Source organism: Coloeus monedula (genome assembly GCF_965178545.1).
Source record: "Coloeus monedula genome assembly, chromosome: 5".
NCBI lineage: Eukaryota > Metazoa > Chordata > Aves > Passeriformes > Corvidae > Coloeus > Coloeus monedula.
The window spans coordinates 72812640-73042785 of record NC_138785.1 but is presented as its reverse complement, the minus strand read 5'-3'; the positions used below and the strand labels follow the sequence as shown (position 1 = coordinate 73042785).

General features: G+C 48.6%; 2 protein-coding genes across 8 annotated transcripts; both read left to right on the top strand.

Moving 5' to 3' along the window:
* Positions 1-115232: 115232 nt before the first annotated feature.
* Positions 115233-209873, top strand: SLC4A11 (solute carrier family 4 member 11; the record flags this gene model as incomplete). 7 transcript variants are annotated; one of them, XR_014226410.1, is made up of 22 exons in its annotated part: positions 119398-119753; positions 132622-132672; positions 143550-143693; positions 152637-152683; positions 157776-158007; positions 158641-158703; positions 159247-159328; positions 167877-168000; positions 171249-171455; positions 176136-176220; positions 183350-183475; positions 184222-184335; positions 185391-185523; positions 185818-185891; positions 190592-190826; positions 191546-191652; positions 192761-192929; positions 195952-196125; positions 200598-200793; positions 202299-202468; positions 205493-205664; positions 207841-209873. XR_014226410.1 is itself a non-coding variant. In XM_082281954.1 (21 exons), the coding sequence occupies exons 1-21, from the start codon at positions 115238-115240 to the stop codon at positions 205554-205556; spliced, it is 2649 nt and encodes an 882-aa protein (XP_082138080.1). In that variant the 5' UTR covers positions 115233-115237. The 7 variants fall into 7 exon arrangements, 6 of the variants coding, with proteins under 6 accessions (XP_082138080.1, XP_082138077.1, XP_082138079.1 ...); XM_082281954.1 differs by lacking the exon at positions 119398-119753 and adding an exon at positions 115233-115289 and having other exon boundaries at positions 205493-209873; XM_082281951.1 differs by having other exon boundaries at positions 205493-209873.
* An 11708-nt stretch (positions 209874-221581) lies between these two features.
* On the top strand, positions 221582-229779 carry LOC309572895 (5-hydroxytryptamine receptor 7-like; the record flags this gene model as incomplete). Its single annotated transcript, XM_082281430.1, has 2 exons — positions 221582-222090; positions 229008-229779. The coding sequence occupies 2 exons, from the start codon at positions 221582-221584 to the stop codon at positions 229777-229779; spliced, it is 1281 nt and encodes a 426-aa protein (XP_082137556.1).
* Positions 229780-230146: the final 367 nt, after the last annotated feature.

The window sequence follows — 230146 nt, the reverse complement described above, 5'->3', positions numbered from 1 at the left end:
AACCCTGCCCTCTGACATTGGGAAGCCATTCCCTGTGTCCTGTCCCTCCATCCCTTGTCCCAAGTCCCTCTCCAGCTCTCCTGGAGCCCCTTTAGGCCCTGGAAGGTGTTTGAAGGTGTCCCCAAAGCCTTCCCTTCTCCAGGATCTGGAGGCTTCCCGTCCCCTCCTACCTCTGGTGCTGGGTTGGGATTGCTGCCCTCCCCATGCTCTGGGGTTCTTTGCAGCACTTGCCCATCCCAGGGAAATGAGGAGGAAGTTCTCTGCTCCAGGTCAGGAGGGATGTCAGCAGCACTCAGGGAAGGTCTCAGAGGCAGGGTGGATGCTGAAGCCTGCTGAAAGATGTGTTTCCTGTGCAACAATAGGGAATTTTGTCGTATTTCCCTGTGGAACTTCTTGAGGTAAGTGCTGAAGCTCATCCTGTCCCAGCAGACACAAAGAAGACTCCCTTTGCTGGCACAAAGAAGAGCACAAAGACAGAATTGCAAATTGTGGTGCCTCTTCAATGCCTTGAGCTGTCAGAGCTGACCTGCCCATTCACTGTATTCCATCCTGAATGGACCATTGGGATCGTAGCACAAGGGGGAATGGCTTCCCAGTGCCAGAGGGCAGGGTTAGATGGGATATTGGGAAGGAATTGTGCCCTGGGAGGGTGGGGAGGCCCTGGCACAGGGTGCCCAAGGAATGGTGGCTGCCCCTGGATCCCTGGAAGTGTCCAAGGCCTGGATGGGGCTTAGAGCAACCTGGGCTGGTGGAATGTGTCCCTACTCCAGGGGTGGAATGAGATGATCTTTAATGTCCTTTCCAACCCAACCCATTCCATGATTCCCTGCATTCCCTGCAACTTTCTTTCTTCTGAAGATGGGGTTAAAAATCTTGAATGATGCCATTTTCCCCCTGAACTCTAAAAGGCCCTGCTGTCCCCTGCCCTAGGGCCTGCTCTCTGCCTGTGGGATGTGCTCATGACAGAGCAGGGCTGATAAGAGATTTCTCTTCTCAAAGCCAAGGCCTGGGCTCACTTGGTGCGTGCTGCAGATTAAAATCACTGCTGCAGAGCAAATGAAACACAAATATTTTGGGCTTGGCTGGGTTTGGGAAGGGTGTCCCTTCCGCTGGCTGCTGTTTGTTTGCATAGGTGAGGTGGGTGCAAGTTTTAACAATAAACTCCTGGGAACGTGATGGCTCTTGGAGAGGTCAGAGAAAAAGCACAAACCAGCACCTGGCATGGGATGGGATCCTTTGGGGAATGTGGGAGGAGGGAGTGGGCACAGAAAGAGTTGGGATGTGCTCCTTCCCGTGTGTGTCTGTCTCATCCACCTCACAGGGAGAGATGGACACTGTGTCCTTTCAGCCCCTTCTGCCAAGGTAAGTCATTAAAGGGATTAAATCAGTGTGGAGTGAGAGGAGAAGGGATGCAGGGTGGTTATGGATCTCTCTGGATCCTTGGAAGTGTCCAAGGCCAGGTTGGATGGGGCTTGGAGCAAGCTGGGATAGTGCAAGGTGTCCCTGCCCGTGGCAGGGAGGTGAAACTGCATGAGCTTCAAGGTCCCTTCCAACCCAACCATTCCATGATTCCATGATTGTAATTTAAGGAAGGAAACTTGCAGTTTGAGCCTGGTTGAAACAGGGAGAAAGAAATCCCAATGTCAGGTCAGGCCAGGTTGCTCCAAGCCCTGTCCCACCTGGCCTTGGATACTTCCAGGGATGGGGCAGCCACAGCCTCTCTGGGAAACCTGTCCCAGGGCCTCACCACCTTTAGAGCAAAGAGTTTCTTCCTAACACCAGTTCTAGAAGCCAGCCCCTCTACCTGGTGCTGTGGGACATGAGCAGGGACAGCTCAGCATCATCCAGGATCTGTTAAACTCCGTCCTGCACTCGCCGGTCCCTCTGGGATGCAGGAGAATTCAGTTCCTGGGAAGCTCCTGCTGCCTCTGGCTCCCAGACAGTGCTGAGCTCACCCATCTGCTCTGTCTTGGCAGCAGCAGTGGGGAGGAACAACAGTCATTTTCAATCCAAGCCTAATGTGTGCACAAAGAGCCCCGAGGATTCCTCTGGCACAGCCCGTGGCGGGGGAAGACGGCTGCTGGAGTGGGCCAGGGAGGCATTTTCCACCATGTCCTGGGTCAACCTTTTGTTGCAAGTGAAGGTTTCTGACTGTCTGCAGCCAGCCTGCTGTGGCCGAGCGTCTCTTGCTCTCCACAGAGGTGTTCTCATCCCTTTTGTGCCTTTGGGAGTCCTGCCCATCCGACACTTCCAGCACAGTTTGTGCACTGGTGCAGAGAGCCTTCAAAGGCTCAGCCATGAAGACACTGCTTTGGGAGTCAGGCCTTCTCCCAGCAGTTTTCCCATTGCTGTCCAGGCCAGCAATCCACATTCCCATCCTACTAACAGGACAGCGAGGAGCAAATCAGCATTTTCTTTGTGAGCTAGACATTGGAGAGGTTTTGTGATAATTTAAATCCCAGTTTTTCTGCTCTGGGTGTGCAGTTGTCTATGCAACCTCACCCAGACTTAGGTTTTCCTCCCTGTTCCCCCCAAAGTGTGGGCACAGGTTCCCAGAGAAGCTGTGGCTGCCCCTGGATCCCTGGAAGTGTCTGCAGCGAGGGTGGATGGGGTTTGGAGCACCCTGGGATAGTAGAAGGTGTCCCTGCCCATGGATGGGGTGGAATGAGATGGTCCTTAAGGTCCCTCCCAGCCAACCCCTTCTGGGATTCCATGATTCCAAGGCAAAAGGTGAAAGATGCTTTTAGCTTTTCCTGAGGAATTCATCCCTTAAAGGGTTGGAAACATCCTCAAGGCTGTCAGTCAGCCCTTGATGAGTTCACTGACACCTGCATAAGGCTAAAGTTTAGGGAAAACCTGTCTCAACCAGTCCAGGGCATCACACCCAATAAATTATTGTGACTTAATTGAATTGCCTTTTTTTTCTTTTTTTCCCCCTTTCTTTTGTCTCTAAGTCAGAAACTTTCAGTTATTTACATATCATATGAAGCCAGATTTCCTTTCATTTCCAGGGGAAGAAAAGGGTGTTGGTGAACCCTGTCCAGAAAGAAAAGCTGCAGGGGTTTGGGGGAAATGGTGGTTTCTGGTTTAAAGCCCAGCCCCGGTGCTGAGTTGTTTGTGTCTTTGCCTCACCAGTGCCTTTTTGCTGCTGTATCACCCCTGATTTGCATGGAATGAACCCTCTGGATTCCTCCTTCCAGGGAGACTCATCCTTCTTTCCATGGAGGTGTCACTTGATCCACAGAGGGGGCTTTGAACTTTCCTGTTGTGTTAAAAATCCACTCTCAGCCTCAGTGCTGTTATAGAGCTGCCTCTTGTAGGAGGAAAGTGGGAAAAAAAGCAAAATAATGTGAAAAAGATGCAGAGTGAATCCCCTCTCAGGCTTGGGAGGAAAAGCTCAGCTAAAGAAGGCTCTGAACACCAAAATCCTCCTGTGGATGTAAGGACAGAGACAGCCTTGATTCATCTGGATAAATCCAGGTCAAAGTGCTTAAAAGACCCCAGCCTGAATTTCCTGTGGGGCTGCAGACCCCTGCATGGAGCCCTTGCCCCAAATCAGCAGAGCAAGGAGCAGAAGTTCCTCTGTTCTGCTCCCAAGTGAAGATAAAAAGAGGCTGGGAGAAAGAAAACCAAGAGCAGAGCTGTTTCCCTGCTCCTGTGTTGCCTCTGACAATGGTTATTTTGGGATCTGAGCCATGTTTTGTTCCCTTTTTGAGATACCTGAAATGTTCAGTTCAGAATGTCTCAAGGGAAGGCTTAGGGGAAAAAAAAAAGAATGGATTCAGCACATTTCTAGCAAAGTTACTGAAGTAAAACCTGGATTTAAATATTAATAAATAACAGGACCTGGAAATGGACCCCAAGCCTGGCTGCCCCACCTTGTGATGCCACCTCGACCACAGATGACCAAGTTCTCCAAGGAAAGGGGAATTTCTGAAGACAAAAACCCCTAAAAGAGCTAAAAAAAAAAAAAAAAAAATCCATTCTGTTGTGTTTATAAAGCACAGGTGAACAAAATGTCTGGGTACAGCAGCTGGATGTTCCCTCAGGTTCTCTCTCAGCCCTTGGAAAGTGGAAACCGAACACATCCTTGGAGTCTGAGGCTAGAAACGGTAAAATGAGGGAGTTTGTTGATCACTGGTTCCCTTGTTGCTGCTCGAGATCTGCAGCCTCTTCCCAGGAGCCTCAGGGGTGCTTGATCCTCACTTGGCTCACGGCCATTCCCAGAAACAGGAGTACAACATCCTCTCCTCCAGCTGGATAATCAGGAATGCCATCAACCCATCATTGCATGCGAGGGCTGGGTCAGTTCTTACCCATTCCTTGCAGCAGGAACTGCCCTGAGATAAAAAAACCTGCATCAAGCACCTCGGTATTTCCCAGCAGGGCTGCATTGAGCTACCAGGGTCCCTTGGGGGTCTCTTGGGAGCAACCTGCAATTCATACCAGGAATTCTTGCTGTGTTGCAAAAGAATTGCAGAAGAAATGCTCCTTCAGGAGGCAGCAAGGAAAACGGAAAGGGAAATTTGGTGTGTGCCAGGGTGAGGATGAAGGATGCCGGAAACTGGAAGGGTAAGGAGAGGTGAAGCTCTGGTTGTGAAGAGAAGGATTTGGGGAGGGCTTCCAGTACCTAAAGGGGGCTTACAGGAAGACTGGAGAGGGACTTTGGATAGGGACATGGAATGACAGGACAAAGGGGAATGGCTTTAGCTGAGGGGGGACAGGGCTAGATGGGATATGGGGAAAGAATTCCTGGCTGTGAGGGTGGGCAGGCCCTGGCACAGGGTGCCCAGAGAAGCTGTGGCTGCCCCTGGATCCCTGGAAGTGTCCAAGGCCAGGTTGGACGGGGCTTGGAGCAGCCTGGGCTAGTGGAAGGTGTCCCTGGCTGTGGCAGGGAGTTGGAAGATGGTCTTTAATGTCCCTTCCAACTCAACCAAAACCATTCCATGATTCTTTGTCTTCTTGACTGCTCTGTTTGGGGGGGTGGGACCTGTTTTCCTGTGCTCACGGTTTGGTACAACAGAGCCCTGTTCCATCCCATCAGTGCAGCGCCAAAAGAGGAAGGGGGAACTTTGCTTTCTCTGGGAACAAAACTCACAGGAGCAGAACCCCAGTAACCTTGGTCACCACGTTTCATTTGTGGTGAGCAGAAAGGCTGATAGGAGAAGTCCTTTCCGTACGGATGCACCGAGCACTCCGTGTACCCACGGATGGGGAACAGCACAGCCAGGGCAAGGAGGGCTTTGGCGAGGCAAGAAAAGTGCTGTCAGTGTGGTGTCACAGGGTTCTCATCACTCCAGTGCTCTTGGCAAGTCCCTCCTGAGGAATTCCACTCTTTGATACAACGAGAAGTTGTTCCTTCTCCCCTTTGCTCTTGCCCAACTTAAGTCCCGTGGAGATTTGTTCTTGTTGCTCTTGTTTCTTGATGAGAGAACCTCTGGCTGAAAATGCTAACGAGGTGTCCGTGGTCGGATGGCTTTGTAAAAAGGGGGTTGTGGCTTAAATCCTTAATAATGTTGGATTTGGGAGGTATTTTTGCCCAATGTTCAGCCTACCCAGGACAACGCCTGGGTTCTCTTCTAGAAATGCCCTCTGTGGCTTTCCCCCCATTCTTTGGCTCTGGAAGGTCTCTCCTGCCCCATGCAGAAATGCCTGCTCATCATTTCCTCCCTTTTTCCTCCACAGCCAGAGCTGTGACTTGTGCTGTATCCTCGTGCTCCTCAGGAATTTCCAGATTCCTCCTTCCCTGTGTTATCAATATTGTGTCGCCAGCCTGGAGAGGAGGATGGCACCTCCAGATGTCTGTTTATCTCCAGTCCCTCCTGTGCTCCAGGCCCTCTGGAGACACATCCTGCAGCCAAGCTTTCTCTGCAAAATATTTTTAACCCTTCCTCCCTCCCACTTGTCTTCCCAGGCAGATCCCCTGGGAACTTGCTGAACAAGATCGTTCTCACTTACACAGTGAAAGAAATAAACTTCTTAGATGTATTTTTCTTGTCTATACCCAGTTTTTTTCCTTGCATTTTTGCATGAAATCCCAGTTGTCAGGCCAACAAGGGGAAGTATGAAGCCTACTTGAATTTTAACTTGAAGTAGATGATTTTTTTAAAACATTTCTTTCATCTTTCTCTATTTTGAAGTCCTTTGGGGGATGTTAGGACTGTTTTTCCTGGCGCGTTCTCTGACCTGATTGACCAAAGTTTTTGTGCTGTTCTTGTACTAATTTTGGAACTTTTTTGATGACAGGCAGGCTTTTATTCGGTCTGGTCTTTCAAAGCTGTGGGTCCTACCCCAGCACAAATATTGTTGCTGTTGTATCCTACACTTGATGATTGGCCTTGATGACCTTGGAGGTCTTTCCAGCCTTAAGGATTCTGTAATTCCATGACCCCCAAGCTGTGGGAGCAGCACAGGGGAGTCTCCCATCCAAGATGGACCACAGAATTGGGTGAAACCTCCTCATATTGCTTTGTGTGGCCAGATTTTGGTAGTCAGGGGCTACAGGGCTGGCTTTTGGGAAGCTGCTGGAACAAATTCAATTAATTTCCCCCAGCTGAGTCTGTTTTACCCATGGCAGTAACTGGTGAGTGATGCCTGTTCAGTTTTTGGCCGTGCACAGCTCGGTGCCTGCCTGGAGGCCTTCTCCTGACTTTTTGAACCGAGTTTGCTCAGAACAAGGTGTGTTTTAAAGCTGTAGGTATGTGCTGTAATCTCTCTCTCTCTGATTTAATCCTGCTGGGCAGAGGGGGCAAGAGGAGCTGAGATGTGTGGGTTTCTTCTCATTGTTGTTTCACGAGTGACGCTCAGCCCAGGGCTGTTATTTTTGGAGAGTTTGGTGCTCGTGTTTATTGCAGAGGCTCCTCGAGTTCTGGGGATTTGAGGTGCGTAAATCTAAATAAGGATGACATTTAAAATAGGTTACATGCTCTCCCTGAGTGTGCAGAGAGGAAATATGAGTAGACTGACTTCAGATCCTTCAAGTGAAAAATCCCCCGTGGGAGTGTCGTTGAAGTTCTCAGCACCTCCAGGTAATTATATTCTGACATAAGTTGTTTGGACCACAATTCAAGGTAACTCTAATCTGGCCCTCATGAGGGATAAAGAGGAATTAATCACTGAGCTGGAAGCAGGATTGTTCCCTGGAGGCATGTGATCGCGGCCTGCCTGCTGAAATTTAGGCAAAGATGGGACAGTTTTAGCTAAAATTGTGTGTGTAAACACAGATACAGAGAGTGGCTCAAGAGGGCTGGGCAAAAGTTAACAGGAAAACTGGGAAGGAAAAGACATGGAGAGGGAGATGGAATTGGGAACTGAGAGTCATGGAATTGGGTTGGAAAAGACCTCAAAGCCCATCCAGTTCCACCCCCTGCCATGGGCAGGGACACCTTCCACCATCCCACACTGCTCCAAGCCCTGTTCAGCCTGGCTTTGGACACTTCCTGGGATCCAGGGGCAGCCACAGCTTCTCTGGGCACCCTGTGCCAGTCATTTTTGTTGTCCCAGACAAATTCTTCCACAAAACACAAGAGAAATTACAGTTTTTGGGAGCTGCTGGGTCTGCAGGTACAACTTCCTTTCCAGAGCTGCCTGTGGACAATGAACAGCTGGGAAGCACCGAGGAGCTCTGGATAGTGGAGCAGCAGCAGCATTCCCTTGCTCCTTGGAAACGAAGGCTCATACCCAGGTACTCAGCTGGTGGGGGAGTTTAGAGAACAACAGCCACAAGAGCAGTTTCCCAGCCTCTGAGTTTTAGGGCTGGGCTCTGGATTGTCTGCTCAGCCTTGCAGGGAGCAGAGGATTTTTGGTCTATGTTTATTCCCAGCCCTGGCACAGCTGCCCAGGGCAGTGTTGGAGTCCCCGTGCCTGGAGGGATTTAAAAGCCGTGTGGATGCGGCACTTGGGGATGTGGGTCAGTGGTGGCCTTGGCAGTGCTGGGGGAATGGATGGACTCAGTGATCTGGGAAGGTCTTTTCCAACCTAAATGATTCTGTGAGTCTGATTCTGAAGGACACACAAGGGGCTGGATTCCCACTGAGCTTCTCTTTCCCTACTCCTTCCAAGTGGATGGCCCGATATGGAATATTGAGAACATGGTTGAGAAGAGAAAGATTTGGGGATCTTTTCTTCTTCAATTGTTCTGCAGCACCACAGGCAGGAGTCCAGCTGATCTTGACTAGTACAAGCTCTTCCCCTGCTTGAAAGTGGTCCTTGTACTTCGTTGCTCAGGGGAATCTTCCAAGACACCAGCGTGGCCCCAGCAGGTTTCATGTCCAATGTGGATCCTGGTATTTTACCTCCAGTAATTATTTCCTGGCCCAGAAAAGGTTCAAACCTGCTTGAATTTCTGCTACAACTCAAATTTAAATTGTCAGACCTGAAGAAGGCAAACCATGTTCGTCCACTACCTTTGGTGCAGCATCCAAAAAAACAACCCAATGTTTTTTTCTTCATTATTGCAACGAGAATCCCCCTTTGAAGCATCAGTCCAGGGCAGGTATGGAGCAGTATTTCCTCTGTGCATCTTTTAACCCACTTAAGTAGGAACATGGGGTTCCTACCCCGTGTATTTCAGGAATTTGGCGTTTGTGGTGCTTTGCCAGCCTGTGTCAGAGTTTAAGGGCAGGGCTGCCTGTGCTTTCTGTCCAGTGATGAGGTATTTTCCTTCCTTGCCTGTTCCCTCTCTTTGTTTCAGTCCTTTTTACATCAATCCTCAGTATTTATGCACCATCCTTGATAATGAAAGCCTGGAAGATATTTTAAAGATACAGACGATAAAATACTGCATCTCTTTACTTTCTTTCCCCTTTCCTCTGCCCAAGCAAGGAGGCCTCACTTGCTTTACTATCTATTTACATTTTAAAAATCTTGAAGCTGTTGGCTCCAGTTTGGGCTTTCTTGGGTGGTATTTTTTTAAAATTCGTTTTTTTGTTGTTGTTACCCTCTCGAGAGAAAGAAACTGAGCGGGTTTCCAAGTTCCTTGAATAAATGTCAAATAAAGCATTCCAAACAATTATTCAGGCTGGTAATAAGCAGTGAGACATCCTTCCTGTAGAGAAGCTGAACAATGGTTTCCTCTGACAGAAGCACAATATTAGGAGCCTTCCATATGTTGGTGCTGATTTAAACGGCGGCAGCATCTCCAAGAGGGATCGGAGGCCCCAGTGAGTATCTGGATATCCTGTGGGAAGAAAAGCTCTGTGGGTAACACCCTGACTCCCCCCGACAAAATTCTGGGAGTTTTGTCCATGTCTCCTCAACATCCTCCAGTTTTGAGAGAGTTTGCTTCCTTCCCTGGGATTTTTGATCCTTCCCAGCACATCCAGGCTCGCCCTGAACACTCCAGGGAGGCAGGTGAGCCATCCCTCACCTCCAGCTCCAGGATGGCTTCCAGGGAGGAGCAGTGCCGGCTGCCAGTTTGACCAGTTTGATCTGTGTCTCTGCAGCCCTGGTGAACACCTCCCCTTCCCATTTTTGCTCCAGAAACACCCCCTCTCCTCCATGGGCTGTATTCCTCAGGGAAGGGATCCCAGCTGGGATCGGAGAAGCAGCAGGTAACAGTCACAGATATGGACAAACTCCTTGTTTTCCTTGCTTCTCCCAATTTTTAGATGCCCGAATGTGGGAGCACAACTCTCATGCTGACTTTACTCCTCAGCTGGTGACCAGGATGGGCCTCTCCAGGTGAACCTGGCGCTGATGGCTTTGTCCTTGCTTGAGCTGGTGGCCACCTCAACGCTGGGGACATGTGGAAGGTGATGGTGGGGGCAGAGTAGCTGGGGTTGGAAAGGCCACGGCTCCTGGAGCTGCTCCCACTCCCGCAGTCCAGGCTCGGTCCCCAAGGGAAGAGCCAGGTCTGGTTGACACATCCCAAACAACGAATGAGGAAATTGGCTGCGTTCCTGGATGTGGTGCCTCCCAAATCCTTCGCAAACACAGAGAGCCGGGAGTAACCCTGGAGAGGGCAGAGCAGCATCTAAATCTTTATTAACCGGTTTGGAAATGGCCAGCAAAGGTCAGGATGTGTAGAAAGTCAGGAGCAAAGTTCCTCTTTGGGGCTGCTCTCCTTGATGGCAAAATCTCTCACCTTTTGGTGAAGACCCCAGAAGTTAAAAGGGCTTTTGGGTAATTTTTCTCTGTTGTGTGGTTCCAGGCATTGGATCTGGTAGAAGCACAGCCAGTTGTTGTCCTGGGAGTCAGTGTGGTCAAACAGGCCTTTGGTTGGGGGAGTCACCTCGATGGCCACTTGTTCTTGGACATCGTCCTCATCCCCTGAACATCCTCTCCTTGGTGCCCCAGACTTTGGAGAGCTGGAGGTGAACCCTGATGGGTGAATCCTCCCAGTGTCACTGACACCTCCCCAGGGGCTGCAGAAGGGTGAACAAAGCTCCCTTCACACCCCTTCATCAGCAGTGGGACACGTTCACTTTTGCAGTGAGGAACCCAATCATCTGCATGGGAGACAGACCTGATTCTCCTCCTCTTTTGGCCTCAGTCTGCTGAAGGGCCTCAGCAAGACCCTCCTTCACCTCTTATCATTTTTCTCCCTTTGTTGAAAGAGGAATAATGATATCAGTAGATCATTAGGGTGAAGGGGACAGGCACAAATAATTACCCTTTGGGCCCCGAGCCACCCAGAACTTAGCTAAAGATGTCCCATGGCTTCCTGAGCTGGAGTCATTCCCCTGTGGTGTCAAACAAACACAGAAATTGTGAGGATCAAAATATCCCAGCTTGCTTGTAGGAGATCCCAAATCACTACCATGTTTTAGGAATTAATTTAATTTTCCCATTACTATCATTAGTAGTATTATTAAAATAATTTTTTCTAAATTTCGGCCTCCCCAAATCACAGAAACCCACAAGCTTCTGGCTCAGAGTGTGTGCTGATCAGGGAGGAGGGGAGAGCAGGAGGTCCAAAGGAAAGGTGCTGGTGGTGAAGCAGTTCTGGGGCTCTTTCCCAAAGATTTTGCTGCTTGGGTGGACATAGTCAACCTCCTGCTTGGGATCACCACACACCACTCAGTGGTCACCACCAGCAGCTCAACCTGCTCCTCCAGGCTTTAAAACCAACCTGGACCCACCTTCCCAGCAGAAATGAAGCTCCTCTGGGGAGGTCACTGTGGAGGGGAAGCGTCGTGGTGGCGTTGGTTTCAGTCCAACCCTCCATGTGCATGTCCTGCTCTTCACAAAGCCACTCTGCAGTACAAGGGAGCAGTTTTTGGTGCAGAGAGCCTTCTCAAGGGATTCCCATCTGCTCCTGGGCAGAAAGGATGTCTGGCTGATTTTGCAACGGGGACAGGGAAAGGTTCTGCAAGCCCTGGAGAATTTGGGGCTGTCTGACCTCAGCACCTCATGAGCTCCATCATCCCACGTGAAGCCACAGGTATGGGGCAGCCTGGCTAGAAAACCCTTGTTTAAGGATATTTTCCACCTTTTTTTTTCTCCAGGTATAGCTGAAAACATGGGGAAAATGGCCACAGAGAGCAAGACTTGGAGTCCTTTTGGCTTTGCAGAGCCTGGCACTGGCACACAGATGAGCTGCGTGCCTCAACCCCGCGCCCTCGAGGGCTGTGCAAATGAAGCCTGTCCTGCGTTCCCCAGGCTCCCCGAGTGCCCAGGGATGGATTGTCTCACATCCAGCGTGTGGCTGCTCTGCATCCTCCCATCCTCACCACGATTTTGTTGGAGAGAGGGAAGGAGAGAGCCCCGGCACAGCGGGAGCCCTCAGCCGGTCTCGGCACCCGTGCTCTGCACAATGTCCATTTGTTCTGGGTGCTAACATGGAATGACAAAAGACTCCAGATTCATGCTGAACAAAATTGTCCCCTTGCTAATTATTAGATTATGAAATGTGTTTCATAATGTAATGAATAATGGGGGGGACACTGGCTTCTCTTTTTTTTTTCCCTGTTTGAATCTGGATTTTTTCATTGTTTGCCCGGGAGTTTTTGTTGGTAGGTTGAAACAGAGATGCGAAAAGAATGGGAAAGGCTGGGTTTTATTTGTGCCTTGCCTGTTAAAGCTGTGACTTGGCTCACACAGTAAGTGCAAACAATTCTCTCCTGGCAAGTGTTCAGTGGAGACATTACTGATGACAGACTTTATTAAGTGCAGGTTTGCTTGTTATTAAATTCGCTCTGTGCTTGTTTCCGAAGCTGCTGGCCTGGCTGGCTGCATCCTATTAGGATCTTTAGGAAGAAAGAAAGGAACAGAACATTGTATGCAGCAGAGCCAGCGATGAGGTGATAGGGAAGCCAGTACTGGGGAAGGAGACCCAAGGAGATAATTAATTGCTACGTTTAAAACAAACATTTGTTTGGCTTATTGAGTTAATTCAAGCCATGCCTTGGAGATTCCTGGTTTCCAGGTGAAGCTGGGCATGTGTTCCCATGTCAGCACGCTCAGGGCTGTGGGAGGTCAATGTATGTCAATGTATAATTGTCTGGGGGGAAAAAAACCACCATTAAAGCAGAGGCATGTTTCTAATTTCTCAGAGCCTTGTTTAAACTCTTCCCTTTTCCCATCCCAGCTATTGTATGGACAGCATGCCACCAATGACAGCCTTTCTATACAAAATAAATATCTTATAAAGCCTTAAGTCCATGACTGAATGACTTCATTGCTGCAGTTCCCAACCCTAATGGCCCAGGCCATGTTAAAAATTAAAAGGTTCGAGTGTCCAGGGGGTGGGTGCCAGGTATTTCCTGAAAATCAGGTCCCTTTGCAAGGTGTCCCAGCTCCAGATCCCATCAGAGAGTGATTTGTGGGAGGAATCTTGGCTGATAGTTTGGAAGCACTTGAAGCAAATGGGAGCTGCTCAAATTCAATAGAGCAGGAATTGATCCACAGAAGTCAAAGAGGAAAAATAGGCTGATTTTGCACTGAAGACCTCAAGTGTTTTTGGACTGAGATTTTTCAAGTGTACCCAGTGAGGTGATACCTTGCTCCCATCAGCCTAGATCAATATAACCATAATTTTTGGATCAACAACTGGTTTGGTCTAGACCCCACTCAAGAGTTTGCAATCTTTTGTTTACAGCACTCTTCTGACCTGGGATTTGCAGTGGTTAAGCTGCTCAGGTTAGGTCCAGGAATTATGGTTCTTTCCCTCCACACAGTGAAAAATCCACAAAGAAAAACAGAGAAAACTTGGATTTTTTTTTCCTCCTGGTTCTAATGGAATAATCTCCTTTCACCTCAGTTCTGGGGGGGGGGGGGGAAAGGAAACTGTGCCTGTCACCAGGTGAATTTTGTAGTTGAGGGACAAGAACTCCTCCAGCCAAAGGGGTTTGAAGGAATGATGAGGCTGGGATGTGCCAGGCAGGTTTGCTCCTCTGCATCTCTTGTAGCCAGCAAGGACCCTAAGCCCTGAGCTGCCTCTGGGCTCCATCTCAGTGTCCTTTGACTATCAAAACCACGGGAGGGAGGGGACAGAATAACAAAACACTTATTTTCCCCTCAGGCTTTCGAGCCACCACTAATGACAGTGGGTGAGAGTCTGTGTTTTGCAATTTATCACTTTGGCACCCGGATGAAGGGACTGGCTGAACTCCTGATCTCCTCTTTTCCCTCTGAGATCACAGACATTGTGCTGCCTGTTTTTTTTTGCCTGGGATCCTCCTTGGAAACCTGGACCTGGAAGGAGTTTCTCCAGGTCTGTGGCTTTTGCCACAGAAGTGACCTTGGGTGAGGTAAAGTCCCCTCCCCAGGCTGCTCTGAGGTTCTGCAGTGGAGAAGCACCACGAGAGCTTTACACAAAAGGCAGCATTGACTTCTCAGCTATTCCCAATTTAATTTGATTTGCACAGGCCACTCTCTGCTCAAAAGCTCTGTCACAGCCCATCTTGGCATCCTGGAAATACTGGAGCAGTTTGATTTCTGGGTAAGTAATAATGTCCCTCAGTCAAAAGCTTTCCAGGGTGCTTTGTCTGCTGCCCATTTATTTTCTATAAGGCAGATAACTCCCATCAACCTGAGATTGCTTTATCTCCCACTTTGCTCTCTCGCTGAAATAAATTGCAGGAAAAATCCATATACTCCTAGGACCATCCAGGGGAATGGATGTACAAACGATGCCCAGTTAAAATAAATACTGTGTCAATTCCATCTGAAAAATCACTATAAAACTGCAGTCACAGAAAACCAACTCCATCCCCCTCAGTGCATTTAAAAAAACTGGAGCATGAATGTTTCAGGCCACGTTTTATCTGGGAGTCTCCCAGCCCAGCTTGGGAACACAATGAGGATTGTGTCCCAGGTATGTCAGAGCTATTTTGCTACTGTTGGCGAATTTAGATGGGAAAAGTCAGGCACAAAAGGGCTTAAGTGATTTGGCTCAATTAACTATAATTTATGAACCCTAATTCCCAGTTTACTAATCAGAGTATCACACAATGGCCCTGATTTCAGAAATTGCTTAAATATGTGCCTCCGCTCTGGTCGATGTTAAACATGTGCATAAAAATAGGCAGATGGGCCCTTTTGGAAGGAGAAATGTTTTCCTCAACCCAAACTTATTGCTTATATCAAATGAGATTTTACATCACTAAAATTTGGCCCTCATGTTGCATCTTCCTGTTTTGAGGAGGGGAGAGTTTGGAGAAAGGAGGGAGAGCTGAAGTCGGAAGGACTCTGATGTTTTAAAAACTCTCTGCTCAAAGTCTTCCCGTGACACAAGGGGCTGGAGGAGCTGCCTGTGAGGGCCCTCGGGGACACGGGGTCTCAATGAAGTGTTCAGGGTCAGAAAGGAAGAGAAACTCATCATTCCTGCAAAGTGAGAGGAGAAGACACAGTGGAAGGAGCAGGAAAACCCTCAGCATCCCGAGTGGTCACGATGGGATGAACGGAAAGGGAAGGGAACTTCCTCCACACCATCAGAGCTTCACCAGCGTCAGCAAAGGAGGACTGAGCTAGCTTTTGGCATTTCATTGTCTCCTGTTCTTACTCATCTCTGTTTTTCTTGTAGACATGCCCAGAGACTGCAGTTCCCAGCTCTCTCCAGCAGCCTGTTGGGATGACCTGCAGAGGAGATAATTTTATGGAGTGATTCCCCCGACCAGGCCTGTTACTTGAGGACATACTCCGATACTCCATCTGATCCCAGTTTAAAGCTCTTCCAAGAACTTATGTGTGATTTAATAATCAAAAGGCTTCTTGGATCCAATTTGTGCCTACCCTGACTTTCCAAACATCACCCCTGCTTGGGTGTTTGTCATGTGGATCAGCCTGAAGATCCGTGGTCAGCCTGGAGCAAAGGAGGCTCAGGGGGGACCTTGTGGCTCTGCACAAGTCCCTGACAGGAGGGGGCAGCCGGGGGGGTCGGGCTCTGCTCGCAGGGAACAGGGACAGGAGGAGAGGGAACGGCCTCAGGCTGGGCCAGGGGAGGTTCAGGTCGGACACAGGAGGAATTTCCTCATGGAAAGGGCGGTCAGGCCTTGGAACTGCCCAGGGAGGTGCTGGAGTCCCCATCCCTGGAGGTGTCCAAGGAATGCCTGGACATGGCTCTGGGCTGGGTGGCAAGCTGGGGATCGCTCACGGGTTGGACTCTGTGATCTTGGAGGCCTTTTCCAACCCCAGTGATTCTGGGATTCATCCTGTGCAGTCCTGTTGACCTAAAGTTTTGAGGACGCTGTTGGATCCACGAAAAGCTGTTCTCTCTGCCTCTTGTTCTAGATGATGTTTCATTCCCCTTCTCTTTCCCCGTGCCCAGCTAAAACCAACCCACACTTACTGGTGTTTTAAACTGTTCTCAGCAAGATAATTGCCTATTAGAAATTCCACAATTATTTCATTACGCATTATTACAGAAAAAAAAAATTAAAAATGCAATCCCATAATGCAGTTAATGGAAATTATTAAGTTCTACAAATAACTTCCATGAGAGTCATTATTTGCTGAGCATGGGCTGAGGAATCCCAGGCAATTACATAGGGAGCCACATCAGAGCAAAGCTGCTGTGAAAATGAGGATTTGTCACTTTGTAAGTGACACTCACCACAGATTAAAAACAAGCTGCAGAGGGAAGGTCATCATCTGGAAAGTTCCTGCCCCAGGAATGGCGATGTTTCCATGGAGATGGCCCATGTTTCCATGAGATCCCTGAGTCTCCACCATAGCTGAGGATGAGCAGAATAACTCCATGGATCTTCTGCAAGAAGTTCTTGGGGGTGTCCCTGAAAACAGGGGCTCAAGGTGAGTCCAGGCTTTTAGGAGTGTGTTGGAAGGGTTGGGATGGCCATTCTTGGATATATCCAAAGTCAGGAGGAGCCTTGTTCATCCCTTGTCCATCCCTTGTCCACCCCTTGTCCCTTGTCCATCCCTTGTCCCTGCAGGGGTCTCACCTGGGCATGACCAACCTGCTGCCTGCACCCCCAGTCCCTGCCCCCAGCCAGAGTCCAGGAGGCACTGCTGTCCTTCCATCTCCGTGATGTTCCAGATGTTGCTGCTCTCCTGCTGCTGGCACCACTCGCCTCCATGGGAGCCTGGGCTCCAGCCAAACCCTGGGATCTCCACGCAGCTCCATCAGAGTCAGCAGGGGAGATAAATGCAGACCAAACCCTGCCCTGTTCTTGCTTTCTTGGAGAGCAACCCAACCTTCATGGTGAGTACAGCTCCTTCTTCTTAGAGCCACAACCCCACTTGTGCTGCTGGGCAAGTTCAGCTTTTATCCAGCTCCCTTGTGTCCCCACAGGGACTCCCAACCCTCATCCCTCATATCCCCGGTTCTGATAATCTGTCAAAGCCAGATGTGCTCCTCCATCCAAGAAGAGGAGGAGGAGGAGGGGGGAGGCAGCTGCTTTGCCCAAGGACATGGTGGGTCCATGGAATCACAGAATGGTTTGGGTTGAAGGGACTCTGAAGTTCCTCCAGTGCCACCCTTTGCCGTGGGCAGGGACACCTTCCACTAGCCCAGGTGTCTCCAAGCCCCATCCAACCTGGCCTTGGACACTGCCAGGGATCCAGGGGCAGCCACAGCTGCTCTGGGCAACCTGTGCCAGGGCCTCCCCACCCTCACAGGGAACAATTCCTTCCCAATATCTAACCCCAAACCTGTCCTCTGCCAGCTGAAATGGTTGTGGTAGTGTGGCAAATCCCAGGCCAGATGTGTGTCTCCTCCTCAGATCTTCAAGGGGCACGAGAAGAAAGCCCAGGGTGAGTTTTACCCACACATCTCCTGGCAAAAATGAACATAACCAGAACACGGATGTTTGCAGAACCTGTTCTGGTGTGTGGATCTTCTGAAAGAGACCCGAGAATCCGTCCACATCATATTCTAAGAAAAGGAAAACACCACGCAATTTCAGGCCAACAAAAAGGCCCATTATTCCCAAAACGATCCCATTCCTTCTGCCCAACCCTATTTCTGTGCCTACCCACCCTGGAAGCCATGACAGCTCTTCTATCCATCATAACTCAAGGAGCAAAGAGCTGCCAAGGCCCTGGGGCTGCTGAGTTCCCATGTAAACAGGCACTGCCCCATTCAGGGGAGCACAGGACGCTCGCATTGTCTGCCACACATGGATGTCATAGGGTGAAGGACACGAAGCCACGCATTGTGTTGTCATTCCCATGTCCCCAGATGACTGCTGCCAGCCCTGCTGCATTCCCATTATCAAGGAAACAACCCCCAGTGTGTGGAAGCTGAGGGAACCACGGGGGCTTTCCTGGTGTCTCTGGGGGTCTGAGCTCACCTGAGTGCTGGTGTCATTTCCCGTGGTGGGAAACAATTCCTGCTCCAGGCATTTTCCTGAATTCAGGAGCGGGACATTTCAATTCACATCTGCAGCAGGGATACTGTGGAGTCTGTGCTGCTCTCCCTGCTTGGATTTGATCTTAAAAGTCTTTTCCAACCTTAATGATTCCATGCAAGACACGAGGAGCCTGTATCCAGGAGGTGGCTTGTGATAAAAAGGACTTTTCTGTGTCCACAAAACCATGGGACCAGCCTTAGAACCATATTGCCCACACCACCATCCCCTCTGGGATTTGGGATCAGTGGGATGATGGCCTGGATGGACAACCTGGAACACCCAGATTTCACCTGAAATGGGGAGGATGGGTGAGTCAAAGGGAACTGGGTGAGTGGGTGACGACTCCATGTGTTGGGTTGGCTGGAAAAACACCACCACAAAAACCCCAGAGCTGCATTTTTTCCTCCCACACTTCAAATTTAAAATGCAAAAATACAACTTGTTGTAGAATGGGGTGTTCCCCCATGTTTTATAAAAGCCTGAGGGCTGGAGTTGCAGGCTGGAGGAAATGAAGGTGGTATTTCGCATTCCTTTGGAGCAGCTGGTTGGGATGGGCAGTGTCATTGCTCTGGTGCCCTCTCTGTCACTTCAACGTGTCCTCTGGCCCAGAATACCTTGTCCTAGAGATGGATCTCTCCAGTGGTGCTACTTTGCAGCACTCAAGCAGTGCCAGCACATTTCCAGCCCTTCCCCAATTAGCATCTTCCTGGATTTATGCAGAACAGAACCAGGCCTGTGGCTCAGATGCTTTTTTGAGGCTGTGAACCCCCACTCAAACCCATGCACCAAACTGAGTGGAAAGGGGTTTTTTTTTTGCCCTACTACTAAAATTTCACTTTTAAAATCCCCACCTGACCCCAAAGAAAGCCTTCCTGCCCCTTCCTCCCATTCAAACATTCCCATTTCTGGGCTCTTCCCTCCTTTGTGATAGCATGAACATTTTTAGCAGCAGGCTTTTCTTTCCCTGGGTTAAATTTAGTCCAGCTCATTCCTCCAACGTCCTGCCCCTGCTATTTCATTCCTCAAAGACTTTCCTATCTCAACCATCTGCAAGATAGTTTCACACAGATGGAAATTCCTTTCTTTTTCGCTTGTGGGAAATGTTGGTGTTGTAATGGCTGAACATTTTCCTTGGGATGTGGGTTTTTAAAGGGTAATGCAGCCAGGAGAGCACCTGTGTCTGAATGATGGTGCTCCTGCTGCTCATCCGTGTTTCTGTCACAAGGCTCTTACGAGTCTGCAGCTGTGAGGCAAACAAATAATAATATTTATTCCCAAGGAAAAGAAGTATTACTCAGCCATCCAATATCTACCTGCTTCCCTGTCTGAACATCTCAAATTCATCCCAAGTCTGGGTTGTCCTTTGTTTCAGGCAGAGATGGGAAGAAGTAGGTCCTAGGTAAGAGTTGCACTGTTCCCAAGTAATCCCAGTCCTGACTATCATGGAATCATAGAAGGGACCTTAAAGGTCATCCAGGTCCACTGCCTTGCCATGGGCAGGGACTTCTTCCATTACAAGGTGGACTTTGAAGGTCCTGAAGAAAAGGGTCACAGCATTTTGTGTTGCAGTAGCTGCTGAGCCAGCGTTTGAAGGATGGAGCTGTTTCCTCCACAACCACCCAGGAAATGATCCTGCCAAGACTCTTGCACATGGCCAGGATGGATGGATGGGTGTAAACAGTCTGGGAACAGATCCTAAACGGCCAAGAAACAGGTTCAGCTTTGCACCTGCTCTGCCTGGGGCTTCCCCCTCAAGCACCCTCTCCCTAGGGACTGGCAGCAGGGACAGGGGACAATCCCGTGCCCCACAGCACCACTGGCCAGGCAGCAGAGGTGCAATACCCCACTCGTGGGTGGTCCTCTACTGCTGCTCTTGGCTCCAATAATTCCTGGCTCAGAGGAAGAGACAAAGTACACCAGGTTTCAGTGCAGCTGGAGCTCTGAATAAACAGGGAAACAACTTATTCCCGTGACTCCCCACTGCCTTGGAGGTAATTTTGGTTGTTTATTACCTTCTTATTCCTATCTTCCAACTCCCTCCTCCTCTCTCTTCTCTTTTTAATAGACTGCGTAGACCCTGAAATCCTCAAGCATCCTTCTTCCCGAGGGAGATTGGCCTCGGGCGAGGTACAAATTACAGGTTTCAACAATAAGGGAGAGCACAATTATCCCTTGTGCCTCTCGGCTGCCGCTAATGAGCTGACACCGGAGCTGCGAACGCTGCAATGGTTCAGCTTTGGCTGCTCAGGAGATCGCGCTGACCCTGGGGCAGAGATGACACGGACAGAGCCTGGGTCAGGGAACGGGGAGGAATTACAGGATTCGACTCCCTCCGGGCTCCAGAGCATCCAGAAAGTGGGAGCATCATATAAGGACAGAGAGCGCGGAAGGAGGACATGATCAATGCTTCCTCCTCGAGGAAAAGCAGGATTTGGGCTGCACAAATACGGAGGAGTTGGTGGACACGGCCAGGCTGCATGGTTGTTGCTGGATCCATGGGGTTTTTATGGAGGAAGAACACTGGATAAACACAGCCCGTGGTGCCTTGGGGCATCCTGTGCTCTGAATATCTTCATTTCCTCTCTTTCTTGCACCTTATCTAGAAGGTTTTCCAGAATACCTCCAGCCCACAGCAATCCTGTCTGGGACCCTGAAAAATTCCTGTCCCATGATGAAACCAGCTCTCCATCTGAACTGGGGGGGCTCAGCCTGGAGAAAAGGAAGCTCAGGGGGAATTTCTGGCTCTGCACAACTCCCTGAAAGGAGGGGGCAGCCAGGGGGGGTCGGGCTCTGCTCCCAGGGAACAGGGACAGGAGGAGAGGGAACGTCCTCAGGCTGGGCCAGGTGGGATATTGGGAAAATTTCTTCATGGAACCAGTGGTCACGTGTTGGAGTCCCCATCCTTGGAAGGATTTAAAAGCCGTGTGGATGTGGCGCTTGGGGATGTGGGTCAGTGGTGGCCTTGGCAGTGCTGGGGAATGGTTGGTACTGGATGATCTTAGGGGGTTTTTCCAACTTTAATGATTCAGTGATTGTACGTGCTGATGACACCGTCTCTGTCCCTCCTGAGTGACACCAGGACCTCCCTTCAGGCTCATGTGTAAGATAGGGGTGTCTACACAGCTCAAAAACTTCAATCAGAGAAGAAATCCCTCCTGGTCTTCCTCTGGGAATTTTTAGCCTGTTTCTCTTCCTCCAAGATGCCAAGCCCTTCCTCATCAGGGAGGGCTTGAGAGAAACTTCCCACAGTCACGGGCAACTTCTGCCCAGGGAGATGGTGGAGTCCCCATCCCCGGAGATGTCCAAGGAATTACTGGACATGGCAGTCAATGCTCTGGGCTGGGTGACAAAGTGGGGATTGGTCACAGGTTGGACTTGATAATCTTGGAGGCCTTTTCCAACCTCAGTGATTCTGGGATTCTGTGATTCTATAGAAATCTTTCCCTCAGGAGGAAGCCCACCTCACCCCACTACGTTTTTGTTTTGCTCAGATCCACTTCTGCCACTCAGGCAGAAAAACCCCATCATTTTTGGCATTATTTCTTCACCCTTGAAATGTGGGTGTGTTGGGTGAGAAGCTAGCAGGAGAAAATACGTGAAAAAGTAGAAGGGAAGGTTCAATCCAGGATCAGTGAGGTTTAGGGGTTAAACTGTGGGTAGAGCCAGCCCTTGCACCCCCTCAACCTCCGCACGGCGCTCGCCAGTTTTATCTCGGTTTCGCTTCTATTTGCTGTTGTTGTTTTTAATCATAAAATGACTATTTGTGCAATGCAAATAGCAGAGCCTGCTGTGAGCCACTTAGCAGAGCCCAGAAATGTCACTCCACGCATTCATCCAGCCTCTCCCATGCTGGGTTTTCAACAGCTGCGCTGGGGCGCCGGCCGCGCTCTTCCAGGAAAGCGCGATGCCACTCATCCCTCTCGCCACCACCCTGCCTGTCCCCTCCTTGCTCGGGATTGAGGCTTCCAGAGGCAGGACAGCTTTGCCCAGGAGGGATAAGAGGTTGTGGCCGCTCCAGGCTTGCCCAATTTTTTTTTTTTTCTTATTAAGGCACACACAAACATTTGAACATTGAGAGGGTTCCAACAGCTCCAAAGGGTTAATCCATGCTGGATGCTCAGATTCACTTCCTGACATAGTGGTGTCCGGTCAAAGGTTGGACTTGATGCTCTTGGAGGTCTTTTCCAAGCTTTATGATTCCATGTTTCTACACCCAGAGGGTGCCCCAAGGGCAGGATGTCCCCTGGATCTGTCCTGAGTGCACGGGATGGTTTTTTTCACAGGACAATCACACCAAAGCACAACCCATGGGGGTTTTGCACAACCTCTGTTTATTCCCAGACCTCATCTGAGCCTGAAGGGTCAGATTGTTTGTGCCCAGCTGTTGACACGTTCAAGTTGTCCTTGTCCCTGGGAGCTGAGGTGGCTCCTGGGCTGTTGTCCCATCCCTCCGTCACAGCCTGAGAGGAATTTCACCTCTCACTTTCTCCATCAATAACAAGAGGCCACTTTTGAATCCTTCATGGTCATCACCTGACATAAACCCAGCCATGGCAACCCAAAAACCCAAATCCCAGCAGATGCCAGAGCCCCAACTTTTCTCCACTTGCTTCAGCAGGTCTGGCTTCTGCAAGGTGTTACTCCGTGTTTGAGGAATTGAGGGGTTTTAAGACCAATTTTTTTTCACAGCTGCACTTTCTGAGCACAAGATTCTGTCCTGCTTTCCCAGATGGCATTTGGGATAAATAGTTTGGGACCAGGGTAGAAGATGCTCCCACAGTACTTAGTCCATCTCAGAAATACTGGAAAAGGTGTGTTTTGTCTGCTGAAGTGAAAATGTGAAAATCCTCACTTTTTTGCCCGATTTTATTCTTAAATCTGAGCACTTTTCCTTGGGTTTGAACTAATATTTTAATTCATTTCCACATTGCTTCTACATCTGTGGCTCCAAAAGGAATTTAGGCAAAAGCACCACTTTGATATCAGCCTAAACTCTCTCCCCTGATGCCTCAAACACGATGCTTCACACACAGCCTCTGACTGAGAAATGCCTAAATCCCTGCTTGCCAACAGTCAGAGCAGAGGATAACGGGGAACTGCTGCTTCCTTACTTTTCCCACAAATTTAATCCGTGGCTGGAGAGGACGGGTGCCATGTCAGGGACACTTGTGCTATCAGCAGGCTCTTGACTCACATTCCCAGACAGGCATTCCAGTCTGCTCAGAGCAGATAAATGCAATTTTAAAGCACCCAGGGCAGCATTAATTCTGGCAGCTCTGTGCAGTGGCAGTGTCGGGAGCGCAGGAGCTGCTTTGCCTTTGTGGGCTGTAATTGCAGCAGCTCAGAGGTAAAATGGATCAAGTGGAAAACCTCCACAGGATGAAGAGGAAGAGGCCATCTGACATCCCTGTAGCAGCCCTGCCGTGGCAACCAGCCTGCAAGGAGGTGGAAAGGGGAAAGAGGGAAGGCTTGGGAAGGGCTGAGCTGGCAAAAAAACCCTGTTGGGCTGCAGAGGGGTTTGGAGGTGGTCAGGAGTCAGGGGAAAGACTCCCGTGGCAGGGGATGGGAAGGAGATGATGTTAAAGTTCCCTTCCAACCCAAACCATGCTGTGATTCTGTGATAAAGAAGCCACCAAAGCAGAGCCAGGCTGGATCCCACTCCTCATGGGGATGTGGAGGAGGATTTCCCTGCTGTGGCACAGGGAGTGAAGTGGATGGAGGCAAGGGGATAACTGCAGAGGGGTGACAAACGCCTGGGAAATGATCCCCAGTGGGTCTGTGAGGTGGCAGGGGTCCCGGGGGAGATCCAGGGTGGCAGGCACGGGGCTAAGGCAGAGCTGGCAGAGCCTTTGGGAAAGGGGGATGTTCCTACTCACCCTGCTCCTACTCACCCCACTCCTACTCACCCTGCTCCCCACACAGCCACGGCTCCCTGGCTGTAGCAGAAGGCAGGAGACTCCTGCCAGCCCCTGTCCCTTTTATACAGGTGCCAAACCAAGACTGTCTTCCTTTCTTTGTGTCTCGCTTATGTCAGGAGGGCTAAAAATGCTGTGAAGCATCGAGAAATGTGCCAACAGTGCTGCTGCCAAGCAGAGCCTCCGCAGCCCTGGCACTTCTGCTGAGCACAGGGCTGTATTTGCAGTGGGACTGGGGGGAGGTAAGAGGTTTTCCCTTATCAGTGGCCAGGTTTTGGCAGGGCAGCATGGCTGGCTCACGTCCATGCCCCCTGCCTGGGGAGGGCAGCTGCCTAAGCACTTTGGGTATTTCTGCAGGCTTCCTCCTGCCTTGGTTTCATTTCTGGGCATCTTTCACTGTGTTCCTACAGTGATTCGAGTTTCACCATCCTGGCTTTGCCCTGGTAGGGATTTGGGGAAAGCCATAAGCTGGTGTGATTGTCCTTTCTCCCTCTCATTAGCACTGCTTGGAAAGATCTTGATGTCTTGCGAGATGCTCATGGAACGACTCACCTTTGCAATCATCTCCCTGAACTCATTGCATCCCTGATTTCCCCAGTCTTCCACAGAATTCCCAGTGCCATCTGGGAATTTGCAATCCTTGCATCTGCAGGATTGGAAGGGAAACTCCTTATTCTGGTTTTTGACAGCTCAGTCTGCTTTGAAAGCCCTGCACATCAGGATTAAGAGCATGGTCTCATAGCGGTGACCAAAAATTTGCACCATGGATGTTGGAATATTGTTCTTTATTATTATCCATGTTCCACTAAGTGGCATCATATCCCTTGTTTCTGTTCCCTCGTCTTAACTCTGTCTCCAAATATTGAGAATTTTCTTTATCAACCAGACAGGAAATAATAAGGGAGGAAAACTGTTTGCCAACTGAAGGGAAATGTATTTTTGGAAGATTTTTTTTCCCAGTTTCTGGCTGAAAAAAGGAGAAAAATTTGCTTTGGAAAAAAGAGCAACATTTCATTTAAACTCCTCTCCAAGCTCGCTGCCTTTGCCTGGGGTTTGGAACGCACAGGCTCCTGATCCTTCAGGTTCTCCTCAACCCCTCCCAGTGCAGGGTTGGCTGTGTTCTGGATTTAGCAGCCACTGTGTCATTCAGGTCCCTGCACTGAGACCTTTCTAATTTGCAGAAAATGGTTTCAAAATGAAATTTTCACAGTGAGTGGGTTTTGGCAGCGGGAGGCTGGCCGAGGGAGAGCTCAGGCCTTCGGGGAGAGGGAATGAGATTCCACAGCTCCAAGATGTCTCCAGTTATGTGTGGCCACTGATGGGTTTGGTTTGAAATTGGTGACCCTGTGCTGGTCTCTGCCCAGTCCAGAGATCCATGGAGACACTGCAGGAGGTTCTGTCAGGCATCACCCCCTGGTTGATGGGCTTGGTCTTGGAGCCAAGGGCAAGAGGAAAGGAAAAGAGGAAACAGCTTCAAATTGCACTAGGAGAGGGTTTGGTTGGATATTTGGAGAAATTTCTTCATGGAAAGGGCTGTCCAGCCCTGGCCCAGCTGCCCAGGGCAGTGGTGGAGTCCCCATGCCTGGAGGGATTTAAAAGCCGTGTGGATGTGGCACCTGGGGATGTGGGTCAGTGGTGGCCTGGGCAGTGATGGGGGAGTGGTTGGACTGGATGATTTTAGAGGGTTTTTTCCAGCCTAAACAACTCTGTGATTCCATGATTTGTTTATCCATGCTCACCAAAGAACCAACTGAGGATGAATTTTGGTACACGGGAAGTTGTCTCTGTCCTTGTTGAGCAGCTCTTTTACCAGGTGACTAAAAGAAGAGAGATTTAGATTAGAAATTAGATAGAAATCCTTCCCTGTGAGGGTGGTGAAGCCCTGGCACAGGGTGCCCAGAGAAGCTGTGGCTGCCCCTGGATCCCTGGAAGTGTCCAAGGTCAGGCTGGACAGGGCTTGGAGCAACTTGGGGTAGTGCAAGGTGTCCCTGCCATGGCAGGGGATGGAATGGGATGATCTTTAAGGTGCCCTTCCAACCCAACCCATTCCATGATTCCATGGTGTCTGAAGGGTGAATTAAAGCTTTTGCAATTGAAATTGAAGGAAAAACCCACGAGACTGACCAAGGAATTCACCAAAAAAGTGATGAGCCAACATGAGCTGCTCAGGCTGGGCAGCTCTATTGACCATCCAAGAGAGGCAAAGGGGGTTTGGAATGTGCAAGGAGGGTTTAAAACAGAGGGAGAAGTTGTTGCTGTGGTTGTATTTTGGGGCTTTCCTCAGCATGCAGCCAGACAGGGAAGTAGCACAGAGTTCCTTGCTTGGAGATCCAGCAGCTTGTAGAGGATGAACCAGGAGCTTGGAGATGGAGGTGGGACCTGAGGTGAGACAGGAGGGGGCACAGAGGCTTTAGATGACAAAAGCCAGTCCCTTCTTCCTTCCTCTCATGGTGGGAGCAGTGCAGAGGGTCAGGATACAGAAAGCCTTGACCTGACCACTGCGAGGAGGTGTTTTGGAAGTGCAGTGAAGGCAAATTTGCATCAGAGGAGCTCAGATGAGAGGCTGTGGCAGTGACCCCGTGCAGGGAGGGTAGAGCCTTGAAATTCCAGGGGTGATGATGAAGGCTCCAGGGATGGAAGAAAACCTGCCCACACCAGCAGAGGCTGCTGTGGATTTGATCCTCGTTACCCACAGGAAAGGGAATTTCTACATTCAGGTAGAGCTGTAGGTGGGTGAAGATCAGGCCAGGATAAACAGAGCTGTGCTGAGCCCACCTTGGTTCCAGGGCATGGAATAGGATAAAAATGCCCCGTTGGGTTGGATATCCCCATCCCTGAGCCACAGCTTTGCTCATCCTGCAGAGCAAGGAGGAATTTCAGACAGACAAACTCTGCAGAGCCATGAAAACCTTGGGATTTCAGGTGTCTCCAAGAAGAACCAGCTGTGGGCTCCCAACCAAGGCTCCTGTGGATCGTGGTCCTGCAGCCTCCACACGCACAGTCATTTTCATTGTAATCTTTTCTTTTACTTTTGCAACCTTCCAAACTCAGGGAATCTCTTGGCTTAAAAGCTGGGAGCTGTTTTTTGGGTCTTTTTTTATATAAAGAGCTCAGCAGGAATCCAGAATTTAAGAGACAAGAGAGAATTGCTCACCCTTCAGATATTGGCAGCAAGCCACTTTTCCAGTGTATTTCCTTGGAAAGAGAGCATGAATACATGGAAATAAATCAAAACTGGTGCTTTTAAACCCTTCAGATAAACACCTTCACCTAAAGTAGGTGTGGGATGGCTTTTCAAGCCAGCAGCCTTCCTCACCTGGCAGATCCAAGCCCAGAGCAGGCAGGGAAATCCAGAGCTGGAAAACCAGCACTGGGCTGTGCTTGAATGACTGATTCTATGAAAATGTGCACTTTTTATGAGTCAGGGTCACCTCGTTGTGCTGCTTGTACCACACATGCCAGGCTGGGGTCAGGGTCTGAGGGATGCTGCTCATGTCTGTGTTTCCAGCAATTCCAGCTGGGGAAGGATTTGTGTCCTGGGGCTGTATTTGGAAGCATGAAATGTAAAAAAAACCAACAACAGCAAGAAAAATAGGGACGAGTAAGTGATGCTTCACCATGTATTAATTTGGAGGTCTGGGGAACGCTGTATTTTAAAGGGGTTTTTTTATAGTGTTCATAAAGATAAGAAAGTAGCAGACAAGAAAAAAGAAGTTGAAAACTGGGATTTCTGCTTTCCCACCTGAGGCTGTAAGGTCATACTGGATCACAGACTCATGGAATGGGTTGGGTTGGAAGGGACCTTAAAGAGCTCTAATTCCACCCCCTGCCATGGGCAGGGACACCTTCCCCTAGCCCAGGGTGCTCCAAGCCCCGTCCAACCTGGCCTTGGACACTTCCAGGGATCCAGGGGCAGCCACAGCTGCTCTGGGCACCCTGTGCCAGGGCCTCACCTCCCTCACAGGGACGAATTCCTTCCCAATATCCCATCTAAATCTCTCCTTCTCCAGTGAGAAGCCATTCCCCCTTGCCCTGTCACTCCATCCCTTGTCCCAAGTCCCCCTCCAGCTCTCCTGGAGCCCTTTTAGGCCCTGGAAGGCCACAGTAAAGTCACCCCAGAGACAAATCACAGAGGTTTGGCCACTCTCAACCAAACGTGGGCTCCGGCGGATCCAGCTCGCCCCTCTTCACCAGGAGCTGCTGTGGTGCCAAGAACTTAAAGAACAACAGAGGAAATAACACATCAGACACCTCTGTCACCAGGTTGCCTCATCTTATGCATCACTGTCTTTGATGACCTTTTTGAAGAGCTTTCTCTTAATGAACAGTTATTTTTTGCCAACCGAGGAGGGACACAGTGCTTCTGACACTTCCCTTCAGTCATCGTTTCCTTTGTTTGTCTTTGCTTTGTTTTGCCATTTCTTTCAGGTGAATTCTTGAACCAGAAATGAATCAACTTCTTTTTTTTTTTTTTTTTAATTTTGATCAAAAGCACAGAATGTCCCGCAGAGACCGGGCACATTCTGCTTTCTGAACTCAGTGTTGGCACCACACAATGACGAGGATGTGTTTGACGAGCTCCTAATGACGCTGCAAAGAGCTGTCCCCTGCTCCTGGCTCCAGTGTGACACTGGAGGCTTTGAAGCCTGGACAAGTATTTAATTGACATCACCGAGCTGGCCCGGTGTCACCGTGCTGGAGCTGTTAGAACAAAGTGGAGGAACAATGGAAGTGACCTTTTTGTTTAGAGGATGTTGGAGTAGTGGGAAGAACAGCCAAGAATTGGAGAAAATGGGATTCCTGGGGCTTTTCCATGATTTTCTGCCCTGTGGCATGAAGTATAGAAGGGATTCTAAAGATCACCTTCTGGGCAGGGACACCTTCCACTGACCCAGGCTGCTCCAAGGCCTGTCCAACCTGGCCTTGGACACTTCCAGGGATCCAGGGGCAGCCACAGCTTCTCTGGGCACCCTGTGCCAGGGCCTCCCCACCCTCACAGGGAGGAATTCCTTCCTAATTTCTAATCTAAACATCTAATATCTAATTTAATTTAAAGCCATTAACGTCTTCATACGCTGTATCCCAAAAGAAATGCGATGTGCTGGATATCCAGTAAGGCTCTTAGTGCTGGGAAAATTTCCAAATGCAATTTTTGGGGTGAAGGTAGGAAAAAAGTGTTGGCCAAACCTTCAATTCCTTGAGGTGTGCTTGCCAAAGAGTCCACGGGATCCGTGTGGATCCCACAGCAGTTTCCCAGACATGGAGCTGGGCTGTGACCACCACCAGCAGAAGAGGCCACATGGTGCCACCAGGAGTGTGATGACAAAGGCACCTCCCAGCTTGCACTGGCCATGTCACTGTGTTTTGTCTGCTGGTTTTACACTGGTTCCTGTCTCCTTTTCATCCTCCCTGGCTCAGAGCTGCCAGGACAGGCTGTCAGCACAGAAATGTGCTGCTGTTTCTTTTTACACATCCCTGCTTCGCAAGGATGGAGTGTGTGGGAAGAACAAATGATCTGTCCTTGCAGATTGGAAGGGAGGGAAGAAATAAACAGGATTTCAAGGCAAGATTGGGCTTGAAAACAGCAAGCCTGGATTTTAAACCATGATTGGGCTCAGAGGTGACTTTACAAGGAAAATGGGCAGTTTTGGTCCACAGAACAACCAGGAAAAGAGAAAGCCAGGCAGGTAAAAGCTCTAAGAGAATAGCCAGGCCTTCTGCAAGGGCCGAGAGGAAGGATCCTCTTCCACAGGAGCTTGGCCATCAGCATAGCAGGCACTGGCTGTGCTTGGACTGTAAGCATGGAATCATCACAGAATCATGGAATGGTTTGGGTTGGAAGGGACCTTAAAGCTGCTATGGGCAGGGACACCTTCCACCAGCCCAGGGTGCTCCAAGCCCCGTCCAACCTGGCCTTGAACACTTCCAGGGATCCAGGGGCAGCCACAGCTTCTCTGGGCACCCTGTGCCAGGGCCTCCCCAGCCTCACAGGGAAGAATTCCTTCCCAATATCCCATCTAGCCCTTCCCTCTGGCAGTGGGAAGCCATTCCCCCTTGTCCTGTCACTCCAGGCCCTTGTCCAAAGAAGAATTTCTTTCTAACATCTAATGCTGGGTCATGCAGGATTTGTGGGCACCCATGGATGCTGTTTTCCAAGGGTTTTGCCCCCTTTAGAGGGACTGTGTGAGTACTGGATAATTCAAAGGTCTGATTCCAGCTGGCATCAGCTGTGGATCCAATGTTCTCACCCCAGGACTATTTTACTGGATTGATTATCCTTGCTGGTGTAACCAGCAGCTCTGTAATCACAACCCTTATTCTTCATGGATCTCCACAGACCCATTAAACCCCATTGTAATCTGCAGGATCCCTGGAGGATGAGAAAATTAATAGCAGTGCCTGTGCATCGCAATTACCACCAGGCAAAACTCGGACATTCCCTTCTGCTGGAAAGTTCAATTCTCTGGAAAACAGCGATTCAGAACTACCAAATCTTAAGAAAACAGCAATACTGAAATAAAACACCAGAAAACCTTTCCTCAGCTATTTCAAAAGCTGCACGTTAGGCTGCTCTAAGGGAGACCAGACTCTTTCTCTTTTAGTTTACTCTCTGTGTTGTATTAAAAAACCCCACCACAACCAGCTGCTGCTCTAATTAACATCGAGCGAAACAGCTTCTTTAACCATCTAATTCAAAATGTCAAACAACTCCCAGCAGCGAGACACACCTCAAACAAGCAGATAAGATGTTTCATTAGAGCAGGAGCTGCTTGCAATATTGTGGAAAACTGATGGCAGGCGAAAAGAAGAGCAGAAAATTGAGGAGCTGGAGTGGGAGGCAGGCAGGAGAAATCCCAGGTGAAGCTGGCACCCAGCTGTTGTCCCAGGCAGATCATTAAGTGCATTTTTTCCCCTCTTTTTATTCTGCCTTTTTTTTTTTTTTTTTCCTGGGAAATTGATTGATTTCCAAGAGAAATTTTCAGTCCTGCCAAAACTTCTCTTTCCTGAGAAGCTGCAGACCTGATAAAACCTGCAGCACCCCTGGAACCTCTGCTGTGAGGTTCATGCACACCCCCAGGAGATCAGAAAATCCATTTTCTTCCCATTTTACAGCCAAAGAAACAGCCCAGGTGTGACTGAGTCCCTTATTCAGGCGGTTGGAGCTACAGGCTGGTCTTTAAGGTCCCTTCCAAGCCAAACCATTCCATGATTCTGTGATTAATCCATGTTTAATCACTGGCTTGTAGGAACTGCAGCTCCTCCTGTGCTTTGTAAATATCCAGAGGACGCCCCCTACCTGAAAAAAAATCTCAGCTTAAGTTCATAAAATCATTGTCAGGGATGAAAATGAGAGCAATAAATGTAGGAAAAGGGAAGAAATAGGAAGAAATTCCTGACTGTGAGGGTGGTGAGGCCCTGGTACAGCTTTCCCAGAGCAGCTGTGGCTGCCCCTGGATCCCTGGAAGTGCCCAAGGCCAGGTTGGACAGGGCTTGGAGCAACGTGGGATAGTGGAAGGTGTCCCTGCCCATGGCAGGGGTGGAACTGGATGGGATTTCAGTTCCCTTCCAACCCAAACCATTCTTGGATTCTATAAATGTATAAATGTATGAATGTATAAATGTTGTCTGTGGACAAGCAAATGAGTGGAGACTCCAAGATATTCCTGAATTAGGCACATCACTGATCTCCAAGCCTTGCATGCAGTCCTTGAGGTAAGAACCAGGGTGTCAAACTCGTGGAATATAACTTGTGAAATACAGAATTACAGATTTGTTTAGGTTGGAAAAACCCTTTGAGACCATCCCATCCTACCATCCTCCAGCACTGCCAAGGCCACTGCTGACCCATGTCCCCAAATGCCACATCCACACAGAATTTAAACCCTTCCAGGGATTTTTTTTTTGCTAAGCTGGATCTGAACTTCTGCTCTGCTTCTGACCCTTGGTGTCCAGTGATGGCTCCAGCCACCAGCTGTGGCCGTGGGTTGAGTCGGGAGAGCGAGTGTGGACCTTTGGTAGGGGTCAGAAGCTCTCCCACAGCCTGACCCCCCTTTCTGCTAGTTTCTTTTTTCCTTGAGGCTTTCTGACAGAATTTTTAGAGGGATTCCTGCTCTACTCCAGCCTGGGATCGTTTGTAGCTGCTTGTGCAGGGCGTGTGGGCAGCAAGGGTCAGAGAGGGGTTGGCACCACAGATGGGGTGAAAAGAAAGGTAGGATGAAGCTTCACAGACATGTCTGACTTGGCTGGAAGTTGTGGGAGAAGCTGGGAAGGCTTTTGGAGAGCTCTCCCTGTGGGAGGTGAAGAGTTTTCCTCCCTCCCTCTCTCAGGTGGTGTTTTTACAGCTCCCCCAGGTGTGACACACATTATCCTGAGCTGGACTGGACCCACCAGGATCATCCAGCCCAGCTCCTGGCCCTGCACAGACACCCCAACAATCCCAGCCTGGGCATCCCTGGGAGCAGTGTCCGAATGCTCCTGGAGCTCTGGCAGCCTCGGGGCTGTGCCCATTCCCTGGGGAGCCTGGGCAGTGCCCAGCACCCTCTGGGGGAAGAACCTTTCCCTGAGATCCGACCTAAACCTCCCCTGACCCATCTCCAGCCATTCCCTCGGGTTCTGTCCCTCACAGAGTGCAGGGATTGGAGTTTGCTGTAGGATGCTCATCCCACAGTGCTGTGGGATCGTTGTCACCCTGGGCGGGCTCTGTGTCCCTCTGCTGAGTCAGCAGTGGCCACAAGTCATCCTGAAGCCACTGCAGTCCATCTCCATCCTCATCTCGGCTCCCTGCTGTCCCATGGGACTGTCAGGGACACGGGGACAGCAGGGAGCACACAGCACATAAAGAGAGGGCAGTTGTGCTGCTGCTCCGAGTGAAACCGAGTCTCCTCATATTGTTTGAGTAACAAACAGAGGAAATATCTGTAATCTCTCTTCCCTGCCACTCCTAGGGAGCTATCTCGTGGCCTTTCCTGTGGAGTCCTCTGCTCTGGTTCTGCCTGTGGGAACTGCTTCCCAAACGGATTATTCAAGCTTAGAGCAGTTCTTCTCAGGGTTTTTTTTTTTTCACAGAGTTCCCCTTTTGCACATCTGTCTTTCCTGGCAGGAGGCAAAGTGGAGGGATCTCCAGTTTCTGTCTGAGCTGTGAGGTGGGATGCTCTGGCAGCTGCTCTCCTGCCAAAGCTCAGCCTGTGCAGTGCCACCACTTCTTGATGCTCTGATAATTGCTGACCCTTCCAAGCCAGAAGGTCCCCCCTGAGTCTCCTTTTCTCCAGGCTGAGCCCCTTTCCCAGCTCCTTCCCCAGCTCTGTTCCTAAAGGGACCTCAGGTCGTGCCATGGTCACTGAGCTTTGGAGGGCAGCTGAGGATCCTCACTCCTGTCAATGAAAGCTCCTAATTAAATCCCTGCCAATTAAATCCCTGCCTATATTCTCCTCTTGAGTAGATTCCCTGCTGTGTCTGTGCTCCCTCCTGCTCCCTCACGAACAAGCCTTCACCCCAGTTGGCACAGATCTGCTTCTCTGTATGATTTTTGGGGGAAAAAAGTCCTTTCTGAGTCTTGGATATTTAGGATGACCCATGGCCATCTATGCTGGGAGCCTGGGTGCCTTGCAGCCTTTCCCACACACCTGGATGCCAGGCACAATGGAAGAGAAGCAGGACTTGTTTCAACTCCCCAAATCCCCCAGTTTGGCTGAAAACTTCGATTTTTCCTTTCCTGCTCACCCTTGCACCACTCCAGCATCTCTTTCCTCCAAGAACAACAGTTTGGGTTCAGCCTCTTATCAAAATAAATCTTATCAGAACTACTCAGGATGCTGCAGTTGTGGTCTCACAGTGGCATCAAAGATTCCTGACCAGCCCTGGAGCATCCCACATCCCAGGATGACACTTTTTGCCTCAGTTTCTTAAAGATAAATATCCCCCATCTCTGTATTTTCTCCTCTTCCACCATTTCCAAACTGTAATTTCCCCCTTTTAATCTAAGTTTTTGTTTGATCCCCTCAGCACACGCTCTCATACTTTATTAAATTCAAATTCCACCCTTTTTAGCTCTCAGGTATTTTGTCTTTTATGATAATTTCCAATTCTTTCCTCTGCAGGATCTTTATCTCCCCACCCACAGCAATCATCAGCTTCCTGCTCTTCCTTCAGTCCCAGCTATTAGTGAAAATATATATTTTTGAAGAAAGATGCCCAAAGTTTCACACCTCAACTCCATCAGGAACTTAATTCCCATCCATTTCTTCCCCTCCTGTCAAAACCTGGTGTTGTCCACCCCCTTGGGCCCCCTTGTCTTCACAGATTCCCAAGAAATCCTCTTTTCTTGGGACATTACTGGATAAATAAGGTGCCAGGCATGAGGCCAGCAAATAGATCAGTGAGGCTCTCAGACAGGAGACCTCTCATAATTCACTTTTCTAGGAAAACTCTGGCTTTTGTCAATAAATCAGGGAAGGAGGCAAAGGAGAAAAGGCACTGAGGCAGCTCCTGCTGTCAGGAACGATTGTCTTGAGCTGCAGCTGATTTCCTACCACGACAACTGGGGTTCATCCCACCTGGATTTTGATGTCCCAGGCACAAGATCCACTTTGAATCCCTCGTGCTCAGGAGGAAGAACAGGTGCAGGGCTGTCCCCTCTGTGCCTCTTGCTGATTTTATGGATGTGATGCCACAGGTTTGTCTGTTCCCTGCAGTGTAACCAAAAAAGCTGCTACTGCTGGAAGAACTGCTCCAGGCTGAGCGCTGGACGGCTCCTTGGCATGGGAACACTTTAAACATGGCTTAATAATGGGAAAAAACTCAATCCCCAAACTGTGTGTTGGCAGGAGATGAGATGGGAGATGGGCAGCACAGGGAGTGAGGTGGGGATGAATCCCACAGGAGCCCCTCTGCTCTGGATCAGGCTGAGAGAGCTGGGAATGTTCCCCTGGAGAAGGGAAGGAGCCAGGGAGAGCTGCGAGCCCCTTGCAGGGCCTAAAGGGGCTCCAGGAGAGCTGGAGAGGGACTGGGGCCAAGGCCTGGAGGGACAGGACACAGGGAATGGCTTCAAACTGCCAGAGGGCAGGGATGGATGGGATGTTGGGAAGGAATTCTAAATAGAATGATAGAAACATGGAATGGTTTGGGTTGGAAGGGACTCCTAAGATCATCTCACTCCATCCCATGCAGGGACACCTCCCACTAGCCCAGGTTGCTCCAAGCCCCATCCAACCTGGCCTTGGACACTTGCAGGGATCCAGGGGCAGCCACAGCTTCTCTGGGCACCCTGTGCCATGGCCTCCCCACCCTCACAGGGAGGAATTCCTTCCCAATATCTCATCTAAATCTCTCCTCTTTTATTTGCATCTTGGTGTTACAAAGCCAAATGTTGCTCTTGTCTTTCTAGACCAACTCCAGACTTACACTAAGACCCCTCTAAAAGATAAATTTTCCCACAAGCCACCCCAGAAAGAGAAGAAAATACTAAATGTGCGTGTGTCAGATGCAAGTAAAATGTTCAGTGGGGAACAAACCCATTCATAGGGTCAGAAAGCCCTTGTTAGAGGTGAGGTGAGAGTTAGGAAAGAATTGCTGAATTTTTCAGAGCACTGAATTTTCTTTAATTGCTATTTTCTTCATGCTGACCTGTTTGTGACAGTCCCCAGGACGGAATAACCATCTTTGTTTTTTTTTTTTATTTTAAAATCTTTCAGGCACAAGCTGGGGTTTATTTTGTCACCCCAGGTGGAAACGATGGAGACACGACCATGAATTTATATTTGCTATTTCCTTGGATACTTTCCTTCTGGAACTGGGCATTAATGAAGCCCACTCCCAGGCAGAATTGTCTCACCAGCCTCATTTGTGCGCTGTGAGATAAGGGAGTGAATTTGGCTGGCTGTCAGTTCATTAACAGGCCACTGATGAATTTGTGCCACTCTCTGCAGGGTGTTCTCACCCTCCTGGGCACCTGCTGAACACTGGGGGTGGAGGACAGAGAGTTCTGTGACATCTGTGATGCAGAACAAGGGGCCCCTGGGGTCTGTGACCCCCTCCAAGGCTGAGCACTGGTGCTACTCCCTGATATCCCCTAAATTAAATTATCCTCTAAATTAAAACAAGAAAATCCAGGGCAGGGTGCTCCCATGGCCTCCATGTTGTGCACACCCCCATTCAGGCTGAACACGTGCAAGAAAATCACACTTTTTGTTAATATTTTTCTGTGAACAAATGATAAAAAATTCCAGCAAGTGCAGCTTGAGGTTCTCCCTTTCCTGTGAGGTCCTGCAACCCCGCCTGCCACAGGGGCTGGAATCCTTCAGGATGGAGAAATAAATGGAAAGATTTTCCCCGATCCCCCCCATCCCTTGCATAATCCTTTCACCCTTCTGGGGTGCCAAAGCCAGCTCAGCCCAGGGGTCAGGGTGGGTTTCACTGAAAACGGGCAGCATCTCCCAGGGTTTGGCAGTGCAAGGCTGCTGTCAGCAGGAGATGCAGGGCAGAGGTGGCTTTGGGGAAAATCCCTTCTGCTGCACGTTTTGGGGACTGAAAACCCTTTTCTGGGCAGGGGTGCATCTGCTGAGGGATGAGTGAAGAGAAAACACATGGCAGGGGAAGGAAGTGTGAGCACATTCTCTGGATGTACAGAGAACAATCTGAGCTCAGGTATGAAAATAAGCAAGTAACTGTTTGTGGGTTTTTAACCAACTCTAATTCTTCAAATCCTTCCACTCAACAAACATCTTTTTGTCTTGTTCTCCCTCCTTTACTTCTAGTCTAGAAGGAAAGAAGCAGAAAAAAAAAATAACAATCATGAGACATTTTGGACTTTGGAAATATTTAGTTATTCAGAGAGGCTGGGAAGTCCCCATCCCTGGAAGTGCCCAAGGCCAGGTTGGACGGGGCTTGGAGCAACGTGGGATAGTGGAAGGTGTCCCTGCCCATGGCAGGGGGTGGAACTGGGTGGGCTTTAGGGTCATTCCAACCCACACCATTCCCTGCTTCTGTGACTTCCATGACATCTGCAGAGTGGTCCAACTATTCCTGAGAACTTCCAGTGGCAGCGTGAGAAGGTGCCTGAGAAGATTTATCAAAGGGAATGGGAGAAATTTCTTCAGTTTTGGTGTTCTACAGAGCCTCCCACGATGTCGTGCAGAAGATTGGCCTCAGGCATCTCAGAAAAGCCCCTGAAACACAAACTCATGGCTTAAACGTGTTTATTTCCACACCATCAATCCAGAAAAACATCAGGTGAGCCATGTTTGGACAGTGGGGAATGCTGCCTGGGAAGAAGCGACTGGAAGGATTTGGGGATTGGCCTGTTGAGTCCTGATTCCCAGTTTGATGCTGTGACCAAAAAAGCTGTCAGGGCTCTCTCTGTGTGCAATGTGAGGCAGCTCAGGTCAGGAGGGGGGGGTCAGGTTGGTGACTTCAGGTAACTCAACCTCACTTCAAGAAGTGGAGGTCTGAAAATACCATTTTTGAGTACAGCATCGTTTTTTAAAACAAGGTTCCTCCTGATTCGTCACAGAAATGGCCTTCAAGGCCGTTTTTTCACCCTGTGCAGATGCAGCCCAGATCTCCCTGGAGCTGTGAGTTGTGTTGTATTAACTGGGAGTTACAAATTCCAAGGAAGTGCAGGGTCTATACTTTCATTGTTGATGCAACATTCACATGGTGTTGCTAAACAGGACTTTAAAGGATGTCATACATGAAATCCCTATTTGTGCTTGGTCTTTGCATATTAAGTGCTTTAAATAATTAATTTTGAGTTAATTATTTTTAAATTGAATGTTACAATTAACCCATCAGCCCAGGTACAAAAATCCAGTTCCATTATCAGTGTTCCTATTTGTTTAAAGTTTATTAATAGAGTTGCACCCTTCCCAGTTAAAATTTTCCCAGTTAAAAATCACAAACTTGCCCCTTTTCAAGCTACAAACCACTCGTACACCATAAGAGTTACCTTTCCTGTGTTTACTGTATACTTTTACAAGTGTTCTGAGGTGTGTTGGATGTATTTTAATACTTTTTGTAGGTGTTTCACTTGCATTTTGATTCCAAGGCCAAAACCCCCCCACCCAGTCTTAATAGCCAGCAGCTATTTTTAGCTACAGAGCCATTACTCTGCAGGCAAGTTCCATGGCAACCTGAATACCTGAATTTTAATGAAGGTATTGTATTCCCTTATCTCTAACTGATACCACCCCCCTTGACAACGATGAGCCATTGGTGGACAGAGATGATCCATCAAAGGGAAAGCACCAATCGCCTTGGACCGAAGGGGCGGGCTGGGGGCGGAGCAAAAACTCTAAAAAGGACGAAGCCGAGAGGCGGGCCCTCTTCTCTCTTCTCTCTTCCCCTCTTGCTCTCTCCAGACTAGCTGTGGGAGACGTCGGTGCTGGGCATTAAAAGCCTTACCCCTTTTAAGGGGCTTTTAGTAATTTTTTTAAGTCAACCCAGCACTGCAAGTTTTTTTCTCTACCTGAGGTCTAGTGCTGTCTCAGCCAGAAGATCTCAAATCCCTGCGCTCCTGGGGCATACCATCTACCGAGCCATAGGATCCCAAATTTTTATATTTTTCTGATTTCTGTAATTTTTCAATTTTTTCTGTTTTCAATAAATTAATCTTTTTAAGAGTTGTCTCATTTCTCACAAAGGAGCTCCAAGGGGACTGAGAGAACCAAACCCTTGGGATTTCAGCACAGGGTGAGTGTGTGCCTTATTCTCACGGGAAAGGTGGCTTCTCTTTAATCCCTTTTGCCCTCTAAGGCAGAGAAAAGAAAACATCTCATCTTGTGGTGAAGAGAAACATTTGTGCAGGTCTCCCTCTTCTTAGATTATAATCCTCAGCTATTCATGGTTTGTTGTTTACTTTTCCTTCTTCTTTAATTGAAGCCTCGCTGTAAAGGATTAAAAGCAAACTATTCTGTAAAAGGTCCCGAGTAAATCTGTGCGAGCTTTCCCCACTGCTCCGAGCTCTGGGATTTCCTGGTCTGTGCCCTTCTGTACTCTTTGGCTTTAATTAAAATTTGGTCTTTGCTCGTTTGCCTGCATCTGCATCCCTCCACTTCCCTGTGCTCTCTGCCAGGTTTGGAAATGCACCAGCTCTGATGGAGAACCTGCAGAAGGACAGCAGCATCCCTTGAGGTGCACCATGCTGGTGGCCTTCCATCAGCTGAACATCGCCCTGTCACCAGCCTTTGCCTCTTTGCTCCCATTCCATGGCTGTCAGCACCTCCCAAAGCACAGGGCCAAGAGGAAATCAGGAAATTAAGCAGAAAGACCGGCAGGGAGGGAGAGGTGAGGGGCAGGGAGGATGTTTCCACACTTGGGTGGAAATATCTGGGGTTTAAACATGGAGAATAAGCCAACAAAAGGGGAGTTATAATGATTCAGAGCTGGTCAGCAGCTCCCCGTAGTCCAGGGTTATCCTCAGCTGTGAATCCTGGTTGTGGAATCTCATCTTCCTTGTCACCCTCATTGACAGACTACCGAGTCTTGGGAAGCCCATCTGTCCTGCACAGCCAAGGGCAAGGATAAATAAGGCCGCGGTGCCGGGATTTCAGTCAGGAGGCACCTGAAAATGCTTGTGAGGCCTGTGTTTGTCTCCAAAGCTGCTGCACTGTGGAAGGGCTCGTCCCGCTCCGACACGGGACAGATCCTCCCTGACGGATATCAGGTGCCTCCACTTGGTTCAGATTCACTCTGTATCTAATAAAATCTTGCAGTGAGTTTTAAACTGCTCTGGAGAAGCCAACCCAGGCACCAGAGAGCAGAAAATGGCAATTTCTGCCGATGGCACAGAAGGGAAGAGCAGCCTTTACCAGACGAGGATGTGCAAGGACAGCCGTGGAGCAGAGCAATTTGGCAGTGATTCCCCCCTGGTTCTCATTATTGGGGTATCAATAACAGGGCTAATGGCCCTCTGGTTCCTGATACAATGTGCAAGGCTGTTTACAGCCTCTGCTGAGAGCCTCTTACTTTTACTCTCGTTGGCAAATCATTGTTTACGTCTCGTGTTTCGAAATGCAGCTGGGTTCCAGCCTTTCCTCACCCACCGGCGGAGCCGAGCGGATCCGTGCCCCATGTGCTGCTCTTTAGCAACACAAACAGCACAGCCAGATTCCACTTAGCGGGGTTTGCTCACTGCCCAAACACGCAGGGCTTGGCTCCGAGCGCGCCGGCTCCTTCCCACCGGCTCCCCAGGCGCCGTGGGAGAGGCACGGGAGGGATAAAGGGTGGCTGAGCACCTCTGGGATATCCTGGAACAAGGGTGGCCTTGATTCTCATGTCAAGGTCAGGGGTGTGCTGTGGTTCATCTTCCTGGTGAGGCCAGGTCCCTTTTCATCCCATCTTTTTTTGGGGGCTGGCTTGACAGCTGGGCTTGATGAGCTTGGAGGTCTTTTCCAACTGAAATGATTCTATAGAATCATCGAATGATTGAGGTCGGAAAAGACCTCCAAGGTCATCAAGTCCAACCTTTGACTGACCAACTTGACCGTGTCAACTTTGTCGCCCAGCCCAGAGCACTGAGTGCCACATCCAGTTGTTCCTTGGACACCTCCAGTCATGAGGACTCCACCACCTCCCTGGGCAGCTCCAATGCCTGACCACCCTTTCCGTGAGGAGATTCCTCCTGATATCCAACCTGAGCCTCCCCTGGCACAGCTTGAGGCCATCTCCTCTTGTCCTGTGCAACCACTCTCATCCCTCTTTGTGGGTTTGTTTTCAGCCATGGGAAGAAGGGACACAGCATCCAAAACCACAAAAAATTGTAGCAGAAGCAGTCAAGTGATTGGTAAATGCTGAATTTCAGCCAAGTGGGCAATAAGATATTATTCAGTGAGAAGGTTTGAGAAAGAGTGGCTGAAACCGTGCTTTGAGCAGAAGGAAAGAGAAGGAAAAGAAGAAATTTAGAAGAAGGAAGGGCAGAGCAGTAAGTCAGCCCAAAGCTTGTCAGTTCATCCTGTAGTGGTGGGAAATTTGAGGTCACAGAATCACAGGATGGTTTTGGTTGGAAGAGTCCTTAAAGACCATCTCGTTCCAACCTCTTGCCATGGGCAGGGACACCTTCCACTATCCCAGGTTGTCTGGTGGTCAAATAGACAAAAAAAATTCAGGTGAACCGAACATGCTGGCCACTCTGGCACCACTGTAAGCCCTTAAATCTAAAGAAGAGAAAGATCAGCCCCATGTTTCCAGTAACCCCCTCAATGCTCAGGGGAAACCTCATTCACCAAATTTGCTCAAAGGGATTTCCACTCCTGTTCTAGACCATGTCAGGAGCTGCTTTCAAGAATGCCAGTGCTACTTCACAGGGAAAGTTAAAAATCTCCCTTTTTCAGAGCAGAGAGCACTTTTAAACAGATTTATTCTGCATTTTTTCATGTTTGAGCCAAACAAAACACATCACAGAAGGATTGCTGCCTGTTGGCCACACTGGGATCCCATGGAGCTGTGTTTGGGCTGCTGGGGCTGCCCAGTGCTCTGTTCCTCCTTGCTGGGAAGCGAGCAGGGCTTGGAAAACCTGGGAGAAATCACTAATTTTTGCTTCCCACTCTGGTCCCAGGTGCAGGTCGCTGGTGGAGCAGTGAGCAGTGGCTGACTTGTGTTTGCTACAGAGCTCCTGACCCCCTCTGGTTCCGTGTTACATAAAGGAGACACCCCCGTGCCAGATGTGCTGCATCACATTCCCCTTCAGCAGAATCCGTGGGCTCTCCAAACCATGCCATGTTTATGTAGACTCCCAAGCACCAATTTTGCAATCTTTCCCATTCTCTTCAGCCAACACACATCCGATTAAACTGTCCAGTTACCATGGTTTCCTCCTCACCAACCTGGGGAGTTCAGATGTGAAGCTTGTGGAAAAGAAAAAGTGTTTCCTTGTTAGGAAATGTGCTCATTGGGCTGATGGGCTTAAAATTTTGTGTTCAGTCCACTTTGTGTTTGAGGGTATGATGGTGTATTGTGGGGGGTTCTTTGGGTACCAAAATCCATGGAAAGGGAGGAGCTTGTGAATGGTCTACCATGACAAATGCATTGTTTTCAGAGTCAATTTAAGCTGCCAGAGAGGAGGACTGGAGCTGAGGAATGTTTGCTGGAGTATCTGAACGCACTGTTGGAAATGGTTTGTTGTTGGTAAAAGCTGGGTTTAATTGTAGTCTCTTAAAATCTCTGAATGTCATATAAAGAAAAAAAAACAACTTTACAACAAACATGCCTCTCAGGGCAGAGTTGTAAATGAATGTAGAGCCTAGAAACAGACTGGGGTTGCCTGGTCTGGATTAGTAAACTTTGATTCTTGTAATGCAGTGCATTCACCATCCTGCTTTTCAGGATCCTTCCACAGGAGAGGAAGCTGAACTCAAATCCCGGTCTCCATGCAATACTTCAGGATCCAACAAGGAAAAAAAGATTAAGACTCACTGAATGATCTGCAGGAAGTTGGAATTCATCATAAATAACCACCATCAAGTAAGTGATAATGGTGGCTGACCAGGCCAAGACCTGGCCCTGGAGGAATTTCATCCAGAGTCATCATCTTTGGCTTCCTCTGTTTTCTTCCTCCTCTCCATGGTCGAGGAAGATGAACTGAAACCTAAAGAGGAGGGACAGAGAGGAAGTAATAGGATGATATTAGAGGACATCTATTCTACAAAAAAACCCCAATCCCCACCAAAAAAAAACCCCAAAACCAAGAGTCTTTGCTGGCCAACAGAAATTCAGATTCCACTAAATAGACATAATGCCATAAAAAAATAGGATGGAAAATGGGTTAAAAGTCTTTCAGATGAGGTTTCATCTCCTCAGTACGTTTTGGTCTGGTCTGTGCCACGTTCTGCTCTCCCTAACAAAGTCTGGAAGCCTTGCAGGAGACAGCAAGAGTCAGGGGCTGTCACCTGTAGGGAATATGGAAAAAAATGTCCTATATTTTGCAGTAAGGGGCAGACTGTGGTCACAGGCCATGCTGCTCCACATGTCTCCAGGGCCAGAGGGGAGGCCTTGGCCCTGTTTAATTTGCTACTCAACACTTGGCCCTGCCTAATGTGTTGTTTTTATAGAGCCTGGTTGAACTGAGAGGGCGTGTTTGGTGTGAATAACAGGGAAGGAGGAGAGTTATGGAAGATAACAGACTGTCTGCACCAACACTTGTGGTGTGAACTGGGGAGGAATAAATTCTGGGTGAGGTTTAGAAGGTGGCTGTTTAACACCATAGCTGTGAGGTGGTGAAGAGGCTGCTGATCTGAGGGGTGGGTGGGCAGCTGGAGACAAGAACTGGGTGCTGAGAAGGGACCTGTTCCTTAGTGGAGACATCCTCTGATGGAACACGGTGCTGTGGTGCTCAGGGGACTTATGGGATGTTATGGGAATGCACACGGGGTCGAGGTGATATCTTGCAATGGCACTGCTGGGGAACTGCAGCCATGCCCTGGTTTTATCCCTGTGCAGAGGGGAAGTCGACTTCCATGACTTCCCAGCTTAGAGGAAAATTAAAATCACAGCAGAAGTCTGCACCTTAGCACATAATCCCAGGAATAAGAGGGACGCTCCAGAGGTCAAGGCAAAGAATCATGGACTGGTTTGGGTTTAAAGGGAACTTAAAGACCATCTACTTCCAACCCTCTGCCATGGGCAGGGACACACTCCTCTATCCCAGGTTGCTCCAAGCCCCATCCAGCCTGGCCTTGGACACTTCCAGGGATCCAGGGGCAGCCACAGCTTCTCTGGGCACCCTGTGCCAGGGCCTCCCCACCCTCACAGCACATCAGAGGCTGCCTTCCTCCAGTCAGTGGAAGAGGATTGGAACTATGAGCTCTCCCATTTCCATCAGCTCCCTGGTAAGCGTGGCCCGGGCAGTCTGAGCTCATGAGATCATCTGCTTCCCCGAGGTCAGCATGGAACAACATTTCACCACTGGTGCAGACCTCAAAGCAAAGCCAAGCCGCTGAAGCCATAATTATGTCTTTATTGTGCAGGGCCGGGCTGTGTGCGGGCTGGCAAGGAGCCTTTCATTCTGCAGGGCCCGGGGCATTCATCCTGCATTACACATTGTGGGCTGGGGCTGGGGGTGCTGCTGGAGCCCAGAGAGGGCAGCTCCATTCACAGCACTCCCTTGGCCGTGCTCTCAGGGCCACGGCGATGGAGAGCCCAAAAAGAAGGATTTTGTTGCCTGTCTCCCAAGCAAGTCCCTCCTGGCCACCACCACAGGGAGCAATGTAAAAGGGCTTTGTGTGGCTTGTCAGCAGGAAGGCTCCAGCTGGGACTGGGAATGGCACGGACGAGGTGGGTGCACAGTAGGGATGAGGCAGGAGAGGAGGAGTGGAGCAAAGGTGGGTGGAGAAAGGTGGGAATGGGGTGTTACTTGTGATAAAGAGATTTTTGGAAGTGCAGTGGTCTGCTGAGGAAGGTGGAAAAGTGGGAGGAAGGAGGCTGGATTGGCAGGATTAAGGCCACATGGGGGGATTGACGGCAGTCGCAGAGAGATCATGGAATCCCAGAATCCCAGAATCATTAAAGTTGGAAAATCCCTCCAAGGTCATCGAGTCCAACCTGTGCCAAATCCCCACCTTGTCACCCATCCCAGAGCACTGAGTGCCATGTCCAGGTGTTCCTAGGACACCACCAGGGATGGGACTCCACCACCTCCCTGAGCACAGGAACCTCCCATTCCAATGCCTGACAACCCTTTCCATGAAGAAATTCTTCCTGAATTGGATATGGGGTGCGAGTCAGGGCCTATTGGGCAGATGATTGTGGTGCCTGAGCTTGGCAAAGTGGCCAAGGGTTCAGGAGTGTGGTGGGAGATGTCACTGATGTGCCTGGGGTGACCAGGAGGGACAAATGTGGTGGAGATGGCAGGACAGGGAAAGGGGAGGAACTCTTGAAGACTGGTGAAAAGCAGAGTAGAAGTTTAATTATTAAATGACGAGGACTGAGTGAGGGAGCTGAGTCAAGATCTGGAGGGGGTGAGAGGAGAAGGGTTTGAGAGAGGCTGTTGAGGTGTCAAAGCGACAGATTGCAGGAGTGGGACCACCTTTCAGTCAGGGATCTGTGATTGTCCCTGACCGAAAGGGAAAATCCAGGATTTGATGAAGCTGATGTGATTTGACAACTCCTGCCTGTCTTGTTTCTGGTCAGGAGGCTGCAAGATGATTGTGGTGGTTGGACCACGCGGTTCTGGGCTGGACCAGCAAGGGAGGGATGAGAAATGGGCACAGGGATATTCACAGTTTGAACTGTTGGGCTGTGGACACATCTCCCTATGCCTTGGAAATCCAAGGGAAATGTTGAAGTAGGCTAAGAATAGCCTGTCAGCCCAATCCTCAGACACCAATGGCCATGGGAAGAGGAACACCACACAAACCACAGCAGAAATTCAGAGTGAACGAGGTCTCTGCTAACAATCAGACACTATCATGCCATTGTTGCAAAATGTGTTTCTTTCCCCAGAACAGCCTGTCCTGGCCTCCTTCCTTGGGAGGAGAAACTGAACTGACTCTGGGGCAGCAGCAATCCATGAAATTCCCCAGGCTCCTCAGTCCGCCTTGGCCATGATTTGACTCCGTGTCATGAGCCAGGGTCTTGTCCAGGTGAGTTCCTAAGGGAGATCTGGGTGTGCAGGAATGGGATGAGATGCAGTGCACTGCAGTTCAGCCTCCAGAGGGGTTTATTAGGGGAAGGACTTAGGGTGTACTGCAAAGGACGCTTGGGACATGTCTGTACCATAGACACAGCCACAATGAGCAGGAAAAAAGTCATCATGGGAAGATGCTGGAGATACCAAGACTGCTTAGGATGAAGAAGAAATGGGAGGTTTTTTGGGTCTAAACCACCAGTAAATTACATTTAGGCACTACAAGACCGGTTTACCCACCAGGCTGGGACTCAGAGGCTCTTCCAAACTTGAATAAATTGGTTCACCTCATGTCACCTCAGCAGAACAGGGATGTTGCAGGCTTCTTCTGCAAGGCTGTCAGCATTTCTGTGTGTCCTGCTGTGCACCACAAGTGGTGACAGCAGCCGTGGAAAGCAGCAAATCCCTGGATGCAGCTGGAAGGTGTCACAGCTAAATCAAACGAAAGCATGTTTAGGCATCAGAGTTGTTTCAGGACATACCTGAGCTGAGGAGCACTCATGGAAAAATCATGAGGATAAAAACCCCCACTGTGAAATACTCAAAATGACCCATTTTGAAGCAAAAGCCAGGGAGAGATTCCCTGGAGAAGTGACCCATGCTGCTGCTCTGCAGAAGATAATCCAGATCCTCCTGCCTCTCCTAGAGGGAGGATAATGGATGCTGTGGCCTGATTCCTCCAGGCAATCCCGTGTCATCCAATCAGCTGAAAAACACCTTTCCCCTCCCAGCTCTGCCTGTCCTGGTGTGACAGGGAGGCTTCTCTGGTGTGGGAAATGCTTTGTGCAACACAAATGCATTTTGTCACATCAGGGGCAGAGCATTTCCGAGTGTTTTAGCTCTTCCACATTCAGGAAAAAGAGAAATTAGCAACCTGAGTTGCCATGGTAAATAATAGAGCAGCACCCCTGCTTAATGCCACTCTGCAAATAGTTTAATATTGAATGGCTGTAATTTTGCTTTAGCGTCTGGAAAATAGATTCTGAGACCAACTGAACGGTAGCTGATGAAAGTAATTTTGCAGTGGTCTCTTAACACAGCCAGGCAGGCAGAGGCCAGAAAAATAAGAAACCTTATAGTCTGAGTTTTTTAAAGAATCTTGAAACAGCAATTGGGTGGTAGATGTGCTATCAATGCACGTGGTGGGGTTGTGGGTTTGGTGGTGCTGAATGGCAGGAATGCCTTCAGTGTACATCCCTGTTATTTATTGAGTAGTGACAGTGGCTTTAGAGCAGCACATGGCAGAGGAGAAGTCCCAGTTCTCCAGCACAGGGTTTTAAATAGCTCTTAGGAGCAGTGCAGCTTCAGGGGAAGTGCTGAATGTGGTGGGGAGCTTTGGAAAAACAAACCAATCCAGGACCCTCTTCCCTTCCCTGATGCTTTCTCCCAGATTTCTCCACCATTGCCCTCTCTCAGCAGCTGTGGTGACTGGAGAGCATAAATTATCCTCTCTGTGGCAGGGCAGAACACAACTTCACACTCCCATAACTTGATCCTTGCCTGGTGAGCCGTCAGTCCATGCTTGCCCAGGCGTCTTCCCAGGGGAGATGCTCCATGATTAAATTGCAATGGAGAAGAGGAAGAGCTCAGCAGACTTTGCTGAACAAAGACTCAGCAGGGCTGGACTCTGCCACTGCTCCTGTTTCTCCTTGGTCAGGGGATACCTCTCTGTGTCAGCTGTTTTGGGTGAGGAACTCATCCCAAATCCAGAGATGCTGTTCCTCACTGGGTTTGCCGCCTCCCCCAAATACATGGAGTTGGAACAGGCTGAGGTGACCTTGCAGCAGCCCCTCAGAGGTTCTGCCAAACTTCTCAGAGCAGCAGGTTTTTTTATCATGGAGTCACAGGGCAGCTGGACTGAAGCCTGATCCTGTCACTCTCTATGCTGTGGGTGACTCCAGCATTAGTCAGAACCTTAAGCTCTATCCTGGAGTAAGTGGGGGACCCTAAATGCCCTGAAAGGAATGTCGTTTGCCTTTATCCAAGATACTGATTTTGGTATTTGGTCTTTATCCAAGATATTGATCAGCCAAAGGGCTGCCTGAAGTGGTGGATTGTGGGTTTTACACATTCACTGAGAAAAGAGAAATACAATCACTGAATAAGACCTCACAGTTTTTAATTTGGGGCACTGAAGAGGTACCAGCCCCAAAGCCCTGTGCATCTGGAATTTATTCAGTGTCTTGCTCTATTGCTGACATCAGCAGCTCGCAACAAGAGAAAGGATTAGCAGGTGCTGGATTTTTGTCTCCTGAGGGTCTGAGAAGTGTGGAAGGCTGTGGTGAGCAAGGGGTGGAAGTATATTTGATTTCATTTTTCCTTCCTTAAAAAAAACCCCAAACCAACAAAACAGAAGCAACTGAATGTTGTGTTTAAAAAAGTAACGAAAAGTTGTGCACAAATAGCTCAAAAAAAAAAAAAAAAAAAAAAAAAAGAGAGAGAGAGAGAAAATAGGAAAAAAAAGAAAATATCTCCTCTAGAAACAAGCTGTATCCTCTCCTGCATGCCGGTGCTGAGCAAAGATGACAGGTCCCTTGCCCTGACAAAACACCAGTGGTAGGTCTCAGAACAGCATGTTGAGACACCAGTTCCTCCAGGAGGTTTCTGATTCATTCACAGGCCCGGAATACATGGTGTGCTTCAACCACTGGGCAGGCTTGTGCTGTCAAGTTTTCATTCCTCCCTGTGGTTTTGGTGGCGGAGGAAGCTGGAAATCGGGATTACTCGATATTCCTCTGCCCAGCTCCACATCATCCTGCTCTTTTCCCACACAAGTATCTCCTTTTAACAGAGCACCACTGCCAATTGGAGACAACAGCCTTTCTTCAGGGCTTCAGAGCTGCCTGGAGACAAACCAGAGGTGGGCAAGACAAACCTTGGTGGTGGCTGGAGCACTTGGACCTTGTCTCTAAAATTGGGTGATGGCTTGGACAGCAATAAGAGAACAAACTTTTATTTTTCAGGGCATTTTGCTGAATTTTTCTCAATCACAGCCTGGTCCTATGAAGATTCAGCACTCTTAAAACTGGCCTTGCTTGGCACATCATGGGGTTGGTCTTCCAGTGAGTCAAGCCTCTGTCTCCAGAGGCAGCTGGGATGGATTCTCCATGTTCTAGGATGGTTTTCTGTGATGTGAGTGCCCATCAGAGCTGGGCTGTGGTACCCTTCCCTCTAGGGAGATGCTCCAAGCAGGGCATTGAGATAGAGCTGAGCATTTGGGATAGGAAGGGCAAGGAATAGGGAGCAAAGAAAAAATTTCCGCTCATTCATTGCACTCGATGACCTTAAAGATCTTTTCCAACCTAAGCTGTTCCACGATTCTATGATCCCTTCTCAAGGGCATCTCCCACCTGCATCCTGCTGAGGTGGAGGCTGCTGCAAGCTCAGCACAGGCCCCAGGAGTGCTGTTTTCACCCCTTTCCTCCCAACACCAGGCAGCCATGACTCCATATCCTTGGCAAATCCCGGATTTGCGGAGGAGAGGGATTTCACACAGATTTGGAGATGGAGAGCTGTACTTTCACCCTTCCTTGTGTCTCCTCTCTGTCTGTCATCACTGACAACGTGTTTGATTGGCCTTCAGGATGTTCACATCCTGCAGAGAGGGGCTTCCCTCCCTCCCTTCCTTAAAGGTGATTTATAAAAAAGATGAGGACAGACTTCTCAGTAGTGCCTGCTGTGACAGGACAAGGAGTTGTTGCCCTGAGAAACTGTGGCTGTCCCATCCCTGGAAGTGTCCGAGGCCAGGTTGGAGCACTGCTGGGATAGTGGAATGTGTCCCTGCCCATGGCAGGGGGGTTGGATTCCAGGACTTTCAATATCCCTTTCCAACCCAAACCATTCCATGATTCTTCCTCTCTGAGAGAAGCAGAAACTCCTCTCGGACTTGTGGGCTGCACTCAAAACATCCCCAAGAAGATTTCTCAAGTTGCCAAGACCTTCTCTCATTCCCCTGGAGCCTTTGTATCCCTTATCCTGACTGCTTCAAAACCATCCCCACCAGGCCAGATCTGTCAACAAGATAAGGCTGTCAGGGCTGCTGATAAGAGCCCAGCACCCCCAGTTCCAAGGGACATTTGCAGTGGGGATGGTTTTTAGGGCAGGTTTTCATTATGTGGAAAGCGTGTATCCAAGCCGTCCTGCAGGGTGGCGTGGTGCCTATATTTACAGTGCTGGCAGCTTTCAATAGCAATCTATTTTTAATGAATCCAAGCTGGAATGTGGTGCCTAAACCCTTGATTTAAGGCAGATTTCTAAAGGGAAGATTTACGCAAATTTGCTTGATTGGAAATTAATTACTGCAACAGTCAAGTTCAGCTCAAGTAATCTCGCAGAGACGGCCGCAGGAGTCAGATAATTCATGTTGGAGAGGAGACATCAATTTACGTTCCTTACATTTCCATCTGGAGGGTTTCCTAATTCTAGAGCGAGCAGGAGGCATCACAGACAAAGCAAAGGGTGAAGGGGTCTGGTGGCAAACTGGGTCTGCCTGGGGGGACCTGGTGATCTTGGAGCTCTTTTCCAGCTTAAAAATTCTGCAGTTCTAGGTCATTCCCCAAAACCCTTGGGAGAGCCATTGTGCCACTGAGTTATGGCACAAAACTGGGTTTCGAAAAGGGTGAAATATTCCAGACACTGTTGGTTCTTCAGCTCTGCTGGATGCTCCTGTGAAGGGGATCTTTGAGGGTCCAGGTGTGAGAGGAAAAACATTTGTTGGTCTTGGTGAGGGAAATGCTTTGATTTGCAAGTGGGATTTTTTTACTTATGAATCTTATTTTGCTGTGAGGAGCCCTTATCAGATTTGGGAAGGCTCTGTTGGGCTCTGGTCCTGCTTGCATTTCACAGATCCTCTCCCATGTCCTAAACAGCTAAATTTGGGGAATGGCAGAGGAACTGAGCCAGCTCTGGAGCTCAACAGGTGATGGGGACATGAAATGTTTGAAGTCACCCCGCATTGCAGCAGTGTCCTTGGCCACATAAATTGATTATTTCCTATCTAATTGCACTCCAGTCCTTAAAGCATCATAGGAAAGCAGAAGCTTGGTGTTTTACAAAGATGGGAGTCCCTCACCCTTCCAGTCAGGGCTTGGAAACTTGATATTTCATTTATTTATGGCTGGACTGAGACATGGGGCTCTCTCTTCTCTCCCTGTGCAGCTTAATGAATCATATTATTACAGAATGAATCACAGAATGGTTTGGATTGGTAGGGACCTGAAAGATCATCCTGTTCCAATCCCACTACCACAGGCAGGGACACCTTCCACTATCCCAGGTTGCTCCAAGCCCTGTCCAGCCTGGCCTTGGACACTTCCAGGGATCCAGGGGCAGCCACAGCTTCTCTGGGCACCCTGTGCCAGGGCCTCCCCACCCTCACAGCCAGGAATTCCTTCCCAATATCCCATCCATCCCTCCCCTCTGGCAATGGGAAGCCACTCCCCATTGTCCTGTCCCTCCAGGCCTTGTCCCCAGTCCCTCTCCAGCTCTCTTGGATCCCCTTTAGGCACTGGAAGGGGCTCTAAGATCTCCCTGGAGCCTTCTCTTCTCCAGGCTGGCCACCCCCAGCTCTCCCAGCCTGGCTCCAGAGCAGAGGTGCTCCGGCCTTCAAATCCACTTGGTGACCCTCTGGCATCGCTCCCATCTCCTCACCATGACCAGGGAGCCCCAGCACTTCATGGATTATGCACCCCTAACGCCAGCTCTGGGACAGGTTGGGTTGCCAGTGAGCATCTTCAGAAAGCCTGTGGGACATGTTAGCTCCATTCCTGACCTGGAAAGCCTCTGGCTTGGATTTTCCCGAGGATCCAAAGCTGCCGCTATTCATTCGGGCATCGCTGTGGCTGATCCCAAGGCAGGAGGGAGCTGCCAGGGAGCAAAGAGCGGGGACAAGAGGATCAGGTTGGGAAAGCCGGCGGTGCCCTGGCGGGGTGCCTGCCCTCAGCCCGTCCCTCCCAGTCGGGAATGATTAACGAGGCTCGGTTCTCCTCCTTTCCCCGCCGCTCCCGCGGCGCTGTCCGGGCTGTGCTCGGGGTTTTCTCTTGTTCTCCCGCCTCGAACGCAGCTCCCGTGACGCAGAGGAAGGCTCTGGCTCCATCACTTCAGCTGTTTTCTCAGCCTCTCCGCTGCCTCCCACGCTCCAAGTCCCTTTCCCCCGCCTTTCTCACCGTGTTGTGCTTCAGGAAGCAGAGCCGGGATAGGAAGGATGCTCCGAATCTCGGCAGTGCTGAAGGCTCCGTTTCCCTTTGAAGCTGCCTTGTTTTTCCAGCCTTTTCCAGTTTGCTGTTGATCTGTGTGACATCCCTTCTCCCCTACCAAACGCACTTCAGGAATTTCTCTGATCCTTTCCGTAGCCAGAGGGGAGAGCAGAACATGTCATCCCTTCTCCTCTCAAAACTCAGGCAAGAAAATGCTCCTAACTGAGCTGTTGCACCCTGGGACTCGGAATGGCACCGCACGGGTGGTTATCGAGGTTCCCCTGTTTGCCCACAGCCATCAAGAGCTTCATGGCCATTGTGGCTGCAGACCATGGGCTGGGAGCTGCTGAAACCCCTGCCAGCTCCTTGAGGGATTTCTCTGAGGAAGAGATGCTGGGTTTGATACCAGAAATCCATCTTGCTCAAATGGTTGGCATCCCACTGAGGTCCAGCTCTAGCCCAGTGCAGTGTGATTAATACGTGAAAAAGTAGCTGTTTGCAAATAAGGACATTAAAATAGTCATTTGTCCTGGACTGAAATGTCACCTTGCCCATTCTCTGCCATGGGACAATAGGGAAAATACAGGAATATTGTTGTGATGCTTTCCTAAATACAGGCTGAAAGAGTTGGGGCTGTTCAGCTGGAGAAAAGAAGGCTCCGGGAAGACCTTCCAGCACCTTCCAGTACCTAAAGGGGGCTTACAAGAAGACTGGAGGGGGAGTCTGGACAAGGGATGGAGTGACAGGACAAGGGGGATTGGCCTTAAGCTGAATGAGGGCAGGGATAGATGGGATATTGGGAAGGACTTCTTCCCTGTGAGGGAGGTGAGGCCCTGGCACAGGGTGCCCAGAGAAGCTGTGGCTGCCCCTGGATCCCTGGAAGTGTCCAAGGCCAGGTTGGACGGGGCTTGGAGCAACCTGGGCTAGTGGGAGGTGTCCCTTTCACTGGAATTGGGATGGATTGAGATATTTAAGGTCCCTTCAACCCAAACCATTCCATGTTTCTATGAGGCTCTCCCAGCCTCTAACCATTTGTTTAGGGTCTTCCCAAACCAGAGTTCATGTGTTTGATATCCTCAGTCGCATTCTTCTTCCCCGAATTCTCCCATCACTATTGGAACACATGCAAGGCACGGATACTTATCTGGAGACCCAAATTCTGCCCCTACCTCGCCCCAGGTTACCTCAGTGATGCTTCCAAGTCACCAGGAAAGATTCCTGCCCTCCAGCTTGGGATGCTGAGGTCTAACCCACCATGGTGCTGGGCAGTCGGAAGGATCCAGATTTTTCTGGAAGAGAACGTGGGATTCAGTCAGTGGCAGCTCTCCTCCAGTTTCTTGGAACTGCCAAGAGGCTTTGAAACACCTTGGGGGACAAACAGATGGAGAACACCACAGAGCACAAACTGCATTTTCTAAGGAGACCTGGATAGGAATAAATGATGGGGATATTAGCATTGAGGAGGAGACAAGCATTTTGTTTTCCTACCACAGGATGCCATGGGTACAACGAGTAACACAGAACATTAAATTTGCTTCCAGAAAGTGGCTGACAGCATCGCTTTCTGCTAATTAAAGTAATTCTGGGTAGCTTTTTCTTGCTTGAAATTCGGCAGGGTAATTTAATCATATTTAGGTCACTCTCAGTGCACACACTGCATTTAGCAGTGCAGGCTTTTTTTGACTAATGTGGTTGTCTCTGCCTGCACTCATGAATATCTACAGATTTTTTCTTTGTAGATAAATGTATCCCAGAATGAGAGATGAAAGATGAAATCTTGAGAATTGCTGATGGTTGTTCTCGTCAAGGAACAGAGACTCCCCTTAGAGCTCGAGGAAGGGAAGGGTGGCCTATATTTTGTGTGGGAGATCACGAATAGTTTTGCACAGACACAAAGACGGTGTTTTCTCTTTTGTTGTTCACCGTGCTCTAATTAGTCCAGCATTAATGGGAATTAAGTGTCCTATTTAGCTGGAGTAAGTGCCCATGCTAATGTTATTAGTGCAGGCAGCTGCAGTTGATATTCCTGAGCACGGGGGCTCTGGATCCCTCGGAGGGATTCTCTCCTTGTTGAGGAATCCAGAATTCCACGCGGGCACCACAGGGTTTCACGTGGCTTCACCTTCTCACTCAAGGAGCTCTGCCATCTCTGGGAAGCTGAAGGGGAACAGAAGAGGACAGGGGTTTCAGCAGGTTTGTGACACTTGGATTCCCATCAAAGTTTCACAAAGGAAATGGAAGGAATCATACAGGGCCTGAGGGACAACAAGGACAAAAAGCAAACAGACCCTGACCTGGTGTGAATAAAGCATTTCCTACACCTCAGAAATTCTTGGCTAGCACCAAACAGAGAGCCCAGGGATAAAAGGATGTCAAAACTTTGTTGTCCCATGGTCCACTGAGTACAGTGAGTGCCTTGTCCCCAAGAGGAAAGGAGGGGATGATGAGATAAATAGAGGAAAAAAAGATGATAAGCACAGTGGTCCATCCCTGCGGCAATCAGCAGGTTAGAGCTCCAGGGCCAGACATGACAGCTCAAACATGAAATTTATTGCCAGTGGAAGAGTTATCCTCCAGAAATTTCATCACCACCCCAAAAGCCTGTGGAAAAGGTTCCCTGTGAGGGGGGTGAGGCCCTGGCACAGGTTGCCCAGAGAAGCTGTGGCCACTCCATCGCTGGAAGAGTCCAAGGCCAGGTTGGACGGGGCGTGGAGCAACCTGGGCCTGGCAGGGGGTTGGAACAAGATGGAACAAGGTCCCTTCCAAGCCAGAACCGTTCCAGGATTCCATGATAATCATGTCCTCCTCGATATGCAAGACACTGAGTTCCAGCAGATCCCACTCCATGTGAGAACAGTGCTCACGTGTGTCTGTCTGCTCAGTGCTGCACCTTTTGTATCTGGGAGTTAAATTAAACCAGCACCCTCCCACGTTGCCATGGACTCACATCTTGGCTGAGTGGCTCAGGTGACAACCTGTCATTTAAGGAGGTTTACTGCTGTCCTGTAACACAATCAGGGTGAAAATTAATTGAATTTTGCAAATAGCACTAAAAGTTGTTCCTTTCTGAGCTTTCTGCACCGTTCAGCAGCAAGGGCTTACGGCTTTTCCCATCCCATGCCAGGTCCCCTGAGGGCAGATGATGATTTTCTGCAGCTGTGGTACCTCAGGGAATCTTTTGCCCAGCTAAAAACCTTCCAGTGAGAAGTAAAACACTTTTTCCAGGAAACGGGAAAAAATAAAAGATTTGTCAATGTCTTTAGTCTGGTTTTGTTCTTTGTATTATTGTAGAAACTCAAAAGCACCAGTGGAGGACCCAGGCAGACCTGTGGTAATTTATGGGATGGAAGGACAGTCCCTGTCCCAAATTGCCCTACAATTGATGTGCCAGACAAGAGACTCTCAAATGGTTTTTCAGGAAGGTTCCTGACTGCTTCCACTGATAACCAGACACCTTTGCTGGTGGGTGTCACAGGTTTTTCATCCAATTTATAGGGCTGGAAAACACAAAGACCATGGCAGTGCCTCATATTTACAGCCAAGAGCAGCCTCTCTCTCCTGCTGGCAGATTGATCCCGTGGGTTAAAACCCTCTGGAGCTGCAATCGCCACATGCATGTCCCTGTGTTGCCAAGGCAATCTCAGCATTCACTCCGGGAATCTGGACACACATGGCTTTGTCTTCTGGCTCTGAAACACTTCCTAAAGCTACCTCCAATCTACTTTTTCCAGGCACGAGTGTTTGGAAAAGGCAAATTTCTGCACTCAGATGGGAAGACCTTAATTTATAGAATGATTTAACTCCGCCGGAGTTCTCTGAGCTTTAATTCGTCAGTGACATGGGAAAGGCCAGAGTGTCCCAGAACCAGTGGCCAGCCTTACTCCAGACCCTGCTTTGGACATTAATCATTCCCAGCTGCTTCAAAGAAAGATGGAAGAAACGCTCCACTTGATAAATTATGCAATTTTCCCACAGGAGAAGTTTCATTCTAATGGGCTGTTGGTAGCTTGTTTGTGCTCTGCAGCATGAGAATTGATATCCCTTTTCAGACCAATCTAGCAGAGCTGTAGATTCTCCAAAACAGAGATAAATGCCATTTTCTTTCTCTCTTTTTTTTTTTTTTAATATTTTTTGCAATCTTTCTAACCTCTGAGCTTGCATAATTGCTCTTGGTGATGAGTTCCACAGCTTAATTAGGCATTGTAATCACACAGTTTAAATTGATGAGGTGCTCTGGTTGCCTTTGAACCGAGTTGGATGGGTTTGGGTTTTTTTCTAGACATGATGAAAACAGTGGAGAACGGGATTCCCAGCCTGCTCATCCATCATTTTGTGTCTTCTGCATGTCACCTCTTCTCTCTTTCTGCTCTGTGCAACCCCCAAGGCAGGGAAAAGCCTTTCCCTATGTCCTGATCTAAAATCCTTTCAAAACATGGGAAGAAAAATCCACCTTTCTCCACAGAGGAAGATAAACCCTTTTCTTCCAGCTTTTTCCTTTGAAAGAAGGAGGAGAGAGAGGGAAACTGCATTCAGACTTAATCATCCCATTTTATTTTGACTTCTGGGCTAAATTGAGTCAAAACAAGATGAAGCAAGATGCTGTGAAGATAAAATAATGATTAAAAAAAAAATCCCAACAGTTGATGAGATCAAAAAAGGAGACAGTTTTCAAACATCCACCTTAAAATTAATTTTATTTTTATAGAGATTTTAAATATCCGGAGGAACAAATATCCTGTCACTCAGGAAGCCCAGGCTAAAAACACCAAATATTCCTATCAGGAGATAGGATGAATTATGTGGTGGTTGAGAAAACTTATTGGGGCTCAGGGAACGTGGATTTATTTCCTGTCAGGGTTACAAATACCCTCAGTAGCTCTGAACAAGCCACTGGGAAATAAATCTTAGCAGGGATTTAAACATCCCAGTCCTGAGCGCTTCATTACCCTTTTTTGAGGTGTTTACTGCCTGCATGGGACTGAATTCCCAGAGAGAAGGGAATGTGGGCCAGGGAAAACATCCATATGGGAACAGCAGATTTGAAGTCTAGCAGATTTTCTCATTCAACATTCCTTCTTCAACCCTTTCCTGAAAAATCTCACCCTTCCAGTCTCCTCACGACACAAGGCAGCAAAAAAGGGAGAGATTTGAGAGGCTGGGAGAGATTTTTTAGGGGGGAAGAGGTTGTGATACAAGAAATCTCAGGGGTCTCTTTGCTTTAGATTAATGTGGTTTTTATTTATTGGGTCTTTGTTGAGTTCTGTCTGTGATTCCTGCAGGTAAAATCATGGAATCATTGTGGTCTGGCTTGGAGGGGACCTTAAAGATCATCCAGTTCCACCCCCTGCCATGGGCAGGGACACCTTCCACTATCCCAGCTGGCTCCAAGTCCCATCCAACCTGGCCTTGGGAATTCCAGGGATCCAGGGGCAGCCACAGCTCCTCTCAGGGCTTGGAGGACAACTTCCAGCTGAAAACATGAAAAACCATTCTTTCCTGTCCAGCTGCAGGATTTTCTGTGCACTGAAGCAGCAGGAATATGGATCCCACCTCTCCTCAGATGCTTTGCAGACCAGAGGGGAGGTTGTGCTCAGTTACATGACGAACACAACATCAGCCCTGCAGCTCATGCTGCAGAAATTGCAGGTGGGCTTTAAATACTGCCACAACTGTTTTGTGCTGATGGATTTTTCATACTGGAAGAGCATCCTTGGGCACAAAGATGACCCATAAAGTTGGGCAGCAAAGGAAAATCAAACTGCTCTCCCACTGTGACGCGGCTCTTTCCCGCTCCCATGGAGGTTTGTCATGGCCAGGACCAGGTGCCACATCTGCGAGAGCGTCTCAACCCTTATCCCACCCGCCAAGAGCAAACCAACGTTCAATTTTCAGGCACTGGATCTCAGCTGGAGGTTGGAGGTTGAGACCTGACTTGATGGTCGAGGCAGAACTTTGGAATCAGGGAATATTTCTTCCGAAAGAGCGCTGTGTCCTGGAGTGCTGTGTCCAGCTCTGGGATCCCCAACAGCAGAAGGACGTGGAGCTGCTGGAGCAAATCCAGAGGAGGCCATGGAGATGCTCCAAGGGCTGGAGCCCCTCTGCTCTGGAGCCAGGCTGGGAGAGCTGGGGGTGCTCACCTGGAGAGGAGAAGGCTCCAGGGAGAGCTCAGAGCCCCTTGCAGGGCCTAAAGGGGATCCAGGAGAGCTGGAGAGAGACTGGGGACAAGGGATGGAGGGACAGGAGCCAGGGAATGGCTTCAAACTGCCAGAGGGCAGGGATAGATGGGATATTGGGAAGGAATTCCTGGCTGTGAGGGTGGGGAGGCCCTGGCACAGGTTGCCCAGAGCAGCTGTGGCTTCCCCTGGATCCCTGGAAGTGTCCAAGCCCAGGCTGGATGGGGCTTGGAGTAACCTGGTCTGGTGGAAGGTGTCCCTGCCCATGGCAGGGGGTGGAATGAGATGGGCTTTCAGGTCCCTTCCCCCCCAGGCCACTCTGCCATTCCAGGATTCTCTGCCTCCAGCTGTGTAATGCAAAGCAGAGCTGTGGGACAGGGCCCTGCTGTGGGCTGAGCAATGTCTCCTGCCTGCAGATGAGGGCTGGGGCTGTTCCCTCTCACTCAAGGGTCATTTAATTTGAAACTTGCTGCTCTGTCAGGGCCCAGGGCCACCGACCCCCTGGGGGTGGTGAGACCCCTCTGTTTCCTGAGCTCTGCACGTCCAGGCCATGCCAAGGAACTCGGCTGGGCCGGGCTCAGGAGGCTGTTTTGAATCTTGCCCTTTTTCTTGTGGGATTGCATCGGGGCAGAAGCGAATCCAGAGATGCTCTTTGATGCTGCTCTTGGATCCTGTGCTGCCAATGTGCTGAGGGCATGGGCAGCGGGCACAGTGACACCAAAATAAGTCAAATATTTCTCAGGAATGGGGTGGGGACATCAGCAAAACCTCTGCCTTATGCAATTGCCAGCAGCATTACAGCAGATTTAAAGCAGCTGCTGTTGGCTTTCCCTCTTTCCTTTCATAAACTGGTTGTTTGTCTGTTTGCTTGGGGCTGGAGGGGCGGGAAGAAAGGAGGTGTGGGATGTGGGGAGCACAGAGATGGTCAAGTGAGGGGATGGTGCCCAAATCTTCCAAAAAAGATCAGAAAATAGATGGGCAGTGTGAAGCTTGGCCAAGCTGACACGGACAGGAGTGGTTCTGTCATCCCAGGCAAAGAGGGTGAGCTTAGGATGTCCATGGAAGGCCCTAAACAAGGATTAGTAGGGTTGAGCCAAAAGGGATATTCCTGGAAACATCGGCAGGAGAGGAGCAGGATGTTGCCTTCAAGGTGTCAGCTGCCAACAACTGAGGTGTAGGATGAAAAAAAGGCCTTTGCTTCCTCAAACAAACAGAATGAGGAGTCTGATTGTTTTTTATTTTAAATTTTTTTAAGTAGCAAAGAGTGGAATGATGAGATTTGGACAGAGCCTGTTCGGGGAACTGGATTGGCTCTAGGGCAGTGCTGGGGTGGTGACCACAGGTGGCAGAGGGGACTGACCTTACTGGGTTTGGCTTTGCTGGGCCTGGCCTGGGAGGTGAAAAGCTCAGTGAGAATTGAAGTGGAGAATGGGACAGTGCAAGAACCATGGGAGCCTCACAACAAGACATTGAGAGGCTGGAGAGTGTCCAGAGAAGGGAATGGAGATAGGGAAGGGGCTGGAGCACCAGGAGCAGTTGAGGGAGCTGGGAAAGGGGCTCAGGCTGGAGCAAAGGAGGCTCAGGGGGGACCTTGTGGCTCTGCACAAGTCCCTGACAGGAGGGGGCAGCCGGGGGGGTCGGGCTCTGCTCGCAGGGAACAGGGACAGGAGGAGAGGGAGCGGCCTCAGGCTGGGCCAGGGGAGGTTTAGGTTGGATATTCGGAAAAATTTCTTCATGGAAAGGGCTGTCCAGCCAGGGCAGTATTGGACTCCCCATCCCTGGAGGGATTTAAAAGCTGTGTGGATGTGGCACTTGGGGACGTGGGTCAGTGGTGGCCTGGGCAGTGCTGGGGGAATGGTTGGTACTGGATGATCTCAGTGGGCTTTTCCACCCTAAATAATTCTGCGATTCCACAAGGCTCCTGCAGCAGGGAGGGAAGATGGGATGCCCTTGTGCACGAAGAGGAAAAGGGCAAGAGCTGGGGTGAGGGAAGGAGGGAAGATAACGGAAGGGATGCAGGTGGCACAGGAAAATCTACAAGCCAGCACTTGAGCCTCCTCTCTTCCCTGCAAGCAGGAAAATTCCCCAATTTCAGACACAGCAAGGCTTTCCCTTTACCTCTTTGAGCAGCCTGCTGGAAACTCTGCAGGATGAGAGAAATCCCCATTCCCAAAGAACAGCAGTGCCTACACATGCAGAGCACCTGCCTGGGGGTTTGTCCTGTGGGAAAACTGGGATGCATTTTCCATCTCACCCCAGAAAAAGCATCTCTAACACAAAGCACTGTAGGAACAGCCTGGGCTGTAGCTTCAAAACTCAGCTGTTAAGAGGAATGGTTGGATACCTCTGACCCAGGCCCTTTCCCAATCCAATAGACTCCCTTCAGCCACATACTGCTGCCTTTATTGAGCCCAAATGCTTACCAGCTTCTTTCTATTCAAATAATACCAAAAACATGCTCATCCAAGGGTCAGCATGGCTTAATATATAACCAGGATTTCAGCAAACCCCAGGAGCAATCAAGTCATCACTCAAGTAGAAACAGTCCAGCCAGATATCCACAAAGAAGCCTTTTCCATCATTCCAGGAAACAGTCCCTCAGCTGTCTCCAGCAATCCTATTGTGAATAGATGTCTTTTGCCACTTTCCCAGAACATCCATAAAAGCAGGGGGTTTCAAATCCAGAGAGGACGGCGCTGTTAAACCAAGATTCAGAGTCTCAGTGGAGGCAAAGGAATTCCCTGCCGTCCATCCCTCTCCCTTCAACTGGGGTGGAATGAGCTCCAGCCCTGCCAGTGATCCTCACGGTGTGAGACAATGGAGGTCTTTTGAGTTTCTTGTCATAGAATCATAGAATCCTTCAGGTTAGAAAAGACCTGTAGGATCATGGAGTCCATCCATTCCCCCAGCACTGCCAAGGCCACCACTGACCCACATCCCCAAGTGCCACATCCACACAGCTTTTAAATCCCTCCAGGGATTGTGACTCAATGACTTCCCTCGACAGCCATTTCCAGGGCTGGGCAACCCTTTCCATGAAGAAATTTCCCCTAATATCCAATCTAAACATCCCCTGGCACAACCTGAGGCCATTTCCTCTCCTCCTGTCCCTGTTCCCTGGGAGCAGAGCCTGACTCCCCCCTGGCTGCAGCCTCCTGTCAGGGAGTTGTAGACACATAACTGGCGCAGTTTAAGAGTTGCTTGTCTTGATGGGTTCTCAGAGTCCAATCCATGACAAAGTTTGGATGGTGGCAGTGAAAGACTTCAAAGGTTTTGACCATTTATTTCCTTTCCACTCCTTTCATGCCCAGCTGTCCCTTTGCAGGGAGTGGGTGAGGGATATATCCGTGGAAAACACCTCCCAGCACATCATCTCTCCGTTTCCTGAGGTTGTATTTTATCTGCATTTGTATTTTACCTGGGTTTTTTTTCAGCTCTTGGGGCTGGTAGCCACATGTGTGTGAGGTCTCTGGGTTTGCACATTGTTCCAAGCAACCACCTCATTTCTGTGTTTCCAACCTCACCATTCTCCTTCCTCTTTGGATGCTAAAAAAAGCAACAAACACCTGCAGGGCTGGCATTTTGCCTCACTCTTTGAGCATCTCCAGTGGGAAGGTGAAAAGGAGGAAGAGCTTGCTCTGCACACCGGGTTTCTCACCAGCCTGGGATTTATTTTCACAGGACAAAAGCTTTGTGGACAGAACTTGTGCCCTTCGAGTGCTGCATCTTCACCCACCTGCCTGAGACCTCCTTTTTCTCACAGTCACTGGACTTGGTTTAGTTTTGCCCACTACAGAAGTGCTCAGGTGGCAGCTTGGACTCGACGACCTCAGAGGTCTTTTTCACCCTAAATGATTCTGTGACCCATGTCCTTTCAGGAGAGCCAGGAAAATAAGCACAGGGGGAACCTTCCCGTTCTCCTTCTGAGCCTGCAAGGCATCCTCATGCTGTGCCAGGGAGTGAAAGCAGAGGGAGACTCCCACACAGCCCTCAGCAGATGTGCTGGTGGCACACACTCTGTGAGTCCCCGATGATTCCCTGACCTTGGACAGGAGCTGCTCTGGCTGCTGTTGTGTGCAGGGCTGTGCTTCTCCAAATACCTTACAAGTAGCTTGAAAAGACCCAGAGAGAGGTGAGCTGAGCCCTTCCCTCCCCTTCCATGCTTTCCCTGCTGTTTATTTATCAAAGACCAACATTTTGCATTTCGTATTGTTCTGTGTTTCTGCTGTATTGGTGCTGTGATTGATGTTCTCTGTTGGTTTTGCATCGTGCACCTCTTTGCCCTTTTTCTCTTGCTTAGGATTAGGAACAGGAGCAGGTACATTTCCAATCCCATTATCTGCCTTTCACTTGAACTAAAAGTTTTCCAGTCACTAAGGTGAAATAACCACATGATGCTACCAAAAACCTCTTCTTTCTCCTAAAGGAGTGTCTCCCAAACAAATGAAGAATTAGCTGAAGCATGGTTTTATGAATATTATGAATGGTAATTGTTTCTCATTTGTTTTCAGCACAACTTCACCCCTGCTTTAGTCCTGAAGCTGTCATTGTTGTAAGAATGTATGGCAAAAAAAAAAGGAGGCCGAAAACCCTGAGTTGCATATCAGTAATAGCAAGAGCAACAATGCAACAAAATATAGAAAATCTTATAAAAACCTAAAATAAATTATATACATCCAAGTTAATTAGAAAAGGAATTAAGGGAATTAAAAACCACCTACACTTATTTTTCCCCCCGAGTGTGTAGGGTTGTTTTCTCACCCAGATGAAGTTTTACATCCAGGGATGTAGAGAATATTTTGGCAGAGGTAGGTGACCTCTCCAGAGCTCTCAGTGGGATGCCACGACTTTGGCCATTGTTTTCTTCTCCTTTTATTCAACATTTCTTTCCTTTATATCAGCAAAAGCTTTGGGTGAGCAAAGATGCAAGAGGAGGCTTAAATTCAAGCCAGAGAGGGGAGTAGCAGGCTGAGGGTTGAGCAAGAGGTGAGGCAGCTCTACCTGAGCATTAAAGGGCTCAGAAAAACCCACAAAGATGAAAGAGGATTTGAAACCAGAGCCTGTAGTCCTTTTCTGCCTTGCAACAATACTGTGAGAGTTTGAAGGAGTTCTGATATAAATGAAGAATTGGACTTTTCACATTTTTACTTGAACTATTTCACTATTAAAAATAAAAAGAGATGGACTAAAACAAAGCAGTTATTTATTCTCAGCGGTTATTCTTTAAGGACAGTGTCCACATACAGAAAAGATTTTTTATTTTAAATACTTTCAGTATCTTTGAAGTAAATTTCTGGCTTGGTCAAACGTTACTTGAACACATATCAACTCCTCCTCTGGTCTTTTTGTTTACTTGTAGCACACCTAAGGGTGGAACCGAGTGTGAGTGAGAGCCAATCCAGGGTGCAGAGGTAGAAGACTCAGCTTTTGAGTGACATCCTCTGTCACAGAGCCCAGCACAGCCCCAGGGGACACCTGGTGCCACTTGCACATCTTCATCATGGTTGAAAAATTCCAGATAAACTGAGGAAGCCCCGTGGCCACAGAGGGAAAGGATTTGAGGAGAGATTGGCATCCAGGAGGACTGAGGACAATGGGGAGACACCAAATGACACTGAAAAAAAGAATTTTTTTCACAATGGTATTGAGCCACTGCCAGACCAAAACTGGGGGGGGGGGGGAGGGGGGGGGAAGTGTTGATAATGATGAAGACAGAAAAATTCCCTAAATATTTGTGCCCTGTCACTGGGAACAACCAGATGATGGAATCCCAGCCTGGATGGTGAAGTGGGGGCAGCAACCATTAATTCTTGACTCACACAGGTCTAACTGCACCCAAGAGTTTTTAAAGAGCTGCCTGAGGAGGTCTGTGGAACAGAAATGACGTTTTTTTTCACTTGATTTGGGTGGTTCTGAATGATGAGAGCCGGGCTAAAGTCGTAACTGTGTTTTCCAAAAGGTAAATGGGATATCCTAGGAAAGTGTACGTCCCTTGTCCTGGCATTAATCCCAGGCTAAAAAATCCAGAATCTCACACAGGACGCAATAAATTAAAGGAAAATAATAAATAGAGGAAGGAAATTAAAGGAGGGTAACAAAAGTAAGACAAAGTAGTAATGCTGTCAAGTGAATTTGGGACCTGATAAAAATAAGATTACAAAGTTTTACAGAATTGTAACAGATCTTAAAGATCTTGTCAAAAATTTACAGAAACCGGTGCTTTAAGTTAGTCCTGGGTTTAGTTTGAGTAACAATGGTGAGCAATGCATGCGGAAGACATTAAATAACCCTCAAAGCAGCTAATTAATGGGATTCAAAGTGTAATTGTAAAGGCAGTAATTAAAGTAGCGATCATGTTCCCACTAGGGTAGGGCAGAAGGCATTTCCATGCTCTTTAACATCTGAATTAATGACCTGAAGACAACAGACATTGGCTGCTGATAAAGCCTTCCAGGTGACCCAGAGATCAGGGAAGTCATAAATGACCGAGGAAGGAATTATGCAATGCAGAAAAATGTTTTTTCATTCGCTGACACGCGATGAGGATGAAGCTGGATGTGGCCAAGTATGAGGGAGGACAGCAGCAATCCATGGGCAAGGGCGTTGGGAATTTGGGGGTGTGGTGGGAACCAGCTGGATCTGGGCTCCCACCACTGCTTGGGGACCAAAGGATGGATGTGAACATGGTATGGGAACCTCAAGTAGGGATGGGAGGACCGGGCTCAGTCCTGAAACCAGCACTGGAGGGTGGTTTGGAAGTTCAGGGAGACACAGCTTGTGGGAAGCGCTGGCAGCTGGAAATGGCTGGAAGAGCCCTGGGATGATTTGTGCAAGGGAGAAATGCCTTACAGACAGTTCCCTTTCTTGTGCTCTGAGCTCACAGCTCCAAGCTCAAAGGCAGGACCCCTCTGGGAATTCCCCTGGGAATTTTGGAACTCATAGGTGTAGAGGACAGTGCAATCCTACACTGGAGTGTGGAGCTCTGCCTGGCAGTGCCTGCTGGCCCCAGAACCAAGGACACGGACACAGGGCTGCCACACGTCCTCCAGACACGAGTTCCCAGAGGTGCTGAGGCTCCTGAGTTTGCTGCTCACAGACCCAGACCCAGCACGGCCATGCCAGGGAGCTGAGCCCATTATTGGAGCTCCTGGTGGGAGCTTTGGGATGGAAAACTGGGCTGCTCTGAGTCCAGGCTGGTTTCTTCATGTTGAGTCACAAAATTGCAGAATCACCACACAGACCCTAAACTTTGTGTCTCTTCATCAGTCCTGCCCTGCTGACCTTTGCAGGTCACTCTGTTCCTCTGTGGTGGAGGAAATCATCAAACAATGTAGGAAAAACTGCTTTTCAAACTCTCCCCTCGGAGCCTGAGGGCAGCTTTTGTCATCCTTTCTCCCATCTGATGTTCACCTTGGGAGGAATTGCAGCTCCAACATCTTAGTGGAGCCTTTGGGATTTTGGGAGAGGTCAGGTACCTCTTGACAGAACTTTGGTGCATTACTTTGTTTTCCAGAACCTCATGCCTACAGCCTTAGCCCTGAGTTCTGTGGTCACCATGAAACCCTGTCCAAATCTTTACAAATAAGATCTGAAAGGCAACAAGTATCGTGAGCTTTAATGCAAAAAAAAAAAAAAAAAAAAAAAAAGGAGCCTTCCCTGCTTTTATCCTGTCCCTGATTTTCTTTTCCTTTTTAAAATATTTTGCTTCACTTTAAAGATGCCATTTTTTCCGGAATGAAAATTAACCTTTTGCTTAATTTGTGAGACACTATCAGGAAACACACAAGCTGCCCAAATGTTCTTTGCTACTTGCCTTAAATCAATAAAATGGTAATTGTCAAGGCTGGACAAGAGTATTAAATTAAGAAGACCTGAACTCTTGTATGGAAGAGACCTTTTCATTTCACCCTGTTAGCCCTGTAAGGAGACTCAGAGCTTGTGTTTGTCCAGGTAATCTCTTGCAGAAAGACATTTAGTGTTGTACTCCAGAAGTGAAGCAAGAGAGAACTCCACTGCCCTCAGAGGGTTTCACTTCCACTGTGGAAAAAAAAGGGACTTCATTTTTCATTCCACTTTATCTGGCTTGAATTACTGTGGCGAGAACACCAAAGTGCCCCCTATAATCCAGAAAACCCCCCTTGCTCTGTTTTTCTTGCTCAGCTGAGGATGCCCTGTGCTGATGTCTCTGCTGTGCTGGCTCTTGCCAGCCTCGCTGGAGATGAGCAGAAAAATCAGAATCATGGAATGGCTTGGGCTGGAAGGAACCTTAAAGACATCTCATTCCAGCCCCTGCTGTGGGCAGGGACACCTTCCACTAGCCCAGGTTGCTCCAAGCCCTGTCCAGCCTGGCCTTGGACACTTCCAGGGATCCAGGGGCAGCCACAGCTTCTCTGGGCACGCTGTGCCAGGGCCTCACCACCCTCTGAGGAAAGAATCTCTTCCATATTTCTAACCTAGATTTCCCCTCTTTCAGTTTGAACCCACTCCCCCTTGTCCTGTCACTCAGTTCCTGATGAAGAGTCACTCTTTGGATTCCTGGTCCCTTCAGATCCTGGAATGTGCTGTGAGGTCTTCCCACAACCTTCTCCTCTCCAGGCTGAACAGTCCCAGCTCTCTCAGCCCATCTCCCCAGGAGAGGTGCCCCAGTCCCTTTACCAACTTGATCTCTGGCAGCTCTGGTAGGAAACACCCAGGAGAAAAGAGGGAATTCCCTTCCCTGCCAGTAACCGTGTTTGAGAAAACCAGAGGCAACTAAAGTTGTGAGAAAACTGCTTTACTTTGCTGTTCCCTCTGACTGGGGCTCCCCTGCTGTCTGTAGATGCATCTCCTCCTTCTGGCATTCAAGAAGAGCCCAGAACAAGTTGTTGTTCAACACCAACCCACAAAAACATCCCCTTGTGCCTCCCCACCTCTTCACAAGCTGCTCCATGGCCCTCGGGAGCTTGGCCCTCTTCTGTGCAGGGCCAAGCCCTGCCCTGGAGACAGGACAATAATTTCTGTAGCTGTAGCTGGAGGTCACAGTGTCTGCTGCTGTCCCCTTCCCGCTGCCTCTGCAGCACAGCAGGAATCACGCTGTACCTGGGAAACATCCCCACCCCCCTATCCCGAGGCCACTTCAGACGGAAAAACACAAATGCCATCAGGAATAACCCCGGGGCTGAGGAAACCTCGCAGCGGAGGCAGGCTCCACTGCCTGGTAATTAGTCTGGTCACCAGGGTGAACTGAGTGTTGTTCCCGAAATCCTGCTCCCGATACTCCCAGCTTTGTTTAACTGGGAGCTCCAGAGCTGCTGCTCCAGCTGCAGATCGAGCTTGGGCTTGCTTGCACAGAGGTTTCCTGTGTGAAGACACATGACGTGATGATGCTGTTCTGTGCTGGTGGCATTCCCAAAAACTTCCACACTCAGGGCCGTCCTGAACATGGATACAGGCTGGATGGAGAGCAGGTCACCAGGCCTTGTTGCTCCCGTTCGGATGGGGGGTTTAAAACCCAACCCAAAAGGCAGCACAGCATTTACTGCCACGTTGATTGATTGTGTAAAACAAAGAAAAACTTAGTTCTTGTGGATTTTTTTCCCTAAGAAAATGCTTTCACTCCTCTGCCTCGGTGCCCCTGAGTGACCCTCGTATCACTGAGCAGGGAAATTCCAATCTCTCAAGGGCAGAGCCTCATCCACAGCTCACCAAAGTCTGTGAGGGCCAGGAGATGTTAGACCTGGCTGTGCCAAACTGCTGAGAGGTCACTGGAGCACGTCTTGGAATTGTTCCCTGCTTTCTCCTACCCCTGCCAGATCAACACTTGCTTTATTTGCTTATCAGGTTGGTACATATGAATTCACAAATCGATAGGAAAGATAAGATCACAGAGGGAGCCAATACGAACCAAAAAGCAATGGGGAGAAATGGAATGTGATTATTGTTCACAAGAAGATTAATGCACCATCAAACAGAGACGCTGTGGGTTCCTAAACCTTCTGCAACACTTTTCATGGTCTCTGCTCTCTGCGACATCACAAACGAGCTCTTGCCACCATCAACACCTGAGGGATTTCCAGCTGCCTCCTCCAACTTTTCTCAAGTAGGGACTGCAGTGGCATATTCAAATAGGTTTGACAAATTCCTCTTTATTCTGCTTGTTTTTTTCCTCACCTCTTAGGGATAAGTGGTTTCTTTTAATAACGTTTAATCAACCCATTGCAGGATAACATTCATACAGCACGGAGAGGCATGCAGGCATGCAGAGGTCAGAGCTGCAGAGCTGGGGTTGGAAGTTCCACTCCAGCAGAGGGGCAGGTGTGGTGGGACAAGATGACTTTTAGGAAAATTTTCCCCATTTTTGCCTGCAAATCTACCCTGTGAGCACTCCCTGGGATGAGATCCTTCACCTTTCCAGTGCCTTCTGCATCCCTGGGAAATCTGGAGACAAAGTTGGCACAGGGCTGCTCCCACCAGCACTTACTGACTGTTGCCTCCTTGTCTTCTCTGAAATGAAATCCGTATTATCTGCTGAAATTTGGGCTTAGCCCTTACTGGGAAAAGGGGAAGATCTTAAAATCCACAAGCAATGGTATTCAGTCAAAAAGAAACAGCTGAAATTGCTCAGTTTGGACTCTGCTGGAAGGGCTCAGCAGCTGATGGCTGAAGCAACTTCTCTATTGCAGAAAACAAATAATTCTTAGCTGTGGAGAAAAAGTAAAATTTTTTGTAGAATCATTAAATATTCTGAGTTGGAAGGGACCTGCAAGGATCATAAAGTCCAAATCCTGGCCCTGCAACCTCAAAACTCCCCACCACGAGAGGGTTACACCCTCCTGTGCATGTTGTCAGGAACATTTTTATTGTGACTTCCTCTCTGTAATTCTTTTTTTCCTATTGTAAGCAGCTTTGGAATGATATGCTTAAATCTAATCATGAAATCAGAAAAGGGGTTATCCTCATTAAAAGCAGCTGACAAATCTACACACAGCCCTATACAACATCCTCCGATTCTGCCAGGGAAGGGTGGTATGAGGAGATGTCTCCTCTGACACATTCAGCCAGCAGCCTTCCACGAAAATGTTTATTTGGGTTCCTAGAACACAAACAAGTTGGTTTTGCTCTTGAGAGAAGGTGTGAGTTCCCATAAGGAGCTGAAAGCTGGGTGTCTTCACTCACAGCCCTGACCAGGCTGTGAACTCGGACAAAAGTTGTCACAATCTTGCCAAATGTGCTGAAAGGTGATGAAAGGAAGACTTTGGGAGTCGCAAATGTTTCTCTGTCATTCCTCGAGTCTCCAAACCACACGGAGATTGTTTCCCTACTCCAAAGTCAGGGCTCGTGTCTCCCGTGCTCCTCACCAGTCTCAGCCTCGTCGCTTTTCCTTCCCTCCTGCTGCTTTTTTGCCAAGGATGGATACTCAGTTCCCTAAAAACACCAGCCTTGGCAAATCCACCTGCACAATCCCAGCCTTTCAGCACAGACGTCATCGTGGTCCCTTGACATTGGTAAAGCTGGATCTCAGCGTTGGCCTGGTTGTCCTATCAAGGGACAGACTGATCTGACGTTGTGGGGACACGGTGAGCTGCTCTTCCAGACATTCTGTGCTTCTTCCCCAATATTTCTACTCAGCTCTCACCCAGCTGGGCTCGTACTGGTGGAGCAACCAACCCACTGTGTGTCTGCTGGTTCACCCAGCTGTGAATCCAGGTGGCTCTAACTGGGACCAGCGTGAGGAGAAAGCCCTCAGGCTTGGTTTGGTGTGACTCCACGTCCATCTGTTGTTGCTGCAGGCCACCCCAGCGTGCCTTTCCATGGCAAGCTGCCTTGTGAAATAATTCCCAGCAGAGTGAGGATGCTGGCAAACGTCAGCGCTGTGACCGAGCGGCGTCACTGCAGCTGGAGATCTTCTGGTGTTTTATGGGTTCAGAGAGAATGCACAGCACAAAACGCTGCAGAATTTCTAGGAAAATGCCTCTGTTGACAATTCACAAGAAAGAAATGTTTCCTCTGGTGCGGGGTGCTCAGCATGCCCCAGTTTTCATGGCCCAAAGCAAGCCCAGTTTGAGAGATCCTCTCTCACTTCCAGCCTTGGGCCCATCTTGCCACCACATCTGGCGAGGTGAAACATCACCCTCAGGGTGTCCTGAGGGCTACACTTGGAGACCCAAGTGGGGCTGGCCAGCTGCTGGAATGGTCCAGGATATGCTGCAGCCATACCTCGATATCAGTGTGTCATGATGGCACCACTTCCTCTAAAGCAATGAGAGCAAGGTGGCTGCAAGTGGACCCAGCCTGAAACCCCTCCAGAGTCTGGCTCCTGGCTCAAAAGCCAAATTTCCCCACGATGCCATGCACAGACCCACTGTTCCCATCCAAGTTGTGCTCCTGCTTACTGGATAAAGACAATTCAAGACAAAATACAACCAGCTTTCAGAGAGGCTGCAGCTCACAACTCTGCCTTTAAAAACGTATTTTACAAGCCCACCATCCTTGATTTCCAGGAACTCATGAATAGAGAAGATATATTGTTCTTGGTAACTAAATAGTATCATTAAAACCATTATGAATCTTGTAAAAATCATTCCTGTCTACCTAATTTAATCTTGGAACAATAACTATTATTAACTTGTCTTGTGCTGTTGCCATTTGAGATGATGGCCCTGCATGCACGGGGAGCTATTACAGGATCCAGTTTTTGTAAATGTGCATCGCTCTTAAGTGCTTGAGTGCCTGTCCTTCAGAGAGCTCCCAGGATTTATCCGCTCCAGGGCAACGTGGTGAAACTGAAGAAGAAAATGAGGAGTTCAGGGGATAACAGAAAGCTTAACTCTTGTCCTTATCATACAGGTAAGAGTCTCATGGCTGAGTTCTCATGCTCAGCTACACAGGAAATTCTCTGTATGATTGACAATGACATCGCTCCATGTGGCTTCCCGAGGGTTTATAAAATGCTTGATGCCCTCAGTAATGTGGTCATTCCCAACTGTCTGTAAGAAAAGGTATATTTTTGAAGCCTCCAAGGTTCAGCCAGCGTTGTCTCCATATCCTCAGGCTCTGTCTCACAAGTGCTCAGCTGCAGAGGAGAGAAAAGGAGCTGCTGTCTGTTCCCATCCTCGGATTGCGACCGCGCATCCCCAGACCTCACCTCAAAAATGTGGCACGTTCAGCAGGCAGCACTCCCTGAGAGTGTGGCTGTTTGACCTCCCCCTCCACACAGCTTGATGGAATAGGGCTCATTTCCTTAGGAAACTGGCTTCTAGGGGAAAAAAAATAAAAGTCCTCTACCTGCTTCCCTCATGCCTTGGTAATAAAAAAATCAGTGAATTATTTTCCTGATCACAGAGTTGAGATGAACCAAATGAATTCGTTGGAGTCCCCCAAATAAAAACAATAATAAAGATGAAGTCTGCTGTACTTTGGGATGAAATCACTGCGGATTTCAGCTTCAGCAGAATGTGTTTCATGTGCCTGCAGAGAGCAGGGCGGGACTGGGGCTGTGGTTCCCCTCTGTCCTGCTGAAGGTGCTAAAAGTGCCTTCACCCAATTCTCATTTCTCTGCTGCAAAAATGTTTATTCTCTTCATTACAGGGGCAAATAATAGCAGTTTCCAGGCATCTCCAGCAGGAAGGAATGGTGGTGGTGGTGGAAAAAAGAGAAGACAGGAAACATCGGAGTACTTTTCTAACACAACGGGGTGTGATGTGTGGATGTAGATGTTATTCCTGTCCCACTCCTCCCTGGTGTAACCTTTTACCCCTTTCTCCAGTTCCAGGGTCACAAAACTACTGATTTTCTCAAGTTTCACAAGAACAGACACCTGAGCAGAGGTGAGAGACCTCAGAAATCTCCTATACATCCTGTGGGATGCCCATCGGGACAGCAACACCCGACCCCAAACCTATAGGAAAGCAGACATGCTCGTGCAGCGATTGGCAGAGCTGTTTGATTTTCAACCTGCTTTTATGTGAGAGGTCTCAAGTAGGCCAGAATTCTCCTCTGGATTTAGGTGGTCCCAGAAGAGCTGCTGAGATGTGTGGTGGCATCATCAGAGAGTCTCTAGAAAGAAAGGTGTTCCACCTTTCCCACTGACAACACTCCTGTGAGGTTATCAACATTACCATTGGAAACACCAAGACAGACCCCAAACAGGCACTGAAAGTGAGAGCAGCCAGAGGAAATCCCCCTTGATGGGTGACCTGATCTCTGATTGGAACCCAACCACCCCTCTGCAAATGAGCAGCACAGCCCCAGCTGTCAGGGCCAGCGTGCTCCAGGGCTGAGCTCATTTCCATGCTGGGTGGGAACTATTTTCACGGTAGAATTCTTGCATTTCGGTAATTAGGAGTTGTTCTGCCAAGCCAAGGGGTCGGAGGATGTGCCCTCCCCGTCCCTGGGCACAGATGTGCAGCCAGGGAGGTGCCAGTGCAGGGATCAGCTCCTGCAGGAACATGGAATCACCTGCAGGAAGCAAAATTGGAATGATAAAAACCTTCACACCCAGGATATAAAGAAAAAAACAACTTTCCTTCTAGTGGAAGGCTCTGATTCCTGTAACTGGGCTGATGGAAGTGAAGAGAGGTTAAAACACAGCTGTGGCAAAGCTTTGCAACTCCCAAGGAAGTGTTTTGACTATTTTTTCAGCCCCAGGATAAGGAGCAGGTGACGAACATTTGCATCTGTAACACATCCTTAGGACCCATAACACAAAAGAATGGGATCCTGTGTCATTTAATGCCACCCAAATAGGTGCTTGGGTGTGCATTTCCCCCCTCAAAATATGAGATTAAAGCTTCTGCCTGAGATATGGAGTTTGTAATGATAATGACCAGTTATTTTTAAAATGATTCCTTGAAATTTCCCATTTTATTTAACAGGAGACAATGGATAAAGAATATCAGGGCAAGAATTTATTCTTGGGAAGTATCAGCAGTGTGGGCCTGGACCAGACATCCTCATTACAGCCCACAAGAGCATCCCTTGGGGATAACACTGAAAAAGAAATAGGAAAATAAGGACTAAAAGCAAACCTAAACATATGTTTTAAGCTCTCCCTATTAGGGAGTCCCCAAAACACCTCCCAGACACAACTCCCAGTCCTTTTGGAGGTTGTTCACCTCAGTTACCACTCCCAGTGGTTTTTCTCAGCATCTCCAATCCCTACAGGAGGAATTTCTGGCAGAAAGAGCCCTTTTTCTGCCCAAGTGAACCCATTTTCCCCATCAGGCTGCCCAGCACCACCTGTGCAACCCCTTCCCACCCCCAGTGCCCTGCCCCACCCTGCTCCAGGGGGTGTTTTCAAACCCCAGGAGGATTTCAGGAAGTAGCAGCTGAACTTCACCCCTAGAGCATCAAACTGAACATCTCCAGCTGCTCCTCCTGGACTCTTCTCCCTGTCTGGAGGGGGAATACTGCCTAAATACTAAAGAATTGAATATTAACCTCCCCAGGCTGGTCATTCCTGGGCTGTTGGACCACTGAGCTTCAAGCCAGGCAGCTGAGGAGCTTCCCCCACCCCAAAGTGTAAATGAGTTTATAGGAAATGGCTGAGGGTAAAGGGGAGGGTGGGTGGAGAGCTTGTTTTCCTCCCCACCCTCGTTAGAGGCCCTGACCTCCTTCTTGTGTGCTCTCTTCTCTTCTCCGGGGTGGAGAGGAGATGTTTTTCCAGGGTTTGTGGTGATGAGTAGGGTGACCCTTGTGGGAGCCAGTAGAAAAGGAGGAGAGGGTGAGGGCTGCATCCTTCCCCTGAGCCCTGGGAAGATGAAAGCTGAGTCAAAGGAGGTTCTGCCTAATGGAAAGGGGCTCTGTGACCAGCAAGGTAAGTTCTGATTTTTGTCCTTTTGCTGATTGTTTTTGTCTCTTTGTGGCTGTTTGAAGTCAAGGGAGATGATGCAAGAGAAGCTGGAAACTGTTGAGCAGCTTGGTTAGAGGCTTCTGTTTGGGTTTTATTAATTTATTTTGATGTTTAAGGATTGAGGGTTTTTTAAAATGTCTTCTTGAGGAGTCCTGGTTGCCTTTTCTAAGTAAAAGCAACACTCAGGGGTGCTGACTATGGAGACCTTGCTGTAAAGGGAGGAGGGTGAACAAGCAAAGCTGTGGGATGGTGTGAAACAATGAAAGGGACAGAGGTGAGACACAAATTTATCCCCCTGGAACCCAGAGGCTGAGGTAGGGGGTGTGGATTTCTTGAAAGCTCTTCCAGTATCAAGCTGCTGCTAAAAAAACCACCCCACCCTATTGTGTATCCCACAGCCAACTTTTATTAATAAGACACCACTATTTTTAATTGCAACATAGCCTCAGTGTATTTTTAATTAATGAAACACCACTGGCAGAGAGGCTCCAGCACAGCTGGGGCAGGGGGGAAGCCAAGGTGGTGAAAGGTTGCGTCCCTTCCTCCTGGAGCTGTGGCATCTCCAGCTGTGCTCCTTGGGAGAAAAGGAAGCTGCTGCCAGGAGCTTCTGGGAAGAAGTTTTTGTGCCGTTCTTGGGAGGAATGGCCAAGAGAGCTCCTCGTGCCTGCTGTGGGAGCAGAAGTTTGTGGGCAGGGTGATGGATGAGCTAAGGGAGGAAGATTTCCCTCCCCAGGAGAAGCCAAGTGTACGGATTTCACGGAATTCCTAATGGGAGTCTGGGCTGGGAAGGGATGGAATAAACCAGGCGTGAAGGGAGCTGTGAGCCCCTCATCACCAGGGATGAGGCCACAACCTGTGGAAACCTCACTGAGGGACTTGGAGCAGCTTGCAGGAGACAAAGGAAGGATGGGGATGGACCCTGTGTGATGGTTATTCCTCCATCCACTCACTTTGGCCTGTGCCTGTTGCCTCTGGCTGAAGAGCCCCTTTGAATGAGTGCTGGTGGTGAGAAATGGGGAAATTTGTTGGTTTAGGAGTGATTTTTCTTCTCTGTGTGCTGTTTCTCCTGCACAGATCTCGGTGGACCCTGTTTCCTCTGAAGCAAAAGAATGAGGGATGTGGGAAACCACCAGGTGGGAACTTTTAAAGTAGAAGGGGGTTGAATATCTGGTCCTTTTTTCAATCAATGTGTTCAGTCTGGGGTAGAGATTTAGATGAGCTCTACGGAAAAAATTCCCTAGCATGTCTAGGAAAATACCCCCAGTTCCTGAGGCTGCTCATATGTGGGTGCTTTCCCACATAAAAAGAGGTGAGGGGCGCTCTCTGGGAGAGGCTCAGGTGTGTTTTATCAAGCAGAAGGTGTTCAGTTATCCCTGCACCCACCTGTGTGCCTCTCTTGCTCCGGAGCTCAGATTTATTCTGCAAACCACCCATTCAAAACTCAGTTTTGGATGCTTTTTTGCAGTGGTTTTTTTGCTGCTTAGGACTTTATTCTTGAAAAGAGGCACCTGAACTCCTTCCCAGGGATCTTGACTTATCCCTGTGTCCTCTGCTCTGGCTGGGGAAAAGCTACATGGGAGCAAAGTGCCCTTGTCCTCCTCCCAGGAGCTGCAAACCCTCTCTCTGCACGGCCTGGGAGAAAATGGGGCCCTGAAGTTGCCTGCAGTGTGATCTTCAAAGCAGTAATTAATTTGCTGAGCAGCTGTGAGCTGTGGAATTGACCCAGAATACTGAACAGTCTCCCTGCTGAGGGCCTTGTTCCCTCCCCATGAACATCTCCTGTGCCTGTCCCCACATTTTGGGAAGATGGAACCCAGGTGGGGTCCCCAAGGGAGCAGAAAAGACTGTTCTCCCTTCCATAAATCAGTTGTGAGGGAGGAGCTCCCTTCAAGGAAGTTGTGGTTGGGAATCTTCAAATTCAATGTGCCCAGCTGGGCTCCCTTTCCTGCAAAAGCCTGGGATAAAGGGTGGCTTTGAACCCTGAACTTCACAATCCTCTGGTATTGGAGGGTGACCATGGGTAGAACCCCACTCTGCTGCAAAGGTTTTCCTTAAAAACAGATCAAAACTGACCCTTGCCTTAAAATAATCTCTTGGTGATACGAGGCCTGTGCATCCCCTGCTTTTTCTTCAGCTTCCACTCCTGATCGGCCTCTATCACCCATACCCAAACAGCCAAACCCCAAGTCTTCCCCCATTTAACCCTCTGGCCAATCATAGCTGTATTTAATGGGAGTAGGTGGCCCAAAGGCATTTGGGTTCCACCATACCCACTTGATTCACTCCAATTACTTCTGTAAATAACATTTCTGGGAAAGTGGGAATCTTTAATCCCAAGCCCCATCAGCAAAGTGGAGGCAGGGAGGAAAGTGAAGCTGGATTCTCAATGATTTTCTGGATTGTAAAACCAGGGAAGGATTTTTCCCTGGCAAAACCAAGGGTGGGTGTTGGAAACCTCCTTATCTGCGTTACCAAACGAGTGGGAATGGGATGGGATGAGCTCCAGCTTAGCCAAAGGCTTCTCCTGGGTCTGGAAAGGGGACAGAACTGTGTAATACAGAGGACAGGAGGGAATCCCATCACGTGAAAGCTGTGCCTGGGACTATCCTTATTTATTTCCTGGTGCTCGCTTGACACCTCTGGTGTCACACCCTTGGATGGTGTGAGGTACCTTGACTCTGGTTTGGGGGAAACTGGGACAGGATGTTTTGTTTTATGGAATAAGAGTGAGAAACACTTTTTAACCTCTGGCTCTGGGCTGTGTGTGGCCTGTCTGGGTAAAAGTGGAGGGAGGTGTTCTCATGAGACCAGACTGTCGGTCCTTTGTAAAAACAAGCCGCATTCTCCTGTTTATTATTAAAAGTGAGTTCACAAATCTTTTCCATTCTTGTTTTATTTATTAAAGTGGGGAATTCCCAAGGAGGGAGCTGCTTTTCCTGTGAGAGGAAGGCTGCAACCAGCACCAGAGTGGGAATGGAGGGATTGGGAATGATGGCTCAGCAGCTCCAGTGCTGTGGGGATTTTTTTTTTTTTTCAGTGAGGGTCTGGGAGTCTCCAACCACACACCTGGTGTGTAGACAAGATGGGAATTGGATCTGCTGTGGGAATTCTATGGTAGAACAGCTTGGAGATCCCTCCAGGCATCTCCCCCTAAGCCCTGGCAAGGAGCCGAGTCTGTCTCGTGCCTGGGGTTTTCTCATCTCTTCCTGTGGCTCTTCCTAAAAAGTTCTGTGCAGTTGGAACTCATGGATGGATGTTCCCAGAAGAAAAAAGAAAATGACATCAGTTGTTCCCATCAACAGAATTAAGTCCAAAGCCTCCAGATGTCAGGCATTGGTGGTTTTTTGGTTTTGGTTTTGTTTTTTTTTTTAAATCTTTGTGTGACTATAGGAGCTCTTCCTTCATTTGCAGCTAATGAATAGAACAAAACACAGAAATCTGCACTGGGTTAGAGAGAAATGGATGCGTTTGGAACAACGTGACGCCTGCTGGTGTGGGGGTGTGAGGGCTTGGGGCTGCATCCATCGAGGCAAGGGGTGGATTAATAACATGTGTGAGCCTGCAGACCAATGGGAATAACACCAAGGAGGGACTTAGGGAAGGAGACAGTGGGGTGTTGAGTACAACAGAACTTTCTAGAGCTTATACATATTAATTTCTGGGAAATGAATATTAACAAACTTATACATAAAACCGGGAGGGGAAAACATGAACCAATCATATAAAGGTATGCAGATAACTGAATGGGGGGGATTATGGGCTCTCACCCTAACTACGAGTGAGGCATTAAACCTTGGGGTCTGACCACCAGAGGGGTGGGTGTGTTGGATCCTCAGGGATCAGAGTGGTTACAACCACTTGCACTGCCACAGCAAAGAGTATCTGAAATATTTCTTCCAATGTCATGTTTCTTGGGAAATGCTTTTTATTGGTTCTAGGGATTTCCTTGCTGCACTAGAAGTGGGTTGCACTGCTGGATGCCAGTAAAGAACATGTCATTTGTCAACTTCATAAACAAAAAAAGTTTAAAAATTGAAAAAAAAAAAAAAAAACCATTACCTAGACAGGCTTTCTGTGTTTGTAGTTGGTAATGAAAAGATCCCCAGAGGTCGTAGCTCAAGGATACCACCAACATTTTAAGGATCTCTTTGAGGCGAGGTGTTGACTGGAATCAGAACCAGGTGGGAAATGCCTGTGGAGGATCCAATTTCTGCTGGTTGAACAAGGTGCTGCTCTAGCACCAAACTGGCTCCCGCTGCCTTCCTGGTTTTCCTGGAAAACTGAGTCTTCATCTTCCCTCTGAAGTCTTTGAAACCCTGCAGTAAGTGGATGGCTCTGCCACAGCAAGGGCTGCAACAGCAGCTCCTCTTTCCCCTCCACCTGCTCTTTTTGTAACATTTCCATGGCCATTTTCTCCGTATTAAAGTGATTTTTCCCCACCCATTATTTAAAGAACAGTGGGAGATAACTGAGACCTTAATAGCTGAGGATTAAGAAGCCCTGGCTGGGATGGCTCCATTTGTTTCACTATTTTCAGAAGTGCTGCAGCGCTAAAGCCTGGAGTGTTTGAGATCTAGAACAATGCATGGACTCATCTTTGTTTTTACTGGGTTGTTGGGAGCTCCTGTTTCTCCTCCTGTCCGTGTAAATGTTCTATGAAGTGAGTTTAAAGTCAATAAACGCTTCCTGTTTAACGTCTGCCTCGCTGCCTTATGAAAGATGCTTTATAAAAACATCAGAGCTCTCAGCCGGCACGGGGCTTATCTCTGGTTCCCTGCTAAGCATGATACCAAAACTCATCTAGGAGGGAGAAAAAAAATCCTGCTTTAAAAAGAAAATAAGCTCGTGTCTTCCTCCTAATGATGCTGCACTGATTATGCAGTAACACAGCATATTGAAATTGCTCGGAAATTGGATTTTGGAGCCAGCTGAGCTTCAAATCCTGATGGGAAGGCTCATGGGGAAAGCTGGCCTGTACCGAGCACCCAGCTTGGTGTTTTCTTGCTGCCTTTTTTTTTTTTTTTTCAGTGTGACAAATGAAATTTGAATAATTGCTGTGTAAACTGAGAGCAGTTGTTGAATCTGAGAGGGCTGAGAAATGTGCACTCTTCGGCTTTGCTCTGCTGCCGCTGTTGACTCACGTTGATCGTGGCTGGAATCCTAACCCTGTGGCTGGCACAGGCATTTCTATGATATAATAAAAGGCAGGCAGGTCCCTGGGTTTGCATGGGTTTGCATGACTTTGCAAAGTTGCAGCTGGCATGGTCAAATTGGGCACGGGCTCGTGGTTGGCAAGGCTGAGGTGGGCAAAACTTGGTGCTGCCAGCATCTGCTTGGGCTTGGCCAAGGCAGTCCTAGGCCAAAGGTGGGTGCAGATAAAAGCTAAAAGGGACTGATGTGATGCAGCTCTAACCTTGTCTTTGCTCCTCCTACGCTGGCAGGTACTGCATTGTTTTGCTCTTATTTGTACATATATTTTTGTTTCCTCTCGTTCCTACATCTCTGTGTTGCTTTCCTTCAGTGAGGGGAACAGCCCCTGTGGGAGATGTTATTGAAACTCCTGCTCGGTTCCATCAGGTGAAACATCACCTGAAGAGTGCAGCTAACAGCCTGTGATGTAAGGAAAATGACTTGGTGAGGGCAAACACTGATTTTATTTTCTTTTATGGCTCTGTGTGTGTCTAAATCGTATCTTAACAAGACTGGGATTATTTTCAAACTGCCTGATCCTCTGGAAGAAGTTTCCTGACATGAATAGTGCAGTAGCTGGTTTGTTCCTCCTTAGTCTTCAGCAGGAGGAAAAACACTGAGCTGCAGATGAGCTGCTCATCAGACCCATGTGGGGCTGAAGGAAGCATCAGTTTCCAGAGAAAAAGGAAGAAGTTTCTCTGCTTTTTCTTCTTTTTTTTTTTTTTTTTTCTGAGAAGTGGCTTAGCCCTGATTGCAAATAGCAGGATCTCTGGTGTGGAACAGCTCAAATCTGAATTGTTTTGGTAGAATAAAATGTAATCTGAGAAGTTTTTGTTAGCAAGGGACTGGCTGAGCTTTGGGAGCCCTCGAGTAGGTGACACACAGAGCTGTGCAGACACTGAACACCTGAACTCTGTGCTAAAGGTGTCTGGTGGAAGGAAGGAGTTTGGAAACAGGGAGATTTTCCTGCCTGTACCTGGTGCAGCTGCTCTTGTTCTGGGCAGCCTCAGTTCTGATTTCCAGGGCTGCTGCACCAGGGGCTGTCTCTGCTCTGCAATTGAGTGATTTTAACTTCATTTGCATTTTCACATAAAACAGCTTTACAGCTGCCTGTAGCCCAGATTCCAGTCACGAGTTTAGTAACTTTAAAAATCAGGGTTATTTTTCCCCCAGATTCTTTTCCTTTCTCCATCTCAAGCTTGGAAACTGCCACCAAACCTCCTGTGCTCCTTCACCAGCTTGGACTGCTGAAGGAGTTTTGCTTGAGAAGTTCAGTTAGGGCAAAACCTTATTCTCTGATCTTTATTTTTTTCCTGACTGCTCCTCCAGTAGCCAAGTGCTTTGGACATGACTTTTCCCTTTCAGGAGAGCCCCTGCTGTTCCATGACAATGATTGCTGTGATGAGAACTCACAGGTAATGAGTGACCTTTGTGTTTTGCCCCACGCAGGAGAGACTGAGTGGAGATGAGTTTAACAAGGAGCCCTTGGCACAGGTGCTGTTTTATTGCTTTAAAGCCTTTTTGTGCCCTTATTGTTGGAATTAAAGGACAGACCTCAGATTAAGGACAGGCTCTGGATCAGTTGTGTTTTACAAAAGGGAGCAAGCTGTGAATAGAGAGGCAGCAAAGCTCTTGGAGATGGAGCTGTGGGGATGCTGCTGCTGTGTGCCCACGGCTGTTTGCTGCCTTGTGCACACCTGGACTCGGATCAGGCTGGGATCTCTCATTTCACAGGGTATCTGCTCGATATCCTGCCTCCCAGGTCAGTGGAGATGGTTCCCTGGCTGTGAAGTGCCCATGAAGGGAGGCTGGGGACAGGAGGTGTTGACAGCATCCAGCCCTTGGCACGGTTGAACCACAATCAAGGTGGTTGTGTGGAGCCACGGTGAGGCCGAAAAAATAGGATCTGACACCCCCTTGGACGTGGTGAGGTCGCAGTGACAGCAGAGACACCTCATTTCACAGCTGCCATTGCATCCCTCCCCGTCTGAAGGAGCTGGGATGTGATCACTGGAGCCTGGAGGGGACTGGCTGTGTTTGGGTGGCTCTGGGGCAGATACAATCTGCTGATGCTTTTGGAAACCACTTGTGTGACAGTGGAGAAACGTCTTGGTCCCTTTCCCACCTGGAAGAGGGACTCGAGCTGATGTTCCTCATGGTTTGTCTGGCTGGGGAGCCCTCTCCCCTGATGCCTGCAGGTGATAAGATCTTTTAGGGAGGCTCCAGGAGCCCTGCAGCCAGTCCCAGCTCGCTGTTCCTGCTGGCATCCTGCTTCCCAATTGCAGTGCTCTAAACTTAATGCCCCAGAGAGCAGCTGAGAGTGGCTCCAGGACAGAAAGCAAGCCACAGTCTAGCCTTGGTTAACACTTTTTGTGTTTCATGTCTGTGTTCAGCAATCGGGCTGATGTGTGGGAGCTTTGATGTGAAGCCACGATGCTCCCAGGGGTGACCATGCCCATCCTCAGGGAGCAGCTCTGCTCCTGCCTGGAAGGCTGCTGAAATCTCAGCTGGACGTTTTTGCTTTTGGGGAGGGCTGCTGTTACCTTGTCAGAGCTGCCAAGCTCAGTGGCTGTGAGCTCTGTGAAATGCAGCTCACCGAGACACAGCACAAAGGGAAATGGAACTGGGGTGTTGCTCGGTCTTTGAAAGACCTGTCTGGTTTTCATCAGGCATTTTGGGGGCTCTGGTTGAAATCCTGTTGCTTGTTAAAAGCCCTGAGGTGAGGTGGAGGGCTCTTGGTTGGAAAACCATGGTCATGAGAGCAGCAGGAGAGTGAATGTGATGCCTTAGGTTTTAACTTCGATATTTTTCAAACCCTGCACTGCCCAGTGTGTAGCTCTGAAGTTTCGTGTGGCCCGTCAGCTGCTGTTCTCCCATGCTGGGTAGACATAACAAACCTCTCTAGCTTTGCTCTTCAAGGACACCTTGATTGTCCCAGGCCCCAAAATGTGTAAACTAAAACCTAGAGGAGGGGCGAACTTGGGGTAATGACATCATGAACTGAGGTTATAATTGGAGAATTAACCCTGGTATGCAAATGGACCAAACTTATAAAAGTGTGAAGAACCCGTGACCCAAGGTCCATCTTGGGTGTGGTCTTTTGACTGCCCAGGGTGAGCCTTTGAAGGCCCTTCAAATAAATACCTACTTTTATTCTGTTATTCTTGTCCAGTCTCTGGTTTTAGGTGGCCACCTCAGGTATCAAATGTTCTGCGAAGTGCCTTGGATAACACATGGAATGGGGTGGGGAGAGCTGTTCAAATCCTTGTTGAGCCTTTTCAGGAAGCCCCTCTGGTGCAGTCAGCCTGTCTGCCTTGGTTCAGGCACTTGGGTGGGCAAACACCACTGTTTTGTATCAGTGTTTCCTCCTGAGTGGTGCCCACCTATCCCCAAAATAACCTGGGGTGCTGTGTCCAGCTCTGGGATCCCCAACATCAGAGGACAAGGAGCTGCTGGAGCAAATCCGGAGGAGGCCATGGAGATGCTCCAAGGGCTGGAGCCCCTCTGCTCTGGAGCCAGGCTGGGAGAGCTGGGAATGTTCACTTGGAGAAGGGAAGGATTCAGGGAGAGCTCTGAGGCCCTTGCAGGGCCTAAAAGGGGCTCAAGGAGAGCTGGAGAGGGACTGGGGACAAGGCCTGGAGGGACAGGAGACAGGGAATGGCTTCAAACTGCCAGAGGGCAGGGATGGATGGGATATTGGGAAAGAATTCCTGGCTGTGAGGGAGGTGAGGCCCTGGCACAGGGTGCCCAGAGAAGCTGTGGCTGCCCCTGGATCCCTGGAAGTGTCCAAGGCCAGCTTGGATGGGGCTTGGAGCAGCCTGGGCTAGTGGAAGGTGTCCCTACCCACAGCAGAGGGGTGGAATGAGATGATCTTTAAGGTCCCTTCCAACTGAAATGGTTGATTCTATGCTTTGCCAGACTAACCAGCACTTCTTGGAGTCTCCTGTCTTGCAGTGTCTCCTGTAAACAGAATTTGCATCCTGGAGTGAAAAAAACCAGTCCAAACCAAACAAAAATAATAATAATAATAATAAAAAAAACCCCCAAACCAAACAAAAACCACAACTCAAACCACAAACTCAAATCCCAAGAAACTACTTCATAACTTTGCCACATTCTCTGCAAATGGACTGGATTTTTTTTTTCCCTCAGCTCTCCTGGCAGATTTTGTATTGTCTGCTTCTGATCTCTATCTCCTGGCAGGCAAGGCAGCATTTCCTTTGATTTGACAGTATTTAGAAGCAAAATCTGAAAGGAAAGCTTGTGATCTGCAGCTGTCAGAAATGCCACCTGCTCCGAATACCAGTGCTTGGAGGCAGGGAATCTGCCATGGAAGGTGTGTGTGTGCTGGGACTGTCTGCAGCCCTCCTAAGAGAGAGGTTAAAATGCATAAGTGAGATAAAACAGAGGGGTTTGGCAGCAGATTTTTTATATCTATAAAATTTATCTATTTTTTATTTTATTTATATATATATAAAAATTTCTACTAAAGCCTTGCCAAGCCCCTCTGTTTTATCTTGTGCTACAATGGTGGAAAGGAATATATATTTCTATAGATCTGTTTTCCCTGTGGGACCAGCTGCTGCTAAAAGGCTGGGAGTGGGTTGTTAACAGAAGTTGTGGCAGAAAAAATGGGAAGAAGTCTTTGAGATCTTTGCCTTGGCCATCTTGAAAGACGAAATCACAGCAGCAGCATTGCTTTGGCCTTTTTCTACCCAGAAGTGCCTGCTTTGGGGTCACTCCAGGTGAATTTTCAGGCCTGTTTTTAAGTTTTTTTCTCGGGGCCAGGACCTGTTGTTTGGGCCCGCTTGGAGCCGTGAGTCACTGGTGCTTTCAGCAGCAACAATGGCAGAAATGGGCAGCATTTCTTCCAATGTGATTATTCCTAATTTGTGCAGGATGGAGGAGTCTGGAGTGGAGCTGTGCCTTGTCCATGTGGCTGCTGCACTGAAGGGAAAGTGCCTTTAATTCCTTGGGCAAGGAGATTGAAATCTCCCATTAGTCAACATTTAAATGTGAATCGTGGAATAAATTACAGTGCAAGGGAGGTCTGGAGGTCTCTGGTTCTCCTCCAAGGTGGCTTTTAAAGAGAGGTCAGGTTCCTAAGTGTGAAGGATGGGAGATGCTCCCACCTCACTGGGACCCTGATCCAGTGCTTAGACATGGTCAGAAAGAAAGAAAGAAAACCCCCACATGATGATGGTGTTGGCATTTCCATTTTTGACCTCTAATGCCTCTCAGAGCTGCTTGCTTTAAGGTTAAAAATCTTGTGGCTCTGATGAGGAGAGCACAGTTTCTCTCTTCAGAAGTTCTTCCTGCTCTAGATAAAGCAGAACCCAAAATAGCAGAAGACCAGTCAAAAAAGGGTTTAAATTTCAAAGTTGCTGTGAACCTACAGAGGAATGGTGCTGATGCTACTGGGCCTTGTCTTCAAAGCTCTGGGCTCTTAAAGGATTGAGGACAAAGGGGAATGGCTTCCCACTGCCAGAGGGCAGGGTTAGATGGGATATTGGGAAGGAATTGTTCCCTGGGAGGGTGGGGAGGCACAGAGAAGCTGTGGGTGCCCCTGGATCCCTGGAAAGTATCCAAGGCAGGTTGGATGGGGCTTGGAATAACCTGGGATAGTGGAAGGTGTCCCTGCCCATCCAGGGGGTTGTATTGGGATGATCTTTAAGGTCCTTTCCACCCAAACCATCCTGTGATTGAAAGGATCCATGATGAGCAAACCCACAGCTCTGGCTGCTTCTCTCCCCTCAGTTCAGGAAGGACATTGAGATGCTTGAGCACCTTCAGAGAAGGGCAACGAGGCTGGTGAGGGGCTTGGAACACAAGCCCTGTGAGGAATGACTGAGGGAGCTGGGGTTGTTTAGTCGGGAGAAAAGGAGACTCAGAGGTGACCTTATCACTCTCCACAACTCCCTGAAAGGTGGCTGGAGCCAGGTGGGGGTCGGGCTCTGTCTCCAGGCAGCCACTGACAGAACGAGAGGACACAGCCTTAAGCTGTGCCAAGGGAAATATAGGTTGGATATTAGGAAAAAGTTTTTCACAGAAAGAGTGGTGAAGCACTGGAATTGTCTGCCTGGGCAGGTGGTGGAATCACCATCCCTAGATATGTTTAAAAAAAGATTGGACGTGGCACTCGGTGCCATGGTTTAGTTGAGGTGTTAGGACATGGGTTGGACTTGATGATGTTAGAGGTCTCTTCCAACCTGGTGATTCTGTAACTTGCTGGATCAGAAGGGTCTGATGACCTCCTCGAAGACACCTCAAGAATAACAATACCCAATCCCACTCCTCAGAACATTCTTTCAATAGATTTAAATATTGACATTTCCCCAAATAACACTCTTCCTCCTCTGCTGTAGGAGAGATGACGCACTTGCTTGTGAGGGAGGTGAGCTGATGCTCAGGCTCATTCTTGTCTTGCTTTAAGGTGATAAACAGAAGGTTTAAGTCTATAGCAAACAGCCTGGAGCTTGCTATGAGAGCTCAGATTACTCATAATTGAAAGGCTTAAAACTTTTATGCACCAGCTGCTGCTTTAGCACTAAAACAATGAGCTTCTCCAGGCAATTACCCTGCTGGCTTTGAAGGCTTTCACCTGCACAGACAGTGAGGCCAGAGGAGTCCTCGGGTGATTTCCCGGATTCCTTTGTATGTGGTCAGGCTCGTTAATGTGGCAACTCTGCCCTGGCCCTGCCTTGTTTCCTAATCTGGTGGTGACTCTGGCGTGACAGGCACTGATTTCAAGGAGAAGTGTCTGCATCTGATGTCTCATTAGGGTTTCAACAGTGTTATGCAAAAGTTTTCTTCTAGTCCTAACGAGAAGTTTGAACCCATTTCTGTTAGGGTTTGCCTGCGCTTATTTTTTGTTAGGAAGTCAAGTAAGTAGCCTTGCTCCGGGCCCAGCTCTGCTCTGATGGGAGCAGGCATGGATGTGTTTGCATCCCAAATTGGATCTGTCTGCTTATATTCAAAGGTGATCCAAAGTGAGTCTGTCTAAGGGGGTTTCTTGCATGCTGAAGGACACACCTTGGGTCAGAATAGCTGGATAAGGCTCTGTGTCTGCTCAAACTGTCCTCAAGACTGCTTTGAGTTGTTTTTTTTTTTTTTTTTCTAACCTAGCTATGTGGCTGAATCACCTGGCTAAATCAGCTGAAGGTCAAGAAATGAGTGCTGGGTTGTTCCTTTTAGTGTTGCAGAGTTGCTCCCGGTGTTTGTCCATACTGCTACAGTCCCCAAACCTCCTTTTTGTGCCCATCATGGGCCATGGGCTCAGCTGCAGTTTCCCTCTGCCCCAGAGCACTGCTGCTGGTCCAGTCCCACCACTGCCAACACATCTGAGTCTGCTGGTGTTGCTGGTGAGATGTATTTGCAGTAAGGTTTTGGGTTAGAATCTGGACTAGTCAGAGCCTCCACACGTCAACACAAACGTGCTTGAAATTGATATCTTTTCATGTCTGCTTGTGCAAAATGATGCTCAGACTAACACTGCAGACTGTTGGTTTATTAATCTCTGGATTCCTGGGTTCTTGCTGTTCAAATGAGCCATTCTTCCTTTAAACAGGAGGGCTTGGCTGTTAAGGCCCTTTCAGCCCCCCTGGCAGCCTCTCCCAAGATAAGGGAATTAAGGAATGAGTTTTTAATCCCAAACCAGCTCAGGGATGCCCTGTGCAGCAGAGCTGGGCTGGCTGCTCTGTGTGCACTGCAGGCTTGGGGCTGACAGCTCGCTCAGCCTGGGGATGCCTTTCCCTTGGAACAGAAATGAAAACAAATGTCAAAGTCTTCCCAAGCTGCTGTTGTGACTGAACGAGGTGCTTCATCCTTCATCCCTGGGTTTGTGTGTGCCAGGAGCTGGGAGAATCAAAGCTGATGGAGCCCCCAGCACTGCGTGCACCCAGATCTTGTCACTCTGAGATCTCCCGTGGTCTCTGCACTGGGTGTTTGAAGTAGGATAATCAGGATGTAGGAGGTGTTCCCAGCTGCTTTTCCCCCTGGAGGAAGGCAGGTTTTATGTAATGGTGCCATGTGAGTCCTTCCTGCAGCAACCCAGCGCTGACAGGTGATCCCAAAGCCTTGTACAAGGCTGAAGGAAAGGGGGATTGCTGATCTGCATTCCTGCTAAAGGAGTTTCCTTGCAGTCTGGTGGATGCTGAGGAATCTACCTGGGGCTTGGAATCTAGGGATAAATTTAAGTCATAGAATCAGGGAATGGTTTGGGTTGGGAGGGACCTTAAAGATCATTTTGTTCCAACTTCCTGCCATGGGCAGGGACACCTTCCTCTATCCCAGATTGTTCCAAGCCCTATCCAACGTGTCTCTTCCAGGGATGGGGACTCTACAACCTCTCTTCTCAGGAAAATACTTGTTTATCCAATACCAGTCTCAAATACCAGACTGTCCAACTTGGATTGTGAAACCACTTCTAACGAATCTCCCTTCCCCAGTTCCTTGGAATCAGGGGGGATTGGAAGTCACCCTTTCCATGTTCAGAGTGTTGTGGTGTTGCTAGATAATGTTTGCTGGAGGGAGTGTGGTTTTATTAAATTTCTACTCTGACAAAATCCTTAATTCTGTACAGTTGAGCCTTTATCCTTTGGCTGGAGCATTTCCTGATGAATGATGGCACATGACAGGACGAGGGGCAATGGATTCAAGCTGAGGTTTAGATGAGATAAGAGGAAAAAAAAAATCCTTCCCTGTGAGGGTGGGGAGGCCCTGGCACAGGTTCCCCAGAGAAGCTGTGGCTGCCCCTGGATCCCTGGAAGCGTCCAAGGCCAGGCTGGACGGGGCTTGGAGTAACCTGGGACAGTGGAAGGTGTCCCTGCCCATGGCAGGGGGTGGAATGAGATGGGCTTTCAGGTCCCTTCCAACCCAAACCAGTCTGGGATTCTATGACAGAAGAGCAGAACTGTCCACAGCGTGGCATGGTTGATGTGAGATGGGAATGCAATCCCTAAACTTGTTCACCCTGACCTTGGAGTGTGCAAACCAGTTGTGTATGTGCATTCAAGGATATGGAGTTACAGGGAAAAAGGATGTTTTGGTGGACACGCAGCCCTCTTTCTGTTGCTTCAGGGAAACAGGCTGCATCCAGATTGTGTAAGAGCTGAGAGATGGGCCCCAGACAGAGACAAGTGTAAATCCAGGGACAGGCTGAGCTGTGGGTTGAACCTCCTCCAATATTGGTGTTGTTCCTCAACTTGTTTTTGGTTGGAAAGGCCCAGGGATCACCCTAACTGGATGAGACACATTCCCTGGCTTGTTACTGTCAGCTTCAGAGCGTGTCCTTTTCACCTTTCTGCTGGTCTTGCTGTTACCTTTAAACCTACAAGAACTGTTTTTAAAGGGATTTGCTGTGCCCAGCAGTTGTTGTAGGGATGATGTGGCAGAGCAAGTGGAAGTTGTTTGACATATTTGGGACAGAGCTGAGACCACTAACAAGCACTTGGCTTGACAGTGACTGGGAGAAAGGCTGTTCAACCTGCCTTGTGCTAAAAGTACAGCTGTCTTCAGCACAGCAGGACTGTGGAATTGCTAATGAGGAGTCTACCCAGGCTGGGGATCCAAAAAATCTCATTTATGAAACCAATCCTATTGTAAACAAGTTTGGTGGTGTTTTTTTTTTTTTTTTTGTCTTGGTAAATAGACACCAAGTGCTATGGAATTGCAAATGTGAAACTGAACTGAGAGGCCTAACTTTTAGGGGTAGACTCCTGTTCTGTCTGTTCCTGTTCAGGCTTCATTACCTTTCCCTGCAAGCCATAAATTGAATAAAGCAGTGTAATAGATCCATTTCTGCCTCATTTTTAGATGCTCTCATATGCTTTTATTGTACCCTGAACAAGGTATGAAAAACTTAGCGTGGATGGAAAGCTGGCAGGGGCTAGAAAAACAAGACAAAGGCATATAAAACTGACCTTCTCAAGAGTGTGGGCTGACAAAAGGGGAAGGAAAGGCTGCTGGGGTCAGATCTGAAGTTAACTTTTCCATAATGTATACTTCCAGTTGCTCACCCTTCTAACAAACCTCGAAACACTTGACAAAAGTCTTTTGTGTGCAGCTCAAAAGTGAGAGTGAATAAACTGAAGGAAAAGAGGTGGTAAGTCTTGGTCCTGAGGAGATTTTTGGGCTTTAGAGCTTTGCTCTGCCCGTGATTAGGAGCAGGAACCCTTGGCTTCCACCAGCAAATGGTGAAGGTCTCAAATGCTCCAACCCAGCCCCTGCAGCTGCATTAGCAGAGGCTCATTTGAAGCATGGAATGAGCTGAGTGTTTCTGGATTCTGTTTGAAGCTCCTGTGAAGGAAGAGGGATGAGATCAGAGTTTTGACTTCTCCTACAGCCTCAAGTGCTAAACTGCCTTTAACTTGTGCCTGTGTCATTGATGTAAGCTTAGAGCAGGAGGTGCATCCTCCATCTGCAGGTTCTGGACATCAGATTTAACTGGGTATTTGTATTTGTAACCTTTTCACCCCCTGCTGGTGCACAACTGATTTAAGTTCTGGTACTCGCTAGAGCTGGAAATCGTGGAATTGTGGAATGGTTTGGATGGGAAGGGACCTTGAAGATCATCCCATTCCACCCCCTGCCATGGGCAGGGACACTTTCCATGGACCAGGTTGCTCCAAGCCCCATCCAACCTGGCCTTGGACACTTCCAGGGATGGGAACACTTCCAGGTTGCTTCTCTGGGCAACCCTGTGCCAGGGCCTCACCACCCTCACAGGGAAGGATTTCTTCCCAATATCCCATCTCTCCCTGCCCTCTGGCAGTGGGAATCCATTCCCCCTTCTCCTGTCACTCCAGGCTCTTGTAAATAGTCTTTCTCCATCTTTCTTGGAGCCCCTTCAGGTACTGGAAGGCCACAGTTAGGTCACCCCAAAGCCTTCCCTTCTCCAGGCTGGACAATCCCGATTCTCTCAGCCTTCCCTCACAGCAGAGATGCTCCATCCCTCTGATCATCTCGGTGGCTCCTCTGGACCTACTCCAAGAGGAAATCTCTGGAGCATTTTATTCCTGTGGTGGTAGAACATCTGCTGTTGACTGGACCCCCGTGATTTTCCACCCCTGTCCCAAAGCATAAAGGAAAATGGGATAATCCCCTGATCCAAGGTTAGACAAGCCTTGTGCAAGCCTTCACAAATGCCACAGTTTTTGGATCCCTTTCCCTCAAGCACAAGGCCCAACACCCAACTTGGTGCCAGATGGTTGAAGGCCACCAAAGCAGCACTGGGAAGCCCAGAAGAATGGAACTAAAGCTGTATGTTTTATGGTGCAATAATTAAACACTGACTGGTGCCCTTTCACTCCCCAAATCAGAAAAACTTGCTAATTCTTGCCTGCTACTGGGAAAGTGCTTCTCTATGCCTCTGGTGTCGGGGCTGCCCAGCAGCAGGTTTGTGTTTGCAGGGCTGCTGGGCAGATCCTTAGAACAGCCTCTGGCAGCAAAGGGCTTTGCCAGAGCAGAACGAGCCACACAAAATAGACTTTGGCAAACAGCTCTTGACTGTCGGAGAAAGGGTGAAATGAGGATCCACACATCCTGTAGAACGTTGGATGGGGCTTGAGAAGCCTGGTTTAGTGGAAGGTGTCCCTGATGATGGCAGGGGGTTGGAAACAAATGATCTTTAAGGTCCCTTCCTATCCAATCCACTCCACGATGCTGTGTTGGAGCCACTAAAGGATTTCTTGCCACCTTTGTCTTGATGTTGTCCCTTATAACAACTCCTTGTCTTCCCAACTTGCTGCTCTGGCCCTCCCCACTTCAAACTTGGATTTTGAACCTCCTTCAGTCACCAGTTTTCCAGGTGTACCCCCTGCTGTTGCACATTTCCTTGACTTTTTCACTGCCTCCTGTTCATTACCTCCTGCTTGCCCCCCATACCTGCTTCCAATTTTTCTCAGCAAAGCCAAAACCCTTGAGTCTTAAATCCTGAACTCTGAGGGCTGTTGAGCATATGCAATTTAGTTGCTTTTTCTCCTCCTCTCAAAAGGCTTATAATTTGCCCGGATTTTTGGTGATGACAAAAATGAAATTTGACACAAAAAGCTTGTGCCTCACTCATTAAAGCCCATGTTCTAAATCATGGGTCCAAGGCTTTAAGGAAAAAAAAAAGAAAAAGCCACCAGAAATTGAAGAAAACAATGTGTTTATTCCCATGCTGCTTTCTGAGAAGCAGTTGGATTCACATGTTCCAAGAGAGCTGTGCCCCGGGCAGACCCAGCCTAGCATGCAAACTCCTACCCTGAACAGCCAGGGCTTGATGAATTTATAACCAACTGAAAGCAGAACCAGGGGGAGTCAGGCAGCCTTGATAACCCTGCCTGGAGATGCACTCTTGGAAGGAAGGTTATCTCTTTTAAAATAGTCTTAAAAAATAATTCAAGTCCTGCTGAGCTCCCATGAGGATGTGAAGGATTGAATTCAGGCTTGCCACGCTCCAGACCCCCCCAGACCCTACAAAATCCCATTTAAACATCCCAGTTGTTCTTGACTCCACCACAACAGCACAAAGGAGGAATGGAAGCGATTCTGTGCTGTTGGGGTCACGGGTGTGTTTCAGGGGTCACGGGCCATGTGGCCCTGACTCAGATCCACAATCAGACCCCGAGAGAACATTGTCTGCTGGAGAACTCCCTCTGCCACGCCACCCTGCTGAAACAGCACGACAGCAGCCCCCTTTCAGTTTCCAAAGGGCTGCCCTCAGCCAACTCTGTAATTAGGACAATGAGGAATACGTATCTCCAAAGCAGCATGCCTCTTAACAGTTGATTTATTTTTAAGAAGGCGTGTGATTCAACAACTTTTTAAAGACTTCATCTCCTCCTGTCTGTATGGTAAGGAATAAGCCTGGTGCTGATCTGGTGATTCTTTAAATGGAAGGCTGGAGTTGGCTGAGTTTGGTGTTTCGAACGAGGTTTTATCGATGCTACACCAGTGGCTGGGCTCTCCAGACTTGCTCCTTGGCCTCTTTGTCACCAGCAGTCTCAGAGTGTCCCTCTGCCCCACTCCAGCGAGTGCCTTGCCATGGAGATGTTTCCTGTGAGAGGTCAGTGGTGATTTTCCAGTCTGGCAGGGGTGTGTGGGCTCTGGCACAGCCAGCACGAGTGCTTGTGTGTGAATTAGCCTGCTGGAAGAGAGCTGTGTTCTCCCAGTTTTGGCGCTTTGGAGTAGAAAAAGAGAATGCAGAGTGTTTTGGGATTTTTTTTTTTTTTTTTTTTTTTTCCTGCCTGGCTGCTTGGGTTGTAGTCTGTTGCTTGAGGCTTCCTAGTGGGTTTTGGTAGTCTTTGAAGTGTTCCACAAGGTGTTAGCAGCCTCCAAGGGGCTCCAAGAGAGCTGTGGAAGGACTTTTACAAGGTCACGGAGTGACAGGACAAGGGGGAATGGCTTTAACTGAAGGAGAGTAGGTTTAGATTGGATATTTTAGATACTAGGAGAAATGCTTTGCTATGAGGCTGTGCCCAGAGGTTGTGGACTCCCCATCCCTGGAAGTGTTCAAGACCAGGCTGGACAGGGTAACCTGGGCTGGTGAGAGGTGTCCCTGCCCAAACAGGTCCCTTCCAACCCAAACCATTCTGTGACTGTGTTTTTCTCACAGGTTTGGCCATGATTGGTGTAAGGGCTGTAGAATTTTTGTAGTTTCTGCAGTCCAAAAGCCCCACAGGCACTGGAGGATCCTTGCCATCCTTCATCCTGGATGGGAAAGAAGGAAGAAATAAGAATTGTGATGCTCAGCCATGGGGTCCTCTTCTTCCCTTGCTGCCCTTTTAATGCCACATCTCTAATATTGGAATATGAGGAACCCCTGCCCAAGTTCTCTTCTCTGCCAGGGTTTTTGCCCTCTTGCTTCCTCACTGGGAGGTGCTGCCCTGTGAATAATCCTTTCTGAACAGCACCTCTGGACAACTTTGCCTGGATTTTGCTGGCTGATCATGGACTCACAGAATATTCTGAGTTGGAAGGGACCCAGAAGGATCATCCAGTCCCACTCCTGGCCCTGCACAGGCCACCATTAAGTATTTTGCCTTCCTCTACTGTCCAAATTCCTCATTCTCTGAGCCTTAAAATCAGTTGAGTGTTTAATATTCAGCCTGGGATGAACGTGGGTGCCAAGTTTGAGATGAACCCAGCTGACCACCAGCTTCCTCCCACTCCCTCCACCCCACCAGTGGTCACTTCAAATTCAAGCTATGCTGGTTGCTGGAAACTTTAAATTGCTCTTGGCATTTTGGGTGGGCTGAATTATCTCCCTGAAAAGTCCTTGAAGGGTCCTGCCTGTAATAATGCGCCTCAGTGCCTGGCGTGGGCGAGCAGCTCTGAACTCCCAGCAGAGCTCCATGGTAACCAGAAATGGCATTAATAAGAAAAATAGCCAGTTCTGCTCAGTCACTCTTGTAAAATAGCCCTGCATCTGGAGGAGCACGTGCCTGGCTCAGGTGTGACACAGGTTCAGGCTGGAGCAGCCACTCAGACCGCTTTGGTCTTCCCTAAATCCCAAGTTTTGGTCTTCCCTAATTCCCTGCTGAATGAGATTTGCTCTGCAGGGTTTCCAGAGAGAGTTTGGAAAGGCACTGAGAAGGAGAACACATCCATGTCACGGCTGCTCCAGGTATCCCTCATGCCTTTGGGACTGGAATTTCTAAAAAAAACCCCTCTCTTTTTGATTTGGATTTCATCATGACCATCTCTCAAGGGGCTGCTGTTAGTGTGGGATGGAGGAGCCAGCAGGACAAGAGAGAAGGAAATGGTATTTCCTCACAGCCACAATATTTCCATTTCTCATTAGAGACTGGTGATAGCTGGCAAGGGTTGGTCAGATTTATTTTTAATTTATTTTTTTTAAATCTCCTCTGACTTTCAAAGGCTGACAGGACATCCTGTACTCTCGAAGCTGGTTGGTTTTCCAGGTTTTTTTTTTTTTTACTGCTACCACCAAAAACCTAGAAAGGCTTTAACTTCTGTGCTGGAAGAGTTGAGTACTTCCCTTACAGACTCCACATGAAGGGGAGGAGACCAGTTCTTGTCTATTGAAAATGCTCTCCAGTGCCTAGAAACTGGCCAGGACTGTAGCTGATTAGACAGAGCAAGAATTACCTTTAAATCACAGATTTCAGAGAAATTTGGAGCACTGAATTTCTGTCAGCAACAACAGAATTCAGTTGCTGATATTTATTTAATAATTTTGTTCATGCAGAGCAGAAAAACAGTGAACCTGAATGGGGGTAACTCTGAAGCAACAAAGACTTGTTTCTGACAATTTAAGGTATTTTTTGGTTTGTTTCTGGTAATGAGGATCTCCTAGGCTCACTGAAGAGCTCTGACAAGCCCTAGCAGTGCTCCCCACCATATCTTATTTAAATATGTGTGACTCCCATCTTGATGATCAGGGAATGAAAACGGCCCAGAGAAGGAACCTCTGCTGGAAAAGCAATTGCAAGTGAGACCCTTCCTTTATGAAAAGCTTAAATTCTTTTCCCTGCTGAATTATCTTTGATTTTTTTTTTTTTTTTTCAAACTGGCTTTTTTTTCCCATGAGTACTTTATGATGACACTTAAATAACACTATATCTCAAAAGCACTAAGTGTGCATTAAATCCTGCTGTAACTATTAGGAAATAAAGACTTCTGGCTACTGGCAGCAAATGAATGTGATGCTTTTTGGTATTTGAGTCATTTCTTACCTAAAATAGTACAAAATGGTGGGGGGTCTGGCAAGGAGTTATGCAGCCCAAGTGTGACACAGATATGGAGGAAGGAGACCAATCCAGGCAGGCACAGGAAGGGGAGGATGATGAGCACTAATTCCCCCAGGCAGGTTTCTATTAACACCACTGTTCCTTGAGTAATTTTCAGCTGGAGCTTTTGCCTCACTCATCTCTGTGGGTATATTAAACAGTACATGGAGTACCAGAGGCTGAGAGATGATTCGTAGGGAAGGGATGTGTGGATCATTCCCCCAGCAGACCAGTTTGTAGCCAGAATTAGCAAAATACAAAGATAGATACAAGTTCTGTGAGGGTGATACCACTCTTCCTCGAGTCGGTTTTAAACAAGCAAAAAGGGTGGTGGTTTTTTGTTTTTTTTTTTGTTTTTTTTAAGCTAACCTGCTTTGGTAGAGGAGGAAAAAGAGATTTCTTTAAATTCCATCCTCAGCACTGTGTGTTTGTGGGTGACAGCTCCTTTCTCCTGAGCTAAAGTCTGAGTATTAATTCTGTGGTTGCACATCTTGTGTTTGTTTTGTCTTCATTGCCACGACTTTACCCCCTTTCCTCAGCTGATCCTGGTGTCTTGTTAGCTTGGTTAATCCCTTTCCCTCTTTGAAAACACTGGATTTTTCAGCTGCTCTAGCAAGCTGAGAACCAGGTCCATCATTAATTCCTTGTGTGGATGCTTTACCCCTCTCAAGTGCTCCTCATTCCCACGGCTGACTTTTGTGGAGGTTCTTCAGCCCTGCGAGTCCCTCTGCTTTTTCCTCCAGTTGCTATTAGCTGGAAGTGGGATTTCAGCTCTTTTCATGCTGACAGACACATCAGTAAGTTGTCACTTCCCTGCAGAGCTAAAAATCTGCCTCTCAAGTGTGGAGCTGACTTTCAACCTGAGCTTGGTGTGGTTTAATCTTAACCTGGAGCACTCTGTATCACCAAATGCCCCCCAACCCTCCTGTTCAGCTATTCCAGGGTGCCCTGTGGGCCATGAATTTCCCATATTTTTCTTCCTAAGAGATCCTTCTGCCCTCTACAGTTTCCACCGGGTAGGGGGTGGATTGTTTATTTATCTAGATTTTTTTTTTTTTTAAATCTACAGTCATCTCTTTATGGTGTCTTCCTCTGGCTGTACAACACCTCATCTGAGAGGCTGCTTAATTAATGATGTCCCTGATGTAATCCAGCTGCTTTAGGAGCTGGGATAGTGTTTGTCAGGAATACCTGGCCCTGAAAACAGAGCACTTGGAAGCTGAGGCTCATAGGAAAACCCAATTCCTTAGAAATAGGAGTAGCTTTGCTTTCACCTGAAAAATGCAACAGGCGAGAGCTCTGCAAATCCAACAGTCTGTGCATAGAGCAGCAAGAAACCAAATGCCTTGATCCTGCCACAAGTTGGTTTGCGTTGGGAGGGACCTTAAAGCCCATCCAGTGCCTGCCCCTGACACCTTCCACTAGCCCAGGGTGCTCCAATCCCACCCAACCTGGCCTTGGACACTTCCAGGGATCCAGGGACAGCCACAGCTTCTCTGGGCACCCTGTGCCAGGGCCTCACCACCCTCACAGGGAAGAATTCCTTTCTGAAATCCAATCTAAACTTTTCCTCCTTCAGTATAAGGCCAATCCCCCTTGTCCTATCATTCCAGGCCCTTGTCCCAAGTCCCTCTCCAGCTCTCCTGGAGCCCCTCTAGGCACTGGAAGGCTGCAGTAAGTTCTCCCTGGAGCCTCCTCCAGCACTGTGGTTGTCATCCTAAGCCCCACGAGCAGCTTGGTGGACCCTGATGTGTTGATGCTGGACCGCTGCCTCCTGTCAGGGCTGAGGGAAGGTGTGATGCAGGCACTGCCCGGAGCAGTGAGGGGATTCTTGGAGGAGAAGAGGTCTGTGAGTGCAGCCCTGACCTTGACTCCGAGTTCACAAGCAGATAAAAACGAACTGGAGAGCGTTCAGATGTCACGAGCACACCAGGGTCTCTCCAGCTCTGCAGATGAGGGAATGTGCCAGTGACATGTTTTTGGAGGAGTCTGAAAGGACAGGCCAGTTTAGATATTTAAATCTGCATCCGGGGAGGCGGCTGAGTTGTGTGTCTTGGAGGAGAATGGGAGTTTATTTGCTTGGATGAGTGCTCGGCCACCACTCGTAGCATGAAATGTGAATTTGGAGAGCAGCTCTTCGAACGGCTCCAGTGACTGCGGGCAGATGTGGGGTGGGGCTGATGCTTATTTAATGAGCTCTGTATTTAAATGTTCAACACAGGAACCCAGCTCTGCCTGCACACCCCCCTGTGACCCTCGCAGGGTACTTGGCTGCTGAACTCCTATTTAACTGCAGCTTTTGCTTGTACTCAGAAGGTTGGTGTGAAAGAACCAAGGGGAATCTTGAAAAAGGTGTCCCGGAGAGCACCACTGAGAGTTGGGCCTTGCTTTTCGCTTCTGAGGGGGTTTGGGGGGGGGGGGGGGCATTTTGAAGCATGAGCTGCTTCTTGAGTGACTAAAAACCAAGATTATTTGGTTTTGTTTTACCTCCACAGTGTGAGAAGGAACAACCTTGCAGCTCCTCCTGGAGAGTCACTTCAGGGGTGAGGTGACAGGGTTTGCTCTGCCTGACACGAGGCTGGACAAAATACATCAAATACATCTGCAACATGACTTCAGATAAAATATTCTGCATACATGTGATTTTTAGCTGCATCTGGAGTCCAACCAAGAGCCAGTCTGGAACTGACAGCTTCAAAATTAATCTGTGGTGGGATTTTTTTTTTTTTTTTTGGTGTGTGTGTGTGTATGCTGTCTTACTATGAATAAACATAAACAGTCTTCTCCATCCAAGTGTTAGCAAAAGCAGAGCAGGGGATTAAAAAAAAGTGAACACCCACCCTGTTTTGCCTGAAAACCTCCTAGAAAATAAACAGTGCTGCATGATAGACCGAACTATTTACAGGTCTACTTTTCACTGCTGATGGGAGTTGGATGGGAAGAAAAAACATGATTAATACCTCTGGTGTCTTGTTGACTCCTGCACAAACTGTGGATAACCTGGAGCACTCAGGTGCAGGTCCATGGTTACCCTTAAAATGAAAATATTGATGTCCACCAGCTCTTCTGTCTGCCTAAAACAAGCTCTGTGACTCCCTGGAGGTGTCTCCAAGCTCTCCATAAAGTTGGGTTTAGGAGTGTGAAGGTAAAATCATTGCTCTGGTCATTCATGTCTGAGGTAATGCTTCCAAAATCAGGAATTAAGCCTGCTCCTGAGGTTCAATTATTAGGGAACAGTGGTGTTAGTAAGGCCTAACAGCAATTTAATACCTGCTTGTGTTACCAGGCATTACCTTGATACAGCCACACTGGTGTCATCTGAGCACTTAAAATTTAATTTTACTGAAGGACTCCCTCAGGGTAAGGTCATATTTCTATTACATAGCCCTCAAAATAACCTCTCCCAGGTATCTGAAATTCCATGTGGGGAGCCGAGCCTTCACAGCAAGAATCTGCTGGGCAAAACCAGCCTGATCCACTTGAGTGACACTGAGGGAAGGTCCCATTTGCCATTTGTGGCTTTCTTTTTGGATAATACACATGGATTTCTGACAGGAGAGTGGAGCCAGGTGGGGGTTGGGCTCTGCTCCCAGGGAACAAGGGATAGGATGAGAGGGAACTGCCTCGAGCTGTGCCAGGGGAGGTTCAGGTTGGATATTAAGGAAAATTTCCTCACTGAAAGGGTTGTCCAGGACAGTGTTGGAGTCACCAGTCCTGGAGGGATTTAAAAGATGTATGAATTTTCCATAGCAGGGCCTCCCCTTCATGGCTTTAACAGGGATAAGGTGTCTGTGGTTGCCACATCCTGATGGGCCTTCAGTTAATTAATTAATTAATGCCCTTGGATGTTCTGGCCTCAAACATTCCTTCCATCTTCTCTCCAGTCAAATGAACTTGGAGCTGAAATGCAAAACAACTCTTTGAAATTAAAGCTTCTTAAGTTTAAAGCACTGCAAAAGCCATGCTGGATTTGCAAGACAGGTCTGTATCTGCAACCCCCCTTTAGGAATGCTCCCATGGGAGCAATTTCTGCCTATTAAAAATCTAAAATTAACCCCTGGGATAACACCCCCTGTTACAACTGGAGAACAAATTCATCTTTTTCTGAGGCACTGAGTGTTTTAATCCCTGCAGCCTCTCTCCCTTGTGACATATCTTGGCAATTTATAGCAGATCCAAGAGGTTTTTAAACTTAGGCAACTCTTCTCTGGCTAAAAGTCCGGTTTCACATCTGACAGGCTTTTAACTGGGGCTGTGTGAGAACAATCTCAGGCTTATCTCTCCACAATCCAACCAGGCAGGAGGTCAGGACCCCTCCAGAGGGCTTTTAGCCCAGCAATCCTGGCTGGGGGATTGGTGGCCAAGTGGCCCTGAGAGGCTGAGGTGGTGTAGGGGTGGCACGGGAAAGGGCTGTGACAATGATGTGTGAGGCTGGGGAGGTTGCAGGGGCTTAAATCATGTGTGTGTCACCTCACAGGAGGCTTTGCTGTGAAACAAAAGATGACAGGGCAAGCCGAGGGAGTGCTGGCAGAGCCAAGAGGAGCAAAACCGTAGGAACCATACAGACAAAGGTTGCACTTGATGGTCTGGGAAGTCTTTTCCAAAGGAACTGATTTTCTGGACCTGTTCTGGATGTTGTTTTGTTGGCCTGGTGGTTGTGTGGTGGTCGAGGTTCCTCCTCTTGTGGCTGTACCGACACTCTGCCTCCAGAAACGCCTCTGACATGCAGAGGTGCCCATGCTGGGAGATGTCAGCTCTCCAAAAAGCTCTTTCAGGAGGAAAAGCAGAACCCTACAGCCCCATCAAACTCAAGATGTGTGGAACAGGAGTCCCACGGTGTGGGACAAAGCAGGCCCTGCTGTGCTGTGTGTCCTGCTGGGCTCCCTTTCTTGTGAAGTGGCCTCACACAAGGAAGTTGTGCCCTCCTGGTGCTCCCTCCTTTGTGTGGAAGAGTTAAGTCTGCAGCACAAACCCAGTCTGGCTGAGCAGAACGAGTGCCCTCAGTGCACCATAAACCCGTTTGCTAAGTGGTGGCTTTCTCAGTGGTTTCACAGAGTGCCCCTCCCTGAAGAGAAACTCTTGTCCCTCCCTGGAGGTCTCTTTGATGAAGCAAAGCCCATTCTGACAAATTCAAGATGTTTACAGAGTGTGACCTTGCTGCAAAGTGCATCGAAGTGCAGCTACCTCCTGAAGTGACCTTGGTCTCTGTCTTGGTGTCGGCCACACCAGGAAGGAGGATTTGTGTGCCAGCATGGAGGGGGCAGTGGGATGTGAAATGTGCCCAGGCTCCCTGTCCCCTCAGGCCACCTCTGTGCCCTGTGTTTGCTGCTGATGGGCACCAGTGGCCCTGGATGTTGGGCTTCCTCAGGACTCCTGGGGGGATCCCAGGGGTCCCTCATGCCCAGGGTCCCTGTCCCCTTCCAGGCCAGCTCTGCCTGAGGGTCCCAGGAAATCCTGGGTGTCCGACATGTCCAGTGCCCCACTCCTGTCTCAGGCCAGCTGTGCCCCTGCCCCCTGAGCTCCCTGGGGGTCCCACCGTGGTCCCACCTGCCTGGGGTCCCTGTGTCCTTATTCCAGCTGTGCCTGGGGGCCCCTCGTGCCGAGGGTCCCAGGATAATAGACATTGTCACTAATGAGGTGAGGGAGCAAAGCAGGCTCAGCGTTGGTTCCTACTGCTACAAAAAACCCACTCTTGGGTTGCCCAAGAGCCTTCTGGTTTCCCTTGGAGGACCATACCAAGAGGAAGATACCCAGGTGGCTTATTTGGCTCCATCTGGAGAAGTGAAATGCCAGGGAAGGGGGGTGAGGACCCATCCAGAGGCGAGGCTGTCTCCAGGGGTGGTGCTGTGGCCCTGGTGTCCGTCACTCTTGAGGAGAAGAAGGAAAGATCTGCACTGGGATTGGGGCAGTCCAGGGCTACAGGGGTGGCTTCCATGAGAAGCTGCTGGAATTCTCCCCATGTCCCATGGAGCCAAGGCCAGCTGGCTCCAAGCTGGACCCAGCTGAGCCCAGGAAGAAGGGAGAGGTGTGGGGAAGGTGTTTTAAGATTTCGGTTTGCTTCTCCTTGCCCTGCTTTGATTTGATTGGCAACAAATAAAACGAACTGCCCTGAACTAGGCTGCTTCACCCTTCATTTGACCAGTGAGGGATCTCTGCCTGCCCTGGTCTCGACCTTGAGCCTTTTGTTGTGTTTTCTCTGCCTTGGCCAGCTGGGGAGGGCGGTGACAGATCTGCTTTGGCACCCAGTCAGGGTCAGCCCCACCACAAGCCCAAATACCTCCTCCAAGGCCAGCTCAGTACTGGGATTTTGGGATAGAGGCTGAAGAAATTGGGGGAAATGTGGAGAGCGATTTTTAACTGAAGATGAATTAGCTGCAGAGGCTTTTCTGCAGAGTGCTTCTTTCTCTCTGCACCTGCTTAGGTTTCTTTGGATCTAGGAAATACTTGGGCAAAGATTGGCCAGACTGCTTTTTTTTTGGGCACCTTAAAGTCTATTATGGATAGAATTTCTGCAAGAGAGCAGCTTTAGAGCAGAAATTTGCAAAAAAAAATTATTGACTGTGAGGGTGGTGAGGCCCTGGCACAGGGTGCCCAGAGCAGCTGTGGCTGCCGCATCCCTGGGAGTGTCCAAGGCCAGGCTGGATGGGGTTTAGATCCACCTGGGATAGTGGAAGGTGCCCGTGGGTGGCACTGGATGCTCTCTAAGGTCCCTTCCAACCCAATTAATTCCATGATTCTGTAATATCCGTGTTTAAAAGCAGCAGATGCATTTACTTCGTGCCTGGGCCTCACCTCAGCCCAAAGCCTCGAGAGCAGGCTCTGAGGACCTGCTGCCTGCTCCCCCTGCCAGCTGCTTGAGTATTTCCAAGAATTACACGTGAGCAGAACGTGTTTGTGTTGGGAATATTGTGACTCTCCAAACTGACACCCTTCACTGGGATCTGCCTTATAGACAAACTTGCTTTGTGGTAAATGACAGCGTTTCTTGTGCACGGTTCTTCACTTCTTTTTATTTTTATTATTCTTTTCCCCTCTATCCCCGTGAGCCAGGAAGATTAATGGGAATGTGCTGTTCTCAGGTTTCTTCCCTGATGCTCCTGGTAGGGATAGCCCCTGTCCAATCAACAGCCTGTCTGTGGGGAAAAAGGAATAGGACTGGGGGTTTTGGGCTTGTCCAAGCAAGGAAGGAGCCACAGGGCATTGGGAAGAGGAGGAAGAATCATCCAAATGCATTGCTGGCGGTGCAGAGAAATAAGTTTTGCTCCTGTTGTTCTATTCCCCTCTTGAACTTGGCTTTATCTTTGTCCTGATCTCCTTCAACCCTCTTCTCTTTGAGGCTTGGGAGCTGGGGGAAGTCCTGGGATGTCTCCCCAGGAGATGCTGAAGGGATGAGCTGCTTTTGGGATGCTCCCATCTGCCCTTGTGGCTTTGTTCCCGCTGCCCACGCACAGCCCTGGGGCTGTCCTGGGGTGTGGGGAATTGCCAGAGGCTGGGATGAAGTGCAGTGGTGTCCCCAGCTGGGGCTGCCAGCACAAACAGCTGCTGAGTTCCCCTTGGAGCTCCTTCCAGAGGCTGGGGACCTTCCTGCAAAGGGATGGTGGCCCTTTCCTGGATATATTTGGAGGATCTGTGCCCCACAGCCCCATAAAACTCCTATAGGTCAGTCCAGCCTTGGGCTGCTGTGGTGGAGCAGGAAAAATCACTTCTGGATTAGGATAAGGTGGTGGAGTGTCCCATGGCCACGGTCAGCCTCTCCCAGGTGAGGTGGTGATGGCAGGGCTGATAATGAGCATTGATTTGGGATGGTGAGGCTGCAGACAAGGATTGCCATGGGAAATCTGCTCAGCTTGACCTTTTCTGCTTCCCTGTTGGGATGGGAGGTCCTATGGAGCAGATGGAGGCCTTGTCCCAGGGTGGGTTGGCTCTTGGTGCCTCGAAAAGTCACGATTGGTGGGATGGGGATACATCTCATTTTCTATTTTGTCACAGTGGTGAGTGCCCTGTGGGTCAGATGAGGGCTGTGGGGTGGGGAGTGCAGCTGGGACAGAGATCACTCTGCCCTGCAGAGCTCCAGGGTGGCTGAAGGAGGAGGTGGAGGGATTTGGGGATACTCTGGATACTCCAGAGCTCACTGCATCCTCCATGCTCCTGGTTCAGGTACACAGGCAGCAGCCCAAGCTGGCCATGCCTGGGATCCCCAGCCCTCAGAAATTTGGACTGGCCAGGAGCTGTGCATGAAAAGTGCTTGGAATCCATCCAAAAATTGCTGGTCTTGAACTTGTGGAGAGCTTCCAGCTCTGAGGGATGCAGGTAGAGGAGGTTTGCTTTCCCCTTGTCCCGTGCCAACAAACCACGTTCCAGGATTGTAACATTGTTAGGAGGGGAGTTCTGACACCCTTGGGGTCTCTTGGATCTTGGGATCATCCCAGATGGGGTGTCCCCATCCCATTCCCAGGACTCTCATCTCACCCTGGGAAGGGAAATGCCACCCTGAGGGCACATGGAAGTCCTGGCTGGGAAGGGTAGGAATTGTACAGCCTGGAGGGGATTTTTGCTCCTGCTGCCCTGATCCCATCCCACAACCAGCCTGTTCTCAGGGATGATTTACTGGAATTATGCCTGTGCATCTCTCCCTCTGACAGGGAAGCCTTCACCTGCTTCAAAGCACCTCAGCTGCTTTCCCCAGAGCTCCCTGTTCTGTTCTTCTGGGCTGCTCTGCTTTGTGCCTCCCCCCCCAAAAACCTCTTCCAGATGGTTGAAATCACTGCAAATCACCTCTCTTTGGAGCAGAGGTGCTGTTGCTTCATCGAGCACCAAACTTTGGGAATTCTTTTTTTGTGTGTGTGTGCTAGCCACAAGTATTCTGTTGGGATAATGACTGGATAATTATTTAACCTCTGATGAATTCTGTGGTGCTGATCAACCCTGTCTTCTTTTAATCTGTGCTCCAGTGTCATGACTGGGGCATGATTTACAGGGAGGAGCGGGGCATAAACTCATAAAATTGAGCCAAATTTGCTTAACCTCCCTAAAATAGCCTGTGAAGGTTGTGTTCCCCCAGGCCACAGCTGATCCTGTTTGTGCTGCTGCAGATCTGAAGGGCTCTGTGTGATCTGATCTCCCTTTGATTTAGGGTTCTCTTGGTTACTGCGAGCGCAGGGAGAAGTTTCTGCCTTACCCAGACAACCCATGGCTTCTGTAAAAGGAATAATAAAAATCTCCAGCCTGCAGAGGGGCACAAGGGAGGAGGCTGAAGAGCACGGTCAAAGGTGGGAAAAAAGAAATATCAGAGAGATTTTTTGCTTAAAAAACTAACAAAAGGCAACTGTTCTTGTGACACAAGAACTGTAGGTCTCCCTGCTGCAGGATTGTTGGAGAAGCTGAAATCCTCAGAGGATGAGTGAGCCCTTCTGTGAGGGGCACATGTGCTGCCCCTTTAACTCTCAAGATCCAAACTGGGAGGATACCTTAGGGAGCCTCTCCGTAGGCTGGGAAGTTGCTAAAGCTCTTCAGTGGATATTTGTTGGTAGCTATTATCCAATCCAGGATTCTGGGCTGGAGCAGGTTTATGGACCAGTGGAAGGAGCTGTTCTTAAGCTCTTGAGATGCCCTTTCCCCCCTCCATACCCATCACCAGTAACTTCCATTGTGTTCAAAGGCTGGCAGCAGCAGTGCTCCAGGCTTTTGCTTTCTCTGCGGAACCAGAACTCAATGGGATGTTTGTTTGGGAATTGTGGCCAGGAACACTCACCCTGGGTGGATGTTGCAAGGAGAGGGGCTGAGCCTTTGGCTGTCTGCATCCTGTTCTTACTGAGCTGCTCCTCACGGTTTTCACAGGGCTTGCTCAACTCTTCCCTCAGAGTTTGTGTTTCTTGTCGGTGATCATGACAGAGGAAATGTGCCAGGTGAACCTTTTAGTGTTCCAGAAAGTCAGGGAATGACCTTGAATCCAGGCAGGATGGTGCTGTCAGCACTTCAGGGTGTTGTGTGTGATGGGGACACTGCCACTCCGTGATTTCAACCCTTTTAATGAGTGAGGCTGGATGCAGCCTGGTGTCCCAACCCACACCAGATCCAGGCAGGGATGAGCTGGATATGGGCTGGAATCAACCACAAATTGGGCCAGACTTTCCTGAGCTAAAGGATGTTCCTTGGGCAAGAAGGGGTAAGACTTTGGATTTATTTCTCCGGAGCGGTCAGATCTCACCTTGCTTGGGGTAGAATTTAAATCATTGAATTGTAGAATATTCTGAGTTGGAAGGGGCCCACAAGGATCATCAAAGTCCAACTCCTGGCCCAAGAATCCCACCCTGTGCCTGCGGGCGTTGTCCAAACACTTCTGGAACTCTCTCAGGCTGTGCCTGAATTGGTTTTGGAATTGGTTTTGGGACAGAACCAGCCTATCTCTGATAGGACAGAATTCCCTTCTCCTTTCTTCTGCTGGGGACAAGGAAACCAGGGAGAGCTGCTTGTGGTGAAATCACACAAAGCTGGGTCACAAACTCAGCTCAGACCTTCAGTGAGGATTTCCTGAAAAATTATCATGAGCACCTAATTCATCAGTGTGGACCAGGATGGAATAACCCCATCCCAAGCCGTTGGGCACGGAATGCCTGGATCCCAGGGAGGTGAGAGAAGCCCTGGGGGGATTTGTATCACTCACCACAACCAATTTTTGGTACTTAGTGGTGTTTGTAGCATCATTTCAGACTGCAAAAAGCATTCTGACTGTGTGAGTTCAGGTGCAGCAAGCAGGAGAACAGCCTGGCTAAACTGGAGGGGAGTCCTGGAGCCAGAAGGTGGCTGGCAATGAACTGCTGTGGTGTTTGAGTCTATAATCAATAAATACCTGTTATGGCAGACAAACCCTCTATTAAAAAGCTTTGAGAGTGTCTGCTTTGTGCCTCCAGGCTGAAAACAACCGTGCCAGGGCAGCAGCCTCCCTGATTTGCTCCTTCCAAATGCTGCCTTCATTTGCTCCCCTGTTTTTGGCAGCGCTTCAGGGGGTGCCTCAGTGTGATGGGCAGAGAAGGAGCTGAGGGGAGGGAGTTCATGTCACCCATGAGCTGGGAGAGTCTTCAGCCAGCCTGAAGTGGTCTGCATGGACATGGAGATGAAGCAGATGTGAATGCAGCCTCTCACCTGAATGTTTTTGTGTTTTATTAGGGAAGAACGTTGCAGCTGCTGAATGAGGGCTTGGCCTGTTTGTGTATAAAGACAAAAATACCAAATGTTCCAGGCCAGGTTGGACTGGGGATACATGGGCTTGGAGCAACCTGGGATAGTGGGAGATGGGCTTTAACACCCCTTCCAACCCAAACCATGACTCCCTGACAACTGTAGGAGTTTTTGGAAAGGTGCCTGTTGGGGATCAGTGTGTTTGCTCCCTGAGAGGGGGTGAAAGTCAGCCCTTGGCTGCTCTGGAAAAGGCATCATTGGACCTCTCCTTCCCAAAGCTTAGAGCTGTGTGGAGTTACAGTAAACTCGATCACTTAAGGATCCTCCTCTCAGCAGCATCATGCATTAGTTGGTGGAATAATATCAACTCTGACCCCGATTTTGGCTGCTTATCTGGTTCCCAGCAGGCTTCAGTGCTCAGAGACAAAATGATCCGAGGCTGGTGCTGCCTTGGGGGAAGCAAACGCTGCGAAGAGAGGAGTTGTTCCTCGCTCTGGAACTCAAACATTTCCGAAATCAAGCTGCTGCCCAGCTTATCAGGGTGTAAACACGTCCTCCTGTGGGAACAGGAATCACAGGCCAGTCTGAGCTGAATCTTGCTGCCTCTCTTCGTATCAGCCTCCTGGCGTTTCTCAGACACAGGAGGTCTGCAGAGGGTTTGAAATGCATTCTTTTTCTCATCTGTTTTCTTCCTGGGGGGAGGCAGCAAAGACCTTGGACTACCACGAATGTTTGGTTTCGTTCAGAGGCTGCTCTGTGGTGGGTGTCACAGCAGTGCAAGGGGATGCACTGCTTTTATTCCCTTTCTCAGAAAACCCCTTGTTTGGGTGGTTCTTGGGTGCTGAAAGCTCAGAAATGATTTCGAGGCTCCTTCCACAAACCCATCCTTGGGGATATTCCAAGCTGATTGAGCTCTTGGGGGTGTGGACCATCCCAAAAAAAGGAAGGACATGATGTTGTGATAAAGGAATTGTGCTCCTGACGTGCTCTGTTCGGTCCTTGGGTGCAATCTCTTGCCACATCCTGGGACTTGAGGCTGGTGAAAGGGCAGGGCATGTGGGAGCTCCCCTGAGAAGGAAATGACTCTCAAGTCACTCTCTGCTTGAATTTCAGTCATTTCTACCTATTTTTGCAGTATTTCCAGCCAGGAGCCAGCCTGTCTGTGAGAGGAACCATCTGAATGGATGAGAAGGTGCCTCAGCACTGTTGTAGGTGGCTCTTTGAAGTCTTCTCATTCTCTTCAGCCAGGACACCCCAAAACAGAGCCTGGAAGAGAAGGACAGGGAGCAGGAGTTGTAATTCCAGCTGAATTCTGCAGGAACAGGATCTGCAGCCTGGCAGACACCAGTCTGTCGTGGTGGGCAGCTCTGAACTGCAGCTCTCAAAGTGGCAAATAATGGTTGGGTTTGGCCACTTTGGTGTGTAAAAGTTGTTTCTGCTCCCTGGGACAAGAGACAACAACAAGATTAGAAGATATTTCCTATAGTTCTGCAGCCTCAGGTGGAGAATGAGGGAAGGGGGGGTATGGATGGGCTACCTAAAAAGAAATAAAAATAAATAGAATATAAATAAAAATTAAGTGATGGAGTCTTGCATCCCTTTGCATGTAGGGATCTCTCCTGTGGCAAGGAAATAATTTAATATTCTGGCACAGGATTGCTAGTGAAACACTGAATTCAGAGATAAGAATCACTTGTTTTTCTTCCAACTCCATTAAAAAGGAGTAAAACTCATCAAACCCCGCCTTGTTTTTTACATGGCAACATTTGGGGTTTTCTGCTTTGTGCAGGAAGAATAATCTCCTAGGAGATGATGGCCAGACTGGTATTTAACTGGCTTAATGTTGGAAAAGTTCCCTGCTAGTGAGTCAAAATTACCTTGCGCTGGTCCTTTCCTGTTCCTCTGCCTCACGGCAGTAAAACATGGCAAAAACTCGTGGTCTCCTTGGATTTTTTTCATGGAATGGTTTTCTTTGTGAACTGGCAGGTGATTTCAAGCTTCTCTCTTGGGTATCAAATGCTTCAAAGTTTCCCTTTCTGCCTTGTAAAGACTGAAGAGGAAGCTACAGACCTCCAGATCCCTCTTGAACAGTTTTTCCTGTCTAGAAAGGGTTGCACAAGGCAGATCTAATCTCTCAGCTGGACTAGATGATCACTGTAGGTCCCTTTTGACTGGAAATCCCTCAGAAATGGTTTATCCAGCTGGTTATTCCCTCTTCCCTCCCATGGAAAAGGGAGATGTTTGGCTGGAGGAAAAAAACCCTTTGCTTTCAGACTCCTTCCTTTGTCACTTTTCAGGGGGAGTCACTAAATCCCTGCCGGCATCAAGAGTCTGTGGCATTTAATGCAAAAATGTCATTATAAAGATACTGAGCTGCTTCCTAAAGGCATTGAGGGCTTTATTTATCCCCTTCTCCAGGTGCTGGGAATGCTGCTGATCCAAATTAATTTTAAGGACATGTGCTGGGCTATTAACATTAAAAGAGCTTGGTCAATGTGGCAGTAGGGAGAGTAACTCAGTCCCACTGTTGGCTTGTGCTGGTGCGTTGGTTTTCATCAATTGTTGTTTTACTCATTTCAGAGTAAAAAATTCCTTTAAACTGCTGTTGGTTTGAAGGGCTGGGCTCTCACACCCGAGACTCTGTGTCTGTGGGGACTCTGTGCTCCTGATGAATCCATGGAGGACATGGTGAATCCTCCTTCTCCAGGAGGACCTGCCCAGGGCTGCTGCATTCCTCCCACTCGGCCCTTTGCTGATACCTGTGCTCGACACATCCCTTGAAAAGCCTCCTCTGCTGCATCCTCTCACCGAACATCCCGTCCTGATCCCACGCTGGTGTGTGGAAGCTCGAGGTGTGAAGCTGTAATGGCTTTATTGGGGTGCTCTGTGCATCCCTGCCGCTCATCCCCTCTGTCCCATTGCTGGGGGAGGGTGGCACCTCAAGGAGAGAGAAGCAGGAGGCTTTCCCTGCAGCCCAGCTTGAGTTCCACGAGCACAGTGAACTCCGAACCCACTTTAGCAGCGAGGAAAACCCCATTGGGCTTTGAAGCTGCTTGTGGAACTTAAGGGGCTTTTTTTTTTTTCCCCCCCGTTCTTATGAGTTTGCTGCCAGCAATTGTATGTGCTCAGCGAGATGAAAGCCACCATGCCCAAGTGTGAAGAATCTTCACAACCGCATCCCAGAATCTCATCCCTTTTTGTGTTAAAAGTGGGAGTTTTAGCTTGTCTGGAAGCTGTTCCAGTTGCTCCCAATTTCTCTGTCCTGCAAGTCCTCATGAACCTGTTGCTGAGTCACTTAAAATCTGATTTTTGCCTAGAAAATGGTCTTCCTTAGGCTTGTCTTTGTGTCTGCTGCTTCCTGTGTGGTTTTGCCCGTGTGAAGCTGCACTGCTGCCTGATGCCCTCCTCTTCCTCGTCATGAAGGTTTCAGGTAAATATTTACACCTGCGGATATGTGTGATTTAATTGGATGAATTAGTCAGGGGGCTCTGGCATAGCTGGGATTCAAGGTTATTCCTCGTTACATCTTGAGAAGCTGCTGATTGTCCCTGTTTTTTATCTGCTGCTCTCCGTTGTGTAATTCTTTATTGCGCTGTTACATGACATCATCTGGGTCTGCTGCTCTGTGCTTTGGGCTTCATAACATGTTCAGCTGAGTCTTGGGCAAGGGGCAGAATTTATTACTAAGCCCATTAGAGTTCTGAAAATAAATAAACACCATGCTGAATTCCTTATCACCAGCACGTTGCCTCCAGCAGCAGTGAAAATATTCACACTGAGTCGCCGCCGACTGCCCGAGAGGGGCTGGGGTTGCCAGTGCCTGGAGTGACCGAGGGCTTTTTCCTTTAAACTGTGCTCTTGCACAAAATAAAAAAGGTTGGCAAGTGTGTTCTCTACTGGAATCAACACAATCTCTTAATGCTCTGAGGCTAAACTAAGGCTGAAGTCAGCTATTCAGCTGTGGCTCTGTGCAAATCTATTGTGTTTATCTCTGCCCGAGACGTACTCATTAGGCAGCAGGGCTCTTTGTGTAGCTGCAACATCGTTTAAGGGTAGGATTTTCCCAAGATTTTCCCCACAAAGAAGCCAGAGCAGTGGAAAACCATCTTCTGCTGAATGTCCCCTCTTCTTCAGTGGCTTCAGTGGCACGGCTGAGCTTCAGCAATCCCACTGTGCTGGGGAGGAGGGGCAGCGACAGGACCCAAGGGAATGGCTGGAGCTGGGCCAGGGGAGGCTTAGGTCGGATATCAGGGAAAGGTTCTTCCCCCAGAGGGTGCTGGGCACTGCCCAGGCTCCCCAGGGAATGGTCCCGGCCCTGAGGCTGCTGGAGCTCCAGGAGGGTTTGGACACCGCTCCCAGTGATGCCCAGGGTGGGACTGTTGGGGTGTCTGTGCAGGGCCAAGGGTGGGACTGGATGATCCTTGTGGGTCCCTTCTGACTCAGGATATTCCATATTCTACCTGTGTTTGCTGTGTTCTGTAAGGATGTGTTGGTTCTCCGGCAGCAGGGAGATGGAGCCTGGGCTCTCTGCAGGGGCCAGGCATGAGTGTGACAGCCCCTGTGTGACACAGAGACCCTGAGTCCTGTTGTCAACCAGCCATGAAATGGGGACGTGCTCTGATGAGCTCCATGGGGAGATCTCTGATTGCTACAGAAGGGAAAACTGACACCCAGGTACTGAAGGGCCAGAGCAGAGCTTAAGATGCTGCTTGGGAGATGGATTTCAATCCCACTCTTGCTAGGAATAACTTTTGCCTTTATACCAACATTGACCACAATCATTGTTGCTTCAAACTCTGGTTCAAAGTTTGCCCTGGGGTGGACTGGCTGTGCTCAGGAGCCTCAGGACAGACTGGGGCTGTAAGAGCAACCACGTCCAAGCGCTGTTGCTCCTCTCTCCCTCAACAGCAGAAGGATGTGGAACTGCTGGAGTGAGTCCGGAGGAGGCCACGGAGCTGCTCCAAGGGCTGGAGCCCCTCTGGATCAGGCTGGGAGAGCTGGAGGTGTTCACCTGGAGAAGGGAAGGATTCAGGGAGAGCTGTGAGCCCCTTGCAGGGCCTAAAGGGGCTCCAGGAGAGCTGGAGAGGGACTGGGGCCAAGGCATGGAGAGACAGGACACAGGGAATGGCTTCCCACTGCCAGAGGGCAGGGTTAGATGGGATACTGGGAAGGAATTCTTCCCTATGAGGGTCCTGAGGCCCAGGGAAGCTGTGGCTGCCCCTGGATCCCTGGAAGTGCCCAAGGCCAGGCTGCTCAGGGCTTGGAGTAACGTGGGATAGTGGAAGGTGTCCCTGCCCGTGGCAGGGGGTGGAATGAGATGGGCTTTCAGGTCCTTTCCAACCCCAACCCTTCCATGATTCTCTCCAAGCTGCAGTTCCTTCCTGTGGCTCCTTTCGAAGGAGGCAATACTTGAGTGGGAGTTGCTCCCTTTTTCTTTCCTTAAACACCTCCTGGAGGTTGGAGATCTTTGTTACAATAGATGAATCCTGTTTTGGGGCACGAGAAGGGGCTGTGTTTGGGGCATGGACTGTGCAGTGACCACAGCGGTGATGTCTGAGCTCTCAGCCCTGCTCTCATCTCCCCATTGTAGCCGGGCGCAGCACAAGTTGCAGGGCCTGGCCTAATAAGATCTGCATGTTGGCATGGCTCTGACCGGGGAGTTTCTGCCTCCAGCTCTGGCAGATCCTGCTGGAGACTGGCTGCCTTCCCCAGCTCCTGCCACTGCCAGAAGGAAATCACCATCTGGGTGCAATCTGCAGCTCAAGGAGTCTCACCTTCCCAGCAGCTCTTGGTTGAGCACCAGCTCTGGCCCTCACTGGGCTCCTTTCCTTGCTAGGGAAAGAGATTGTACAGGAGGGAGACAAAGGAATGTTTATGCACATTGTCATCAAATATAGCTCATTTCTTCTTTTGTGGGAGATGACTTTCACCTTCTGGCTGGGAGCATGAGTAAGGAGCAGCAGAATATTGCCTTTGCCTTAAAGCTTCACATTTCTGGGTCTGCTCCTTGTGCAGCTGCCTCCTAAAACTCCCCTAATCCCCCTTGTGCTAAAGGGACTGCTGCGCCTTTTCCTGGAGTTGTTTTGTGAATTTCGCGGTCTTCTCTCTCTTATTTGGATGAGTTTCTCAGGTGGGGACAACCCTAAAATATTTGACTCTTGAAGGACTTGATGTGCTCCCTTTCATCTGAGTGAACTGATGCTGTTCAGTCTAATATTTATTTGTGCTTTTGTGAGCTGAAAAGGCACCAAAAGAAGGTGGCAGTTGCTAAACTCACCTCAGATTCTCGAAACCTGCTCAAATTGCAGGTTACTGGTTCCCTTGGCCTCTAAACTTAATTTCCTTGATTCCTGAAAACAAACCTGGTGCCTCAAACCAGCCTGGCTCTCCCTAGAACAGCCTGAAATGTGTGTCCTGAAATGGGATCCCCAGCGCTGCACTTGTGGGATTCAGCTCCAGGGGTGAAGCCAGAGAGCACCGAAGCAAACAGTGGTGGGATAAACACTTAAAACCCACCCCAAATGACAAGGATTCCAAGGCAGGAGTTACCTGGGAGTTCCCAGCAGGTCGCTGCTCCCTCTGCTGTGCCTTTTACTGCAGTGTCCTGCAGGTGATGGCACGGAACAGGATGTACAGCAGGAGCTGGGAAGAGAACTCAGGTTTCCCTTGAGTTGCAGTCAAAGCAGCAGGAGGTGGGGTGGGATTTAAGGAGTTCATGATTCAAACAGAATAAAACAACCCAGGCTGCAGGTATGGTAGTACTTGAATTTTTGATTTGGATCCCCTGAGCAACTTCTCTGCTCTTGATTCAAGTCTTGGCTCTGTCACAGCTTGGGAGTCCCACGCTGCTTCGTGAGGATGGGATAAGGGTTTCTCTGCAATGCTTGGGTCCACCTAGTGTTACTTTCCGGGTCCAGGCTCTTGCAGCCTCCAACGTGAGGCCACCAGAAAGAAAAAAAAATCAACCAGAGTCTTGGAAAAGCATCCTGCTAAAAAGCAAATATACCTGGCATCTGTCCCTGGCTTGGAGGGAACCCAAGTATCTTCTGCTGGGATACTCGGCTGATCCTGCTGGACCAGGCAAGCAGGTCCTGTATGATCTGGTTGTGAAGCAAAAATCCACTTCCCGCTGGTTTCCAGCCACAAACCAGCCTGGCTACAAAGAGCTGCTTAATGCCAACCAGTCAGTCGATGAGAGAGGAAAATGAACTTCTGCCTGGGAGGGAGCTTGGCTTTGTGCATAAAGTTAAGAACCTGCTGGAGGGGAATGTTGGGATGAGGCTCCTCAGAAGCTGATGGGCTCGGGGAAGGGTGTAACTCCTGCTCCTTGGATCCAGCTGCCCCTGCGTGACTGTGCTTGGCTGTGACAGTGGAGAATGTTTGCAAAGATCAGGTCTGGAGACGCTGGGATAGACCAGAGAGCGCCAGACACAGAAGTATCTGATGTCCCCTCTGGTGCCTGGCATCGTGTCAGATAAGCTGATACCCTCCAGAAAATGGTACTGGTGGGGGGGCTAAGATTTCTAGCATGGGACAGCCACTGCCATAATGATAATTTATCATGATGGGAAATATGGTTTGGTGCATAAAAAGGGAGTTAATACGGAGCCAAGTCTTCTGCCATTAACTGAGAGCCCATAGGATGCAGGACTGGAAGGGATCTCAAAACTCCTGGAAGAGACTGGCATAAAACACGGACCTGCAAAATCATCCTTGCACGCTCTCTTACGTATTCCATAGTCATTCCTGGTTGTCCTCTTCCAGGAGGAGCTGGCAAGGTGACCACTGGGGACACTGGGCTCCTGCTCAGCTGGTGCAGCTGCCACATGTTCAAGGTGTGCCAGGAGTTAAATGTTGTATTCAGCATGTACTGTTTATTCAAACAAGGATTCACTTCTGCAATAACTGCATCTTCCAAGCCAATATAACTGGATTAAAACCAAGTCCCCCCACTTTTTTTCTCTTTTTTGGGTGGTTTCCTTGCTTTAGCTGGGATAAAGGTCGTGATTTTTTTTCCTCAGGAGCTGGTAAAGTGCTGTGTTTTGGATTTAGTATGAGAATAATGTTGGAGTAATAGCTTAAGCCTTCAACTTTTGGCAGGGAGCTTTCCACCTCAGTTCAAATGCTGTCAGATGCTTTCCTGGGTGGTTTGGGGTTTTCTCCTTGGATGTGGTTTGTTGGTTTAGAAGATTGGGAAGGTTCACTCAGGATCTGCTGCCTCTATACCAAGATCTAGCAATCAAAAGCCAAGATGTTCTGTAAAATTTCTTTAAACCTTCCTCATCCCTCATTTCCAAATATCCAAATTTTGTGGCTGCTCCATCCCTGGAAGTGTCCAAGGCCAGGTTGGACGGGACTTGGAGCGACATGGGATAAGTGGAAGGTGTCCCTGCCTGTGGCAGGTGGGGTGGGACCGGATGGTCTTTAAGGACCCTTCCAACCCAAACCATTCCAAGATTCCCAAATTCCTGCAGCTGGATCAGCTCAGACCCTTCTGGAGGAAAGAAAAATAAAGACATGGAGAAACAAAACAGTCCCAGTCCAATCTTTATGGTATAAGAACTTAAATGTGCCTGGTTTTTCCTAAAGCAAAGGCTGCAGCTTGGGACCATTGTTCTGCACCTGCTTTTCAAATCTGTTGTTGCTGCTTGGTTTAGTAAAGAACCTCAAGCTCCCTCCATGTGCTGTGCCCCAGGGATTTATTTTGACCCCCAGCTGGTTGGTTTGGACTCAAAAGTGCCTGTGCCAGCTTATTTCAGAGGAATTTTGAAGTGGCAGAGAAAAAAATCCCAGTCTGGATGATGGGACCCCATGGTGTCCATGAGCACACTTGATGGGAGAAGCAAGATTTGTCAGTGCTGTGGTTTTCCCCTGCTTTGAAGTTATGAACATCACCTCACCTCCTAGTGCTTCCAGCAGCCTGGGTCCCTGAAAAAGTGAAAACAGGTTTAATTTTTCATTGAAGGGAAGAGCCTCAATCCATGTGCTGGAACAAGGGGGGATGGTTTTAACCTTAAGGATACATATCCATATAGATAGAAATTAGTATTAGGAAGAGTTTCTTGTGATAAGAAAGAGGGTGCTGAGGCCCTGGCACAGATTCCCAGAGCAGCTGTGGCTGCCCCTGGATCCCTGGAAGTGTCCAAGGCCAGGCTGGATGGGGCTTGGAGCAACGGGGGATAATGGAAGGTGTCCCTGCCATGGCAGGGGCTGGAATGAGATGACCTTTCAGGTCCCTTCCAACACAATATATTATATAAAAAATTCTATAGACTCCCCCAGGAGGGGTCTGGGGGGGGGAAGAACTGACTTTAATGTGTCGCTGTCCCCGCCGGGGCCGCGGGCGGGCTTTAGGACCCGACCGGGTGTGACACCGCCTGTCCCTTCCCCTTCCAGCCGCGCTCCTCGCTCGGGACTTTCTCCAGCTTGTTTTATTATTATTTTATTTATTTAATTTTTTTCTTTAATTGGCGCGTGTGCGGGGGGCGGGGAGGGGGGAGGAGGGGGGGCGAAACCCGAGTTGTCTCTTTTTTTTTTTTTTTTCCCCCCTCCAATTTTTATTTATTTATTTTCGGCGGGGGTAAATAAATAAAGAAATCCCCCCTCCCCCGTCGGTGGCAGGCGCGGGGAAGGGCGAAGGCGCGGCGATGGTGCGGACGGGATGAGCGGCGCGGCCATGGCAGCCCGGCGGCTCTTCCACCTCCAGCCCTGCGGTGAGGGACGGGGCTCGGGGGGCTCGGGGGGACCGCGGTGTCCCCGTGTCACCCCGCCATGCACCCCAGCTGTTGCCTGTTGCATCAGCGCAGGGGTCGCGGCGGGATGCGGTGGGGAAGGTGGGCTGGGAGGGGATGTGTCCTGATTTCCCCTCTTGGGATCGGGGGAGGGGGGGGGAAGAAGAATCTTGGCTTTGCATCGCTGCTGAAGGTTTTTTTTTTTTTCCTGTTGGTATCTGCGGGGAGGTGGTGACACCCCCACAGAGGGGCTGCTTGGGCAGAGCGGGGTGTTGCAGCTCCGGGGATGCGGTGGGACAGGAGGACCGGGGGGAAAAGGAGCGATGGAAACTCCGGGTCTGGCTGTTCTGGGGGTGTTTTATCCCCCACTTTTACTTGTTTGCACCCAGCGTGGGGCGGAGGGCACGGTGCGGTGCTCAGCTCCGCTCTGCTGCTTGCGGATGAGGTTGCCTGACTCCGCGTCGGTGTAAAAACCGCAATAAAAAGGCGAAAAAAAAGCAGAAAAAGTGAAACTTTAATGCGAAGAGTTTGGGCAGTTGTGCGTGCTGGGAAAGACCCCCAGCAAGGAGTTTATTTGAAATGCGGGGGGGAGGGGTTTAGATGCACTTGGGAATTCTCTTTCTGATTCACGGTGAACTTTGAAAGTTATTTTGTGCGCTGTGTCCCCCCTGCCTTGCAGAGGAAGCGCTTCCTTCAGCGGCATGGCCGCGGCAGCGCTGGGTGACACTCGCTGAAGGGACGGGGACCGCGCTTGGTGCAGGGGAGGTTTTGTGTTGGAGCAGAAGTGACTGTAGGTGGCACAGCAGCTTTGTCACCCGTGCTGTCCCCGAAGCTCTCGTGAGGATCAGTGCTGGGGGAGGATTTGTGCCTCTGGAGCTTTCCCCGCTCCAGTTTAATGGAAAGGTTTTCATTTAGAGCTGATGTTCTGCCTTGGAGCTTTGCTCTGCTGCTTTTTCGTGTCCGTGTTGTCATTCTTGAGACCTGGCTGTGCCGCGGGCTGTCCTGCAGGAATAGAAAATCATGGAATGGTTTAGGGGTTGGAAGGACCTTCAAGACCATCTTATCCCACTCCTTTCCGTGGGCAGGGACACCTTCCGCCACCCCAGGCTGCTCCAAGCCCCATCCAACCTGGCCTTGGACACTTCCAGGGATCCAGGGGCAGCCACAGCTTCTCTGGGCAGATAGGCACGTGGAGAATCCACAGGGAATTTTCCTTTTCCCCTCCCAGGTTGTCTCAGTGTTTGCAGGATTTCTCCTGGGGATTGTCTCTAGGTGTGAGCTCAGCCTTGACCCTCCTCCACCAAGTTCCTGCCCCTTGAGTGGGATAAACCGCTTGACCCAGGGTTGAGTAAATCCAGCTGTGTCTCACCTGGGTTGCTGTTGTTGGGTTTGTGGCTGCTTTTTGGGGTTTTTTGTGAGGCTGGAACAGCGAGGCAACACTTGAGTCCTGTCTGCACAGCAACCTCAGTCATTGCTACCCCCCCTGTGAGCCGTGCGTCGCTGCTTCCCGGCTATAATCGGGATTTGTTGTCTAATCCATCTCAGCCAGAGCCCTCCAGTTTTGAAATATCTGTGGCTTTTGTACACTTGGTGCTCCGTAAGAATGATGGACCGCAGAGGAAGTTCCCCTCCGGCTCTCCTGTTGTTCCTTGGCAATTTGAATGCTTCAGCTTGTTTAAATAAATGCAGATAAAAAGAGTGGTTGGGGTTTTAACTGGAGCCCTCGCTTGACCCACCCGGTGGCAAAAGATAGCTGTGTGTAAGCTCCGAGTGGCTTGACTTCTAGTAAAGCTGTAGTAAATCATTTGAGGCTGTAAACATTTATTAAAACAAGCTTTAATTTTGTGTTGAGTCAGTGTGAAAACAAAGATGTCTTGGGTTTCAAAGGGAAAGGATCCGCAATGGAAGCTTTCTGCGTTGGCTTAAAGGAAAGTGTCAGTGAGAAGCTGGATAGTTCAGCAGAAGGGAGCTGAGGTAAGAGTTAGGGTCAGATTTTAGCTGCAAAAGTTCGAATTTAATCCAGAATTATCAGACTTAGCCTGGTGCTGTTCAATTTGCCTGTTTGTTGTTTGGTTTGATCCTCCTTGCAGGAGGCAGCTGAGGTAAGAGTTAGGCTCAAGGTCAGGTTTTAGTTGCAAAGTTGGATTTCAGTCCAGAGTTACCCAGCTTAACCTGGTGCTGTTTTATTTGCCTGTGTAAGACCAAAACCTCCGATTCTGTCCTCACAGAACTGCACTGATGCTCTGTGTAGGTACTTTATGCCTAAGGACAAGAGGTAAATCGCATTATCTGGGGAAAGCTGCTTGTTTGGGGTTTTTTTAAGTAATTCTCATACTGTGCTGTGATTCAGGTGTCTCTGGGAAGCCACAGGGTTCCCAGAACCTTTCTCTTGTGGTAGGTTGGGTGACACTTGAGTTATCTCCTCCTTATCTGAACCCACTTCTGGAGAAGTCCTGATTCCTTGTGTAGGATTTCCCTGGGAGTAAACAAAGCTCAGGACGCTTTAATGACTCCTGATCATCATGAAGCTGTTATCTGCTCTCTAAATACGCAAATCCCTGCCAAGACATCCAGCACAGGTTAAATCCCAGCTACCTTTGCTGTTACCATCCAAGCTGGGTGGGGAGTCTGCTGGGAAGGATTCGGTGTGGTTAAAAACTGGGAATGCCCAGACAATTCCCCAAAGTTCATCCTTACTTGAGTCTGAGCAATGTTTTGGGATCGGGAAGTTTGCAGAGCAGCTCCTTCAGGAGTTTGTGCTTGGACCTGGCGATGCTGAAAGTCTTTTAGATTTTTTTCCTCTTTTTTACTGGAAATACAACTTTCTGACTCTGATCTGGGCTGAGTTCCCCACAAAGGCTCTCTGCAGAGCACGGTGACATGCTGGCCCAGAGCAGAGCACTGCGGGCTCCTGCATCTGTCAGTGCTGGCTTTGGTATCAAAGGGCTTTGCTGTCACTCATAACTCCATGGGTTTTTCTACTCCCTCTTTCTAAATTCATCCCTGGCTCTGACTCGCAATTAAAACCAGCGGGACTGAGGGCTTCACTCTACCTCTGCTGCTGAAGGAGGTTCTGCAAACTCTGATGAGCCAGTGGGGCTGTGATTTGGGTAGGGAACAGAGGCAAGAGCAGTTTCAATCCTCAGAGATTTGCTGAGAGAATGTGGGGAGAAAACCAGGAAAACCCAGCCACAGGAGTGGGTAACACTTTATGCTGGTGTTGGGTGAGGACTTTTCTTCCCCACATGTGCTTTGCGGCTCTCCAGGTTTGAAGGACCTGATGGAAGTGGCAGGAGAAACACTGGTGGGGCTGTGGCTGCCCTGCAGCTGTGCCATGGTGGGATGGATGCCAGCAGTGCTGATGGGCACTGTGGTGAGATTTGAAGCTGCTGGAGAGAAGATCTCAGCTGGTCCACGCTCAGAACTGGGCAACCTTTGTCTCAAGGTGTTCAGGTGGGCGAAGAGCGCAGGTGGAGTGAGTTGTTGCTGGGTGCTACCTACTGAGGGGAATTCAGGAGTGGAAATTAGGAGGACAGGGCAACTTGGGAGGAGGATGAGATGACCTTCCTCTCCTCCTGGTGTTGGTGCAGGTGCTGGCACCCTGCAGCAGCCAGCTGGGCTCACCCCCTGGGACAAGCCACCCCATGGGATGCGGTGTGAGGCACCAGGTTTATTCTCCTTTTCCTCTTGCCCGCTGCCATCTCCTTTTCCAGGAGTTAAATGCCTCTTCCCCCTGCTTGGAGCCTAATTGCGTCCCCAGGGTTTAACACGCGTGTGTTTGTTTTATTCAACGTGTTGGCTGTTCCCACCGGAACAGGCTGATTTTTTTGATTTTTTTTTTTTTTTAAGGGATTGGGCTTCTTTTTTTTTTTTTTTTTTTTGCTTATTGTGCACAACAAGCTCCTGCACAAGATATTCGTTGCGGGAGGACGTGGGGGGGAGGAACTGTAGTAATGCCAATACTTCTTGAATATTATAAACCTGGCTTATCAGCCCGACGCAGAGCTGGAATTTGTCTCTTCCTGTGCTGCATCTCTGCTTTCTGAGAGGGGCGTTTAAATACAGGCTGGAGACGCTGCCTTGCCAGTGTGCTCTGCTGGGCTCTGACAGCAGCAGCGGGGCTGCTCTGGCGCCCTTGGGGTTTCTTTTATTACTCTTTTTTTTTGCACTCAATCCTTTGGGGGAAAAGGAACTTCTTTGGGAGAACGCTCTGAGACTGCATGTCCCAACAGTACGCGCTGCAGGAGGCGAAGGGAGACGCGGTTTGCTTCGTACCTGGCTCTCCTCTCTTCTCCGTCCTGATGGAGCCGGCGTCCTTCTGCTACCCCCAGCTCACCTTCCTCCGCTCGCCCTATGGCCAGTTCGGGGCCAGTGCCGGCTCTTCCCAGGATTTGGCCCCGTGGCCGCAGCGTTTGGTGCCGCAGAGGTGGAGCAGGCCAGTGGACGGTGCGTGACCAGGGCTGGAAGGGTTGGGACAGGGCAGCAGAGAATTCCAGTGGGGTTTGAGGAGGTTTTGGAGATGGTGGTAAAGAGGGAGGTGGCGCAGGTGGGACTTGGAGGTGGTTGTGGTGATGCTGTTGGACCTCTCCTGGTCCCACAGCTTGGCCACTGGCATCTCCACCAAGGAGCAGCTCTCGTCCCTGCTGCACCCAGGGAGAGCTGATAAACAGCCTCAGCGTGGAAAAAAATTAAAAATAGAAACTGATCTGAGCCAGTCTTTTGTTTCCTAAGCTTGTTCACTTGCTGAAATGAATCCGGCACCGTGTGAAACCTGAAATACCTGCTGGAGGCTCAGCAGGCTCGGGTCAGCTTTAGGGTTGTGATGCTGTCAGGTGTCCTCTAAACTGTTAGTGAAGGTATCAGGTGTGGGGATAGAGAAAGGTTTGGAGATGCTCTAATGCAGGTTTGTCTCACTACAAGGAATTACCTTGAAAATCCAGCTTGGTTCAAATCTTGCTTTAATGTAATGTGGGGAGCTTGGGGAATCCCGCTGGTTTAGGAGCCGAGCTCTCTAAGTGCTGATCCTAAGGATGGGAGTCTCAACTTCCTATAAAACTTTTTTTGGGGAAGATGAGGTGCTGTCCTGATTTCTCTTTAAAGGTGGTCCTGCCTGGAGCAAGGAGTGGGGCTGGAGACCTCCAGGGGTCTCTTCCACCCTCAAACACTTTCTGAACCACGTTCTACTTCCTTGGCATCTTATTGCCAGTCTGTGATGTGCCTTACCTGGAAAAGCTCGTCAGGTGGCATGGGAGAAAAAAAAAAACCAACAAAACATGGAGGAGACTGGCTGAGCAGTCTCGGCAGAGAAAACGCGTGGGAGGTGTTTAATAACACGCGTCGCCTGTGGGTCTGTGCAGCGGAAACGCGTCCGAGGCAGGGGCTGGGGATGGGGGCACGAGGCTCCCTCTGCTGAAGGGATGCCCCTTCCCCAGCCGTGTGCTGCCTCCCTTTGCCTTGCTCTGGGAAGCGTTTGCTGCCTCCTGGTAAATATCATCACTGGGAGTTTTTTTTACTGAAGTCACAGCAATTGTCAGAGTTACTGTAGGGGAGTGACCCAGCCTTGCCAGCATTTGGATAATTCGCTCTTTATTGGTGTCTTATTCTTTTAGGGTTCTGCCTTTTCTAAGGCTGAGTTGATGTTGCTGTGGGGAGTTTGGTTTTTTTTTTTTTCTTGTTTCCCTTCTTTTTTTTTTTTGGCCGGTGTAGACCATTCCTCTGGGCTTTAAATATCCAGCTGGGGGAGACTTGGCTTATTGTGATGAAAATCTTGAATTGTAAGGAAAGTGAAGCAGTAGAATAGGCTGGAGCAGAGAATGTGGCATCTTCCCTCCAAAGCTTCTTAGGCACCGCATGGTCCAGCTCTGGGCACACGGGCTCGGATTTAAGTCCCCTCGGATGAGGTGAGGTCTTTCAGCTCTAAATTCTGCAACTTGCTGCTGGAGCACAGACTTGCTGCCCTGTTTCTCATTCCACTGCATGCATGCATTAACCCTTGCACTGCTGCTGCTGTGTAGCTGAGCTGGATGAAACACCAGAGCCCGGCAGGCACGGCAGCTGTATCTTTAAGGAATTTGCTCTATCTCCCTCTCAGCAGCAGGTTTTTTTTCCCTCCCTCCTTTTTTTCATCCTCTGGCTTTCCCTGTACTTCTCTCTGTAAGGTACAGCATCTTCTCACTTCAGTTGAGCCTGGCTGGCACAGAGCTTTTTTTCTTTTTTAAGGAGGCACAGGAGCTTTCTCCATCTGGCATCCAGCAAAACTCTCCGGCTCCGGAGCGCTGGGTCGCTTTAACTACTCTGTTTTTGCTCTTAGAGGCAAACAGCTCCGAGAGGTGGTGGGATCTGGGTGGCTGGAGGAGGAGGCAGCCCAAATCCTTGGCTGGGGCAGTGGTGTCATGTGCAGAGGTGCTGCCCAGGTGTGGGGTTGGCAGAGCTGGGCTGGAGGTGTCCATCTGGGAGCTAATGGGTCGCACTCTCACTCCACCCATCCGCCGCTCGCCAATTGGAAGTGAGGGACAAAGATGCTCTGGATGGATTAATATTGGAGCCAGTGAAAAAGCAGGAGCCGGCGCTGCCTTGGCCACCTGAGCGAGTGGCCTTTGGGGACAAGTGCTGGTGGCTCGGGGGGAGCAGCCCTGAGGGGAGCAGAGGCATCTCTCTCTTGAAGAAGTAGTGCAGGTAAGTTGTGGTCTTAAACCCCCCCCCCCCCAAACTGAAGCAGTGCTGTTGCTGGGTGATGCATTTGGTCAGGAAATCTAAAAAAGCAGCTCTGCCAGCTCTTGAATTATTTAATTCACTAAAGTAAGGCAGGGCTTGATGTATTTTCTATGGGCTTTGCTCTGCTTAGTGATGATATCTATTGCCTGTGCTGGATGTCTCTGTGTTTAAGGATGGAGAATGCCTTTTGAATTCCATTTAAATTAACCAGAGTGCTGCTGGCTGCCGGGGCTTGAATTTAGTTTCAAGGTATGCATGGGGAGATGAGCACAGAAGAGCTTCCCTGTTCTGGTTTTTCTCTTAATTAATGGCAAAACATCCTCCCAGCCTGTCAGTGAGCTTTACATAGAGCTGTTTCACTTGGGGGAAGTGCAGTGCTGAGTGAAGACAAAATCATGGATGTAGTGTGTCTGAAATGCTCCCAAACATCATCCCTGGTGCTGTAGCCATGGAAGCCTTGTAGATGAACCATAAACATCATCCTAATGAATAACATTATCTCATGGAGTGTCAGTCTGCAATTATTTCATCACTGGACTGGGGCATTTTAATTTTGGATTGATGATGGACAGCAAAATGGGATCTGGTGCTGCTGCCTCTCCCCCCACCTGTGTTGTTGTTGTTGTTGTCACTGGTGTTGTTTTATGGCTCCTAAACATGGGAAACTGCATGGGGTGGTTTGTGTTATCCTGCTGAGCCTGGTGGGAATTGCAGACCCTATTTGTGGGGGGATGGATGAGGCTGCAGAGTGCAGCTCTGTGGCCATTTGGGTACCCTTTGGGCTGCTCTTGCTTTTCGTGGCAGAGGGAGGTTTTTCTTTCTGACTCTTGATTAGAAGCACAACTGAAAACGTGTTTGGTGATCAGGTGGCTGGGTTCACTGCTCTGCTTCTGTTTCCAGTATAGACCTTGGGTTTGGCCTGACTTCTGCTTTTTTGTGGGTTAGATCTGTTCCATCCAGTGCTTTTTTTTTGGGGGGGTGGGGGGTGGGAAGGGGTGCAGGAACAACTTTGCTGTAAAAGCTTGGCTCAGCCACTGCTGCCTTCTCAGCAGCTGTTTTCATTTCTGGTGGTGATAAGATAGAGGGGGAAAAAACTTTCTAGAAATTCACTTTGTTCCAAAACATGACCCTGGTACCCTGGAGGAGGGAGGGATGTTCCAGTGTGAGACTGGTGGTGCTGCAGCATCTCTTCTAAACCCCCAAGAAGGGCTTATACCCACCCTGCTGCTTAATTTTTACAGTATTTGCACATTTAAACCCCTGCAGGGAGCAGCTCCCACCCTCTGAGCAGCCCCAAGTCAGTGAAATGTTGTCAGACTGTCTCTTAACCATTTTTGAACGGTTTACACAGTGCCACTGCAGATGAGTGGCAGGTGATGGCCCCTGGAAGACCTGCCTGTACAAGGAAGGCATTTCAGCAGAGAAAAATCCCTCAGGCATCTTTTAAAATCCATCTTCAACCCTGACCAAGGTTTGGGGCTGTTGCAGTATCTCATTTTCTTTTGGATTAAGAGTGATGAGGCTTCTGATAGGGCCCTGCAAGGGAAAGAGCTGCCTGAGAAGCTGTCAGTAAGAGTTAATGCTTTCTAAATTATTTAAATGTATCAGGAAGAGTCTACTGAAGAGCCTCAACTGGCCTGATCTTGGGCCTTTGCCAGCTTGTGGGATCTCTGGAGGTATTTGCTGTCTCTCCTCCCCGTGTAGCACTTACGCAAGAAACCCTTGCAAGTCTTAAATCACTTTTTTAGAGGGTCCAACAAAACAAAACCTCTCCCTTCAACCTGTAAAAAAAAAGGGAAAATAGCCCAAATAGTCCAACAGCCAAATCCCAAAGTGTTGTTTTTCCCTTGCTGCTGAAATTGTCCTGCTCACCTGCGAAATGCTGGCCAAGAAATCCAGTGGATGAGGAGTGGAGATCCCGTTGGGAAAGCATCTGCCTGACTCTGGGTGTGCAGGGTCGCTTCCTCTTGCAGCTCACCTCTGGGAGGCAGCCTCGGATATTAATTGCTTGGGTGGGCTCAATTGTGATGAGTCAACCTGGGTAACGTGGTGCTCCTGCTAAATCCAGACACCTTTCTTTTTTGGGGTGGGGGGGAAGTCTCTGGGAGCTGTCACTGCTCAGTGACTCTTTATTAGCTGGTTTTATTGCAGTGGGTGTTCAGGAGGAAGCTGAGGAGGGGAATTGTTCAAGGCAGTGAGGAAAAGGCTTTGAAAACAGCCACGTCTGATCCCTGAGCCTGTGTGTGGGTGTGTGTTTGCCTGGGAGGGAGCAGGCAGGAGGATGCTTCCTGCTTTATCCCTTCAATATGATGCTTTATTTTCCCAACCAGCCACTGGGAAAATTAGTTCTGGGGTTTCATTTACCACAGTGACCCGTGGCATAACCTGAGACCTCCCCACACCATTTCCATCCTCAGAAGAATATCCAGCTCCTTGCATACAATCCATGATTTGAGCCTTGAGTGCCTGATGAGCCTCAAAGACATAAAGTTGTGTTTTCCTGCCTGGACCAGGACTGGGATGTCATCCCACAGTGATGGAGGACACTGTTTAGACAGACCCATGGAGCAAAGCTTACATCCAAGTGAGTTGGGATAGCTCTAGGAATGACAGAGAGCTGGTTTGTGTTCTCCAAAAATCACAGGAATGGGACACGTCCAAGGGGTGTGATGTTTAGTTTGGATAATCCAGACCTCTGAGTCCTAAAAACGGGGATTTGGGGGAGTGAAACCCTTGTGGGAAGCAAAGGGTGAAAATCCTTTGGGGATACTTCTGGTAGGGGCATAGGGGAATAAGCAACACATCAATGCAGTTCTGTGGCAAGAGGGGCGTGTTAAATATAAAGGCAGTTTTAATGAATTACTTCACAGAAACATTCTCTCCCGTAAGGTTTGCTAGAGGAGGTGTTTATACATAGGGCTGAGTCTCTGGACTAGAGCAATAATTTGCCATCAAATTGGGTTGCTTAAAAGCACCTTCCTCCTCGATGTCTGCTCTGAGCAACACTTCATCTTCTAAAAGTTTCCTGAGGTGAAGAGCTTCAGAGTAGATGTAAATCTTTCTGGGGCATGGCTATCTCCTAAACTGTTTTCAAGACCTCCTGAGTTGATTTCTTGTAGATATTTGCATGCAGACGATGTTTTAATCAACCCATTTAGGTAAAAGCCTGCAGTAAATATCCCTGGTTTATTGCCCAGTGATGATGCCAGCCCCTGCTGGTGCACCCTTGTGCTGCCTGTGTTAAATCTCCAGGTGTGCTGTGCTTTTTTCCTTCAGGGGCTGTGTTTTTCAAGCTCATCAGGAGGAGGATGAGGTGAGGAAGGTGAGGGGCAGCAGGTGCAGGCAGAGGGGAGCTGCCCTCCCTGTGGGTACCAGCTGCAGCATGCCCTGAGCTGGCACTGTGGGGCACTGCCCACTCTCTCCTGGTGTAGGGAACAGTATTGGGAAGATATTTTGACATCTGTCGTGGCTGGAACCAGGGGGAGCAGGACCTCAGCTGGTGCCTGTCTGGCCTTCCAGAGCCCTTCCCTGCAGCCTTGGCACTGAGCTGGAGAAGGGATGAGCTGGGGAGGGACAGGGCTCTGCTGTGCCTTGGGAAGGGAGGGATGATCCCCCTCAGGCTCTCCTGGGGGTGGATGTGTCTGCGCTGACAAAGGGAAAGGCTGTAAAGCTGTGCCCAAGAAGAGTCCTTTCGTTGATCTTGACTCAGCCCTTCAAGAAAAAACTCCCTGGGACTTCCAGTGATGATATTCTTCATTTAATGACTTACAAAAGGTCTTTTTGCCCCTCTTGAATTTTGTCTTTGATGTTTTCCTTTGCCTTTATGGATGCTTTTTTGGGGAGAGGTCTGTGTTTGGGCTTGGCAGCATCAGACACCATTTACCAGGCACTTTCCTGCCCAGGTATTAACAAGTATCCCTTACTCATCCTACACCTCCTCGAATTACAGTGATCAGTTTGGAAACCCTGACTTCTGTGGTTATTTTCTTTCCTTTTTTTTTTTTTTTTGGTCACATCTCTCTAGGCATGGAGAAAAACAAGTCAAATCTCCAGCTCTTGTCCTGTCTGTCAATTGTGATTGCCCAGAACAGCAGCACGGGGGCATATTCCAATCTCTGTGCCAGCAGGAGCTGGGCTTTCACCAGGCTTTTCCAGCTGAATTAGGTGAAGCTGCGGGAAGGAATCAGCTGCTGAAAGTGTAGATAGAAATGAGAAGTGGCAACTTGATGCAGAATAGCTTTTTGCTTGCTGCTGTCTGTTAATTCTTGCTGACTTGGGTGGTTTTAAACGATTTGCAGGGAATGTCTCCACCAACAGCCTGCGCTGCTTGGTTCTTCCTGAAAACTCCCAGAATCTCTTGTTTTATGGGCACAGGAGAGGCTCTGTGGGAGAAAAACTGTAATACTGGCATATTTGGAGCTGATTGTCTCGTCTGTGATCAGATTTGCTGCCTGTCAAGCTCCTGTCCTATTCTGCTGTGATGCTGTTGTATTATCAAAGGAGTTGGAGGCTTCCTTGTCCTCCTACAGTTGAGCTCTTGCTGCACACAGAGATTTTTAAACCCAATTTCAATCAATGCTCCATATAATTAAAAAATTCCTCCTCTCCTACAGGTTTCCCCTGAGGTATTGTTTCTTGTGTGTGGGATTTTCTCTTAAGTCTCTGCTTCTGCTGACTTTGGGTGGAGAAGGGGAGCAGCACCATTTAGCTGTGGGGTATTTAAAGCACATAAATGGTGACTCTGCCATTGCCCCAAACTGCAGGAACCTGAGTGCAGCTTCCAGATCCCTTGCGCAGGAATCCCTTTGTCCTGGGATGTTAATTCATGCTGGGGTGGAGAGAGCAAAGAATAAGAAGAGATCTGGGTTTAGTATTTAACACCAGGTCTGGTGCAGCCTTGGATAGGGGAAGCTGCATCATCTTCCCCCAGTTTGAAGCCTTGGATGAGACCATAAATTTGTCCAAGCTGGAACTGTCCCTGGATCTGTTTGAGGGGATGCAACTTAAGTGTAACATTCCCCATTTTACATTTAATGGTGGTGGTGGTGGACATTGACTAGCAAACTCCTGGAGCCAGCTGGAAGTGGCCAAGTCCTTGCTGCAAAGCTAAAGCCCTGCATGTCTTCTGGGAGGTGGATTTTTTTCCAGTTACCCATCCCATTTCTGCCCAGTTGTCTGACTGGGCAGTTCAGTCTGTTGCAGTAATTACTAATTCTTCCTGGAAGGAAATGGGGAAAGTCTAAAGGCTTTCTCAGCACAAACAAGTGATTTTTGTGGTAACTTCCTGCTTGGAGTCTGACGTGTTTTGTTTTATCAGCTTCGAGGCAAGACATTGCATGTGCTGATGAATCTGAGAAATGTCCTCAGAGCTCCAGCAAAAAATGGTGGAAATTGAGGTTGTTGAAGAAGCTGTGGCTGTCCCATCCCTGGAGGTTGGATGGGGCTTGGAGCAGCCTGGGATAGTGGAAGGTGTTGGAATATGGGGTTGGAACTAGATGGGGTTGGAACAAGATGGACTAAGTCCCTGCTGACCCAAACTGTTCTATGAAATTGGGATATTGAAGCACACCGTGAGTAAAAGATAATGAAAATGCCGATGTTTTTCTCACCAGAACTTCTGGAGCAACTGAATTCTCCAGGTGTATGAGCTGCTCATGTTCAGAGACAACCCAGGAACTGCCAATATGAAAGGGCCTGTAAATAAAAAAGTGTTTCCCCAGTACCTCTTTCAAACTGGTGTTGTCTCAAAGTAAACTCCAATTAAATATCAAGGCACCAGAACTGTTAAGAGATTTACGAGAGAGGAATCATAGAAGCTGAAGGCTGTGGTAGTACTTGTAGAAAGCTTTTGCAGAGCTGTGTTTCACTTCAACATAAGGCTTGTGCTGCAAAGGGCTGTTTACTTGGAAGATGCCAGCACAGAACATTTGTAATTGAGTTACCCAAGTATCCCGAGAATGTGTTTTTATTCATAATCCTCCAGTATTGCAAGGCTCAAGAGAACTTATTGCTAACTTTAAAGCAAGGGAGTCAAAATGGGTTATTAGATTGGAGACATGGTGCCCACAGGAATTTAATAATGGAGGATGGCATGGCAGGGCTTTGTTGTTCAATGTAAATGTAAAAATGATAAGAATGTAAGAAATCAGGAAATATACCCACTTCTTGCCTGGTGCTTCCCTTGGCGGATCAGCTGTTTTCATCCCAGTCCTAAAACCAAGCACTTTAGACAAGAACAGCAAACTTGACTCTGCTACCACTTAAAAAATAAATGTCATATCTAGGTCTGGTGGAAGGTGTCCCTGGCCATGGCAGAGCGTTGAACTGGATGGTCTTTGAGCTCCCAGCTCAAACCATTCTGTGATTCTCTGATATTCCTCTGCCTTGGTGGCTCTTGGGGTCACTGCATTTGCCTCAGCTCGGCTTAGCCATGAAATCTTCAGTTGTATCCTTGAGTCTAGAAAAAGCAGCTTTGTTTTCTCTTTTGCAGCACTTCAGCTCTTCACCTCTGAATTCAGCTCTCAGAAAGCTCAGACATTTTCCTTTTGAGAAAGGAAGGAAGTGGTAACACCATGTGCCTCTCCAATTTAGTCTCATCGAACAGACATCCCTGCAGGGAATAAGGTGGGGTGGCAGTAGGAAGTTACTTTCTGGAGTAAATTAACTTTTAGAAAAGAAGAGTGCTGCTTAAGAGCTGTACCATGTGCTTTTGGGCACGTAGTGGAAGGTGTCACCTTGTTCTGCCTTTGGATAGGGACAGCAATTGGAGAGTCTGGTTGTCCTTGTAGATGATGGGTGAGAAAGTGTCTGGAGAGTGAGGGCAGGACCTCTCTGAGAGATACCAGAGGCACAGGAATGAGTTGTTGCGCTGTGCATCTTTGCTCCTTGGGGTAGTGCTTTCCAGCTTTGTCTCTAGAAGACTTTGTCTTGCTACAATTTCTTTGCTTGGATTTTTTCTTTAATTGTTGAAGTCTTTGTAAGAAAACCTGGGTGAAAGAACGGGCAGCATGGGTTTGGTGGATCCGAGGCTGTGGAGAGGGGGAACCCCTGAGCCCCTGCACTTTGCAGGCTGGAGGAAGATTTATCCTTCATGGAAACACTTCTGCAACTTCAGGCAAACCCTGGAGCATTATCATGTTGATACCTAATGAATTTGGAGACTTGTACTCCTGCCCAGGCTTCCCTAAGCCCAACAATTGCATCGATCACTGCGGTGTTTCATAACTGGCCCTTGGTTGAACTCTTTTTAATTTCAGGAGTGGAGGTGAGGTGGGGAGAGGAAATGCAAGGTTGGTGTGTGCGTCAGGCAGCGGCTGCTGGAGCAGACAGGGCTCAGCCTTGCTGTCAGTTCTGCACAACCCAAACCCATCGCTCCCATCCGCAGCGAAACCCGGCCAAGGAGCCGAGACCTTGCATGTGAAATCCCGTAAGCGCTGGGAGAGGGGAGCAGGTGGAGCCTGCTGATGTGTTTGTGTTGCTGGCTGCTCCTGAGCCTGCACTTCCACACGAGCCAGCTGGCCTTGTCCTTAGGTAGCATCCCTCAGCGTAAGGAATGCTTGCTCCTGACTGGGGGAATACAGGGAGAAAGGGACTGGGGTGTAAGGAGGGAAGAGATTAATTGGATTGCCCCTAAGATCTGTCTGGTTTGTTCTGCACAGTTAAAAACTTGGGGTTGTTCAGCCTGGAGAAGAGGAGGTTCTAGGGTGACCTCCCTGTGACATTTTATGCTTAAAGGTGGCCTTTAAGAAAGATGAGGACTGACTTTTTAGAAGGGCTTGTTGGGATAAGACAAGGGGTGATGGTTTTAAATGAAAAGAGGTTTAGATTAGATACAAGGAAGAAACTCTTTGCAATGATGGTAGTGAAATACTGGACCAAGTTACCCAGAGATTTGGTGGACACCCCAGGGCAGGAAATACTCAAGATCAGGCTGGATGGGGTGCTGAGCAGCCTGATCTAGTTACAGATATCCCTGCCCATGGCAGGGAATGTGGAGAAGACCTTCAGAAATCCCTTTCAACCCAAATTATTGTACGAAAAATCGGATGAATGTTGTATTCTTTAGTGCCTCAGAGGTGCAGATGCCGTAGCTCCCAACTTACCCTTCCTACCTCCACTTGTGCTGCTGATCCCTGACCTTTCAGCTTCTCCCATGGCTCCCTGCCTGTGTCTGGACCTGTGTAAACACCCATCACCTTTTACCTCCTGGGCACGCCACACACAGGTTCCTGACGTCAATGTGCCCCTTCCGTGGGGGATGTAACAGCTTTTCCAAAGGCGCCAACAAGGCTGTTTGGAAGTCTGAATTGGGTTGGTGCTGTGGGACAGCATTATGTTGGGAGAAGACAAATTACCAGGGCTGGATTTTCGCCAGGACATAGTAGGGTGAACGCCTGACTTTTTTTCCCCCCCCAAACGTGCCATTGCATCTTTAATTACAAGGTTAAGACCTCTGGTTTATGACTCATCTGAAAAAAACAGCACCTTCACCGTAATTACCCGAGCATATTGCCGGGGGGATTGTGGCTCATTAGTGACTCAGAGGAACCAGTAGCACCTAATGAAATGGCACTGCCTGCTGTAACACCCCAGCCTTGCCCTTTTCATGCCTGGTCCAAGCAGGGACCAAACCAGTCTCCCATAAAGAGGTGATGCCAACCCAGGCAATGGTGCAGTTGGAAGAAACCAACCAATTCCCCATCATTAGACAGCATCAACCCACAGAAGTAGCTGTGTTCAGTTGAAGGAAAAGCAGAGTGTCTCATTTAGCCCAGTGAAGGATGAACATGTTGCTGCAGGCTCCCTCAGAAAGCCATAAGAGGAGTGAGAAATGGATAAACCATCCTGGTGGGAATGTGGGTTCCTTGGGTAATCCGCCTGCTGAGGCGTATTTTGTTTGTTTCCCTGAAATACGTAAATGCAATCATTGCACAATAAGAGCCTCTTTAAAAACTTTCCTTTGATCATTAACATGCTAATCAGTCGGGATGGATCTTCTCCTTCCCTTCCAGGTGGAGGGAAACAATTGACTCGTGTAATGGGTGCCCCTTGGCCACAGTTCGGTGCCGTTTGTTCCTCCGGCCCATTGTTCTGGGATGAACTTTGGAACATTGTGTTTCTCCCTTGGACCAGACACTTGGATTGCCCTCTGGTTTATGTGTTGGCTCCTTTTTTTTTAATGGCCATCAGGGTATCCCTTCAGGAACCTGTCTGCACTGGAAGGTCTGGGTGGTGACAAGTGACAGGGCTGGGAGGTGCTGCTGTCAGTGGCGTGACTTTGCATCCGTCATGTGCACAAAAGGCTCCCGGGGGAGCAGGAGGAATTGCGAGGCCTGCAAACATGGCACACTGTACAAGGGAATAAAGAGCCTGCAACCTGGAAGCCGAAAGTTAGGGGGCAGAGAAAGGGTCTTTGGGAAACAGTGTCATACCTCAAAGGAAAAGCAGGAAGCCTAATCTGTAGAACAATAAGGCAGGCAAAACCTCTTTCCTTGTTGGCCCAAATTCATCCCAGGCTTGCGTAGGTAATGTTTGATTAGCCTAATGAAGTGGGGAAAGACAGAGCAAACCTATTCCTCTTTCTGATTGCATTTTGGCTGGGAAGAAGTGTGTGAAGAGGCAGCAGCATTGAGCACCAGGTTTCCAAAGGGCTGCTTGGGTGACTCCTGCTCAGGGCTTGAAATCAAGAGCTCTGTTACTCACTGTAAAATGGGCCATGCACCTGTACAGGGGAGCTGCTGCCTGTGTCCATGCAGGCTGAGCTGTCACCTTTTGTCAGTGTTCAGAACAGCCAGGCTGGGTTTGGGCACCAGGCTTTGATTGCACCTGAGAGCAGGTGCTGCTGTGCTCTGTTATCTCACAAAGAAATGTTCAGTACCCACTTTGCCAGCAGTGAATTGCAGAACTGACTCGCTACCAAACCCCTTGTTCCCTGATAAATGATGGGGATACATCCCTGCTGCTGTTGTGTTGGTGGATTCGCTCTTGCTCAGCATCATTTCCCGTTTGTGGCTTCCTCACCAGCCCCTGTTGGTGCAGATGGTGCTGGCTGCAGGACCCCAGCTCAGGAAGTGGGCCAAGGAAGGCTGGAGTGTTCTGGGGCTTATCTTCAAGTGCCAAGCACTGTTTGGGGGTTATCCTAATGATTAGGAGGAGCAGGATGAGAAGTGAATCCCCATTTTCATTGAAATTGAGTTGTTTTTTCTACATCAGACTGGTTCTTTTTATCTGAGCACAAGGTACAATTGGGCTTCATTATGGCTTGTATTTTTACAAAAACCTTTCAGATGCTCAGCATGTATTATTGCTGACATACTTGTTCAAGTTTGGTAAATCCCTGAAATGATCAGACTCATCCTGATCTTTAGTCTTTTTCTTTTGTGGTCCCAGCCCAGGATGTCTGAGGCTTTTATTCAAGTACTGCCTGTGGCTGTAAAGGAAAGTTCTGGTAAATATTATGACATCAATAAGCAAAAGGTTACATTTACCACATTCAGGAGAATCTGATGCATGCAGTATTTTGGGCCTGGTTTTCTGCTGGAAAGTGAAGACATTCAGCATCTTGATGATTCTCATGTTTCGTTTTTTCTGTCTTCTCCAGAGTCTCCACCAGCAGCGATGTCAAGAAATGGATACTTCTTTGAAGAGAGTGGCAAGTATCGTTTGACTTTTTTGTGCACACACCTTATTGGAGGGAGAGCTGCAGTGCAGGGGTGGCTGAAAACCTGACATGGGTGATACAAAATCCATGTAGCTGAAGTGTGATGTAAAAACAATCTGGTGTGGTGGTTGTGTAATCTTGTCCTGGGAGCAGGCTCCGTGTTTTTAAATCCTGTAGATGTTTGAGATAGTCAGGCAGTAAATAATCAACTCCACATTGTCATCAGTGACTGTTCTGGGTGGCTCCTTGTTTTTCAAGTTCTTTCACGATGTTTTCCTGTCATACAGCCTGGCAGGTGTATTTGCTTGTCTTTTTCTGGAGTGGGGATCGTGCGTGGGTGTTGGATCCCTTTGGAGACATCCAGCCAAGGAGCATCAGGCAAATGTTGGATGGCTCTGGCAGACACATCTTTTAGTGCAAAGATTGGGTTTTTTTTTCATTTGAAGCAAGATTAAATGGTGGCATTTGGAAACTTGGATCATCTGCCTCAACTTGGATCATCTGCCTCAAAGGTGATCGAGATCTTGGAGATACTGCACTGACAAAGGGACAGTTGAAGGGCAGTGAAGTCCCAGCTTCTCTGCTGATTTGGGAGAAATAGAATAATGGAATAATTTTAGTTGGAAAATACTTTAAAGATAATCGAGTTCCAACTCCCTGCCCTGTGTTTTCCCCTAAAATAGCATGTGTGTAGGGTATTAGGGAGAGACCTTCTGGAGAGTTCCAGCCTCTTCAGGAAGTAGTCCCTGAGGGCTTGGGGCTTCCTGCCCTTGGGAGTGCTGGGAGTATTCAGGACTTCCAAAAGGTGTGAGGAAAAGACTAAAATTCTCTGCTTATTTAGGCCCTTAGATGCTTGCAGCTGCCACAAGGCTCATCTTTCTTGTTCCAAGGGGTCGAGCCTTAGGTTGACATCTGGAAGGGGAAGCTGAATGTCTGCCAGGTGTCAGCTGATCCAGCACCGCTGGTGGCAGCACTTCCTTTGGCACTGGCTCTCCTCTCCTCGTACAAAGAACCAATTTTGGGGAGTCAAAGGATGAAACTGGGAGCCAATCCTCTCATCTCTAGTCAGAGGTGTTTTCTGGAGGCTGGGTCGAGTTGCAGAGGGGCAAAAAGTAATGCCTGACCTCAGGGAGGTTTTCTGAGGGTCTGTGGGGCACGAGGTCTGGGTAGCCCTGCTCCTTCCTTCCTTCCCACCTCACTTGTGGGCTCTTGGGATGTGGTCGGTGCTTTTCTGAGGACTGGGAATGTGAGAAGATGACCCAGATTGGGACCTGGAGAGGTGACTGAGCCACCAGCTTCTGGTTGAGAGCAGTGTAAGGGCTTGGGGAGAAACACTGCTGCTTTTGGAGGCAGGACAGAACCCTACTTCATCCCAAACATTTCTGCCACAGGGAACACAAGCCCAGCTGTCTGTCCTAACATCTTAGGCGGCTCTACATGTCCCCTTCCAGGACTCACCGTCTTGCCTTCCTCAAACTATCGCCACAAACAACAAAAAAACCCCCAAAGCAGATCTCTGAATGTTTTTTTTTTGTAGTTGTGGCATCCTCTGTGCAAATCTCTGAGAGAGGCTTCTTTTTTTGTCGACTTGGTGCCATGGCAATGGGCATTTCTGCCCTATATTTGTGTTATTACTCATCTTCCTCCTTTGTCTTAAGGAGACAGCACCTTGGAGCCGCCTCTGAGGGCTTCAAGAAGCTGTTTGGTGCTTTCCTGTTGTGCTTCTGTGTGGTTTGGGGAAGGAGAGGATGTTGCTTGTGAGTTCCTCCTCAGCCCGCACGCAGCGCTGAGCGTTGTGTTATTCACGATTGGAAGTACAGTGGATTTCTTGGTTATGTCACGCTTAAATCTGCTGTCACTCTTACTCCTCATTACAAACTGACCTTTTGGAAGAGTTCAGCTGCTGTGGAGTCATGAGTCACCTTCTGCTGCTTGATTGAGCCGAGGCCTTGGAGCGTATGGACAGCACATCTTGGAGGCTGCCGGTGTGAATGTTCCCACCCTGCTGCGAGGCGCTGCTTTGGTGATCTCTCTGCAGGAGTTTCGTGCTCTCAGATTCTCAAATCCTTCACCCCAAAACATCATCGGGGCTGAAGGAAACCACAGACAAAGACGTTACCTTTTCACAGGGTTTCAAAACAGCTTGTTTTGAAACGGAGCTACAAAATCACCGAGCTGCTTTGTGGCACCACTTGTGGGGATCTGCCAGGCAAGAGATGCCCTTGCCCCACCTCTGAAATAATAAAAATCCCCAATCTCCTAATGCTGTGTTGGGAGAGAGCAAAGAAAAAAATAAACCTCTTTAATTCTGGTTTTTTTTGGACACTTCCCTCCCCTCCTCCTTTCTCAGCAGAGAACATCTTTTGATACTCCTGCTCTGCGTAGAGTAGCGCTTTTCCCTTATCTCCTTCTGGGATCTTGCATATACATAGGGTTTTCTGTATTCTTAGTAATTAGGATGTTTTTGTTTCTGAGCATATCTGAGGCTCTGTTCAGAGCCTGGGTCTGTCTTTTGCCAGCTAACTTTTCTTTACCCTCCTTGTGTTCTCAACAGCAGCTGCAGCGATGTTAAAATTTAAAAGCTGAAACCTCATTTTTAGTTGAAAGGGTTGTGGTGAGGGTGATCTTGGCTGCGGCACCGAAGCAGAGCTTTGGAAGAACCTCCTGGATGTTTACATCCATGAAAACTTCAAGTGTTTAATAATTTGTAGCTCTGTTAATTACTGAGGAGCTGGGGAAAGCCCTGGAAGGATTTTCTAGTGAATTAATATGTGGCTGTTTGGGAAGTTCAGTGGGTTGTTGTAGTCCAGACTATCTCCCAGCCTAACTAGCTAAACATCTGGAAAGTTTATCAAGGAGACCATGTCTTCAGCTTTAAGTTCAAATTTCTCCCTTTTTCTGGAAGAACTTGAAAGCCACTTTTGTGGCTTTTAGTGCCTTGCATGAGGTAAAGACTTAAAATGTAGCTGGGAAAAAAATGTGGTGAGTAGTTTGTTCTGTACAAGCAATATTAAGAGGAAAAAGAAGGAATTATATTTGTATCTGCCCAGTTGGAGATTTCTGATTTGAGTGTGGTGGCAGCAGATTTGATGGCAGCTGTTGGCCATGCTGTTTCCAACCCATGTTTATTGTCATTTTTTATAATCCTCTGCCACCTTGCTGATGAAAATCCATGGTTTTACTCATTTTTTGAGCCTGTGGAAGAAGCCTCTTGCACAAACAAACCTGGCAGGGCCTGATGATAATTGGTGTCCCCCTCCCTGTGTCTTAAAGTCACTTAAATCTTCTGTTAAGGTTGTTTTGACAAATGAGTTTTCTTTCTGGTGAATTTAAGTGAGCAGTGAGATGATTGTGTAGCCCCAGTCCAAACCCGGGGATAATTGGAGTCCTGATGAAATGCAGCTCGGCAATCAGGGCTCAGAATTGACTCATCAAGCCCCCCATTGTCTCTTGTGAGCATCCTGCACTCTCCTCGTGGAGGTGGATGAGCTCTAAAGGCCCCGGAATTACCTGCAAGTGATTAAATTCTGCCTAAATTACGATGAGGTTTTTATCTGAGCCAAGGACTTTCCCTGATAAGACACAAACCCAGAAGTTTTCGGGTTCCTCTTGCAACATCCAAGGGAAGGAATCCCAGTGCAGTGCTGGGGATATCTGAATTGTTGCCTTGTTTTAAAGCTGGCTCAACATCCTGCAGCTTAAATTTTTTTTTTTTTTTTTTTTTCTGGTCTTCCAGAGCAAATCCCTCACTGCTTGGTCTCCTCTGACTTATTAATTGGTTTTGCTGGCACAATAAATCACAGTTGTGTTGAAGGGCCCCAAGGCCCCTGTCTGGCTTGGGATGTTTGGATATATTTTATCTGCTTGTTTTTGTTTTTCAGTTTGCAGTTCGGCTTGGTATGTGTGGTAGGGGGGGAGTGGATTTTCTTTCTTTTCTCTTTTTTTTTTTTTTTTTCTTTTTTTATATTTGACTTTGTTTATCTTGGAATTGTTTGCTTAACTAGGAGATTAATTTAAATGTTTTTGTGAAACAAATCCTTTCACAGTGGCTTTTTCCTCCGTGTGATGCCCAGTTTGCCAGCAGGAGGTGAACTGCTGCTACCTGTGGGAGAGCACCAGGGGGTGGCTCACAGGTCTCTTGCAGATTTTTGTTTCTGGAATTATCAGGAGGTCTCTAATAAAATGATAGAAGGAACACCCCTGATTTCTGAGGGTTCTGCTGCAAAACTGAAACTCCACGTGCTCCCGTGTTCTGTAAAAACAAAACAAAAAACCCCAACAACACTCCACTGAATTACTTGGATTATTCACAACATTTCCTAGAAATCTGGCTGCAAAATACAATACTGGAATTAATTCAAAAGTGCCTGGGTGTTGTTTGTTTTTTTTTTTTTTTTTTTTGGTTTTGTTTTGGAGTTGGTTTTGGTTTTTTTTTTTTTTTTTGCAGCAGATCAGCTCTTGAAGTTCTGTTATGAATTATCACTGAAGTGGCAGGGGAAGCTTGATGTTTTCATCTGGCTCTTCATGACAAAAGACTCAAGTAGGGTTGGGAAGATGCAGCTGAGGTTATGGTCGGCCAGCAGTGCAGGGATCTGGGAGAGGTTGCAGCTCTGCTCTTGGTGACTCACCTGCTCTGCACTTTCTACCTCTGGTTTGGTTTTTTTTTTCCTTTCCAAGAGGAGGTTGTGGTTTTATCTGTGCTCTTGAGCTTAGGTAATGGATTGACATCATCGTAGCAGGTGGTCATTGCTCTAGAAAATCTCTATCTGATGGGCTCCCAGGGACTGCTGGAGAGCCAGGAAGCATCACCCAACACTTCTGGCTCTTAAGGTACCCATGGAAGGTCTGGCATTAGGGGATGCTTCTTTAAATCCTGTTTACATGATCTGAAGATCTGCCTGTGCCAACCCAAATTATTTGGCTTAATCATAAGTGGTTTATTTGAATTGGGACCCTAAAGACCATCTGTTCCACCCCTTGCCATGGAAAAGGACACCTTCCACTTGACCAGGTTGCTCCAAGCCCTGTCCAGCCTGGCCTTAGACACTTCCAGGGAGGAGGCAACCACAGCTTCCCTAGGAATCAATAAAGGAGTTTTTCTAACCAAGGCATGCATTCAGCAGCAGACCCTCAGCAGTCCAACCATGAGGTCTGCTCTGGGGACACTCCCAGCCCCCCAGCTGTCTCTTGGGCTGGCACAGTGTCCCTGTGGTTGCCAGGGCTAAATCTCCTCAGGACAAAACCAGTGAGCCTTGCCAGGGATTCTTTCAGCTGTGAACCAAAGGAAAACCTTAAAATCCTAGCGAGCATCCAGCTTTATTTAATCATTGTGGCTTACAGTTTTCATTGGGTGGGAGACAGCTTTGGGTGCTGCTGGCTGGCTGCAGCCCTGCAGTTGTTCTTGTCTCTGAAATGCAGTAATTTGTTAGGAGGGAAGGGATTTTTTGTGATTCTTATCATTCAGAACAAGAAGTGAGCCCCAAACTGTGCAGTTTAACCTCAGCAGAGATGTGTAAAATTTAGGCGCACGTTTACCTAAAACGTGTTGTTACATCAATGTAATTGCTCTCATTTGATCTGGGGGAAAAAAAAAAAAGAGAATTATTTTGGTGAGTAGGTGATTATGCTGGAATCAGCCTATGAGATGTGCCCACAAACTTGCTTTGGTTCATGTGTGAGTAGGGTGCTGTTTAAACCCTGTTTTTCTAGAATGATCTGGAGACTGGAGAACTGATAACACTTGTATAAAGTTCTTCCAGGTCTCTCCTGAATCCTCCAATTGCTCTCTCCCTGCCAGAGTCAACTGGCTGGAAGGTTACCTAACCTACGGAGGCACCAGGAATCTGTGCTTTCTGTGCAGAGTGTAAAGGTCAGGATGGAGGTGGAGGCTCCATTATTAATTGAGTTTCCTTTCTCACCCAAAGTTGGGGATTTGGGTGTTTTCCGAGTGGCGCAGTGAATCGGAGCCTGCAGGGAGAGAAGCAAACCCTCTGAGAGCTGAGAGCTCAGGTTAATTAAAACTTCACGCCTTTCTTGAAAATTAGTGTCTGTTCTTGGCTAGAGCAAGTTGAAAATCCACGAGGAAAAAGCTTAGGTGAAGGTGACTTTTTTTAACCTAATGCCAGTATTATTGCCAGTTTTTAGGCAGATATAGGGCTTAAATCTCTCTTGAGTTCCCTAATACTCCATTACAGCTGAGCATTTGGGATGCTCAAAAGAACCAGGCTGGATTTTAGGGTAATGCCCATGTCCCAGTTGATGCTCCTTTACCTTTAAAAGCTATTGAATATATATTATTATCATTGATTCAGTTGACCTTCTGTACTTGACCTGTAATTCCTCTGAGAAAATGGATGCAAAAATGGGTTTTGGGCTCTTTCAAAACAATTTGCTGCCTTTTGGGCCTAAACACTCATCTGAGAAATCCAAAAGGGCTTTTAACATGACAAGCTGGTAGTGTGGGATTGCCAATCATAGCTCAAAAAGCCTCTTTTAATGTAGTTTGAGGTTCCTGGCTTTCTGAGGAGATTTTTTTGGAGGAGTTAACTACCACTCATGAAGAGGAGGCGATGCAATTCCATGATCCTGAAAGCTGGGGCTTGGATTTGAAGGAGGGAATAGGCACTGCTGTAAATGAGAACAGTTTTCCAGGCTTGGAGAGGAGATTGCCTTGGTAATTGAGGGTAAAAACCAGTTGCTTCCGGAAAACTGCTCTGAGTCCGTGAGTGGCTCGTGCCCGCACATGTTGGTTAAAGCTCCACAGTTGGCTTTGTCACCTGAGACACCCCGAGAGGTCGTGCAGGGGCTGTGGCTGGAATAATTCCCATCCCCTGGGGTGTGAGAGGATGTTTTTAGTAATAAAACTGCTTTTCTCCCAGGAAATTGAGCTTGATTAAGATTTTTGGCTTTCCTGGAGAGGCCTGCAGCCCTTGGGCTGGGAGTGCCGCTCCCACTTCAGCTTTTCCAGGGAATATATCTGAAGTGGCTGAGCACTTCTGTGCTCAGATATATTCAGTGAGCTTCCTGCTCACTGCGACTCTGCTGATTTTATTGCCCCAACTGCAGCTGCCAGGTGCCACCAGAGCAGCGGTGGGACACATAATGCCACCTCTGATGGCAGCAGGTGCAGTCACTGCTGCTCCCTACAGAGCCCTGGGTGCTAAAACTCAGCTCCAAAGCAAAATAGCTGCAGGGCAGGCACCTTGTCAGAGCTGTGAGGAGGATGAGAGCAGCAGGAGCCAGGAGATGGAGCTGCAAATGTGAGGAGAGTGAAGAGAGAAGGCTGGGGATGGAACCATAGAATCCTGGAATGGTTTGAGTTGGAAGGAACCTTAAAGATCATCCAGTTCCGCCCTCTTGCCATGGGCAGAGCAGCTTCCATTAGACCAGGCTGCTCCAAGCCTCATCCAGCCTGCTCTTGGGTGGATATTGGGATATTAGAGCACAGTGGGTCTGGGCCAGGGATGAATTACAGAGGAAAGGATGATTCTTTCCTCTGTAATTCATGCTTTGGAGGGGAATCACCAGAGAAATCATAATTATTCCTTTTTTTTTTCTTCCCAGCACCTGCATAAAATGGGGGGCTGGTTTATTTTCATGTGGCATAGGATGGGCTGAGGAAAGCCCTTAAGGCAGAAGAGGATTTAAGGTGAAAGCATCTGCTGCTTCTGGCTGCAGAGGGTGAGGAGGGGGTTTTGTTCCTGCAGCACTGAAGGATGCTGCTTGCTCTCCTTGGTCTCATGCACTTCCCATATTTTCCATTTCTTTGTCATAAAATGAATCCTGCAGGGTGGGCTGAGAGGGATTATCCCGACCACAATGTGTTCTTTATGGTGCAGGAGGGCTGCACTGATCTCTGCCAGCTTTAACTGTATTCCCAGCTCCTCCTCAGCCAAACCTCTTTCCTCCAGTGCCTTCAGACCATATTTCAGGCTGAAGTGGCACTCCTGTGCTCAGAGCTCTGACTGGCCGTCTTGTGGCTCGTGGCACTTCAGCAAATGCTGCCTTCATCTGAAGGTGCCAACTTGCAGTGATAAAAATGGGGGGAACACCAATTTGGAGATCTTAAACTCTCCCCCAGGAAATCTGATGCCAATGGAAAGGTATTTAACTCTGCCCTCTGCCTCCAAAGCAACTGCTCCTGACAAAGCCTGTGAAGAGTTACTGGGACTTCCATATGGAAACGTGATTGGTATCTGCACAAATTCTGCAACAGCCACATGAGATCCTGCTCTGAACTTCTGCAAAACACCCATCAAACTTCCAGAGGAGCTGAACAGCTTCTGCTGTCGCTTGTGGCATCTGCTGCCCTTCAAGCAGCGGGGGTGGCACTCGGTGAGCATCAGGGAATGGGGAAGGAAGCAGCTGCCAGGGCTGGAGGCAGGGCTGGAGCTCAGAGGGAAGGTGCATCTGCCACGCACACAGCCCGTGTCACCTCGAGGTCACCCTGCCTTTGACAGCCGTAAACTGCTCGTAGTTTCAAACTCTGGGCAGACTAAATAGGCTGAGGGATTCCAAACAGGAGTGGTCTGAAGCCTGGAGGTGGTTCAGTGACAAAGCAGACACCTGTCTGGGAGTGCAGTTCCTGTCCAGCCCAGGTTGGGGATTATTTGCAACCCGAGTGTTTTGTCCGTCCCTTGCCCAAGGGACTCGAGGCTCAGCTGCCTTTTGTTCTGCTCTTTCCTCCCCTAAAGAGGGAGGAACAGAGGATGCTTTCCTTGCCAGAGTCCTCGCTGACCTCTGCCCAACCCTCTGATCCTACTCCACCCTTGCCCTTCTTCCAGCTCCTGGGCTGCTTCTGTCCTGTCTCCAGCCCTCTCTGTTTTCAGGGGCCACCACTGCCACCCTCTTATCAAACAAGTTTCAGTGGGTGGGGAGGGGAATAAATACTTTTCCCTGCTTGGCTTTTCCTTGTTTATCCGTCTAATTCCATTAGGACAGGAAGGAAAAGCTCACCCCTGTTCTCAGAGCTGGGTGCTCGAACCATCTTATGTGTGTCCCATCTGACCCAGTGAGTGGGAAGGTTGGAGAAGAAGCTCAAAACTTCCCTGAGGCTGCAATTCTGGATGTGGTTGAGGTGGAAAAAGATGTCCCCAGGCTGATTCTTTTCCTTTGCAGGGTTGCCCAGACTCTCCTGGCACGGGGGGGAATGTCAGCACTGTGGGTGCTCAGCTTTGAGGAGAGATTACGGTGTCCGTCATGCATTTTGGAGGAGCCAAACCCCAACTTTGGGACTTAGTTTGGGATCGAGATTCTTCTGTGGGACTTTGTAGTACTTCTGATGGCAGCAGGCACCTTGTCTGACTGCTGTCCATCCCTCCAGGACACAGGCTGCCCCTCAACCTGCCACACCTGCCAGCAGAGGTTTCATATCTGGTGGTGCCCACGGTGTTCAGGTGTTTCCTGTACTTTCCTCACCTCACTTTTTTCTGTCTGGACAAGTTTCCATCGTGCAGGGATGCAAACACCGTAAACTGTGCCAGCAGCAGAGGGTGATACCCTCGGTGTGCTTTGCTGGATGGGGACAGCAGCACCTTGGATGCTTTTTGAAGTCTTCAGTTTTGAAAGGGCTCATTCACATTTATTCCTGTCAAGCTGTAAGGTGAAGGAGGCAAAGATCAGGAGGGGGTTTAATCTGAGGGGCTTTATCAGGTTTCCCACACCTTTCATAAGCAATTAGAAGTCTCATCTGGAGGCTTGAAGCTCCTGCAGCCCCACTGCACCCTCTGAGCCCTCTGGGGAGATGCTGAGCTCCATCAGCTCGTGGCAGGAAATGCTGCAGCCCCTGTCCTGTGTCACTGAGTTCCTGTTTGTGGCCTCACTCCTCTGGGTTTGTGTTTTGTGGTGGAGAACTGTCGGCTCGATCTCTCAGAGGCAGCATGTGCTGCTTTCAGCTGCTGCCTCCACATTTGCTTATATGAGGCTTTAAAAAAAGGCATCAATATTTTAGTTTCCATTCGAGCCTCTGCCTTGAAGCTCCCCCTTTTCATTTCACTGTAGTGCCTAGAGCCAGCTAATGAAATACCTCCCTCCTGCTTCAAATTAGGCATAAAAGACTTGTCAGAAGATGAGAAGAAGCTGCTGAATAATCCTGGTAATGTAAAAATCGACATTCTGTAATGTCCCTAATTCTCCCAATTAAACATGATACATGAGTGTGCTACAAGAGTCCTCCAGCTGCTCCATAACGAGATGTTGCAGGGGCCAGTTTGCTGTTGGATGAGGCTGGGTTAAACTCTAATTAAAGCCTTGCAAAAGGCTAAGGAGTTGTTTGGTGTAATTAAGAAACTTATCTCACATTCTCTGTGGTGCCACCCCCAGTGACCTTCTACTCTGCGCCCTGGGGAGCTGTGGGTCTCTCTGTCCATATCAGGTGTCTCTTTGGAAACTTCTTTTTTTTAAAAATTTTTTTTTTCAATTTTTCCACCTGTAGTTTCAAGTTGCTGCATTGCAAGACAGCAGCGTGGCCTTGGGCTGGTGGAGGTGTTTGATTCAGGGTGGGCTGGGGCACAGCTCTTGCTTTTGGCGATGTTTTTATGGTTCCCGGTCAACATTTTCATCCTTATGGTGTTTTTTACCTGAGGGGCACGAGGTGTTGGGGCTGGGCCTTGCTGCCCACACCGTTGGTGTGAGGCCAGAGGGACGAGCCCCTGAGGCCACCCCAAAACATACTGGGGTCATTTCTTGAACCCTCCGGCCCTCACAGGCCCTCAGAGCGGCCCCTCCCCAGGCCCCAGCGGCGGCAGAGGCCTTGCCAGCCATGGACTTGGACTCGGAGTCGGACTCGGACTCTTCGTCCCCCCCGGTGTCCAAGGATGGGCCCAAGGACAGCCTGCGGCCCTCTCATGGCACCCCCATCTCGTTGTCAGGGTACCTCAAGTGCGACACGGACGATGCGAAGGAGGAAGGGGCGGGCGAGGAGCTCTTTGACGGCGTCAACTCCACCATTGTGTCCGGGGACAGCATCCGCTTCTTCGTCAACGTCAACCTCGAGGGCACTCCCAGCGCCACCGGTGAGTGACCCCCAAAAACGGGGGTGGGAGGGAGGTTGTTCCTGGTCGTGGGATTTCATGGGATCAGGGCAGTTTGGGTTGGAAGGGACCTTAAAACTTATCTCTTTAAGGGTAGGGACACCTTCCACTAGGCCAGGTTGCTCTAGGCCCCATCCAACCCATCCTTGAACTTTGCTTGTGGCTCAGTGTTTTCATATCTTCAGTATTGCCTGTGATAAATGGTGAGGGAGGAAGACAGCCAAGCCCTTCACCAAAACCTCCCGTCATTTTGTTTCAGTTCATATGCAACTCTGAACTTCTTTTTCTGCAGAAAATCAAACAAAATCCTGTTCGCTTAATTTCCCGTAAAATCCAGTGCTGATATTTAGTGAATCCTTTGAAAAGTGAAGCTGGAAGAGATAGGGAATCCAGATCTGAACTGACATCCCATAAAGTGCCAGGCCAAGTCTGAGAAACAGAGGGGTTTTTTTAGGAGAGGACAGAAATCAAGTCATACAGCTGAAGTGTTTTCTTCTGGGGCTGGTGGCTGTGACAATCTTGCTTAGAGGTAGCAACTTTGTTTTTCTAGAAAATGTTTTCAATTATAAGATAAATAGTTCTGAAATTAGACATAACTTAGCCTTCTTTATTCCCTGGAATTGTTCAAGGCCAGGTAGGATGAGGCTTGGAGCAACCTGGTCTGGTGGAAGGCGTCCCTGCCCATGGAAAGGGGGTGGAACTGGATGATCTTTAAGGTCCTTTCCCACCCATTTTGTGGAAGCTGGATTTTGTGGGATGTGCCTGGGAAAACGCAGCTCTTGGACACAGCAGCAGCCTGGGTTTGTCCCAGCAGCTGGCACCTTCCTGTGTGGGCACTGGCTATTTTAGAGGTTAAATGCACATGCTCTGGATTATTGTCAGTGTCACAGTGTCAGACAGTCCTTGAAGTTTGTTAAAAGTTATTTTTAGATTACGTGCAAATCCCAGTTGATCTGCAGCGGGCAGTTATTGGGAATGGTGATGCAGATTAGGCACGGCCTGGAGCCCTGTTTGACCATCTCGGAGTCTGCTTTTTGGCTATGAGCGATGACTTGAACTTAGGAATAATATCCAGCAATTTCCAAGCCTGCAATTTTACAAATGCCATCTTAATTGAAAGATTTAAGGGAGCTGTGCTCTGCTATGACAAGTGTGGACTTAATGCCGTGGGGTGCATTGTTTGGGGATGAGGAATGTGAATGCTGTGGATTCTTCTGCATCTGAAGAAGTTCACTTTCCTTGTGTGTCCTCCTGGGCTTTTTGTGTTTTCCCTTCCGTTCAAAACAGGACAAAAAAGGCTTCCTTATTTCCCTGAAGCACTGCTGTTTGTGCTGGTGCTATTAGTCTTATCCTTTTTTTTTTTTTTCAGCTGAGTTGTTTAGGATTTTTAAGGAAAAATGGGCTTCTGGTGTGCTGGGGTCCTGTTTGAAATGGAAGGATGATGATTTTTAAAATGAGCTTCAGGCAGAGCAAAAGTCCAGACTTTCAATATGGACATGTGTGAAAAGAGGTATTTTTTTCTTTTCTTTTTCCCCTCATTACGACATCAAAGTAGCCAAAATCCAGCTTTTTCACTGTTAGGCACAGAATTTGTCAGAGTCCAGGCATTGGAGTCATCTGGGCTATCAGTTCCTTTTTCAGAGGTGGTTTTACTGAAGTTTCTTCCAGGGTGGATTTTATACAAATAAATCAGTCTGTGGCTGCTGAGGCTGCAGCTGATCCTCCTGGAGGGGTGACTTTTTGGGTGGCTGAAGGTGGCTGAGATGAGCCCCTTAAGCTCTTCTAAGAAAAATAACCCTGAACTTCTGAGAAAAACCACCCAATTACCAAACTGAGGTTTAATTATGCCAGAGCTGAGGTGTGTCTGGGAGTGAATTGTTCCCTGTTCAGAAATTCCCTTCCATTGCTGCCATTCTTGGGAAGCTTTGGGAGGTTTTTTGTAATACTCAGGCTTTGATTTCCTGGAACAAAACTGTGGAGATGATCCTTTGCATGGATTGTCCAGAGCAAGACAAGCTGGGAAGGAGGGAGGAAATAAAAGTAGGGTTTCTCCAGGCAATGCCAGGTGCCCCAAACGCTTCATTTCCTACCCCAAGGGAGCTGCTGCACCAGGATCCTACAAAATCCTCTGCTGCTCTGTAAACACAGAGGAAAACCAAGTGTGGGAATGACATCTTTGCATCCTCATCTCATTTTCCTGCATTCTGGGTGAAATGTTTGAGCCAAAATGTGGTCTCTTGGCTGAATGTGCTCCCCAGACTCTCTCTTGCTGGAGACTTTTTTTTGGGTCAGCTGGTGTGAGGTTGCTGCCCACCTTAATACAGGGCTAAAAGATCCAAAATTCCCATTTGGAGAGGGGCTGAGTTGGAACCCTGGGGTCCTGGTGCTGGCAGGCAATGAAGGTGGAATTACAGATGCAGTGACAGCTCTGCATCATCCTATCGAGCTGTTGGTCTCTGTGATGTGTGTGCAGCTCTCCATGAGCATAACTGGATGCTCTCCACTATAATTCTGGTTTTAAAAGATCACCGTGTTGGACTCAGCTTTGAACCAACACAGCACGAGCCATAAAACTCCCAACAATTGACCATTGGCCTAAAATGCTGGGTTTTGTGCACAGGTGTGTGAAAAACAGGATGGCTTGAAGAAATCTGAGGTTTAAGGTATGGCCTGTCTTACTTTTAATGAATACTGGCTGCCTTTGCAGGGAATAATGAGCCCAAAGCAGTGCAGATGCCTGAGCACTAAAATGCTGCTCAGCAGTGACATTTGGGTCATTTCTCCTGGGTGTTTCAGTGCTTCCTTGCATTAACTGATGAAGTTTTTTAATTCTCTTCTGCTTTTCATGCTTGTAACTTCGATTTTGGTGGTAACATTTGTTTCCAGCAAATGTTAGGAGCTCTAACAGGAAGGTGGGTATGTGTCTGAAGCTGGAGGCTTTTGGACGTGGGATCTGCATTTTTGGGGGAAGATCAGGGTGGTTTTTAGGCTGAGGCTTTTTCTGAAGTCACAACAAATGTTGGCAAGTAAAATCACAGAATTGTTTGGGTGGGAAGTGACCTTTAAAGGTCATCAAGCCCAACCCCCCTGCAGTGAGCAGGAATGTTTTCCACTAAACCAGGGTGCTCCAAGCCCTGTCCAGCCTGGCCTTGGACACTTCCAGGGATCCAGGGGCAGCCACAGCTTCTCTGAGCAACCTGGGTCAGGGCCTCACCACTCTCATTGTAAAAAAACTTCTTTTTCAGGTCTAATCTAAATGTCCCCCTTGTCCTGGCACTCCAGGCCCTTGTCCAGGAAAGCTTTACCTGCAGCACGCCTGGAATTAAATCCCTGCAAATAAATACAGCAGCTTGGTTTAGGCTGGGCCTTAAATTTAATGGAGAGGTGATGCAAGTGAGTCTTTGGAATACGTGGGGACACATCTTTGCCATCAGTCACAGGGTTCTGATCTCCTTGGCAGCTCCCTTAAATTAGCCAGGCACATACTTTCATCATTTGGACCTTGGCTTTTTCTCAGTGTTAGGTCTTAAAACAATGATTTGGATCTTGTTCTTGTAGTTTGGAGTTTTAAAACAGCTCTTCGGATGTCGTTTTTGTAGTTTGAGGTTCTGAAATAATTCACCTTCTCCTTACCCACATTACAAGGGGGGTTTGCACAGGGTTTGCTTCAATTTAGGCACAATTTATCAAGGACTTGTGGAGCTATAGCTGCTTAACTTTTCCCACTTGCAGCTGATGCTCAGACCGGTGATTTTAGAGGTGCTTGCAGCAGTTTTGGGGAGAACAAAGCAAACTCCTGACGGCAGCAAAAAGCCAATTGGAGAGCAGGATGTGGCTCTGCCGGGGTGGGGGGGGGGGGGTGGGGGGAAGGAGCGGAACACGAATTACGCTTCAGGAGAAATTAAAGGCTGTTCCACCCTGCGGACAATTGATCATTCCTAGATACAGAGAATCAACAGTTTCCTGTATCCCGCTCCAGAGGCACACACGTGCACGCCCGCCGCCGCTGCTCCTGGCAAAACACTGGATCCAAGTCCTGGCCCAGGCCCTGCCCAGATGACTTTTTTCTTCAAGGGGACGAGGAGAAAAGCTGGATGCTGGCGCCAAGGATATTCCAGGGAGAGTAGCGTCCAGAGACAAGTGGTCTGGGCTTGAATGGGTATCACTCTGCACACAATAGTCACATTTCCTCACATTAATACCAAGGTCCTTTTTATGTCTCGAGGCACAATGCTGACCCACGCGTTCCATCTGATAACTCCTGTTTTAGCAGTTTGATGTCAGAGTGGGATGTTGGGCTCCCGAGGCTTCCTACCCTCTAATGGAAAGTGGATATACCAATTGTGTGCCGGGGGGGGGGGGGGACGGCCTCCCTCCGAATTTCCTGACGAGGGTGTTTTCAAAGCGCTGCTTAGGAAGCCGAGGGAGGTGTGGGGGGAGCGCGGGTGGTTCTGCACGGAGGCAGCGGCCTCCCTTCTCCGTGCTTCACCTTGGTCCTTTGGAGCGGCTTCCCGTGGGATTTAGAGTGCATGAAAAAAATGCACATGTTCCCCCTGCCCCAAATGGATCAACAAAACCTACTACAGGTGGGGTTTTTCATGAAATATTTGGCTTTTATAGCACGTGGGTGTGACAAGTGACACCACACTCGGCGCGCTTACCTTGTCCCTGCTCAGTCTCTGTGCTGTCCCCTCTCTTCCCCATTCCCCACCCAGGAGTATGAGGGATGGGCCTTCACATGCCCAGCTGGTTTTGCTGTTCCAGAATCCTTATTCCCACCTGCTTTTAACCTGGGAATTTGTGGGATGAACACTGACTTTAGGACGTCTCCTGAGCTCAGCCCATCACCTGTTGTGGGAATATGGGATAATAAAGGCACAGTTATTTATCTAACAGTATTTAACCAAAATTACTCAAATCTGATGGTGATTAGCCCAGGCTGAGCACAGCGAAGCAAAGAATCCCTCTGAGATCCTGCTTGTGCAATCCCTCAGTGCCAGTGGTGTGTTAGAGGTGTCACCACTGCTCCTCACAAACTCCTGTCATGCCATGCGGTGATGTGGTTGTATTTATGTATTTTTAAGGCAGATTTGAAAAGCAGAACAAATGCTCGCAGTGTGGTTCAGCACAAATGGCTGAGTCTTAGATTTGGGCAGACCCCTGATAAAAAACAAAGATAAAATAGGGGTTTTTTTTCAAATTATAAGCCCTCCAAACCTTAAATACTTCCACTCACACCAGATCCTTGATATTTTTCAGAGAAAAAGGTGGAAGTGCTAATGTAGTATTCTGCTCTGATTTATTTTACTGTGCATATATATTTACCATGAAGATGCACCAGGGAGTGTTTGTAGATCTAAAGAAATGTGCACAGCCAAAAAGCTCTTTTACTCTAATTTCCACTCCTTTTATCCCAAAATAAAATACAGTCTTAAGATGCTGCAGGCATCCAGTGGTGGCTCTGCTCCAAAGGCTTTTGGATCTTCTCAGGTGTTAAGGGCAGCACTGGACACCTGGATAAGGGAAAGGGATCTTGGGTGAAAGGAGATCTCTCAAGACAAAAGGTGAAAAGCCTTAAACTTCGGTATTTGACTTTCAGGGGTTTGTTTTCAGGCTTGCGTGGTAGATGTTGTTACCTAAGGAGGGGGTGGAGGTGAAGCAAGGAGGGGATTTTGTTTCTCTGGGTTGCTCTCAGGGATGTTATTAGGGCAGCTGGGATGAAACTGAGCAAATAAACTTCCAAGTATTAAATCTCCTCGTTTGTGTTGAAGTTGGATGGGGCCTGTTTGCAGAATGGTGGGAAATAAAAAGGAGAGGCAGGGCCCTGAGTGTGCCACGAGTTCTGATGTTGACAATTCCTCAGCGTTGTCAGAACTGAACTCCCCGGGAGTCACTCGTGGCATTCCCAGTAAGGCTCCGTGCCTGCATGCACGCATCCCAGAAATTCGGGATGCGCGTGGCGCCTTGATGTGGCTGCCAGGGGATGTTGGAGATGCGTTGCTGACTTTTTGGCTTTCCCCTGGGCAGGACCTGGCACAGAGCCCAACAGATAAGCTCAGCCACCCCTGGCAGCTCTCCCTCAGCTGTGAGGACACACAATAATGCCCCTCGCTCACTCTCTTGCCTAAAATAGGCTTTTGCTGCTCGCTCTGTCCGGCAAGGAGGGCCACAAAAATCGACATGAAAATTTCATGTGGTCCTGACCTCCTCGTGGTGTTTCATTGTGCTTAATTGTGGCATTCAGGTGTGAAATCTCAAATATTGAGATTTTCAAGTTACTGCTCTTGACAGTGCGACATTGCCGAGGAGATTGATGGGGAGTTTCTTGTAAGATGGATCCAGGGTTTTCTGTATCCATGTCATTCCCGTGAAGGGCTCCTCTGTGGAGGTGCAAGGGCCAAGGGTGTTGGATCTTTTTACCCCCTCCTTGGCTGGAGGGAGGCAGGGATGGTGCTGTGGAAGAGGAGGAAATGGATGGTAAGCTGGTGGTGGTTGGACTTGAGCTTTGGATGTGTCATGGGCAACCTCCTGCAGGGTTTGATCCCGCATTGCCCAGCAGGAAATAAATGGATATTTCATGTGAGCAAGGCAGAAGAGCACTTGAGAAGTCTCTGTGTATTTTTCCCTCCCCTTTGTCATGTTCCAGTGGATTTGCTGCTATCCCTGAGTGATGTTGTAGCACTCCAGTGAGCATTTAAGATACCAGCCCAGAACTGGGATGGCCGTATCCATCCGTCTTCCCGCCTGGATTAAATCCGAGCGGTGTTGTTGGGATGAATGATGAATGAGGCTCTGGGCTTTCCAAAGTGCCACCTCCATACCCAGAACAGCTTTTTTGAGAAGTTTGAAAGATCCTGCTCCAACAGATGTAATTAGATGTTTTTGCTTGTGTTGATAAAGCAGCACTTGGTGCTCCTCCAGCTGGGTACGTGAGAGAGCTGTCAGCAAAGATTGATACGCCTCAAAAATGATAAGAGGAACCAAGAGCTGCTGCCTGATAAAAGCACAACCTGAATTTCTGTTGCATTTCCATGTATCCATGAGGACAGGCTGCAGCTCTCTCTTCAGCATGTGCCTGCTATTGTTCGGGCTTGTGGGTTTTTTTTGTCTTTCCCGAACTATTCCTTGCAAAAGCAGATAAACCAAAACATGTTTTCTCCTCAATGAATATTTATGGACTTCCGAATCTCCCCACATACTTCTGCATGTGTAATTAGGCTGGAAGTTGGGTAAGTGAGCGTTGGAGAACTACAAATGTGAGAGCCTGGGGAAAATGCTTGATGTTTCTGGTTTATTTGGGTGCTTGCTTTTTAATAATAAATAGCACTTTTTTAGATGAAACAGCTTATGTTTTCCAAAAGGCGTGTCAAAAGCAGGAATAATTGGGGCTGTTGTAGCAGCAGACTTGTCTGGTTAAGTGATGCTTTTAGTCACATGTGCAGCATCCAAGTGAAATTTGGGAGAAGCTGGGTGATGTAACCAAAGCCTCTGAACCACCTCATTTTGTTTAGGGGAAGATGAAGTCAGTCCTTTCCCTCTTCTCCACTGCTCTGCTCCCATTTTGAGCTGGAGCCTTTGAACCTCATCGAGGGCAAGACTCAAATCTCTGTTTGATCAGCGATGATTTTGATTAAAGCAGCTTTCTGCTTGCAAAAAACAATTGCTTTTTTTCTGGAGTTTCAGCGTGAGTTGCACCCTCAGCTTAGTTTTTGGAGAGTTAGCAGGGCTTGGCTTGAAGGTGTGTGGCCAAGTCATGGGATTGCAGCAGCTCTTACAGGGTAGGAAGTAGAGATCTACAAAAGAAGCAAATCACTCATCTGAGTAGCTGTAACTCCGTGTTACATCTCTGTAGTTTTCCACAGCTTGGCCTCTGGAAAGGTTTTGGTCTTCAGTGGGTTTTTTCCATGCTGCTGCTGCGCTCATTTGAATTAAAGCTGTTCATGTGTTTCATTTTGGTAGCAGCTCAGGCTTGGGGGTATTTTGGAGAACTTAAGGAGAAGGATGCCAGGCTGGAAGTGTTCAAGGCCAGGTTGGATGGGGCTTGGAGCAGCCTGGTCAAGTGGAAGATGACCTCGATGGTCTTTAAGGTCCCTTCCAACCCAACCCAAACCATTCCATGATTCTCTGCACAAAAAGTGCCTGTGGGACAAATAATGCCACAGAGAGGCTGCCTTGGATGCAAGGAGTGGGCTTTTGGCAAGTACAGCTTGGTTTGGTTTTGTTTTGTAGCTGATACCCAAAAAGGGCTTCGTAGATACTCTTAAGAAAATGTTATTGTTGGCGCTTGGAAGTTTGAAGTGGGAATTTCCCGGGTTCCCCCATCCTGTGTATTAAATGACATTTACTAGTCCCTAAACAGCAGTTTTCTTTCCCAAGAGCTGTGTTGCTTTCTCCTCAGATTTATGGAGGCAGCATGGTGAGTTGACAGGACATTAATGTGCTCATCTTGGAGTCACTGCCTGCAATCCCTTGGAAGTGCCTGGCTGTTATTGTTGACTCTTTTAACGAGGACAAGGAGGGTTTCCAAATGAGGGTGACTCATGAAATCATAGCCTCAATCTATCAAACAATGATGCATTGGATTAAATGATTACTTAAAGGATTAGGAGTTAGATTTTTGGGGAGTGGAGCAGGGGGGAGAGAAAGAAAGAGTAAAAATACATCAGAGTTATAAAAATCCAGCCAAAAAAAGCTGCAAGACACAATCCCCAAGTGACCAGATAATGCCAATCCTGTGCTTGGTTCACGTTTCCAAAATGGGAGATGTTGTAAAAATTGAATCTCTGCTTTTCTCTAGAGATCATCCCCTGCCAAGAGAGTGATGCTTCACCTCCTCCTGAGCCTCCTGCTTGGCTCCTGCTGCCTGTCAGGTACCTCTGATAGTAACACTCTTCTGATGTGGGTTTTTTTTTCCCATCTTTGCAGCTGAAAGTGAAGGTGCTGGCTGCGTGTTACTGCACACATCGAGGAAGGTAAGTAGAGGTGCTGTGTGACCAGTTTGGTTTTTTCATCACCCAGAAGTACAGAAAAGGATCACACTGAGGGGCTGTTTGTCACTGGCTTAAGCAAAAGGCATTTAAAATGCTTCTTCTCTTGAATTCCTCTCCCTTTCTTTAAACCTAAAAAGCCACATGCTGCTCATTCTCCGAACAATCTCTCTGTAATTCTGATTGTTCCACTGCTTTTTGTCCCAGACAATTCCTTGACATGTTAATTCATCGTTCTCTCTTCTGCAGCTGCCTCCACAGGGATCCAAGTGTGCGCTGTGGAGCTGGGAGCAGAGACACCCAGTAGACATGGCTGGGATTTGGTTCCTTGTTTATTCCAGCTAATCAGTCGTCCTTCACAAGGTTCAGCAGGAGTGAAATGCCTGGAAACAAGCAGGCTAGGAGGAGGATTAGGAGCCCACTCTTAGTTTACACTTGCTCCTGAGACTGTAACTCACTAATGATAAGGTGAAAGTGCAAAAAAACTTTGTGTAGGCTGTGTTATTCCAAGCCTTTGGCTGTGGAAATGCACAGAAAATACTCAGGGAGGAATAGAGTTGGTATTTTGATAAGTTCCCTGTGAGGGTGGGGAGGCCCTGGCACAGGGTGCCCAGAGAAGCTGTGGCTGCCCCTGGATCCCTGGAAGTGTCCAAGGCCAGGCTGGACGGGGCTTGGAGCAACCTGGGATAGTGGAAGGTGTCCCTGCCCATGGCAGGGGCGTGGAACTGGGTGATCTTTAAGGTCCCTTCCAACCCAACCCATTCTTTAATTCTCTGATTCTATATTTAATACCATGTGAAGTTTTCTCTTTAGGGTTGTGAGGCTCAGGGTGCTTTAAGTTGTCTTGACTTCTTGCCTGATGGTTGGAGGGAGGGGTTGTTGTCATGGGAGCTTGGAGCATCACTGATCCTGGTAAATCACAGAATCATTTAGATTGGAAAAACCCTCTAAGATCACCAAATCCACCCATTCCCCCAGCACTGCCCAGGCCACCACTGACCCACGTCCCCAAGTGCCACATCCACACGGCTTTTAAATCCCTCCAGGGATGGGGGCTCCACCACTGCCCTGGGCAGCTGGGCCAGTGCCTGAGGTCTTGTATTTCAGCCTTCATTGCAGGTTGTAACTTGAGGTTTTAGTCTGTGTAGCCTTGTAAGCTTTGGGGGCTTTTTAGGGAATCCCAGAGAGCTTTTTAATTCTGCTTTGCTTTAGGCCTCTAAGACAGCCCAAATCCTGAAAAGATATTCCAGAAGGCTGAATTAGTAGTGGGAGAAAAATGTGTGATAGCTTTAGAAACCTTTTCCCCAAGTTAACAAAAAAACCCCAAAGCAAATAAATACCAAAGAAAGCACTGCCCAAAACAAAGCCACCAGCACCAAAGAATAAATATTAAAACATTGTTTGGTATAGAATCATGGAAGTTAAAAGAAGCTATTCCTTGCTCAGGAATGAAAATGTCTTCCTCCCTAATTTGTCTTGTCTAATCCCAGTGCCAAGGTTCTCAGTCATACACACTTGACTGAAAGTAACCCGAGAACTTAATCGCTTAAAAGTGCAAATTCTAAGCCCAAATGCAGGATCTGCCTCTGATAAGAAATAGTTGGAAACTGCTAACTCATAAGTGTCTCTTCTATTTTGTTTTTCCTTTTCAGAGCTGTAGGATTCCTGCTTTTTCTGGCCTACAGTTCATGCTTGAGCATTTTAGTGTGCTGTGGAGCCACAAATACCAGAGCGCTTTAGCAGGGCTTGAGAAAAAGATTCTTTTGCCAGTTTTTCCCTTCAGGGAGGATCAGTGGAAATTTTGTGCTTCAAATGCAAAGGAAACTGGGACCTGACTCATGGAGATGATGGCTCCAAGTGTCTGGGAAGGGGGAATCACCAGCAGAGAAGTGAGAAGCTTTGTCTGGAGAAGTTTCCCTGTAGGTTGTCTCTGTCTCTGGTGGTAGCCTGTGGTTCTGGAAGGGCAGTGTCTCAGGGAAGTTGCTATCTAGCAGGGCACTCAGTGGGCAGAAATAAGGGCTTCTTCACACAGATTGAACTATTTAATCACCATCACAGAGTGGTTCTGAGGGAATTGGCCCAAGGCACAGCTCTGCTCAGGAGAATGGGATTTTTTGGACACCATAAAAAAATTGCCAGTGGCTCTAAGTGAAGGTGTCTCCCGAGCAGCCAGCCAGGAGAGATCTTGCATTTTGAGCCTTGTTGATGAGTTAAAATGTGTGATTTTGGCCTGCCTGGAGTCAGGAGAGGCTGTTTCAGTATTTCCCCCTTTTTTGGCACAACAGCCTCTGTTCCTGTCACGGTGCAACGTGGAGCTTTGCAATCAAGGATACCCAGAGCTGTTCAAATGACTGTTGGGCAGCTGGCTTGGGTTTCTTCCTGAGCAGTTTCCAGCATCGAGTTTCCAGCATCAAATTTCCTGGTGTGACTTGACTATCCAGCTAAAAATATTAGTGAGGGAGCATTCATTAATCTCCCCTGAACCCAGCGGGGGTCCTGGCTGCAACAGTTGTGCCTGAGCTGTTGCTGTGCCAGTGCTTCCAGTAATTTGATTTTAGTGTGTCTCAGGGAGTGATGGATTTTTCTCCTTTCATGGTGGCTGGTTGCCTTGTGATGTTTAATGTGCATAAAGCCTCTTTAAGCTCAGAGAGTAGATTCAGGTTGGGTGTTACAAAGAGATGCTTCCCTGTGAGGCTGGGGAGGCCCTGGCACAGGGTGCCCAGAGAAGCTGTGGCTGCCCCTGGATCCCTGGAAGTGTCCAAGGCCAGGCTGGACAGGGCTTGGAGCACCTGGGATAGTGGAAGGTGTCCCTGCCCATGAAAGGGATGGAACTGGATGAGCTTTGAGGTTCCTTCCAACCCAGCCCATTCCATGACTCTATAATATCTTCCCTAATGTCAGGGGAGTGATAAATGGGTGATAAACATGGATCTTTCCCCTATTTCCTCTAAAGGACCAGCAGCAGGGAAATCAAACAGCACTGAGGCATGGAAAGTTATTTTCCCAAGGCATTGCTTGAAGCTTGTGGCTCAGCTGGAGCTGAATCCTTCTGCCTTGCAATGAGCTGCTGCTGGTGCTGTCATGCACAACCCACTGCAGGATCAGTGTTGATTGAGATGGATTGGGGCCTTCCAGTACCTGAAGGGAGCTCCAAGAAGGATGGGGAGAGATTATTTACAATAGTCTGGAGTGACAGGACAAGGGAAAATGGCTTCAGACTGAAAGAGAGTAGGTTTAGGTTGGATATTAGGAAAAAAATCTTTATTGTGAAGATGGTGAGGCAGGCCTCGGCCCAGAGAAGCTGTGGCTGCCCCTGCATCCCCGGAAGTATCCAAGGCTAGGCTGAACAGGACTTGGAGCCAGCTGGGATAGTAGAAGGTGTCCCTGTCCATGGCAGGGAGTTGGAATTGGATGATCTTTAAGGTCCCTTCAACCCAAACCGTTCCATCATTCTGTGATCTGGGCTAATAAGCCACACGAACGCTTTTGATTAATTTTTTGCTGTCCCTCAACTTTCTCCTTCTGTTGTTCTGCTTCTGATTGCTTCTCTCAGGCGGGGGAGAAGTGGGTGACACAAAGCCACCTCTGCTATTTTGAAAACTCCTGTTACAGGTGTGTGATAATCTGCCCTCAATGTGAGGCAGACTCACTGCTTGCACTTCTGAGGTGGAGCTGTAGCTCTGTCACCGTCTCCTCTCCTACGAGCAGATGGTTCCAAAGCCTTCCGGGTGGGAGCTGAAATGCTTCAGAGAATCCTCCCTCTCAAGGATGCTGTGGAAAAAGTGATTGATGCAAAGTAAAACAGTGCTAATTGCAATGGATGTGTACTGACAACTTGATAGTTGCTGTGATAATTACAGTAATTAGGGAGATGTTAGCATTTTTTCGCCTGTGTCTATAAATGGAAAAGGTAAGAGAGAGTGTGCATGGAAGGAGGGCACCCATGAGTCAGGCTCTGGGATGGCCCTGTACCCTGGGGGGAACGTGGCATGGTCCTGGCTGTGGAGACAGCTGGGGATCAGATTTGTGAAAGCAATTCAGAGCTTGGTTCTTACTGAGCTTGAGGGGAATTGAGGGTTTAAATATCTCCTGACAATCTGGTTCTCAGCACCATGAATTCCAGCCTGGCAGCCTTCCCACCGGAAGGAAGATCCACATAACAGCACAGTTCCATTTCCTCTACTCAGTCTTAGGCTGTTGAAGGAGAGGGGCAGGACTGCCAGCCCTCCTTGTCCAGTGCTCTGTATGTGGATTTCCAAGGACTGTGCAATGGGAACGAGGCACTTGTAGTTTGATCACTCGATTAATCACCTTCACAGATGACAGGTACAGAAAGAAGTTGAGGTTCTGGAATACACCGGGGCCAGTAAGTGTGGGACAGCAGAAGGAACCAGCAGAGAGCTGGGATAGTTTCAGCCTCTGCTGTCTTTTTTTCATTATTGCTTGAAAGCTAAATCCACAAAGGAAGAAAACTTCCATGGAAGTGGAAAGAAGTAAAATTCAGCAAGTGTCAGAAAAGGTGATGGGCTGGATGGCATTCCCCACCTTCCACTTTAGGATCCCTAACTGGGAGCACTGGGGACAGCTGGTTTCCAGTTTGAGGACAGCTGAGTTGACTTGGCACTGAGATTCTTACTGGTAATTTTTCATGCTGCTGAGCTCAGGGTCCCTTTCTCCCAAATAACTTTCCCACATTTTTTTAAACTTCTTGAATTACTTGAACCTAAAGAGGATTTTAAATGCTACCTTAAACATTTTTGCTTTTAGGCCAACTTATTCTACTTTATTCTAGGCTAAAAAAAAAAAAATCCTTTTTTTTTTTTTTTTTTTTTTTAAATTCTGCTTTCTTTTTAAGTGTATAAAAGGTACCTGGGCATTCACCTATGGGCACACTACTAGGATAAGCCTTGAAAATGCAAACCTTCAATGCATTAATGCATTAAATTCCTTTTCTCCTGTGATCTGGATGGCCAATAGAATCTTTGGTTAGGTGGTAACCTCAGCAAAACTGCTTGTGAATTCTACTTTGCTGTTACTGTGTACAGCTGTCTCATGCTCTGACCTTTTCTCAACACAGTACCTGAAATTAAAGAACTTTGAGGAGGAGGTCAGAGCCCAGCGAGACTTGGATGGGTTCTTGGCCAGAGCCAGCATCATCCTGGATGAAACAGCCACGTCCTTGGACGATGTTCTTCGGGAGATGCTGAAACACTTCGCAGAGGATCCTGAGAACATGGAGCCGAGCTGCAACTTTGAAAAAATCATGAACACTTTATTCACAGATTCAGGGACGCCACGGGAAGGGAACGGTAATCAGCTCTTGGTTTGCTTTGGCTGGTGGGCTGCTGTTCATTTGCCATCCCTGCCATGGTGGGGTGCTGGACACGCACTGTATGGTCCCCAGGCTTGCACGTTGCATGTGACACCTTGGGTTGATTTTTTCCATGTCATTCAGACTGAAGGATCTCATTTCTCCAGGGTTTTTGTGTTTTGGTGGAGTCTTGCCCCTGTTTCGTTAAGGTCACCCATTGTGGTGCTCTCTGGGGTGAGGAGTCCACAGCACTGGGGTGTCTTGTCTGCGTGGACCCTTTTGGTTTGCTTGTCCTCCGACAACACTGTTCAGCCAAGAGACTCTTGCTGGTGTCTTGTCAGCAATGGCTCCTTTGCCTTGTGATTCTCCACCTGAATTCACACAGGCTGGGGAATTTTGCCTGCTTTGAATGAGTAACTGGGGAGGGTTGAGCCTTTGTGTCACTCCCAGCCCACTGGAGGAGATGGGAGTCACTTGGTTTTCCTCCAGAAGCTCAACCAGGGCAGCCCTAGCCAAGGTTGTTGGCTCTGATGTCACCTTAAGCTATCAACAAATGTCGTAGTGTAGTCTAAAAACGCCGCCTTTTAGCCCAAGATGCAAAGAAGCTTAACTGAGCATTGTTTCTCTGTAGGCACCCCTGATGTTTCAGAGTCAACAGGAATGAATAGACAAACATGTCCATCGCACCTCAAATGTAACTGTCACAGCCTGAGTGAATTTGTTTAACAGATATGTCAAGTCCTGAGCATGTAGTAAGCATGTTCATGCTTTGGTTACTTCTTGCTACCTGTCTTAGAGCTTCGCATTTATAACCCCTTTAATTTAGGCTTTCTGCCAATAAGGAACGAAAAGTAAGTAGTGCCATAAAATAGTGTGAGAGCAGTAGCTGGGAAGAGGGGGAGAGAGGGCAGGGGATTGGGAAGGTGACACCCCTCCCAGTCCTGTCTGTGTGTGTGTGGTGGATAATGCTAATCTAATAACCCAGTACTGCAGTAGGATGATGTTGGGAGGAGAAAGCAGCTGCCGTTCTAAGCTGTGAATAGTTTAAGGACACAAGTCAAAAGCAGCAGGACAAATGTTTCCATCTCTCTCTGTCAGCCCCCACCCCTGCATCAGTCCACTGGGCAGATGGGAATGCTTGGGATTAGTAGTCAGCTTCCATTTAGAAGGAAATGCTATTTACAGCTGCAGAATAAACGAGGACAGCCTGTGATGTTTCCCTCTCTTCTTTTCCCAGTTCACCTCTTATCAGACACAATTCAAGGGGTCACAGCCACAGTCACGGGGGTGCAGTATCAGCAGTCCTGGCTCTGTATCATGTAAGTACCTGGGCTGGATGAGCAAAATCCACTGCCTTCCAAAGCTTTTCCTGCTGCTGGGAAGAACAGAGGTTCAGAATGTGTCCTTTTGGGTTGAGATCATGGTGCCTGTTCCATCCATCCTCAGTCTCTCTCTGGGCTTCTCCTCTTTGCAAACACATGCAGCAGGTGACCACAGTCCCTGCAGGGCATTCAGCTCTTGGATGTTATAGAAATCTGCTGTTAACGAGCTAAGAATGCTGAAAAAAATGAGCCAGAAAATGCTAATTACTGAGAAATGCTAATAAACGAACTTCTCAAAGGGACAAGCAAACTGGTTCATGGACTGCTTTGCCTGCCAAAGTCTGGGAGCCTATACCAAAAGATTTCTTAGGTCCTTTGATGGAAACATCCAAACTTTGTAGCTGAAAATTGAAGTCAGACATTCCACACTATTTAGACACTGATTACTTGGACAATTAATTTGGATGCTGATTAATTGTCAACACTGTTAAACATTGGAGCAGGCCCTTAAGACAGTAAGGACTCTGTCACCTGGGATTTATGAGACGTGGTGGCTTCACCCCAGCCTGCACTTGACCAGAACTGGGGATTGAAGTTACTGTCTCCAAGTCAGGCCTGTGGGGTGAGCCAGGCTGTCCCTTCACAGGGGACAGGCCAGAGCCTGAGTTCCTGAGCCAACCAAAGCAGTGCCTTTTTGACTCTGTTGCTTTATTCCTGTGCAGTCTTGAAGTCAAGTTGTCAAGAAATATGTTAATTCCCAGAGAAATTACTGGGATATGTGGGATAGGTGCCTAAAGGCATGCACATATTTTAGCCTTCACAGCCAGTTTGCTGGGACAACTGTCACAATAGCTTTCCTTCTGCTGGCACTTCTTCTCCTGCCCTCTGCTTATGGCTGGGGAAAATGGAGAGAAATAGAGGATTTTTAAAAAAAATTCAAAAAGGAGACAACACCATCAACAAACAAGGAAAAATCTCCCGCTTGTTTTTGGTCTCTTACGAAAGAGAAGGATGTGATCTCAGTGTGAAAAAGAAGTGATTGCATATCAGGGCTGTGTCCTGAGAAAGAAGTGAGCTGGATGATACTTTGTGCTTCGTGTGCTGCTTTTTTTTACACCTGGCACGTACAAAGCAGGAACACGAAGAAGAAAATGAGTTTATAAAGTAAAATGGTCTCAACCAAGAGGACTTTTGGGGCAATTTTTTTCCACTTTGGATGCCATAGGAAGTGTAACAGCAGTAAGGATATGTAGGTCCTGCTGATGCAGAGGATGGAAGTTTCTCCTGTGGGATGAGACATCTCTGTGGAGGGGTTTTGGGGAGTGTTGCCTTAACGCCAAAGCATTTGAAAGGTCATGATACAAATGCTGTGATTACATACATGAGACTGAAAAGGGTGGGTTCAGCCTCTTAGGAAAGTGAGCCAGAGCTTTAAGTGCATCCATGTGAGTAATCCTGGCTTCTATGACAAGAGATGATTTGAAAAATAAGCTCACAGCCTGAAGGTGTCTTGTGCAAAATTTTCCTTGTTTCTTCCTTTTGTTGCTCTGAAGAAGGAGAAGAAAGTGGTGGGAAAGCAATGATGAGTTATTAACTATAATTATCTAATTATTGCGCTGTATTTCTGCTGGAGTTATTGTGCAACAGATTGTGAGCCATATTTTTAGATCTTACATTTTTCTTGAAGTCAGATTGCAAAACAGCTTCCAAACCTCTGAAGTAAAAGGAATTTGTTGATGAAAAAATTTTCCATATGAGTGGGAAGAACCTTTAAGATATCTGCTATTCTTTATCCTTGCATTTGGTCTATACTCTTTGCTAAATTTTAAATTAGTGCTGCTGGGTTGGTGCATCTTAACCAACTTTTAATTCCTGGTGGATGAGATAGAATTGAGTATCATGATAAGATTATATTAATGAGGAAGAGGAGCTCAGAGATAAGGTTTTGGTGGTGTTGCTTCTGCATGGATTATGAGGAGAAATATTAACAGCTGAAGTTAGTTTGGGGTGAGAAAGGAAGGATTTTTGTAGGATTTTCACTGAGTTGTGCAGAGCCTGGCTGCAGAAGAACATTCCTAATAGAGACAAAAATGTGTTTCCCTCTCTTTTGGGCTTTGTTTCGTATCTGACTTATGCTCAGTGGGAAGAGCAGTGGAGAGAACCTGGGGTTGAAACAGCCCTTCTGCTTCTGTTGGATTTGGTGCTTTCCTGATGGTTTCAGGTCTAGGGAAGCTCCAGCAAAGCCAGACATTCCATATGGATCTGGGCTTCAGCCACAGGGCAGAAGAAGCGCTTGAGGAACTGAAGATCTCAAGGTCTGAATGTTCCAGTGAAGTCCAAGAAAACAACTGAATTCTGATTCACAACAGGCTTTAGGGCTGGGTTTGTCAAGAATGACCAAAACCTGATCTTGCTGAAGCCATCCCAGGATACATCAGTTTATGGAAAACTTGGGATTCTTCCATTAAAATGAGAGCTGAGAGCAGCAAAACCTTGCATGCCCCAGTGACCAGCAGGATCCAGCTCTGGAAGAACGAAGATTTCTATTTGTGTACCTGGTCATTTCCTAACTAGAAAGCAAATCTTGAGAGTTTCAGATGAATTTCACCAGTCCAGACTATGATCTCATACCTTTGAAACTATGGACACAACTCTTTTTTCCTCCTATTCCAGCATTTGCCAGAACAGGAAGATGCAAAGTGGCACAGAGATCTCTTGCTGCTTCCCTGGGAAGCTGCTGGTGGTTGTTTTCCTTGGAGAACCTGGGATGAGGGATAATCCTGTCCCAGAATGGGGAGTTTTCCTCAGTTATTTAAGTGGGGAAGCTCAGCTGCTGGTGGGACCTCAGGAGGTGTTTTGGGGCTCCTCCAGCATGGAATGACTGAAGCAGGCAGAGGTGCTGCCAGGAGGGTGCTTGGAACAGCTCATGGACCACCCAGACCTGCCATGATGCCAGAACAGAGGGGTAAACTGGATGCTTTGCATGTCTGGACTGGGAAAAATGGGCAAGAAGCTCCAGTGGGAGCTGCTGGGTTTGGTGTTGCAGTTTTGTGCCTCAGAAAGCCCAAGAAACCCCTCCTAATCCAGTGAAAGACATGTGAAGAAGTGACTCTATCACAAGCCAAGTCCTATCACACCCCATTCCTTCTTTCACTGGCTGAAAAATGAAGATGAAAATACCTGATTTTTAATTTTTTCCTCTTGGAGTGAAGGATATATGAATTAAAAATGGCTTAACTGGGTGCTGGTGAATTTTTCTCTCTGCTGTCCTGCTAGGAGAAACACCAGCTGGGTGGGTTATGGAACAAATGTCCCTGAGCTGATGGAGCTCCCCAGGCATCCCAGCTTCCAGGCTGTATTCTCCTTGCCAGCAGAGAGGTGTAACTGCTGATTTCCAGAGCTGAATCCTTGGAAAAAACATGAAATCGAGCTGCTCCATAGTCTGGATGGAGCAGTTGTAGAGCCTTTTCTTCTGGCTGGATTGCTAAGGCACGTGGACTGTGCATTAAACTGATTTCCTAAAGCTGTTTTAACAGGCAGAGCAGAGGGGAAAAAAGCCTCTCTGCAAGCAAAGAGTGGTTCAGTGGTTTGTGTGCTCGGTGTTGCTATAGAATTTCTGGCTTTGATGTAGCCTGTCGTGGCAGTGACTCCTGGGGAGGAGTTTAACTCAGGACAACCCAGGTAGCCTTTCAAAAATAGGTATTGTGAGAATACGTTGGATAAGCAGCAAGGCTGCTGTTCAGATAATCAAATTTGAGGAGTAAGATCTCAAATTTAATGTGTAACTGTGTGAAAGATGTGACTGGTGTCTCTCTCAACAGAAGTGGTGCAAAGTCCATTTTGCATGTTGAAGGATTTTTCCTGACCCAGAGGTCTGTGGGTCTCCAGAAAAGTCCCATTGTCTCTGATTCAGCTGTTGAACAGATTTCAGATAGAGAAGCTTCATTGCTGTCTCTTCCTCAGATTATTCTTTTAAAGGGCAAAATGGGAAATTAAAACAGTTGGACTGCTTAAAACAAATATTTTCATTTAGAGGAATGATTACAAGATTTGGAGCCTTGTAAGCAAGAGCCTCTTCTCCAAGATTTACAATCCTCATCTCTCAAGTGTTCTTTGGCCTCAAAGAACCATATAATTTTTTTAAGGGCTTCTCCACCCTTTTTTTGGTTTTCCCAGATTATGCTGGAGACCTAAAGCTCTTGCAGGTGCTGTTTCATGAAAAGAAAATCTCAGATTCAAAGTCTGCATTAGGAATTTGGGTTCTGAAGAAGAAAAATGGCTTGTTTTGGTACCTGCAGGGTCTGAGATGTCTCCTTACAGAATCATGGAGGCTGGAAAAGTCCAGCCATTAACCCAGCACCGTGTTCACCTCTAAACCATGTCCCAAATGCCACAGCCAACATCTGGCAAATGTTCTTTGAGTTCAGAGAACCAATAAATTTTCTTTTAAGGGCCTCTCCCCCTCGTGCTGGCCCATCCCAGATGGTGCTGGAGAGCTCCTGTAGGTGCTGTGTGATGGAAAGGAGTTCTCAATACGCATTGCCCTGGAGGAAATCCTTCCCCCTGGAGAGGATGAGTCTTCCTGGAGCCCAGCAAGGTGTATTTCCCAGGCCAAAAACACTTCCAGCCTGGAGTGAGGACGTTGTGGCTGAGCCCAGCCCGTGCCAAGCTGTGGGTGAGCTGCCTGGCCTGGCCACAGCTTCATTCCTCACTTGCAGATCCTGGTTTCCCAAAGCTTGTGCCTGGAGCTGCTCGGCAGAGGAAGATTTATTGGCAGTGGATGGGAACAAGAAGTGTCATTGTTGTTCTGTGTGGGGACAGGAAAAGGCTGGCTGGCTGATTACCTCTGCTGGGTACTTTTTCTTACTGCAAGGGATAATTTGTTTCTGAATTAACTTCCTTTCTTGCCCTTTTAAATGAGGGTTTCTGTTTCTCTTAGGTCTCCATAGTTTGACCCTTTTTATGATTTGGTTGAGCAATGTGTTATTACTCTGATAACATCTTGGGTGTGGGGCAGACCTGGGGCACGTGGGACTCTGTGGATGTGGGATTTTGGTGGAGCACTGCCAGTTCTCACCATGCCAGTGCCACCCTCAGCACCACCAGAGGCAGAGAGGAGGACAGGGAAGCAGAATTTGTGCTATAATTTAAATGCCCTTTTTATGAGCTCAGTTATAGGGGGATCAAGATAAAACTGCTGAGAACACAACCTGGCATCTCATTAAATCATAGTCCAGCATTTCCTGGTGTGACTGATACTGGGTGAAAATAGATTTTTCAGCTTTCTGGCCAAACCAAGGGAGAATCAAATGTAGCTCAACTCAAACCAAAAAGGAACTTGGAGGCTTTGGCCAAACCAGACTTGATTTAGAGTCAGCTGAAAATGTCTTGCTAGTTCTCAGTTTTTTGGGGCTTTGGCTATTTACCCTCCAGCTTTTTTTTCTTTGTGGGAATTTATTTAAGTGCTACTTTTAAAAAAGTTGTTTCATTTTGAAAGTGACTCTTCTTGGCCTGAGCTGTGCTGACTTTTACCTGCAGTCTTGCTTGACTTGGGATTTCTCCATGTGAACCGAGGAACTTATTTTCTGTATCCTTTACAAATATTTGCACAAATCTAGTTGGCACTGCAGTTTTGGTTTGTATTGTATTTGTATCTGGATTCTGGAATTAAAACAAAAGTGGGAGCTCTAAGTGCTACACTAGGGAATAGGATTTGAGTCAGCTAAATAATGGTTTAAATTTGAAGAAATGCTCGAGCTGCTGAATGATGCATGAGCAGGAGTGACTTGGCCTTGCACTGGAAGTATTGAGACACCATTTTTCCCCCAAATAAATGGATATAACAGAGGGAGAGCAGACTCAGATGAGGCTGTATTCTGCACTGTTCTTCCCCTTCATGAAGCCAGGCTCAGGTATATCCCACCTTCTCTGTGGCACCTGTTTAAATCTGGTTTTAATCAGCTTTGTCCTCACTAAATCAACTCCAGCCTGATTTGGAAAGGTGTCATTGATCTAAATTATTTGTACATTGACCCAAGTGTTGGAAATTTGCAGTTTTACTGTTGGGATTTAGATCCATGTGTCAGTGTCCATAGAGCTCAGAAGAGTTAGAGGAAGCTCTCAAACTCCAGCACTGTGGATAAAACTATTTCAGATAAAAATGGTTAATAATGGTGAGTTTCTTGGCGTCTTGTAAATGTGCTCAGTGTGAAATGATTCAGTGCTGTGAGATCCTCTTCTTGCCCAGTCCCTCAGCTTAAGAAGACAGTGAACTCCTGACTAAGAGAAACACAAAGTTTTGGTGGCTGCCAGGAAAATGACCTTGTTTGTGGAAGAGACCCAGTAGCAAAGCTCAGGTTTTTACAGTCCAGTTTTCCCCTCCGTACCCAAAAAGCTCTTGAGCTGAAGTGGGATTGTGGCACTGTTGTCTCTGGAAAACACAGCCCTGGAGACAATTCCTGGAGCTGAAACATAACCCTGTCACTTCAGGGAGAAAGAAAACTCCAGAACACATGGCTTGCTTAATTATTGCACTTTGTAATAGGCTCTTCCAAATCATTTTGTACTTCAGTGGTTTCTTGCTTGGTCAGGTCCTGCCTGGTGCACGTGGTAGGGAAGGGGTGATGTCTGGGGAGTGCTGGTGAGCCACAGGTAGTTGATGCCTGCTTCTGACCATGCCTGGAGTAGAAATGATGTTCAAAATGCCCAGCAAACCTTCTTTTCAAAACAGATTAAATGATGAGCTCAGCAGCTGAGGTATGGAAGTGCTGAGAGCCGAGCTCAGAATTAATGCCAGTGGTGCAGTAATCATTCACTGCTGGTGACCAGGTGGGTGAAGGTGAGAGAACTGAAGGTGTTGGGCCACTTGAAGGTTCTCCAGCTGGTCCAAAGCCCAGAGTTCGTGTCCCCACTGGTTTGTTGAGCTGTAACACAAGGAGACTTGTCTGCTGTCCAGCCACAGCTGGATTGCAACCAGGGGCTTGGCTTTGGTTGTGAAAACAAGTGTAGCTTGCACTCTATTTTCAGTTACTTCAAAAGATATTTATTCCTCACCTTAGGACCTGCCTTGATCTTTCTTTCTTCCAAAGCTGATTCAAGTACAAAAAGCACAAGAGGCTGTGGTGGAGGGGAATTAGGAAATAAATGAAATAGTGTCATCTTTCTCATGCCCTGTATTGTTCTAATTAAGCTGTTTGGTTGCTCTCAAACAAGTGCCTCTGTGAGATTAATTTACAGAAGCAGGCTGCTTCCAGTCTGGGATCAGGAAGTCAAACTCAGTAAGAAAATACTTGATGGTGTGATTTTAAAATTTTTTTTAATGCAAATTGTGAGGAACTTGATAGAAAATACAACGTGCTCCTGACTAGGACACCTCCAGCCAAAGATCTTGTTAAGGAAGCAGCCTTCAGGGTGCTTGGGGATGAGAATACATCTTAAAAGGAAAGAAGTGGGCTGGGATTATGGAAGAGAAGTTGGAGAAATAAATCCTCCTGTTGGAGGACTGTGATAGGTGCTTGTTAGATGAATAAAAGGGAGCAAGCAGCTGAAATAACTTTGAACCAGGTAAAAGGAGGGGAAAAACCACTCTGAGGTCAGAAAACACTTCCACACCTCTTCCAGGTGTCTGTAGGCAAACCTTGTGTGCATTTTTCAGCAGTGATTTACAGAAGGGTTGGAAAGTGTTTGGTGGCTTTAAAGGGAACAGGAGAGCTGCATTCCAGGCTGGCATTACCCACCTGCTGCCACTGCACCAAGCCCCAGAGTTTCCCAGCAGGAAAAGTGACAGCTAACCAGGTCCCAGCTCTGTTTAAATACCCCAGGGTGGAGACAGACCTGGTCTTCCACAGCCTCTGGAGATGATCCCTTTGTTTATTTCACACAACTTTTTTTGCTACTCTTGGTTCTGGGAGTCAAACATCCATCCCATCCCCTGGATCGCAGCCAAGGAGTTCCCTCCCAGCACTAATCCTGCCTCTGTGGATCTCGAGCAGGGAGATCAGCCTGGTTTCTGTAACGCTCATGAGCCAGAAAAGGGAAAACAGCAGCTGGGAGCAAATGGGGAAAGCCATTACAACAGAGAGGTCTGCCTGAGGCAGGAGTGGGGATGTACTGGCTTGGCACTTTGCCTTAATGTTTCCAGAAGCACTTTGGGAGATCAGGTGAAATGAAGTGTAATCTGCTTTCCAATAATGCAGGTGGTTTTTAATAAGAGACTTTTTTTTTTTTTTTTTTTTTTTTTGTGGAAGCTTCTGTAGCTCTGCAAGCACTCAGTGTGTTGGGCTCTCTATCATTTGTTTTCTTGGCTGTTCAGAAGCAGCGAAATCTTGAAAGGTATTTCCCATAAAAACTTGGGTGTCCCATTGTACAAAAGAGAGCAGATTTGGGCTAATAGTAACTAAAAGTCACTATTTAAGACTTCAGAAGTCATAGACCAACAACATCATGTGTTTCCCAAAGCTGAAATGTGTTTTTATACCTTGTGCACCAGGGGAGATCATGCCTTGTGTTGTGGGGCCCAGCCTAACGATCCCATTTTCCCTGACAGTTGCACTATCAAGTCCCTTCAGCGACGTCACGTTTGCATCAGCCGCCTGGAGAGGCCTCAGAACTGGGGGGAGAACTCCTGTGAGGTCAGATTTGTGATATTGGTCCTGGCTCCTCCCAAGATGGTGAGTTTTGTCTTCTTGCTCCAGAACTTCGGGGGTTTCTCCTGAGTTTACTTCGCCTTGGTCTCCTCCTAAGTTTAATCAATGTTATTTTTAAAACACAAGGGGATGTGAAAAGGCCTGAGGTCTTCTCAGCAGCTGTCGAGGTGACTTATCCTGTTGGTGAGGGGTGGATTAGTGGGCTCTGTCCTTGTCTCATGGCCTGTATCCTGATGGGGAGGAGAGCACTGTGTAGTCCCCATACACACCTGGGATGCACCTAACACTCCATGGATTCCCCTCTCCAGCTTTAGCTGCCATTTTTAGAGGTAAGAAGTGCAGTTCCTTGCTAAAGCCAAGCTTTTGAGAGGCCCTTGTGAGTCTACAGCAAAGGGGTCTGGGTTGCTTCCCAACAGACTTCCTTGATGGGGCTGACATTTACCCTGCACGTGTGGCTGCAGCAGCTGGAGGTGATGTAGCCAAGAGGAAGATGATTCTTTTTTAAGCTCTGTTGCAGTAAGGGTGAGACTTGCTGGGAGCTGCGGTGCTTTTAAGGTCAGGCTGTCCCTGAGGCCCTTTGGGATGTGTTTTCAGAGCTTTTAGCACTTGAAACAGCAAGGTTAAAGCTCGCTCAGGTTCTGGTTCTTTGGTGTGGACAAGAATGGCACAGTAGAACACATTTACTGCAATCAGAATATCCTGAGCTGGAAGGGACCCACAAAGATCATCCAAGTCCGACTCCGATATCATGGGGTGCATCAAGGTTAATTGGGGATCACCATCCTGTCTTCCTAGAAAGCACTGGCCTGACCAAGGTGGTTCTTCCAGCTGATGGCTGAATGGTTCAAAGCTCAAGACCTTTTCACACTCCAGCTGGCTGTTTACACCTTGGGGCTGCTGGGTCTGTGCTCCTGGGAGGTGCTGGAGAGGCTGAGGACCTTTTCTGGGAGAGGATATGTCCTGATTCAATTTCCTGCTCTCCAATGCTATCTGTGTGACCTTGGGACCTGCTGGTCTGGTCTGTCTCCCTTCCCCCTTCCCCACCACCCTCGTTCAAATGGGAATACTGGTGTTTCCTTCTTTCCCAGGATTTCTGGCAGGTCTTTCCCAACTGATGCTTTTGGCATCGACCTTGAAGCCAACAGGCTGAAAACATATTGATGTTCCTTGTGAAAAGCAGGAGGGAGAACAGCTGGAGCTGTGTGCAGTTCCATGGATCTCTCCCTCATTGTTATCTCGGGCCAGCTACGTGCAAAGCACCCGGCAAACGGCTCCGCATCCGCTCCGATTCCGAGAGTTTGCAATTCCAATGGTCAGCATCAAATTAAGGGAAGGGAGTGGAGGCCAACAGAGCTTGCACTTGCCAATGTGCTGTTTTATTTTAAATGGGTTGGTGGAGCCAGCCCTGAGTGCGCATTTCTGGTGCAGCAGTTAAAATAATTAACCTGCTGACAGCAACACATTAAACGGGCCTGGCTGGGGAGGGGAAAAAAAGTCCACAAAACGGGCATTTGTCGTGCAGGGAATCCAGATCCTTGACCTTGCTAATATGGAGGATGGAAAAAAACTTGAGTTTTCTTGCAGATATCTGTCTTCTCTAAATTGTTCATCTCCTGGGAAAGGAGAATGGGAAGAGTGTTGGGAATGTTGAAGCAATCCTTGCAGCATCCAGCCCAAGGATTGTTGCTGCTTAGAGGTGAAAGGTGAAGCCTCTCCTGTGGTGGCAAATCCAGGCTGGTTCACAAACTCTAAAAGCAAGTCCCAGGGAAAATCCTTCACTTAAATCCAAACTTCTCCCTAGAAACTTCAACTGAATGTGCCCTAGTAAGTGTTTGAAGGGACATTCCTGGTGATGGAATCCCAGAATGGTTTGGGTTGGGAGGGATGTTTAAGACTATCTCATTCCAACTCCCTGCCATGGGCAGGGACACCTTCCACTATCCCAGGTTGCTCCAAGCCCTGTCCAACCTGACCTTGGACACTTCCAGGGATGGGGCAGCCACAGCTGCTCTGGGCAAACGAGAGAGAGGAGGGTGATGTGAGTGATGGAGGAAGCACAATGTTAGCAATGACTCTGGGACCAGCTCAGTGCCACCCACGGCTGCCCCTCTGCGTCACCCACGCTGAATTATTTGGTTGTGTTCATGGAGAAATTGTTCAGCTGTTCAGTTGTGAATCATGAGAAGCAATTGGGATCAATCACAGATGCTCACTCTTCTCTTCCTGGCAGTGTGAGGAGCTTGGAGGCTCTCCAGGGCTGGGAGGGGAGTGTTTGGGTGTCTCTGATAGTTGCTGCATGATGAGTGTGGAGTGTAGGAGAGGTGGGTGGGTTAAAACTTGGCATTAGAAGGAGCTTTTAATGAGCTGTGGTTCTGTGTAACTTGGCAGGTATTTTACCTGTCCTGGCCACAGCAGGAGCAGGTGAGCAGGTCAGGGCCTGGAGAGCTTGGATTTGGTGGGTTTGTGTAGGGATGGGGAGCTCAGCCTCCTTTACTCTTCCCTTTGTATCCAATTTCCATGCTGCCAAGAGCACTAGAAAAGCAGGCTTGGATTCTGCTGGAAGCAAAGATCAGGCCTGTGTCTCACAGAAATATTAAATCCTGAAAATAAGCACTTTTTTCATGTCTGCAAGTCTCCTGTCCCTTCCAAACATTTAGTGAAGACAAACAAGAGCTGCTTGCTGTGTGCTCAGCTGTTTTTTCCCATCCTTTCCCCTCTGTGCCAGTGGTTACTTGAGCTGAGAGCTCCCAACTTCCACTTGTGCTGCCAGAATTGCCCCAGAGTGGCCAAGGGAATTGAGTTTTAATGCCCAGAAAATAGGAATCAGATGAGCACAACAATCTCAGTCTGTCAGATAAGACATCAATACCTGCAGGGACCATGACTCCAGCATCTTTCCACCCCAGGAGCAGCAATGCTGAGGTGCTGGAAGGTAGCAAAGATTTTGTTTGTCTAGTCTTGAAGGGAAACCAGGGATAAAATGCATGCTCAGCATGATTCAGCTTTGGATTGACTTCTGGGAAGTTGATCAAGTAAAGATCGATCAGGGCTTCAGAACCTGTGTTGGTGCCTCCATAGGATTCTGCTGTGCTTGTGTGTTCATCTGCAACAGCTTCCAGATGTGCCCTCCTCCCTCAGGTCTCTCTGGGATCCTAGGAACCAGGCAGGTTCCTCTTCAGAGGGGTAAATTATGGGGTTTACCTTTCAGAAGTGAAGTAAAATCAGTTTAAAAGCCCTTTTTCTGTCTTTTTTTTTTTTTTTTTTCTGCTCAGAAAAGCACCAAAACAGCCACAGAAGTGGGCAGGACCTTTGCCACGATGTTTTCAGACATAACCTTCCGGCAGAAACTCCTGGAAACCAAAACTGAGGAGGAGTTCAAGGAGGCCTTAGTGCACCAACGCCACTTGCTGACGGTGGCGAATCAGAGACCCTCAGGGAAGAGCGATGGGCACAAGTCACACGGTAACAAACCACTCAAGGTAAGGCTTGGCCAGTGCCTCTGCCTCCCTGGTGTCCAAATGCATCAATCCAAGGGGATTTGGGGTGAGGAGGTGAACACTTGAGGCCAGTGGATGCAGCAGCATTCCCAGCAAGCTCCCAGCACCGAGGTTTCCCCGAACGGCTGCTGTGTGCACATCCACCTTCCTCAGATTCTGCTGTAAATCTCCAAAAAACCACTTCAAAGAGGCAGGTGCTGAAGGGATGCAGAGCAGTTGGGGGTTGAAATGGTTACAGGACTTTGATTCCAGATGCTTAGTCGAGGGTGGGATTAATGGATCACTGCTCCTTGTCAGTCCAAGGTACTTAATCCTTACAATCAGAAGGTTCTGAAGGAAGCTGCTGCTTGTCTTTCCTGCAGCCAAAAGACTTCTTGGCCATCTCTGCACGGTAATTTCATTTAAAAGTTGCCTGTCAGTATTTGGCCTGAATTCTCTCCCTGTTTGATCTGTAGCTCTGTAAAACATTACTTGCTTTGTACTTTAAAGTTCGAGGGAAATGCTGTAACTCAGCTTTCTTTTCTGGAATTTCCTGTGTGTTGGTCATTGCTTTGTTTTTCCGTTCAGAAATCCATTCTTTAACCAGACAGCTTACCTGAAAAACAAACTGCCATCTCCAGCATGCTGCTCCAGTCCCTGCATTACAAATAACCCCAAAGCTTTGGATTGCCTATAGTGCAGGAGCTGCTTCACTTACCACTTGTATTTTTTTCCCCCCCTGGAATAGATTTAAGGGGTTTGATCTGCACATCTGGAAATGAGCAAAGCTCATGTTTTTCCTGCAGAATCCCCTTGCTTATAGGTAGTGCTTTGAACTTTGCTAGATCCCATACCTGCTCTTAACTTTGCAGAACAAGTCCTGAAGCCCTCTTTAGACCCAGGTCATGCAAGGTAGGGATATTTGGAGTAGTAATTTAGGTAAAGTAGGTTTAACCCTTTACACCTTGCCTTTCAGAGGGGTTTTTGTAACAGCACTTGAAGTGTCTGGCTCTGTCTTTTGCTAAAAATAGCAAAAAAAAAGTCTCCAGAGGGTTTTCTGCTCTGTGGTTTGGTGAGGAGGGCTGGATGAGACACTGAGCTGTTGGCCCTGAGACTGGTGATTCCTGCTGGCCTGCTTGGAAAAGCAGCTTTGGCCAGGCAGAATCCTGATTTCTCCAAGCCAGTGCAGTAGAGAGTGGCACTTCTTCCTTCACCTCTTGCTTTTGGCATTGACAGTTGTGGGCCTGGATTTGCTGAACTCTTGTTTTTAAACTATTTTATCCTTGAGCTCTTGGGAGATGCAGCCTCTCTATCCTTACCTCACCCTGCCAGCACAAAGAGTTGGGAAGGAGATTTCCTGGCAAGCCAAGCTTTGCCTGGAGAAGTGAGGTTGATTTGAGCCCCTAGGCTGGATTCCTCAGCTCCTGAGAGCCATCTCCAGCATCTCCTCCCCTTGTGGAGAGGAAGCATTTAATACAAGCACAAACCCATGTGAGACCAGGAGTGCAATTTCAACCTTTCAGCCACCCCCAGAGAAATAAATACCCTCCGTGGAGCCCCTGGACTATGACAAGTGAGCTCTCAGGAAGGTGTAAAATCTCTGGGTGACATGAAAATCTGGCCTCCTGGGTCCTGCTGTAATGGGAGAGGAAATGGGCCTTAAATTCTGTGTGAGTGGGATTTTTTTCAAGTGCTTGTTTTTACCTCTGCTGAAATACTGAGGGGGATGTGACAGTCACATTCCCTGCTGTGCCTACAGCACCGTCACTTCGCCTTGGCTCATCTCAGGGGATTATTTAGGCAAGGCTACGTACTCAATCATAATTAAGTCAGCCTGAAATCCTCTTGTTTACTGAGGCATCTAATTGTGATTTTGTTCGTGGAGGAGCCCCTAACAGCTGTGATGTTTTTCTGGCTGTGATTTTGTGTCCTGTGTGGACTTGCTGAGGGGGCTGTGTGTGCTCAGCATCAGCAGGAGGGAGGATACAGAGGATATAGTATCTTTGCACAGACTCGTGTCTCTGATCTCTGGAAAATACTCATGCAGCCCCCCCAGCACTTTTGGGGAGGGCTGAGGAAGGGTCAGAGTTGTTGGAGCAGATATTTTCTGTTTGCCTTTGTAGCTGCTAAGTGCTTGCTTAGCCTCTTCCTCTAACCCAAATAATGGCAAGAAGCTTGGAGGGATCTGTAGAATGGAAAGTGGGAAAACTCATGAACTTCATCTATTTGGATAAATTGGGGGATAAAAGCAGAACCAAAAAGGGCTGTAACTTTGGAGGCCAGTAAACTTAGTCTTTTATATTTTTAATTTTTTAATCTTCTGTAACTCAGTCTTAAGCAGCCTTCCAGTACTGACAGGAGGGCTGGGGAGGGACTTTTTGCAGGGGCGTGGAGTGGCAGGAGAAGGTGGAATGGCATTAAGCTGAAGGAGGTAGATTTAGATACTGGGAACAAATTCTTCCTGTGAGGGTGGGCAGGCCCTGACACAGGGTGCCCAGAGAAGCTGTGGCTGCCCCTGGATCCCTGGAAGTGTCCAAGGCCAGCTTGGATGGGGCTTGGAGCCACCTGGGATAGTGGGAAGGTGTCCCTGACTGTGGCAGGGGGTGGCTCTGGATGAGCTTTAAGGTCCCTTCCAAACCAAACCATTCTGGGATTCTGTGGTATCTCTGGTGCAGCTCAGGCTGAGTCTGAGAGTAGGAGAGCAGAGAGGAAAGCGCAGAGGAGGATCAGCCCTACAGAAGGAGCAGCTTTCCCCACAGTTCCCCACTGATGAGGTTTCACTGACATCTCCATACCTTTACCCTCTTTTTAACACTCACGCACACAAGAAAGAAGTGCATGAAGGAATCGGGGGGGTCTCAAACATAACCCTCGTGCCTTGTGGGACGAGTTAGGCAGTGCTTTCCTCCTCTGCACACTTCCAGCTGCTTGGAACAGCCTTTGTGCCCCAGAGTCCCCTCCCTCCTGCCCCGGGCCAGGAGCTGCCGCGCTCCTCCTTCCCTGGAAGATGAGACACCCCGAGCATCCTTCTCCCCTGCTCACTGCAGCATGATAAGTAAACATCCCAGTCTGAGGCTATTGTGATTCTCTGGCTGACTCATGCCTTCAGGAATCTCTTTCTGGGGGGAAAAACTAAATTGCTTTTCGAGTGCATCTGGCTTTGATGTCCAACTCTGCCACCAAATATGGTTGAAGCGCAGAGATTTTTCGTAAATGCTTAAAATGCAGATGTTTTGCTGGTGTCTGCTGGCAAAATATCTGTCTGCTCATCCTGATTGTTCAGGTTGGAGTTGAAACTGTCCTAAAGTTCAAAAAGTCCTACAGGTGTATTGACAAATTGCAACAGAATTGACTTAAATAGCTGAAATATGAGATGATGCAGTCACTGATAAAGGAGCTGATCCTCTTTTGCACCCCAAGCCCCAGTGCTTGCTGTGCCCAGTGTATTCCTTCTAAAGGAAAAGATTCCCTTCATTATTTTGTTTGTGGTTCTGATCTTCCAGGTGCTGCAAACAGGTGAGTCCCAGGAGAGAAGGCAAAGCTGTGTGTAGTCTATTAAATGAGCCCTGTAGTGTCAAGTCCTTTCTAAAGCAAGCCTTTTTATCAGTTTCCACATAAACCAGCTGAAGGAAGAGCTCCCTGCTGCTCTGAGATGATCTGTTGGTGTAAATTTTGTGTCTCTGATTTTTATTTCCCCCTCACACTCCCTAGCAGAGGTTATAAGTCTTCTGTGTCTGGTTCTGCAACAAATACATGAAATGTTTTAGTTCAGGCAGCTGGGGTTGTTATCACTGCATAAAGGTGCATTTGATTTTCAGAGTGGCTTGTGTGCTCTGAGAATAATAGGGAAAAAGATGACAGGTGCCTCATTTGTAAGTGTTGTGTACCCTCATGCTGTCCATGTGCTTTCCATAAGGAAGGAGTTGCGAGGAATGGGAGGCTGAGAGGGAATAGCAGCTGTCACATATTCCTGACAAGCTCCTCATTGCCTGTGGTGAGCAGCAGATCCTATCAGCAATTCCACTGCACCTTGCAGGCCCCTGAACTAGGAATAAAAGGCAAAATGTTGGATTTTTGGAACCCTTTCCCAGAGTTTTTGTTGTCTTTTAACGGGCAGAAATTATGGCTGGGTTATGTGGATTTATTGAAGCTTTTTCCGTGTTGATGGAGCTTGAGATGCAGACAGCCTGAATTCCCTCAGTCTCTTTGAGGTCTCCCTTTGCCGTGGCAATGCCAAGGAAGAAGCACTTGCTGGGGATCTTTTTTCAGAGGCTTTATGTGGATTCATGGGAATTTTTGGGCTGACATCTAAAGGAGAAGTTGTGTGGAGGGGTGGGAAAGGCACCTCTGATGTGTTTAACCCCAGGGCACCCAAGGTCTGATCCTTCCCAGTGGATCTTCAGCTCCCTCACCTGCAAAACCAGGGATGCAGATAGGAATGGGAGGGGGAAAAGGGAAGGAAGGGAGGAAAACAGGGTGGTCTGGGGGATTTTCTCTTTTACAATGCTATGAGGATATCAACTGAATCACGGTGAGTTTATTTTTATTATCATGACAAGATGGGATTTGAATGCCCTATTCAAAACGAGCCCTCTCGCTCCTATCAGGGTTGAATAAGGAGCTTAATCTCTTTAACAATGCATGAGCCTTTACACTGACACAGCACTTCCTTCCTTTCTTCAGCTGCACGACTTTCTCAATATTGGCAAGGGGATTTCTGATGACATTGCACGAAGATTCCCAGTGTACGCGCTGGACTTCACCGATGGTACGTTGGCCACTGTTTATGGAAGCACTGCCCCGATTTGGGATTTTTTTTTTGTGATGTGATGTCCTGTTTACAGTGTGCATTCAGTGTGTGCTTTGATATGTGTAACAGCTCTCCTGTCCCTTGTTTAAAAAGCCTTTGGACAAAAGCCTGTGAATGGGAATCGTGGAGCACTAGAGATGAGGCTCCTGCAGCATTTCCTTAATGAAGGTGCTGGCTGTGCGTGGGTGAGGGTTTTAATTTTTATTAAGCAGTGATTAAATGGATCGATTATTGCCGTGCGTAGACTCAGATCAACTCCTTGCAATCTAATTAGTCAGCACTGGCCTGATAGGCCCTTTCTGCTGCCTCTGCAAGCCGGCTCAACACTAATTATAGTGATGCTGTGGGAGTTGGGAATGCTTAAACAAAATGTGAGCTGCAGCAACTTCAGCCCGGTGTTGTGAAAAACAGGATACGGCTCGTCCGCTGCCGCCAGATCACAGGAGCAGCACACAGTGTTTATAGTGAGCCTCAGCTTTCAGGCTCGATGCAGCTCCCACGGTGGCCTTGGAGGGTTTTAAGAGTTGTTTTCTCCCTTTTTCACTTGCAGACTTTCACTTTCACGAAGGCTGGGAGGAATCTTCAGGGCAAAGCAGGATTACAGAGCCCCAGGCTGACATCAAAACGTGTTTCTCGCAGCTTGTTGGGGAGCTGGTTAATATATTCAATATAATACGCAGGAAGTTTGGATAAAATAGAGAATTAAAGTGTAGGCAGGGAGAATCTTGGAGATTTATCAGATAAGTCAGGAATTTATGCCTTCCTGCTGTTAAATCCACCTTAGCTCAAGCCTGTGTCCCAGCCTTCCTCAGTGCATGAGTGCTGTGAGGGCTCATGAGATGAGGGTGATCTTCCTTGGATGAGGCATTAAAAAACCAAGATTCCCACCCAAACCCCCAATTTTCAGTCTCCTGTTGCAAAGCCACCTTTCACAGGCAGCTTAAGCTCCAGAGAAGCATGGCCAAGGCTGTGGATGTGTGTCCTCACTCCCTTCCCACGAGCGTGGTCACCAGCAGCAGAGGAACATGGATGAGATGCTGGCTTAGCACAGGTGCTGAGGGCTGGCTGCTTTCTCCAGGTGCTTTGTCACTGCAGGGATGAAACTATTTCCAGGAGCCTCAGTGTGATGGGAGGGCTAATGCTGATTTCTCTGGGGATTTGAGGGTGTGTTGAGGAGGAAGGGGGATATAAAATGATTTTCAGGGGAGCAGCAAGGAATCTGATAAAACAGAAACATTAATTTTTGGCATGTGCATCACTGGCATCAGCTCTGGCAGGGGACTTCAGCTCGAAATATGGACACTTCATACCTTTGGCTGTTGCTTTCTAGAGCTGTCAAGGGCTCATTTTCATGATAAAGGGATATTGAAGCCCTTGGGAACTGCTGCAGTAGCACCTTGTGGGGACCCGTTCGCCTCAAGACAGAGCAGTGTCTGCTGTGCCTGTCTGAGCACAGCAGGCACAAAACCATCAGATTTTGGTCCTGCAGCCAATTCCAGCCATCAGCAGATTTGGGAACCCACTGCAGGGGCCATGTTGTGGCTCTGACTGCATCCAGATGACCCCGTGGGTGCTGCTTCAGCCCTAGGCTCAGGGCTGTAAGCTCTGCGAACTTTGCATACAATGATGTAGAGAATGGGCATAAAATTGGGATAAAATGCACCTACAGATTAAAAAGTGTCAGTGTTTTGTTACACAACTTCTGGAGAGTGAAAAAGAGCAGAAAAGAGCCCAGTGAAACTCCAGAACTACTTCAGCCCAAATGGGAGGTTCTCACCTTAGGAACAGTTGAGCCCTTTCAATAGGATATGGGGAAAAGGGGTTTTTCCAAAAAACACTGTGAATTTGTATGGCCATTTCTTCCCAGAAACCAGAAATGAGGATGAATTCTTTAAGGAACTGCTTGAAATGAAAAGCAGATGGAGCATGAAGCATCTGCCATAAACCACTGAGACCAAAGGTGATCAGGAATGTGGAATTCCTGGAGCATCTCAGAGCAGTGGTGCATCAGAGCATGAGGGATTTGAACTATCCAAGTATCTGTGCTCCAGACAGCCACATGGGCACCATCAAAGAGCTCTGAATTACAAAGATTCTGGGTTTTGAGTGGTTGGAGTCTCTAAATCCTCAATCTGAGAAGCATCCCGGGGTTTGGGGTTAGACAGATAAACCCATCCAGGGCAGGGTGATAAATAATGAGGTTTTTGTAGGACCAGCAAATCTTGGGCCAGTTGAAGTTTTGTGGGATTGGTCTTCTTCACACACTGCACAAATTATCCTTAAAGGAATAGTCTTTCTCTGTTATTTTTTTTCCCCCTTTTACTTCAGATTAGGAACTTGTCGACTTTGTTTTGTGGCAAAGTCTTGTGCATTTTCCTGAATGTCCAAGGATCAAGGAAGAGTTTTCTGAACTTTTGCTTCAGGATTTTAGTGATAAAGATGGCTTGTAATAGATGTCTTCCAGCAGGAGCATCTGAAGATGAATAACTGGGTTATGCTGAGCCTGAGAACACCTGTAGTTTTCCTTTAAACTGGAATTTACTCCATTTGGCATGTGACTGTCACCTTTGTGTGTAGGACTCTATCTTAAAAAACAGAGTGACTCAACTTCATCCTGATCCTGTCAAATAGGCTCAAAGCACTTGTGTGTCATTTTTATTACCCTGTAATACTCAAACTGTAGGAGCTTCGAGAAATTTATATTGAGGCTGGTTTGAATGAAGGAGGGGATTCTGCCTGGACTCAGATACAAGATTTCTGAAGCTCCTAAAATTGCTGTCCTCATTCTTCAGCGTTATTTTCTGGTACAAGCCAGAGAACAAACACAAATGCAGTGCCTGAAGTGCCCAGTGGGAAATTTGAGGTGCCTGAGATTTTTATGGTGAGCTTTGATGCTGTGTTCTTCCATAATCCATATCCCTTCACCTCCTGGGGAGGGAAAACAAAGGCAAAAGCAGAGGACTGAGGCTTATTCTCTTTCTCCCTGTTTTTCTGGGCCTTTGTCTTTGGTACATGGCTGTGGTAGGTGGGTAGTTCAGCTGGAAGTGTGGATTTCTCCCTGTCCTTGGTCCTGCAGAGGGTCCCTAACCAGCTCCTGAGGTCTGCTGGCAGCATCCTTGGGATTTGCTGTGGTGTTTTGCAGGAGGGGAGATCCCCAAAGCTCCCTGCAGTGTGGGCATGCTTGGATGGAAGGCTTGAAAACATTGGAAAAACGGGATTTGAAAGGGAGCTTCTGTCTCACTGGCTGTTTAAGGGAGCTCAGAGCTTAAACCTTGATCTGAACCCAGAGCTGAAACGTTGACCATGGATTGGCTTTGACATGGGCCAAATTCTCATCAGCTTTCCTGCCTTGGCCACCTTGTCTGGCAGGATTGCATTCCTGAGGAAGGAGGGGGAATACAGGGGTTGCAGAGAGGCTTTTCCCGTTCTTTTCCATGCCTCTCCCTCCCTAGATCAGATATGAGGGAGCTTCTGCATCACTCTGCAGCCTTCATCCCTAAATATCACCTGGGTACCAAAGTTTAACATCCTGAACTTGTCATGATTCCCCGAAACATCCAGCCTGGGTTGCTTTGGGGTCTCTTTGTGTCAGTGGTGGATGGGAATGTTCTAAAAATGCAGAAAAGCATCATGTTTTGTCTGTGGATGTTTCCTTCCAAGAGACCCAGGATTTTCTGGGAAGTGGGCTGAAGGAAGTGGGATGGGAAGGGAAAGGCCTGAGCCTTGATCTGATTTTTCGTGCCTCTCAGCTCTCTGCATATGCTTGGCTTCTGCTCCAAACTCCTGGAGTGGATTTCCTTTTCCAGTTAAGTTCTTAGTCCCGCTCGTTCCATGATTTGCTCTTCACAGGACTTCAAGGAAGCTTCATCTTCACAACATTGGGCAGAGTCCAGCAGCCATCCCATAAAGGAAAGCCCAGCTTGAGGGCATTAGGAGAAGCTTGTAATTCTGGGTTTTACAGTGTTTTTAGTATTAAAAAGCAATTTTTTTTTTTTTAAATTAGGGCTTTCATAGACTCATCCTTGCTGCTGAGCTCCAGGTCAGTGTAATTAAACTTTCTTTGCGTGGGATATTTCAGAGAATTGGGAAGGAACATTAACAGCCAGTTCAGAGAATGTCCATCATTTGTGATTTTGATTTAGTAAATGTACAATTAGTTCACTTAAGGAGCTGTAAACCCAGTTTGTGGCGCTGCTGGTTGTTAGCTTACTGCTGTGGAATCCCAAGCAAAGTGAGGCCAGAATTGCTGCTGTTTCCCCTGAAACTGTAACCTTGTCTGTACAAACTGTGCCTTCTCAGAAATCCAGACAGGTAAAATGGAACTGTCATGCTGATGAACATAATTGCTTCCCATTCCAGCGTGTGGCTGTGCCTCAATTTCAGGGGATTGCTCCTGGAACAGTCAGCTACTCACATTCCACAGCTGGACCGAGAGTTGATTTGCTGCTATGAATTTACATGGTGCAGGTGGAGTGACACCTTTGTCAGTGGCTTTATGAGCCTGTCACAGATGAAATGCCATCATAAAGCAGCCCACCTTCTTCTGAATGAAGCCATGGGCTGCAAAACATCCTGAAAATGCTCGCCAGATGTTGGCTTTAAAAAGGCAGAAAGGTAAATCGTGGTTAATGCTGGATTTCAGTGTCTGTGGCAGGCAGATCTGTACAAGGAGAGGCAGTGTTTGGTCATGACTGCAATTAAAGAGTGAGCAATCAGCTTGGGGAGGGAGTGTGTTTCATCTGGCGTAATTATTGTCTCCATTACAAAGTGAATTTTGCTGCCCACCAGAAGGATTCTTGATCCTAGAATCTTACCTGGATGATTATGAATTAAAGAAAGTGCTGGAAGTCTTGGACCCAGCCATTATGAATCACAGAATCATTGAAGCTGGAAAAAACCTCCAAGATTGAGTCCAAGCTGTGCCCAATCCCCACCTTGTCACCCAGCCCAGAGCACTGAGTGTCACCTCCAGTCCTTCCTTGGACATCTCCAGAGATGGGCACTCACTGCCTCCCTGGGCAGCCCATTCCAGTGTTTAACAACCCTTTCCATGAGGAAATTCCTCCTGATGTCCTACTGAACCTCCCCTGGTACAGCTTGAGGCCAAGTCTTTACGTGGCATAAGGAGCTCCATGACCAGCAAGGGCTCCTTTGCCAGGACTGAGACTGAAAATGAGCTTTTGTGATGCCCTTCAAGGCTTCCTCCTTCTGCCCTCTCATCCTACTGTTTAACTACCTGAACCTTTTTAAAAACAGGTATTATTTGCTTCTCTGGACCTGGTTGATCTTTCAGAAATGATTTCAAAGCTTCCAGGCATTTTTGCCCCTGACATTTCATATTGGAAGGACTCCCTTGCCCAAAAAGCAGTATTTTGGAGTGACAGAGAATCCTCTGAACCAGGGTGTGACTGTGTCTATTTATGGAACCACCCCTCAGTCCTGTTTGTCCTGCCAAATCCTTCCTTTTCTCTAAAGGTCTCAGGCAGTTTGGAGTGTGAGGTAGGAGCCTGCAGCTATTGGACTCGGGATCATGGGAAGTCTTCATCTGTGAGAATTAAATTCCAGGCCCTTTGGGTTGCCAGGAGTGGTCAGGAATGTGACCTGTGGTTTCTGAATCTTCCCAATAAATTTAAAGGAATTTGCCTGGGAACAGCTGATCCGATGACTCCCGAAAGGTCAAGCTCATATTTGCATGCTTGAGATGTCTCTTGTCGGGTTTTAGCCTGGAGTTTGAGGATGCTGAGCCTCAGAAGTGCTGTTTGTGTCTGTTCCTCTCCTGTCTGCAAGCAGGCACCTCACAAGGTGTCCTTTATTCGCGTGGCTGCCTGTCCATTACACATCACCTTTGATTTCTGGGTTTTTACATCCTCCTCCCATCCTTATCTCTGCCCTGCAAATGGTGCAGAAAGCAGATGTTAGATAAGATCCCAAAGTCATTGAGAGATTTTTGTTCTTTTCATTGTAGTGATAGAGATTTTCAGTGTGGCACCAATAACCTCTAAAGCCAAGCCCTCCCTTATCTGATCCAACTCATTGGATTTTACCTCTCTCAGCAAGGGACTGATGCTGCAAAAGCTTAGGTGGGTGTTTGGGAACTCGGGGCAGATGCCTGTGTGGGAATTCTCTGCTCTGGAGCCTTCCAGAAGGGGAATTGGGCAGCTCCAAGCTCTTCCAGCTGTCTGAGAGGAAGAGCACCATCAAGGATGGTGGCACAGGCAGGCTGAAGGCTGAGGAGACTTTCTCCAGTGCGTCCTTTCTGTTCTGTGGAAAAACTTGTGTTCTCCTGGAGCAATATCAGCTGTTGTCATCTCATCCTTTCTGCTGTGCATCCCCAGTGAGCTCATATCACACATCAGCCTGAAAACAGGAAAGGGAAGGGAAGCTACTTCAGAGGCTCTTAAATTCATATTCTGACACTTTAATTCTCTTTCTGGCTGCTTTGTGTTTTGGCCTGGTGTGTTTTTTCCGATGGAGACGAGAGGGGTGAGTGGATGGAAAGAGAGAGGCTGTTCTTCCAGCAGGGCCTGTTAAAGCAAATCTCAGTGTAGCCATTCCTGACCTCTGGGGCTGTTTGTTTTTGTGTCCTGCTGCCACTTTTTGGCTCAGGGTGGCATATTATGGATTCAAACCTACAGCCTTAGGCTTCTGTCTAGGGAAAAATGAAGTGCTTCACCTTTTCCTGCCCAAGACGAGATCATCATGAAGCTCATTCGGGGGACAGTGCAGAATATCTCTGAAGTTGATATGAAAAAGGCAGGGGGTGGGCATTTGTGAACCCTAAACTTACAGTTTCTGCCTTGATCCTCTTCCAAGCTTTGGGGGATGGCAAAACTGAGCAAAAGGCTTCTTGTGTTTCCTGTTTTGATGATGTCAGAAATGTCTGGTGGCAGTTTTGGTGCTACTTCTGGTCCCAGATGAACAAAAGCGTGGCTGTGAGAAATCAGATGTTAACAATTCCGTTACATGTTCGAAGTGGGGACTGAATTTCTACTTTTTCTCAACGTGAAAAGAACTGATGGTGCCTGTGGCTGATGTGAGGAGGCTTTCAGTGCTTTACCAACATGATTTGTGTTGTGGTTTGCCCCAGGTATTATTGGGAACAACAAAGCGATAGGAAAATACATCACAACTATGATCTTTCTGTACTTTGCCTGCCTCCTTCCATCCATTGCCTTCGGGTCCCTCAATGATGAAAATACCCGAGGAGCTATTGGTGAGTTCATCTCTTCTGTGCTTCTTAAATTTACCTTGTGCATCTGATTTTGTGCATTTGATTCCATGTATTCCAAATGTAGTTCTGGGCACAGAAAATTCTGATAGTTTTTATTTATGGGGGGAAAACAAACCCAAAACCACGACTGAAAGATGTTTTTTCTAATTAAGTTCATGACTTTTATAGAAAACCAGAAAAAAATGAACACTGCTTTGGGTTGTGTCACCTGACTTGGACTGACTGATGTATGCTACTGTATTTTTGAATTATGCTGACTTAATGTAATTATTTGCACATTTTTCCTGGTACAAACTCCTGTGCTTTTGACCTGGATTTGATTGCCTATATTCAAACCCCCAGGACAGAGCTAAACATCATCCTTTCTCCCAGCTGTAGAAGTAGTTCATGCTGCTGTCACTGTTCAAATCCTGCCCTGAAGGCCTCCACAAACACTGGTTATGTCTTATAGCTGTTTAAAATAAAACAAATATATTTAAAATGTATATATAAAACATAACAATACACAGAAAAAATCCCAGAGTCCACCAATTAGCTGAGCATCTGGAAGCCTAAACTGTAGGTACAAATAAAGGCTCACTTTTTGATTTCACAGTGTGTTACCTCTGTACCCTTGAAAACATTTCTCTTACTCCTAAGTGGTTGGTTTCTCTGCCCTGTGAAAGCTCCTGGAGCAGGGAGGGATTGACCCAAATCCCTGGTTTTGTTTCCATCCTCCCCAATTCCAGATGTGCGGAAGACAATCTTCGGGCAGTGCATTGGAGGGCTGCTCTACGCCCTCTTCTCGGGGCAGCCCCTCGTTGTGCTCCTGACCACAGCTCCCTTGGCCCTCTACATCAATGGTGAGTCTGCTACAGGTTTGCACCAGGGGATTGAGGGGTTGCAACTTCTTGTGACAGCTTTGCAGTCCTGGTAGAGCTTGAGTTGTATTTGTTAGATAAATGGATATTTCAGGGCTGCTATCAGGGAACGGTTCTCCCCCCAGAGAGTGGTGGGGTGCTGGAACAGGCTCCCCAGGGAAGTGGCAGGGCACAAAGCCAAGAAACGCTTGGACAAGGCTCTCAGACACATCATGGGATTGTTGAGGTGTCCTGTGCAGGGCCAGGAGTTGGATCGATGATCCTGGTGGGGCCCTTCCAGTTCGGGATGTTCTGGGATTCTCCAAAACCTGAATCAAATTCCTCCCCTTTCCATCACCATCAGAATCAAAATATCCTGAGTTAGAAGGGACCCACAGGGATCATCGAGATCAACCCCTGGTTTACTTCAAGTTGTTTTTCTAAAGAAATCATTTTGCAGCGAAAAAACTTCATGAAAATAAGCATTTCTTCAGCTTCAGTGAGAAAATCTTGGTTTTCTCATGTGGCTGCACTTAACCAGCTTGTGACTAAGTTTTTTTTTGGGTTAGTTTGTTGAGGGTTTTTTTTTTAAATTGATGTTTTAAAGTGTGATCAGCAGCTTTTCAGGTACTACAAGCTGGTCTTAGTGAAAGAGAGTCAAGAAAGGGAACAAGCTCAGTGTAGGGATAATCAGAGGATGGGCTATGACCAGCTGGAAAGAGCAGCTAGGAGACCCCTTGCTCAACAGAATCTCAAAGTATCAGCAAGAGCAAATTCCAACAGTTTTTGTGACCTCAATCCATAGGAAAAATGCTTTGAGCAGGGGGGGAGAATATTTTTCCAAGTGTCTCTCCCCATTTCTAGTGATGGAAGGGGAGAACAGTTTGTGTTGATCCTGTGTCCCTCTGGAAGTGCAGGAATATGGATTTAATGGTATCTGCAATAAATGCCTTGGGGTGAAGTCTTGAAGTGGGTTCTTTTTGGCACGGAGCAGCTGGGAATCCCTGGGTGGCAGTGACAGGAGTTGATTGTGACACGTGAATGCTTCACTTTTGCAGTCATCCGAGGAATCTGTGACGACTACAACTTGGATTTCAGCGCTTTCTATGCCTGGATTGGGCTGTGGAACAGCTTTTTCCTTGTGATCTACTCCCTCTTTAATTTCAGCCTTCTGATGAAGCTCTTTAAAAGGTAGCTATTTGCAAGAAGTCGTATTTTGATCTGATTGTTCTTCAAATGAAAAAATTACACGTTCCACAAGCTCCTTAATTACAAACTTGCTGCAAAATGTGTTTTGTGAGATGAGGCAAGTATCATTTTGGTTTATTGTTCCAGCTTGAAAGAAGTTCTCTGATTGGCTGGGTTTTGTTTCTAAGTTGGAGCCTAACTCAAATTGGTATATTTTCATGTAAATTGATGAACATGCTGCTTTTTCTTTGAACAGAGTTGAATGCAGCGCTGTTAATTCCTGGGCTTTTTCCACAGGTCAACAGAAGAAATAATTGCACTTTTTATATCCATCACATTTGTGCTCGATGCCATCAAAGGCATTATTAAAGGTAAGTCTTGCAACAGTGTTTTTCAGAGCAGATCTCTGCTTTGCTGCCTTGTCAAAGGCAAGCACAGGGCTGCAAAAACGTGTGATGTTTGCTTGTTCGGTGTTCGTTCAAAGTCCCCAGGAGAAAAAAGAAAATCAGTGTGTGAGATGGAAGCAGCCCTTTGTCAGCAGTTTACCTGGGTGTGCGGAATTTTCAGCAGCTCTAATTTCAGTTGGTTGAGACAGAATTGGTTTCTAAATTTTCACCAGATGGGCAAACCATGACGTTATTGATGTGAGAGCCTTCTCCTGATACCAGGCTGCTTTTCATGGTCCTGGCAAAAAAAAGAGTCCAATTTAAATGCAGTGTATGTAGTCCTTTTTCCTTGACATATTGTCCAAACTCTGTGGAGGGGAGTTGAAAGGTGGGTTGAGATTTCCTGGTTTTCCCTGAGCTCTGAGACATTTCTTTAATGGCAGTACAAGGACTGCAGTGCCTCCAGCACGTTCCTGAAGCTCCTCTGCCCTTTCCAGCCACTTGGTTTTCCTATTTCTGGGTTAAACTCTAAATCTCAGTGAAGAGCCTTGGGGTTTACAAATTCCTCTGACACTTCTCTCCCTCCCCACCAGGACTGGTAGGAGGTGTTTGAGAAGGTGAATCATGGTAGCAGAAATACCTTGTGAGTGACAGCCTTTCTGTTCATCCCAGTGAGGAATTGGCCAATACCCCATTCCTTGATTTTTATGACCTGTTGTCCAACATCCCAAAGTTTGGGCCATCCTTTGAAATCCTTCAGGATATACCCAAGCACACTCCCTGTTTTTCAGACACTCAAGTTTGCAGGGGAATGCTTTCCAAGAGATTTGACACTGCAGAGCAATTTGAAGTGAGACACTTTCTCACTTCACTGGGAATCCTTGATTTGCCTTCTGTGCTTTGATTGTGCAATCAGAGGGGTTTTTCCCTCTGCAGAACACCTGCATCTTTTAAATATCCTGCTTAGAGCTTGGTGAGGGAGAAGCTGTTCTGGGATAGTCATTGACTCTGTGGCTGTGAGCTTTGCTCAGTGCCCTGTCCTGGGGGCATGGGACAGTCTCCTTGTGGCACTCAGGTGATCCTCAACAGAACATTCAGCTGCTCTGTAAAAATCAGCAAATATTCACAAATTTTTTGTAGCCCAGAGCTGATCTCCCATAGCAGGGGTGTGGGGTGCAAGTCAAAAGTGCAGGAAGCATCCATGTCTGCCAGAGTTTCAGGAATATGGCAGTAAATCCTTGGAGTATTGCAGTGGGAACAGGAGAAGATCCTGTAAGACAAGGGGCAGTGGCCTTACTGACAGAAACCAGGTTTCAATTGGATATTAGGGAGAAATTCTTCCCTCAGAGGGTGGGGAGGCCCTGGCACAGCGTGCCCAGAGAAGCTGTGGCTGCCCCTGGATCCCTGGAAGTGTCCAAGGCCAGCTTGGACAGAGCTTGGAGCAACGTGGGATAGTGGAAGGTGTCCCTGCCCATGGCAGGGCGTGGAATGAGATGATCTTTAAGGTCCCTTCAACCCAAACCATTCTGTGATTTTAGGTGTGATTAGAGAACCAGCTGAGTTCTCTTTGTACTGTGAAGGGATGAATTTATAGGAATGATGGTAATAAAGTCACACCAACACTCCTTTGCCAGCTCATGTTAGTTCAGCTGCATTTGGGAGCATTCAGGGCATCCACAGATGGGACCAAAGCTGTTTCCAGATGCAGGAGGGCACCGGTGCTGGCAGGCACAGCCTTTATCCTAAACTCTCTTAGAGCCCATATTTAAAAACACGACACCAGTGCAACTCATGGCCACAGGCTCATCTTTGTTCCTCCCCTCCTGTTTTCGAGGAGGTGATGGTTTGCTGCTGCCACCTCCTCCTCCCACTCAAAATTTCGGTTGAGCAGTTCAGGAGGAAGTGAAAGCTGTTTTTTTCTCCATGCTGTTTAAAAGCCTCCTGGTAATGCCTTATCCAGCTGGCAGCAACTCTGGCCTTCCTGAGTGCCAGGGGACAATGCCACCTCTGCCCAGATGTTTTCCCAGCCTGTTCATAGCCTTGATTTTTTGCAAGGTACACATGCAGGAAAGGAGGGGGAGGGACCTGCCCTGCAGAGGAACCAAAACCCTGAGCGTTCGCGCTGTCCCGGTGACACTTTGTTTTTGCTGCCTGGCCTGGCCACCGAGGCTGTGTTTGTTTGATCTTGACATCTGCACTGGGCAGGAAATAGTGGTGAGCTAGGCAGAGGAAAACAAAGCCAGCTCGTGTTGTTGGAGGCTGGAGAAGGGCTCAGCCTCAGCCAGGGCACCGCCAGCTCCACTGCTCTCTCTGAATGTTGGCAGTGAGGTTCACTGAGCTCTGGTGTGAAAACAAACTCTAAATGCTCAGGAATCAAATCCTTCCCAGCAAGGTGGTATGGGATAAAGGTCTCCACTCTCCATCTTGGCGTATTCTCATTACTTTTATTAAAATACAAGAGTAAAGCAAGGTTTTTTCCTCTATCCAGGAGGGGCTGGAGCAATCCTGCCTGGTTTGGTGCATATAAATTGAATTGCAGCCTCAGAGATGGAGCGTGCAGCGATGTAGTCAAGCTGAGCACAGGGCACCAAAGATCAGCCCTAAATACATTATTGCAATATAATCCAGCCCTAAATACGTTACTGTGATACAACCATGTGTGGGAGCTTGAGAAAATCTGCGAGACACAAAACAAAGTCACTTGTTTCTTACTCATTGCAGTGCAGATCTTAATCCAGAGGAATGCAAATACATTCTGCACAGTTCCCAGGTGGTTTGTGCTGCTGGTTTCACAGCTGTGTCTCTAGGACTCAGTAGCACTTAAGGTGAGCAGGCTTTTCCCCCTGGCCAGCTGTGGATTCCCAGGAAATGCTGCCAGAATCATTTTTGTCAGGACAAAAGCGTCCTTTGGCGTTCAGAGCTGGAAAGTGCAAATCCTCCCACAGCCTGTTCTATGCCAGGCTGTGGGTCCTGGCAGTGCCCTGGGCCCCATTTACCTGTTTGCAGAGCAGGTGTGTGTGTCCTGCCAGGGCTGAGGCAGCTGGAGCACGGAGGGAGGAAATAAAGGAGAGCAGAGCCTCTTCCGTAGCATGCCATAGGGAGCACGTGGCGCTAACCGGGGTCAGGGTGGGATTGCTCCTCGCTGGGGGAACCTTTCTGCTGCTTTAAGGGGATCTCCTCACTCCTGGCTGCTCTTGGTGCAGTTTGAGAGGTTAAATTTTGAGCTGTAAACCTTCTGTGATGGCTAAATTTATGTACAGATGTGCTGAATGTGAGGCAGTCTTGTCTCTTGTGGCCTACGTGCCACGCTGCCCTCATCCACTTGTGGAATGCCCAGACTTCTTTTAAATCACCTTTAAATCCTTTTAAAGGTGATATAAGAAAGATCATTACTGCATTTAAAATGGCTTCATGGCTGAACTCAGGACATTTTACACTGAGGTGAGCTCCAAACCAGCAGTAACACAAACTGGGCTTCAGCCACTCAAGGTGGTTGCAAATACCAGTTGGGCTGCACAAGGATGTACAAAGTTTGTTTTCAAATATTTAGAATTAATTTGTCTTCCCTGCTTTCCCTGTGGCCGCTGCAGATGGAAAAGCTGAAATGTTTGAGGCTTTCAGAACCTGGATTATTATTTGAGGGTGGGGGAAATGTTAGGAGGTGCAGCAGAACCTAAGCTGCAGGTGGCTGTGTTTCTGTCTAGAGAGGGTGGTCTTGCCCTGAAGTTCTCTGTGTAAAGTTTGAAGGGGTATTTTGACTGAAATGAAGGAAGGTAGAGGGACTGCAAAGCTCTGGCGTGGTGGTTTCCATCCTCCTGTATTTCCCAGGGAAATTGTGGATGCTGCATGTTGCCATCTGAGCAGATACTGTGGGAAAGCCCAATGCCCATCTCCTCGTTTTACTTCCTCCTTGTGACTCCTCAGGCTGTTGTTCCCCAAAGAGGTTAAATGATCCCAAAACTGTATTTATACACTTGGAGCCAGCCAGTGCCATAGAAATGGGAACACAGTAAATGCTCAAGAGCAAGAGGGTCTTTACAGCTGTCCATTCCTTATATCAATGCCTTTAAGCTGATCTAAAACATTTATGGACAGTCCCAGGGGCTTCACGGGGTGTTTTGCTCGTGCAGGTTTACTTCTGGTGCCCTGTAACTCTAATTTGCATTGTAAATTCAAATGTTCTGCCAGGTTTTGCACATCAGCAACACTTATCTCTAAAATCTGGACTAGCCTTGGAACAAAAGTAATTACTGTACACTGTGTAATCCACTTAAGGATCTGTGCAGCCTGGCTGCTCTCAGTGTTTCCAGAGAATCCCGAAGGAATTTGTTTGCCAGGCTGCTGAAAGCAGGTGTCTATATAGAAATATTTATATGTATATCTAAGAGCAGTGCTTCCAGTGTTGGGAACAAAACCACATAATTAGCCCTGGAAGTCCTTACAGTGTTGCTTTATGGATTCATTTAACTCTTAGCTGTTAAAATAAGTGAAAAAATCAATTTATAAAGCGCTGGCTTCCTGAGAGCGACAGCTCTGATTTCTTTCTGCTGGGTTGAGAAGCAGAGTTAGAAACCAGGTGAAGCATAACATTAATGCTGCATGATCAAGCAAAAAACCCACTTTGTTTTACTTGCTTTGATTGTCACACTCCTCTGCTAACGCTTGCCTGTTGGTTGTTTGTGCAGTTTTTAAGAAATATTACCACCACGGGCACACAGGAGACAGTTACTCGGGAAAAACACGGGCTGATGCTATCCCAGGCCTCAGCATCAACACCACCTTCTTGATGAACTCCTCAGTGAGCGAGAACCAGACCTGCCCTCATGATGGGCACTATGGGCGTGAGACCGCCGTCCTCAGCCTCATGCTGATGTTGGGAACCCTTTGGCTCGGCCACACGCTCTATCAGTTTAAGAAAAGGTGAGTTCTTTGGAGCTCAGACTGCTGATTATTTCATGTTCCCTGTGAGGGAATCATTAACAGCTCAGATCTTAATTCTACAACCCAGGAAAATCAGATGGAAGCCAAAGGCAGAGATGAACTTGGCAGAGCCACCTGGAAATATTCCCAGCAGGACAAAATGTTCGCTCAGTGGATGATGCCCTTCCCTCTTGTGAGGTTTGGCCTCACAAATGACTTCCCAAAAAAGCTTTGGGTTCCCAATTCACGTTGGGACCCCTGTAACTCCCTCCAAACAGGCATTGAACTGCTTTGCTGGGCAGAAATTCCTGATGGTGCAGGAAGGTCTAAGGGGAATGTACCTTCAGTGTGCTCTTGGGAGTCAAACACCAGCTGTAATTTGGGGTTTGCTCCTATTGCTCTTAAAACTCTTCCTTTGAAATGCAGGAAGCAATTAAAGTGGAAATGAGAACAAATTGGTGCTTGAAGGCCTTTTTTTTTTCTAGTTTGCATCTTATTTTCTTGTTTCTTTGCGTTTTGCTTATGCATTCATCACCCTTCAAAGGCCGTAGGTTCCAGAAGATTTAAAGCTGAATGAAAGACTAATTCTTCACTCCAAGTATCTCCTTAGCAGTGCAAGATGGGACTGAATTTTCCCTTCTTCAAGCATTAATGTTGTCTGGATTGAGTGGTTGTCCTGACAGTGGGGTGTTGATGGGAATTTTTTGTCTTTTTTGCAGCCCATATTTGCATGCGAGGGTACGCGAAATCCTGTCCGACTGTGCCTTACCCATTTCAGTCCTGACCTTCTCTGTTGTGGGTTCCTATATCTTCAAGGAAATTGAAAGTAAGTTCTGTTTTTGTTCTCTGGAGTACTAGGGCTTATGAAAGAGAGAAGTGAAATCCTAGAAGGGTTTTGCTAAAAAATGAAGTTCTTCCATATAATTTCACAAATACTGCATGTGCCTCCCACCAAGAGCTCAGATTTCCTCACCATTAGACTTGTGTCATTCAAAACCCTGATCAAATGAGGCTGGGGCAAGAAAAATTATCCAGATGTGCCTTTTCAATGAGTTTGAGGTGTGTGTCACAATAGGGGAGATGAACAATTCCTGGCGATGAACAAAGGGCAGAGTAATCAGCAGGCAGGAAGGGTTGTTGCCAGTCATATCAACATGGAGTTGGTCATCCCAGTTTATCCTCTTTGTGTCCAGTTTGTTTTCCTAATTTAGGTGAAATGGTGCAGAGCATCTGGGCAGCTCTAAGTTACACAAGGAAATCTAAAAACGAGACACCATTCATTGGCCAGATAGATCAACTTTTCCATATCAGGAAGCGATCATGGGGACAGGAATTGCATTGTCCTGCAGTGACGTGAGCGGGTGATGTGAGGAAATGTATGGAAACAAATAAGAAATGGCTTTTTTTTTTAATTGGGATGGCCATTCCATCCAGTTGGATTGCAAAATGATGCGTGGCCATGTGTGATTTATCCCTAGCCATGGATTGCTTCCAGTGGCAGCAGAGGTTTGATTTAGATTTTATACTAAAATGCCTCGCACAGCTTGTTGGACATGAGGAGGTTTTCAAATGCCTCTGTGGGCTGATGAGCTGAGCATTATGGTGCTGGTTAGAAATAAGGTTTCCTCATCTAAAAACACCTCGCATCTGTGGAAAACAAGTTTCCCTCTTTTGTTTTCCTCAAATATCTGTAATGCCTTGCTAGGACTAGCAGTGATCTGTCCCATCAGGATGGCAGCCAAGTCCTAAGTGGATGGAGGAAAAAAATAAATCAAACCAGCCAGATGGACCCATCTTTCATGGCCTCCAGGCTCCCACATGCCAGAACATCACGCCTGCTTTCCTGCTTGCTTCCCAGTAGTTCGTGGTGTGGGTAAAACGTTGATGGTTGGACACGAAGGTGCCTCCTAACATCCTTCTCCTCCTCTTTGCAGTGTCCAAATTTAACTACAATGCCTCTGACAGCTTGTTTGTGCTGGCCCCCGTGCAGTCCCTGTCCATCGGGTCAGTGATGAGTGCCATGGGACTGGGATTTCTCCTCTCCATGCTCTTCTTCATCGAGCAGAACATTGTTGCGTCCCTCACCAATGCCCCAGAGAACAGGTAAGGCCTTTGGTGCTGCTTTTCGCCCTGTTGGAGGGATGTCCCTGGGTTTGTCACCACCACTGCTTGTCCAAAGCTCGTCTGAGCATCAGAAAATGTATTCAGGATGTGTTTCTAGGAATTCCTGTTGCCACAGATGGATGTAACTCTGCTGCTTAACTCCTGTCAGTTTTGTGGCAGCGATCCACAACCACAAACCCTCAACAAACTCAATCACCTCAACCTGTTTCTTCTTTACCCTCTGTTCAACGCCATCATCTGTCCCCTAAAACTCCCAAAGCGTTTTTCAGGAAGAGTTTTGGGAGCCAAAAAGTGGCCTAGTGAATGTGAAGTGGATATTTTGTATGGTTTGAGGTCTTTGGATGCACCTCAAGATATTTAGGGAGTGTCTGAGACGTGTGGACACTTGCGCTGCGCTGGCAGTACAGAGAATTTGTTGAAAATGAGGAGTCAATGACCTACATAAATGTTGTAGCACATTGTGCTGCAGCTGAGCATCAGGAGTGTTTGGAGTAAATTCCAACTGAAAAAAGGTGGAAGTGCAATAAACCAATATGTCCAACGTCTGATAAGGCTCACTTATGTGCAAACTTGAGATGTGGCACTATTAAAATATTCCCCCTGATGGTTTTGTGCCAACTGCAATCAGATGTGATGTCAAGAACAAACGTGGATGACTTTTTTCCAGGGAAACTACCATGTCTCCGAGGATTTTTTGCTAATGTGATGCGTGGGAGGGTTCTCTCCTTGCATAATATCCATTAGCATTCTCCATGTTGTAGCTGGAGTGACACAGCATTAGGAGAGAGGAGACAAGCTCAAATTCAGCTACACTAATTTAGTTTCCTTGACCACCTCTTATCTCTATTATATCCCTTTAAGTGTTGCATAAATCTGTATGTAAGTGGGTCATCTCTTGGCCAATATGAATTTCTTCTAAACTTTTGGTATTTTCCACTAGAATGTCTTTAAGGAATATAAAATATTCTTTGGAGTTTTTCAGGGTGTTTTTCACAGCGCCTTGGTACAGGGCTGAGCTGATGCTGATCAGGTAGTGGGGCAGGGATTTTTAGAGGTGGAAAAACTAGGGCTTGACATCATCTGTTTGTGATGCCATCACAACACCTTCCACTATCCCAGGTGGCTCCAATCCCCATCCAAGCTGGCCTTGGACACTTCCAGGGATCCAGAGGCAGCCACAGCTTCTCTGAGCACCCTGTGCCAGGGCCTCCCCACCCTCCCAGGAAGGAATTATTTTCTAATATCTCATCTAAACCTACTCTGTCAGTTTGAGTCCATTCCCCCTTGTCCTGTCTCTCCAGGCCCTTGTAAAGTTTCTCTCCATCTTTCTTGTAGCTCCCTTCAGGTCCTGGAAGGCTGCAATTAGGTCACCCCAAAGCCTTCTCCTCTCCAGGCTGAACAATCTTGATTCTCTCAGCCTTTCCTCACAGCAGAGGTGCTCCAACCCTCTGATCATCTCAGTGCCTTCTCTGGATTCATTCCAACAGGTTGATGTCCTTTAAACCTTCTGAAAAGAATGGGCAGGACAACAAACAATGACCCTGAGGGTGCTGAAGGTGCCTTTGCTCAGAGAAAGCAGCACGTGAGCAGGGGCCGTGTTTCCAAAGCATGAGCCAATGCAGGAAACACGTTTGCAATCCCACCCTTCCTGGCAGCACCTTCCAGAGGCTTTGTAGGGTAGACACCTACCTGACCTGGTCACCCCACGGCCTCCTCAGTCAGTGGAGGGGGGCACTCCCAGTGGGACCAGGCTTTTTGTCCCAAAACTGAGCCCCACCCAGCGTTTCTGCTGCCCAAACAATGGCTTTGATCTTCATGTGCTTGCTCAGCTCTCCCAGCTCCATGTGCCTCGTGTCCATGAGCATCTTGGTTGGCTCCAGATCTGTACTGAGGTGTTGAATGGAGTCTGTTTGGGTGGCACTGACAAATCTAAATGGTGCTCCCTTTCAGCTGATGGGTGCCCAGAGAGGATTCAGCTGTCAAGTGCTGCAGTGGCAGAAGTACAGCCTTAGACCTTTCAGTGAGGGTTTAAAGTCTGAGAGCTGAATCCTTCCCCAGCCTTTTTTCTAAACTTTACTCATGACATGTCAGCAGTTGATACCAGATGGGAATATTCAGGAAAGGGGCAGACCTTGCAAAAATTGGCAAGGTTAATGTAGATGTGAGTTCAGTCTCAGTGCTGCTTTCTGCACACTCCTGGCAGAGTGGGTGTGCTCAGCTTCCTCAGTGAAGGCTGTCAGATTCCCCATCCCCTAAAAAATGAAACAGGGAGGCTCTGCAGCATTTAATGAACTTAGGAGCAAATCTCCTTGGCTGGCTACCAACCCTTTGGAATGGGTTGCCCAGAGAAGCTGTGGCTGTCCCATCCCTGGAAGTGTCCAAGGACAGGTAGGATGGGGTTTGGAGCAACCCGGGATAGTGGAAGGTGTTGGAACTGGATGATCTTCAAGGTCCCTTCCAACCCAAACCATTCTGTGATTCATTCCGTGATTCTGTGACTACCAAGGAGGAGCTGAAGTTTAATGAATTCCTGTCCCATTTTCTTATCATGCAGTAGCAATTACGTAATTAGGGGATTACTGCAGCATACCGAGCACGTGTTCTGCTCATGGGGAGGGAGAGACATCAGGGTTACAAACAAGAGAGATGAGAAACTTCAGTGTCAGTACTTTGACAACAAATGCTCAGGATTTTATCTGCTCTCTCTGTGGGCTCCCACATGTGGATTTTGTGTAGACCCTGCAATAAATGTAGGAGAAAAATGCTGATGAAGTTTTTATGGGCTGTTATTTTAGTGGGCTGCCTTTCTACTCAGAGTTGTTTTTTCCAGATGACAACAGCTTTGGGAGCAAACCATCACATTTCACTACCTTTAGTGTTCCGACGGTAAATCCAGAGGTGTGAAATCTCTGTGTGTGAGTGAGAACACTTGAGTGTTCAACAAGAGCAGCCTGTAGGGTTTGCACCAGGTGTAACTGCTGTCCCCAACCCCTTGTTCCAGGCTGGTGAAGGGCACAGCCTATCACTGGGACCTGCTGCTCGTGGCGCTGATCAACACGGGGCTGTCGGTCTTCGGCCTGCCCTGGATCCACGCGGCCTTCCCGCATTCCCCCATGCACGTCCGGGCCCTGGCCTATGTGGAGGAGAGGGTGGAGAGTGGACACATCTATGAGACGTAAGTGATCTCTTTGGATTCATTTGTGGCTTCCCAATCCTTTGGGAACAGTGGGTTGCAGGGTTGGGGAGCTGCTGTTGTCTCCGAGATGTGTGAGATAGGATGGTGGTGGAGAGATGCCCCCAATGAGCTTTGATTTGACTTCGTCCCCTTCACTCAAGTGCTCAAATTCATGCATCCTACAGGGATCCCACCCAGTCCGTTGCAAATTCTCCTCTGGAAAAGTCAGCCAAGGCCATTTTCAGTTTCATCCTTGTGGAAAGCTGAGGAGATGCTTTGGCTGGATCTCTCCGGATGCTTTCCCCAGAAGGAATCCAAAGCTGATTCACTGCCTGAAACCTGTCTGGTGGTTATTACGAAGGGGAGGAAAAATGCACCATTATTTCAGAGCTCCCGTAACATCTCCCACCACATTTTGGGAAGGAGATGCTTAAATTCTCTGGGTTTTAAACAAAAACAAGTGTGAAGCCATGGCTGGGTCATGGGTTTCTATTTAAGACAAACTCTTTTGCTGTTCTGAGTTGAGCAACACATTCTTATCACAGACCTATTAAAAAAATTTAAAAACCTTTTTCTCATGAAACAATCTCTGCTCTGGAGCAGATCTGGCCTGTTTGATCTCAGTCTGTTGCAATTGAGTGCTTTTACCACAGGAGTGGTAATTTCCACTCACGTACCATTAGTTTTAATTATCCTGCCTTGGTTTCCATTTTTTGAGTTGCCACTTAGCAGAAGTGAGGCTAAATGGTCATTGACTTTGGGGGATGGAGTGGGTCTGTCTTGCCTTCATGCTTGTTTTGGTGCCAAATGGCCCAGCCCAACCAGGTACAGCTGATTTTTGGGTCAGGAATGGGCAGATTTCACCTTCCACATCGGGAAATTGCTGAGTCCTGCTGCTCCCTGTCACTCTTTTACAGGTCTTTTCCTGGGAAATCAGTTCCTTGGGTTTGTATTCCCATTAGGATATGTTGCTGTCAGTTGTTTCCACAACTATATCTCGCTTGAATAAAAGCTAAATCCTATTTAAAGAAAAAAATCTTTGACATTTGAGTTCTGTAGGGTTTTAATCCATGCCCTTGCTCCTCATGTGCATGATCTGCTCTGGGGTACCTCCACTCTCTGTTTCTTTGAGAGATGCAGAATTCACACATTGAAACCCTTGTTCCAAGCCTCCCTCCTGTGTCTCCTGTTGTCACTTTTAATATCCAAGTGCCTCTTTTTCCCGTTTTTCCACTGTCATGATTCTGTATTCTGGCTTCTCCTTGACAAAGTCAAGTCCCCTGCCTGAACTGAGGACTAACTCCTGCCCTTGTCCTCTTCTCCTTCACCCAGCTGCCCAAAAAGAAAAGCATCAGAGAGGCCTCTTTGGCCACTCTGACCTAGATACAGCTCCAGTGATTATCCTGGAAGGGCTGAGGGATGCCCCGATCTCCCTGAGTGTGTTCCCTCATGGCACAGCTCTGCTCTGCTGGAGGCAAATTGGTGCTGGGAACTGGATATTGGGAGTGAAAAAGGGAATGAGGGTTTCCTAGTGCTTTGAACTCCCTTTCAGACCAAAGCTTTTTGTTCTCTGCAAAGCACTGGGGCTATCACAGGAGGCTCCAAGCAATGTAGTCATCTTTTCTTTTCCATTTTCTTTTTTTTTTTTCCCCTCTTAGCCAGCTCTGCTGAAAAAGAAATGAAGCTCAATTAGAAAATCAGCTCTGTCTCCCTTGGCAGGCTCCTTCCCTGCACTCAAATCAAAGCTCCCACGGGATGATGATATAAACAAGGATAAAGATCTGTCACAGTGAAAGCAAAATTTCCTTCTCCCCTGTAAAGAAACGATTCAGGTTTCCTGTGGCAATCTGCTAACAGGCTCTTGTTGCTTACATGGAGAACTTCAGGAATAGCTAATCCCATGCTAGCCATATTTAGAGGATTTTGGGGAAATGAGCCTGGATTATGCTCTTTAATCTCCCTTAATTACTTTATTTCCATCACAGCACAGACTTTCTGGAGCTGTTTCCTCAAGGGCCAAACCAGATTCTGAACACATGGAAATCAAGGATTCCTCTGTTGACTTAATGTGACTGTGATGCTCTTACTCTGGAAATGAGGTGCTGGAATTCACAGAAGATCCATCTAAGGCTGGGAACATCAGTTTTAAAAATATCATGTTTGGCCAATTATGAGCAATTTTAGCTATGTTCTGATAAAATCTTCCAAACTAATAAGTGGCATTAGCAGGAGCTGGCAGTAATTGCAGCACAGCTTCTCTGGGATCAAACACAGCTCTGTGATTGCTGCATCCCTAAGAGATGGCTGTAGAAAATTCCATGAACTTCAGAGATCTCTTAGCCCTGGGCTGCCACTCTGAGCTTGTTCTTGCAGCCTTGCATCTGATGGAAATGTGGGTTTGTAGCTCGTTTTGTTCCTGAGCTCTGCCATTTGCATGACTTCCCTTGCAGGCTTGTGTGTGCTTGCAGGGCAGGAGCCTCCCCAGCAGGAGGTGAGATCTCTGTCTGAAACAGCAGAAATTCTTCCTCTCTGGCTGACCTGGTGCTGAAGGAACTCTTGCTGTACCTGGATGAGGCTAAATCAGTGCATCCTTCCACTCCTGCTTCTCTGAGCCACCACAGAGGCTCATCGTGGTGCTGACAGCTCTGGAGTGGCCAGACTATGGAATTACCCTGGCACAGCACTTCCAGTTGTACTTTAGGCTGCTTGGCTGTGTTCATCTCCAAGACTTCTGTGGTGATCCAAACCTGGAGGCAGTGGGAAGGATGTCAAACTCTATCCATTTAGGTGATGTCCCAGTTCTACCAGAGCTGGCAAGAGTGAAGTGCTCTCCCTCAGCTTCTCTAGGCACTGGCAGGGACCCCTTGGACGTAGGAGATTTGCAAGAGGATCCAACAAAATCTGTTTGGAAGGAGGAAAGCTGTGGTTTAAACCTGTTGGGAGGTTACTTAAACACCTCTGTGCACCCTGTCCTGGTAATCCTGGATGATGGGTATGCCCTGCCCCTCTACTCACAAAAGAATTCCAGTGCTGTCCTCAGGGCTTTGTGTGCTGTTTGTGGCACCTGTTGTTCCTTAGGTCTTATGATTGCTGCTGTTAATTCTGCCTCGTTGTTCAAATCCTCAGAGCAAGCTTTGGGCTGTTATCCTTTCCCTCCCTCTCCAAATACGGGTGTGGAAGGCTCCTCCATCCCCTCAGTTTCATTTTGCTCCGTGAAGGTATAAACAGATTCGAAGTTTAACCTGACCTTACTTCTAAGCAAAACTCTCCAACTTAATGTTGAAATAATTCAATCTTCTTTAGGACAGAAGAGATTATCAAGTCCCAGCAGTGGATATGCAAAGGAGGGAAGTGTGTTTTGATAAATCTTTGGTGTTAATCCCCGGAATAGTTTGTGTACAGGGTTAATTCAGAATTTGAGGGGTCTCATCTAGGGAATGAGGTCACTAAATGACACCAAAACACCCTATGGACAAAATGTTTCCCTCATAATAGAAGGTTTTATTCACTGGCTTATCCTCTGAATTGTTGTATTTACCTCCTAAAAAAAATGTTAAGAATCCTATTTTTCTCTCTTTATAAGTAGTCTTGACAGATACGGGTTTTCTTTCCTCCTATTGTTTCTGGTGATTTTTTTTTTCAAACTGGGAGGAGATACTCACAGGTTTAGCTGAAGTGAAAAGAAAACAGAGCAGCCTCCCCTCAAGTAGGTTGCTAAAGCTGCTGCTTCCCTGTCAGTCTTCTCCTCAGAAAAGCTCAATCTGTGTCCTGTCAGCTCTGGAAAATTTGCATTAATTAATTACATGTTTTGCATGGTAATAGGCAATTGCCCACAGCAGGATTGAATCCCTGTGTGGTGCTGTCAGCGTTGCCTTCCATGTAAACAGGGAGATCCTCGTATCCATCAAAAATGCTGACTCGCTGTCAGGAGACTGCTGACTTTCTGTTGTTTTTTTTTTTCCCCAAGACGTTCCTTAGTTCCTGGAGAAGTCAATGAGTTTTCTTTGGGACAGAAGCCAGTTGCATGTGCCTTGGGTAAATCAAGGGAAGGATTACTGCCCAGAAAGAGGATTCTTGCCTGGTTTGTTTTTTTGCCTTTTGGTTTTTTGCCTTTTTTTTTTGCCTTTTTTTTGGCCTTTTTTTTTTCTTTGTGCATTGTGCTAAACAGAATCAGTTTCGAGGGCAATTTAGTTCAGGATAGGATCTGTGGAGCTTTGCAGAAGGGGAATTTGGCCCTTTTCCAGCTGCTCTGTTTGAGCTGTGGATTAAGTGCCTGGCCTGGCTCCAGGCAGGCTCTGCCTCCTCAGTGTCAGCACGAGGCCGCAAGTGCTGATTCCAGTGTGGTGGGGATGAGTTTCCCTTTCCCTGGTGGCACGTGTCCTGCTCCCTCATGGAGCAGCCAGCCCTGGGATAAACGCTCATGGATCCTGGGGTGTTATCCTATCTCCTGACCCCTCTTTTCCTGCTTCCAGGATCGTGAGTGTGAAGGAGACCCGGCTGACGAGTCTGATGGCAAATTTCCTGGTGGGGCTCTCGCTGCTGCTCCTCCCTTTCCCTCTCCAGTGGATCCCAAAGCCCGTCCTTTTTGGCCTTTTCCTCTACATCGCCCTGACCTCCATTGATGGGAACCAGCTCTTTGAAAGGGTGGCTCTGCTGCTCAAGGAACAGGTATCTGGAGTTGTGTTCAAACTATTGCTCTCTCAATGTGGGATTTTTTGTGAGGTGGGTTTGTTTTTTTTGTGTGAGGGGTTTTTTTGGGGGAGATTTAACGCCTCTCCCCCATGATGTGTCATCTGCAGAGGACATGCATTTAAAAAGCCATTAATATAAAATATTCAAAAGCACAACATCATGAAATTATGATTTTTGATTTCCCCAGCAAAGCTTCAGGCAGGTAATTTTTTTGTGCAGTTTTACACTTTCATTTTGTGTGAAATACCACAAGATGGGATTTTAAACTCTAAATGAAATTACTTGCATTATTGAAACCTCTGTGATGTGGGTTGAAAACAAACCTGGGAGATGTATTTTCAATCTGTCTCTGTTCCAGGTACTAAAAAGCTGTTAGTTTGCAGTGTAGGTGGTACCTGGAGCAATCTCCAGCTCACCTTCTCTTGTGTAACAAGGGTCAAGGGCTTAATAAGCCCAACATTTGGCTCTGCATCTCTGCTAATCTATCTTGATCTCCAGTATTACATCCCAGAGGTTAAAACTGTGAAATTCGGGTAAAGATTACATTTGTCATGTCAATTTTTGAACAAGGGTTGAGCAGCTACTGATGTATGTGACTTATTCTGGCTTTAGTACGAATTATGTGTGGAATTTTCCAGACTTTGGCGTGGATAATTAAAAAGTATTCTCAAATATGGAAAACTCCCTTTTGTGGAAACCTTTTAATGAGTCATGGCACAATCTGAAACCCACTGAGGCTGTACTGGTGCCAGCAGACAGTCGCTCATCCTCTTCATTGATGTATAGACAGTGAGTCAAAGCCTGTGCTCAGATGTGAGCAAGGAGCTGTCAAAAGAAACCACCATATGTAGCCCATTAATGTCATCTTCCCCCCCTTATTTCTCAAAAATGGGTGGCTTATAGAAGCTGAGAAAATCCCTGCAGTCTGAGCACAGCCTCTTCCTGCACCTCCCTGATCTCCTGGGCTTCCCCTAACGGGGTTCAGCCAAAAGATGGGAGCACCAGGGGCAAGCTTGGAGCCTTAGAAGGTGATAAAATAACGAGGAGCTGGGTTTCAGGTGGAGGAACCACCCACAGTGACACCACCTGGATGCATCTGCTCTCCTTCTCCCTGCACACCCCCTCTGGCTGGGGAGCCCTGACGATCCCAATGCTCCTCAGGGAATCTCATTAGTGCACTTCCCAAGATATCACATTGCACTGCAGATGCTCCCAGAGGCAATCCTGGCCCTAAAGTGTGTCCTGTCTTCTCTCCAGGCTCCCAGTGCCCAGTCATCCTTGCTGCCAATACTGGGGTGTCAGGCACTGGAATTAACCCTACAAATCCCGTGTTCAGCTGCTGAACCTGTTAAGGACCCTGATGTTGATGCATTGCTTGTACAAATTGATGCCTTCCCTTGAACCCTGGTGTTCCAAAGCCCCATTCTGCTGCCACAAGAGCAGATCCCTGCATGTCTAACATGTGGCTCTTCTCTTCCCAGACTGCTTATCCTCCGACCCACTACATCCGCAGAGTTCCCCAGAGGAAGATCCACTACTTCACAGGCCTGCAGGTCCTGCAGCTCCTCATCCTCTGTGGGTTTGGAATGTCACCCCTGCCCTACATGAAGATGATCTTCCCCCTCATCATGATAGGGATGATCCCCATCAGGTAGGAAGCTTGGCTGTCTTTTTTCCCTGTTTCCCGTGCCTTGTTTCTTCAGGCTTGGATGGAAGTGTGAGGAGAGGAGAGACTGTGGGAGCTGGGCTGGTTTAGTCTGGAGAAAAGAGTGAGAGGGGATCTCATCAATCCGTATAAATATCTCCAGGATGGTGTCACAGGATGGTGCCAGACTCTTTCCAGTGGTGCCCAGCGACAGGACGAGGACTAATGGCCATAAACTAAACCACAAAAAGTTCCACCTCAACATGAGGAAGAACTTCTTTGTGTTGAGGGTGAGCACTGGAACAGCTGCCTGGGGAGACCATGGAGTCTCCCTCTCTGGAGACATTTCCAAACCTACCTGGGCACATTCTTGAGAGTCATCTGCTCCAGGGGGACTGGACTGGGTGATCTGCAGAGGTCCCTTCCAATCCCAACTATTCCATGAAATGTGAGTGGTTCCTGCATTTTCCAGACTAACCAGCTCCTGGAAGTGGGTAATGGTGAGGGTTTTTTCACCAGCTGCTCAGGCCTGAGGAGGAATTGGGATTTCACTGCTGCTGGAGTTGTGCAAAGGGTTCTGGGCTGGCAGGCTCTCTTCTTCCAGCTTCCCAGGAGGCAAAACCTCTCCTATTTAGTGCCTGTGAGATGCCTGATCTTCCTGAGAAGCCGTAGTCCGAGCCTCTAGCTGGTACTTGATAATGTTCCTTATCATTTTGCAATTTGATTTCCTCAGGCCAGTGCTCACAGCAGAGCTGGAAACTTTTCCTAAGAGGAATCCTTATCTCTTACCCAATGCTGTGGTGACCTCACAGACCTCCTGCACTGCTGAGTGCCACTGTCAGTGATCAGTTGGGTGAAACTGGCAACATTTCGTCTTAAAATAGATATTTAAAACTGGGAGAACCCCACAATATCCTACAGTCTTAAGAGAGAATTGTTGAGAAATTGAACTCATTTCTTCCTTGGGGTTCATTAGCAGTCACTGCCCATCATTCTTCAGTTAAATCATCCATGCTCTCAATCCTTTGGATATAATGGGAGGCCATAATAAGATCTTGGAAGGAATAGATCAAGTTTCCAGTCCACTTGATTATTTTTAGGCCAGCATGGTACCAAGTGATATCTGCTTGACTCTGAGCTTGCAGTCCCAGAGATCTTCCCTCTGATCCCAAAGTTCAGGCTGCCAGTGTGCTGATCTGCAGAGGCACCTGCTGTGGTGTTTTCCTTGGCTGATAAAGATGGGTCCAGTCCTTTCTGAAACAAAAGCAAATGTCAGAGCTACCGTGGCTTTCAACAGGATCATGGCAGAGCCACTTGGGCTGGGTTTTAAAAGATAAACAGGCTTGGAAAACACTGAAATTATTGTTCCCTCTGGTAGTAATGTCTCACCTGCCCTTCGCACTGGTGGCACTTGGAGTGCCTGGGTAAGTGGCTGGTGAATATTCCCACTGTGAGCAGTGCTGGATGAGCAGCTCTTGTGGGAATTGCAGCTTTTCACACAGGGCAGCTCAGTGCAGAACAGAAAACGTGGGACACAGTCAAATTCAGGTATTGGACATGGTATAAAAACCTAAATTAGTGTGGAGAGAATGCAGTCAAAAAACCTGATTTTGTACTAAGAGCTAGATACTAATATGCAAATATATCTTCTTTTCAGTAAATAAGATGCTGTCAGTTTATACCCTCTGTGTTGCTAACTCATTTCTCTTTCCAGGGCAGTTTTTTCCCAGCAGCTGGATAATCAGCCCTGCTGCCAAGAGGAAGATGCTGCTGCCTGGCACAGCACAAGAATTTGCCCTTGGCTTTCCTTCCTCTGATTTCTTTTGCCTTCATGTAGTTTCTGTGGCCTCCAGCCAAGAAGGCAGCACCATGATCCATGAGCTCTGTAGTTAATGACTTTTTCCCAAAGATTTGGCACTCTAAATAGATGAGGCAGTAGAAAAAATTTAATATCTTCTCTCTTTTTTTCTTTTTAAGAAGTGAAGGGAGAAGGAGGAGATGGGACAGTAGCCAGGGGGTAAAATCAAGAATTGAACACAAATGAGTGAGGCATGGCTTGATGTCCCATCCAGAGCACCAGCCACGTCCCAAAGCCACATTTCCATCTGTCCAACAGCTTTAGAAACATGATTTGTGCTGTTATTAGTGAGGGATCACTGGTGTGGTCTTAGCTAGATGCTGAGAAGCCACTGAAATCCATTAGTGCAGTGGAAAAGAGCCTGTTGGAAGAAAACCTGATCTCCTTGGGTATCCCCAGTTCCTGGTTTCGATTCAGAACTTTGGGATGATGAGGTTTTGGTGGCTCAGAGAAGAATGTTCTCTTCAAGTTGTCTCTTACTGGGCTCCCGTGGCTCTCAAGCATTTTATTCTACGATGGGGCTGTTTAAGGAGATCCTGGTACTTCTCACTGATAAGTGATGTTTGGGATCTCTTGCACAGCTGTTGAAATCTGAAACTGTTTTTTTGGTGTTTTATGAGTTACTTTAACAGCTGCAGAGTTGCTTCCTTGTTAAACAAGGGAAAATGCCGCATAAATATGCAAAAGCAACTTCATAGTGCCTTTCTCACCCGAATATATTAATTTATGAGGATGTTCTTGCAAAAAAATCAAATTAAAAAATTTTTAAAAAGTAAGGGAATCACTGTGGAGAATCTCCATGTGGAGAAGCCAGACACCAGGTTGGGATGGAGTCTTGGTTGGAGTCATGGCTCTGTATTTTTGTCACCCTGAGTGAGGACTTGGTGGTGACAGAGCTCAAGGAAAGCGACTTTCCTCCTCTGAGGATGAGGATTGTTCTCTTTCCTTCCCAGCTGAAAGGAGGGGGCTCCTTCCAGCAGGACCTTGGCACTGCTGTTCCTATAAACACTGCGTTTGCTTCCAGGATTGGTTGGTTTTGCTGTGCCCCACTTTGTGTCCTCCCTCAGCTGGGTGAATGTCAGGGACAAACTCACCTGGGAGCCTTGGGACAGAGAGGAAAGTGCTGCCTGGCATAAACAAGGACTGACTGCATCTCTCTGGCTCTGCCTTAGGTATAACCTGCTCCCAAGGATCATCGAGGCCAAGTACTTGGATGCCATGGATGCAGAGTACTGAAGGGTCCCTGGCACGCAGAGCAGCAAAGACAACTCCTTTGGGGCTGGAAAAGGCGTGGGACCATCTCCTGCAGTTTTCTTTCACCACTTCCTTCGTGCTCTGACATTGGTAATGCCCTCCTGTCACAGCTCCACGGGGCCTGTGCCAGACCAAGGGAGCCTTGGACTTGGGAGGACAATGCTCTCTGGAGCTGTGAGGCGAACAAGCTTTATGGAAAATGCAACTTTCCTCATCCCCAACCCCACAAACCCCAAAGACCAGCCTGGCTGCATGGTTGGAACATCCACAGTTGTCCTGTGTTCCCTTGTTTGGGGGTGGAGGGGGCTTTTTTAATGCACCACATCCTTTTCTTCCCCAACACTAAGAACAGCAACTGACCCTTGTTTTGTAGAATGACAGCCCTGCCCTGGCCTTTTAATCCAATTCCCTGTGCACCCAGTATTCCCAAACTGGTGTTCTGGGTGGGATGGCCTCGTGCTAAACCACTGATGTCAGGAGAGATGGTGGCTGTTTTCTCAGATTAGTGGGTTTGGAAGCAGTTGCAATGTGTACTGCTACAATCCACAGCTTTGGATGAATTGTTAATTCCTACAAACGAGCTGGGAACATCCAGAGGCTGGGCTCGCACGGCCCTGTGGATGAAACCCCATCTGGGTTTTGAGCTGGTTGGGAATTAGTTTGGCTCTTTCTCCCATTTCTCCTGGGTAATCAAACACAGAATTGTAGTTTTTGCACAACTGCAGCAGTTTTTGCTTGCACCCAGAGGGCAGTTGTGTCCAGGTTGCATATACATATGTACAGTAGTGCCTATGTGTACATATATACATATGGAGTTGTGTATATATTTTGCATAGATATACAAATAGGCCTGGTTCTTTCCAAATATCACAAGTGTTTTGTGCAGTCAGTGTTACCCACCATGTCCTGACCATATTACTTGTTCTCTGCTTCAGTGCTGCTTTTTCTCAGTTGAGATAGGGTCACTTTTATTCCTTTGGAAGCTGCTCAGTTACTGGTTTTGTTCACGTGTTGCTTTATTCAAGGTGTTTCTTTGCTTTCTTCTTCCTGTGGCTTGAGACCTTCATCATTCTGTCTCGAGGCTCCAACGTGTGAACTTTCCATTTAATTTTGATGTACAGAATGCAATGAAAGTTTTCCTCCTTTCACCTAATCAGTCCTCGTTGGTCATTTCATTGTTTCTGTTGTGTGGCGGATTCCCAGTTTTCCCCCACTCCCGGACGTTATATTATATTTCTGGATGAATCTTAACTTCTGCTGTCTTTTATATTTCAGTTTATTTAATTTTGCTTGTACTATGGTCAGTTTTCTTATTTGGAGTACTGTGAAACAAGCTGCCCTTTAGTTTCAGTGCTTGGCCCTTGCTGCACATCACAGGTCACAGCGAAAAGTGTTCAGAAAATTGTGGATCTCAGTGATGAACTTTCAAAAGAGTAGAAATGAGGGAAGAAGAGGAATGTAAAATACGAATTTATCAGCACAGAGAAGTGTTTCTTACCAGTTGTTTGCCCAGTAAATGGTGCAGAGTTGTTTTCCTCCCACCCCATCCTCTGCATGGTGAGGGAGACCAACCCAGTCGTGAGGGAGGAAGGCTTTGGGTGCAAAGCTCCTCTGCTGATGCTAAGCCAGGCTCAAGCCGCCGCAGATTTGGTGTATTTGCACTAAAGATCAGAAGGTATTTAATCTCTGTGGAGCTGCCTACGGCGCTCAAACACGTGTGCAGAACTCATTTTTTCATTTTCTTACGAAACCCTTTGTACTGAGACTTGAGGGAGGAGTGAGAGTTTGTAATATCCATGGGTTTGTATATCCCTGAGGGAATTGTAGGGGAAACCCCTCAGCTTAGCAAGCAAAACAATGTCATAGATAGTAAAAAACCAACCTTCACGTGGCACCAAGCTGATCTGAGAGGTCCCAGGGTCAGGGTGACCCCCCCAGCACATCAAGGCAGGGAATTTGGCTTTCAGCAGCCTTGAGGACAGCTCCTGCCACGTTTGATACGAGCAGGTACAAACCTCTGTGTGGTTTCTGACCACTTTCCCCAAGATTCCCTGGCTTTTGAGTCATTTCTGTGCCGAGATCACTCAGAGCTGTTAGCAAGGGCTGCGTGTAGGAACAGGGGCAGACAGGATTTCAGAGGTGGCACAACTCTGTCTGATCTTCAGTCAACAGCAAAAGGGCAGGTGACAGCCAACAGTTCAGGACCTGCTGGAAGCCAGGGAGGGCAGAAGCCTGCTGAGGCTGAAATAACATGTTCTTCCCACAGATGTCAAAAGATTGAAGCCAAGCTGCAATCAGAGGTGTCATCCTCTGGCTGTGTAAAGCTGTAACACACACGTGGCCTGCGGGTGAGTTCCTGGTGTCTCCGCAGGAAAAAGTCACCTTGTGGGGTGGTTTACGTGGTGTTTTGGGTGCTGTGGCTGGAGGAAGGAGAGGATGTGCCCAAGGGAACGTGGCTTTGGGGCTCTGGGTGGGATTTCCTCGGGCACAGAGCCATAGTGGGGTGGACTGGCCTGTTGGTCTTGCCAGAGGAAATAGGTTTGAGATGCATCCTCTGTCCCCCACTTAAGGACCAAAAATGTCCCCATGTAAAGCCCTTTTGAAAGATCAAGTTCAGATCGTGTCAAATGTTGCAGAGAGAATTTAAAATCCAGGCAGCACGGAGGGTTAAATATCCACCACAACTCTTGTTCATATCTTTTCTTTTCCTTCACCAGTGTGACTTCAGTGTTTGCATTTTCTCTGTAGCATCAGTAGGATTCTGTTCTGCGGGGTTTTTGTTCTTACAGAAGTCAGGGGCCAAAGAATCAACTGATGGGAAATCAGCACAGCTTGGGGGGGGGGGGGGGGGCAGGGAAAGCTGTGCTGGCTTGGACTGGTTGAACATTTGGGCCTGTGTCTCAATATTTGGGTAGAAGGGAGATGTGAGACTCGAGGCCTCTTGTCTCCAAAGGGGTTTTCATGATCCTGCAGAGGATTTATTTTATTTTTCCATGCCTTTTCTCTTCTTGTTTGCTTCTGGTTTTGCTGACTTAAGTGCAGGCGTTTCCAGGAAGTAGCTGAGTAGGGAAGGAGGGTTTGTTCGGAGTTGATTGAGCACTTTAATACTTCTGTGAAGGTTTAAGACAATTAGAATGTAAAAGAAGTTTTATTATAAGCTCTTTATATACGCACAATGCTCTGTATAACTGTTGCCAAAGAACTGAGTCTGAAAGGTGTCAAGAGCTGTTGGGAGAGTCCGTGGGGTTCACCTGGCACTGCAAGGTAGGGAAAAGCTTCTGGAACGAGTGGATTTTGGAAGTTGCCGTTTTGACAGCTGCCAAAACGATCAGAAACTGGAGATAGAATAAAGTTCTACTCTCAAACCTGTAGTTTTTGATCCTTGCGTTGAATGTAGGAGCTAGAAGTGAGCTTGACAATTAAAATTGGATTTGTACCTGACTGGTTTCGTTGGTCTGAGACTTTATTTTTTGAAGACGTTCTTGACATGCTGTGTGTGGAAATTGATGTGTTCGTCCATGTAAATGAAGGGAAGGTGGTGAAAAGGTGGAACTTGCTGAACAAGCAGTGCAGCACTTTGGGGATTGCTTAGGAAGCAAAGCTGACAACTCCACTGCAACAACCCCAGACTCCCTGGCATCAACATTTAAAGTTAGTTAATAAATGTCAAGCTCCACTTGGATGTGCATCAGTGCTGCAAAAGGATGGGGATGGAGTAAAGGAATTCAGCTGGTTTGGCTCAGAGCTGTTCCAAGATAAGCCCCAGAACTGTGGGACACAACACGAGCTTCCTGATGATCCAGGGAGCTGGGAGGCTCTGGAAGGAAACAGGGTAGATGGTCACACTCATGTACAGTGTAGGTTCTTCCCCAAAACTCCACATACCCGGCTGCACCCAAAGACCAAGACTTTGCAAACTTGTGCTTCTGATGTTAGGCTGCTTTAGGAGCTGCTGTTGGACTGTGCTCTGTGGACACTCTTGGGAGGAACAGGAAGTTCCCCCAAAGCTGGAGAATGTTGGGCGGTGGGAGGGAAGGGATTTGGGGGTTTTTTGTGGAATTCTCAGCAACAAGAAAGGGACCTGAGATGTCACATCACCAAAAGCACCTCCTGTTTTCCAGTGTGTCCCACCAGGCATCTCCACCATCGTTGTCACACCTTCATGTTACTCCTTTTCAAGCTTTTTTTATTGTTTGTTGCATTCTGCTTCTGCCCTTTGCAGGGTTTTTACCTGCCCAGGAGGTTGATGGGCAGAGCCAGGGGTGGCTCAAGCACCTCTGTTGTGTCTGTTCCCCCAAAACTCAGTGCAAGCTGGTTTCTGCCATCTCCTGACCCAGCTCCCGCTTCCCCAGCCCATTCTGGAAGTTGGCTTTGGAATTTCCACTGTGGAAATGCTACCCAGGTGCCAAGTGGGAATTTTTCCCTGGAGAACCTAAACCTGTGTCTGACAGTGGCTGCTTCTTGGGGCTCCCTTTGCCAGATAAGCAGTGATGAAGGATTCATAACTGTCCAACACCTGCACTTCCCCATCTCTTCAGAAATCTCCTTTCTGGCCCCACTGCAGCTGGGACATCCTCCCTTCATCTGCCAAGCCTCCCAAACAACCTAAATAGACTTAATGGGATGGGGTTGGGCCGTTTTCTGTATTGAGGCCTGTGGATGTTAGAAGAGAATCATCTTCCCTAATTGTTTTCCTGTCTAATTAAGGCATTGAAGGACCAAACCCTGGGCATTCCCCTCCTGGCTGCAGCGCTGCTTGCAAGGAGCAAACCATTGATGTTGTGGGAAGGGAGTTGTTGGGAGTACAAGCTTTGGAATCACAAATTAGAGCTTTCCTCTTTGGCTTTTTGGGTGTTTTCCTTTCGCACTTCCCTGGCTGTGTCTTTTTTCTCTCTTCTTCTCTCTTCTTCTCTCTTCTTCTTCTCTCTTCTCTTCTCTCTTCTCTTCTCTCTTCTCTTCTCTCTTCTCTTCTTCTTCTCTTCTCTTCTTCTTCTCTTCTCTTCTCTTCTTCTCTTCTCTTCTTCTTCTCTTCTCTTCTTCTTCTCTTCTCTTCTTCTTCTCTTCTCTTCTTCTCTTCTCTTCTTCTTCTCTTCTCCTCTTCTCTTCTTCTCCTCTTCTCCTCTTCTCCTCTCCTCTTCTCCTCTTCTCCTCTTCTCCTTCTCTTCTCCTCTCTTCTCTTCTCTCTTCTCCTCTCTTCTCTTCTCTCTTCTCCTCTCCTCTCCTCTCCTCTCTTCTCCTCTCCTCTCTTCTCTCTTCTCCTCTCCTCTCCTCTCCTCTCCTCTCCTCTCCTCTCCTCTCCTCTCCTCTCCTCTCCTCTCCTCTCCTCTCCTCTCCTCTCCTCTCCTCTCCTCTCCTCTCCTCTCCTCTCCTCTCCTCTCCTCTCCTCTCCTCTCCTCTCCTCTCCTCTCCTCTCCTCTCCTCTCCTCTCCTCTCCTCTCCTCTCCTCTCCTCTCCTCTCCTCTCCTCTCCTCCCTTCTCCTTCTCCTTCTCCTTCTCCTTCTCCTTCTCCTTCTCCTTCTCCTTCTCCTTCTCCTTCTCCTTCTCCTTCTCCTTCTCCTTCTCCTTCTCCTTCTCCTTCTCCTTCTCCTTCTCCTTCTCCTTCTCCTTCTCCTTCTCCTTCTCCTTCTCCTTCTCCTTCTCCTTCTCCTTCTCCTTCTCCTTCTCCTTCTCCTTCTCCTTCTCCTTCTCCTTCTCCTTCTCCTTCTCCTTCTCCTTCTCCTTCTCCTTCTCCTTCTCCTTCTCCTTCTCCTTCTCCTTCTCCTTCTCCTTCTCCTTCTCCTTCTCCTTCTCCTTCTCCTTCTCCTTCCCCCTCCCCTCCCCTGGCTCTGCTCTGATGTCACATTCAATATTGAAGAGCCTGTCCTGGGGGAGCTGCTGCCTTCTGCTCCCCATCTGCATCTCCTGCAGGAGCTGCTCTCTTGGCGAGTCTGTGCCTCGCCCATGTGGCAAAGTCCTGCTGCTGCAGGAGCAGTGCCCCTTACTCAGCCACACAAGGGGAGCAGGATGCAGAGAGTTGGGGGAAACAGCTTGCAAATAAAGCCTCTCCCTCCTGATCTGAGTGACTTCTGAGCACGTGGGGAGAACGGGGAACTCTGTGCAGTGAGGTGTTTGTGGTGTGATCAGGGGGCTGCAGGAAGTCCTCCTATCAAATTCAGCACGTGGGGGATTGATTTCAGTGCTGGGGAGGCTTTTGGGAGGGCTGGGATCAGTTCTCATCTGCCCAGCAGCAACAGTTGGGTGTCTTAGAAGGCTTTTTTGGGTAAGTTTTTCATGCCTGGATGGCTTTGGGTGGTTCTGCAGTGTCCATGGGAGTGAGGCCAGAGGTGGCTGGAGCAGAAGGTGCAGCCCTGGGTGCCCTGAGCATCCCCAGTGCTGGGGGTGAGCTCTCTGATGGGAGTGACACAGCTCGGGCTGTGTCCCCTCCTGGCTGGAGCTGCTTGCCCTGGCAGCTCTGCTGGCACCTCTCTGGTGTTTAAAGCATCACATTTCTCAGATTTGGGACCAGTGCCACTGATTTCAAACGGCACCTCCAGGGCAGTGCCAGCCTGCTCGAGCAGGATTTTATGGGATTCACCTCTTCAGGGAATCATGGAATGGTTTGCATTGGAAGGGACCTTAAAGCTCATCTCATCCCACCCCCTGCCATGGCAGGGACACCTTCCACTGTCCCAGGCTGCTCCAAGCCCCAATGTCCAGCCTGGCCTTGGACACTGCCAGGGATCCAGGGGCAGCCACAGTTTCTCTGGGCACCCTGTGCCAGGGCCTGCCCACCCTCCTAGGGAACAATTCCTTCCCAATATCCCATCCATCCCTGCCCTCTGGCACTGGGAAGCCATTCCCTGTGTCCTGTCCCTCCAGGCCCTTCATTGCAGAGCTTCCCTTGCCTGCCCAGGTGTTGGCAGCTCCCTCCCACCTCCACCACTTCTGATGCCAAAGTGTACTCAGGATTAGGTGCCCAGGTCTGGAAGCTGCAGCCACTGGGATGTGTTGGATGTGTCCATCTTGGAGCTGGGCTGTGCTCCGGGGTGCCCAGCAGATCCAAGTGGATCTATTCCCATGGGAGAAAGAATGATCCAGCTGCAAAGCACAGCAGCCCCTGGGCAGTGAGGAGCTGATGATTGACCCCGGGAGGGTTTGGCCTGTGGTGTCTGGTGGGGCCGTGCTGATTTAATCAGTGACTCAGGGCTCTGCTATTTTTGGAGGTGTTTATCCCCTCCTTTCCCTGTCCTCTTTGTTGGTGTGAGTTTGTACCTTGTCCCAAAACAGGAAAGACTGGACTCAATGATCCTTGTGGGTCCCTTCCAGCTCAGGATGTTCTGTGATTCCATGAGATGTTACCCCAGAAAACAGAAATTCTCTTACTAAAAACTGCAACAGTTCAGCTGCTAAAACCCCCCAAACTTTATCCAAAGCACGAGTTAATGCAAACCAACCCCTTCCCCATGATCCCACCTGAGAAAGGTGTATCCCAAATACTTAAACATCTGAAATATTCCCTCGTTTTCCCCTCCTGCTTTCCCTGGAGGGGGTGTAAGTGCAGGATAAGCCCTGCTTAAGAGGAGAAACCTTCCAGGGGCAGATCCAGCTCATCTCCAACCCTGCATCCCCCGGGGTGGATTTTCCAGTGATGTGTAGCAGTGCTGGGTTTATTTTCCCCCAGGACTTGTAACTGCTTAAATCCTTCTGCATTGGGAGACCAGGAGGTTTGTCCTGGGATGCTGGGAAAGGATTTTCAGTGAGGAAAAAGCTCCTGTTCAGGGATTTCAGGCCCATGGATATTGCACTTGCTAAAGAGCCTCTCCCAGCGCCTGTCCCTGATCTGGTGTTGATTTTCCAGCGAAGGATTCCTTTTGATAAGAGTTGCTTGGGGTTGGGGGGGGAAGGGAGAGAGAATTCCTTGCTTGTATAAGGAAGCTCTGTATTTGAAATGGAATAAAAAAGAAATATGCTGTTTATATATTTCTACTTTTTTGCCCAATCCGTGTCTTTTCTTTAATCCAAAATTCCCAGGATTTAATCCAAAGCCCTGGTTTCTCTCCCAGTGCTGAGGGTGTGTTTTGGGGACTGGGGATATTTGTGGAGTCCCCAGCACTTGGAGCATTCGAGCATCTCATCTGTGACTGTGAGAACATGTGTCTGACTCCTGGGGGTCTGGGGAGCCAAAAATTGGATTATTTCAGCATTTAATGGGGAAGCCTAAGGAATAACTGCACCTTTGACCTGGTTTGGTGCGCTGGGAGCATCTGGAGCTGGCTCTGACTTCCTTGGCATCACCCAAGCCAGAGATGAGCCCAAATCCTGGTGAATATTGTCCTAGGGGAGCCTGGGGATGACCCATTTCTCCAAGGAGTGAATTTGTTACCTACCACAGGATCCAGGCTTGGATCCAGCATCCAGTTGCCCTCCAACCTCCTTTAACTGCAGGATCCTGGAGCAGCTCATGAGGACAGAAGGTGAGGTTGAGGTGAGGCTGGGAATGGCTGTGTGGGGCTCAGAGCAGCACCTGCGACAATCCAGAGCCTGCAGACCTGACCCTGGTCTGCAGCCACTGCATCTCCCCAGGTTCTGTGGGATTCCTGCTCCAGCTCTGGCTTTCGTCAGCGTGAGCTGCCCTAAAGCAGCGCTGGTGACCCTCATATAAATCCATATATTAAAAAAACAAACCCTAAATGGACAGAATCCCCGGAAAAGGCAGAGTGGTCTGGGTGGTGGTAATTTGGGGGGCTGTAGAATGTGGGGGTTGCCTCTGATTTTTGGGCTGGGAGCTGCTCCCTGCTCTGCCACGGGGACTGTTGGGATGTGCCACCAGGAACCTGTCCCTACCCAGGGCTGTTCCCTCCTGCACAGGCTGGAGAGCCCCAAAACAGGACAGAAAAACGGGTAAGAAGTGGTTGTGCCCAAACAGAGCCCTCTGGGAGGGGTGGGGCCACCAGCAGATCCCTGGGGGTGGATGCTGAGCAGCAGGGAGGGGGTGGGAAGGACACGTTTGGCACCTCCTGGATGTCCCTGCATGGTTTTCTTTGGGATGAGCCTCTCCGAGGGCGTGCCAAGTGCCCCTGCTCAGAGCAGATTTTGTAAGGATTTTGGTTTAGATGTTGGTGGCAGTTGGTGCAGAGCTGGGGAGGGTCAGGGTCAGGTGGGGAGGTGTTTCCCTCACATTGTCCTTCCTTCCCCACCAGGACACACGCGCTGCTCTGCCAGGAGCTTGGCAGGAGGGTTGAAATGTGAGTTGGCCAAAAATTTTCATGGATAAACTGTCCGAAGAAGAGCCAGGCCTGGGGGATGTGATGTGTGGGTTTGCCCTGTGCCATGGCTTGGCGTGGAGGGCTCAGAAAAAGGGATTATTTAGGGTGGCTGCATCTTCAAACCGATGGTTTTGTCAGTACTTCTCCCTCCTCAACCTCCTGCTTCGGTTTAAATTAAACAGGGAGTTGGAATATTCCTCCCTGCACTTCCCAGCCCTATAAAGGACTGAAATGTCTGCCTGGAGTGAGCCAGGGGTCTGTCCCAGCCCCCAGATATCCACGGGCCACTGCAGCAAAGCTGGGGAGGAGGAAGGAGTTATTCCCTGTCCCCTGGATTTTGGGGGGATGCAGGACCCAGAGATGGACCAGAAGAGAGAGAGCAGCAGAAACGCCGCAGCCAGCCAAGCGTCAGAAATCTGAATTTTTCGGTGTACGAGCCAAAACCCCAATTAATTGTAGCTTTGTTTTTTCTTCCTTTTAAACAGTCGGGGTGGATTTCGTGTTCGTTTCTGGCCCTGAGCCTTCCCAGGCACCGAAAACCTGCTGGTTTCCATCGGGGATTTGATGTGCTGAGAGCCGGTGCCATCTAGGGGACAGAGAGGAGAACAGGGACAGGGAGCAGAACGCCGGCACGGCTTTCACTTCCAAACCTCCAACATCTGCTCCAGCCTCCGGAGAGCCTCAGCCCAACCCCCCCCCCCCCCATCACTTGGGCACCGAGCACGGAGAACCCCGGGCTCAGAATGGGAAATTGGTGGGTGCAGGGCTCGATTCAAGCTCAGCCAGCCCCAAACCCTGCGTGGAAAGGGGAAATCATGGAATGGTTTGGGTTGGAAGGGACCTTAAAGCCCCTCTCATTCCATGGGCAGGGACACTTTCCACTATCCCAGGTTGCTCCAAGCCCCGTCCAGCCTGGCCTTGGACACTTCCAGGGCGTTGCCTTCAAGCAGCACCTTCTGCCCAAAGCCAGGGACCAAAAAAAGTTGGCAGAAAAGGTTTTCCTTGAGTGGTTTGCTCCAGGTGGGACAGAGCCCTGTGAGCTCCCTCCCGCAGGCACAGCTCCCTCTCCCAGCTCCAGGTTGGCCCTGATGTCCTGCAGTGACATCCCCTGCTCCTGCTGCTCTCTGCAGGGACCTGTCCTGCTGTCTGGTGGAAAAGGTTTGGCCAGGAGGGTTTGCTCTGCATCCCTGCTTGTCTCTCTCTGGAATCCGGATGGTCCAGAGGTGTAACAGGGTCACAGAATCATTTAGGGTGGAAAAACTCTCCAAGATCATCCAGTCCAACCATTCCCCCAGCACTGCCCAGGCCACCACTGACCCCTGTCCCCAAGTGCCACATCCACATGGCTTTTAAATCCCTCCAGGGATGGGGACTCCACCACTGCCCTGGGCAGCTGTGCCAGGGCTGGACAGCCCTTTCCATGAAGAAATTTTCCTTGATATCCAACCTGACTGTCCCCTGGCCCAGCCTGAGGCCGTTCCCTCTCCTCCTGTCCCTGTTCCCTGCGAGCAGAGCCCGACCCCCCCGGCTGCCCCCTCCTGTCAGGGACTTGTGCAGAGCCACAAGGTCCCCCCTGAGCCTCCTTTGCTCCAGGTTTTTCACCAGGACCAAAAGGAGGGTGTTTCCATGCTCCATAACTCTAGCTGAGCCTCCAAAACGCAATCTGTCATCTTACTGCCTATTCCTAAACCCAGGCTCTTCCCAAACCTTTGGAAAAGGTGGATGGGAGAGCAGTGGCTGGAAAAGTTGCACTTCCATCCCTTTGAATAAATAACCAGCACTAAGGATAATAAATCAGCAATAAAATCTGACAAATGGGTGAGTACAGCCTCGAGTCAGAGCTGCAGGGCCGAGGGCTTTGTGTTGAAACTTCACCTAAATCCCTTTTTTCCCCACTCTTTCCTATTCCAGGTTTTTGGGGTTTTTCCTAACTTCATCAGCCCCCCTGGAAATCCTTCTGGCACCCACCGTGGGCAGCTTCAGAGTGGACAGGAGGGGCTGCAGCCAAAGTTTGCTGTCAGGGGCTTCTCTCCCTCCACCTCATCCCCAAATGTCCCCTCCAGCTCATCCCCGTCCTCCTCGGGGCAGTCCCAGCTGTGCAGGACATCGGCATGAGGCTGTGGGCACGTCTTGCCCCGACGGAGAACAGGGGCAACTCCTTGAGAGCCCTCCCAGGTAACCAAAATTTGTAAATCTTGGTGATTTTAGCACTAAAAGCTGCCTGTTGTGTGAGCAGACTCCAGCAGAGGGAGCGTGGCTGCACGGAACGGGATTAAAACCCTTTTCTCTTCAGCAAATCCACCTTTTGGAGATGAATTATTAGGATGTCTCCTCTGGATGGCGTTTTCCCGTGACATTTCCAGTTGTTCCCCACCTGCTCAAACAGCGAAATGCATTTGGGAGCCTTTAACAGCAACCGAAAAGGTTAATTTTATTACTTTTTTTTTTTCTATTTTAGGCAGGTCCACTAAGAAAAAAACGACCCAAAATTCTATCTCAGAGTTTTAAATCACAGGTAAATCGTCAAATTACCCCTCAAGGGTTTGGGATTGGACCCCGACTCAAGGGATTCATGTCTGGGAGCTCCAACCCCTCTCTCGGGTACCACATTCCCACCACTTTCTTTTTGTTTGCTGGGAGATGCTGGGGAGATGCTCCTTGATGCTCATCAGGGGCTGCTTTTGGAAGTGGGGGAGCCTCAGAGGGAAAGCAGGAGATGCCCATGGAGAGCAGGTGATGGAATCTGGGATCATTGTAGTGGTCACACCTCAGTTTTTGTTATTCCTGACCACAGCCACGCGAGAGGCACCTGCAGAGGTTTGGATACCCCAGACCAGCTCATCCCGAATTTCCCATGGAGGTAAAATCCGCCCTAAAAGCTGAGAGTCCCAAGGGATTCCTTTTATCCATCTGGGCAGGCTCTGCCTGCTGGGAGGGAGAAATGTCAACATCTGTGCTGCGGGGAGGATTGCCTCGGGATGCTGCTCCGGGCAACACCGGGAGGTTGAGGACCTTGGAGTTAATGAGATGTCTCCAAATTTGCATATTAATAGCCGCGCCTATTACCTCGCCATTGGACTTAATAGGGCGTAATATTAACAATTAATTGTTAATAAAGTAGCCCCTTCACGGCCATTTGTACACGGAAATGGGATAATAGATCTGGGCACTGCCTTGCTGAAGTGCTGGGAGGACTTTGGTCACCTCTCCCCTGCTGCGGGTGGAGTGGGAAACTTTGGGATATTTTGGTTTTCCCCTTCCCAGCTTTGTTTTGCACGGATAATTTTCCTTGGGGTTCATCCACCTCGCTCCAGCAACATCCCTGCTCCTCCAAACCTGTGCTGTCCTCTCGGCCAAAGGCAGAGAGCTCCAGTGAGTGCTGAGCTGAGGCACGCTGGCCATTTCCTCCCCTAATTGCCATTAAATGCAATTAATGCTTCCCAGCTCGCCCCAGGAGCGGTGTCTCAGCAAGGTCAGCGTGGCCTGGGGCTGGAGAAACGCTGCACCAGGAGTTTAAGGCAGAAGAATAACAATTATTTTAATCATTGCTTCACATGAAAACTGGCATTTTCACTTCTGTCCTCCCCAAAATCAGCCCACGCAGAGAATGAGTCCTCTGGCTTGGTGAGTGCCCCACGAGCTGGGAGTGACTTTCTGCCCCTGTTTTTGCAGGAATTTCATTGCGTCCCAGGTTATGAGAGCAGCTCATTCCCCTGGAAAAGCGGGGGAAATCTCTCCTCTGGAGTGCCCAGACCTGCAGGAGGTCGGAAAGGGAAAAGCTGCAGGTTGTGTCCTGCAGAAACAGGGCTGGGATGAGACAGAGGTGGGGGGGAAATTCTGCTCCCTGGAGCTCTTGCTGTATTTTGAGGCTCTGCCAAAAGTCCCAGAAGGCCACAGCAAAGGGCCCAGGAAGTTCCTCACCTCTAAAATCACCTTTTCACCTCCCTTCCTCTCTGCCAGGACATGAACTCGACCTCTGTGCATGAACCGGCTGCTTCCCTTGCCTTGAGAGGAAAAAATCCATCCCTGTCTCTCCATGCACAGGAACTCCTTGCCGCGTTGTTCTCCCCAAGGCAGCTTCCAGGGAAGCTGGAAAAACCCCTCCAGCCTGGAAAAACCCCTCCAGCCTGTCCCCCACCCCGTATCCTTCCTCTACCCCCTCTCCCAGGGGTGGGAGCAGATCTGTGCCTCGAGCACAGATTGATTCCCTGGAATTCTCCAGGCATCTGGCCACAGACTGCCTGAGCCGGTCCTTAGGGGGTGTTTTTCTCCTCGGCTGAATTTGTCTGGCTTTGGAGACTGCAGAATCCGGCGGTTCCCGCAGCAGGGAGTTCTGCAGATCCCCTTTTTCTCCTTGGAAATTCCGGGTGTATTTAGCAAATCTCGGCGAGTCCAGCCTGGCCCCCGAGGCAGCTCCCACTCCCCAGGCCGTGCAGGGTTTGTGCATCAGCCCCATCCCACCCTGGCTCGTCACTGCTCTGGAGGGGCCGGGAAAAAAACCCACCTGTCATGGCAAAAACAAGGAAAAAAATTCCCGGAGCTCCTCCAGCACGTCCTGGCCTGGAGAGGAAGCTATTTTCACCAGCCTCCCACACACGCTGCGATGCTCGAGCAGCAAAGGAGGAACCCCAGCGCTAAGCACAGCTTTACCAGCTCTGGTTTAGCCCACCCGCGCTTTCCTTGTAGATACACCCTTCTTTTCCCCCGGGAATATCTGCCCCAAAAATCCCCGGGGGTCGGTGCCGGCTCTGACCGGAGGTAATGCAGAGCTTGCCATGGCTGAGATTTAAAAGTGTTCTTCCCGGCCTCCCAGGGTGCTGTCACCTGGGTGTTCGCACAGTGCTGGGATGAGATTCCCACCTCGCTCCCGAGGCGCCGAGCACGGGGCAGAGCGTCGGGAATCGCTTCCCGAGCCGGCAAACAGCTCCAGTCACACCCCCGCACCTCTCCCCTCTGAACTCCCCCACCCCGAGGGATGCGGGATGGGCCCCGCACTGTCCATCCCCCCGGGAAGGCAGCGGAGGGGCTGAATTCCCGAGGGAAGCGCCCTTGGGAACAACCAGTGCAGGAGATGGCTCTGCTCCGCATCTTCCACCCCAGGAGCAGCAAACTGTGACTGCCGTCTGATGCCCGGGGCTGAAATATCAGTGATCCCAGCTCCAAAGTCCCCGTGGAACATTTGGTGGAGAGGGAATTGGATGTGGATCTCTCCATGTTCTTTCCAGTTCTTTTTATAGTCTCTATTTCGGTTTTCCTAGGATTAGGGAAGGCTCATCTTCAGGGATCTGCCTCTCCCTGGCTGTTTACTGGTCCTCGGCGCGGAGCTGAAGGAATACGAGACCCGCGACAAGCAGGAAGGCTGGAAAAATGCACGGAACGAGGAGAGAAACCCTCTCCTGTAAAATAATCTTTAAAAATAACCATGGGGAAGGGCGCCTTTCCCTGTGCCCTGCCCTGAGCCTGCCCTGGGTTCCAGGCTGCTTCTCCTCCCTCTCAGCGCTCCAAGGCATCTCCTCAACTTCCAGCCTTTCCCTCCAGATCCTCACACGCTCCCCGCTCCCTCCCACCGCTGCAGGATCCAGCCTGGACCCCCCCGCCCCGCTCTTTGCTCCTCCCTGGGGCTCCGAGGGAGCCGGGGACCATCTGGGTCCCTGCCCGGCAGAGGAGAGGGGAGGGCGGTAGGAGGGACCGGCGAGGCGGGGAGGGGAGAAGGATGCTCCGGGGGTGGCTCTTTGCTTCCTCGCCTGCCCGGAGCTCGCAGGGGCTCGCCTGGAGGATGTCTCACCCCCTCGGCACAGGTAACTCCGGGACCCCCATGGCCCCAGCCGGGGGATGCTGTAAAGGGGAGGATGGGGCTGCAATCCGCCTTGGATTGAAACAAAACTTCAAGGGGAAAACGGGGTTTGAAACAAAACAACAACAACAACAAAAAAGAGGATGCAGGTTGTGCCTGATGCTCGGAGCACCCAGGGGTGAGCCCTGCCCTGAAGTTTCCGTGTGGATGGCGGGGAAATACTTGCAGGGGCGGAATCCCGGGGGTGGGAGCGCGGCCGCGGCTCTCCGAGCCTCTCTGCTGTGCGTGGTGGGAATGCTCAGGCTCCGGGAACGAGCCGGGATGCCTGGGCTGTGCGTGGTACCCTGGGAGTGCTGCATGCGATGGGTGCGCTCCCGCTGCCATCCCGTGGCTACTGACAGCCCGTGCGTGGCCACTGCATGCCAGGAGCAGGGTTTGCAGTCCCGGCTTTGAAGTTTGTGCGTGCCACGGGCAGGGGACGCAGCCGGCGGGGGCTTTGCCCGCACTGGTGCTGTGGCTCCTGTTGTCGCATCCGCTCCCGTATCCACAGCGGAGGCTCCGCATGGGATTAAATGTATGGATGCAGAGGAGAAGTGCAAACCCAGCAGGCACAGCTCGGCAGGAAAACACAGTCCACAACCCGTTCCCTCTCCTGGAAAAGCACATGGATGATCAGGGAGATGCTGCAGGCGGTCCCTGCTCCTTCCCAAGTGGAGAGCGGCTTCCTCCAAGCATCCCCCGGCAAAATGCGTGTCCTTAAGGAGACTTGGGAAGCGGCTTCCTGCCGAGCACGTGAGATCCAGCCGCAGCTTCGGGGAGGCAAGAGCTGAGAGGGGTGGAGGGGGGTGGTGACGGTGGGGGAGAGGATGAGAGGATATTTGATTTTCTTCGCCCTGTTTGTGACAAGATGCTCTGGTTTGTCGCTGGAGGTGTCACTGCTGGGGGAGCGCTCGTGCCGAGCTCGGAGCATGCTGCTGAGGGCCAGCCCCAGGAGGTTTCTGGAGCAGCACCTTCTCTTGGTGGAGAGCGCGGAGCAGCAGCGGCCGGCTCGGGAACCGCTCCCGAATCCATTCATGACTGAGGAACCCCCCGCCCCAGCCGAGCCCGAGCTGCCGCCCTCCAACCTCACCAACGCCACGGACTGCGGCGAGGAGATCCTGCTCTATGGGGACACCGAGAAGGTCGTCATCGGGGCCGTGCTCTCCATCATCATCCTCATGACCATCGCCGGCAACGGGCTGGTCATCATCTCCGTGTGCATCGTCAAGAAGCTCCGGCAGCCCTCCAACTACCTGGTGGTGTCCCTGGCCGCCGCCGACCTGTCGGTGGCCTTCGCCGTCATGCCCTTTGTCACCATCACGGACCTGGTGGGGGGCGAGTGGCTCTTTGGGAAGGTGTTTTGCAACGTGTTCATCGCCATGGACGTGATGTGCTGCACCGCCTCCATCATGACCTTGTGCATCATCAGCGTGGACAGGTAAGGCAGGGCTGGGCTGCTGCCCTGCGCTCGGGTGGGCTCTGCTATCAGGGTGTGTCGGGAGGTTGGCAGCCGCTGGAATCGTGTTCCTGGTTGGATCAGTGCTTCTGCGTGTGCTTTTTCCCAGGGGATGAGGGTTTTCTGTGGGAATTCAGTGCCTTTGGAAGAGCTGGGCTCAGGGTGCTTTCTCAAGTAACTTCCCCAAGTTACTTCCTCAGTCTTCCCCCTTTTGGCAGCTGCTTCACATTGTTCTTGAGGAACAGCACCTGGCCTGCTCCGTGGAAGGTGCCTGGGCCATGTCCAAGAAGCAAAAAAAAACCCCAGCTGCACTTTGGAAATCCAGGTTCCAGGGCTTCTGGAGCCAGTCCTGCGGGATTCTCTGCTGCTGCCTGGACTCATGCCTTGGCTAAAGATATCAGCAGCTCCCCACACCCCATCCCAAGATCCCAACTCCCCTGGTTTAGCCCCGTGAGCGCATTTGTGAGAATTCGCTGGCTTCACCTCCCACACCTGGGGCTGGGAGGGAAAGGCTAAGCCTGCCTGGCAAAGTGGCCAGGCTTGGACAAGTCAGCACCTTGGTGGCTCTAATTTTAGCAGCTGCGTCATCGGGGCCATCGCGCTGACGAGCCGGTGGCCGGGGCTGACGTGTGCTGGCTTCTCGGGGGGTCGCTTTGGGCTGAGCTGGCACTGCTGGGCTGGGCAGCAGCTCAGGGAAAGGACACATCCCACACGTGACATGTGCCCTTTCAGCTGTGCCACCTCCCCGGTCACCTCTGCAGGTGTGACAGCAGGTGACAGAGAAGCAGAAAGGGCAGAGAAAACCGTGCTGCTGCTTGACATCCCCCCCAGGGCACGCCAGCAGCGAGTCCTGCTCCGAAGCCTTCATCCCCACCAGCCACTGCTCCCCTGGGAGCTGCAGATCCACAGCCCCGGGCAGCTCAGAGCTGCTGTTAGAGAGAGTCCAGCTCTTCTGCTGAACTTGCTTTATTTTAATAATCTTCCTGTTGGAAAAAAAGAGCAGGTGTGCTCAGAGCTGGCAGGAGGCTGACTCTGTGAGAGGGAAGGGATGAAATGCAGGAATGAAATGTGTCAGTGCTTCTTCCCGGTGGGTGAGGAGCAGGGAAGTGGCTACACACTGACCAGACTGGCTCTGCTTTAAAATTTCCTTCTCCTTCTCCTTCTCCTTCTCCTTCTCCTTCTCCTTCTCCTTCTCCTTCTCCTTCTCCTTCTCCTTCTCCTTCTCCTTCTCCTTCTCCTTCTCCTTCTCCTTCTCCTTCTCCTTCTCCTTCTCCTTCTCCTTCTCCTTCTCCTTCTCCTCCTTTTCTTTCTTTTTTCTTTTCTTTTCCTTTTTCCTTGCCTTGCCTTCCCTTTCCCTCTTTCCCTCTTTCCCTCTTTCCCTCTTTCCCTCTTTCCCTCTTTCCCTTTTTGCCTTTCCCCTTCCCCCTTTCCCCTTTCTCCTTTCATTTTTCCTTAGCCAAGAATGTCAACAACCCCTCCCACCCCATCCCAAGTCCCCAAAACCCCAATATATGCAATTCCTTTCCCTTTCTTTTTCCTTTCCTTTTCCTTTCCTCCTTCTTCCCTTCCCCTTTCCTTCCTCTTCCCTTTCTCTTCCCATTTCCTTCCCCTCCTTTCCCAGCCAACCAACCCCATCCCATCTCATCCCACCCCTTGGAGCAAGGCTTTTCCAAACACAGAGAAAAATAGGACAGACCTTTCCCCAGAAATCCTTGCCATTGATTCCACTCATCCATTATGTCCCTCCGGGGGGCAGATCCATATCCAAGAACACCGTGCAGGCAGATCCTGAGTTTGTCTTTCCTGGGAAGGTAGGAGGGAGGGAAAAGCTGTGTCCCAAGGGGCTGCCACAGCACCTGAATTTTCTGGCATGGGCTCATCCCTCATGTGCTGGCACAGGAACTGCACCATGATCAGTTTGCCCCCAGAACTTCATCCTCCCCTCACCAAAGGCCTGGTGGGGAAGTTGAGTGGTTGCAGGGCAGTTTCCTGGAATGTATTTCCAGCTGGGAAAGGAGAAAACAGCAAGGACTGAGCAGAGGGAAGGGACTGGACAGTCCCCCCCCAACTGTGTGCACCGGGCTCTGGGTGGGAGGAAGGACAACCTGACAGTGCAGAGGGCTTGTGGGGTCAGTCTGTGCTGGGGCTTGAGGGGAGAACGGGAATTATTGAGATGTCCTCTGGTGCACATTAGAGGAAGAGGTGATCCGGGCACTGTCCTGCTGCTTTCCCCCTCAAGGATCCCCGGGAATGGGCTGGGAGTCGTGTGAGTCGTCCCAGGGCAGTGTCTCAAGCATCCCGTGCAGCATCACTGCTCCACATCCACCCAGCACCCTCAGGCAGTGCATGGAGGTGGACTGAGGATCCAGGATCATGCCTGGATCTCCACTTCCCCCCTGAGCCTGGCACGAGCAGGATTTTTGGTTGAACTCTTGACAGGAACATCTCCAAAAGCACAATTCTCAATTTCTGTGCTGACACAGCCACAAAGCGAAAACACAGGGAGAGCTGAGCTCGCTGAGTCCCTGAAAAACCTGCTCTGAAAGAGATTAAATTGTTATCTCAGTGAGGCATCAACCCAAACCTCTCCCAGTGGTGGGGACCAGCTCTTCCTCCTGCCCTGCAAGGAAGAAGAGGAAGAGCCCTGGTGCTTCTCGGAAATAGAAATATTTCCTCCGCTTCTGTCCTGGATCCAACTTGGTCAGCACTGTCAGGCCTGCTCCTGCCAAGGAGGAGGCTCTGTTTTTATTGATGGCTGAAGTGTCCTCATATTTTTGCTTAGCTTAGATGGAAAAGCAACTTGGTTTGCCCAGGATGATGAGGACTATTAAAATGTAGTCTGTTGTTATTGATTATTAATGCAGAGCGCTTCCTAAAAGCCTCTCGATTGAAGCTGGTAGAACTAATCTTGTCTGAAGCGAGATTTGATTGATTTCCTTTGAAATCAGAAAAGAAAAATGCTGGAAACATCCATCATCCTCTTATATTTTCCTTATGTAAAAGCCTGCCAATGTTGCAGATTTTTTAATGTCACAAGCCAAAAACAAACCAACAACAACAACAAAAAAATCCCCTCCTTTGGCTGCTCAGCTTTGATGAATCTCTCCCTAAAAATGCCAAGGAGCTGACAAAAGGAGCTCCCCAAAGCCCACACATCATTTTTGGCTTTCCTTGCAGAGAAAAAACTCTCCATCCATTACCCAGGCAGCTCTGCTGGGGCTCTCCCATCTCCCTGGCAAGTATTTTCCACCCAAAATCAGATTACATGCTCCAAACTGGGGTCATCCTCAGTAAAAGGACACCTCCCGAAAGTCACGGGGATGAAACCTGCACAGCATTTTGCTGGATTGCCTTTCCCATGTTCTTCATCCAAATGTTTCCCAGGCCAGGTGGATCCCTGCTCTGTATCTGGGATGGAGCCCTGGGATGCTCCACCAGCTCTGACTGAGGGGCATGGGCAGGTGTGGCAGCCTCCAGCTGCCTTTTGAATCCCCCTCTCCTTCAGTGGGATGGGGAAGGAAAAGCATCAGCTTGGAAATCAGGGAAGGAGCTTAACTGGGCTGCAGAGGAGGCATGGAATTGTGGTAGAACTGTGGGGTCAAGGAAACCCTAATTGTGGGCTCATTTGTCTTCCTGTGTGAGTGGAGATCCATCTTTTCCCAGTTCACCAGCTGCAGGGTGGAGAAAGGGACACCTCAGAGAGGTTTGGGTTGTTTTTACTATTGAATCCCTGAGATAATGATCCAGCAATTGAAGGGGGCCTACAGGGAAGCCACAGAGGGACCTTTCATCAGGAAATGTAAAGCCAGGACAAGGGCAGGGTTAGATGGGATATTGGGAAGGAATTCTTCCCTGTGAGGGTGGTGAGGCCCTGGCAGGGCTGTAGCTGCCCCTGGATCCCTGGAAGTGCCCACGGCCAGGTTTGATGGGATTGGAGCAACCTGGGATAGTGGAAGGTGTCCTGGCCCCGGGGGTGGTACTGGATGGGATTTAAAGTCCCTCCCAACCCAACCCATTCCATGCTTCCCGTTGAGTGTAGAATAAACGCTCTGAATTGTCTCACCCATGGGATTGCAGGTGCAGCCCTGCCTGGGGCAGATCTCCCACCCCACAACCAAGGGCTGGGATCTGCAGGATCAGGGATGTGGCAGGAGTTTATTGCACCTGGGATGAGTGGCTGCACCATCAGCTCAGCACAGCGGGGTCCCTACAAATCCACACCAAGTGCCCGTAAATCGCTGCTCTGGGAATTGCCTTTTGTTACCCGATTACCCCTAAACTTGATCAGCAGCATGACACACACAGAGAAAAAGTAAAAAAAAATTCAAAGGGAGAGAATTCCACTCAAATTCCACCGCCTGTCAGTGCTACCTCGCCTCCTGCAAACGCTGCCCTATTTTGAGGGCTTCCTGCTCGTATCAAAATTATTACAAAGACCTCAAAACGGCCCCATTTCCTCCAGCAGCAGCTTCACGAGGCACCCGCAGATGAAATGTGTCAGCTTTGCCTGCTTTGCCTGCTTGTTAAACCTCGTTTTCCTTGGCTAGCGCATAAATTCCTTGAAGTTTCAGCAAATCCTGGGCGGATCGGCTTCCAAAGAAACCCAGTAACAGCATAAGAGAGGATAGCACACCACACAGCACGGATTTATTGGCAAAGTTCTTGGCTTGGATCTACAGAGGGGTGATTTTGGGGTGTTCATTTGGGAATTGCAGCAGCAGAGCGGGGTTTTCTCCCAGTCTAGTTGCATCAAGGACCATCAGGAAGGAATGGGTTGCCCAGAGAAGCCGTGGATGCTCCATCCCTGAAGTGTCCAAGGCCAGGTTGGACGGGGTTTGGAGCAGCCTGGGATAGTGGAAGGTGTCCCTGCCCATGGCAGGGGTTGGAATTGGATGATCTTTAAGGTCCCATCCAACCCAAACCATCCTGGGATTCTCTGGACATAAATGGTCCCAGAGAGTTTTGGTTGGGTTTTGTGACTAACGCCAGCTCGAAAAAAACACAGAGGAAAACCAGGAAAGAATAACTCAGTGAATGAATTCAAAATCATTTTATCAGGGAGGCAGGGGAGAAGACTTTAGTCTCTCAATTGATTTAGCAGTCAGAAGGGGAGGAGAAATTAGATTTTTTTAATATATTTTATTTCCATCTTCTAATCTTGGGGGAGGATCTGGAAAAGGGAAATAATCAGGGAAGAGAAAATCTCCTAACACTTACAATGAGGCTGACTGCCAGAAAAAAAATGATGCAGCAGAGGTAAAATTCTCCACAGATATTTTCTCTTTTTTGTTCAGCTTTCAGCAGAAAATACTCACAGAGCTGCTGCTCTCACTGCCCCTCTGGTGTGACACCATTTATCCAAGAACAATTAAGAGGTGAGGTGATCCTGCCTAAAAATTCCTGGCAGCAGGAGATTGGAATCCAAAAGGCTGTAATGTAACAGAAATCCATATTGAGTGGCTTGAGGTTCTTGCTGGATGGATTGGAGCCGAGGAGCTGGCAGATGTTTTCCAGGGGGAACACTGGCTGACAGCGGCCAGCTCCCCCCTGATTTATTGCTCTACAATTCCAATTTACCAACATTGGCACAATTTCTTAATCACACAAACCCTCCCAATAAAAGACTGAGGATGGTTCACATTTACACCCCATGGCACAACCAGGAGCTGATCGTTGGTGCAGCCTCCAGCTCCTTTCAGGCAAAATAAGGCAACTCCTAACCCCACGTGTCAGGATTGGGGAATCTGTGGGTCACCAGGTGTTTTGGGGATCTCTTACTCCGAACTCCACTAATTTTCCTCTTGATGAAGGGCTGGACTCCATCACTTTGGCAGCTACAGGCTGTGCAAGCGAGCAGATGGCTCCAGCTGCTTGGGTCATTCCTATTTTAGTTTCCAGAGGTCAACAACTTTCAGGGACTTGTGCAGAGCCACAGGGTCCCCCTTGAGCCTCCTTTGCTCCAGGCTGAGCCCCTTTCCCAGCTCCCTCAGCCACTCCTGGTGCCCCAGCCCCTTCCCCAACTCCATTCCCCTCCCTTCAGCCCCTCAGTGTCTTTCTTGTCATGAGGGGCCCAAAAACTGTCCCCAAACAGCTTCATCCAATCTCCAGCTTTGCTTGCAGGGCTCATCCAGACACATCTTTAAGTCTTCTCAAAAGCAAGATTACTTCTTGCTCTCCCAGGGCCATCTCAGCTGCAGGCTGTATTTCTTCACCAACAAATAAGAGAAGGGTGTTGGGCTTCCTACTTCCCATTAAACACTGCTAGGAGTTACTCCTTTCATCTGGAGTCAGTCCTGTGGCACATCCCTCTGTGCATCACCCACCCCACTGCTGGGTGTTTCCTTGGGAAGGGCAACACTCTGGAGTGAGTGATGTGCCACGGCTGGAAGCTGTTGCATGTTTTCTGTACAGTATAGTTCTGGTGGAAATATCAGCTTCTTAAAGCGTTTTTTATTCCTGAAAATGAAGCTTTTAAAAGCATTTTTATTCCCCAGGAGACCATGCAGAGTTCAGGCTGCACTCAGCAGTTCGATGACACCTCGTGTCATGAACTCCCCAACCCTGCAAGTGTCCAAGGCCAGGCTGGATGGGGCTTGCAGCAACCTGGGATAGTGGAAGGTGTCCCTGCCCATGGAATGAGAGGGGCTTTCAGGTCCCTTCCAACCCAAACCATTCTGTGATTCCATGCACGGCGTGGTCGCAAGAAAGCGGTGGGAAATAGTTAAATTGGGGTGTTCAGCCAAGTGAGCACATCCCTGGGGAGATCTTCATTAGGTGAATTAATTCCTTATCCCCTCTGAGGCCCAAAATTTTCCCGTGAGGACCAAAAGCTGATGAGGAGCGAAAACCACCCCCAACAGCACCCACTCCTAACCCCTGACAACTCCTCCTTCCCGCAGGTACCTGGGCATCACGCGGCCGCTGACCTACCCGGTGCGGCAGAACGGGAAGCTGATGGCCAAGATGGTCTTCATCGTGTGGCTGCTGTCGGCCTCCATCACCCTCCCTCCGCTGTTCGGCTGGGCCCAGAACGTGACGGTGGAGCGGGTGTGCCTCATCAGCCAGGACTTCGGCTACACCGTGTACTCCACGGGGGTGGCCTTCTACATCCCCATGGCCGTCATGCTGGTGATGTACAGCCGCATCTACAAGGCGGCCAAGGTCAGTGCCGAGAAGCACCGCTTCATGAACTTCCCCAAGCACTACGAGGAGGAGGGCGTCTACTGCCTCGAGGCCTCCAGCCGTGCCCACCACAGCTCCCGGCGCACCAAAGCCGTGGAGGAATGCGCCACGCTCTCCAAGCTGCTCCGGCAAGACCGCAAGAACATTTCCATCTTCAAGCGGGAGCAAAAAGCCGCCAGGACCCTCGGCATCATCGTGGGGGCCTTCACGTTTTGCTGGCTGCCCTTCTTCCTGATGTCCACGGCGCGGCCGTTCATCTGCGGCATCCGCTGCAGCTGCATCCCGCTGCGGCTGGAGAGGACTCTGCTCTGGCTGGGCTACACCAACTCCCTCATCAACCCCCTCATCTATGCCTTCTTCAACCGGGATTTGAGGACTACTTTCTGGAACCTGCTGCGCTGCAGGTACAGGAACATCAACAGGAGGCTCTCAGCCGCCAGCATGCACGAGGCCCTGAAAGCCACGGAGAGGCACGAGTGCATCCTGTAGTGCCTGACCCACCGGCTCCTGCCTCTCCATGCCGGGTTCCTGGCTTCCCTGGCCTCCCAGGGGCTGGCAGGAACTGTTCCCGCCCCGCCAGACATCGCCGCTGAGAGTGACGGCCCTTCCCCTCGCCCCGTGAGGAGACACCCTGGGAACAAGTGGAGGGAGCTTTGGGAACAGCCCTTCCTTCTCGCTCTGTCCCAGATGGGAGCAAGATCTGGGGGGTTCAAAGTCTACCAACGACTGTGGGCAAGTCACACCACCTTTCTGTGCCTCGGTTTACCCATCTGTTATTAAAATCTTAAAAAAAAGGAAAAGAAACCTTCCCAGCCAACCAACCAAACAAAAATAAACCCTAAAAACTTGAGAAGAC